The 288,358-nt window shown below is 45.3% G+C and overlaps 2 protein-coding genes, 1 long non-coding RNA gene, 1 other non-coding gene and 6 pseudogenes across 5 annotated transcripts; 4 read left to right on the forward strand and 6 right to left on the reverse strand.

Annotated features, from left to right (window-relative positions):
- Positions 1–175, reverse strand: part of LOC138850344 (heterogeneous nuclear ribonucleoprotein A/B pseudogene) — a 589-nt pseudogene extending 414 nt beyond the window's left edge.
- Positions 176–23,757: 23,582 nt separating this feature from the next.
- On the forward strand, positions 23,758–26,056 carry LOC138843180 (uncharacterized). Its single transcript, XR_016211374.1, has 3 exons — positions 23,758–23,964; positions 24,977–25,025; positions 25,848–26,056. It is a non-coding gene; the product is annotated as an uncharacterized LOC138843180 (long non-coding RNA).
- Positions 26,057–35,694: 9,638 nt separating this feature from the next.
- LOC138850380 (uncharacterized) lies at positions 35,695–42,285 on the forward strand. Its single transcript, XR_016211375.1, has 3 exons — positions 35,695–35,766; positions 38,223–38,614; positions 39,567–42,285. It is a non-coding gene; the product is annotated as an uncharacterized LOC138850380 (transcript).
- Positions 42,286–49,191: 6,906 nt separating this feature from the next.
- On the reverse strand, positions 49,192–54,030 carry LOC138850381 (adenomatous polyposis coli protein 2 pseudogene; annotated as a pseudogene).
- A 7,483-nt stretch (positions 54,031–61,513) lies between these two features.
- Positions 61,514–76,946, reverse strand: LOC100343528 (uncharacterized). Its single transcript, XM_089299371.1, is given in 20 exon segments — positions 61,514–62,313; positions 63,518–63,694; positions 63,793–64,064; positions 64,400–64,522; positions 64,525–64,661; positions 65,924–66,104; positions 66,960–67,137; positions 67,861–68,086; positions 69,063–69,118; positions 69,120–69,321; positions 69,323–69,374; positions 69,377–69,892; positions 70,392–70,516; positions 73,377–73,905; positions 73,908–73,957; positions 73,959–74,180; positions 74,182–74,272; positions 74,275–74,370; positions 75,559–75,726; positions 76,892–76,946. Coding segments are annotated over 20 exon segments (4,155 nt in total). The 3' UTR covers positions 61,514–61,614.
- Positions 76,947–78,496: 1,550 nt separating this feature from the next.
- LOC149125335 (uncharacterized) lies at positions 78,497–95,962 on the reverse strand. The gene is made up of 4 exons (XM_089299372.1): positions 95,849–95,962; positions 95,262–95,565; positions 93,742–93,873; positions 78,497–79,060 (listed from the first exon to the last, which is right to left on the reverse strand). The coding sequence occupies exons 1-4, from the start codon at positions 95,960–95,962 to the stop codon at positions 78,963–78,965; spliced, it is 648 nt and encodes a 215-aa protein (XP_089155498.1). The 3' UTR covers positions 78,497–78,962.
- An 825-nt stretch (positions 95,963–96,787) lies between these two features.
- On the reverse strand, positions 96,788–199,382 carry LOC127485670 (uncharacterized; annotated as a pseudogene). Its single transcript, XR_016210297.1, has 4 exons — positions 198,637–199,382; positions 120,665–120,739; positions 119,604–119,698; positions 96,788–97,001 (listed from the first exon to the last, which is right to left on the reverse strand). The product of XR_016210297.1 is annotated as an uncharacterized LOC127485670 (transcript).
- On the forward strand, positions 119,476–125,193 carry LOC100355924 (zinc finger RNA-binding protein pseudogene; annotated as a pseudogene).
- On the forward strand, positions 185,908–187,248 carry LOC138850278 (cadherin-4 pseudogene; annotated as a pseudogene).
- An 80,131-nt stretch (positions 199,383–279,513) lies between the features above and the next one.
- Positions 279,514–280,819, reverse strand: LOC103346489 (cadherin-4 pseudogene; annotated as a pseudogene).
- Positions 280,820–288,358: the final 7,539 nt, after the last annotated feature.

Here is a 288,358-nt window from a genome sequence, read left to right on the forward strand (position 1 = left end):
TGATCTAGGACCTTCTCCACACTGGTTGCGTCTTTGAAGAGGATAAACCCAAATCCTCTTGACCATCCAGTGTTGGGATCCACTTTTATTGTGCAGTCAACGACCTCGCCAAACTTAGTAAAATAGTCCTTTAAATCTTGTTGTTGATATCCCAGCTCAGACCACCAACGAACATTTTCCCCTTGTCCTCCTAGTTCTTGCTGGCATTTATCTGGTCCCCCTCCGCACCATTCTGATTCCAGCTCCGGGCTCCGCGGTCCCGCCTCCTGCCCCTGCTGCCTGCCCTGGTCCCGGCCGGGCGACTCCCATCGGTGTCGGCCTGGTGTCCGTTCTCTCTCTCCTGGTGTGTCCAGCTCTCCCGGCCTGACCCTGAGCTCCAGCGGCAGAAGGTCTCGGTGGCTGCTGCCTCTGCAGCCCCCCACAAGGACGAGGCCGGGAAGGGTGGTGCCCTGGGGACCGCTGCTGCTGCTGAGCCAGGCCCCCTCCCCAGCAGGGCAGCGTCAGGCGCACCTGGGGGCCCCCAGCAAGGGCCCGGGCGAGGAGCCCCGAGTGAGGAGGCACAAGCACGCCCCCGAGTCACCAGGGAGAGACAAGGGGAAGTTGTCTAAGCTCAAACCCGCCCCGCTGCCTCCCCCAATCCCCCGTGGGGAGAGCCGGGAAACCCTCTCAGAGCCTGAGCCAGGAGGCGGCTGGGGAGACAGCCATTGGCACGAAGACAAAACCCACAAGCCTGGCTGTGGACACAACGAGCTGTGAGGCTGCCGAGCCCGGACAGCCTGGGGACAGCCTCAAAAGGCCTGTGCTCCCGTACCAAAGCCACAGTCGGTCCCCAAGCCCTCGGGGACCCCCCGCCAGCTCGGCCCCCACCCCCGCCTCGCTGCTGTTGGCGGCCAACCAGCGGTCTTCCACCGCCTTTATCCTGCTCATATCCACGCGCGTGTCTTCTAGGAAAACCCGCCAGCCCCCAGAGCGCATCACCAGCGGCACCATCCCCCAGGGCGTGGTTCTGGACAGCACCGAGGCCCTGTGCCTGGCCATCTCCAGAAACTCGGAACAGATGGCCAGCCACAGCGCCGTGCTGGAGGCCGGCAAAAACCTCTACATGTTCTGCGTGAGTTACATGGATTCCATCCAGAAGATGAGGAACAAGTTCGCCCTCTGAGAGGCCATCAACAAACTGGAGAACAACCTGCGGGAGCTGCAGATCTACCTGGCGACAGCAGGCGGCCCGGGGGCCACGCAGGACTTCAGCAAGCTGCTCAGCTCCGTGAAGGATATCAGCGACATTGTGCAGAGGTAGCAGGAGCCAGGCCTGCAGCCCACGAGGGCTTGCCCGCGCCCACGCCCGTGCCCACGCCTGTGCCGGCTGCTGGCCCTGGCTGCCCGGGTTGTGCACCAGCTGTCCTGCACCAGCCCCACTGCCCCCGCCCTCGGGGAGGGCCTCCGTGGACCGCGGCTGGCACGCTGGGTGGCTTCAGACCGCGCCGAGCCCTCAGCCAGCTGGAGAGGTCGCTCCACTCCGCGTCTTTGCTGCGGTTTCCCTTATGGCCACTGGAAGCCTGCGACGGAGGACCCCCAGGCTGGGCAGGCTGAGCGCTGCTGCCAGGCCTGCTCTGCACAGGGGGCACACAGGGCCAGAGCCAGCCAGCTTGCAGGCCCCGGGCAGGCGGGGGCTGGGGGGTGAAGGTGGGGGTGTTCCTGCCATCTGTCCACGCCACGTTCCCAGGCCCAGTTCCTGTTCTCATGTGACGTGCACTGCGTATCCTGGGTAGGAAGCTTGAGTCTGGAGGGTGGTAGGGTCGCTGTCCTGAGGCAGTGGCTAGCTGGGTGACTGGCTGGGGCAGGCCTGGCCCCGTGCTGTGGAAGGATCTGCATTCCTGACCAACACCCTCCCCCTCCTCATCTGAGACAAAGTGGATCCTTGTAGGGCACAGTCCTTGGTGACAGGTGCTGACTTCTCCAGGAAAGGAGCTGCAGCTGGGCACCAGGAGGAGGAGGAGGGTCTGAGCAGAGCGGGTGCACCCCTGAATGGGGCGGGTGTCTCTTACTTAATTACTGTGAGCCACACTTGGCCTGTTGTTTCTGTGGAGTCATCCGGGAGCCTTAGGAAAACCACAAACCAAATCCCAGGGAATGCTTTAAAGAGCCGGCCTTGGTGTCTTCCCAGGGCTACTTAAGGTGCGAGCTAAGGTGTGGAGACCCTGACTCCTCCTTGACCTTGACCCAGAGCAGCTGGTGCAGGGAGTGGGGCCCCTGGGGCCGGCGGCCCTGCACAGCCCCTATTTGCACAGTGACCACCTGAACCTGTGTCTTAGCTCCCTGGGGGCGCAGCGGCCTTGCAGACCCAGAACAGGCCACGGGGTGAGAGGTCCTGTCGTCACCTTCTGTTAACATGTGCCACTATATTTTGCATTTATACCTTGGTATTACACTCTTTTATAAATAGTTTCCCCCTGTCCTCCGTCTGGAATGCCTATGGTGTCCCTTCCTCTCTCGGTCCAGTTACATTTTGTTTCTGTATATGACTCTCTTGTGTTTTTTAAATAAAGAACTGTTTACAACAACAGCAACAATAACAAAAAACAGTGCTCAAATCTACATGGACGCCAGGCCACAGCAGAGGAGGGCCTTGCTTGTCAAGGAAGCCTGGTTTGAGCCTCATTTGAGCCTGGTTTGGGAAAAAAATGAAAATAAATGGAAGACATAATCTCAGGCCTGGCACAATGCACAACCTATTTGGAAAGAGGAAACATGCATATATACAGCACTAAAACTTAGTTATAAATGATTTTGAGAAATGCAACCCCTCGAGCCGGGCTGCAGGCTCTCAGCTTTACCACCAAACTGTGCCTCAAGGAGAAACTGGGATGCCTTAAGCAAGACCCACCCTGAGACCTAATTAGAGGTTGTCCCAGCCGTCTTCAGCTTCCAGTGCCTCCTGCAGTCCGTCAGCCTCACACCCAGTCTGCTGTCTGAGGGGGTCAAGCCATCTGCCCTGGGAGTCAGGACGGTGGCAATTCTAGGTCACATCAAGGAGCTTTGGGCCTGTGCCTGGTCGGGTTTGCCAAAATTTTGAAAAATGTATGAGGCCCACGTTGTGGTGCCAGCACCCCATGTGAGTGCAGGCTCAAGTGCTGGCTACTCGACTTCTGATCCAGTTCCCTACTAATGCACCTGGGAATGCAGCTGAAGATGGACCAGGTACTTAGGCCCTTAAACCCAATGTGGAAGACCCGGATGGAGTTCCAGGCTCCTGGCTTTGGCCTGACCCAGCCCCAGTTACTGAGATCATTTGGAGAGTGAATCAGCAGATGGAAGATATTTCTATCTCCTGCTCTGTAACTCAGCCTTTCAAATAAATATTTTTTGACAGGCAGAGTTAAATAGTGAGCGAGAGAGAGACAGAGAGAAAGGTCTTCCTTCTGTTGGTTCACCCCCCAAATGGCTGCCTCGGCTGGCACTTTGCACTGATCCGAAGCCAGGAGCAAGGTGCTTCCTCCTGGTCTCCCATGTGGGTGCAGGCACCCAGGACTTGGGCCATCCTCCACTGCCTTCCCTGGCCACAACAGAGAGCTGGACTGGAAGAGGAGCAACTGGGACAGGACCGGTGCCCCAACTGGGACAAGAACTCAGAGTGCTGGCACTGCAGGTGGAGGATTAGCCTAGTGAGCCACAGTGCTGACTGTTAAATGTTTTTTAAAAAGTGATTTATTCTGAAGTATAAAATAACATAATTTAGCCCAGGCTCACTTGCATAAGGGCTAAAAAGAATGTTAACACACTCAGCCCAAAGTCTGGTGTTAATCCTGGAAACTTTCCTTCAGGGGGTGAATCTCAAGCCAGTTTTTAAAGAACAGGGATTGCAACAAGGAACATGCTTCAAAATGAGAAGAAGGCACCAGCACATAAGCACATAGAGACACAAGACTCTCAATAGGTTCTGTTTTAAGACAAAAAAAAAAAAATAACTATGCATGGAAGGGTAGGGAAGTCACAGAGAGAGAGAGAGAGAGAGAGAGAGAGAAGAAACAGATGGGGGTGCGGGGAGGAGAGGAAGAGGAGGAAGGGGAGTATAGACTTCTCATTTTGTTTGAGGACACAGCCCTTAGGAAAATAACTGGGAATCAGAGGATGCATTGGCATTCTCTTTCTGCCCTCCCTGGATAAACAGTGGACAACTGGTGTCAGATGTCTGCCCAGCTCCGGTGGCTAAGGTTAGTTTATCGAATTAAAGTGATTATTGCAGGCAGTCACTAGGAGTGCATTTGTGCTCTCTCCTCGCTGGCCTCCAAAACCTGCATCAAGGGGACAGGCTCACCAGCTGACCCTGGAGGCTATTTTTATCCTCTTGATCTCCATGTGCTTATTAAAGGCAATTAAGCAGCTGGAGCTGGGCCAATCTGAAGCCAGGAGCCAAGAGCTTCTCCTGGGTCTCCTATGCTGCTGCAGAGGCCCAAGGACTTGGAATATCTTCTACTCCTTTTCCAAGCTACAGCAGAGAGGTGGATCAGAAGAGGAGCAGCTGGGACTTGAACCAGCATCCAAATGAGATGGAGGCACTGTAGGTGGGCACTTAGTCCACTATGCCACAGTGCCAGAACCAGGTTTACCAATTTTTAGAGATTTATCTATCTGCAAGGCAAACAGGAGAGAGGGGGAGAGCTAGATAGAATGAAACACACACACAGAGATGTTCCATCTGATTCTTCTCCAATGCCTGCGGCAGACACGGCTAAACCAGGCTGAAGTAAGGAATCCAACAACTTGAGCCATCTGCTGCCTCCCATTACTACAGGAAATATGGCTTAGAAGCAGCTGGGTCTTGAACCAGGCACTCTGACATGGAAGCCGCTGTCATACTGATGGCTTTACCCATGGTGCCAGGATGTCTGCACCTGCTTTCTTAAAAAATAAAAAAAGTTTATTGAAAAGCAGCATTACAGTGAAGAGGCACAGGATGAACAGTGGGAGAAAAGGGAGAGGGAGGTGGTGGTGCTGGGGTGGAGAGAGAGAGAAATACCTTCCATCTACTGGTTCACTCCCCAAACGCCTGCAAATTCAGGGAAAACCTCCTGACTGCCTTGAATATTTTATTTTTTTTATGATTTTTATGTTCTTATTTGAAGGACAGAGATACAGAGAGAGGTAGAGACAGAGAAAGGACTTCCATCCACTGGTGCACTCCCCAGATGGCTGCAATGGCCAGAGATGCAGGGATCCAAAGCCAGGAGCCAGGAGCTTCTTCCATGTTTTCCACATGAGTGCAGGAGTCCAAGGACTTGGGCCATTTTCTGCTTTCCCAGGCCATAGCAGAGAGCTGGATTGGAAGAGGAGCAGCCGGGAATAGAACCGACACCTATATGGGATGCCAGTGCTGAAGGCCAGGGCATTAACCTGCTGTGCCACAGCACCAGCCCCTGAATATTTTCCCTTCCTGTACTTTGGACTCCAGGCCAGAATCCAAGTGTCTCTCCTGGAAGGCCAGCCATCTGCCAGCAGGTCTTGGGACTTCCTAGCCTACAAGACCACATGACACAGTGCCTTATCCCATGATGCCCTTGGGAGCCACAGGTCCACAAATGCAGATTCCATTAGCATCCCCTCCATTATTCTGATGAGTATCCCCTTCCTCCCCCTCTGCACTCCAGGACAGCCACAGAGACACAGGGACTCCATGCCTGCTGTCAGCTGGGTTTCCCCTCCCCCATCCCTCTCCAGCATTAGGTCTAACCCAGTCCTGGAGGCCACAGGAAAACAACAGGAAAAGCACACTATGTTGCATTTTCAGAGCACCCGGCCTAGCAACCTCCATGCAATTCCCAAAGCATTCAGGCAAGCTGAGTGGGGCGCTGGAGGCTCACTCCTCCAACTTCTGAGAGCTCTGGGGACCCCAGCTGAGATGACCAGGCAGAGGCGGCTCCCAAAGGGCGGGTTTGCACCATGGACCTCACAGGGACGTCTATTCAGCTGGGGGCAGGAGCACTGGGGCTTCTGCACCACTGCACATCGGGTCCCACGAAAATGCCTTGAAAACAGGCAGTGGGCTTTTAAATACAGCCTCCAGCAGGTTCCTCATTAATGGCAACACCCTGGCTCTGCACTGTGTTCTGCACCTGTGTCTTTAACATTTATTACTGTGCCGGCAGTGCGGTGATTAACAACATTTATTACTGAGCCGGCAGTGTGGTGCAGTGGGTTAAGTCCCCAGGTGTGATCCCAGCTCAACAAATCAACGCTTGTAACAGTGAAGTAACAGGACACATGGTGCGGTTTATGGCACTGGTCATTGGAGTCAGGGACTAATGATTTTTTTTTTTTGGACAGGCAGAATTAGAGAGAGAGACAGAAAGGTCTTCCTTCCGTTGGTTCACCCCCAAATGACCGCTATGGCTGGAACTGTGTCAATACGAAGCCAGGAGCCAGGTGCTTCTTCCTGGTCTCCCATGCGGGTGCAGGGCCCAAGTACTTGGGCCATCCTCCACTGCCTTCGTGGGCCACAGCAGAGAGCTGGACTGGAAGAAGAGCAACCTGGACAGAATCCAGCGCCCCAAGCCAGACTAGAACCCTGGGTGCTGGCGCCGCAGGTGGAGGATTAGCCTAGTGAGCCAGGGCGTCGGTCTTTCTTTTCTTTTTTTTTTTTTTTTCCACTAATGACTTCTTAATCAATACATTTCTGTGAGGAGTTCAGGGCACCACAGCCTGACAGCAACAGCAGCTCAGCGAGGGGCCAGGGCAGAGGGGACACAAAGAGCTCCCCCAGGGCAGCGCTGGTTTCTCCTCCAGACTCTGCTGCTCCCTCAGGATCCGGGCCAGAGAGACCCCGGGAAGAGTGGTCCACGGGCAAGGGAGGAAGGGTCGGGATCCCCAGAGAGAACGGAAGCCGGAGCTCGAGGTGGCAGAGCGATCATTAAATCCACAGAGGGGAAACCCCACAGGCCACAGCGCCACGCACCCGCTCCTCCGTCAGCTCCCACACAGCTGGGAAGGGCGGGGACACGGACACGCGGGACAACCCCGCAGCGGGACCCTGGGGCAGCGGCCTGCACTTCTCAGAGTCTGTCCTTGCGCATGAGCACAGAAGTCACCGCGTCCCGGCACAGCCCCGCCTTCCTCCCCTTCCACACCCAGGGCGCCCGGCACCCTCCCCCGAGTCACAGGCCCTCCGCCAAGCACCCCTCCGTGCTCCATTCAGCCAGCACCGCGCGCTCCTCCCAGGGCCCCAGAGCGCCCAGAGCCCCCACCCCAGGGTCTCACCGCGGCCCTCAGCCTCCGGAGCCGCCGCGCTCTCAAGGCCACGCCCACCACCGCGCGGCCCGGCGTTTTCCCGCCCTCCGCAAGCCCCGCCCACCCGCCCGTTGCCCTCAGCCCCTCACACAGCCCAGGCCCCTGCGCCCCGAGGGCGCCATCGATGACCCTCAGCGCGGCCTGCAGGCCGCGAGGGCCCTGGGGCTGCCGCCCCCCTGGGGACCCCGGATGCGGACCCGCTTCAGAAAACAGAGCTGTGGACAATGGAGGACCCCGCGCCAGGGCTCCGGAACGGGGACAGCGGTGCGGGGTCACTTGAGGGCCGCCTTCCGGAACCGGAGTCAGAGAAGACAGGGAACCGCGGACGCGGGGCGGACCCCGCGCCGAGGGACAGGGTTCCAGGAGGACGGGCGCCGGCCCCAGGCTCAGGACGCCGCTCCTCGGGAGGAGGATGCGGGAGCCGCGTCCACAGCTCCCGGGAGGGCGGGAAGGGCCGGGCCCCCCTGGAGGAGGCCGCGGGGCTGCCGAGCCCGGGCGGCAGGGGGCGCTCTCCGGGACCACAGCCTCCTGCTGTTTGTAACTCCAGGCCTTTCATTCTTACTGTTGTGTTTATTCATTGGAGAGAGAGAATTACAGAGAGGGGAGAGGCAGAGAGAAAGGTCTTTCATGCTCTGGTTCGCTCTCCAGATGGCCACTACAAGGGGTCTCCCAGGCAGGAGCAGGCCCCAAGCCCTCGGGCCATCTTGCATGGCTTCCCCAGCCCATTAGGAGAGAGCCAGAATGGAAGAGGGGCAGCCGGGACAGGAACCAGCGCCCATGGGGGAAGCCGGCCCTGCAGCCAGAGGCTTAGCCCACCAGGACACAGCACAGGGCCGGCCCATGGCATTTCCGGTGCTGTGCAGAGAAACTGACTTGAAACTTACCAGACTCCAGGAGCTAGAATCCTGCTGTCTTTTCTTTTAGAGAGGGGAGGCCTTGCCTCCTGCGTGCGGGCTTGTAGTTTATAACTTTGTTGCTGGCAGAAGTCTCTGAGGGTTAAAGTGCAGTTAAGGAGGTGAGGTTAAGGTGACTGCAGGTCATCCCACTCTGTCTTGGGCTCAGAGGCCCTGGAGCTGGCACAGTCAGACCAAGGAGAGGAGCCCAGGAGCTGCAGCATGGAGGGGACAGGGTGTGCACAAAAGGGCAGGGTTGGGCAGTGCTGTGGCACAGCAAGTTAGAGCCGCAGTGCCGGCCTCCACGGAATCTGCTCCACTGGCTATGCAGCTCTCTGCTGGGGCCTGGCAAAGCAGTAGAGGATGAACCAAGTCCTTGGGCCCCTGCACCCACATAGGAGACTTGGAAGAAGCTCCTGGCTCCTGGCTTTGGATCGGCACAACTCTGGCCATTGGCCATTTTGTGAGTGAACTAACGGAATAGAAGACTCTCTCTGGCTCCACCTCTCTCTGTAACTCTTTCACATAAAATAAAATAATTATTAAAAAAAAAAAAGAAGCGCAGTGTCTGTGTCACTTGGGCCTACATGAGTTCACTCATCTCTTCCCTGAAAGGTTGATGCGCCCAAGGCAGCTGAGAACCCTGGGGTTTGAGTCATTCAGTTTGTTTTGCACCTTTTCTCTCTATCCTTATCCTCTCTTCTTATTGTGTGTGTGTGTGTGTGTGTGTGATTTTTTATTTATTTATTTTAGAGTTAGCACTACAGAGAGAGTGAGAGACAGAAAAAGGTCTTCATCTGTTGATTCACCCACCAAATGCCTACAGTGGCTGGACCTGGGCTGATCTAAAACCAGGAGTTTATCCAGGCCTCCCATGTGGGTGCAGGGGCCCAAGCCCTTGGGCCATCTCCCACTGCTCTCCTAAACAATAAGCAGAGAGCTGAATTGGAAGAGGAGCAGCCAGGACACGAACTGACTCCCACATGGGATCCTGGCCCTGCTGACAGAGGCTTCCCCTACGAAGCCACAGCCAGGCCGCATCTCCTTCTACTTTAAATCAGATGTGGAGAAATCCTGTCTGAACCCCATGCTCACATTAATGAGATTGTAGGGATGTGTGGAAAAGAATCTTTCCTCCAATAGGGGTGAAAACAAAATCTGTGTCTTTGTGCTTTTTCCACATAAATTCTTAGGTGGTTTTTCTAGTTCAGTGAACAATGTGCCTAATATTTTGGTGGGGATTGCCTTGAATTTGTAATTTGCTTTGGATGGAGTGGAAATTTTCATCATGTTAATTCATGTAATCCATGAACATGGATGTCTTTCTAGTTTTTGTGTCTGCTTCAATGTCTTTCATTGGTGTCTTGTAATAGTCATGGTAGAGAAAACATTAAGAAATGGACAAGCAGGAGTGCTTTCTACATGGCTTGGCACATGTTTTAATGAGATGTGGGAGCAAAGCATCAAGGCCTGTCTGTGTCTAGTACACAGTAACTACTCAGTCACATTAGTTCTTATCAGTCCATCACCATCTGCTCTTTCAGAATCTTCCTCCTTGTCTTAGAAACATGGATAGCTGTTCATGGTGTAATGGACTATTCTACTCACATATGTTAATGTTCTTCTAATGATTCAAATGTTTAGTATTATTAATGTCTCAAGGGGCATCATCTACATATATTTGGTATGTCCCTTATTAATTGTGAAGGTACTTCTCCAGATCGTATCCTGTAAAGGGAATTGCAAGATCAAAGTTCTGGTACATTCCTGATGGTGCTGTACTGGCCCCATTGCCTGGCAAGAAGATTTTCCTGTTCACATTCGCAGCCACTGATCAGAGTGTTCTTTTCTATACCCCCTTGAAGAAACTAGACAGCCCCTGTTACCTTCTGTTAACTTTTACCAGCACTTAACTCTTTATTGTGAGATTTTATCAACTCAGATTACACTCAATAGGCCTGGAAAGGCTGTGATCAATGGGATGGTCTGTGTTCTCTTGTATTGGATGACTGCTCTGCTCTGAGATAATCAGACAACAGCAATGTGAGCACACGAGTCTTGCATGGTGGACGCCACTGCATGTTGGGTTACTGCAGTGTTCTGGATTTTGTGTCTGAGGCCCTCGTTTCTCTGTTGCTCTTTCCTTTCTCTCTGCTTGCTTCCTTATTCTTTCTTCCCACTGACCTCGGGATTGGTCTGCTCCTGTTTTACTAGGATTTTGAGATACTTCAATAGGTTATTGGAAGTCTTTCTAATTATTTGATGTAGGAACTTAATCCCATAACCTTTCCTCTGCATACTACTTTTAGAATTTCCCATCAGATTCAGTGTGTTGTGCTTCCATTTTAATTGGTTTCAGGGAATTTTTAAATTTCCCTCCCGGTTTCTTATCCAACCTTTATGTATTTGCATAACTTTGGGGGTTCTTGTGTTGTTGATTTCTAGTATTATAGCATCTATGTTCCATGTGCAGATGAAAAGAATGTGTATTCTGCAGCTGTGGAGTGAAATATTCTGTAGTCATCTGTTATGGCCATTTGGTCTGTAGTAGCTTCTCTCTGATGTTTGTTAATTTTCTTCCAGGTTGTGGGGAGCAACTGAGACTAGACTAAGTTACTGGAGCTAGGACTAATTCTATGCATCTGATCTCCCGCAATATGGCGCTGGGGAGGAGTAAACAACTTCCATCCAGCTGCCTCACTGGTTCGACTGATAAACTGCAGGAACTGATCCTGCTCCTGATTGGAGGAGAGCAGCATGCTCAGCATGTGGGCAGCAGAGCATGGATTGGTGGAAAAGGACTATAAAGGAGGGCCGGCGCCGCTGCTCACTAGGCTAATCCTCCGCCTAGCGGCGCCAGCACACCGGGTTCTAGTCCCGGTCGGGGCACCGGATTCTGTCCCGGTTGCCCCTCTTCCAGGCCAGCCCTCTGCTGTGGCCCGGGAGTGCAGTAGAGGATGGCCCAGGTGCTTGGGCCCTGCACCCCATGGGAGACCAGGAAAAGCACCTGGCTCCTGGCTCCTGCCATCGGATCAGCGCGGTGCGCCGGCCACATCGCGCTGGCCGCGGCGGCCATTGGAGGGTGAACCAACGGCAAAGGAAGACCTTTCTCTCTGTCTCTCTCTCTCACTGTCCACTCTGCCTGTCAAAAAAGAAAAAAAAAAAAAAAGGACTATAAAGGAGGAGAGAAACAACATGCACCAGCAACATCTGAGGAACATCTGAGCAATCCCTGAGAGAGCCGGCCGGTGGTGTGCCGCTCCTCCGTGGAAGTGGGGAAAGCGGCAGGGGTGCCGGCAGCTAACCCGGGAAGGGCCGGGCAAAAAAGAACAGCGCAGGGTCTAGTGTCGTTCCTCCGCGAGAGGGGGAGCGACACAGGTGATCTCTTCCTGTTGATGAAAGGTGAGTGTTGAAGTCCCCCACTATTACTGCATTAGAATTCATGTGTCCTTCAGATGGAATAATTTTGTTTTAAAAATTAGGGTGCTGCAGCAATGGGTGCATATGCACTTACCATTGTCACATCTTCTTGTTGGATCAAACCCTTGATAATCATATAGCAACCGTCATCACTTGTTCCAGTTTCTATCATCAAACCTATTTTATCTGATCCAACCATAGGTACTCTTGCTCACATCTGATATCCATTAGCATGAAGCATCTTTTCCCATCCTTTCCCTTTCAGTCTCTGTCTTTACTGGTGTGTTTCTTGTAGGCGACTTGTGGTTGGGTCTTGGTTTTCATCCAGTCATCCTGTCTGTATCTTGTAACTGGGTAATGTTGTCTGTTGACATTCACAGTTATTATGGATAAGGGATGGCTTAGAGCTTTATTTTTAAAAATTTCATCATTTTCTTGTGAGTACCCTATGTTCTTTTTCCAGTGGGTTTTCTGTCATGCGTCTTGATGGTGGCAGTGACTCCTTACTCTGAGTCACTTCCAGAGGCTCTGGGACAGGAACTGCACAAGGCAGACAGTGCTCCTGTCTCAGGAAGACCCTTTTCTGGCATAGGAGCCTGATGGTCTAGAGGTGGTCACAGAAACTCATTCTGTGTCTGACTGCAATCACTACTTGATCCTTTCAGTGTTCTTTGGTCCTGCTGTGTCACCCAGGAATCAAACTGACTGAATATCAATGACAGATCTTAGCACCAGAGTGACTCATGGGGGAAGCACATTCTCCAAATGGCCAAATGATGTCCCTATATAACAAATGAGAATTCCTCAGTTCCTTTGACGTCACAGCATCAGGTACACTTACCCAACCAGTAAAAATGCTTCTACCTGTGCAGAAACTTCTTGGTTTGATAACATCCGATTTTTCCAATTTATTTTGCTATCCATGTTCTTTTGGTCTTAGCCCAAAAACTGTGTTGACTCTGCCCATTTCTTAGAGCACTTGTGCCATGTTTTCCCCTGTTAGTTTCATAGTTTCAGATCTTACATTTAGATCTTGGATCCATTTTCAGTCGATTTTTGTAAATTAAAATCCAATTTTCCCAGTCCCATTAAAATAGATGTGTATTTCTCCAGGGAGTGTTTTTCACACCTTTGTCAAAAGTAAGTGGGATGTAGCTGCATGAATTTCTAGGGGTTCACTTTTGTTCCATTGTCCTATGTGTCTATTGTTATGTTGGTACCATACTGTTTTGGTCTCAGTAGCCTTGTGGCATATCTTTAATTTTGAACTGTGGTGCCTTCAGCTTTGGCTTCATTGTATTAAGACTATTTTGAGTATTCAGAGCCTTTTGTGTTTTCATAAGAATTTTAAGATTTTTTTCTAATTCTGTGAGGATGTCATCAGTATTTTGATGGGGACTACATTGAATCTCTAAATTGTTTTGGGTAGTTTTGATATTTTAATAATATTAATTCTTCTAAATCAAGAACATATGCAGGAATTCCATAATTTTGTGTCTGCTTCATTTTCTTTCATTAGATTCAAGGTGTTTGAATTTTCATTGAGGAGGACTTTCACATCCTGGTTGAACTTATCACAAGGTAATTAAGTTTTTGTATCTGTATAGAATTGGATAGCACTTATCAATTCTCATCAAGATGGTTGTGAGTATATAATAAGATCATTGATTTTGGAATTCCAAACTGTGTAGCTAATAAAGAATTAATAATCCAGAACATATAAGGAATGGAAAAAACTTCACATGTCAGGTAGATGCCTCAAATTTGGAAATTTGGACTTTCCCTGGATCATGACAGTGAGATGTAAATGAGGTGCTGGAGGTGTTTGTTATGTGTGGATGCTGTGTTATGTGTGGATGCTGTGTGTGATCCCTTCCATCTGTGCTACTCTGACATTAAACACACTGCTTATCTGCCCCATGTGTGCAGGGGAAATAGGGTGATAATGACAGTGACTCTAAATCAGCAAGGGCAAAAATGGAGCCTACAAGGAAGTCATGGATCCAAAAGTTTTCAAGTTGAGATGGGCAAATCCAACAGGACTTCCTGGGATAGGTTTCAAGGCCGAGGACTAATCCTCTGTGACGTGGGGCCTTGCCTCTGGATCTCAGCCTGCGATACTTCCATTTTCATTTGATCCAGTAATCGTCCTTTCTTCTCACACTCCTCTGATGTTTGTCCTCTTCCTGGTGTCAGCAGCCTTCTCTTGGTTGTTTTGTGCATACACTTTGCCTGAGTCAGTCTGGCAATGCCCCGTGCTTGGCTCTGACCACTTTCTACCAGGGGCTGTTCTCATGATCTCAGGCACCTCAGGAAAATCTTTATTGACCTGATTTCTGTTGGTCATTGTGGTTTTTAATTTTTTATCTTTGCAACTAGCAGCATTGCCTAGCAAAAAAGCTGGGTCCACAGAGGTCCAGAATGAATCTCTACTCTCCCTGGCTCCAGGAGATAAAAAGAAGAACATGGATCTCCATAGAGAAATGACCTCCATGAGGTCTGATACTCTCCAGCATTGCAGCTGAGGAGAAAGCTTGAGGGAGAATTCCAGAGGTAAGGGACCACACAGGACAGGCAGGGCTGTGTTAAATACTCGTTCAACTTGTGTGTTCTCTGCTCCCATTCTATCACCCAGTGGTTGAAAACAGACAGAGAATAAATAATGGGACAATAGAAATGTGGGAAAAGCTGTGTCCAAGGAATGACCCTCATACTTTTGTTTGTTTTTAGCAGCAGAAATAGCAGTGCTTTATCTGAAGTCTACAAATCCAACAATGCATTCTTGGAAGACAAGAGCCATGCTCAGCACAGGGAAGTTGGAGGTCAAAGTTCATGGGGTGGCTCTCCTTCCATCAGGTGCTGTGGTGCTAAGACAACCTCTTAGTCTCTATGGAGCTCAGGTTCCTCATCAGTGAGGTAAAGTGTGTATTGTTCCTCTCTGAGGTCCTGCTGCTTAGGTTCCTCTGAGTCCCTGGAGAACCACACGTGCCCTGGGAATTGAGGCTGAGAGCTGACCTAGTCCCTCCTCTGTGTCTCCTCCCAGATCTGGAGCTGAGTCCACATCCTGAGAACCCAGAACTGAAGGTGCAGATGAAGGAAGATGAGCAGCTCTCTGGGACGTGAGAATGACCCAGAGAATGACAAGGTAATGTTAGGGTGAAACCAAGTGTGGGTGAGATGACGGACACATTGTGTCAGAAACCTCAGGGGATACTCAGAAAGGCCTACTCCACTGTCCAGCCCCTGAAGGAGCCACCTTCCATGAGCACTGAGGTCAGGAGAGAAACTGACTCCACAGTGAACCTGTGCACCTGGCCAGGGAGATCCCTGGATGGAATCAGAGCAGGTTTATGCTGAACAAAAGCTTTCCATGCAAACTAGAGATCCTGGTAACTTCAATGTCACCACCAAAAAAAAAAAAAAAAAAAGAGAGAGAGAGAGAGAGAGAAAGCACACCCTTCCTGCCCTCTTCAGCTAGGTACATTTTTCCACCCATGCTCAATTCTGCCATGCAACACACTGCACAATCCAATAAAATGGCAGTGGTGCAGTCACATGGCCCCAAAGTAAGGATCACCATGATCCCCACATGGGGCCAAGACCTATGTACATTGTTCACAAGGCTTTTGCTTTCTCTGTGCTATAGTGTGAAAGCACTCACAGAACTCAGTAGCCAAAATAATTAATCATTCTTCTGAGAAATTGGCAAAGGGCCTGAGTAGACATTACTCCATGAAAGGAATACGCATTGCTACCAGGTTTATGAAAAGTTGCCCATTATCAGTACTCATCAGGGAAACACCATTCCAAACCACAGAGGGATATCACCTCAGAACCATATGGTCAGCTGCTTTCACAAAGACAAGAGAGAATAAATGTGGGCAAGGGTGTACCAAAAAGGAAACACTTTTACATTATGTGTGAGAATGTTGAGTGGTATGGCCATTATCGAAAACATTATTGAAATATTTTTGCAATGTTAAACTAGAACTGTCAAATGACCCATTCATCCTCCTTGTGGGTATATGTGCAAAGAAAGAAAAAAAAAAGGTATCAGCATTTAGTAGAGATTGATGCCTTATTCACAGAGGCCAAGATGCAAACTGCCTAAATGTCCATTAACAGAAGGTTGGTTAAGAAATTTTGCTGTCTCTACATATGGCTTGAAAAGTATATTTTAATAAAAGGATACTACAGACTTTCCATGACACTTTGGAATCACTTGAAGCTTTTGAATCATTCTTATACATGGCTGTGTATAGATATTTATATACATATAATGTATAACAATACATTATACATGATAGATGTATGATGATGCTTAAATATATATATTTATATGATGGAATGCTGTTCAACTAAAAGATAAAGGAACTCCTGTCATTTGTGAGAAATTGGAGGACATTATGGTGAGTGAAATAAATGAGATATAGAAATAATAACACTGCATGAAGTCTGTTATGTGTAGAGTCTGAAAGAAAAAATGGAAAATTGTGAATATGTCAAAACAGAGAATATAAGAGAGGTCTTCAAGGTGGTGGAGTCTGGTGGGAAGAATAGAGAGATGTTGACCCAAGAGTACAAAGTAGTAGTTATAGAGAAGAACTAAATCTAGGGTTCTGAAGTTAAGCATGAGAATCTGAGTTATTCGTGGAGCATTCTATTCTCCATTAGAATGAGAAAGTCTGAGAATTTTCTAACAGTAGATTTTGTGGGTTCTTACCATGTGCAGGCACATAAAGGTTAACTGTGAGATGATGAATATTTTATTTACTGGTCTAGAGGAATCATTACACTATGAATATGTGCATTACAATATCATTTTTGAATATTTTAATAATTATTTTAAAAGATTTATTATTCTATATGAAAAGCGGAGTCACAGACAGAGAGGAACACACACACTGAGAGGGAGAGACCTTGCATCTTCTGTTTCACTCCCCAAGTGCCTACAACAGCCAGGGCTGAGCCAGGCCAAAGCCAGGAGCCCAAAATGCCATCTGGGTATCTCACAAGAGCTCAAGGGCCAAGGACTCTGGTCATCTTCCACTGCTTTCCCTGCACCTCAACAGGGAGCTGGATCAGTGGAAAGTGGAGCCACTGGGAGCAGCACTCATAGAGGAGACCAGTGTCTCAAGTGGTGGCTTAACCCACTATGCCACAGTGGAGACTCCTACATCTATTTAGACATCAGAATTTAAAATTTCAAAAAAATCCCAGTTTTGATCATCCCCTCAAATGGAAACCTTAAAATGTGCAGCTTTTGGGACTGGCATTTTGTTCAGCAGTTAAGTGGCTTTTGCAATGCTCACATCCTATATTTGAGTGGCGGGGTTTGAGTCACCAAAGGGTTTCCTGTCTGGATTCCTGCTAATGTGCACCCTAGGAGGCAGCATATGCTGGATCAAGTATTAGATCTCTTAGTTCTAAGGGTACAGTTCAAGAACTTGCCATAGGACCTTAAAATCCCTTAAGCTGCCTGATAAAAAGAGCAGCTTCCGTGTTATAGAGTACATGGATAGGATTAAGTGGTAAAGTGAACACATAGATAGGATCAAGTGTTAAAGTGATCATATAAATAGGACAAAGTGTTTGGAAACAATAATAGAATTCCAAAGGAGTGAAGAGTCTAATAAGAAAAGTGGTCCATACAGCAGACTCACAGAATGAGTAGTACTGTGAACTCAAAATACCACCATGAGGCTTCTAGTCTGGCTGGAAAGCCCAAGAGAGCATTTCAGGCAAATCTAAGACCCTTTGGCAAAAAAGCCCTACATATATGACACTTGTGGGTGAGACTGAAGTGGAAAGAAGTGGCCACTATGAAGTATGCACATTCCCTGAAGGGAGGAGAGAGCTTCCTCTTTGCTTATGGCCTTGTCGAGCTAGGTGGATCCAGAAGGCTTCTGTAGCTGAGGCAGCTCATGACAAGTGCCCTGAGTGAGCACTGAGGTCAGACATAAGAGTGTTATTTGTTAAAGACACAGTGAGAGCCACTGTGCACTGCCCTCTGTCCTCAAAGCTGTATCAAGGGACCTAATAGTAGAACTGTTCTCCCAAATCACTTCCTTTTAGTGCATTAAATGGAGGATATTCTTATGTCTCATAGGTTATAGTTCTGTCTAAGAGCTCACAGCAGATGTATCATCCGTGGGTTCTTCTTTGAAGACAATTAAGTTTCTAAAAGGAAATAAGGGGGAAGAAGGAAGGGAATAGCAGAAGGGGGCAAAAAGTGAAATCCCCTTTGAGAAGCAGTAACCTTGGACAGCCCTTTGCTAGGCTAGTTTTCTTGTTCCATTCTGTCTTTCTTTATTTCTCAGACTAAACAGGAGAGTTGGAGGAGGAAGAGGGGGAGAATAGGTGGGAGAGCAGGTAGATGGGAAGAACTATGTTCTTAACATTTCACTTATGCCATAGATACAACATTAAATAAAGAAGTTAATTTAAAAAACTACTTCAAATATGTAACACATATATTCCTAAAAATAATTATGTCATCATTATATAAATAGTTGAAATAATTATATATAAATCCATTATGAAAAAGCAAGCCGGTGCTGTGGCTCACTAGGCTAATCCTCCACCTGCGGTGCCAGCATCCCGGGTTCTAGTCCTCCTTGGGGCACCAGTTCTGTCCCGGATGCCCTCTTCCAGGCCAGCTCTCTGCTGTGGCCTGGGAATGCACTGGAGGATGGTTCAAATGCTTGGGCCCTGCACCCGTGTGGGAGACCAGGAAGAAGCACCTGGCTCCTGGCTTTGAATTGGCACAGCATGCCGATGACAACGCACCAGACATAGCGGCCGCTTGGGGGGTGAACCAACAGAAAAAGGAAGACTTTTCTCTCTGTCTCTCTCTCTTTTGTACAGTCTAACTCTGCCTGTCAAAAAAATAAAAAAATAAAGGATTGGATTCTTCCCACACATTCACAGAACAAATTGGAGTTCTGGACACCAAGTGTCACCCTGGCCAAGCATGAGTGTTGCATGCATTTGGGGACTGAAATAGCAATGAAACACATAACCTTGGTTGTGTTTCTCTGTGTGTATGTCTCTCTACATCTGGATATCTACATCTCAAATAAGTATAATTAAACAAAAAAACATTTTCATTTTCATAAAATGTTTCATCTTATAAGTTCCTTGTTTTATCCAAAGGGCAAAAGGACAGAGAAAAGAGATCTCCTATTGACTGGTGTGCAACTAGGAGGCCTGAGCTAACCTGGGCCTGGCCAGGCTGAAACTAGGACTGGGTCCATCAGGATCTCACACATAGACTGCAGTGACACAAGTACTGGAGCCGTCACTGCTGCCTCACCATGTGTGCACTATCAGGAAGCTGGAGGGGAGAGCAAAGCAAGGACTCGGTCCCAGGCAACTGATCCAGGTGTGGACACCCCAGGTGGCATCTTAACTGCTGTACCAAACGCTTGTGCCAATTTCAACCTCTTAGAAGAAAAAATAGTACAAAGTATTTTCAACTTGAATTGATTAAATTTTTTAGGTAAGATACCCAAACTGTACGTAATAAAAGAATAAATTCATAAATGTCCCAATATGTTCAAATTTCCTGTTCAAAGTCATTGATAAGAAGATGAATAGACAGGCCAACATAGGGAGAAAACATTTTGAAATTGCATACCTGATATAACAATTCTATCCAGAGAACTAAATGAACTCTCAAAATTCCTTTCTAAGAAAATAAAATGACCCATTTATCATGGAAGCTTAAAATTCACCATTTCAAACAGGTAGAAAAGCCTTGAGATCTCTTTAAACAGCGGGTGGGGTGACTTCCTAACAGCCTGAGAAAGGAAGGCTTGTTGGGACACATTTTCTGCCTTGGTATTTTCATACACATACATGACTATACGAGCGATACATGCTTAGGTGATTTGGGGACACGGTCTGTGGTATCAGTACAGGATCTATAACTATGAGACTGGAAGATGGGTAGGTTGTCCCCACCAGTGGGGGTCTTATGTCTCAACCTAGCTTAGGCCCCTGGAAGGCAGAGTTCCAAAGATTCCATGACACTCTCCACCTTCTAATTCTGTGATGGCAACGGCAGACCGTTAGCTGCCACACAACAGCCAGTCCTAGCAGAGACTGAGCTACAGGCAGTGCCTTCAATCTAGGCTCTGGCAGTTTTATCCTTGTTTGTCCAGTGAAGAACTTCCCAGTGTTGTCGGGCTGTGGATCAGGAGTTTCACATCAGTAAGTGAAGCTGGACAGTTATTGTCACCCCTCAAGCCTACCTGAAACTCTTGGATGTCATTTGTTTGAACCTCGCCTGTGTTTGGGTTTCCTCTCCCCAGTCCCTGTTGTCCTGCTGTGACACACCATCAGCATGGCAGGATCCCACAGCCCTGCCTCAGATCCCGTGGCAGAACTGAATGACCTCGAATGCCAGCAATTGCGATCCCAGCTGGCAAAGAGCCAACAGGACTGCTGGGAGCTCCAGGAGAAGTTTCTCATAGCTGAGGCTACAAACTTTGCCCTGGCCATGGAGCTGAAAAAATACAGTAAGTTCTCTCGGGTCATTTCACCACAGTGATGATTGTCCTGTATCTTCTCCTGAGGAACTAAATGGTTTACCTCACTATGTGATTTTTGTCTTTTTGCCAAACTTAATTTCCTCCTGACCACACTCCCAAGCTGACACACAGGGTTTCGCAAGTTTTCCAAGGTAGCAGTGAGGTGTATGGTGACAGGAGTGCTGAATCTGTCATGGATTCCTGATGAGGCATAGAGCTGCCTGTTGTCCTCAGGGTCAGGCTCCACCATATTGAGTGCATGTTTATGATCATCCTGTCTGTGTCAGCTCCTGCAGCCTTATACCATCACTGTGGGCCTCATTTCTGGGGCTAACACATTTCACTCAATTCAAGCTTCCATTGAGTTCCCATTGGCAAAGCACTGTCCTAGGTCCAGAAGTGGACATGTGTTCAGAGTGAGCAGGATGGGCTTCCAGAGAGACAGAGAGTCTCCTGTGCACTGGAACTCTGGTATCCATGGGAACACCCTCACAACACAGCCTCCCCGCTGGGAGAAAGTCCTGCTCCTGGAGCACAAGTTCTTCTTCCAGAAGAGGAAGACGGTGCCTGAGACCTGGGAGTGGGAGCACAGGGTGTGTGTGGGGGGGAATCAGGGCCACTCACCTGGGTGCCCCCCATTGCCCACCTTCTCTGTAACTTTGATTTCTCTCCCATTCATAGGTGCTATCATAATTCCTGCCTCTAGATTGTCACAACCAAATGCACTCCTTCTTTCCTATACAACTCCAAGGATGGTTCCTTGCTCAGGATCAACAGAATCCATGAGGCCCTTATTGCACTGTTTCTAATTTAGCAGGAACTATACTTTTTCTTGGGCCATATTGCCTCAGGGCCTTACTTTGTTATACATTGTACTCTACACAGTTCCATGAAAGATGGTCCCTTAAGTCTGAAATAACAAACACTTGAAATCTTTCCCAATGCAAGGAAACAGTCCTACAACCTTATCAAGCTCCCAAATATACAGAAGGTGACGACTTCATGCCCCAGGTTCCTGTTTGACCTGAGAGGCTAGAAGACTTGCTGAGTCCAGTGGCTCATGATTCAGTCTGAGCTCAGGGGCTGGGAACTCTGATTCTGTAAACACCAGTGGAATCACATTGTCAAGTCACCTTCTGTATCTTTGAAGTCCTTTTTTCCCATTTTATTGCGAAATAGCAGGGTCAGTGCTGTGGTTCAGCAGGTAAAGCCACTGCCTGCAGTGCTGGCATCCCATATGGGTACTAGTTCAATTCTGGCTGGTCCACTACCAAACCAGCTCTCTGTTATGGCCTAAAAAACAGTAGAAGATAACCAACATGCTTAGGCCCCTGCATCCACATGGGAGACCTAGAAACAGCTCTTGGCTCCTGGCTTCAGATTGGCACAGCTCCAACCTTGCAGCCATTTGGGGAGTGAACCAGCTGATGGAGTCTCTCTCTCTCTCTCTTTCTGACTATGTCTCTCTGTAACTCTGCTTTTCAAATAAATAAATAAATCTTTTAAAAATAGGAAATTTCAGATGCTATATAGTGAGGTGATGAAATACAGATGTGAAACCCCCAATCTGGAGCCTGGCCCTGGAGTTCTTTTGGTCTTCAGCAGGCACTGACTACAAAAGCACCTCCCTGAGTTCTGCATGTCTGTCTTTCCCCAGATTGTGAGAAGTTTAAAAACATCATTGAGTCCATACTGACCAAGAAGCTCCACTTTGAGGAGCCGCTGGCAGAGAAGCCCACGGTCCCAGAGCTGCTCAGGTAAGGGTCTCTGTGTGGGGCAGGCAGGTGGGGGAGGTGTGTGGGTGTCTCCAGTGGGGCAGCTCAGAAGGGAGAACTGAGGCATCTCAGGCATGGAAAGCCAAGGCACTGTGGCAAACAATGTTCTCCATGTAGGATCACTGTGGGACCCCAGACAAAGAAGTGGCCATCAAAGGAGGATGCACTTTTCTCTAAGGGAGGAGAGAACTTCCACTTTGCTGATGGCCTTGTCTAAATACAGAGTTTTCAAAATGCTTCCATAGCCTAGTCAGCTCATGTCATGAGCCTTGTGTGGTCCCTGACAACATACAGAGGAGTGCTAATTGTTCAATTAACAGCAGGAGTCACTGTGCACTGACTCCCCATGCAGGACCTCTGTCCTCAATGAGTTGTATTAAAAGAGAGTTACAGTGAACCATTTCTCAAACAGTTTTTATTCTTGTGTGGGTGTGTGTGCGCATTGTTGAAATCGTTACTTAATATAGAGTTGGTCTTCTGTGTATAAAGTTCATTGAAAATGCATCTCAATGGAGAATGAGACTGAGAAGTAGAGAGGGAAGAGGAGCTGGGCTGGGAGTGTGGGTGGTACGCTGGGTATGGGGAGAAGAATAACTATATTCCTAAAGTTGTCTCATGAAATGTATATTCCTTAAAATAAATGAATGAATAAATTTTTAAAAAGAAGTGGTAAGAATTTATTTTAAATTGAAAGTAAAAGTGAATAGGTACTTTGAAAAAATTCTCCCTTCAGGAGAAATTAAAATGAAAATACATTTTTCCCTCCTCAATTACTGTTTATTTCCCTAATAAAATGGTATGAGTAGATAATAATAATAAAAAAAGACATCATGGAGTCCATGTTGACCAAGAAGCTACACGTGGAGAGCCCCTGTCAAAGCAGCCCAGGTCTGCTGAGCTGCTCAGGTAAGGCTCTCTGTGTAGGGCAGGCAGGTGGGGATGTGTTTCACTAGTGGGCAGCCCAAATCAAAAACTGAGCCAGCCTGTGCCAAACAAGGGCAGAGAGTTACAGCAAAGCCCCGTGTCTCAGATGTTATGAAACAAGGAGGGAGCAGAGGAATCTGAATTCAGAGATGCAAGTGTAGAGAGTCTGTAAGTAAGGTGTCCAGGTGGATGAGCTCCCATGGGGCCCTCCTGTTTACTCTCTCTTCTGCAACAGGAAATCCCCGTGGCTGTGTTTCTGGGAATCCAGTCACCAGTTAGCTTTGGTCCTCTGTAGGTGGCGCTATGCCTGTTCTCTCTTCCTCCTGTGTTCTCATAGTTCCTTAAGAGTGGAGGTGCTTTTCTGTGGGCACTCACCTCGAGATGGAGCTGCATTGGGTCTTCTCAGGGGAGGAGGAGGGTATGCTGGGCTCCTCTGTTTGGTCACCTTGCAATCAATCCTCATTTACCCTTAGTCACCATCACCTCCTGATATAGAAGACTGATGCTTAGCTTGGCTCTGCCAGACCTTCATTCTTGTTTCTTGCCATGTAACCCCTGCATGCACCATGATTCCCAGTCACTGCACTGTACACTGTGTGTCTTCCTACATGGAAATGCCTGTGGCTGGAAGGAGGAACTGAATTAGCACCTTTATGAAGGCGAGGAAGGAAGAATCCTTGCACTGTTGATAGATAACAACCCTAATAGAATCTCAGGAATTGTGACAAGATCTTACTCTAAAAGTGGGAGCAAGGCCTTGTGTTGCCCTTTGCTGTTCTTGGCACAGGTATTTCTCCAAACCTGAGTGGTGATGCTGGTGGAGGGCTCTATAAGGCATTGTTATGAAAATCTGTTGAAACACAGAGAGCCTAACACTCATCCCTTCCCATCTAGAACTTTCTCCACGCTTGCACCTTAGGCATTGCCGTGGCATCCTTGAAGATCAGGACCAAGAACTCTCCCAGTTACGTCCAAAGGTCCAAAGGGGGAGAAATCTAGCCCACATCCTGCAGCAGTACCTGAAGGACGTGCTCACCGTGCATGACCCTGAGACCTGTAAGGGGCAGGGCTTCCGACGACTGCTCACTGAGGCTGTCCGGCTGTCAGCGAGCCTTGAGGACCTGCTTGGAGCAGGTAAGCTGGGCACAGGCTGTCATCTGAGAAGCCTCAGGGGTTCAGATGCATTCATCTCTGCCATGGGCATTTGCCTCAGCTCTTCTTGGTACTGAACATGTGTGCCATGACAAGGTCAGCACTGCTTGGGAAAAACAGATAGGGGCAGAGAAGTCTTTCAAGTTTGCAGTATCCCAAAGCTCTCCTCCATTCCTGATTGTGGTTGGCCTTTGGGGCAAGAGGCAGGGTCCATCCTCATATCAAGAGCAGAAAGACCTTGTGAAATGCAGCGGCTGTTAGGCTGAACAAAGTCACTGAGCTAAGCTGAATGGAAGCCCCCAGCTCTGTGCTCAGTGTGGTTTTCAAATAGTAGACAGGTGATTGCTTTCTCCACCCAGGATTTCTCTCTCCTCATTCACTAGATGGACCAAAAACTCTGGGGCAGAGCAGATGTAACCATCAAAGGTGGAAGCTGTTGCTTGTAGGTTTCCCAATAGGACAAAGGCCCTCCTCTCCCTGGGAGTGCCAGACCAGGCACTAGAGTTAGTAGAACTTAAGTGAGAAGGGAACTCGTAACACAGAGAGAATTTCCTGTAATGATACAGCAGAGAAACCTTGGAGGGCCTGTGAGGGAGGGATGGAAGTCGGGTTCTTTGCTTCTTCCTGACAGCTGGAGGTTCTCTGTGAGACCCATTGGAACATAGAACCCATGCCTTGGACTCCCACTAGTGGCAGGATGAGGGATAACAGGCAGAAGTTCCAGGGAAGCTTGAGAAGCTTCCAGTGATATGGGAGCAAAGGATGTTGGCCTAGTTTCAGGCAGAATCTGCCATGATTCTGATCTCCAAGTGCAGAGACACAAAGCCTGATGGACCACAAGAGAATGGCAAGGCGTTTCTTTAAACACAGAACATTTGAAGTTTTTGTCCACTATTGGCCCATATGTAGATATTCATATGCACACAGAGGCCACCTTGATTGTAGTGGGGGGGGGTGAAATTATCTGATTGGACATTTCTGAATTTGTTTACAGAAAATATTGAAGAGGAGGAAACACCAGCACAAGGACCTGTTGCTGACAGGTAATAGTGAATGATTAGGAGCTGGCAACAAATGGGTGAAGGATGCACAGGGTCTCCTAAAGAACAGAAAAGGGGCCGAGACAGTCATGGAGTTGAGACGCACTCAGAAACACAACTGCAGATTGTGTTGAGTCCTTCCTTGCCAACTAGGAAATCCCCCTGTTAAAGTAGTTGTCTGTTGTCCTGGTCCTCGTTGCTGATAGGATCCATGATGAACTCACAGCCTTAGGTGTTGCCTGCACACAAAGGGAACCCCTGTTGTCTGCTTTCTGGAAAAGCAGAGGAAGATGCGCATCTGCTTTCTACTGAGTTAGCTGAAGTTCTCATCAGAGAAAACTAGCAAAGAGGCAATGTGCAAAGGCAGCAGTTCGGAAGAATCCAGCCAGGTTCAACTGCAGAAAAGCACCTCTATAAAACCATGTTTGCTGTCCTGTGACTTGGTTAAGAGAAGGCCCAGAAGGTAGCACATCTCTAGAATCTGCCAAGCCTCTAGAACCTTGATCACATGGCTGCAGGACACTGCAACAACCCAACCTGAGCACAGGGTGTCAGCCTGCACGGCTGTCAATGTGTGCTTGTGCTGTGACTGTGCCATGCAGCGACAGTGGAGGCTGCTTCCTCATTAGCTGCTGTGTATTGAGTGTGATGAGCAGAGGCTGATCTCTTCCCAGGCCCTCTCCCCCTAGGCAGCCACATGGTGTCCAGAGCCTCTATGCTGTCTATGACCGATCCCTTATGCACCCCATCCAAACCAGCCAACTCCCTGGTGTCTCTTCCTTCTTGGTTTCATCTCTGTCATCCTTATCCCACCTGGCTTCTCAGGGAGCTCTTGGAAGTGGATGAAATGGAAACCCCACAAAGTTCACAGCAGGAAACATCTATCACTGGTGCTGTTGACCACCTGCCGAGTGACTCCTGCCTGCCTGAGGGCACTGTGCAAATGTCTCGTGATGCTGAGGACACCCACGGTGTGCTAGGTGTAGATGGGGAACATGCTTCTTCACACAAGAAAGAAGAACCTGTCACCGTTCTCCCAGGTAGCCTCTCCATTCTTTGTACACAATGACTCTCAGGTGGAGGGTTGCTTTTGAGCACAGGCCCTGCAGACACAAGTTGGTTTCAGTCAGGGTCCAGGTTGTGGCACTGAACGTAGACATCAGGAGAGTCAAGGAGCTTCCCTCCCCTCAGATGCTGTTTGTCTCACTGCACCCTAGCCTATGGGAACATACAGAGGCCCTGTGTAGGAAGTGCCTTTCAGACACTCTAACTTAGAAATAATGTGTGCTGTCACCTGCAGTGATATCATTCTGTTCTACTACTGCATCCCTGGAGTTCTAGTCCCATGCAGGCTTTTGGTAACACTTCCCATGTGTGGGCCAATTTGTGATCCTAGTTTCCCTAATTCCATCTCTAGTCTCTGCCTCCTTTAAGACAGCTTATCTTAGCTATGCAATCATCTCAAAACCAAGTCTTTTATACTGTACTTCCTGCACAGTTCAAAAAACATAGCTGAATCCAGGAATGTCCCTTCAAAATCAGTGCTCAATGTTTCTCTCTAACTGCATAGATTTATTTATGTGATGTGTTATGGAGTTCATTCAGCCTTCTATAGAAACTCCTCTACCCTTATTCACCATGATCAGTGTGATAGGATGTCAGTACTATAGCAACACTCATAGATTTTAGATACATAAATCCTAAAGGGCCTGGGGAGAGAGCTCTTGAATTGCTTGTATTGTTCCCATAGACAAGAGGGAGATTATTCATGAGCAACTCTTAGAATAGCCAAGATTCTGTGTGGCATCAAACAGGTTTCAATTCCAGGGCATCAGACTCCATGCATAGCTCTCTCCCAGTGTTCTACCTCCTCTCCACAGTCAGCAACCTGGGTCCTTTAATGAGAGCAGCCTGACAACTGCAGTTTGCCTCCTAGGAAGTTCTTGGGCTGTGAGCTTAGAATCCCTGAGGACCATTGCAGGCAGTTTCTAAGGGTTCTGGACAGAGGTTATTGAGATGGTGATCCAACTGTGAACAGGGAGATTTGACCCCTTGCCCAGGATGGCTCACCAAGCCCATCTCCTGAGTCGACTTAGTCCTCCTGGAGGATTTCCCTCAGTCTCCTGTTCTCACATGTCCCCTTGGTAGTAGTGGCCATCGGTAACCCATATCTGACCTAAAACCTGCTTAACCTGTTCAATCTCTCTGAATTTGTTTGCAGAAAATCAATATCACGAAGTGGAGGTACCAGAGAAAACTGTCACATACACTTCCAGGTAACTTGGAGGCAGAGCAGACAGTGTAGCATGGACTACTAGGGAATCGAAATGCTGGAGAAACTGATGACTAGTTGGAACATTCAGCCAATGATGAAATGGCTCTGTTCATAACATTCCCTTTTGTATTGTTTCCCTCTATATTCCCCCTTTGAAAATCCCTCACATATTTTAACCTGTAGTCTGAGGACAAAGTCACTTCTGTACCTGTGATGTGTGTCTTCAGTGTCTCTGTCCTCCCAACTCAGCAGGGAGCTCCCAGAGGAGCAAGAGCAGGAAGACCCAGACGACCGGCTGGATGAGTGCTACCTCACTCCCTCGATAATTCCAGTCATTTCTGAGCTTGACCATTCCACGTGGAGCAGCTGGTGCTCCCTGGAGCAGCAGGACATGTTCTCTGCTCCAGATGCAAACGGTGAGTCCCCCACTGTGAGGTGATACAACCCCCTCTGCTTGCCAAGGAGCCCGCACTATCCTTGCACTCCTCACTCCCACCTGACTGAGAGGGCTTCTGGACATGGGATGGTCTGAGAGGTTCTCAGCATCTGTTCTTTTTCAACCAGTCTGTTGCACAGGTGTGGTTGGCCCATCCAGCCTTGCTGTCCTCCCATTCCTTGTGTGGCTTTGTCACTCAGATTCCAGTGCTCATTCATTGCCAGAAGAATGTCACAAATGCACACCAACCTAAGCAGCACATCTCATGCTTGTCTCTGCCATCCGTTCCTAATGAAGCAGACCCCTCTCCCCCCTGCAGTGTTGATCACACGAGTCATTCCCCATCCCTGTCATGTGACATTGTTTCCTGTCAGAGCCAGCAGCATGCTCATTTCCATTGCAGTCAAGATACTCCCCCTGTTTCATTGAACCCAACCACGTTGTCTGTCCCTTCAAAGTTGGCATTTTACCTACCACACATACAGAATGTTCTGCCATTCCTTTAGTAGTGTGTCCCCAGGCTGCAGGTCTGAGACCTGTGCTTAGAGATTCCATGAGTAGCCAAGTTTTCTCTTGTGCTGCACACATTCACTCTGATACCTAGAACTGAAAATTCACCTGTTCCACCTTTCATCTTATCCTCAATGTACAAAATATGGTAAACCACAAACTACCAAGATAGCTTGTTTGAGAACCATGGGCACTGCACTTCCTCTCATGGAAAGGAATCACACTAGGAACCAAGCATCTCCAGAGAATATTATTTTAGATTTGATTTTACCTTATGAAAGGCAGAATTAGAGAGAGAAACAGGGGGAGAGAGAGAGAAACAGGGGGAGAGAGAGAGAGAGGCAACTCTTGCATACTCTGTTGTGCTCCCCACATGGCCACAATGGCATCGACTGGACCAGACCCAGGGAGGAACTAGGAGTTTCCTCCAGGTCTCCTATGTGGGTGCAGGGCCCAAGTACTGGGCCATCTTCTACTGCATTCCCAGGTACATTAGAGGGATCTGGATCAGAAGTAGAACAGCCAGGACTTGAACCGGCATTGATATGGGATCCTGGGGTTAAAGGCAGCAGCTTTACCTGCTTGCCACAGCACCCACACTTGGGAAAATTTGTTTCATTTGTGTAGGGAATCAGGTCAGTGATTATTGGTGTGATGACTGGAGGAATAAGGAGGTTTACCTCATGTGTCAAAGAAAAATGAACAAGCTAGTTCCCTCAGAAATGACCTCCACCCTCTAGACAATTCCTATCTGAGGAGTCGGCAGTGACACTGAGGATACTGGTGTGCTGTGCTAGCGCTGGACAGCGCATTGTACAGGCTTTGAGGGGATCATCCTAGATGACTGTGCCTATTTGAATTCATTTGCAGAAAAGGAACATGACAATGATGAAGTGCAAGAGGAAGCACAAGCCCTGTCACACACCAGGTGAGTCTTAGGAACCCTGGGCAGCGAGCTTAGTGCTGACATGGGCAGACTCCAGGTCCAGAGAAGAAGAGCAGTGCCACTGTGCATCTCCCATCCATTGAGCCAACCCAGCGGTACCCCATCAGCACTGCTGTGTGCCATCGTTAGGGTACTAGTCTGGGTTTCCACTTCTCCCTACCTTTTCCATGTAATGACCTGCAGCAGGCTGACTCCATGAAGGAGCCTCTCCAGGGATTCCTTGCCATCATTGCCTCTCTCTCGTGCAGTGAAGGGCAGGGTGCTGCTCACAGGTCTCCTCTTCTCATGAGCTTCTCTGCCCCCCATTAATCACGTGAAACCACCCGACAGAAACTAGTGCCTCAGCACTGAGAATAAGACTGACGGCTAAAACCGTGATCGTCTCCAGTATCCCAAAAGGTGAATTCATTGACTCTGCAAGTAATTTACATAAATCGGTTGAAGCCAGTTTTCATTTTCCAAATACTCATGGGTACTAGTGGACCAACTGAGAGTCATTTCTCCAGGCTGAGTCCCGAACGACCTCATCACAGAGGAAATCCTCTGTTTCTCTCTGCTTCTGTCTCCATGCCCTTTCACTATCTCTGCTACTCACCTATCACCTCAAACCTAACACTCTTTCTCCAAGAAGATGAGAGTTCTGTCTGCCTGTTTACTTTAAAATGACTTCAAGGAGCACAAATAAGCATAAAGAAGTCTACAAGCACACACAGATTTAATAACGTTTAATATCTGGCTGTAATTGATTCGTGTGTAAATATTATATATCTACACATACATACTATTCTCAGTGAATGCCGTGGGGTTTCTGTTTTACCTGGCTTTCTGTTTGCCACGTGCTTCCTATGAGCACTTCATTTTTCCTCACATGAAAGCTGCCCTGTGTTATCGTTCAGTTTGTCTACTCCAGGTGGTCAGCAAGGAGCCTCCTCTAATTGAAGACATTGCATCCTGTCTGCACCGTTAGCAGCCAGTCTTCCCCAGATAGGGACAAAGTTGTGGGTGGCCCCTTGCTCAGCCCAGCCACTTCTGGAAGTCTCCTCTTAGGAACAGCTTGGAAAGGGGCTTTCTGTTCCCTTTATGTTTCTCACCCACCTTTCCCTCCCTCCAGTCTCATCAGGGAGATTCCAGAGATTGAAGATCAAGATGTCTCACAAGACTCTCATGGTACGTGTTTGACTCCTGCACTTCTTCCGGAAGCTTCTGACTGGTCCCATTCTAGTCCAATTTCCTTGAATCTGAGCTTCAGTGAACTTTTACACTTTCTCTCAGGAGGAATCTTTAGGGTTTGAGGCACCTTCACTCATCAAATCATTCTGTAGGAAAATCACAAAATCCTGATGCCCTTCCTTGTTTCTCAGTGTTCTGCAGTAGAATTGGCAGTGACAGGTGTCCCCCCAGTGCTATAGATCAGCAGGCACCTTTTCTTGGTGAGACCATGCACTTTTCCTCTGTACAGAGGTACAGAGATGTGCAGAGTCATCCCAGGACACAGCGATTCACACCCAGCTATGAAGGCCACTCTCATGGGCATCTGTGCTGTGCTAGACCCTGTGCCATCATGATCCATGCAACCCTCACTGGACCTCTCCTGGTGGAGATTCTGTCCCCAACTTGGGGAGAGGATCCTGAGGCTCAACAAGGTCACTCTCCCAGGTCACCCCACCTTGTGTGCATTGCAATCAGAGACCACTCCTTTGCCTGGCCCTTGTCTGTAGGCTCAGTCCACTTGTTTTCAGCAGACATGCCAGCCATGTGGCTGGTTTGGGTATTCACACTTAAAATTTTACTTCTGTAACAAATTGTGTTGAGAGAATTTCAAATATCAGTAGAAAAGTTCTGGTCTGCAAACAAGAACTTCTAAAGGCCCTGCACAACATCTCCCACTAGGAAGGCATCGGTGTGCTTCATCCCTGAGCAGGGTCCACACCTCATTGAGGTTCTCAGATAGAACTCCAGACAGGAGTGCCCCATGGCCTGAAAGTTCCTGGTCTCTCCCCTCGGGCTTTTTGCACTCAGGGTCCCATGAGGCATGCCCATCTGCATTTCTGTCGAAAGTGGTTGCTGTTTCACAGAACAGAGTTCCCTGGATGAACGTTTCTAGGCTCCAGTTGTGCCTGGGATGTCTGACTGCAAGCATACAGGAGCTGCTTATGCTCAGAAAGCCAGAGCAGATTGGTGGGCAGTTTATGTACAGAATGATCCCTTTTGAGAGTAGGTAAACCTTCATCTCTGCCCCTGGTGACTGCTCTGTCCTTGTACTCCTATCCCCACTGAGGATGAGTGAAGTCATTGCTACGTGCCAGACCTACAGACTTGTGGTTGTAGACTCAAAATCCTGAATTGAGCTGTAAGCAGGAGTTAGAATTCATGATTGTTTATTTGTTATGGATCAGAGCTGTGACCATTTCACAGCAAGCTCAGCAGCATGTGCCCCGGTGGTGTTTGCTCCCTCCTGGTTGGAACCTTGGAGGATCACTGTCGCGACTTGCTTACTTTTTCTTCAAAGCCAATCCTCAGCTCTGCCCTTTGACATCCATGCTTGTCCAGGCCACAGCATCCATATAGGCATCTCTGTCATTCATGTTCTCAATGGCGTTTCCATTGGAAGATGAATTGTCTAGGGAAGAGATCATCCAGAAATACATGCTCTTGAATTGCTTGTATTGTTCCCATAGACAAGAGGGAGATTATTCATGAGCAACTCTTAGAATAGCCAAGATTCTGTGTGGCATCAAACAGGTTTCAATTCCAGGGCATCAGACTCCATGCATAGCTCTCTCCCAGTGTTCTACCTCCTCTCCACAGTCAGCAACCTGGGTCCTTTAATGAGAGCAGCCTGACAACTGCAGTTTGCCTCCTAGGGAAGTTCTTGGGCTGTGAGCTTAGAATCCCTGAGGACCATTGCAGGCAGTTTCTAAGGGTTCTGGACAGAGGTTATTGAGATGGTGATCCAACTGTGAACAGGGAGATTTGACCCCTTGCCCAGGATGGCTCACCAAGCCCATCTCCTGAGTCGACTTAGTCCTCCTGGAGGATTTCTGTCACAGTCTCCTGTTCTCACATGAGAACAATCTGTCCCCTTGATAGTAGTGGCCATCGGTAACCCATATCTGACCTAAAACCTGCTTAACCTGTTCAATCTCTCTGAATTTGTTTGCAGAAAATCAATATCACGAAGTGGAGGTACCAGAGAAAACTGTCACATACACTTCCAGGTAACTTGGAGGCAGAGCAAACAGTGTAGCATGGACTACTACGGAATTGGTAGCCAGTGTTTCCCAGATAGGGACAAAGTTGTGGGTGGCCCCTTGCTCAGCCCAGCCACTTCTGGGAGCCTCCTCTTTGGAACAGCTTGTAAAGGGGCTTTCTGTTCCCCTTCTGTTTCTCACCCACCTTTCCCTCCCTCCAGTCTCATCAGGGAGATTCCAGAGATTGAAGATCAAGATGTCTCAGAAGACTCTCACAGTACGTGTTTGTCTCCTGCACTTCTTCCGGAAGCTTCTGACTGGTCCCATTCTAGGAGCACCTGGTCCTCACTGGAGAAGCAGCCTGTCTGCTCTGCTCTTGTTGTAGACAGTGAGTGCTCCATTGTGAATGGGGACACTCCACTGCTCTCCCAGGTGTCCTCTGTAATCTTGGGTTGGTGCACCTGTGTTGGGTGAGACAGACCACTGTGCACTCAGGCCCTGGGCACTTATCTCAGTCTGGATGTGGCTCTTGGGTGGAGTTTGTTCATAGTCATCAAACGGGGGAATCCCTTGGCTGTCACCAGGCCCACTTTCAAGGTGCAGCTTTTGACGTCAAGACAGGGAAGGAGGGAATGGGAAGGCAGGATGGCAAACACTGAGCCACCACCATCTCTCTTGGAGAGGCTTCTTTAACAAGTCACTGTGATGTTCTTAATTTTAACAACAGTTGCAATTGTAAACAGCATCCTCCAAACTTCTCAGGCTTAAAGCTTTGGCAGTCTGTACGATGTTTCCTTAGTTATCTGATACTAGGTATCCTTGGTTGGCAGATTCTCTGTTTTCTCTGAAGCAGCTTGGTGCTAACCACAGCAGTCCAGTCCCGCACCGGTGTCCATGGTGTAGTTTTCATCTTCTGCTTCACAGCACTGATTTGTGCTCATATGAGGTCTGTAGTTTTAATCCAGTGTCTAAACTCAGCATTTTATTCTCATGCAAAGCTTCCATAACCTTGCACCATGACAGGAATCTATTCAGTATCTGAGTGAGGCTGAGAGGTCCCTCACGTCATCACAGGCAGAGTGCCTCTTGTTGAGTAGGAGCCTTGGAGTATGCCTTCATGTGGGGGGAGGCAGAGAAAAAGTCCAGTTTCCTTGAATCTGAGCTTCAATGAACTTTTACACTTTCTCTCAGGAGGAATCTTTAGGGTTTGAGGCACCTTCACTCATCAAATCATTCAGTAGGAAAATCACGAAATCCTGATGCCCTTCCCTGTTTCTCAGTGTTCTGGAGTAGAATTGGCAGTGACAGGTGTCCCCCCAGTGCTATAGATCAGCAGGCACCTTTCCTTGGTGAGACCATGTGCTTTTCCTCTGTACAGAGGTACAGAGATGTGCAGAGTCATCCCAGGACACAGCGATTCACACCCAGCTATGAAGGCCACTCTCATGGGCATCTGTGCTGTGCTAGACCCTGTGCCATCATGATCCATGCAACCCTCACTGGACCTCTCCTGGTGGAGATTCTGTCCCCAACTTGGGGAGAGGATCCTGAGGCTCAACAAGGTCACTCTCCCAGGTCACCCCACCTTGTGTGCATTGCAATCAGAGACCACTCCTTTGCCTGGCCCTTGTCTGTAGGCTCAGTCCACTTGTTTTCAGCAGACATGCCAGCCATGTGGCTGGTTTGGGTATTCACACTTAAAATTTTACTTCTGTAACAAATTGTGTTGAGAGAATTTCAAATATCAGTAGAAAAGTTCTGGTCTGCAAACAAGAACTTCTAAAGGCCCTGCACAACATCTCCCACTAGGAAGGCATCGGTGTGCTTCATCCCTGAGCAGGGTCCACACCTCATTGAGGTTCTCAGATAGAACTCCAGACAGGAGTGCCCCATGGCCTGAAAGTTCCTGGTCTCTCCCCTCGGGCTTTTTGCACTCAGGGTCCCATGAGGCATGCCCATCTGCATTTCTGTCGAAAGTGGTTGCTGTTTCACAGAACAGAGTTCCCTGGATGAACGTTTCTAGGCTCCAGTTGTGCCTGGGATGTCTGACTGCAAGCATACAGGAGCTGCTTATGCTCAGAAAGCCAGAGCAGATTGGTGGGCAGTTTATGTACAGAATGATCCCTTTTGAGAGTAGGTAAACCTTCATCTCTGCCCCTGGTGACTGCTCTGTCCTTGTACTCCTATCCCCACTGAGGATGAGTGAAGTCATTGCTACGTGCCAGACCTACAGACTTGTGGTTGTAGACTCAAAATCCTGAATTGAGCTGTAAGCAGGAGTTAGAATTCATGATTGTTTATTTGTTATGGATCAGAGCTGTGACCATTTCACAGCAAGCTCAGCAGCATGTGCCCCGGTGGTGTTTGCTCCCTCCTGGTTGGAACCTTGGAGGATCACTGTCGCCACTTGCTTACTTTTTCTTCAAAGCCAATCCTCAGCTCTGCCCTTTGACATCCATGCTTGTCCAGGCCACAGCATCCATATAGGCATCGCTGTCATTCATGTTCTCAATGGCGTTTCCATTGGAAGATGAATTGTCTAGGGAAGAGATCATCCAGAAATACATGCTCTTGAATTGCTTGTATTGTTCCCATAGACAAGAGGGAGATTATTCATGAGCAACTCTTAGAATAGCCAAGATTCTGTGTGGCATCAAACAGGTTTCAATTCCAGGGCATCAGACTCCATGCATAGCTCTCTCCCAGTGTTCTACCTCCTCTCCACAGTCAGCAACCTGGGTCCTTTAATGAGAGCAGCCAGATGACTGCAGTTTGCCTCCTAGGAAGTTCTTGGGCTGTGAGCTTAGAATCCCTGAGGACCATTGCAGGCAGTTTCTAAGGGTTCTGGACAGAGGTTATTGAGATGGTGATCCAACTGTGAACAGGGAGATTTGACCCCTTGCCCAGGATGGCTCACCAAGCCCATCTCCTGAGTCGACTTAGTCCTCCTGGAGGATTTCTGTCACAGTCTCCTGTTCTCACATGAGAACAATCTGTCCCCTTGATAGTAGTGGCCATCGGTAACCCATATCTGACCTAAAACCTGCTTAACCTGTTCAATCTCTCTGAATTTGTTTGCAGAAAATCAATATCACGAAGTGGAGGTACCAGAGAAAACTGTCACATACACTTCCAGGTAACTTGGAGGCAGAGCAAACAGTGTAGCATGGACTACTACGGAATTGGTAGCCAGTGTTTCCCAGATAGGGACAAAGTTGTGGGTGGCCCCTTGCTCAGCCCAGCCACTTCTGGGAGCCTCCTCTTTGGAACAGCTTGTAAAGGGGCTTTCTGTTCCCCTTCTGTTTCTCACCCACCTTTCCCTCCCTCCAGTCTCATCAGGGAGATTCCAGAGATTGAAGATCAAGATGTCTCAGAAGACTCTCACAGTACGTGTTTGTCTCCTGCACTTCTTCCGGAAGCTTCTGACTGGTCCCATTCTAGGAGCACCTGGTCCTCACTGGAGAAGCAGCCTGTCTGCTCTGCTCTTGTTGTAGACAGTGAGTGCTCCATTGTGAATGGGGACACTCCACTGCTCTCCCAGGTGTCCTCTGTAATCTTGGGTTGGTGCACCTGTGTTGGGTGAGACAGACCACTGTGCACTCAGGCCCTGGGCACTTATCTCAGTCTGGATGTGGCTCTTGGGTGGAGTTTGTTCATAGTCATCAAACGGGGGAATCCCTTGGCTGTCACCAGGCCCACTTTCAAGGTGCAGCTTTTGACGTCAAGACAGGGAAGGAGGGAATGGGAAGGCAGGATGGCAAACACTGAGCCACCACCATCTCTCTTGGAGAGGCTTCTTTAACAAGTCACTGTGATGTTCTTAATTTTAACAACAGTTGCAATTGTAAACAGCATCCTCCAAACTTCTCAGGCTTAAAGCTTTGGCAGTCTGTACAATGTTTCCTTAGTTATCTGATACTAGGTATCCTTGGTTGGCAGATTCTCTGTTTTCTCTGAAGCAGCTTGGTGCTAACCACAGCAGTCCAGTCCCGCACCGGTGTCCATGGTGTAGTTTTCATCTTCTGCTTCACAGCACTGATTTGTGCTCATATGAGGTCTGTAGTTTTAATCCAGTGTCTAAACTCAGCATTTTATTCTCATGCAAAGCTTCCATAACCTTGCACCATGACAGGAATCTATTCAGTATCTGAGTGAGGCTGAGAGGTCCCTCACGTCATCACAGGCAGAGTGCCTCTTGTTGAGTAGGAGCCTTGGAGTATGCCTTCATGTGGGGGGAGGCAGAGAAAAAGTCCAATTTCCTTGAATCTGAGCTTCAATGAACTTTTACACTTTCTCTCAGGAGGAATCTTTAGGGTTTGAGGCACCTTCACTCATCAAATCATTCAGTAGGAAAATCACGAAATCCTGATGCCCTTCCCTGTTTCTCAGTGTTCTGGAGTAGAATTGGCAGTGACAGGTGTCCCCCCAGTGCTATAGATCAGCAGGCACCTTTCCTTGGTGAGACCATGTGCTTTTCCTCTGTACAGAGGTACAGAGATGTGCAGAGTCATCCCAGGACACAGCGATTCACACCCAGCTATGAAGGCCACTCTCATGGGCATCTGTGCTGTGCTAGACCCTGTGCCATCATGATCCATGCAACCCTCACTGGACCTCTCCTGGTGGAGATTCTGTCCCCAACTTGGGGAGAGGATCCTGAGGCTCAACAAGGTCACTCTCCCAGGTCACCCCACCTTGTGTGCATTGCAATCAGAGACCACTCCTTTGCCTGGCCCTTGTCTGTAGGCTCAGTCCACTTGTTTTCAGCAGACATGCCAGCCATGTGGCTGCTATGGATATTCATACTTAAAACTTTTCTTCTGTAACAAATTGTGTTGAGAGAATTTCAAATATCAGTAGAAAAGTTCTGGTCTGCAAACAAGAACTTCTAAAGGCCCTGCACAACATCTCCCACTAGGAAGGCATCGGTGTGCTTCATCCCTGAGCAGGGTCCACAACTCATTGAGGTGCTCCAGATAGAACTCCAGCTCAGCATTGCCCCATGGCCTGAAAGTTCCTGGTCTCTCACCTCGGGCTTTTTTCACTCAGTGTCCCAGTGAGGCCTTGAACTTGTCTTTGCCACAGACTAGTGCTTGTGTGGCTTTGTCTCAGAAACACCCAGTGCCAGGGCTGGGCAGTCATGAGGAAGCAGGCAAGGGTACAGACACTGCCTCAGGAGGGAGATGTGTGTGCTAGGCCAAAGCAATGCCTTACCTCCCACCTGGGATTTCTTCCTGACTTTTGTGTTTCACCTTAGCTTGTCTCTCCATTCTTCAGGTGCCTGTAACTAGGTTCCCACTTCAACTGACCAGAAAATGATGGCCACATCATGTATATTATTATCTATATGACAGACACTGAAGGCATATATCCTATGAATCGATGTGCTTGGTGTTTGTTCAGCAAAGCATGTGCATGTATGAAATGCATGTGTTCTTGTGCTAGATGTGTCCATTCCAGCTGTTAGTGGTCCCCTGTCCTTGTCTCTCATTACAATGCCCTCCAGATTAGATGATCCTGCTCCATCCCCCCAAACCTTCAACAGATACCCAGTGTGGTTTCTGTGCCTTAAAAGCTTAAGAGCTGTGTGTTTTATTAGTTCAACTTTGTTGAATATTGTGATCATCTGAGCCATGTTTATTACTTTTGCCTAGTGATAAATTATCAGTGAGTATGTATAAAATCAACCCAAATGAATACATTTTAGTGTCTGTGCAGATTTCATCTCCCACTTCAGACAAGACTGTCCAGGGCCCCTTTCCTTACTTGTCCCTCTGCTGCAGGCCTGACTGCCAGAGAGAGAGCATGAATACCAATCCTGATGGCTGTGGTTCTATTTCAGAACTGAGTTTTGTTGCTGCCCCTGAGAGGAAGACCCGTTCCCAGCTGGAGGGAGGTCCTCACAAAGATCCCATCACCAGCAAGAGTGAGAGTCATAGCATCAGCCCCAGCGATGTCCCAAGTACCCCAAAAGAAAATGTTATCAAAGGAAAACAGAAGCCCAGGAAATGCAAACTGGCCTGCCGGTTCCCTGGCCTGGAGATGAAGGGAAAACCACAGCCCACAGAGAGGAAGATTGCGTGCCGATTCCCTGGCCTGGAGATGAAGGGAAAACCACAGCCCACAGAGAGGAAAATCACGTGCCAATTTCCTGGCCAGGAGATGAAGGGAAAACCACAGACCAACATGTGGGCACTGACCTTCAGATTCCTGGGCCTTCACACCTAGACAGAGGTAATCCTGTGTGTGTGTCTTAGATGTACTTGTTCCTTCTTACACTGGGAACATATTATAGCTCATTTCTGTTTGTTCAGATAGGGTAGAACTGTAACCTCTCTGTTTGGATCAATAATTGGAAATAGAAGATACAGTAAGAAATCCTTGTCATGTAGAAACCTGACCCACAAAATAGAATACCTCCCCTCATAATCAAGTTAAAATGTTTACAGTTGAACTTCTCTCCCTAAAACATGCTTTTCATCATCCACTCACTTGATTGCAAGCCCTCTATTGGGTTGAGAAATATACATTGAACAATCACATTTTATCTAATCTTGTTCCTAGGCCAATTTCCAATGCGGATTCTTAGGTCTCATTCTCCAATGTTTGTCCTTCCCTCTGACCGGTATACAAACAGGATATTCTCAAAAAGAAAATTTCTTAGGGGAACTGAAAAAAAATGGGGAAACTCTAGGATGACTAAAGAGTGCCTGTTTTAAAGTTAATGTTCCCTTCAGAGTCGAGTGAGTGAGCTATTAGGCACACAGCAGAATGGTCCTAGGTGTAACTAGATGTGGAATCATCTTCAGAGAAACTTGGTGTCTGTTCTATTGACATGAGTTGTGCTGTGGTTACACTCCTGGCTCTCTTTGCTTACTGCAGAAAACTAATCCATTTCTAATGCACCAGAGAGCAGGAGGAATTGGGGTGACATCACTCACTCCTGGTTAGGAGAGGTCAAGGGCCCTGGTTCCCCAGCACTGCAGAGCTGGGCTGGAGTTCAGGGCAGGACTCTGCTCATTTGGCTGCCACTTCCCTCTCAGCAGCCCAGGGCTCCCCTTCAGCCAGTCTCCCCACTGGAATTGAGTTTGCCTGGCCTCTGCCCCACTGCAGCCCAGATGCAGGCTCAGCTCTCACCTGGACCTGACCCAGCTCTCCTTTGATTTTTCTTCTCTCCCTCTTTCAGATCCCAAGTACAGTTGGAAGTACAGAACAGTATTGCTGATTGTAACGTCCCCACCTCTTCCAAACATCTACCACAGGAGCTCCACTTCAACAGCAACCAGAACACCAAGAACGCAATTTCAACACCATGAACTGCCCTCGGCTATTTTTATCCACTAGGCTGCTTCCCTGAGAGCTGGCACAGTCTTCCACCTCCAATCCGAGTGAACACCTAAGGAGACCCAGGCCTGACTCCACAGCTGCTCTGGAGAGAACACCACCTGGCTCCTCTCCAACTGCCTCCTGTCGAGATCTTAGGTCAGGAGGAGCTGGAAGCAAACAGCATAGGACTCTGGGCACACACTGCCTTTGGATGGGGCGAGCTCAGTGTGGGCAGTGTCAGAGACACAGCGCCCTGTGCACAAGGCTGCATGTGAGCAGAGGAGAGGATCCGACTCTGCAGGACGTGGACCCTGACCCAGACAGCTGGCCCTCTCCTTCACACAGCCAGCATTCCGCATAGAAGACAGCAGGAAGGAGACTTTGGGGCTCCAAAGGACAGGAAGGGTCTCTTTCCTCCTTTTGAACCCCAACCATCTCCCCCTTCTGCTGTCTTCCATGATGGGAACGCTGACTGTGTGAAGGCGCAGGCCAGGTGTCTGGCTCGGGGTCTGCATCCTGAGGACCTCTGATGCTTTCCTCAATTTTACACTCAGCCTCACTCTTTGGCCAAGCACCCAATGCAGGGAGTGCTGTGTGCTCCCTCCCACATCCCCGCAGGAGGCAGAGAGCATCTTGTGTGCCCATCAGGTCCCCTGACCCTGGCATCGGTCAGTTGGTGAAAGCTGTCTGTTGAGCTGTACATCCTAAAGATGCGCTCCTTCCTCTGTATCCTAACAACTGTGGAGAGGGTGACCCCTCAGAGCCTGAGCAAAAAGGGAGTGAGCAGCGGCCCTGGTGGAGGTCCGGTCATCAACCCAGGAGGTGGCCATCGGTGGGCGTGATAACAGCAAGTTCATGGTGATGAATGCAGCAGTGTGGCCGGGAGGGGCCAGGTGGGCGAGGTGGACTGAGCCTGCATCAAGGAACCAGACACCTCTCTGAACACTCCTCTCTCCATGTCCAGAGTCAGGCAGCACAGATGCGGGCAGGACCTCGTCATGGGGACGCTCATCTCCTACAGCTGCTGGTCCTGCCAACTCCACTCAGTGTTGCAGGAGAACTGGGGGCTCCTGATGCAGGACGTGGGCCAAGGCATCCAGAGCCCCAGCAAACAGCAAGGCCGTGTTCCTGCCGGCCTGAGGCAGCTGCTGGACGAGGAGGGGCCATATGCCTGTCCCCACCCCGACATGGAAAACCGAGTCCTCGCAGATTCTGGATGCCCACTGCTTAGTAGTTGTTCCTGGTCAATGAACAAACCGAGCCAATGGCACCGCTGCCCTGTGGTGGACCTGTTTCTCACAGCTACCATTCTTACTTCCACTGTTTGTCATACCTGTGATGACACAATTGTTTTCCTTTCATGAACATTGGGATCCTAGGGAGGGAATTATGTTTCCACCTGAGTGTGCCTCCTCTCAGTGTAACAGCTGCCTTAGACATCCTGTCAGCACATCTTGGGCTCCTAAAATCTACAACTTCTCATTAAGATATCGCTGTCCAGGCCCAGAAGTGTCTCCAGTGTCCAGGAGTGTAACTGGAATCTCAAAAATTTTGATTCAGAACCCAATATGTATTCCCTGTTTTAGTTAAGTGTTTTTAAAAAGAAAAATTCCAAAAAAAAAATAAAAAAATTAAAAAGTAAAAAAAAAATTTAAATGAAAATAGAAAAGAAAAATGGTACTGCATTGTTTTTTAAAAAGGAAAAAGATTTAAAAAAATAAAAATTTAAAAACTGTTAAAAATTTAAAAAGAAAAAATTAGAAAAATGTCATTTAAGTGGTTTTGAAAGTAAAAGACTGAAAAATTAAAATTAAAAATGTTAAAAACTTTAAAAACAGTAAAAAAACAAAAAATAGGAAAATACTAATAGGAAAATTAAAATGCCACTTCATTTTAGTAACTTTTTAAATAGGAAAAAGTAAGATATATATAAAAATTAAATTTTTTTTTAAAATTTAAACTCAGCAAAAAAAGTAAAATTCCATTTCAGTTCAGTGTTTTTGTAAATACAAAAATGCTAAAAAATTTTAAATTTAAAACTGATTATACTTTACAAATGACAAAAGAGAAAAACAATTATTCAGAATAAGTGTAAAATGTCATTCCTATTCACTGTTTCATTTAATGGAGAAAATGCCAAATAATTACAATTTAACAACTTTGCAAAAGTTTAAAACTTCAAACAAAAAAAGCAATACTAAGGAAACAACGTACAATGCCATTTCAGTTAGTTATTTTTCTAAATAAGAAAATGCTAAAAAGAAATGAAAAAATTTCAAAACAAGAAGAAATTACTAAGAAGAAAAAAAATAAATGCCGCTTCAGTAAAATGCCACAATGCAACAACAACAAAAAAAAAACATTGTTTTTTTGCTTTGTTTGACAACTCAAATTGGTTTAAAACAACTGACCACTGATGATGACAAGTTATTCAGTACCTCCAGAACAAACTGCCAGGTAATTTATGCCAAGAGACAAATCAGCAGTCATCTAGGTTTTACCTTGGATACCACTTCCACCATCCCTAACTTCGGTGAAAATCTCTGCAGAAATTCTACAAACTCTTTGCTGATGTTGATACCTGCTTTTACTTTTGTTCTGTATAAAAATCATACACTTTGGATAATAAAATTTCAGAGTTGAAATAAAAAACTTTGGAGAGTGCTGCTTGGAAGATGTATAAATATCCTGTTTGAAAATGGCCTTCCTTTAACAGTTTTACCATGCGTTAACCATTCATGCCTGTGTCAGTTATTATACTCAAGTTGAATACTAGATTTCTAATAGAATTCTTCCTGAAGACTGGATCTTGGCATTCTGTAGTTCAAAAGCATTCTCACCCCAACATGGAATGTTATTGCAAATATCCTGTTAGCCCATACCATTGAATTTTTTTCTCTATCGCTTGGATTTTTTAATTGCAGTGTTATAATATATTACATCTCATATTGGGTGTGCTGATGTTTTACCCTTGTATCTATCTCTCTCTCTCTCTCTCTCTCTCTCTCTCTCTCTCTCTCTCTCTTTATATATGAAGTAGACTGCTTTTCACAAGCTATAGTAGAGAGCCGGATCAGAAGAGGAACAGCCAGGTCTTGAACCAGAGTCCACATGGGAAGCAGGCACTGTAGGTGGAGGCATTGCCCACTGTACCACAGTGCCAGAACCAAGTTTACCAATTTTTAAAGCGATTGGTTTATTTATCTGCAAGGCAAACATAAGAGAGAGGGAGAGCTACATAGAATGAAACACACAGAGATGTTCCGTCTGATTCATGTCTCAAATGCCTGCGGTAGCCATGGCTAAACCAGGCTGAAGTAAGGAATCCAACAGCTTAAGCCATCTGTGCCTCCCATTACTACAGGAAATATGGCTTAGAAGCAGCTGGGTCTTGAACCAGGCACTCTGACATGGAAGCCGCTGTCATACTGATGGCTTTACCCATGGTCCCACGATGTCAGCACCTGCCTTCTTTAGAAAAAAAAAAAAAAACAAGTTTATTGAAAAGCAGCATTACAGTGAAGAGGCAGAGGATGAACAGTGGGAGAAAAGGGAGAGGGAGGTGGTGGTGCTGGGGTGGAGAGAGAGAGAGAAATACCTTCCATCTACTGGTTCACTCCCCTAATGCCTGCAAATTCAGGAAAAACCTCCTGGCTGCCTTGAATGTTTCCATTCCTGCACTTGACTCCAGGCCAGAATCCAAGTGTCTCTCCTGGAAGGCCAGCCATCTGCCAGCAGGTCTTGGGACTTCCTAGCCTACAAGACCACATGACACAGTGCCTTATCCCATGATGCCCTTGGGATCCAGGGGACCACAAGTGCAGATTCCATTCGCAGTGATTTTGAAAATTGAAAAGGAATGCATCTGTACTGTCCATATACCATCTTTTTCCCCTTGATTTCTTCTACACACAGTATACCATTTATGTCGTAGTGTCTTTAGGTATTATAAGATATCTAGGGACAACTGAAAACATATGGGAGAATATTTGGTCCAATGCAAATGCTACCCATTTATGTACAGGACTTTAGCAATGGTGACTTTAGTGCCTGCAAGTGATCCCAGACCCCATCTGACACAGAGCTTCATGGACAACTGTCCATATTCCATAAGTCCTTGCAGGGTCTCACCAGACACAGATTAGCGTCCTGAGACTTGAGGTGCAGGTCTAATGAATCCTGCAAGGACAGAAGCAGCTTTGCCCCTGGGGAACAGGTCCCCACTGGAGGCGTTTTCAGATGCACACTGAGCTATGGATGGGAATGGGGATTCTGGTGAGGTCAGCAGTGGAAATGAGGAATAGATGTGATTGAAGACCAGGAACAAGGTGAACCTTGTTTGTAAGAGGCAGGGAACTTGGTTTCTGGCATTTTTCTAGAAGGTATAACTTGCCAGGAATGAAACTGGACAATAAATGGAGGTGAATTCTCAGCAAAGTGCTGATTCAGGGGCTTGCCTTCTGGCAGTGTTTCAAAAGAATTTATTTGAAAGGGAGAGATACAGACATACTGGGAGAGAGATTGTCAGCTGCTGGGTCAATCCCCAATAGCTAGGGCAGGGTCAGGCCAAAGACAGGAGCCAGGAGCCAGGAGCCAGGAGCCAGGAGCCAGGAGCCAGGAGCTCCTTCCAGATGTGTGTGGGGTCCAAGCAAGTGGTCCAACTTCCGCTTAATTTCCAGGCACCTTAGCATGGAGTTGAATAAGAAGTGGAGCAGCTTGGACTTGAACTGGTGCCCATACCTGATGCTGACACTGCAGGTGGGGACTTAGGCTTCTATGTCACAGCACTGGCCAATGGCCATCTGACTCTTTATAGTAACGTCCAAAAAGAGAATTTAATTTCTGGGAATTCTGAACAAAAAGAAACTAGAATTTGAAGATTTGGAAAGTTGAGTCTATCCATATTACAACAAATGAAATGTGTTCTGGAAGAGAACACCAGGGTGTGGCTAGACTGTGCCTTGAAAAAGATGCTTGTATGACATGGACAGAATCTGCAGGTTTCACCAAGGTTGAGCGGAATGGTGTTGAAATGAAAGTGGGCTGACGGCCTTCCTGGATGGAATGGACGGAGTAATGCAGGGTGTCAGTTGACAACATGCAGTTTTTGTCAAGAAGAATGAAGGTGACCCTGAAGGGGATTCCAAGATAATCAGGGCTCCTGCACCTGTTACCCAGGCTGACAGGCAAGACAGAAGCCATGGGACACTGCACTGACCAGCAGTAGAGGCTCCGGAAATGTTTGGGATAATGCTGCCACCCTCCTGGGCCCAGATGGCAGAGTTTGAACCAAAGAGAATTATCATGGAGAGGCAGAGACAGAGAGAAAGCCTTCCAATCACTGGTTCACTTCCCAATTGGAAACCATGGCCAGAGCTGGGCCAATCTGAAGCCATAAACCAGTAGTTTTTCTGTGTCTCCCACATGAGTGCAGGAGCCCAAGGAACTGGATCATCTTCCACTGCTTTCCCAGGCCATAGCAGAGAGCTGGATCAGAGGAGGAGCAACCAGGACTCGAACAGGTGTCCATATAGGATGCCGGCATTCCAGGTGAATGCTTGGGCTAGTAAACCACTGCTCCATCACAGAAGGGATGAGACACAGAGAGTACTGCCACCCTCTGTTTCAGTCCTAGAATGTGTGCAACTGCCTGGCTGGACTGGGGCTAAAGTCAGGAGCAGGGAATTCAATCCAGGTTTCCCTGTGTGGGTGGCAGGAACCCAAGTACTTGATATCCTGGGGACGGGGTGGTCACAGACATGTGTGGGCACCTTTGGGGTTGTATTTCTAGTTGTCTGCAGGAGGCCTCCTGCAGAGTTGGCCACCTCAGGCTGTTTTGTCCAACCAAGGACATGCTGTTGCCAAACCCCTTCCCATGTGTGATGAATGTCCTACGTTCTGAACACTGAGGGCCCCACACCTGCTTTCTCAGTTTCCCTGGTGCCAGTGCATAGGAAGACCTCCATGGACTGGCCATTCTGAAACAGTGACACCAGCTTTTGATGTGAAAGGAGAGACCCAAGGAGCAGGCACTGGAAAATTCATGCTGGCTCCTGTAACATAATTCTAGCCCATCTCAAGATCCTCACAGTGTCCAGGGTCAGCAGAATCCTGTCCACGGGCAGTGTCTAGTTCCTAGGGCCAGTGGTGCACCTGTGCAGCTCAGGGTCTGTCACTCAGGGTGGGCTCAAGTGTCCTCCAATTGGGGGCTGCAGTGCCTGCTGGTCTGTGTGAGTGCACTCGTGCCTTCTTCCTGTCTCCAGTGCCTGGTGCACTGAGTCCCTGAAGATCCTCTGGACAATGACTGTCGCCTTCACACAGTGGATTTCAGACAAGCTCAGCCAGACTCCAATTCTGTTGTTCCCTGCCTAGCAAGAAAGAGAGGGAAGAGGCCAGCGGTTCTCTCTGAGGCAGCTGTGTGCTGAGGGCTCTTCCCAGGCCTCCAGGATTCTCCTGATGAGCATGCCCCTCCCTCCCCCTCTGCACTCCAGGACAGCCACAGAGACACAGGGACTCCATGCCTGCTGTGAGCTGGGTTTCCCCTCCCCATCCCTCTCCAGGCCCCAGGTCTAACCCAGTCCTGGAAGCCACAGGACAACAGGAAAAGCACACTATGTTGCATTTTCAAAGCATCCGGCCCTAGCAACCTCCATGAAACTCTGGGAAGCTGAGCTTCCCTGTGGGGCACTTGGGCTCACTCCTCCAACTTCTGAGAGGGCTCTCCGGACAGCAGCAGCTGAGATGAGTGGGCAGAGGTGGCTCCCAAAGGGCGGGTTTGCACCCTGGACCTCACAGGGACGTCTGCACCCTGTACATCAGGTCCCCATGTAATGCCCTGAGAACATGTAGCAGGCTCTTTTTTTAGAGAACTTTGATTCTTTTTTAATTTATTTATTATAATTTTTTTGACAGGCAGAGTGGACAGTGAGGGAGTGAAAGAGACAGAGAAAGGTCTTCCTTATCCGTTGGTTCACCCCGCAATGGCCACTGCGGCCGGTGCACCGCGCTGATCTGATACCAGGTGCCAGGTGCTTCCTCCTGGTCTCCCATGTGGGTGCAGGGCCCAAGCACTTGGGCCATCCTCCACTGCCTTCCCGGGCCACAGCAGAGAGCTGGACTGGAAGAGGAGCGACTGGGACAGAATCCCCACCCCGACCCGGCCTAGAACGCGGGGTGCCAGCGCCGAAAGTGGAGGATTAGCCTAGTGAGCTGCGGCGCCGGCCATAGCAGGCTTTTAAATACAGCCTCCAGCAGGTTCCTCATTCATGGCTCCACCCTGCCTCTGCACTGTGCTCTGTGCCTGCGTCTTTAACAACATTGATGATGGAACCCGCACAGGGCGGTGCAGTGGGTTAAGTCCCCACGTGTGATCCCAACTCCCCAGTCAACGCATGTAACAGGGAAATAATGGGACCCATGCTGTGGTTTATGACACTGGTGACTGGGGTCAGGGACTAATCATTTCTTAATACATTTCCGTGAGGAAAGTGCGTGGACGCACATGCGCACACACACACGCTGGAGTTCAGGGCACCACAGCCTGACAGCAACAGCAGCTCAGCGAGGGGCCAGGGCAGAGGGGACACAAAGAGCTCCCCCAGGGCAGCGCTGGTTTCTCCTCCGGACTCTGCTGCTCCCTCAGGATCCGGGCCAGAGAGACCCCGGGAAGAGTGGTCCACGGGCAAGGGAGGAAGGGTCGGGACCCCCAGAGAGAACGGAAGCCGGAGCTCGAGGTGGCAGAGCGATCATTACATCCACAGAGGGGAAACCCCACAGGCCACAGCGCCACGCACCCGCTCCTCCTTCAGCTCCCACACAGCTGGGAAGGGCGGGGACACGGACACGCGGGACAACCCCGCACCAGACCTTGGGCTCCCAAAGGCCACGCCCACCGCCGCGCGGCCCGGCGCTTTCCCGCCCTCCGCAAGCCCCGCCCACCCGCCCGTTGCCCTCAGCCCCTCACACAGCCCAGGCCCCTGCGCCCCGAGGGCGCCATTGATAACCCCCAGCCCGGCCTGCAGGTCGCCGAGGGCCCTGAGGGCTGCCGCCCCCCTGGGGAACCCGGATGCGGACCCCGCTTCAGAAAACAGAGCTGTGGACATGGAGGACCCGCGCCAGGGCTCCGGAACGGGGACAGCGGTGCGGGGTCACTTGAGGGCCGCCTTCCGGAACCGGAGTCAGAGAAGACAGGGAACCGCGGACGCGGGGCGGACCCCGCGCCGAGGGACAGGGTTCCAGGAGGACGGGCGCCGGCCCCAGGCTCAGGACGCCGCTCCTCCGGAGGAGGATGCGGGAGCCGCGCCCACAGCTCCCCGGGAGGGCAGGAAGGGCCGGGCCCCCTGGAGGAGGCCGCGGGGCTGCGGAGCCCGGGCGGCAGGGGGCGCTCTCCGGGACCACAGCCTCCTGCTGTTTGTAACTCCAGGCCTTTCATTCTTACTGTTGTGTTTATTCATTGGAGAGAGAGAATTACAGAGAGGGGAGAGGCAGAGAGAAAGGTCTTCCATGCTCTGGTTCGCTCTCCAGATGGCCACTACAAGGGGTCTCCCAGGCAGGAGCAGGCCCCAAGCCCTCGGGCCATCTTGCATGGCTTCCCCAGCCCATTAGGATAGAGCCAGAATGGAAGAGGCGCATCCGGGACAAGAACCAGCGCCCATGGGGGAAGCCGGCCCTGCAGCCAGAGGCTTAGCCCACCAGGACACAGCACAGGCCCAGACCACGGCGTTTCAGGTGCTGTGCAGAGAAACTGACTTGAAACTTACCAGACTCCAGGAGCTAGAATCCTGCTGTCTTTTCTCTTAGAGAGAGGAGGCCTTGCCTCCTGCGTGCAGGCTTGTAGTATATAACTTTGTTGCAGGCAGAAGTCTCTGAGGGTTAAAGTGCAGTTAAGGAAGTGAGGTTAAGGTGGCTGCAGGTCATCCCGCTCTGTCTTGGGCTCAGAGGCTCTGGAGCTGGCACAGTCACACTAAGGAGAGGAGCCCAGGAGCTGCAGCGTGGGGGGACAGGCCGTGCACAGAAGGGCAGGGTTGGGGTGAAGGTGGCACAACGGGTTAGAGGGGGACCCGTTCACACTTTGCGATTAAGGAGTGAGAACCAGATTTGGGCCGTGCATGCACAGTCAAAAGTTTAAAATTTTTTCCTTTTACAATAGATATACTATACCTATACATGACAGAATATTTGTATATATGGAATCTATATTTGTTTAATTTGAGCCATTCAATTGACACCAGTGTACAGGTAGGTGTACAACCAGGAATTTGAATGCGTAGCTCTTTTTTCCCGACACGTTGTGAGTCCCCTTCTCCAAGTGGGAGGCACAGACTGTCCTTGTTGCAGCTTTCTCACTTCCTGGCAAGGGCAGGCCAATCCCCAGTTTGTAAGAGAGCCAAGGTGGGATGGGTGGGGGGGGTGAGAGTTATCTTTACATTCATGGACAAAAACCGCTGTCAAACGTTACGTTATTAAAATACATTTATTATCCCTGAAAAAAAAGTATGATAGCCTTACTGTTGATTATTTGAAAAACAGTAAAATATCAAATCATCAAAATCATATCATTACAATTGATACCACAAATACTGAAACAAATACTCTATCACACAGCAATCCTTAAAAACATACAAATTAAATGAAAAATCTGGAGCCAGGGCCATGGCACAGTAAATTAATCCTCCACCTGTGATGCCGGCATGCCATATGTGTGCCGGTTTGAGTCCCGGCTGCTTTTCTTCCAATCCAGCTCTCTGCTGCGGCCTGGGAAAGCAGAAGATGGTCCAAGTCCTTGGGCCCCTGCACCCACTTGGGAGACTGGGAAGAAGTTCCTCGCTCCTGGCTTCAGATCAGTGCAGCTCCCACAATGTGGCCATTTGGGGAGTGAACCAACAGAGGGAAGACCTTTCTTTCTCTCTCTCCCTCTCACTGTTACTCTACCTCTCAAATAAATAAATAAATAAATAAATAAAATCTTAATCTTTAAAAAAAAAGGAAATATAAAATTTTTAAAAAATTAGTGAAAAATCTCTCTTTGTGTACCTCATTGTCACCCCCAATGGAATCAGCATTACTTTTCTGATTTTATTAATACATATCTAAATATACATTTCAGGGGATTCATTTATAGAAATAAAGCCACAATATTTGGCTTAGTTATTTGACAATAAGGCAAAAAAGCTATTGCTATTGTCTGTGTGTATGTGTTGCCTCCAAACTCATGTTGAAAATTAGTCCTCCAAAGCAGACCCCAGGGACAGGAGGGAGTCAGACTGGGAGGAGGCCTCGCGGGGGGCCACCACGGCTGCCTGGTGCAGCCATGTGACCATGGAGTTGGTGCCCTCCTGGATGGCAGGCCACTCCATGCTGTCCAGGTCAGTGGCCCGGTCTGAGATGGCCACCTCCTGGCTGCAGTCCCAGGGCGCTGCTGCAGGCCACTCATTCTGCCTGGCAGCCCGGGCCTTGTGGCAGTGAGGGCCAGAGGCTGGGAACCGGTGCCTGGGCATGGCTGAGCCTATGCAGTGGTGCAGGAGTGCCTCCTCAGAGCGCAGGCTGGGGGAGCTGTCGTGTCCACCTCCCCGGCGCTGGGCCTGGGGGACCATGGACTCCCGGCCTCCCAGGTGGCTGGCCGGCCGCTCATAGGGCTCGGGCTCACTGAGCGAGCTGGCCGAGAAGCTCAGGGAGTAGCAAGGTGGGGTCTTGTCGGAGATCACCCGGGGCTGGGCCCAGGGGTGCAGCTGGACCTGAGCGGCCGCGTTGGCTGGGGCAGGAGCCTCCTTCCCGCCCCACTTCAGAGCCCGCGGGATGGCAGATGGTTGCCATGGGGGCGGCCCGGCCGAGGAGGGCGCCTCATCAGAGTCCTAGAAGCAGTACCCGGCCTCCTCAGTGGGCGTCCTGAGGCACAGGGACTGCTCCCCCCTTCACCCTAAGCCCAGTCCAAATGGGCACTTGGGAGCCGGACCAGGGGCAGCTCCAGACCGGCCCGGCTCCTGCCCGTGCCAGCTGGTGCCCCCGGCCTTGAGCCGGTGCCCCGAGATCTGGCTAGAGGGGGCCGCGAGGCTGGGGGCCTCCTGCCTGTCCAGCTGGCCTTGGGGCTGCTCCCTGGGTGGCCCTTGCAGGGTCTCCTCGCTGAGGGACACGGTGCTGGAGAAGCTGACCAGCGTGCCCTCCGCCGAGTCGGTTCACGAGTCGTCCTCCAGGGCACCAGCTTGTAGACTGGGACAGGCAGTGCCTGGTGGCCGGGCACCAGCACCGAGGCCACTTTGTGGAGCCATGTGGGCACTGCGGCCGCTAGGCACTCACCCAGCAGCTCCAGCTCCTGGTCCGCAGCTATGTGGTTGCGGGAGCCTGTGGGCGCCGTCCCCTCCTGGCATCCTGTGACTTCTCCCCAGCAGCGCCCGCCGCCACCACCACCCCTGCCAGTGCCGCGGTCGGGGCAGGCAGGCAGCAGCCACAGCTCCATGTACTGCTGCTAGGAGTGCTCGTGCGGGGCGAGTGCGCTGAGGCTGAGGCTGGAGGCTGGCTTCTCCTCTGGGCCGCATGGTCTACCTGGGGCTGTAGGGCAGCTCACTGGGGCTACCGTGCTGCTGCCCAACCCACTGCAGGGGTCACTGGGGATGGAGCTGGTGATGGACAGGCTCTGGAAGCTGCCCAGGGAGCTCACAGAGCTGCAGTGGCTCAGGACCAGCGGTATCTCCTGCACACAGTTCTCGGAAGAGCTGGATGGCATGGCATCCTCCATGCCCAGGCCCCAGCCACAGCCCCGCAGTGGCGCCGGGATGGCCATGGGCCCTCGCCATGCCCGCCCAGCTCTGCCTCTTCAGGGCCAGCCTCCTCTAGGCCCTCGAGGGAGGAGTCGCTGTCCAGGTCTCCGGCCTCTCAGGGGCCCGGGCATCCGGCCAAGGACAGCGAGGACAGCAAGCTGCAACGGGACAGTGAGAGGGGCCCCTCCTGCGCCTCTGGGGCGGCCGGCCAGCCCCCAGCTTCTTGGGCACCTGGCTCAGGCCCTCCGCTGGCAGCCAGGCCTGCTTCCAGGCCGCGGGGTGTGTGTGTGTGTGTGTGTGTCTTGGGGCCGCCAGGGCGCCCCTGCGCCTAACCTGCCCGCGGCTTCCAGCAGCAGCACGTGCTGATAGGTGGGCGACAGCTTGATGGTACACACGCGGGCGTCAGCGCTGGCGGTGTCCCGGGTGGGCCCCTCGGCCTGGCTGCCCCGCAGGTCGAGGTCGACCCAAGCTGGCTGCGGCTGCCCGCCCAGGAGCTCCTCGCGGTGCTTGGCCAGCGGGCAGGGTCGCATGTGCTCCCGCGGGCAGTAGCTGGTGCTGCCGCTGTTAAAGTTGTTGTTGGACAGGCTGGCGTGGGCCGCCTTGAGCCGGAGCAGGGCATGTGCCCGGCCCCCTACCTCCGGCCGGCCACCCTCAGGGCCGCGGCAGGAAGAGCAGGACTGTGCCCGGCCCTCCCTAGGCGCCTTCTGCCCAGGGTCCCCGGAGCTGAGGCTGAAGCTGTTGTCAGAAGAGGTGTGCAAGGCCGAGATGTCCTCCACCAGACGGTCGATCCACGCCAGCACCAGCTTGGCCTTGGCCTTGGCCGCCACGGCCGCCTCGCTGCCGGCCTCCTTCTCAGGCTCCAGGCCGCGGCGGGCTGGCTGGGCGCGGGCCAGCACCTGGCCCTGCAGGAAGGGGCTGCCCAGGAAGAAGGACAGCATGGCTGGGCTGGCGGGCTCGGGGGTGGCGGCGGCCATGGACGGCACGTCGTGGTTGTCGTCGAAGCAGCCCGAGTCGGAGGCTTAGTCCCGCGCCAGCCCGTCCAGGTGCCACAGGGGCGGCAGCGGCTTCTTGGCGGCGGCCTCAGCGGCCTGGGGCAGGAGGCCCAGCGCCTGCGCCAGGTGCCAGGCTTCGAGCTCCGCCTCCAGCACCCCTGCTTGCGCACGTAGAGGCTGGGCACGCAGGTGCCAGGGGACATGGCCATGGTGGCGCCTGGTGCTTGGCAGGCCGGTGGGCCAGCAGGTTGCACAGGGCGGCAGCATTGCCCATGGCGATCATGTTGTGCCTGGAGTGCACCAGGTTGCGCAGTGTGCCCACGGCGCCCAGGTCCCACAGCAGCTCCTGGTCCTGTGCGCTGCGGGCCCACAGGTTCCAGAGCGTGCCACATGCGTTGCTCATGATGGTCAGGCTTTGCAAGGTCTGGTGCTGCAGCAGCGTCTGCAGGCAGTTGTGGTCCTGGAGCACCTGCCTGGATGGGTGGAGGGTGGGAGCTGGGTCAGGTGTGGCCGAAACAGACGGCTCCACCCTGCCCTCTGGAATAGGGAGGCCAGAGCAGACGGCCCAGCCCCACACTCCTGGGATTGGGTGGCCAGAGCAGTCGGCCACGCCATGCCCTCTGGGGATTGGGAGGCAGTTGTGGGCATTTGGGGGCATGGACCAGCAGGTGGGAGGGGTGGTGTTGTGTCTGTGTTTCTCAAATAAATTTTAAATTAAAAAAAAAAAGGCCAGCGCCACAGCTCACTAGGCTAATCCTTTGCCTGCGGCACTGGCACCCCGAGTTCTAGTGCTGGTTGGGGCGCCAGTTCTGTCCCAGTGGCTCTACTTCCAGTCCAGCTCTCTGCTGTGGCCCGGGAGGGCAGTGGTGGATGGCCCCAGTGCTTGGGCCCTGTACCCGCATGGGAGACCAGGAGGAAGCACCTGGCTCCTGGCTTTGGATTGGTGCAGTGTGCTGGCAATAGCGGCCATTTGGGGGTGAACCAACGGAAGGAAGACCTTTCTGTCTCTCTCTCTTACTGTCTAACTCTGTCAAATAAAGAAAAAGAAAAAAAGAAAATTAGTCCTCAATGTTACATGGTATTTGAGGTGAGGGTCTTTGGGAGGTCATTAGGATTAGATGAGGTATGGGAGTGGGGTTCCTGGGTTTGCATTAGTGCCTTTATAAGAAAAGGAGAGACCAAAGCTCATACACTTTCTCTGTCTCAATATGAGCTGCCCTGCACAACGTCAGGACTCTGCAGAGAGTTCCTTTCCAACCAGAAAACTCCCATCAGATGCAACCCCAACTTTGGGCTTCCTAGTCTCCAAGAAATGGATTTCTTTTCTTAATAAATTATCCAGTCTGTGGTATTGGGTTACAGTAACAGAAAACAGATGAAGACAGCCACCAGTTTCCTTAAAGCCTCAAAAGAACGCCAGGGAGGGTAGTTTTCCCCGTTGTCCAAAGATGACTTAGAACAATAATTCTGACTGAATTCTTCTCCCCTCTGCAGACTCACCTTCCTCGTGATGCTGGACACACTGGTGACCTGGGATGCTAGAGATGGTCACCCCGGAGAGGCGGCTCATACTGGGCATGGTGACATGGGTCATCCTGGGACACTGGTCTCACTGCTCATGCCGGGGATGGTGACACTGGGGATCCAGAATCATTCCGGGACACTGGTCACGAGGGGCTACTGCTCACACTGATGGTGATACTGATAACACTTGGGGTTTGCTTTGAGTCAGAAATATTTTGTAATTGAGTCATCCAATTCTGTGTTTTTCAGAAATGCATGTATTTTACCCTAATGTGAATACAGACCATTTTACTGGGCCGTCTTTTGGTGCCGCATTCAACATCAAGTTCCTTGGCAGAAGACAGAATGTGGTTAATTTACAGGGCTACCTCTGGATGATAGAGACTCCAACTGTCAAGAGCATTTTGATTGTTAGTTTTGAGTCTCTAATGTCTTCAGATGTTGATGTATTTGCTCATTCTGTGCCTCTCCGACTTATGGACCACTTAGCTCTTTGCTCTCTACTAACTGATGATTGCAATGAAGCACTTGATCATGTTCATTACTACAAGTACTCAACAAGCTCATGGGTAGACTCACAAAAAAATGAGAGTGATTTTTTTTAAAAAAAGTGAATATTCAAATCAAACTAGATTTTTCCTAATAATTTCTGAAGTGCATTTAAAACACATACCTCACAATTTCAAATTCATATATAAACATTCTCTAAAATATTTGTTTTCATTTTATTTGAGAGAGAGAGATGAATATACAGAGAGAAGCAGAGTGCTGCTAGTTCACTCCCCAAATGCTCATGACAGCCAGGGCTGGGTCAGGCCAAAGCCAGGAGTTTAGAACTCAATCCAAGTTCCCCACATGGGTGGCAGGGGCCCGAGTACTATAGCCATCACCTGATGCCTCCCAGCATGCACCTTATCGGGAAGCTGGATTGGAAGCAAAGGATCCAGGACCCGAATCAGGCGTTCCTATATTGGATGCCTGTGTCCCAAGTGGCATCCCAGCTGTTGTGCCATTTAACCTCACCTTTCCCCAATAAATGAGTTCTTTGGGGACAGGTAGTTGCATTAGAGCTCATTCTTTCAAAATGTCTACATACTGAATAATTATTTACTGATTAATCACAAACCTAGTGTGTTCTTACATTTTCTCTAGCCATTCTGCTTCACTCTCCTATTACTATCTCAGATAACCAATAGATTTCCATCAATAGTAGCTACTTGAATGAAGAGACAAAGACTCACATCTGCAGCGCTGGCACTGTGGCACAGCAGGTTAATCCTCGACGCTGGCATCCCATACTGGAGCCCTGGTTCAAGTTCTCACTGCTACACTTCTGCTCTACTTCCCTGCCACTGGGCCCAGGTAAGCAGCAGCACTGACCCAAGTATTTGGGCCCCTGCTACCCATGTGGGAGACCTGGATGAGTTCCTGACTCTTAGCTTTGGCTTCAGCCTGGCCCAGCCCTGGCCACTGCAGCCATCTGGGGAGTGAACCATTGGGTGGAAGAGCTCTGTATCTCTATCTCTCCCTCTCTCTTTCTAATTCTGCCTTACAAACAAATAAAATAAGTCTTAAAAAAACAGCTTGTACTTGGGAAGTGTGGTTTCAGGAGATTTTTCAGGCTAAAGCAATGTGATGTTAAAATGCATGATGGGTCACAAGAATCTGTTGGAGTAACCAGGATATTCAAACTAGAAATAGTCTGACACATTGGTTCCACTATGCAAGGGTGAGAATAAAAATGTTCCGGCAAACTTAGGAAAGTCTGATTGTTCTGTAGCTGTGGCAATAAAGATCCGTGTTCATTTTTTAAACCTCTCTAAATGATCAAGGACAATGCAGTTCTATGAATACACATTTGCAAAACTAAATTGTTGGTGTCAGCACTCACTTGTGAAAGTCAGCCCATCAGGGCAGACTCACCACCGAACTGTACCTCTGAGCACCAATAGCCAGCAGCACTCTCACCCGTGGAGCCACACTTCACAGTGATGCAAGCTCACCCCCCCTCTGAACATCCTTTAGTCCCTGAGCGCCACGCTGCCCCAAGCAGTCATGGACGATCAGCATTCTGCTATGCTCTGAGGGACTGTATCTGCAAGCAGAGTTTCCTCTTGTAATGCTAAGCCTTAACCACAGCTGTGTCTTTTTATCTCAGATCCTCAACAGTGGTCATTCTGGGGATTCTACTGAGACCATTCGCTGACTCACCATAGACTGCTTGGAACACAGGTGCATTGACTGGGCCCTAAACTCCAGGTGCCCAATGGATCTGCAGTCAGGTAGAGATACTGGTGATTTGACTTCTGACTAGTTCCACTGGGCTCTTGATGCTCAGTGTATTTTACTATCTCAGAGTTTGTGACTGTCTTGGTCCTTATTATGTCACCAAGACAGAACACTTGAGACTAGGTAATCATAAAGGGAAGAAGTTGGGGCCGGTGCTGTGGCAGAGCAGGTAAGGCAGCCGCCTGCAGTGCCAGCTTCTCATATGGGCACCAGTTCTAGTCTCAGCTGCTCCACTTCTGATTCAGCTCTCTACTGTGGCCTAGGAAAGCAGCAGAAATGGCCCAAGTCCTTGGGCCCCTGCACCCACGTGGAAGACACGGAAGAAGCTCCTGGCTCCTGGCTTTAGTTCAGCACAGCTCTGACCATTGTGGCCATCTAGGGAGTGAACCAGCGATTGAAGACCTCTCTCTCTCTCTCTTTCTCTATCTGCCTCTGCCTCTTTGTAACTCTTTCAAGTAAAGAAATAAAGTCTTAAAAAAATAAAGGGAAGAAATTTATTAAGCTCATGGTTCTAGGGACTAGAAGTCTAAGATGCAGTTGTTTATGTATACAAAGTCTTAACGTGATAGGTTTTTGTCTGATGATTGTAAAGGGAGTCATTCTAGAAGGCATAGGTTAGATGGGTATCCAAGCCAAGCCAAGCCAAGTCTGAGGGCTAATGAATTGAGGATCACTAGACCAGTGACAAATGTGTGTCAAAGCAATTTGTGGAACTTTGTTTTAGAACCACACAGAACTCTTGTATGGGAAATCCTGACTGGTCACTTTGTGAAAGCATGCCACTTAGTTCAGCCTGTTTTCCAGCTCAACTGATTGTTGCATTGGTTGGGGACCCTAAGGCACTGTGCACAAACGCAAACTGTTGACTAACCAGAGTGACCTGTTGGTTTATCTGTGTGAAAGTCTCTTCTCCTTTAAGAAATAGCTAACTCTTTGCACTTTTCATGACAACTACCAGCAGTTTGTTTTACTTACTAAGAAATTTCTGACAAATGAAAATCAAAGTTAACTTATTTTAGAGAATTTCTCAAAAAATAGGAACCAAACCCCAAGAGAGCTGGTTAAGCCACCACCTTTGATGCCAGAATCCACATGAGCCTGTTTGAGTCTTGTGCCTGAAAAAGTAGCAGAGAGTGGCCAAAGTCCTTTGGCCCTGCCACCTACATCGGAGACCCAGATGGCATTCCAGGCTCCAGGCTTCAGTTTGGCTGAGCCCTGGCCATTGCAGCCACTTGGGGAGTGAACCAGCAGATGGAAGATCTCTCCCTCTCTAACTCTGCCTTTCAAATAAATAAATAAATCTTGATATCTCAAAGACTTTGCAAGCTTCCGAACCCTACCCTCCTTGCATTTCTCTATCTTGTGTTATTTCTATTCAGCTTTATCTGACTGACTATGTGAACTAATCTTCCTTTGGGGTTTCTCAGGAAAATGCAATCATCTTGCAAAATTGCCAAGCAAAAAATCAGGGGGATGGGGCAGACGTGTCTGCCAGCTCCTCGGTGTTCATGGTGTGTGGGCAGAGACAGCCACTGTAAGGCGAGGCTGTGTAACTGCAGAGACAATGGTCAGATACAGGACCTACCTCCCGGTGATGTAGATAAAGTGTCTGAGGAAGATCTGTACAGGAGGCGACACTTGAGTAGCGACCAGATGGAAGATGAGTGGGAAGAGCAGTCAGGTGGAGACTGGCTTGTGCAAAGGCCCTGAGGCAGCCCACACATAGCTGACCTGCCCCCACAACTCGGGCCCATCTTGGCTGCCCCTGAACGGGGGCACAGCTAGTGTAAGGCTGGGATGGGTGTTATTTGAGCAGAGCTTTGAGTAAGGAAAGAGAGCTCCCAGCATTCCCTGTGCAGAAGAGGACTTTTCATGGAGAGTGGGCAGATCCTGGTCCCTGTGCTAATCCAGAGCTCAGACCTCATTTGTTTTTGAAGCTGTCTTGGGTCATCGGTTTGAAAGACAGAGTGACACACACACACACACACACAGAGAGAGAGAGAGAGAGAGAGAGAGAGAGAGAGAGAGAGAGTCTCCCATCTACTGGTTCACTCCCCAAGCGGCCCCATTGGACAGGGCTGGGCCAGGCCGAAGCCAGGAGCTTCTTCCGGGTCTCCCAGGTGGGTGCAGGGCCACAGCACTCAGGCTGTCTTCCACTGCTTTCCCAGCCATCTGCAAGGGAAGTGGAGCAGCCGGGACTCGAACTGGTGCCCATGGTGCAAGTGGCAACCCATGCCGGCTCTGGGACAGGGAAGGCATGTTTTAGTCTTTTCTCCTTCTCCTTCTCCCCCTCTCCCTCCTCCTCCCCCTCCCCTTCACTCTCCCCCTGATTCAAGGTTTTAATTAGTTGAGAGGTACTCTTACAATGAGAGGGAGAGAGTGAGAGATCTTCCATCTGCTGTATGGCCTCTGCATTCCAAAATAAAGCCCTAGATATCCTCAAAAAGAAAAAAAAAGAATCCATGTATGGTCTCAGGAGATGACCTATATTATCACTTCTAAATTGTAGCCTCAATTATTTTGTGATAAAAAATACAAACAGCAGAGAGGTGGTCAGCAGGGAGGTGAGTAGTACAAGGGGCTGTTGTGAAGTCTTGTTCTACGTATCTCCAGCTCTCTCCAGAAAAGACAACCTGAGCAAAGCACCCAAATATCCATTGCCTTCACCAAGTCCAGCCTACATATTGCATGGGCAATTGTACCCATCATTAAGAGCTTCCAGATGACTCACTCTTTAAAAAGTTTTTTATTTATTTTGAAAGTTGGAGTTACAGAGAAAGAAGGAGAAACAGAGATCTTCCATCCATGTGTTCACTCCTCAGATGGCTGCAACCACAAAGCCTGGGCCAGGGGAAAGCTGGGGGCTCATCCAGGTCTCCCACCTGAGGGACAGGGGCCAAACACTTGGGCATCTTCTGCTGCTCTTCCCATTATCAGGGAGCTGGACTGAAGGAGAGGCAACCATAAACAAACTGGCACTTAACATGGAACGCCAGCATTGCAGGTGGCAGGCTTACCCACTATGCCACAATGGGGCCCCAGTACTCACTGTTTACATCTCATGATTAACAAGCACCTGACTCCACTGTGTTTGCAGGAAGGCAAGGGCAGGAATGAAGTAGTCACCAGGCTTTCACTGTGGATAGGATTGTTGGAAATGCTGGAAACAAGAGAAAACCACACGTCACACACTCAAGGTCAAGCAGAGGAGGGAGGGTAATAATCCAAAGAACGGATTCTAAAATAGACTGTAAAAAAATAAAAGGATGAGAAATGGAGAGTATACTCATTATAGAGCTATGACAAGGATTCCGGTATAAGTAAATCTGGGAGAGAAATGACCAAGTATAATCATGGACTTGGAAAAATGTTCTATTTGTGTTGGATGGTGTCTGAAGCTGGCTTTCAAGTATGCTTTGTATCTGAATGTGTGAAAATTATGCAGGAATCTGGTCATGAAGCACCAAGAGGGCCTAACTTTAGGTGTTTCTGTTGTGTTCTGAAAGACGTGAGGGACACCTGTAGGGCTTTACTTTCTTAAGTGGCACTGTTACATTATAGAATGTGCTTAAACAGAAACTAAATGAACAAAACTTTTTTCTTTTTTTTTTTGCATTTCTTCCTTTATTTTAAAAAATCATCTGGGGGCGCGTGAGTGGCCTCCCGTGGTGGCAGTCGTGGGGTGAGTTGGGGGCGGGGGATTGGCTATGTACAGGTGGGCACTGCCCTGGGTCTGGCCACAGCCTCGGCCCCACACCCGGCCCCGGGTCCAAGGCGCTGCCCTGAGCACGTGCTGGGTGGCCATGGCCACGACCATGACCACGGCTACAGCAGTCATGGTCAGCCTCCACCTGGGGGCTCTGGGTGACTGAGAGTGCCCTCCCAGAGGGGCCCCACGCTAGGTGTAGAAGACCTCAGGGCTCGGGGGGCTGAGGCCCACCTGCCCACCCCCTGCGGGATCCCTGTGGCCGGCACTGCTAAGTGTAAAAGATGACCTTGGGGCCCGGGGGGTTGGGGGCCCCGTGCTAGGTGCAGACGACCTCGGGACCCAGGGGGCTCTGGGGACCAAGGCTGCCTCCCCCCCTCTGCAGGACCCGCTAGGTGTAGAAGATGACCTCGGGGTTCTGGCCGTCCTCCACCGTGGTGCCGCAAAACTAAGTTTTGTATCTGCAAATTCACAGGAGTTTTTTTCAGTCTGGAGGTTGGGGTTCAAGGCCAAGGCTCCAGCGGACTCTGAGGAAGGTGCAGCCATGTCCTCTCCCCTGTGAGTCCCACCCCCTGGGGGGGTGAGGGCCTCAACCTGACACTCCGTGGTAGACCAGTGCCTCCCCTGTCAGATGAGCCAAGGGTACTGTTGCCCCCTGGGGTGGGAGGGGCCGGGCAGGTTCAGTGTCTGCAGCCCAGCAGCCAAGCTCTGATGGCCTCCCAGGGATGGACAGGGCAGGGCACCGGGGTGGGGAGGACAAGGGCAGAGGCACAGCTGCCCAGCCCCTTGGCACCTGCCCTCACCTCACTGCCTGGGCACTGACCAGAACCTGGCCCCATCCCTGGCTCCTCGCACAGTTAGGCCATCTTTGTGGAGCCCACGAACACATGGTGGACACAGAAGGAGGACAGTGGACACTGGAGGAAAAACTTGGTGAAGATGGTGCCCCAGGAAACTTCGCCAAGGCCTCCTGGGAGCTTCTGAGTGGGGAGGCAGAGAGGAGAGAGGCAGTGGAGCTCCCTCCCCCCACGGTTCCCTCATCCTCACAGTGGGAGGCACTGTCCCTGTGGTCAGAACCCTCCCCCTGGGAGGGCCCACAGGGGATGAGGGTGGGGCTGCTGACCCCCAGGGCCACTTCTGCTGCTTGGGGTGGGACAGGTGCCTACCAGGAGGTGAGGGGTGGGGGCGCTGTGGCTCAAAGAAGGAGCAGGCAAGAGACTGGGGCAGGCGGCCCGGGAGGGGGTTTGGGGTCCGGTCTGCCAGCACCTCTTCATGCTGCAGCATGGGCAGAGACAGGGCACTGCTGGGCTCCCCCACCTGCCTGGGAGGGGTCTCCATGCTCCTTGGCAGGAAGCAAGAGCCTGCCTGGACGGTTAGTCCCCTGTTGTCTCCGGATCCAGGGAAGTACCAAGCGGGGTCCCCTCAGGATTTGCAGGCTCACTGGGCCCCCCACGGCCTGAGACGGGGAGCAGCCCCGTGAGTGACTTCCAGGAAAGCACTCAGCAGCAGCCCTGAGACTCAGGCCAGGGCCAAGGTGGGAGGCAGCTTTGGGCCCAAAGAGGGGCTTCCAGGCACAGCGTGAGGGCGTGGCCTCGTCCTGTGCAGCCAGGGGAAGACCTGGGCTGCTGCTTCAGCCTCCCAGCTCTAGGTGTGCGCCAGGGTCCCCAGCCTTGGGACGACCCTCCCAGGAAGCTGCCCTTTACTCCCAGGGTCTAAAAGAGGGAGGCTGGTCATCCCACTGGGACCCACCCTGGCGCCCGGCTCCTCCTGATCTGGGGTGCCGCGGGTGATACCCTGAGGGTGAAGATGACGGGCTCCTGTTGCTGGGTCAGTGCAGCCAGCAGCCCGAGTCCACCCCTCTCTGGGCTCCAGGCTGCGGTGGCCGGGGTCCACCAGGAGGCCGCTCTGGGCTGCTGTCCAGGCCTCCACGTGGCGCTGCTGCTCCAGGCAGCACTGCCCCTGGCGCAGGAACAGGCGGACGGTGGGGATCTGGCCCAGCTGCCCCCACAGGCTGCTCTGGGCAGGGGCAGGTGCCAGCGTGAGGGCCTGGATGAAGGCCGCTGTAGCCCCCACCTCGTCCCCCAGGCTCAGCAGCAGTCGGCCCCGGGAGCAGAGGTCCTCCGCCCACCGCGGGAGGTCCCCATCGCCTGCACCCTCCTGGAGCAGTTGGTCCAGGTCCTTGAGGGCTCGATCGCATTCCCGCAGCTGGGCCAGGCAGGTGGCACGCAGGCGCAGCTGGCAGGCGCCCCCCCCCCCACTGGCCAGCACGGCCAGGGAGCAGAAGCCCAGCGCCTGTCGCGGCCGCCCTGTGTCCAGGAGGACATTGGCTTCCCGGGCAGCGGCCTGCACAGAAGAGGAAGGGAGGGAGAGAGCCTGGGTAGGTCCAGCCTGCGCCCAGCGCCGCCCACCTCTGGGGCCCCTTCCCCATGCTCCCTGCGTCCCAGCTGGCTCTGCAGCCCCTCCCACTGGCCCTGCACAGGCTGTCCCCGCCCCCAGGACAGCGGCCCACCGGCCTCCGCGACCCAAAGCAGGGAAGGCAGCGAACCAACCGAGTGACAAGCAGGCTACTGACCAGGCCTTGGCGCTTCCCCCAGTCCCGGCCCCACCACACCCTCCGGACGGCAGGGCCAGCGGGGAGTGCGCAGCTCCGGCCATGCCGCCAGCGCCTTCCTTTCCCGGGCCAAGCTGAAGCCACCTCGGTCACTCTCCTGGGCTCATGAACCCCCGGGAGAGGCTGTACAGAGACCCCGCCCCAGACTGCGTCCCGGCCCGGAAGGCGCGCTCAGGCCCCACACAGCTGGGCTGGGTGGGCAGCGGAGGAGCGCGCAGATGGAGTGGGGTGACCGGCCGCCAGCCACCGGAAGTGGGGAACGGCTACTTCCGGTTCTGCTCGCGTCGCTCAGCATCCTCTTGGACTCCCCAGAGGCAAGCCCGCAGCTTCTCAGAGACGCTGCTTTAGCCCCGCCTCCGAGCTCCGAGGCCCCGCCCAACCCTGCCTCGGATCCCAGAGGCCCCGCCCAGTTCCTCCAAGAGCCAAGGGATCCCTGCCCAGGTGCTTATCAAAATTCTGAGTCCCCGCCTCCAAGCCCAGAGGCCCCCCCCAGCATGCCCCTTAAGTCGTGAGGCCCCGCCCAGCGCCCCCCCGTGAGCTCAGTACCCCTCCAGCCCCGTCTCCAGCCCCAGAGGCCCCGCCCAGCCCCGCCTCTAGCGCCAGAGACCCCGCCCGGCCCCACATCAGAGCCTTGACCCCCGGGCGTGCCCCCGGATCCGGGCTCCGGTACCCAGTCCACCATCGGGCGCTGTTGGTTGAGGCCGCGGGAGCCCCCGACACACGCAGGCCCGGGAGAAGCTGTGGCGCCGCCCTGCACGAGGCGGGCTTGGTGCAGGGCGGGCTCCGAGGGGTCTCCCTCCGCCCCCGGGAGGCTTATGCCCCCTGCGAGCGAGCCCAGAGGCCCTTGGCCGTCGCGGTCGTCAGCCGGAGACCCGGGTCCGGCCGGTGATGCTGCTCGCGCCCGCCGCACACGCCATGCGCACCCCGCGGGCGCACCTGGGTGAGGCTTTGCCGCTGGGAGGCCTCCAGCAGCCGCAGCAGGAAGCCCAGGTCCGCGGCGTCAGGCTCGGCCAGGCCCTGCAGGTCCCAGGCCGCGGCCCGCATGTCTCCCTGCTTCAGCAGGAATAGGCCCCGCCCAGGCCGCCGCGGATGCCTGAGCGGCGCGCAGGGCCCCTGCAGATGGACACCGGCTGCCTCTTAGCTGCCTGTGGGGGTGGGAGGAGGTGGGTGGGCGTGGGCGAGGGGCTGGGGGCAGAGGCACGCAGATTCACCTGCTGCCACAGCCCCTGCCTCTCCCCCATGATCACAGCAAGGGGTCGTCCCCCCACCAGCCCCAGCAGAACCGGAAGTGGGGACCCTGCTCTCAGGAAGTTGCTGGCACAGCACAGGTCCCTGGCGTCCGGCTCCGCCAGGCCCTGCAGGTCCCGGGCCGCGGCCCGCACATCTCCCTGCTTCAGCCGGCCCAGGCCCCCCTCCGGCCGTCGCGGACACCCGAGCAGGGCGCAGGGCCCCTGCAGACGGGCACAGGCTGCCTGGTAGCTGCCTGTAGGGGTGGGGGGCGCTGGGTGGGCGTGGGCGAGGGGCTGCGGGCAGAGGAACTAGGATTCACCTGCTGACACAGCCCCTGCCTCTCCTCCATGGACACCGCAAGGGGTCGTCCCCCAACCAGCCTCAGCAGAACCGGAAGTGGGGACCCCGCTCTCAGGAAGCTGCTGGCACAGCACCACGGTGATGTGGGGCAAGGCCACCCGGGCAGAACCGGGCCTCCGCGGGGCACAGAGGGGGGTCAGTGGTCATGGCTGGGGTTTCAGAAGTCACTGCCGTCCAGGGTCGCTTTCCCTGCGGATCAGGTCAAAGGGTGGCGCAGGCCCGGCATACCCAGCGCCATGAGGGCATCGGCCAGCAGCAGGTGCCCACTGGGCTGTGCGCAGTCCATCTGGACCAGTGCCTCCCCAGCGGCCAGAAGGCCCTGGGCGACGTCCTCCTGGAGGGGCCCCTCAGCAGGGCCCAGCAGTGAGCGTGCAGGCCCTGTGCAAGGAGGCTCTGGAGGTCGCGCCTCAGAGAGCGGAGCTCAGGGACCACAGCGGCTGGGTCCAGCTTCAGGGCAAAGAGGATGTCGGCCACATGAGCTTTTTTTGGTCTTTGTGACATTTCCCACCGGCTTTCTGAAGGGGGCATCTGCTTAGCTCTGGGGTCAGGGTCTCTCCCTCCTCTGCAGGTCTCTAAACGTTGGTGCTTTGCGGGGAAATCTGCCAGGCACAGAGCCTTTCCTGTTCGGGGGTCTCTGACGCCCCAGATGGGGCCCTGGTCCATCGCTGGTCCATCTCTCTATGGCTTCCTCCTGGCGGGTCTCATGTTCCGAGGAGGGGGCTCACTGCATCCAGTCTCCCAGGCCGCTGGGGTGGGATTCGCTCCTCCTGCAGGTCAGTCCCGGCACCCACCCCTCATCTCTCAGCACTGGCCTTCTTTCCGGCTGTCACTGTGACAGTGTCCTCTGGGCTCCGAGTTCCGTTCCAGCTCCCAAAGCTCAGGGTCCACAGCCGTGGTTCCCTGGGTGCTGCCCCTGATTGCTGTGTCTTCCCTGTGTCCCCAGGGTCTCCTCTCTGCTCTGTGGCCGCCCAGTACCCATCTCCTTTCACAGAGGGGAAACCGGCGTGGAGAGGACAAGTGACTCGGCTGAGTCCGCTTGTTGGACCCGGCCCCCTCCCACTTGTGCAACGGGGTGGGTATCCAGGGGAGTGGGCCTGGGTGAGAACATAGATCCCCATGAGTCAGGGCGTGTGTGGCACAGGGGCAGACACAGAAACCTCATAAAGAAACCAACGAACCCGAAAGCCCTCTGTGCACACAGGCCTAGCTGGTGTGAGGGGGTCTCTCACCTGACGGCCTGAACCACAGCCCCTTATGTTGAATGGCAGCTGTTTCTGCAGAGGTACAGAAACTCACAGCAAAAGCAGGCAAATCAAGTCCTGACCCGGCTGTGCCCCAGCAGACATGACTAATCGGTGCCAGCACTTACTCCCGTGGCTCATGTCCCTGAGCCCCTCTCAACACACTGTCCTGGCAGCCTCCACCAGACAGCTAAAAGGAGCCCCCTGGCCCACACCCCATGGTGGGATGGGGTAGGGGGTGGCTCCCTGGGGGATCCCTTTTGGCTGGAGAAGACCCCCGTGCCCTGAGAGTTTGCACAGGTGACCAGCGCAGGCTGAGGCTGCAGGCAAGGAAGGGCAGTGTCCCTGACCTGCGTGCCTGGTGTTGCAGGTGGGACTAATGCTGGGGTTCTGGTGGGTACCCCGCTGCTGGGCATGGCTGGGCACTCTCCCCATCCTCAGCATGGCTCTGGGTCTTCTCCCTCCCTGCTTGCCCAGCCCCAGGTGGGGACGGGGGTCCAGTACCTGCTGCTGGCCCAGGGCCAGGTACACGAGTGCCTGCTCACACAGAGCTTGCACATTCCCCAGCTTGGCCTGCAGCACAGAGTTGAACATGGCGGTTTTCTTCTGGCCCAGAAGCCCATAGCAGCAGGCTTGGGCAAGCAGGGACTCGCTGGCCTGGCTCCCTGCGGGAGGCAGCAGTCAGGACATGGCTGTAGCTCCTCCTCGTGCCCGACCCAGCAGAACAGAGGGTGCTGACTCTGGGCACCAAAACACAAGGACAGTCAGGGCTGGCCTGGGCGCTGGCCACAGGACGGCCCCCAGAGGAGTGATGGACAGCCTGGGGGGCTCTGAGAGGAGGGGCGCTGCAGCTGCCTCCAGGGGAGAAGGGAAAGGCAGCCAATAGGAAGGGGTGGGGTGGGGGGAGGCAGCCAGGGAGGAGCCCTCTGTCACGTGTGCAGCGGTGGACATGGCCAGCAAAGCGCCCTGGTTGGGGGGGCCGACCAGCCATGTCCCTTCCCCACCAGTGCCGCCGGGAAGGACTCACTGAGTCCCCCCTCCCACCCTTGCAGGGGTCTCTGTCAGGCCAGGGGGTGCTATCAAGGCCCACCAGGGACAACTGGCAGGCAGGCCCCGGGACAGGTCCCACACCCAAGGGCTGTGCCCCTGTGCCCGGAGCTCAGCCAGGAGGGGAGGCCAGGTGCCCACCACTCGGTCACTGTCGCTAGGTGGACTTGGGTGTGGGGTGGGGATTGAGTTGGGAAAGGGGCCTGACTACCTGCGGGGCCGAGGGGGCTGGGATGGACGCCTGGCTGGTGCCTGGCTGCTGCAGATGCGTCTTGGGCGTTGCAATTTCACCTGCGTGGCCAGGGCCTGTGTGCAAGGTGCCCCCACCCAAGATGCTCCCGGGGTGCACACACCTGAGACCAGCCCTGTCCTCAGACCTCATATCACTGACCTGCAGCTCGGCAAAGACCCCCCCTCCCCCATCCCCTCATGCACCTGCCACGGGATGGGCCTCTTGGGCAGGGGCCAGCCCCTACCCTGCAGCGAAAATGGCCAGAGACAGGTGAAGGCATCCCTGGTGAGGTCCCTGCTGTTGGCTGCGCCTGGCCGTGCCTGCAGGATGGCCAGGGCCCAAGTGTGGCAGTGGCCCCAGAGCAGCTGCAGGTCCTCGGGGCAGAAGACGTTCAAGGTGGGCTGGCGGCAGGCGGTGTCTCTGGCCTGGACAAGCCTCTTTACCAGCTGCAGGGGGAGCCGGTCACTGGCGCCCCTCAGGCATGGCTGTCCGGTCCTTCTCGTGCTCCTGAGACTCTGGGGGTGCTCCCAACTCACCCCTGGATTGGAGCCCAGAAAGTGCAGGCGGTGGCCCCGCTATGCCCTCGCGAGGCGGGGGTGGGGGTCTCAGGGTCGCCAGGCTCCCACACACAGGTGAACGCCTTGCCGGCCGGCGTGTATGGGAGGGCTCCCAGATCCTCAAGTTCAGAGCCAGGAGCAGAGCAGCAAGGCTCTGGGAGGACAGAACCCCACCTCGCGAGGCAATCCCCAAGGAGACCCCTGCTGCCACCTGCTGGCCGCTCATGCACGCTCCAGTGCCTTGGCCAGCAGCTCCTGTTCCAGGACAGGATTGCCCCCTAGCCCTGGGATGTCAGGGAGAGCAGGAGTGACAGAGGGGCGGACAGGGGCAGACAGGATCCTTGGCCGGGCCTCCCCAACCTGAAGTCCCTCCCCACACGTAACCTGCTGCCCCCGTTCCAAGAGCGAGGCCCCTGGAGCATGCACGCAGGTGTGGGTGGGTCTGGCCAGGGAGCAGAGGGGTCACAGGGCCGGCCAGGCAGGCAGGGCCCCGAGGGCCGGAGCCTCCCTTGACCGCCGGGGGACGCCTGCCCCAGCTGTGTCCTGGACAGCCTGTGAGGCGGAGCATGGAAGACAGGATCAGGGGGCGGAGCCCCCGCCCGGGCTCCTCACCTGGTGGGCGTAGTAGGTGAAGCCCCTGCACAGCTGCAGCAGCGCCAGCTGCACCAGCACCACAGCCGCCGGCGGTCCCTTCGCCAGCGCCACCTGCAGGGCCCCATGAGCGTCACCCAGGAGGCCCAGGTGGTACAGTGCATCGGTGGCCAGTAGGCGCGCGGCCTCGTCCTCCACGTCCAGCTCCATTAGCAGCGAGGCCAGCTGGTACACACCGCACACATCCCTGCGGGAAGGTGGCTCAGGCTGGGTCTGCCACGCACCTCTCACCCACGCAGGTTTTGGGGGGCCCAGGCGTCCCTGTGCACCTGGCCTGTGCAGCCCTTCTGTTTGGGCCGCGAAGACACGGCTCCCCAGAGGGACCTTCACAGGCTACGCCAACCCCAGGAACCTGGCTGCCTTTCCTGGTGGCCGACCCTGGGCCCCAGCCACCCGCCACCCCGTGGGTGGGCAGAGGGTCAGCACGAGGGCTGACTCAGAGCAGACTCTGCCTCAGTTCTCTGTTCTGCAAAAGCAGACATGAGCCATTTGGCCCTGTGGGCTCAGGGGCACAGTTCGGGGGCAGACTAGATGACGGTGACACTTCCCAGAGAGAACGGAGGGAGTCCCTGGTCCTGAGGGTTTCTCCTCCCCAGGGGATCCCGCAGGGGATGGCAGGACCAGTGTTGTGTGCTGATGTCACCGCTGCCCCCTGCCCGCTGAAGCACCTCCCCCACACCTCCCACCAACTGAGGAGACGAATGGCAGCAGCTGGAGGTTCACCTGTTGGGTCCTTAAGTCTATCAAATGGGGGAGGGGCTTCCGAAGTCAGGGGCCATGCAGGGAAGCTGCTCCCAGACCCAGCACCCCCAGGGCCGTCTCCATGGTGAGGGGAGGGGGGATACCACCTAGAGGCCTTGGAACTAAGAGCAAAACATCTGGGGCTGTCGGGTGGGAGCAGGTGCACGCCTGATACACACCTAGCACAGCCAAGCTCAGCACTGTGACCGGTATGGCAAGTGCACAGAGAAAGGACCAGAAGGAAATGGAACCGGGGGTGAAGGGTGCTGTTGTCTGTGGGTGTCTGGCGGAGGGGTGTGTTCAACCCAGAGCCCAAGGTGTCCCTTGTGGCCCGGGAGCTCGCCCAGGACAGGAAGAAACACAGCTGCAGCCTTGCAGGACCAGACAGGAACAGCAGCCCTGGCGCGCGCGGTGGTACTCACCCTTCAGGGGCCACGCCTCTGTTGGGCCCCGCAGCCTGGCTTAGGCAGCCCGGCGGGGGGCGGGCGCTGCAGCATCCAGCGGCCCTCCTCCTGCAGCAGGATCAGCAGCAGCCAGCGCTGGTTCCAGGGCACGAAGGCCTTGGCGGCCAACAGCGCTTCCTCCGGCTTAAAACCAAACGCAGTGACATAGTCCATTGTGCCCAGGAAGGCGCTGCTGGCCAGCACCACCCGCAGCAGCCCGCGGCCACAGAGCGTGCGTGCAGCTGCCAAGGTTAGGCGCCCCCTGCTTCATCACCGCGGGGAAGTCCTCCCAGCGCCCTTCGTGGCCCTGGCATGCAGCGCGCAAAAGCCGCGCAGCGCCAGTAGTGGTGCGCGCTCCCTGGCGCGGTCCTCGGCGGCGTCCCCAGGGCTAGCGGGCCGCAGCAGGCGCTGACACAGAGCCTGGGCGCCCGCCACGTCCCTGGTCAGCAGCAGGCACTCGGCCAGGCGGGTGACCAGCGCAGGCTGGGCCCCGGCCGGTGCCACGCGGAGCAGGATTCAGAGCGCGCAGGTCACTGGTGCCAGCAGCTCGCGATCCGCTTCTTCGCGGAGCTCGGGGCGGCTCTGTAAGGCCTCCTGGAAGTGGGTGAAGCCCAGGTCCGCGGCCGCCTGGGCCCGGGCCCGGACCCGCTCCTGGTTTCCGACGGACAGCACGGCCTGGAACAGCGGGCGCGCGGCGGAGGGGTTCCCTTGGAAGGCGTCGTGCAGATCCCCCAGCATGTCCTCTGCGCGGCCCTCCAGGAAGAAGGCGGCGGTGGCGCGCGTGAGCAGCAGGGTGGCCAGGCGCTCACCTAGGGGATAGACCCGCGTTGGGGGCCCCCTGGGAGGTGGCGCCCGAGGCCTCCCGCCCTGCCCAGGGGCTTTGGACCCCTTGCGGTACTTTCACTCTGGCGCGCAGCAGTCCAGGACTTGGGACCGCGAGGACACGGGGGTCTTGAAGCCCCTCCAGGACAAAGCAGGGTGGGAAGCAGACCCCATAAACAGCTTGGGGTGGGCGGTGCTGCCCCCAGCACCACTGCGTCCCCCTCACCCCAGAGCCCAAGTGGAGCTGGAGCTTCCTCGCCCCCTGGCGGTCACTGAGGGAATTGGAGCACTGGGGTCTCTGCTGGGGGGGACCTGCCCTGGCTCTGACTGCGCCCGGAGGGGCCTTGGGTTTCCTGCCTGCTGGGGGCTACCTGGAGACCCCAGGCTTCTGTGCCTCTCTGGACTGGATCTCCCTGTCAGGCCAGGGGGGAGGAGGAGGCAGCGGTGCTGCTGCCGAGCCCTGGGCCCTTTCCTGGGTCCCCTCACCTGTGGCCTCTTCCGCCAAGACCCAGAAGTGCCAGTGGTCGGCACACATGGGCCTGTGAGGACCCAGTGAGTCAGGCCGGGCCTGGTGCGCCACGAACATCCCCGCCACGCGTGCGTGCACGGAGCTGTGTGAGGGGAAGTCAGCGCAGCAGGCCCAGGGCCAGGAGGAGCCCAAGGTTCTGTGTCCCCCAGCCATACTCCATGGGAGGGGCCCTGAGCGCCCAGGAGAGCTCCCGGCCCAGCCCGCTTGTCCGACCCTGTGTCCGGCGTTCCTCCCAGGTCCTGCAGGGTCTCAGCGCTTCCTTTACCCCAGCAGCAGCGGCAGCAGCAATCCTCTGTGCCCAGACCCCTTGGTGGGCAGGACTCCAGGCACACACACATGCAGATACGTGCACCGGCTGCTGCTGTCCCCGCGTCACAGCGGCCAGAGCCCAGTGTGAGATCAACCCTGAGACCACCACCGCCGCCAAGAGGCCTCAGCCTAGTCCAGGCAGCCGTGAGCCCCTCTTGTTGGTTTCTGCTGCACAGAGCAAGGCTGGCCCGGAGCTGTACAAGTGTTTGCGGATCCCAGGGAGCGGCGTCCCAGGCGACCCCGGGGGTCTGGGGTGTGGGGAGTTCCTTACCCATGTCCTTCTGAGAGTCTGGTCACACACCTGGGGCTTCCTGCTGTGGCTCAGGAGTCACAGGTCACACACCTGGGGCGTCCTGTTGTGGCCTGGGGTCACAGGTCACACACCTGGGGCTCCTGGTGTGGCCCGGGGTCACAGGTCACACACCTGGGGTGTCCTGGTGTGGCCCGGGGGCTGCATCTCAATTCTCACTCCGTCCTCATGTCCACTGACTCTTCTGCCACCTCCGATGTGTTTCAGATCTAGAATTTTCGTGGCTCTCTGTGCAATGTCTCTTGACATTGGACAGTGGAAAATGGCCCAAGCGCTTGGGCCCCTGCACCTTGTGGGAGACTCGGATGGAGCTCCTGGCTCCAGCCTGGCCCAGGCTGCATCATGGCAGCCATTTGGGGAATGAACCAGTGGGTGGAAGCTCTCTCTCTCTCTCTCTCTCTCTCTGGAATTCTGCCTTTCAAATAGGGAGTTGCTCTGGCTCCTAGGAGGGGGCTTCAGAACCACACGATGTCACGTCCACTGTGCTGGATTGGTGGAGCGCCTAACATGGTCACATGGCCAGGCAGCTCCTGCCCGGGGCCCACCTCTCCCTTCTCTGCACTTCCTGGGGAACATCCCTGAATGGAAGGCAGACAGGTGCCGGAGCCGTGTTGCCCGCACGTTCACCGGGAGACTGGCGTCAGAGCTGCCCTTGGCCTGTGACTGCTGCCATTCGTCCTGTGCCCAGTGTGGCCGCGTGCCACCAGGGGCAGGGGAACAGCCTCTGCCGTGGCCTCCACAACATATGCCAGCGTCCACCCCACTCATGGCAGTGGTACGTGGAGGCCCCCAGGCCCTACCCTGTCCGGTGGGGTCCACGCATCTGGGGTGCATCCAGCCAGCTTTTGTCCCTTTGTGAGATCGATGTTTCAGAGCCCCTCTTGGGGCCACGGCTGCCGGGCTCCTGGTGCCACTCCTGGTGCCGCCCCTGGTGTCTGCTATGACCTCCCAGACTGCAGAACTGTGCGCCAGGGGACTTCTGACCCTCGCACGGGTTCCAGTCTGGTCTGGTCTGGTCTGGTCGGGTTTGCTGAGTGCTCCCAGCACTTCTGACAGTGACCTGGAGCCCGGAACACAAGTGCCATAGGCAGCCGCGCTTGCTGCCCTCTCAGGGTGAGCCGGCTCCTGTGGGTGGCTGCTCACCCCCGAGTGACCCGGGTCCTGCCGACCACGGTTCCCTGCCCACCTCAGAGCTAAGGTGGACATGGCCCAGCCCGGCAGAGTCCTGGCACACTTGGCTCCCCGTTGTCTGCCCCCCCCAGCTGCTCCTCCTCCCCCAGGTACTCCTCCCTCCAGGTATACCCCTCCCACAGGTCATCCTACCCCCAGGTATTCCTCCCCCCAGCTTCTCCTCCCCCCAGATCCTCGTCCACCCCAGGTACTCCTCCCCCAGCTGCTCCTCCACCCAGCTGCTCACCCCAGCTCCTCCTCCTCCCTCCCCTGTCTCTCTCACTGGCTCCTCCTTTGGGGAGTACCATGGGGGTTTGCTTATGGACACTGCAGGGAACACACGCCAGCCTACCATGATTGCTCCATGTGCCCTTGTTGGCCCTGTACACCTCCGGTGGCTGGGCCAGTGAGGACACCCCCGGGACCCCTAAGCTGGGCCCAAGCCCTCAGTGAGAGGTAGCTGGCCACTGGCCCCTCCAGGCCTCTGGCCCTGTGTCTCCCTCCTCCTTTCCCTGTCTCTGAAGCCTGGCCTGCAGACCAAGCCGCCCATGGCACCAGGCTCCATGGCAGCCACCTAAGCGCATGTTCCTCAGTCGGCTCACAGTGTCTTCCGGCACTTCACAGTGACATGGATTTAAGGCTCTGGGATGCATTTTCGCTGGCTCTGCACCACAACCATTGGAGACAGGTGTAGCCGCTGTCCCATGCACACCTGGGAGCCAGCGTGGAGTGGCCACGCAGCTTCAGGAGCTCATGGAGTCGTAGTGCAGGCTGCGTCCCCTGCACATGGTGCCTGCCCCCGGAAGGGGAGCTGCTAAGGCCCGGGGGGCAGCAGCGTTTCAGCCTGAGGGGGCCGGGAACCCTGACATCGCCCCACCCAGTGCAGCGTCCAGGGCCGACTCACGCCCCTCCTTCCAGGGCTGAATCCAGCAGTGCTGCCAGCCCAGGGAAGCCTCAGACCCTCCTGTCCACTCCCTCCTGCTCTGACCCCTCCTCTCTCATGGGGCCCGGGGTCTCTGCATTCCCACTCTTCTGGAACATTCTCTGCACAGCAGCCAGAGGCCATGGAGAGAGGCTTAGCCGCTCCACAGGCTAAGACCCCCGACGGCTGCTCCCTGCACCACGTGTAGGATCCGGGTCCTCGATCCCCCACTCTGAGGCCACCCTGTCCCTCCTGCTGCCCCCTCGGCTGCCCCCGCAGGTTCTGCTCCTGCAGCTGGGGGGACTCACAGGACGGCCGCTCCAAGAACCCGCCCCAACCGGAGCTGCAGCCCTGCTGGTTCTCAAAGACCCAGTTTTGGTGATTTCTTTCCTGGGTGTTCCATGAAGGCAGAGGCGGGTCTGCTGAGTCATGGTGGCATCCCCGGCGCCACCCGAGGAGCTGACCAGCTTGCCTACCTTGCTGTTGCAAGCAGGGGCCAACTGAAGGGCTTGGCTGTACATCTCCAGGTGGTCCGCATACCTGCTGCTTTGCAGCAGTGCCTCGGGTAACAGGGTCTTACTCGGGATGTCCTCGGGCTCCAGGGCTGCCAGGAGCTGCCAGCAGTCCCTTTCCCCAGCCCCCGGCAGCTCCGAGATGCGGCTCTGCATGGCGTGGAGCAGCGCAGGGAGGTAGGGCCACTGGTGGACGTGGACGAAGGCCAGGGTGTGGTTGGCACTGGAGGTAGAGGCGCGCAGGTAGTGGCCACACCGTCCGTGGCCCGCGGCCCAGACAGCACCCAGGCTAGGGCATGGCTCCAGCTCCAGCATGGGCTGGGAGCAGGAGTCCAGCAGCTCACTACAGTGCAGAGCCACCTCCTCGTGGTGCCCGCGGGCCAGCAGCCTGGCCAGCCCGTGCAGCACCATGGCTGGCTGGTCTGGGAAGAGGGCGCCCAGGAAGGCAGAGGCCAGGGTGGCCGTCAGGGAGACCACAGCCATGCTGTCCCAGTGCACAGTGGGGATCCGGCTGTCCCTGCTCCCAGGCCTCAGCTAGGGCACTCCTCAAGCTGCGCACAGCCAAGGGGGCGTGGCAGCTGAAGGCTACCAGGTAGAAAGCCATGGCAGCGAGGGCTCCCCCAGGGCCAGGTGCTGGTCCCCCTCCTGGCAGAGTCTGGCCCCGAGCTCCTGGGCCATCACAGCCACAGCCCCCAGTGGGCTCGTGTCCAGTCCTCATGGTACCTGGTGGGGAGCAGTGTGGTTAGATCGTGAGGTAGAGCTTAGAGCTGCCTCCCGCCCCTCCCACTGGGACCCCAGGGTCAGTGCAGGCCCTGGTGGGGGACAGTGGGGCCCAGCCTGGGGGGCTGTTTGCAGTGCACACTCCATGGCCGGCCGTGGGGTCTCCCACTTCACTCCCAGCCCACAGCTGCCTCTGGGACCTCAGCTCCCTCCTCCGCTCCTGTGCCCTGAGAACACCTGAGCCCTGAGTGCCCCTGGGGAGCAGTTGGTGACCTGAGGGGTCAGGACCCCGGGGCCAGGTCACCTGGCTGTACACTGCCCACACAGGCAGGAACCATGCAGGCTCTCACAGCCCACTGCCCACGGTTGGGTGGGGCTGGCCAGGGCAGACTCAGTTCTAAAAGGGGGCTGGGGGCCAGCCCTGCCCCTCCCTGCCCCCACCCCACCTTCTGCCCTGAAAACCACTCACGGCCCTTTCTGTGTGAGCTTCCCTGCACAAGCACAAGGCACACATGGACATACACACATGCACGCATGCACACACACACACACTCGCCTATAGCTTGGAGGCTGAGCTGGCTGTGCCCCGAGAGCCTGGGACTGAGGGGATGTGTCCAGCCCAGCTGCACCTGCACTGGTCCCAGGCCTGGCTGGACTCCTGCTGAGACACCCCACCCATCACGGCCACCTGTGCAGTCCCCATGGCAGACCCCAGTCTCCCAGGAGACCCTCAACACCTGCCTGACAGCTCCATGGCGCCCCCTGTCGGCAGACAAGCCCAGGCTGCTGCACCAGCCACACAGCCACAGCCTCCAGGCAGAGAACTCTGAGTTCATGGGGGGCTCAGAGGCTGTGGGGGCTGCTGGATGCCAGGATGGCACTACCCACAGCCAGGGCTTGCCTGACTGGAGCCTTCCAGACTCAAAGGTGAGGGAGGGGCTTCAGGGAGCCCCTGGGCCCCATGCACGGTGCTCCACATCTATCCCTCGGAGCCCTGCCCTGGCTGCTCGGGGCCCTCTTCCCGCTGGCCCCCACCCCACAGGCTGTTCCTGCACCAGCTTCCTATGCAATCAGCTGCCCTGGGGTCCTCCCGCCTCCAGCCCACTGTGCAGAGCCCGGGGGGCAGGAGCCCTGCCTGACCCACCTTGAGGTACTCAGTGAGCTCAACGAGCAGAGCTGACCACTGTCCAGGCGCAGGAAGGGTGGTGTTTGATGGCTGCAGGTGGCTGGGGTGTGAGGAGCTGAGCCCTGCAGACAGCTGTCCTGAGGCCTGGGGTGGGGAATGGTGGGGGGATCTGTGTCTCTGGGGGGCACGGGCAGTGGGGGGAGCTGTGTGGCCCTGGGGGGCACTGGGGATGGTGGGGAATTCTGTATGTCACTGGGGGCTCACAGGGGGTGAGGGGATCTGTGTGTCCCTGGGGGGCACTGGGTTGGGGGGATACGCCCGTCCCTGGGAAGCTGATGTCCGGGTGCCCAGGGAATATCCTGGTGCTGGCTCCTCTGGGGCTTGTGGAGCTCGGTGGTAAGATCACTGGGGGAGGGGGTGCAGGCACTGTGAGGGAGTGCTGCTCTGTGATGTCCCCTTAGCTGCCCCCTCAGTGGGAGGGCTCTGTTCCCACTGGCAGTGGGGCAGAGGTGCCAACGGGCTGTGGTCTGAGGGTGCAGGGTGGTATGGCCAACAGAGGTGTGGCTGGCAGGGGTGTGGCCGGCAGGGCACATGGCCAGCAAGGTGCGTAGTCTGTGGGCAGCAGAGCCGGCTCTCTGTCTCTGACTCTGACACTCACTCAGCAGTGACAGCTTCTGGGGATTTCCCACTAGTTGATCATCTGTGTTATGGGCACCCTAATGGAGTGGGACTGTCCCGGGGCAGGGGCAGGGGCTGTGTGGCAGCTTCTGTCACGTCAGCCTTGCTGGGCTGGTCCCCTGTAGCTCTGCCCTGGCACATGGTGCCCTCAGGTACACGGGTACCCAGTGCCTGAGGATGCATAGGTGTGGCGGGGGGGTGGTGGTGGTGGTTCTGGGCCACAATCACAGCCCCCGCCTGAGAGCAGCGCACCTGGGGCAAGAGAGTCCCATGCACCTGCTCTGTGCCATCTCTCACTTGGGCTCTGGTTTCTGATTCTGCTACAGATGGAGACCTGCAGCTGGAGCTGGGCAGGGAGACCCAGGAGCCAGGGGCCAGGCCCCGAGCAGTTGCTTTGAGAGCAGACTCGTGCTGCTTTGGTCCCTTAGGGTCAGAGGGACGTCCCCCAGACGGGACACTGGCACTGGGCTGGCCAAGCCGAGGGGCCAGGCATCACGGCCGCTCACACCTGGTGCAAAGCCTTGGGGGAGGGGCCACCCTCCGTGGGGAGCATTAGGCTCCACTGAAGATGCTTCCACCCACGCCCTGTGCTGCGGGGACAGAGGGAGCAGAACAGGTGGGGGTGGGGCACTGGGGGGCCTCGGTGAGAGGGAGGGACCGCAGTTGCTGCCTGTCCCCCAGAGGGACACCCTGTGCTCAGCCGAGCCCACAGCGAAAGTGCTGCCCAAGGGCCGGGCTGCCGCCTGAGGGCTGAGCAGCAGCCATGGTCCCTCTGCGGGTGGTGGGCAGGGTCTCTGCCCAGGGCCCCTCCTCACCCCCACCCTGGGATGAGCTCAGAGCCTGCAGGGCAGGGGCGCGGCAGGAGCTCAGTCACCACATAGCTGGTGGCCTGAGGCCCAGAGCATTCTCCTGGCTGTGTTGTGCACAGGCTGGGCAGCAGTGCAGGCAGTGTGTCCAGAGCAGGGAGTCCCCCGGGCCTGTCCCCCGCTCCTCTGCTCCCCAGAGCCAATGTGGAGAGGGCAGCCCCTCTCCTGGGGTCCTGCCCAGAGGCTTGGAGCCCTGAGAGGGCCGGGGCTGCAGAGAACCAGTGCGTATCTCCCTCAGGGAGTGGTCCAAGTCTGCCCTCACCCACCCAGCCCACCTGGACGTCTGGCCTGCTCCCAGGCCCCAGCCCCCACCTGGGCCCCTCCTGCTGCCGTGAGCTGCCACCACTGGAGAGGTGACTTGGTAGGAAATTGTCCAACCCAGGCCAGGGCACTGAGGGCCGGAGGGACTGCAGCTCCCAGCCCTCGAGCTGTGGTCAGAGCCAGGCCCTGAGCTCCAGGCTGGAGCTCCCCTTGGCCGTGGCCCTGCTCCCTGCAGGCTGCTTCCTGCCCTCCCCCTCCTTAGCAGGTTCATCAGGGCCGGGGGTGGGCAGGCTCAGGTGTCCAAGCCAATGCTGATTAGGAAGGTGGAGCACCCCATGGAGCACCCTGCACCCCAACAAGGGGTCCCTCTCAGGTTTGCCTTTGCCCACACTGCCCAGGGCCACTGTGTCCCATACCTGCATGGGAGCCCCCACGGCTCGGCACTCAGCTAGGAGAATCTCTCAGGCCTGGGGGGAATTTACCTGGGGCTACGTCCAGGAGACCCAAGGAGACCTGGGGGCCAGGGGCCAGGGACCGGGGACTTGACCATCAGTCGACGAGGTTTCTGCCTCTGGTTCTGGCCGTGGACAGCTGGGGCTGCAGGCAGATGGCAGAGGCTCCCTGGGGGCTGGCAGCCAGTGGGCAGGTGGGGCAGGGGCCTCCAGTGCAGAGCTGCCTCGTTCCCCACTCTGCCCCCTCCCTGATCAATAATGCAGGGGGGGAGTGGCCCCTGCTCACCTGCTGCTTCCAGGGAGTTGGATCTCAGTGGCAGGGGCGGTTTTCCGGGGTGGCCCTCTGCACGGGGGGAGGCATGGGCAGGCTCCAGTGTGGGGAAGAGCAGGCTGGCAGGGTTTCTGTCCTGCCCAGCTGGACTGAGAGGCTGCTGGGGGTCCCCAGACCCTTGGCTGAGCTGTGGCCTGAGGACAGGTCAGGGGAGCATTTGGGCTGGGTGGCTGTGGCCATCAGCCATCCCTGGGTAGGGGAGCTTTGCCAGTGCTCGGTGCCCGCAGCTGGGACCCAGGCCCCTGCGGCACTCCGCCTAGCACGGTGGGGACCTGGCCACTTGGCTGTGGTAGACGGGACCTCTGCAGCATCCTAAACATTTCTTCTTCTTTTATTATTTATTTTTGACAGACAGAGTTAGACAGTGAGAGAGACAAAGAGAAAGGTCTTCCTTCCGTTGGTTCACCCCCAAATGGCCGCCACAGCTGGCGCACTGCGCTGATCCTAAGCCAGGAGCCAGGTGCTTCCTCCTGGTCTCCTATGCTGGTGCAGGGCCCAAGCACTTGGGCCATCCTCCACTGCCTTTCTGGGCCACAGCAGAGAGCTGAACTGGAAGAGGAGCAACTGGGACTAGAATCAGGTGTGCCAGCGCTGCAGGTGGAGGATTAGCCAAGTGAGCCATGGTGCCGGCCCAACATTTCTATTTTGCTTTATTTATTTGTGATACACACACAGAGAGAGAGAGAGAGAGAGAGAGAGAGAGAGAGAGATACACAGAGAGATCTCCATATATACAGGCTCCCTCCCTGGTTTCTGCCTTGGCATTGCTTGGGCCAGGCTGGGTTTGGGGTCCAGGGACTTCTCCGGGGTCTCCCACGAGGTGGCAGGAACCCAAGACTGGAGCCGACACCAGCTGTCTCCCAGGTGCACATCAGCAGGAAGCTGGAATCAGGACCACAGCCCAGGCGCTCCGATGGGGGTTGGGGGTCTTGGCTGCTGGGCCCCACATCTGCTCCTCTCCACAGCCTCCTGGGGTCCAGGAATGGCCCACACGTGGTTACTTCTAAGCCCCACTGACTTTGAGGCTGCTGCACACTGAGCAGCCCATGGGTCTGCCCGAGGCTGGCTCCCATCCTGGGGTCTCCCGCCTGCCCTCTCCTGTCCCTCTCTCAGCACCCTCGTTGGTTAGCCCAGCCATGCAGGCCCCCCTCCTCATCCCCTGCTGAGTCTGCTCCATTCCAGGGCCTTTGCACCTCCTGTGCCTTGTGGTGGTCCTGGCTCAGCCACTGCCCTGGGCTGACACCTCTGTCTGAAACAGCCCCAGTTCCTCTCTGTCCCCAGGGCCTGCTTCGCTCACCTGTTCAGGGCTGGCTTTCCCCAGGAGGGCGGGGCCGGGCAGGTGTGGGTAGGTGGGTGACTGAGAGGGCGAGGGAGTGGATGAAGGTGGGAGAGCAGTGAGGAGGTCTCTCAGGGACCTGCGCTGCCCAGTGCAGGGGAGACCCGGCCCCCTGAGTCCCAGGCCCCCCGAACCCAGCACCTTACAGGGGAGGGATTGGCTCCGCTATGACTGCGGTGGGAGTGGGATTCATCCAAGGAGTGTGTGTGTGTGTGGGGGGGGCGTTGGATGGGAAACGCACAGGAAGAGATCCCAGGCCTGGGATTATGCACTGCCCCTGGACCAGGCAGGCACAAGGCAGGGCCTGAGCTGGGCTGCATCACAAAGCCCACATCCGCTGCCTCAGAGCCCAGCCAATGCCCGGACTTTGCTGCTCACAGGAGCTGGGGCTCACTGGGCTGTGCAGTCCCCTCCCTACCAGCAGAACGGCCCTCCAGGGGTCCCATTTTGGCATGAGGGGGCCCAGGCATAGTGAGCCCTGGCTGCGGCACACAGGCCGGCTGCTTGGGGCTTCTGCCTGGGGCCACTGTGTCTGTCCCCTGGTGAGATCAGTCTCACCACCCCCCCCCCACTGTCCACGTCACTGGCCTTGAACAGGACAGCTGGCAATGGCCTGCTCAGCACCTGACAGCCGATTCCCAAAGCAGGGCAGCTGGCGAGGCACCTGCAGCCCAGACACATGCGGCTCCCTCTCAGGCTCCCTGGCCCCACCGGGAGCACAGGTGCTGGGTGAGCTATGGTGTGAGTAGGGCAAAGGTGCTTGGTGAGCTGTGGTGTGTCGGGAGCAGGTGCTGGGTGAGCTGTGGAGTGAGTGGGGGCAGGTGCTGGGTGAGCTGTGTTGAGAACAGGTGTAGGTGCTGGGGGAGCTGTTTTATGAGTTTAGGCACAGGTGCTGGGTGAGCTGTGGAGTGTGTGGGGGGCAGGTGCTGGGTGAGCTGTGGAGTGTGTGGGGGGCAGGTGCTGGGTGAGCTGTGGAGTGTGTGGGGGGCAGGAGCTGGGTGAGCTGTGGTGTGAGTGGGGGGCAGGAGCTGGGTGAGCTGTGGAGTGAGTGGGGGGCAGGAGCTGGGTGAGCTGTGGAGTGAGTGGGGGGCAGGTGCTGGGTGAGCTGTGGTGTGAGTGGGGGGCAGGAGCTGGGTGAGCTGTGGTGTGAGTGGGGGGCAGGAGCTGGGTGAGCTGTGGAGTGAGTGGGGGGCAGGAGCTGGGTGAGCTGTGGAGTGAGTGGGGGGCAGGTGCTGGGTGAGCTGTGGTGTGAGTGGGGGGCAGGAGCTGGGTGAGCTGTGGTGTGAGTGGGGGGCAGGAGCTAGGCTGAGTGTCTATAGCCAGGAGGAAGCACAAGAGGCTGGGGGAGGTGGGTGTCAGAGGTCAGAGGACCCGGGACCCCCATCCTGGCTCTGTGAGACCTGAGCTGATGCACCTGCCTTGTCTTAGCAAGTGGTGCCCCTGCGGTCTTGCTTGCCAGGAGTCTCTTCCAGGTCTCCCACACAGGTGCAGGGGCCCAAGGACTTGGGTCATCCTCCATTGCTTTCCCAGGCCATAGCAGAGAGCTGGATTGAAAGTGGAGCAGCCGGGACTCGAATCGGCGCCCATATAGGATTCTGGTGCTGCAGGTGGAGGCTTTACTGGCTACGCCCCAGCGCCAGCCCCTTGCTTTTGTTTTAAAAATTTTTTTTATCTATTCATTTGGGAGACACAGAGGGACAGACCACAGAGCTCCCCAGTTCCCTCCCCAAGTGTCCCGAAGCTGGGAGCTCAGGGTGCAGCCCAGTCCCATGTCTGAGCATGTCTGCCTACTGCCAGGGTGCGCACCAGCAGGCCTGGAGCCAGGCGCTGGGATGTGGGACCCAGTGTCCCTGTGGCAGCTTCAGTTGCTGGCCCCAAGCTCTGGGGCCTCCTCACCCCCAGATCCCAGAGGTAGACACAGCTTGGGTCCCAAGTGCTCCGGTCCAGCAACAGAGCACGGCCTGGGACTCCCGGAAGGGACAGACGGGGAGAGGCGACATGGGGACAGAGGATGGTGTCACAGCCCCACTCTGCCATGGTGGCCCTCACTGTCCACACTGGCTCTCGCTGTCCACGCTGGCCCTGTTTATGTGATCCACACTGGCCCTCACTGCCCATGCTGTCCACGCTGGCCCTCACTGTCTACACTGTCCACGATGGCCCTCACTGTCCTCGCTGGCCACACTGGCTCTTGCTTAGTGGCTGTGGCCCCAGACAGAAGCCCAGGAGTGATGCAGATTCCAGGACCCTGAGGCTGGCCCTGACTGTGGGTGATGTGGACGTCCAGGGAACACGGGTGCCATGGCTGATGCGTCTCCCCCAGGATTCCTGGGAGGGCTCAGGGCGGGGCCTGGTGCATGAACTCCACCTGGCACGGTCCCTCGGCACTGGCCTTTGCCTGCTCAGAGACTCCCTGGGCTCGAGTGGCTGGAGGTCAGCAAACGCCTTTGAGCCAAGTAGAGGTGGCGCTGACACTGTAGCTCCTGGCCTCGGCCAGTTTGTAACCTGATGGCTCCATCCATCCCTTCCTGTGGCCAGCTCTGCAGGCTTCCCTGTGGGTCAGACGGAGTCCAGGAGCCCCAGTGCTGGGTCACAGGTGTGGCCAGATGCAAAGACAGAGCGAACCCCCGGGTGCCAGGGACCCCTCGCCCCCTACACTCAGGCTGGGCAGGAGGACCAGTGCTGGGGGCAGGGGAGTCCTGGGCACCTCCAGGGGGCTGGAGGCCTTGTGGGGATGCAACGGGATGTGGCTGCCTCTGTGCTGTGCCTGGCCAGGCCTCTGCCGCCCACCCCTGCCAACGTCCCTGAGGCAGAAGCCCGGCTCACCCAGGGCGGGGAGCAGAGCAAGTCCCTGTCCCAGTGAGGGAGGTGCAGGGCACTGTTCAGATGTCCAGACAGGGCCCTCTCTCCTCCAGCCCAGGGCCCCAGGCCCCTGCCTCCATGCAGCTCTTCCTGAGCATCCAGGCTCTGCATGTCCTCTCTGTGGCCAGGGCAGCATGACGTTGTCCTGTGAGGGCCACTGTGATGGGGACAAGGTCTGGGCTCTCCATCCTTGCTCACATCCTGCCCGTGGGCTCAGTGGGGCAGAGCACTTGGGTGGCAGGTGGGCAGGTGGGTGTGGGCCCCAGGGTCGCAGGGACAGCTCAGGGTCCCTGGCCCCTGTACAAGGAGCATCCAAGCCTGGGGCCAGCACAGTGTCCATGGCACAGTGGCCTTTCCTAGCTATGTGGCTGTGCCTTGGGGATGGGGGAGTGGACACAGCTCATTCCTTGGGCATCTGTGGTTCTGGGGCCACTTGCTGGCCCCTACTTGGGTACAGGAGGCTCCCTGCGGTCACACACATGGGAGGCCCCCACCTGCTGCTGTCCTGGAGCTCTCGGCCACTCACGACAGGGCCAGGCCTTCAGCCTGTATGCTGGCATCGTCTCACCCCACCCACCATGGCCACGCTGACTGTCCACTGTATACAGAGCCAGGTGCTTTGCCATCTGGGCTGAGATGTGTGCAGAGCAAGGGCCCCTGAGACGCCCATGCCCCGATCCCTTGCTGATGGCTCAGGGTGGGCATCTGGGACCGGGAACTTCCTCGAGTGTGCACGTGGGCCTGGTGGACACATGGTCATTGCCACAGTGGGGCAGGAGGGGCAGAGGTGAGAGGGGAGCAAGGAGGCAGCAGAGGCAAGAGAGGAGGAAGCAGCCCCGCCCATCCAGGGATCCTGCTCCACTAAGCCCACCTGGGACAGAGCCCCCTGCCATGACAAGTCCATCAGGGACAGAGCCCCCTGCCCTATGAAGCCCACCTAAGACAGAGCTCCCTGCCCGGCTAAGCCCACCTGGGACAGAGCCCCCTGAAATGCTAAGGCTACCTGGGACAGAGCCGCCTACCCTTCCTAAGCCCACACGAGACAGAGCATCCAGCCCCAAAGCCCACCTGGGACAGAACCTCATGTCCCCAGAAGCCCACCAGGGACAGAGGCCCCTCCCCCCCTATGCCTACCTGGGACAGAACCCCCTGCCCCACTAAGCTCACCTTGGAAAAGCCCCCTGCCCCAACAAGGCCACCTGAGACAGAAACCTCTGCCCCACTAAGACAATCTAGGACAAGGTCCAATCTGCCCCTACGCCCACCTGGGAAGGAGCCATCAGTCTCCACACACACCCACCTGGGAAAGAGCCCTTGCCCCCAGAAGCCCACCTGGGACAGAGCCCACTACCTCACTAAGCTCACGTGGGACAGAGCCCCGTGCCCCACTAAGGCCACCTGGGACAGAGCCCCTTGCCCCCTGAAATCCACTTGGAATAGAGAACCCTGCCCCCAGAAGCCCAACTGGGACAGAGGCCACTGCAACCCGAAGCCCACCTGGGATAGAGGCCCATGTAGAGCTAAGCCCACCTGGGACAGAAGCCCCTGTCCCGCTAAGGCCATCTGGTACAGAGCCCACTGCCCCGCAAAGACCATCTGGGACAGAGTCCCCTGCCCTCCAAAGCACACCTGGGACAGAGCTCCCTCTCCCACTAAGCCCAACTGGGACAGAGCCTCCTTTGCAGTAAGACAGCTGGGACACAGCCCCCTGCCCCGCCAAGCCCACCAGGGACAGAACTCCTTGCCCCACGAAGCCCAATTGGAACAGAGCCCCCTGCCCCCCTAAGCCCATTTGGGACAGAGCCTCCTGCCCCCTGAAGCCCACCTGGGAGAGAGGCCCGTTCACAGCTAAGCACACATCAGACAGAAGCCTCTGTCCTGCTAAGGCCACCTGGGACAGAGCCATGTGCCCCCCAAAGCCCACCTGAGACAGAGCCTCCTGTCCCCCTAAGCCTACCTGGGACAGAGAACCCTGCCCCGCCAAGACCATCTGGGACAGAGCCCCTTACCCCCCGAAGCCCACCTGGGACAGAGAACCCTGCCCCGCCAAGACCATCTGGGACAGAGCCCCTTACCCCCCGAAGCCCACCTGGGAGAGAGCCCCCTGCCCTGCTAAGCCCAACTGGGACAGAGCCCCCTGCCCCGCCAAGTGCATGTGGAATAGAGCCTTTTGCCACCTAAGCCCACATGGGACAGAGCCCCTTTTACAACTAAGCCAACCTGGGACTGACCTCCTGCCCCACCAAGCCCAATTGGTTCAGAGCTCCCAGCCATGCCAAGCCCACAGGGACAGAGCTACTTGCCCCAAAAAGCCCAATTGGAACAGAGCCCCCTGCCCTCTAAGACCACTTGGGACAGAGCCTCCTACCCCCCTAAGCCCAACTGGAACACAGCCCCCTGACCCCCAAAGACCACCTGAGACAGACACCACTGCCCCGCCAAGCCCACCAGGGAGAGAGCCCCCTGTCCCCCCCGGAGCCCACCAGGGAGAGAGCCCCCAGTCCCCCCCCGGAGCCCACCAAGGAGAGAGCCCCCAGTCCCCCCCCGGAGCCCACCAGGGAGAGAGCCCCCAGTCCCCCCCCGGAGCCCACCAGGGAGAGAGCCCCCAGTCCCCCCCCGGAGCCCACCTGGGACAGAGCCCCCAGTCCCCCCCCGGAGCCCACCTGGGACAGAGCCCCCAGTCCCCCCCCGGAGCCCACCTGGGACAGAGCCCCCAGTCCCCCCCGGGAGCCCACCTGGGACACAGCCCCCAGCCCCCACCCCAGAGCCCACCTGGGACACAGCCCCCAGTCCCCCCCCGGAGCCCACCTGGGACACAGCCCCCAGCCCCCCCCCGGAGCCCACCTGGGACACAGCCCCCAGCCCCCCCCCGAGCCCACCTGGGACACAGCCCCCAGCCCCCCGCCGAGCCCACCTGGGACACAGCCCCCAGCCCCCCGCCGAGCCCACCTGGGACACAGCCCCCAGCCCCCCGCCGAGCCCACCTGGGACACAGCCCCCAGCCCCCCGCCGAGCCCACCTGGGACACAGCCCCCAGCCCCCCGCCGAACCCACCTGGGACAGAGCCCCCAGTCCCACGCTGAGCCCACCTGGGACAGAGCCCCCAGTCCCCCGCCGAGCCCACCTGGGACAGAGCCCCCAGTCCCCCGCCGAGCCCACCTGGGACAGAGCCCCCTGAAACGCTAAGGCTACCTGGTACAGAGCCTCCTGCCCCTCTAAGCCCACATGGGACAGAGTCCCTGCCCCACTACGCCCACCTGGGACAGAACCCGCTGCCCCACTAAGCTCACCTGGGACAGAGTCCCCAGCCCCACTAAGCCCAACTAGGACAGAGCCCATTGCCACCCGAAAGCTCACCTGTTACAGAGCCCCTGCCGCCCGAAGCCCACCTGGGACAGAGCCACCTGCCCTGTCAAGCCCACGTTGGATAGGTCACTGCCCCCCAAAGCCCACTTGCGAAAAGCCCCCTGTCCCAATAAGCCCACCTGGGACAGAGACCCCTGCTGCACTAAGACCACCTAGGACAAGGTCCACTGAGCCCCTACGTCCACCTGGGACAGAGCCCTCCGTCTCCCGCAAAGCCCATTGGGACAGAGACCCTGCCCCCAGAAGCCCATCTAGGACAGAGCCCACTGCCCCGCTAAGCCCACCTGGGAGAGAGGCTCCTGCCCTGCTAAGCCCTCCTGGTATAGAGCCCCTTCCCCCCTGAAGCCCACGTGGGACAGAGCCCCCTGCCCCATTAGGCCCACGTGGGACAGAGCCCCCTGCCCCATTAGGCCCACGTGGGACAGAGCCCCCTGCCCCATTAGGCCCACGTGGGACAGAGCCCACTGCCCCATTAGGCCCACGTGGGACAGAGCCCCCTGCCGCGCTAAGGCCACCTGGGACAGAGCCCCCTGCCCCATTAGGCCCACGTGGGACAGAGGCCCCTGCCCCATTAGGCCCACGTGGGACAGAGCCCCCTGCCCCATTAGGCCCACGTGGGACAGAGCCCCCTGCCCCAATGAAGCCCACCTGGGTCAGAACTACTTGTCCCATGAAACCCAATTAGAACAGAGCCCCCTGTTCCCCTAAGCCTACCTGGAACAGAACCCCATGACCCCTGAAGCCCACCTGGGACAGAGCCTCCTGCACCACTAAGCCCAACTAGGACAGGACCCACTGCCACTATAAGCCCACCTGGGACAGAGCCCCATAGCCCCCGAAAGCCCACCTGGGACAGAGCCCCCTGCCCCTTGAAGCACACCTGGGACAGAGGCCACAGCCCGCTAAGCCCACTTGGCACAGAGCCCCCTGCCACCCGAATCCCACCTGGGACAGAGCCTACTGCCCTGCCAAGCCCACCTGGGACAGAAACCCCTACCCTGCCAAGCCCACCTGGGACAGAGCACCCTGCCCCCCGAAGCCCACCTGGGAGAGAGGCCCGCTAAGCATACCTGGGACAGGGCCCACTGCCACTATAAGCCCACCTAGGACAGAGACCCCTGCCCCACCAAGCCCACCTGGGACAGAGCACCCTGGACCCCGAAGCCCACCAGGGAGATAGGCTTATGCCCTGCTAAGCCCACCTGGGACAGAAGCACCTGTCCCGTTAAAGATACCTGGTACAGAGCCAACTGCTCCCCGAAGCCCACCTGGGACAGAGCCTCCTGCCCCACTAAGCCCACCTGGGACAGAGCCCCCTGCCTTGACAAGTCCATTGGGGACAGAGCCCCCTGCCCTCCAAACCCCACTTGGGACAGAGCTCCCTGCCCTTTAAACACACCAGAGACAGAGCCCCATACCCCTAAAGCCCACCTGGGAAAGAGCCCCTAGTCCCCCGAAGCCCACCTGGGACAGAGCCCCCTGCCCTGCTAAGCACACCTGGGAAAGAGCACCCTGACCCCCGAAGCTTACCTGGGACAGACCCTCCTGCTCCCTAACCCCCCTTGGGACAGAGCCTTCTGCCTCCTGAAGCCCATCTCGGATAGAAACTCATGCCCCACTAAGCCCATCTGGAACAGAGCCCCCTGCCACACTAAGCCCACCTGGGACAGAACCCACTGCACCCCAAAGACCACATGCGACAGAGCCCCCTGCCCCACCAAGCCCACTGGGACAGAGCCCCCTGAACCCCGAAGCCAACCTGGGACAGAGTCCACTGCCCCCGAAGCCCACCTGTGACAGAGGACCCTGTCCCCTGAAACCCACCTAGAACAGAGCCAACTGCCCCACTAAGCCCACTTAGGACAGAGCACCCTGACCCCCTAAGCCCACCAGGACAGAGCCATCTGTTCCCCGAAGCCCACTTGGACAGAGCCCCCTGCCCCACCAAACCCACCTGGGACAGAGCCCCCTGCCGCCCGAAGCCCACTTTGGACGGAGCCTCCTGTCCCCCTAAGCTCACCTGGGACAGAACCACTTGCCCCCAAAGCAAACTTAGGACAGAGTTCCCTGCCCCCCTATGCCCACTTGGGACAGAGCCTCCTGTCCCCCTAGCTAACCTGGGACAGAACCATTTGTCCCCAGAAGCCCACCTAGGACATAGCCCCTGCCCCCATAAGCATACCTGGAACATAGCCCACTATACCCGAAGCACACCTCAGAAAGAGCCCTATGCTCCCTAAGCCCACCTAGGACAGAGTCCCCAGGCCCCATAAGCTTACCTGGGACATAGCCCACTATCCTCCAAAGCACACCTGGGAAAGAGCCCTATGCCCCCTAAGCCCACCTAGGACATAGTCCCCTGCCCCCACAAGCTCAACTGTGACAGAGCCCCCTACCCCCGAAAGCACACCTAGGAAAGAACCCCATGTCCCCTAAGCCCACTTGGGACAAAGCCTCCTGTCCCTCTAAGCCCACCTGGGACAGAGCCACCTGCTACGCCAAGCCCACCTGCGACAGAGCCCCCTGCCCCCCAAAGCGCACATGGGACAGAGTCCACTGCCCTTCTAAGCCTACCTAGAAAGGATCCCCCTGCCCCCCTACACCCACTTGGGACAGAGCCTCCCGACCCACTAAGCCCACCTGGAACAGAGCCCCCTGCCCCGCCAAGCCCACCTGGGACAGAGCCCCCTGCACCGCTAAGCCCAACTGGGACAGAGCCCTGTGCCCTACTTAGGCCACCTATGACAGAGCCCCCTGCCCCCAAGCCCCACGTGTTACAGAACCTCCTGCCCCACTAAGCCCACCTGCGACAGAACAAATGCCCAGCCAAGTCCACCTGGGACACAGCCCACTGCCTGGCAAGCGCACCTGGGACAGAGCCCCCTACTGCCCGAAGCCCACCTGGGATAGAGCACACTGCCACCTGAAGCCAACCTGGGACAGAGCCCCATGCCCCTCGAGGCCCACCTGGGACAGAGCCCCCTGCCCCCCTAATCCCACCTGGAACAGAGCCCCCTGCTGCCCGAAGCCCACCTGGGACAGAGCCCCCTGCCGCCCGAAGCCCACCTGGGACAGAGCCCTCTACCCCCTTAACCCCACTTGGGAAAGAGCCTCCTGCCCCACTAAGCCCACTTGGGAAAGAGCCTCCTGTCCCATTAAGCCCACCTGGGACAGAGCCCACGGCTGTACGAGGCCCACCTGAGACAGAGCCCCTGCCCCTCGAAGCCCAACTGGGTTAGAGACTCCTGGCTCCGGGGCACACCTCGGTCAGAGAACCCTGACCCCAAAGTCCACCAGGAACACAACCTCCTGCCCCGTTAAGCCCACCTGGGACAGAACCACATACTCCGCGAAGGCCACCTTGGACACAGCCCCTTGCCTCACCAAGCCCACCTGGGATAGATCCTCCTACCTCAACAAGCTCACCTAGGACAGAGCCCCCTGCTGCCCAAAGCCCACCTGGGCAGAGCCACCTATCCCCCGAAGCCCAACTGCGACAGCAACCCTGCAACGCAGAGTCCACCTGGGACAGAGTCCCCTGCCCCCCTAAGCCCACCTGGGAAAGAGACCCTTGCCCCCGAAGCCCACCTGGAACAGAGCCCCCCTGCTGCCCGAAGTCCACCTGGGAAATAGACCCCTACCCCCCTAACCTCACTTGGGAAAGAGCCTCCTGCCTTACTAAGCCCACTTGGGACAGAGCCTCCTGTACCACTAAGCCCACCTGGGATAGAGCCCCCTGCTGTACGAAGCCCACCTGGGACAGAGGCCCCTGCCCCTCGAAGCCAACCTGGGACAGAGCCCTGATCCCGAAGCCCACCTGGGTTAGAGACTCCCAGCTCCTGAAGCACACCTGGGAAAGAGACCCCTGCCCCCCAAAGCCAACTTGGGACAAAGTTTCATGACCCACTAAGCCCACCTGGAACAGAGCCCCCTGCCCTGCCAATCCACCTGGGACGGAGCCCCCTGCACCGCTAAGTCCAACTGGAACAGAGACCTCTGCCCCACTTAGGCCACCTATGACAGAGCCCCCTGCCTCATAAACCCCACTTGTTACAGAGCCTTCTGCCCCACTAAGTCCACCTGGGACAGAACAACCTGCCCAGCCAAGTCCACCTGGGACACAGCCCCCGGCCCGGCAAGTGCACCTGGGACAGAGTCCCCTGCCCCCCCTAAGCCCAAGTGGGATAGAGCCCCCTGCCACCCGAAGACCACCGGGTCATAGCCCCCTACCCCCCTAACCCCACTTGGCAAAGAGCCTCCTGCCCCACTAAGCCCAATTGGGACAGAGCCTCCTGTACCACTAAGCCCACCTGGGATAGAGCCCCCTGCTATACGAAGCCCACCTGGGACAGAGCCCCTGCCCCTCGAAGCCAACCTGGGACAGAGCCCCTGATCCCGAAGCCCACCTGGGTTAGACACTCCCGGCTCCTGAAGTACACCTCGGACAGAGAACCCTGACCCCCGAAGCCCACCAGGAACACAGCCCCCTGCCCCGTTAAGCCCACCTGGGACAGAACCACCTACCCCACCAAGTCCACCTTGGACACAGCCCCTTGCCTCGCCAAGCCCACCTGGGACAGAGCCTCCTACCCTGACAAGCTCACCTGGGACAGAGCCCCCTGCCCCACTAAGCCCAACTGGGACAGAGACCCATGCGGCCTTAAGCTAACCTGGGACAGAAACCCCTGCCCCACTAAGCCCATGTGGGACAGAGCCCCCTGTCCTCTGAAGCCCACCGGGGACAGAGCCCCCTGCTGCACGAAGCCTATCGGGGACAGAGCCCCCTGTTCCCCGAAGCCCACCTGGGTCCAAGCACCCGGCCCCCCGAAGCCCACCTGGGACAGAGCCCCCTACCCCCCGAAGCCCACCTGGGACAGAGTCCCCTGACCCTTAAACACACCTGAGACAGATCCCCCTGGCCCCAAAGCCCACCGGGGACAGAGCCCCTAGTCCCCTGAACCCACCTCGGAAAGCGCCCCCTGCACCGCTAAGCCCACCTGGGACAGAGCCCCCTGACCCCCTACGCCTACTTGGGATAGAGCTCCTGCCCAACTAAGCCCACCTGGTACAGAGCCCCCTGACTCACCAAGCCCAATTGGGACAGAGTCCACTGCCCCCTAAGCCCACCTGGGACAGAGCCCCCTGTGCCGCCAAGCCCAGCTGAGATAGACTCCTGCCCTGCTAAGCCCACCTGGGACAGAGGCCCCTGCCCCACTAAGCCCATTTGGGACAGAGCCCGTTGCCCCCTGAAGCCCACCTGGGAATGAGCCCCCTGCCACCCGAAACCAACCTGGGACACAGCCCCTTACCCCACCAACCCACCTGGGACATAGACCCTGCCCCACTAGGCCACTTGGGACTGAGCCCCTTGCCCCTGAAGCCCACCTAGGACATAGCTCCCTGTCCCCGGAAACCCACATGGGACAGAGCCCCCTGCACCACTAACCCCACCTGGGACAGAGCCCTCTGTCCGTGAAGCCCACCTGGGACAGAGCGATCTTCCCTGCTAAGTCTACTGGGACACAGCCCCCTGCCCCCAAAAGCCCACATGGAAAAGAGCCCCTTCTGCCCAAAGCCAACCTGGTACAGAGCCCGCTGCCCCACTAAGCGCACCTGGGACACAGCCCCCTGCACCACTAAGCCCACCTGGGACAGAGCCCCCTGACCCAGCAAGACCACCTGGAACACAGCCCCCTGCCATTCCAAGCCCACAGGGGCAGAAACCCCTGCCCCCAAAAGCCCTCCTAGGACACAGACCCATGCCCTCCAATGCCTACCTGGGACAGAGTACCCTGCACCCCTATGCCCACTTGGACAAAACTCCTGCCACTCTAAGCCCACCTAGGACAGAGCCCCCTGCCTCGCTAAGCCCACCTGGGACAGAGCCACTTGCCCTACAAAGCACACCTAGGACAGAGCACGCTGGCCCCCAAAGTCCACTTGGGAAAAGCTTTCTGTCCCACTAAGCCCACCTGGACAGAGACTCCTGTCCCATTAAGCCAGCTTAATACAGAGCCCCCTGCCCCGCCAAGCCCAGCTGGGACAGAGCCTCCTTTTCCGCTAAGCCCACCTGGTACAGAGCCACTTGCCCTACAAAGCACACCTAGGACAGAGCACGCTGGCCCCCAAAGTCCACTTGGGGAAAACTTCCTGTCCCACTAAGCCCACCTGGACAGAGACTCCTGTCCCATTATGCCAGCTTAATACAGAACCCCCTGCCCCACAAGCCCACCTGGTATTGAGCCCCCTGCCACACTAAGCCCACCTAGTACAGAGCCTCTTGCACCCCGAAGCCCACTTGGGACAAAGCCCCCTGCCCCACCAAGTTTACCTTGGACAGAAACCCTGCCCCGCTAGGCCACCTGGGACAGAGCCCCTGCCCCCCGAATCACACCTGCGACAGAGTCCCCTGCCCCCCAAACACAACTTGGGACACAGCCTCCTGCCCTGCCAAGCCCAGCTGGGACAGAGCCTCCTTCTCCGCTAAGCCCACCTGGTACAGAGCCACTTGCCCTACAAAGCACACCTAGGACAGAGCACGCTGGCCCCCAAAGTCCACTTGGGAAAAGCTTTCTGTCCCACTAAGCCCACCTGGACAGAGACTCCTGTCCCATTAAGCCAGCTTAATACAGAGCCCCCTGCCCCGCCAAGCCCAGCTGGGACAGAGCCTCCTTTTCCGCTAAGCCCACCTGGTACAGAGCCACTTGCCCTACAAAGCACACCTAGGACAGAGCACGCTGGCCCCCAAAGTCCACTTGGGGAAAACTTCCTGTCCCACTAAGCCCACCTGGACAGAGACTCCTGTCCCATTATGCCAGCTTAATACAGAACCCCCTGCCCCACAAGCCCACCTGGTATTGAGCCCCCTGCCACACTAAGCCCACCTGGTACAGAGCCTCTTGCACCCCGAAGCCCACTTGGGACAAAGCCCCCTGCCCCACCAAGTTTACCTTGGACAGAAACCCTGCCCCGCTAGGCCACCTGGGACAGAGCCCCTGCCCCCCGAATCACACCTGCGACAGAGTCCCCTGCCCCCCAAACACAACTTGGGACACAGCCTCCTGCCCTGCCAAGCCCAGCTGGGACAGAGCCTCCTTCTCCGCTAAGCCCACCTGGTACAGAGCCACTTGCCCTACAAAGCACACCTAGGACAGAGCACGCTGGCCCCCAAAGTCCACTTGGGAAAAGCTTCCTGTCCCACTAAGCCCACCTGGACAGAGTCTCCTGTCCCATTAAGCCAGCTTAATACAGAACCCCCTGCCCCCCTAAGCCCACCTGGGACAGAGCCCCCTGCCCCCTATGCCCACCTGGGACAGAGCCCCCTTGCCCCCTATGCCCACCTGGGACAGAGCCCCCTGCCCCCTAAGCCCACCTAGGACAGATCCCCCCTGCCCCCTATGCCCACCTGTGCTGCTGCTCTGTCAGCTGCACTTTGAAATCCCTGAATGCAGTCCCTGCACTTGTTTGCCTGTGGTGCTCCCTGGGGAGCCAGTGCCCTTGTCCACGCCCGGGCCCCTCCCTGGACTCACTTTCCCAGACTCCCTGTAGCTAGGAGTCACCATGAGACAAGTTCCCACCAGTGGGACAAGGCAGAGGCTGCCAGGGATTCTGAGGAACACGTTACTGTCTCCACAGAAGAAGCTAGGGCAGGGTTTTGTCGCAGAGGGAGGAGCCTCTACTCGGGAAGTCCTCACAGGTTCAAGTCCCTGCTGCTCCACTTCTGATCCTGCTCCTTGCCAAAGGCCTGGGAAGGAGTGGATGACGGCCCCAGTGCCCGGACCCCTGTACTCACACGGGAGACCCGGATGGGGCCCTAGCACCCACACAGGAGACAGGGATGGAGCCCCTGCACCCACATAGGAGACCTGTATGGGGCCCCTGTCACCCACACTGGAGACCCGCCTGGCCCAGCCCTGGCTCTTGCAGCCATATGCAGAGTGAACCCGCAGACAGATCTCTCTCTCTCTTTCTCCCTCCCTCTCCCTCCTTCTGCTTCTTAAAGAACTAAGTAACTATTTCTAGGAACCGGCCACTGCCTGTGCGTCCGTCCTTGCACATGGGCCCCGGGACAGCGGCCGCCACTCACTCTTGTTGTAGACGGGCTCGGAGAGCACGGGGTCCATGTGGTGCATCTGCCCCTGCTGGTCCTGGTACGAGGCCTGGAAGCAGATCCTCACTACGTTCATGTCCACCTCCTGGTGATTCTTCAGGGACCCAGCTGTGCAGACACAGGGAAGGGGTGGGGGTGGAAAATTCTCCTCTCTGTCTCTGTCTCTCTCTGCCTTTCAAATAAACAAAGTAGCACATGAAAATTTAGCCATCAATTACAATCTGCCAAGAGAATTGGGACATACATCTTCCAAAGGATTCCCTCTCGACCTGCAGAAACAGATGGGAGGCGCGCAGGCTTGGAAGGGCCAGGTGATCGGCCCTTGGCGCACCAGAGCCGCCGGTCCCTCTGTCCACGGCCGCAAACGCACGTGGGAGGAAGCCCGTTCCCCAGATCGTCTGCGGGTCGCCTGCCTTAGGCCGCAGTGCCTGGAGCAATGGAGCAGTGAGGACGCCAACCGGGCAGGCGCAGGAGCGGGAACCGGACGCGGTGGGCGCTGCGGTGTGCACCTGCTCCACAGACGGGCCCATCGGAGTGACGGGCGACAGAGCCAGGGCTCCGATCCCTGCCCTCACCCCAAAGCCACACTGCGACCCACCATGTCGGCGCTCCCGGGCTAGGAGCACAGCGTGGACCCACTGAGCCCCCAAATAAACGTGAGCGCAGAGCTGCGGGCCAGCGGCCATGGCAGAGCCCTGGGCGCCAAGTCCGGCGCGGGCTCCGGGCCGGCTTCCAGGCTACTGCGGGCTCGGGGTCAGGGCCTGGACTGAGTTCCCAGCTCCTAGCACTGGGGCAGGGAGCTTCAGAAACAAAAGGGGAGGGGGCTGCTCAGCGGGCGAGCGGGCAGGGGGCTGGGGCCCGGCGAGGGGCCCTGGTGAGGGGCAGGGTCTCCAGGCAGGGGCGACAGCGCTGGAGGCGGCCAGGGAGGAGGGGCTGCGAGGGAAGGGGTCTCCCCGAGGGCAGTGGGGAGGCAGGAGAGGGGACACGCGTGGGCTCTAAGCGGACACGTGTCGGCCACAGGAGCCAGCAGGGCCCAGGCCTCGAGCCCAGACGGCACACACGGCGCAGGCGCAGCAACACCCGGAAGTGCCCGCCACGTGGGAGACCCGGATGCAGGAAGAGCCGGGGGCCACCGCGGGGTGTCCCCAGGGGCGAGTTCCCTTTCCCCAGAGATTCCCCTTCTAGAAGTTGCTCAGGGAAGGCGCGGCCGCTCAACCACATGCTGCACAGCTCTGCTCGCGAGAGCGCGGGGACGTGGAACTACGAGGCGCTGCCAGCAGCGGCCAGGCCCGGGGCATTCTAACTCTGCCTTTAAAAGAAATAAATGGCGCTATAATGTGACAAGGATAACGGGTCTCGTTGGGTACCGTGACCCGCGGGCTCGGTTCCGAAGGCCTCGCTTCGGCCGCCCTTCTCCCACCACCCCGAGGCCTCTGTCTTCAGTCCCTGCGCTGCCGGGGCAGGGGCAGGGGCACCGACGCCCGGCGCGCGCTCACCTCGATGGCGGGCAGCGTCTTGCTGGCCTCGTGCTGCTCTCGCCCAGGATGCTGCCGGCAGAGCGGCCCTCGCACTCGTGGCGGAAGCGCATGCCGCGCTGCTTGGGCTGCTCCGCGATGACCAGGTGCGGCCGCGGGCCGGGGCCCGGGTCGGGCGCCATCCGCTGGCCCGGCGGGCAGCCCCAGGGTGACGGTGCCCAGCGAGGCCGCCCCGCGGGACACCAGGTGCCGCAGCCCCTCGCCCGCGCCCGGCGCCGCCCCCTCCAGGCGAAGCTGTTCTCCTTGGTGTGCTCCTCCATGATCTCTGCGGGAAGAGCAGACGGCGTGGTGACACCCGGGGCGCCGGCGCAGGCCCCCAGACCCTCCGCAGCGCACCCCGCCGGCGAGGCGCGGGGCAGTCAGCATCGCCCGGTGGCCGGGGCGGGCTGGATTCCCTTCTCCTCCGCCCTCCGCGGCCTCTGTCCACCGGGAACCAGGGCAGGGGCCAAGTGGCAGGTGCCCGCCTCCCCCTTGCCCCGTGTCATCGCCACGCCGCTCTGACCACCGTCCCCAGCTCAGACAGCAGCGCCCGCAGCCCTGGTGCTAACCTGCAGGGGTTTTGTGAGGGACATGTCCAGCGCCACCTCCACTGAGCTGTTTCTCCCACGCCTCTCCCCAGCCCCACCGTGGCCCCCCGGGCTGCAGTCTGTTCCCACCCCCATGTGGCCCTCTTCAGCTCAGAAGCCTCCATGGCTCCCATCTTCCGTGGAGTCCAAGTGGACACCCTCCCCGCAGAAATCCTCCCCAGACTCCGCTGGTCTCAGAAAGACAAAGGGAGGGGCCGGCGCTGTGCTGCAGCGGGTGAAGCCGCTGCCTGTGATGCTGCGTCCCATGTGGGCGCTGGTTCAAGCCCCGGCCGCTCCGCTTCAGATCCAGCTCCCTGCTAATGCGCCTGGGAAGGCCTCGGAGGATGGCCCAAGTGCCTGGGCCCCTGCACCCATGTGGGAGACTGGATGGAGTTCCAGGCTCCTGGCCCAGCCCTGGCCATTGCGGCCATTTGAGGAGTGAACCAAAAGATGGAAGATCTCTCTTTCTCACTCTCTTTCTCGCTCTCGCTCTCTCTCTCTCTCTCTCTCTCTCGCTCTGCCTCTCCTTCTCTTTCTATGTAACTCCGACTTTCAAATAAACAAATAAATAATATCTTAAAAAAGTGCATTGGGGAGTGGAAATTATGGATTCAATCCCTGGCTCCAGCTTCTGACTATAGGTTGCTGCTCACTGCAAACCCTGAAAGACTGCAGTTGGTGGTTCAATTGTTTTTAGCCATCCATGTGAAATACTGGATTGCACTGCTGGCTCCTCCTCTAATGCCTGGACAAGTCTAGTGCAGGTATTTTGGAAGTGACCCAGCAGATGGAATTCCCTCTCTTTCAAATAAATAAATAAAATTTTAAAAATATAGTATACAAGAGGATTGCACAGATTACATGCAAATGCTATTCCATTTTTTAAGGAATTTGAACACTTGTAGATTTGGAATACATGTATATTTTTATTTGAAATGCAGATTGACAGAGAGGGAGGGGTGGGGAGAGACACGGAGAGAGCTCTTCCTTTCCCTGGTTCAGTCCAAACATGGCCACAAAAGGAAGCTCTGGAGGAGTCAGGAACTCCAGCTGGGTCTCCCATGTTGGTAGCAGGGACCCAAGCAATTGAGTCATCTTCTGATGCCCTGCCAAATGCGTTAGAAGGGAACTGGATCTGAAATGGAACAGCTAGTGACTTGAACTGAAGCACTGATATGGGATATGGGTGTTGCAAGCTATGCTTTAACGGTTGTGCCAAAATGCCAGTTCCAGAAACTTTTATTAGCTCTGTTTTAAGGATGAGGAAACTGACACACAATTTGAACCCAGATGACTTTACTGAATAATTATGTTTTCTAACTGTCAGACTGTTTTTCAATACAGGACCTTGCACTCTCTCCAATCCAAGGAACTCTTTCCTTCTAACACATGAACGTTTGAGGCCTCAGTTCACATGCCCTCTTCCACTTGAGGCCTCACATTACTCTTCTCAAAGGTAACATCGATTTTTGCCCTCCATCTGGATTCCTTCGTTCCTTCCATTAGATTCTATAATACTCAATCACATTTATTTTCTTTAGTTTTCTTCTTGAAGAAGTAAAAACTGATATTGAAGTCAACTGTGTTTATTGATGAAACCTTGAAAAAGAGGCTGGTACTTAGTTAAAAGTCAATAAATAATTACTTCCAAATTAATATTTTGTTCACTTTTGAGAAAACATTTTAAGTTTTTTTTTAGCTTTTAACAGATACAATATAGTTCACAGAAAAAACTAAGAATATAACAATTTTGCAATTATAAATGTTTTGATTTTTGCATCCTACTTTCTTCTATCCCATTATTTATCATAGTCTCCCAAATATGAGAGTACTTCCAAAAGTTCATTGAAAATGGAATTAAAAGATGTTTATTTTGATGTCAAAAATTTTTGAAATTCCTACACTGAGAGTTCATAATGCATTTTTAAGAAAACTGTATACTCTGACACCACAGAACAATGAATTTCAAATTTTTTGCTCCAAAATGAAGTTGTTTTTAAATTCCATTTTTCAAGAACACTTGAATTTCACTTGTATAGTAAATTTTCAGTAAACACTGGACTAATTTAAATATTGCATTTCTCCAATACATGACAGTTTTATCAATCTCATCTCAGACACCATATTATTGTTAGAAAATAAATGAATAAAATTAAGATTAGTAGGCTGGTGTCGCGGCTCAACAGGCTAATCCTCCGCCTTGTGGCACCGGCACACTGGGTTCTAGTCCCGGTTGGGGCGCCGGATTCTGTCCTGGTTGCCCCTCTTCCAGGCTAGCTCTCTGCTGTGGCCCAGGAGTGCAGTGGAGGATGGCTCAAGTGCTTGAGCCCTGCACCCCATGGGAGACCAGGAGAAGCACCTGGCTCCTGCCTTCGGATCGGCGCAGTGCGCCGGCCACAGTGGCCATTGGAGAGTGAACCAATGGCAAAGGAAGACCTTTCTCGCTTTCTCTCTCTCTCACTGTCCACTCTGCCTGTCAAAAACAAAAACAAAAACAAAAAAGAAATAAAAAAATTAAGATTAGCTTTTACTGAAACCTATCACAATATTTTAGCCCCAACTTGTAGATCTGGGGACATTTGCAAATCTATTTTTCCTTCATATACTGTTGCCTATTCTTGAACCCTGTGGGGAGCAACTGGGAGCAACTCAGACTAGACTAAGTTACTGGAATTAAGACTTATTCTATGCATCTGCTCTCCCACAATATGGCGCTGGGAGAGGAGGAAACAGCTTCTACACAGCTGCCTCCAGTTCAACCAATAAACTGTAGGACCTGCTCCTGATTGGAGGAGAGCAGCGTACTCGGCGTGTGGGTAGCAGAGTTGGGATTGGTGGAAGAGGACTATAAAGGAGGAGAGAGACAACATGCACCAGGAACATCTAAGAGGAACACCTGTGCAGCCCCCGAGAGAGCCGGCCGGTGGTGTGCCGCTCCCCCGCGGAAGTGGGGAAAGTGGCTAGGGGGAACCGCCCTTCCACAAAGGTGGAAGGGTCGGTAGCCAACCCGGGAAGAACCAGCAGCAAACCCGGGGAGGGCCGAGCAGACAAAAGAACAGCGCAGGGTCCTGTGTCGTTCCTCCACGAAGACGGGGAGCGACAGAACCCAAGTAGTTAGAGAATTCTTGTTATGAATTTGACATTTTAGCTAATATTATATACTGCCTAATTTCATTCGGGAGAGATTTGGTCTGAAGAGATCACTTTTTTTACGATCAATATAAGAAAGAGAAAATATAAGCCAAATGTTAGGACTTCTAAGCAATCATATATATTGACTAGGGATATAATATCTCTGAGATGAAAGCTGATTACTTAAGACATTTCAAGTAACAAGGAGCAAAGCATTAAGCCCACAGGGCTGGAAGAATGTCCAAATCTGTTTCATATCGATGTTTTGTCTTAATATATTTCTACAATATATAAGTCTGAACATAAAATATATGTCACAAATATATTAAAGATAATTATTTGCAATAGGAGAAATAACCGTCTGAATTAATTTTCAACAAGACTCTACATGGTATCTTAGGATTTTATCAATGCTTTTGAATTTTTTTAAAGGCTTTCATGTTCGATAAATGTATAACAATAAGATCATATCTCTAAGACGTATTTTTTTTTTTTTACAGGCGGAGTGGACAGTGAGAGAGAGAGACAGAGAGAAAGTTCTTCCTTTTGCCATTGGTTCACACTCCAGTGGCCGCCACAGCCGGCGTGCTGTGGCTGGCGCACCCTGCTGATCTGATGGCAGGAGCCAGGTGCTTCTCCTGGTCTCCCATGGGGTGCAGGGCCCAAGCACTTGGGCCATCCTTCACTGCACTCCCAGGCCACAGCAGAGAGCTGGCCTGGAAGAGGGGCAACCAGGACAGAATCTGGCGCCCCGACCAGGACTAGAACCCAGTGTGCCAGTGCCGCAGGCAGAGGATTAGCCTCTTGAGCAGCAGCGCCAGCCACAAGACGTATTTCTAATGTAAACTTAGGAAACCTGAGATCTATACCACAATACCAATAGTGTAAATTCAATGTTATGCTCAAAAAAATCACTCTTATTTCCCAAGGATATGTAGAAAGCAAAGCTTTAAAATGAAGTAGAATACAAAATGGGAATTAAAAGATTAAAAGTTAAGAAGTAAAACAAGAGGAGTGCCTTGTGCGGCTAGTAATAATGTGTACTGTCTGAGGAGCATGGTTACCTCAATTCTCTATAACTGAGGTCTTTGTAAAAGTAAAGTTAAAAAGAAAAAGATCCAGCGCCATGGCTCACTAGGCTAATCCTCCACCTAGTGGCGCCGGCACACTGGGTTCTAGTCCAGGTCGGGGCGCCAGATTCTGTCCCGGTTGCTCCTCTTCCAGGCTAGCTCTCTGCTGTCGCCTGGGAGTGCAGTGGAGGATGTCCCAAGTGCTTGGGCCCTGCACCCCATGGGAGACCAGAAGCACCTGGCTCCTGCCATCGGATCAGTGCAGTGCGCTGGCCGGCGCGCTGCGGCCATTGGAGTGTGAACCAATGGCAAAAGGAAGAACTTTCTCTCTGTCTCTCTCTCTCTCTCTCACTGTCCACTCTGCCTGTCAAAAGAGAGAGAGAGAGAGAGAGAGAGAACTCAATGTGAGCTGATGACCTAGTAATGAATTTTTTTAACGTATGTGGTATAAAAAATATATGGGGTGAAATTTAAATTACATACTATTTTGGAAAAAGTTCCATGTTGTAACACAAGGCACACTGTCTCCTTGCCTTTCATATTGAAATAGTGTCTTCTCTTTAGTAAAACAGACAATATGCATTCATAGCCACAGAAAAAATGTCACTCTTATTCCACCTTGTTGTGTTGTCTAGACACTTTCTAGTGTTAATCTCAATAATGCATACAATTTCTCATGTAGCTGCTAATTGAACCCTCAGTCAGCTCTAAGAAAATTCACTAGGCTGGGACACACAGATGGAAAGGAGCGAGAGAGATTCTTATCCTAGCTTGTCATATAATAAAAGTTAAATAACCTGGTACAGATACATATAAGCTCTATGTGTGGGTAGTTAAAGGTTCTCCTCCAATGACCTTAGGACAGGAACATATTAGCTGATGATAGTGACAGTGGTAGCCATGTTTATAGTATAGCAGTAAAAACAATCATAATCCCAACAACAGGTTTGGGAGTGGACTAACCTCAGGCCCCCAAGGTCTGACAACTGTACAGTAAATCCTCAGGTAGATCTATCAGCACAATGATGACAGGAGCTTATGTAAGACCAAGCCAAGGTTTCTTCTGGGCTTGTATCCAGTAGCCAGAATTATGGAGGAACTATGCTGTTGGCAATTAAATTCTAATTCAATCATTATTTGCGTAGTAAAGGGTTAAAATCAATGTTGGTCTTTCCATACTTCAGTTCTCTATTTTCAGAATCTATCAATTTGAAAAAAAAAAAAAAGGCAACAACATACAACTCTAATGCCCTTAGCAGGTGGATCTGTGTTACTGCAGAACAGGGACCTGGAAAGTCTCCATATACCAAGCTATAAATATTCCTCTGACATTTATTATCCTCACTTGAGTTCAGGTGCTTAAATACTTGGACTGAAGTCATGTTTGTAGCAGGGAAAAAAGTAGATCTTTAAGCATACCTTGTCGCTGGCTAAATTATTAGCAACAGGCAAAGATGGAGGGTAAGTGCTGAAGCAAGGGAGTCTCCCACTTAAGAGAGGTCGTGGAACCTTTAAGTCAAACTAGTTGAAGTTTAGATTCACTTGTAGTACAAATTCCCAAACATCGTACTTCAGACAATTTGATGGATCACATCCCAGAAACTCCCCACCAACCCCCAACTTTCCAAGTATGTATCTACTAGTGTGGTGCTCTGTAGTCTGCAGTCTTGATTTTGAGTCTTAGCACTACCAGCTGCATAAGATTGTAAATTCAAACACCTATGAACCTCAATTCACATTGCATAAGGGAAGTGTGGGATTATGTAAACCAGAAGATAATAGCCCTTTTAAAGTCCTTCCAATAAAATAAAATCAAGCTAAAGGTGCCAGCGTGGATTAATCACCCCTCTTTATTTAGTACTGTGGATTCCACGAGTGCAGTATTTTCTGGAGAGAGAGTATTGAGTAGAGTTGTTCTTAATTGTGGAATTCTAAATTCCCATGGGGATGATTACTTGGATCCTGGAATAGATTCTGGAAGAAAAAAATCTATACATGAAAAATGGCTATTGCATAACAAAGTCTTGGAGTTGGATACACACACACACACACACAATCTATACATGAAAAATGGATATTGCATAATAAAGTCTTGTAGTTGGATATACACACACATACACACGCACACACACATCCATGAAACTATTCCTAACTTTTGCTCAGAAGACCCAGGACAGTATGAAGTTGAAGGCCCATATGCCTCTTCATTCATCCTGTCCTTCTGCCCAAGTATGAATGACCCCATTGTGGCTGTCAAAACAGCTGATCCAGTAATATGCTAAACAGGACATCCATAGTACCTGGAACTGGGCAACACATTTTAAAGCACCATTGTTTAAATTACACTGTTCAAAGAAGAATGAGGGCTTTGGGAGCAGTGTAATATAATTATTTTCAAAGAATTTAGATTTCTCTCTTTTTTTTTTTTAAGTGGAGTGTCAATAAGGCATTATAATGCTAAATTCATAGGCTCAGGAGGCAGATTATTTTTCTTTAAATTCTGATTCTTTCACTTAGTAGACTTAGTAGATGTCTGAGCTTGGACAAGTTATTTAACCCTTCTATGTTTCAGGTTCATCACTGGGAAAAGGGAAAACCCAATTTAAATGTTATCTTCTGTGTGAGGCCTTTTCTAAACTCTCTAAAAAGATTTAGATGCTGTGTTATGAAATCCTGTGATATTTTACTAAAATTATGCCACAACACTCACAATGTAGCATTTCTCTCAGACTATAATAGAACACAGAAAAGGCTGAACTTATACTTTATTCAACATTATATCCCTGCCATAATTGCCAGCTACCTACCAAACATCTTTTTTTCTCATACTCTTGCTGGTATCTCTTGTAGTTAGCAATGATAATGTAACCAGTTAGAAGCTAAAGAAGGTCAAATGACTGTGCTCTGGATAAAGAATATAGATACACATGTACTATGCTTCTGCCCTTGGCCATACAATCTTGGTCTCTGCATGCCTTTTTCCCTCTCTATGATGAGCTTAGTTACATGTTGCGACTACAAGAGAAGCAATCTTGATTTCTGAATGACTATGCTATGCACTGTTGGCCACAAGACTGTTTGTTGTACGGCAGTGCAGCCTAGCTTTCTGTATCTGATAGTCTAAGGTTGGCTGTGGAGAGCTGAAGAAACCTGATCCCTTGATAACAATCTGGAGCTCTCTGGAACACTTGCTGAAAAACAAACTCTCATTTGTAACAGTTTTTCTGTTATTTATAGCTGAATAATATACCTTAGTCTTACTATCTGGGATATTCATGGAATAGTAAGGACTCAAAAAAATTACAGAATAAACAAGTTCCTAAGAAGTTAAATATCAATATAATTTCAGAGTTTTAAAATGTATAGATGTAATTAGGAAAGGGTAACATTTTAAATTCATTACAAAGATACTCTAACAAAGCAATTGGTACTGATGCTCTCTATATAGTATGAAAAGACTAATTTCATATCTATTGTAAATATATGATTGCATATTAATATTATATCATATAAATTTTATATATTTAATTGGTAAAAAGGAGAGTAAATATTATATAGAATAAGAAATCGGAATGTGAGTTTGGTATAAATTAGATTAGGGAAAAATAATCAAAGGAAAACTAAAAAGAAATCAGGGTAGAAATTAAACATGCTGGGGCCAGCACTGTGGCGAGGCTGTTAAAGCTGCCACCTGCAGTGCCAGCGTCCCATATAGGCGCTGGTTCAAATCCCAGCTGCTCCACTTCCAATCCAGCTCTCTGCTATGGCCTGGGAAAGCAGTAGAAGATGGCCCAAGTCCTTGGGTCCCTGCACCCTTGTGGGAAGACCCTGAGGAAGCTCCTGGATCCTGGCTTCAGACTGGCACAGCTTCAGCTGTTGCTGTCAGCTGGGGATTGAATCAGTGGAGGGATGACCTCTCTCTCTCTTTCTGCCTCCCCTTTTCTCTCTGTGTAACTCTGACTTTAAAATAAATAAAATAAATCTTTTTTAAAAAAATAAGTTATCCATGCTGAATCCCCAAAGTTGGCCCCAAAAATTCAAAGCAAAAATTCTTATGAGAATAGAGAGACACTGTTTAGAGAAATGGTTCTCTTTTGAATATTTCAAATTCTTCCACTTCTTTCACTCATTGTCTGAGTTTTTTTTTTTTTTATGTTATAGGATAGTTTAGAGAGGGGGGAAGGAGTAGAATACAAATTCTGCCACAGAGGAATCTTTGCTGATATAACCCATCAGAAGACATAGCAACATAAATAAAAGCTGTACCTCATGAATTAACAAAAACTCAATCAGTAGGACAACTAATGCTGACTTCTCCCTCCTTCCCGCTTTAGCTGCGCAAATCTTCACAATAAAGCTGGTCAGTTCCAATGCACCACCACTGCCAGAGACTATTAAAAGATCTGATGTCCATAATGGGTACATAAAGGCTTTCAGCTTTCTTATACACAAGGTTTTTTTTTTTTTTTTTTTTTTTGAGAACTTCCAAAAACCTTGGTAAAGGTCCTTGTAAGTCTCTGTATGAAAACAGCCACAGGCCTTTGAATACAATGTGATATTTGAGATAAAGAGACACCAAATCCTGGACTATAAACTGCAAGGATTTGTCTCTGAACGGAAAGCGAGGATTTAAATTGACTAAATCTTGGAAATATTCTTAAGTTTAGTTAAGCGACAAAGTCAGGGGTCGGCACTGTGGCCCAGCAGGTTAAAGCCCTGGTTTGCAGTGCTGGCCTCCCATATGGGAGCTGGTTTGATGGTTTGAATCCTGGCTGCTCCAATTATGACCTGGCTCTCTGCTAAGACCTGGGAAAGCAGAAGAAGATGGCCCAAGTCCTTACACCCTATATCCATGTGGGAGACCCGGAAGAAGCTCCTGGTTCCTGGCTTCAGATAGGCACAGCTTCGGCTATTGCAGCCATCTGGGGAGTGAACCAGCAGATGGAAGACCTCTCTCTCTCTCTCTCTCTCTCCCCCTCTGCCTCTCTGTAAAGCCTTTCAAATAAATAAATAAATAAGTATTTTTTTAAAAAAGAGACTAAAGGCATAGGAGAGATCCAATTTAGGGCTTAAGGTTTATTGTTTGCAAATTTATTAAATTGTACCTCATTTTATCTATGAATTTATCATGCAATCTAAGTGAGTAAATGTGCACTTAAGTGTTATAGAAGTTATTTTACAATTTTGGTTAACATTAAATATCCACAACATACATAAATATGTAGTCTGCTCTGATAAATGGAAGCAAATTAGTAAGTATATTCCTATTTCTCATACTGTGTTAGAAAAGTTCTTGAACTTGAAATGAAAAACAAAATAAAACACTGAACCTCCACTATGTTAGAAAATTGCTTTCAAAATTCTATTACTAACAGTTGACTGGAAATGATCTTTTGGTAGAACCAAAACACATTGTGCACTAACAAATAATAGTTACTAATTTCTTACATTGCTATAATCTTTCTAGCTGGCTTGTTCTGCTTAATTTAGCAATGTGAAATCAAATTATATTTTAAGGGATACATACAAAAAATGAACAGTGAGTATACTTGTTCTCAAGATTCTAATTATAACTGATTTTCTGTGTCAAATGTTACAGGAAAAATGCACCCCCTTTCATCAATGAACAGAGCAATTAGACAAAAATTCAACAAGCAGCAGAACTAATCTATACTATGAACCAAATGAACCTTATTGATATCTACAGAACTTTTCACTACACAGTTGCAGAATATACACTCTTCTCATCAGTGCATGGAACTTTTTCTAGGATAACAGTATACTAGTCCCTAAAACACTCTGAATAAATAAAAAATGAAATCATACCATGTATCTTTTATGATCAGAATTGCCTGAAGCTGAAAATTAGTAACTTAAGAAAATGCAGAAAATATTCAAACACATGGACACTGAACAATACACTCCTGAATGAATGATGGGTAACAAAAGAAATCAAAAGGGAAGTCAACAATTCCTGGAAAGAAATTATGTGGGGACTGACACTATGGAATATTAGGAAAAACTACAGCCTACAATGCTGGCATCCCATATGGGTGCTGGTTTGAGTCCTGGCTGCTCCTCTTCCAATCCAGCTCTCTTCTATGGCCTGGGAAAACAGTAGAAGATGGTCCAAGTGCTTGGGACCCTCCATACATGTGAGAGACCCAGAAGTTCCTGGCTCCTGGCTTCGGATTGGCTCAGCTCCAGCTTTTATGGCCATCTGGGGAGTGAACCAGCAGATGGAACATTCTCTCTCTCTGCCTCTGCCTCTGCCTCTGTATAACCCTGCCTTTCAAATAAATAAATAAATAAATCATTTAAAAAATTATGTAATACAGCAAGAGAAGTCCAAAGAGAGAAATTTCTATCAATCAGTGCCTATGTCAATCAGTTTCTATACCAAGAAATTGGAAAGACATCAAATATATGGTCTAAAAATACTTTCAAGGACCTAGAAAAACAAAAATAATCCAAGACATAAATTAGTAGTAGAGAGAAATAATTAAAATTAGAGGAGGAATATACAAAATTGAAACTCCAAATATGATACAGATCAGTGAAATGAAGAGCTGATTTTTTGAAAAAAAAAATGATTCATTGTTTTCCCAATTAAATAAAAAAGAGGGAAGAGACCCAAATCAATAATTCAGAGATAACAAGGAGAAGTTACAATAGATACTATAGAAATAAAAAGAAACATCAGGAATTACTACAAACAATGATATGCCAACAAATTTCAAAATCTGGAAGAAATGTGTAGATTTCTGCACAGATGCAATCTATCAAAATTGAGGCATGAAGACATAGAAAACCTAAATAGACAAATAACCAAGATGGAATTGAATCAGTAATAAAGACCCTCCCAACAAAAAACGCCCTGGACCAGATGACTTGACTGAAGAATTTTACCAGACATTTAAATAACTAACTCCAATTCTTCTCAAGCTACTCAAAACAACTGAAAGGGAGAGAATCCTCCCAAACTCTTTCTATGAAGCCAGCATCACTCTAATTCCTAAACCAGAAGAAGATATCACAAAGAAAGAGAACTACAGACCAATATCACTGAGGAACATAGATGCCAAAATCCTCAACAAAATACTTGCCAATTGAATCCAACAACACATCAGAAAGATCATTCACCCAGACCAACTGGGATTTACCCCTGGTATGCAGGGATGGTTCAACATATTCAAATCAATAAATGTGATACTTCATATAAATTGAAGAATTAAAACCATATGATTATCTCAATGAACATAGGAAAAGCATTTGATAAATACAACTTTCATGATGAAAACCTTAAGCTAATTGGTTATAGCATGAACATTCCTTACCAGAAATAGGTAATATATGACAAATACACAGTCAGCATCATCCTGAATGGGCAAAAGTTGGAAGCATTTGCATTAAGATCTGGAACCAGACAAGGACGTCCACTTTCAACACTGCTATTCAATATAGTTCTGGAAGCATTAGCCAGAGTCATTAGGCAAGAAAAAGTAATCAATGGGATACAAATTGGAAAGGAGGAAGTCAGATTATCCTTGTTTGCAGATGACATGATCCTATATATAAGGGGAACCCAAAAGACTCCACAGAGACTATTGGAACTCTTTAAAGAGTTTAGTAAAGCTGCAGGATATCAAATAAACACACAAAATCAATAGACCTTATAGACACAGACAAAGCCATGGTTGATAAAGAACTTATAAGATCATTCCCATTCATAGTAGCTACAAAAAATCTAAATACCTTAGAATAAATTTAATCAAGGAAGTGAAAGATCTCTACAATGAAAATTTCAAAACATTAAACAAATCAGACACTAAACAAATCAGATACTAAAAATGGAAGAATACTCCATGTTCATGAATTGGAATAATTAATATCATCAAAATGTGGATACTACTCAAAGCATTCACAGATTCAATGCAGTCCCAATCAAAATACCAAAAATATTCTTCTCAGAGCTAGAAGAAATGATTCTAAAATTCATATGAAATCATAAAAAAACAGGATATCTAAAGCAATATTAAGAAAAACAAAGCTGAAGGCATCATAATACCAGATTTTAGGACATACTACAGGGCAGTTGCTATCAAAACGGCCTGGTACTGGGCACAAAAATATGCCAACAAATTGTAAAATCTGGAAGAAATGGATAGATTTCTTGACAGATACATCAAAATTGAGGCAAGAAGACATGAAAAATCTAAATAAACCAATATCCATGATGGAAATTAAATCATTAATAAAGACCCTCCCAGCAAAGAAAAGCCATGTAGATGAATGGAACAGAATAGAATCCTCAGAAATCAATCCACATATCTATAGTAAACTAATCTTTGATAAAAAAAAAAAAGCTAAAATCAATCTCAAAGAAAGGACAGTCTCTTCAACCAGAGGAAATTGGATCTATGCCTGCAGAAATATGAAAAAAAATCCCTACCTTACATCTTAAACAAAAATCAACTCAAAATAGATCGAGTTACTAGAGGAGAACATTGAGGATATTCTTCTGGACATTGTCATAAGCAAAGACTTATTGAAAAAAAAACCTGAAAGCACAGGCAATCAAAGCAAAAATAAACAAATGAGATTACATAAACCTAAGAATCTTTTGCACAGCAAAGGAAACACTCAACAAGGTGAAAAGACAACTGGAAGAATAGGAGAAAATATTTGCAAAGTACTATACAGGTTTGGAATTAATATCCAGAATTATAAAGAGCTCAAGAAACTTGACAACAGCATCACAAACAACCCAGTTAAGAAATGGGCAAATGACTTGAACAGGCGTTTGTCTAAGAATGAAATTCAAATGGCTTACAGACACATGGAAAAGGGCTCAGGATCACTAGCCATCTGGGAAATGCAAATCAAAACCACAATGAGATTTCACCTTGCTGCAGTTAGAATGGCTTTCATACAGAAATCAAGAAACAGTAAGTGCTGGTGAGGATGTTTGGGAAAAGGTACTCTAATCCACTGTTGGTGGGATTGAAAGCTAGTACACCCATTGTGGATGCCAGTAGAGAGATTCCTCAGAAAGCTGAAAATAGATCTGAAAATATGACCAAGCCTTCCCACTCCTGGGAATTTACCAAATGAAATGAAATCAGCATATGAAAAAATTACCTGTATCCTCATGTTTATTGCAGTTCAAGTCAAATAGCCAAGCTAATGAACCCAGATGTCCATGAAGTAATTACTTGATAAAGAAAATATGGTCTACATATACTGCAGATTACTACTAAGCCATAAAAATGAATAAAATCCTGGTTTAATAAAATTGATGTAACTGGAAACCATTTTACTTAGTGAAATAAGCCAGTTCCCTGAAGGCAAATATCATGTTTTCCCCATATGGTTACTAAGAGTAAAAAAATATACTGTATATGAGCAAAATTGATATTTTGAGATTTTATTATTGTCTGTCACCCTTGTCTGTACTATTGAGGGACAGTGATTTTTGTTTTTTGTTTTTTTTCTTCTTACTATTTGTAAAAATTCATATATTTGAATTCTTTACTTAGTAGAGTTAATTTTATGATTATAAAATAAACTGAAAGTATGTAATTGTAAAAATTTCAAGAATAAGAAAGGAGGAAGGAGGGAAAGTGGGAGTGTGGATGGGAGGGAGGGCATGGTGGGAAGTGCCACTATGCTCCTACATTTGTATACATGAAATTTCTTCACCTTATATAAATAAAAATTTTAAAAAGAGGCAATTATCTGAAGATTGTTAACTAGATTCCATCCTTTTATAACCTATTTACAATGGTATTTCTAATGTATGTTAACCAAGTTTCATATTAATGATAAGGGGTACATCTTGGTTTTCTATTTTGTTCCATTGATCTCTTTGTGCAATAATACTGAAATTGTCCTGTTACTGGTTTCTGGTATCTTGAAATTTGTTAATCAAATTTTCCAATCTTCTTTTTCAGAAGATTTTTGTCTTGACCATATATTTTTTTGTTCAATAAATAATTCTTTAGTATGCATGTGTGAGACACAGGTGATATAGAAATGGACAAAGTAAAATTCCTACTTCTATGTGTTTTACATTCTAGTTGAGATTAAAGACCAAAAACAAAATTCAAGAAGGACAATTTGGCAAGGGATGATAAGAACTATGAAGGCAAATGTGCAGTGTAAAGAGATATAACATGAAAAATTAAGAATTAATAGACATTCACTCCTCCATATAGCCTTTTAATTTTTCCCATTGCATAAAAATTCTGTTGTAATTTTTAAAAAGAATACATAAAAATTGTACATATTTATGGAGTTCCATATGATGCTTTGCTGCATGTATTCAATGTATAGTGCTAAAATCAGGATAAGCATATCTCTTCAAACATTTGCCATTTGTTGGGACTGGAATTGTGGCATAGTGGGTCAATCTGCCACCTGCAAGGCCTACACCCCATCTGAATGTCAGTTCCTGTTCAGTTGCTTTGCTTCTAATCCAACTCTCTGTTGATGGCCTGGGTAAAGCAGCAGAAGATAGCCCTGGTGTTTGGGTCACCCGTGCCACCCACATGGAGTCCTGTATGGAGTTCCTGACTCCTGGGGTGGTCAGCCTGGCACAGCTCTGGCTGTTGCAGCCAACTGGAAAGTGAACCAATGGGTTGAAGATCTCCATCTCTCAGTCTCTCCTTCTCTCTCCATAACTCTGACTTTCAAATACAGGAATCAATCTTTTAAAAACCTAAACCTAAAACAAAAGCATTTATCATTTCTTTAGGCTGAACTCACTAGAATTTGTTTCTTTTTTTCAAAAGTTATACAGTACATTGTAATTATTTATAGTCACACTTTGTTATGCAATAAAACACCAGAAATTTTTGCTCCTACCTAATCATAACTTAGTATCTGTTATTAAACTCTTCTCATCCCTTCTTAACACTGATTATCCTCAGCATATGGTGACTACTATTCTATTCTCAAATTCTTTTTTTAATTTGTATTAGAGACAAAGTTACAGTCAGAGAGAGGGAGACACAGAGAGAGAGGTCTTCCATCTGCTGGTTCACCCCCCAAATGGCCACAACAGCCAGAGCTGGGCCAATCCAAAGCCAGGATCCAGGAGCTTCTTCTGGGTTTCCCAGAATGATGCAAGGGCCCAAGAACTTGGGCCAACCTCCACTGCTTTCCCAGGTTATAGCAGGGAATTGGATTGGAAGAGGAGCAGCCAGGACATGTACCAGCACCCATACAGGATGCTTGCATGGTAGGTGGAGGCTTGGCCCACTATGCTCAACACTAGCTCCACTGCACTCAACTTTTATGAGTTTAACATTTCTGATACTTATTTCGCTTAACAAAGTGATCTCCAGTTCCATTCATATCAGCACAAATGACTAAATTTCATCATTTTTATGGCTGAGTCATATTTTATTGTATGAATATATCACATGTGCTGGTAGATACTTAGGCTGTTTTGATTCCTTAGCAATTATGAAGAAAGCTGCAATAAACATGGGGTGCAGATGTCTCTTTACCACACTAATTTTCATTCCTTTCAGATATATACCAGGTACTGTGATTGCTGGATCAGATGGTAGTTCTATTTTTAATTTGTTCTGTCACCTCCATACTATTTTTCACAGAGACCACACTAATTTATATCCTTATAAGTATTCTTTTTTCTCTACATCATCCCCAGCATTTGTTATCTCTTGTCATTTGGAGACAGCCATTAGAACTGGAGTGAAGTGATATCTCATTGTGGTCTTTATTAGCATTTCTCTAAAGATTATTGATGCTGAGAATTTTCTTATGTACATTGGCTGTTTGTATGTTTTTCTTGAAAATGGCTATTTAGATTCATTCTTTATTTTAAATTTGGATTTTGTTTTGCTATTGAATTGTGTTCTTTATTGAAATCTGATTGATTTATGAATTGATTTTGGGAGATTTGATATGTCATTATTAATGTCTTATCTGTTACAAACATTGTAGGATCAATTTTACTTCTGAAAAAGATGGAGCATTAGAGACTTCATATAAATTTATACATAAGAAAATTTTAAAGATGGAAAAATGTGAAAGAATGTTTTCAAGGCATGGAACATCAAGCAGCAAAGGAAAATGGTCCCCGAGAGACAGTAAATAAAGCAGCTTAAGAATACACCCACAATTGTACTTTGTGACAGTTCTCAGGCTTCCAGACTCCAGAGCTAAACTGAGGTGACAGAGGGAGACTTTTCTGGAAGACAATGGCAACTCATGTCTACAGGGCAGAACATTGGAGAATTGAGAACCACACAGGAAAATCTCCAGAGATTGGCAGAAGCACTTGGATACTAACAGTACTGATCAGCACCCATGACCATGAAAAATCTTTGAATATAGAATTAGATTGAAGAGTACCTCACTTACAATGTGCCACTACTAGTGTCAGCTTCCACTAGCAAGAAGGAAAGAGCTTTAAGTCCACAGATCACAGGGCGAGTCCCAGGAAGGTCTTACCTCACTGATATTGTGTAGTTACACCCAGACAAAAATCACATCGTCTTCCTGAAAGGCTTGACATACAAGCTCTAAAGGTGTTAAACTTTTTTTTTTTTTTTACATAACTTAACTGTGCCTAGGAACAAAGTTCCTGTTTTAGGTTTCATAGGAATAAAAAAAAATCAGCATCCAACAAGGTAAAATTCACCACCTATGGAATTCAATAAAAAAAATTTCCAAGCATGCAAAGAAAAAAACTATGAGATTTAATGAGGAGAAAATCAGTCAACACTGCCACAGATGTTATAACTAGCCGAGCGGATATTAAAGCAGTTATTATAACTCTATTCCATATGTTCTCTACTTGGAAGAAATGTTGACTAAGTTAAATAGAGATGTGGAAGGTATCAGAGACAGCATTCATCTGTGTCCCACATTGAATTCTTAGAGGTAAAACTGCACTGCCTGTAATGAAAAATACACTGGGTTGAATTAAAAGAATAACAACAGAATAGATATCACAGAAGGTAAGATTAAGAACTTGAAGAGTTAGCAGCAGAAAGAGTCCTAAATGAAACATAAAATGGCAATAAACACAATCTCAGTGACTTACAAGGTGATCTCGTGCATCCTAATGTATCTAATTGAGTTTCTGATGAAAGGTGGGGAACAGATTGAATCCACTGCTTAAATATTTATATTCGGTTAAAATTACAAACACACAGATCCAAGAATCACTGTGGTTCTTTTCTTCTTACTATTTTTTTCTTTTTTTATATATTTTATTTGGTAAACAGACTTTATGCACTTCATATACACAAATTTAGAAACAGTGATGCTTCCCCCTTACCCTCCCTCCTGCCCATAGTCCAACCCTTCTTCCTCCTCCATCTCCTATTCCCACTCACAATTTTTACAAAGGTCTATTTTCAGCTTGCTTTATACTCATAAGAGTAACCCTACAGTAAGTAAAAATTAGGCAAATAGTGTGAGTGAAAAACAAAACAAAACAAAACAAAACACTGTGACTCAACAGCAGAGGCAAAGGCTATGCTTAGTTAATTTTATGATTATAAAATAAATGGATAGTGTGTCATTGTAAAAATTAAGAAGAAAGAATGAGAAAGGAAGGAGGAGAGAGGGCGGGAGGATGAGTGGGAGGGAATGTAAGGTGGGTAGTATCACTATGCTCCTAAATCTGTATATGTGAAATACATGAAATTTGTCCACCTTAAAAAACTTAAAAGGTTTTTTTTAAAAGATTCACGACTTTCCCCCTAAGATAAAAAAAAAAAAAAAGGCAAAAATGTCTACCATAGCATTTATTTTTAACCTGTTCAAGAGGTTCTGTTCTTTGCAATTAGGGAAAATAAGTGAAAGCTTATCTATATTTGAAATGGAGAAATAAAATAGTCTTCACTATCAGACCCTATAATTGTCTTGAAAATAGGATGTAGTCCTTACAAAGCAACTGGAACAAATGAGCAAATTTAGAAAGTTTGCAGGACACAAGATCACTGTACAATAACAATTTAAAAAATCAGAAATTGAACTAAAAATAAGCACAACCATTTTCAGTAACATTAGAAAAAGCATTTAGGTATAAATCTTATTAAAGAAATACCAAAACTGTACTCTGATAACTATAAACATTTCTGAGAAAAAATAATAAAAACTTAAATCAGTGGAGAGATATACTGAATTCATGGGTGGGAATTTTCAATGTTATTGAAATGTCAATTCCCCCTACATTGATCTATGGATTCAAAGCATTCCTAAAAATTCCAGAAAGCTTTATAAAAATGAAAGTTAATGGGATGGATTCTAAAATTTATATGCAAATGCAGAGGACCTGAAACAGATAAAACTTTGAAAGAACAAAGTTAAAAGACTAACCGTATCTGAATTCAAAAGTTTTATAAAACCACAGCAAAATGACAGACAACTAGATCAGTGAAACAAATAGGGAATCTAGAAACAGACCTCATACACACAGACAAATGATTTTCAACAAAGATGTAAAAGCAACTCAATGGAAAATGCTTGAACAATTTAATATTCATGATCAATAATAACAAGATTTTAAAATCAATATCCCACATCTATAAAACTCAACTAGTGACTTGGAGTTAGGGAAAGATTTCTTAGACACAACCAAAAGCATGATGCATAAATTAAAAAATTTGATAAATTGAATTTTACTAAAATTAAAATAATTATTATAAATGACAAGCTGGATTTTATTAAAATTAGTTATTATTTAAAATGTTTTATTAAAATTATTTAAATGATACTGTCAAGAAAATTAGAAATAAGTAAACAAAAGCAAGTCATAGACTGTGAAAAATATTTGAAAAACACATAACTGATGAAGCCCTTATATCGAGAATATAAAAAGAACTGACTTCACAGTAAAATAAGTCAGTTAAAAAGATGAGCAAATTATTTGAACAAACAATTCACCAAAAAACATGCAGATGACAAATAAGTCTGTGAAGATTCTCAATCATTTGTCATTAGGTAAATGGAAATTAAAACACTGTAAGATACTATTATTCAACTAAAATTAAAAGCCTGAACACTCCAGTAACAGTGAGTATGTACAGCAACTCAACTAACATTCTCATACATAGTTAGTGGGAAAATAAAATGGTAAAACTACTACAGAAACCTGCTTGGCAGCTTCATAAAAGTTAAATATTTACCTATTATGGAACCCAGCTATGACCTCCTAGAACTCGATAAATGAAAAGATGTCCACACAAAAATTTTACATGCAATTCCATAAGGATTATATCATGTACAAAACTGAAAACGAAACGCAAAATATCCATCAAAAGAAGAATGGATAAGCAAATTATCATATCCGTGCAGTGGATACTACTTGGAAATTAAGTGGCATTGAATATATTGTTCTGTGACCTGGCGAAGTTTGCTTAGTAGTTCTGGTAGCTTTTTATAAACTGCATCTGATTTTCTCACAGACAGTTATGGAGCCTGAAAGTAAGGAGAGTTTTAATTCTGCATTTGTAATCTGGATGCTTTTATTATTTTTCCTGCCTGATATTCAAAATAATTATGCTAATTACACTAGACAAATATAGCCATATACTGTAGACTTTGTTTTTTATAAAATTCTAGAAAGTGCAAATGCATCCAAAGTAAAAGAAGACAAATCAGTCATTTTCTGGAAAATAAGGGATGGCAGAAGTAGGAGGCATTGGGAAGTAAGGATTAAAAATGAATATGAGACTGCTGGCTACAGAGATTCAAATTATATGAGGACATACATAGGCTGAAAGTGAAGGGATTAGAAAAAAGATATCTCATGCAAATGGGAACCAAAAGGGAACAGAGGTGACCATATTTATATTTGAAAAAAATACAAGTTAATTTAAAAATGGTCACAAGAGACAAAGAAATAAACAATGTAAGCAGAAAAGGGCCATTTCATTAGGGATTATAAATACATATTCAGAGATAAGAGCAAAGGACACAAATATAAGAAATAAAAGGAAAACATTTGCAGAACTGAAGGGAGAAATAAAGTAATGAAGTAAAAGTATAATTTAGTCCTTTATTTTCAAAAATGGATAACTGGAGAGAAGGTCAATAAAAATAGGATGAAAGATATCAAGTATTGATGAGGATTGAGACAAAAGCCCTTGTACGCTGTTGGTGAAAATGTAAATTAGCACAGCTATTATGAAAAACTGGATGAAGCTTTCTCAAAATACTAAAATTAGAGTTGCACTGTGATCCACAATTAACTTCCAGATATTAACCCAAAAAATATGAAACCATAATGTCAAAGAGTATCTGTGCTCCTATGTTCATCACAGTATTATTTGCTACAGCCAAGTTATGGAATCAACCTAAGTGGTTGTGTAACATATGAGTGGCTAAAGAAAATGTGGCTTCTAAAAATAATAGAATACTATCCTCTCTCTCTCTCTCTCTCTCTCTCTCTCTCTCTCTCACACACACACACACACACACACAGCCATGACAAAATGCCATCGTTTGCAGAAAATGACTGAAATTGGAGATTATAATATTAAGTGAAGTATGCCAGGCACAGGGAGACAAATACTGCATGTCTTAGTAACATGCAGAATCTAAAAAATCGAACTCATATAAGCGAAGAGCAGAATAGTAGAGAATTATGGGATTCTGGGTAGGGATTAGGGGAATAGGAAGATGATGATCAGGGGTTAAAAAGGTTTTATTAGAGAGCGGAACTGTTGTCAAACAGATATAGAATTGTAATTTTGCAAGATGAGAAAGTCCTAGAGACCTATTGCACAAGGTGCATGTAGCTGCTTCTGTGTTACACATTTAAATCATTAATTTGGTAAATTTTATAGCATGTCTTACCACAATAGAAAAAAAAAGGGACACAAGGAAAATTTTAGGGTTATGTGCATGATTTTTTTCGCAGGTGTCATCATATTTCAAATCCTATGTTTTTTAAATATGTGCATTGATTTGTATATAACTAAAGGTATTTAAAAATAAGCTGTAACAAAATAAAAATAAACAGTATACTCTCATTTTTGTTCAGGTTTGATTTGTTATTTCCCATAGAACTACTTGATTTATGTTCTTGGTCACCTTAAGGGGTTCTTAGCATTTCAGGTTGTTAGTATTTCTAACATGGAGTTGAATATATCTATAATGTGCCTATTGAATTCTACAAATTCTTGCAGTTTTAGCAACAGTATACTTTCTAAAAAATCAGAATATGGTGAATGGGTTCAGTTATATGAGATCTGATAGCATGTTACACACACACACACACACACACATACTAACACACACACACACAAACACACAGGATCTCACAATCTTCACTCCCTCATCCTCATTCCTTCCTAATTTCTAAGAACAGATTCACAAAGTGGTGTTTGGCAGTAGCTGCTTATACAATGGGGTTGTGGTGCTAAGGCAGAGGTTTCTGGAGGCACCCTAGATACAACCAAGAGCTAAACAAATGATAATTGCAGAAGTCCTGCACTGCTATTCAATGTTGCACTTTTTACAATGAAAACTTAGGATAATTTCCCTGTGCTAGTCAAGGTCATTAAACTTAACTTAGGACTTCACATATCAGGCTGGGATATGTTCTGTTAAGGGAAACTTCCCAGGGAGAAAACATAGTGCCAAAACCTGTTAAATAAAGACCCATATTGTCACTGAAGTCTTGGGGACAGGTATTTGGTATAACTGTGATCTCTGCTTCCCATGTGGCAGAGAAGGTGTTCTTTCTATCAACTCACCGTCATTTCAGTCTATCAGGGTTACTTTCTATCGTGAAAACAGAATCTCTGTTAGACTCTTTTTGACCAGTATTCCTAGAATTTGTCAGGACAATCAAGAATATTTCAAAATACACTGATGTTAATCAACACTAATGTGAGCTATGCTTTCATACTGAGGTGTCAACTGCCTACAGCATTACATATGGACCTTGGAGATAGTTCAGTGTGTCTGTGTTCACCAGCCTGGAGAGATGAGACACACTGGAGGTATTTTGATAAAGATAAACATTGAGTAAATCGGAATAATCTTTGCAAACTCCAGATGTTTCTAATAGCTGTATATTTGCCTTTGTTTTTAGACTCAAACATCTGGCTGATTACATTTCTCTGTGGCTTTGGTAGATACAACCATAGACAAGACCAATGTAAAATAATGACTAATACAATCATATTTTAACTTTGTAACATTAACAAAGTTTAGAATGCATATGATTTACTTTTATATATTTAAATAAAATTATAACATAAAAATGAGATGGAATTATAGGTGTTTTATGTGAGTATTTAATTTGGTTAGTTAGGAATTCTAAAAAAATACGCTGAAAACACATCCTCACTTAAATAAAATAAGTGGAACAGAAACAATTGAAAATGCAATAGTAGCAAGGAATAAGAGAAAAATGAGAAGACAGAGAAAAAATGGCAAAAAGCTTCAATGTACATTATTTTTCAGGAAATCATTCCAGTTGCATGTAATATGAACACTAGTGTTTCTTTGAGGCTGAACATGTATGAAATTTGACATTTAGTTAGTATGTAGTTTGTTGCAAGCATTCTGGTGTATCATATGCATAGACTATTCCCCAAGGAGGCATTTGCAGCTTGTAGCTTTGGAAGGGTTAAAGTTTAACTAGCTTTCTGATAATTTAATGCACACGATAAACAAGGAGAAGGGCTCGGAAGTAGGGTCTACTTTTAAGTATGATGAAACTTCATTTTGAAGTCATTTCAAAATTAAAAAAAGGTTCAAAATCATACCAGAGTTCTCAAATGCCCATTATCTGATTTTGTATAACTACAGTACAATGATCAAAATAAAAAAAAATAATAAAATGTCTATCTAGTCTATAGACCATATTCACGCCTTGTAAAACAATGTTTTTTACCTAGGTCAAGAAGCATATAATAGCACTATATCTTCTTTCATATCTTCTTTAACCTGGAGCAAACATCCAATTTTCCTTGTTCTTTATGATAGCAGCACTTTTGAAGAGTGTTGGCCAGTAATTTGCACATAATGGTTCTCAATTTGGACCTGTCAGGAACTTCTCTATTTAAGGCCAAATTGCTTTCCATTAAAGTAATACCTATGTATACTTTTTTTTTTAACCAACAGTATTTGAAAATGCTCATTTTGTTATATTTTCAATAGCTATTATTAACATTTGTGAAAAATCTTGTGAGATCAAAAAAAGAGCATGCACTTCTGTTTTAGTACATTGTACTACTGTTTTTATATCATTTAGTCTATTAAATTTACATGTTCAGATTTCTTTGTGAAACATTTTTTCCCCAGGTACTGTGCCAACCTATGGCAGAGCATTAGTTCTATTTTCTTCTGGACACTTGACCTCTTATTCATAGAATGCATCCTCCACTCTCCCTTGCAGTGGGTATGGCTATGAGGCCAAATTTTCAACAACTGAACAGTGTGGAAGAGATGTATTCAATATTCTCTTGTATACAAGGTGAGGGTGTCCTCTGGTTCCCCAGTACTTGAGAACCTGGAGATGTGGCGACCTGGCTTACCTGTGGTTATGGACAATGCTCCCAGGAAACTGAGTGATGGACAGAAGAAGCTTCGGTGATCAAGGGCTCAGAGCTCACTGGTCAGTCTCTTTGTTCTCACATGAAAACGAAACAAAATTTTATCTTATTGAAACCATTTTATGTTGTCATTTTCATGACAACAGCTTAATCGCTATCCCCATTTTTATTATATGGCCTCATATTTTTCTCTGTGATCTTTATCATCTGTTTTTTAAACTATTAGCTCTATTTTATGTTACAGATATTTCGTACAATTTGCCACTTACTCTTTAACATGGTTTCAGAGATTTGAATATATAAAACATACAATTGTTGAGTGTAAAAATTAATATTTCCTTTATGCTTTATTTTATATTGTATTTATCCAAGATCGTTCTATTCTGGCTTTTGAGCAAGTATTTTTTTTCTATTAATGTGACCAGAAAGTCACACTCAGCTATCCAAACACACACAAGTTTATATATTAAAAGAATTATAAGACAACACATCTGCTAATATTCGATAGTGTAAAAGAGCACTTCACAGTGCACAGAAAATGGCATTAAAGTATATTTACTTTGATCCAAAAACTTTTTAAATTCATGCTGGCCATCAGGACTGAGCATTTCTGCAGCTTTAAGCCCAGTGACAAGGCTGCCTTCCTGGCAGAGAAGCTGGAAAAGTGGCCCCTGATTGCTCTGTTCTAGTAAGCATCCTTCCCTGCTATTGGAAAACAAGCAACAACTAACTTAATCGACGTTGACACAGTTTCCTCACAGAAACTACACGCCCCTGTCTTAAGCTTCCGTTTCTGTCCCTCAGTAGTTTCCTGGAGACCTCCTCTATTTCTAATTGGAGTGCTGCTCCTTTTGAATTTGCTACCACATTCTAGATGCCAATAGAGGGAGGGAAGTATTGTTTTTCTTTATCACTTTCTGTCTCTCATTTCTTTTTCTGTCTTTTGTTCATCTTTTTTGGCTATTTCTTTTCTTTAATTAGTTGGAACAGTACTGTATTTTACCACAAAACCATTACCAAGTCCATTCATACTGGGTACTTACTTATTTGCCTTTTTCTATCCCAGAGTCGCATGAACAAAATTATGTGGAGTACACGCTGAGAAATGGCCAAAGTATCTAGAGAGAAATAGAAATATATTTCATGTTCTTACATATCTGCTGAAAAAGAAACTCTTTGATATAAATGAAAAAATTTAATTAGTTGGCTTCCCAAAACTTCTGTTCTAAGCATTTCATAAACTGTCAAAGAAAACCACTGTGTCCTTTCAGTATCCCCAGAGGGATGTCTTTCTTTAAATATATTTTAACAGAATATTTTGTAAATATGAATAATCCTCTTGAGAAAACGGTGAAATGCACTGTCTTTATGAACCCATATATACAGTGAACCCTCAATTCATTGAATTGTTAGGATAGAAATTATTTCTACATAACCCAATGTATTCAATATGGTTTTGCTCAAATACCAAGAAGAGTATTAAAAAAAACAATGAGAAATCACTTATTCTACCATATGTTATGCCTAATTTAAAATCATAATAACTAAGAGAATTATTGGAGTGTTAGGAATAGAGATCAAACATAGACTATATGAACAGAAGCCAGAATCCATAAACTGAAGTAAGAAATATATAAAAACTAGATTTGGTGCATAAATATGATATAAGTCAATGACACTTAGATCCTCACCACACTGTTGGAATAATTTGTCATTTATATGACAAGAAGTAAAACTAACTGCACACAGTTCTAGGTATACCAAAGATTGAAACATCAAAGGTAAATCTTCAAATTAACAGGAAAATATTTGTACAAATGTTATGACTCTAGTATATACAAATGACTAAAAAACAAAGGCATAAGACTTTAACTGAATATTTTGTGTGAAAATTAAATTGTGCAAAATAAAATACTTGTAAAAGACAAGACATAGACTAACATAAGATAATTTCAGTTATTTAATGTTGGAATCTTAAAATCTTAAGAAATCACAGGGCAGAATAAACAATCTATCAGAAAAATGGGAACAAATAATTCATAGAGTAAGAAACCTAAAAGACTAACACACATTTAAAAAAATCAGTCATAGTTGTCAACAATGAAGTGCAAATTAAAACAAAAATTAAATAGCATTACCTGTATACCACTCTGCACGGCAAAAGATGAAATTCTTTTTGGAAATTTACAATACTAACGTTACATGTATGTAAAATTATCTACTTTCTAGGGTGATCAATTTTAACAGTTTACCAGGCTGGAACAGTGGTAAGTTCCAGCCAAACCAATAGCAGTCGGTCACTTTAGTCAGGGTATACACTGTAAGTAACGTCACCATATTGGTATTACACAAAGCATATTACTCACAGGAGGGAGGCCACGGGTGAGAGCTCGGAGTGCAGCAGCAGCAGCCCGGGCCCAGGGTTCCCACACGCCCTGTAGTGCTTTCTCCTCTGTGCTGGCCGGCTGGGGAAGACGCCAAAATGGCGACGGCAACTACTTTGGATTCACCCACAGCGGGGCGGCGGCGGCCCAGTGTAGCCAACAGCCAGCTTCGGGTGTGGCCTGTTCTCATCCAACTACAGTTCTGGCTGCACTGTCCATCAGGCTCCAGTAGCTGCTCGCACGGTTACTGCTGCCTATGCACAGTTGTGGTTGCCAGGCCTGCTCCAGTAGCTGTGGCCGCTGCAGCAACAGCTGCCGCCTATGGAGGCTGCCCTGCTGCACAAACAGCAGCTGACTGTGGTTATACCCAGAGGCAACGAGAAGCACCAGCACCACCTCCCCCAGCTCCTACACAAAATTCCCAGGACTCCTACTCCTAGGTAAGACCCACAGCTCCTGCTGCAGCTTACGACAGTCAGCAGTACTACCAACAACCACCAGCAACTGCCGCTGTCCTCGTTGCTGCTGCCCGGCCTCAGCCTGCTGTTGCTGAAACCTACCATCAGACCGCTCCCAAAGCAGGTTATAGCCAAGGCACAACTCCGCATACTGAAGCCCAGCAAACTCGACAGTGACAGCCATAAAACCAGCCACACCGAGTCCAGCTACCACTACTTTCTCCACTTGTCCTGTGTCCTCCACGTACAGCCAGTGGCAGCTGCAGCCACGGGGGTGCGGCCCTACACTCAGAGTGCTACTTACAGCAGCAGGGCAGTTACTCACTCTGCACATCTCACTCAGGTTATGAAGCAGCAGTGTGCTCAGCTGCATCTTCCTGCTGCCCACAGCAGCAGCAGCAACAGAAGCTGCAGCAGCTGCCTGGACAGGGACCACTTTACTAAAAAAGCACCATTCCAAAAGAAACAGCTGAAACCAAACAGCCCCGAAACCACGCCAGATTCACTGCTGTGATGTGTGTAAGATCAGCTGTGCTGGACCACAGACTTACAAAGACCATTTAGAAGGACAGAAACATTAAAAAAGAAGCCGCATTGAAAGCCTCACAAAATACCAGCAGCAGCAACAACTCTGCTCGTGGGACTCAACCAGCTGCGTTGTGAGCTCTGCGATGTGTCCTGTACAGGAGCAGATGCATATGCTGCCCACATCCGCGGTGCTAAGCATCAGAAAGTGGTTAAATCACATACAAAACTGGGTAAACCAATTCCATCCACAGAGCCAAACGCTGTTAGCGAAGCTGCTTCTTCAACAGCTGTATCTGCTTCAAAACCGACTGCCTCTCCTTCAAGTACTGCAGCAAACAATTGCTCTGTGAATGCTTCATCGATGGCAACTTCTTCAGTGAAAGGTCTTACTACTACAAGAAACACATCTCTTAACAGCACATCCAGCACTAAAGTATCAGCGGTGCCTACAAATACGGCTGCCAAGAAAACATCTACACCCAAAATAAACTTTGTTGGTGGTAATAAACTGCAGTGAACAGGAAACAAAGCAGAAGACTTAAAAGGAACGGAATGTGTTAAAAATGCTCCTGTCACTTCTTCTGAGCACATTCCAGAAGTAAAGTCAGACACGGTGTCAGAGCCGGTCACACCTGCATCTCTTGCAGCTTTACGGAGTGACGTCCAGCCAGTGGGCCACGATCATGTGGAGGAGGTACAAAATGATGAAGGAAAAGTAATTAAAAAAAAAAGTAATTAGGTTCCATTGTAAATGATGCGAGTGCAATTTTAATAACCCCAATGCTAAGGAGATGCATTTAAAAGGACGAAGACACAGACTTCAATATAAAAAAAAAAGTAAATCCAGATTTGAAAGTAGAAGTGAAGCCCAGTATTTGAGCAAGAAAGATTCAAGAGGAGAAAATGAGAAAGCAAATGCAGAAGGAAGAGTATTGGCAAAGACGAGGAGGAGGAGCACTGGAGGATGGAAATGAGACATTATGAAGAGGACGTGCCCTGGAGAAGAAGAGGAAGAACAACGTCATTGGGAGGATCACCACTGGATGCCTGACCAGGCTATCGACATGGTCCTCCAGGCCCCTTAGGCCTCTGGGAGTGTGACCAGGCATGCCGCCTCAACCACAGGGGCCTGCACCTTTGCGTCGTCCCGACTCATCTGATGACCGTTATGTGATGACAAAGCATGCAACCATTTATCCAACTGAGGAGGAGTCACAGGCAGTTCAAAAAAATTGTTCCTATCACTGAACGTGCTTTAAAACTTGTTTCAGACAGTTTGTATGAACATGAAAAGAGCAAGAACAAGGAGGGAGATGATAAGAAAGAGGGAGGGAAAGACAGAGCTTTGAAAGGAGTTTTGCAAGTGGGAGTATTGGCAAACGGATTACTTTTCCAAGGAGATAGAAATGTCAACCTTGTTTTGCTTTGCTCAGAAAAACCTTCAAAGACATTATTAAGCCGAATTGCAGAAAACCTCCCCAAACAGCTTGCTGTTATAAGTCCTGAGAAGTACGATATAAAATGGGCTGTATCTGAAGTGGCAATAATTTTGAATTCCTGTGTGGAACCCAAAATGCAAGTCACTATCACCCTGACATCTCCAATTATTTGAGAAGAGAACATGAGGGAAGGAGATGTAACCTCGTGTATGGTGAAAGACCCACCGGCCGTCTTGGACAGGAAAAATGCCTTGATGCTCTGGCTGCTCTACACCAAGCTAAGTGGTTCCAGGCTAGAGCCAATGGTCTGCAGTCCTGTGTGATAATCATACGTATTCTCTGAGACCTCTGTCAATGAGTTCCAGCTTGGTCTGATTTTCCAAGCTGGGCTATGGAGTTATTAGTAGAGAAGGCAATCAGTAGTGCTTCTAGTCCCCAGAGCCCTGGAGATGCACTGAGAAGAGTTTTTGAGTGTATTTCTTCCGGGATTATTCTTAAAGGTGGCCCTGGACTTCTGGATCCTTGTGGAAAGGATCCATTTGACACCTTGGCAACAATGACTGACCAGCAGCGTGAAGACATTACATCCAGAGCACAGTTTGCTTTGAGACTCCTTGCATTCCACCAAATACACAAAGTGTTAGGCATGGATCCATTACCAGAAATGAGCCAACGTTTTAACATCCACAACAGAAAATGAAGAAGGGGTAGTGATGGAGTTGATGGATTTGAAGCTGAGAGGAAAAAAGATAAAAAAGATTGATAACTTTTAAAAAGTTTCTGTAATTCTTCATCGTTAAATAGAGGTGCCAATTTGTTGGCTGTTTTTCATTCATAATAATGTCTACTTTGAAAAATTCATCAAGAAATTAAAGAATTTCATGGAAGAACCAAGTTTTTCTGTGACATTAAAAACTTAATGTACAGTGTTAGGTATTATATGAATGGAAAGACACCAATAAATATTGTACTCCAACTAGGGTAAACAGTGGTTCAGGTTGTTTTCCCATTATTTTGGTTTTACTGGTTGCCCTAGGTCTCTCTATTTTTGTGTCTTTTATTAACTAGGGCAATGTCTTACTCAACCTTTACTGTATTTAATGCAGGATTTGTGCTTCAGTTGCTCTGTGTATTTTGCTATTTTTATTAAGAAGTTTTGTTTGCTTTTTAACACTAGGTGTGTTATTTTGTGTTATAGAAGATATCCTGTTACCCCTTCTTTACATTTTACAGCAGTACGTTTTTTTGTAACGTGAGACTGCAGAATTTTTTTTCCTTTTGTTATTCTATATGTGAAGGACTACAACACATAAAGTTATTCTTCCATTTGAGTGCTTAGAACTGAATGGTTCTGCAGATCTTGTGGCATTTGTCTCTCTAGTGTGATATATAAAGGTGTAATTAAGAAAGATTTCTGTTATTCTAATCAAGTTGTGCATTAGCAGTATAAAAGCTAATATATATATATATATATATATTATATGGTCTTGCAACAGTTTTAAAGCCTCTGCATAATTGATAATAAAATGCATGACATTTTTCTTTTTAATAGACTTCTAAAATTATAATTTTAGTTTAACTTAGATCTTTGTACAGTTGACTTTTTGACATAGCAAGGCCAAAAGTAACTTTCTGAATTTTTTTTTCTTCTGTTTAACTGGAAAGGGCATTTTTCACATATAAGTGGGCTAACCAATATTTTCAAAAGAACTTTATCATTGTGCAACTAACAGCAGTAGCTAGCCCTTAATTATGGTGACAGTTCCTAATTGGTGTGTGTCAGATTACTCTAGCAACAATTACAACATGACACGGTTGAATGATTCCCACACACACGTACCCCATCACCCAGATAACTTATAGTTCTATTAACACTGACATTGATAAAAGTATCATTGCTAAAATAATTAAGAAAAAACAGAAAATTATTTGGTGTGGCCATCTTACATGCATATGTCTCCTATGAAAGCTAAATATTCTAGCAGTGGTGTAATGGAAGGTTACATCTTACTGTTGATGTATGTATGCTCTGGTACACAGATGTCATTTTGTTGTCACAGCACTAGAGTGAAATACATAAATAAAAAGTTAAATTAAAAAAAGTATATTACGTAGAAATTAAAAAAAAAAGAAAACAGCAAACGTCCAACAGGAAGAGAAGGGTTAAGCTGTGATATACTCATAAAACCAAGTACAAACAAGGCCAGTGACACTGCCTAGAGAAGTGGTCTCCACACTTGGTGTGTAAGAATCACCAGAAGAGAGAATGACGAGCACACAGGTGCAGATCTCTCACTGCAGGACTTTCTGGCCTTTGAGATTCCCCAGTGTCCTTGGTGCTCCTGATGCCCCACAGTGTGAGGACTGCTGAACTGGGATGCACCTGTCAGAGAAGTTGAATTGTGAAACCTAACATGTGGTGAGAGTAGCAGGCTTCCCAGTGAAATATAAAGTGGGATTTAATACATATAAACCCTTAAATATTAGAAGACTACATTATATGTAGGAATATACATTTATATGCGTCTATTAAACATTAATATATGTAAGGGATTTAGAAGCAGTAAATTCATGTTTGTAATTTTCCTGATAGACTAAAATAGAACTCAGAGGCTTTTTAAATAAGGCTCCAAGCTTACCTCAACTATCTTGTATTTTTTAAGCCGTTGAGCTGGAGTGAACATAGTACAATGTTAATAGTCATTGTATTTGAAAACTGGATATTTGTGTATTTGAAATATTTCATGAAGTAATTTTAGTAATAAAAAGCTGTAAATTATGAAAGCAATTTTGTGAAGATATATCTAATAATTTATGTATTTCTTAAGTGGCATAGCCATAGATTATTATCCACTGCTACATTTATATAAATTAATTACTGAAAACTTTGGGCTATGATTAAGATAAGACAATTTAATATTCAGTGATGTTTATTACCTTCTGTTTAATTTCTACTTTTTATCTAACTTACAATTAACACAATAAGTTGATAGCTTATGACTAACTAGAGTTATCACAGTTTTAAAGCTAGTTTAGATGATTAAAAATGACATAATCTGCGATTTCCAATCTTTTTGTAGATAGTATGATAAATACAGGTTATAAAATATATTAATAATTGTGTTTATTTTCATAATTTTAATACTAAAGACTATACATGCACAGTATCTCAAATATGAAGGAATATATACATCTGAATGACCTGTAATCATCACTTTATTTTTATTAATATTCTACCATTGTAACAAAAATAAAATTGAATAGTGTATGCTCACTTGCATGTATAATTATACAACATATTGGAAAATAGCCAATTGTTGTGGTTTGAAAGTAAGTGAAATGTGTAGAATATGTATTAATTCTACTCTTTTATTTATTTATTTATTTATTTTGACAGGCAGAGTGGACAGTGAGAGAGAGAGACAGAGAGAAAGGTCTTCCTTTTGCCGTTGGTTCACCCTCCAATGGCAGCCGCGGCCAGTGCGCTGCGGCAGGCGTATCGCACTGATCCGATGGCAGGAGCAGGTACTTACTCTGGTCTCCCATGGGGTGCAGGGCCCAAGCACTTGGGCCATCCTCCACTGGACTCCCAGGCCACAGCAGAGAGCTGGCCTGGAAGAGGGGCAACCGGGAAAGAATCCGGCTCCCCGACTGGGACTAGAACCGGGTGTGCCGGCGCAGCAAGGCGGAGGATTAGCCTAGTGAGCTGCGGCACCAGCTAATTCTACTTTTTTAACTAGTAGATTTTTCTAACATCATCAATTATAGAAAGACTGACAGGAATCATTGCATACTAGACTTCCTTGAGTCCATTGGAGTAGTCTGGCTACAACGTAGTGTGCACACCTTAGAAAGTTCCCATCAGTAAAAGACATAAAAGATAAAACTCTCCATCAATTATTCTAAAAGGTCATTTTTAGATGAGGTGTTGCAAGTTGATGTCAAAGATGACTTCATTTCACTATCAGCCTGATAGAAAATGAAACTTTAGTGATAAGGATTTGTATTACCTGTGGCAAATTGTGCTGTTTTTTTTATTTTTTTATTTTTTTTTATTTTTTTGACAGGCAGAGTGGACAGTGAGAGAGAGAGACAGAGAGAAAGGTCTTCCTTTGCCGTTGGTTCACCCTCCAATGGCCACGGCGGCCGGCGCGCTGCGGCCGGCGCACCGCGCTGATCCGATGGCAGGAGCCAGGAGCCAGGTGCTTTTCCTGGTCTCCCATGGGGTGCAGGGCCCAAGCACCTGGGCCATCCTCCACTGCACTCCCTGGCCACAGCAGAGAGCTGGCCTGGAAGAGGGGCAACCGGGACAGAATCCGGCGCCCCAACCGGGACTAGAACCCGGTGTGCAGGCGCCGCTAGGCAGAGGATTAGCCTAGTGAGCCGCGGCGCCGGCTAAATTGTGCTGTTTTTAACCCTTCAGAAATAACTGTCAATATGCCTAAAAACTGTCACAACAACTTGAGGGCCCAAACAGGAAAACTGACAATGTCAGAGAGAAAAGAAGTTTGTGTTTGGTTAGTTGGTTTTGGCTTTGGTTTTGGCTTTGGCTTTAATTTGACTTTGGCTTGGGTTTGGGTTCTGTGCTTACTTGTGCTGCAGATATCAGAGTTTATTACCTGTGAATGGTTCTGGACTTCACATCCAGATTGGCCTTGATTTTTTGTGAAAGAGCCTTATTAGAAAGAAGCAGAGGTAGAAAGAGAAGACCAAGTTTGGAGGAAAGAAGTGATAAAAAGAGCTAGCAAGAACTTTGGGCTCAACGTCTTTGTCTTATCCCTCACTCCCTTTTGCAAGGAACCCCAGAAGGGGAGGGGGAGACAGAGAAGGCACTGAATGAATCTAGCCAGAGCACAGCATTTTCAGTGTAATAACCAGGAAGAAATTCTGGAAAAATTGTGTAATGCTGTTTTACAATGTGAGACAGAGCAAGATTTCATTTTTTTAGAATTTACCAGTGAATTGGTTAAGGCTGGTAGATGGTCTTGGATGAGTTACTTTGAAAGAAATATAGTAATAAAGGCGCAAAAATGCTTCTTGAGTAATATTTATAAGATTCTAAGATCAAAAATGTATAAAAGCTGTCATTTAGCCTTAAAGTTAAATGGAATAAAAAGCTACTTATTAAATTCAAGGCAATGCCACTTACAGTTTTATCTTGTTTTTTTTTTTTTAATTTTATTTTTTTAAAATCTTAGTATAGTGAGGAGTGTTTAGTCCTGGGCTGAGATATGAAGCTCTGAAGTTTGGTTGTGGTTCAGGGGGCTTCATATGGAAAAAGAGCTGAAACTTTAAAGAGTAGAGGATCCTGGAAAATACAGTGGGTTAGAAGCAGTTTGACTTCAGAGGAAGAATGAGTGATCTGGCTAATAACATCATTTTGCCACCCCTTTAGCCACTTTTGTATCTACATTCATGGAGTTCTCAACTGAGGCCAGTGCAACTCTGGCCTCCAGGAGAGAGTTGCCAATGTCTGGAGACCACTTTTCATAACTAGAGAGATGGGGGACACAGAGCAGAGGACAGGGATGTTACCAAACATCTTACAACACCCAAAGCAGCCTTTCACAACACAAAAATATCCATCCTGTAATGTTAGTGATGATGAGAGTAAGAAACCCTGATACATAAGGAAAAAAGTATAGTGTTATATAAGCCATAAGGCTATATAAAGTATTAGGTATGTACAGCTCTTTTGAACATTGTACGTGGCATTCTGTGAAAAAAAATCTAATCTGATGCCTTCTAAGTTGTTTGTTTTTCCCTTAAATAATTGTATAGCTCAATGGAAAAGTTTTAGTAATTCATTAAATCTTAAGAGAGCTTGTGTGAAGTGATATTCAGGTTTTAACAGTGTAAAATATGTCTTCAATTTAACATTTCAAAGAATGTGTCATTTAATTCTAACTCCACTATAAATAATTACTGAACTCTTTAACAAAGGACATTTGTTGAACATGTTTAATGCTGAGTCCTCTACCTTCAGCAAGAACACAATGTAGCTTGACAATTTGCTGAGCAAGTCTCTTATTAGCTCATTATTATAGGAAATATTTAGAGCTTTAGGACTCTATTTCATGTAAAATAAAACCCCTCAAAATATACTCCAGAAGTGAGAAAGCCACAGACCTGTGTAAATCAGTCTGATAAAAAGTATACTCATAGTTGAATTGTCCTATCATGTGAGAAATACTTAAAGGAATTATTTAGGTGTAGACTATCAGTTCTATACTGAATTATCTCTTGTATTTCCCTGATGATTGAGGAAAGGTATACTGAAGAAGTCTAACTGAAAGTAAAGTATTCAGCATGGAAAAGTGAAGGTAAGAAGAGGACAAATAAGTGTGTGCTCTTGGGAATGCCAGAGAGTAAATTATATTTGAAAAAATTGTGGAAAATTAGTAAGTTTTAAAATACTTTTAGTGACATAATTATTGTATATGACTACATAGCTCTTAAAAATAAATAGATATCTTCTTGGTTCTGCATGCTGCCCTAAATTTAATAAATTCAAAGGCAGTGAGTTTAGTAATCTACAGGATAACTCAAAGGTAACATCAGAAATGATCATGTCTGCAGGTCCAAGCAGTTTAAGCTCAGGAAAGCAGTCAAACATTCTTGGGACTATCTCTTGATCTCTCTTCCACATTCCCCTTGTCAGTGTGGGAGATAGACAGGTTGGGAGAATACATATACTGGAGTAGTTAGAAAGAAAAAATAAGAAAACTTTTGTTTGTTTAAAGTCACTCTTGTATGAGAAATATTCTATCTTTACTTTCTTTTCAATGATGTAAATTTTCTCAGATAAAACATCCATCCACTTCTCCAACTTAATATCTGCATTGTCTTCTTTAGTGTAACATAAACTTTTCAAATTGTAATTTATGTGCTCTTGACATTTGTGGCAGAATCCTCAGTTGGAAGGAGTTATAAAAACCTCCTGGGAACTCTGGATTTAGTAACAGTACGAGGATTGGGGTAACATTTAAATAACTCTAGGGAATCTTCTGAAAAATTAAAAAAGCAGGAGTGCTTCTTTCTACCCTTTCTGTCTTAATTGTGTTATCTAACATGCATAATTGTGCGTGCCAAGAGTTAAAATGGCATGTTATTTCCCTTGATACATCCAGAAAAAAAAATCAGTTGCTTCCATTAAACAATTTAGATTGAATTTCTTTACCTTTTATTGAGTTTGGGTCACAGCTGCTTTTACTAAGGATATTAGATTTATAGTCCCTTTTTTATATATGTATTATCTGTATGTATTTTGATCCAACTTAATAAAATAGAATTGGAGATTTAAGCTAAAGAAGAATGGTACACTAAACGGGGTTTCCACTGATGTTTAAACTGTATCTAATTTAAAAATCAACTAGTAGAAGAGATGAGTTGCTTAAATAGACTTTCAGAATTAATCAATAAATAGCATAAAAACAATGATTCTCAGCACTAGCTGCAAACAGTCAGCCAAGGAGCATTTAAACTGTCTTCCAAACCCTTTAAATCAGTACGTTTGGTAGTAGACTTTATGCATCAGTGCATTTTTAGTGTTTGAATATGTCAGCCATTTGAGATGTAGTGGTATAGAACAGATTTCCAAATATGTGCTCTACATAGAGTGGGGGTGCTTCAAAAAGTTTAAGGAAAATGCATAGTATGAAAAATTATATATGGATTTCAAAAAAAATCACTGAAAACCTTTGAGATCCATTTTACATAAACTTTTTGAAGTATCATCATATGCCTACTGAATGAACACCACATGGGACGCTGATGTCAACCCATATATGCTGTATCAAAGTCTGAGGTTCAAGAGTGACATCACCAGTATGTTGGTACAGGAACCTCCGATCGCTTCTCGGCCTTTTGGCTAAGATCAAGTGTGGTATAGGAACATCGATGTGATGAAGGAAGCAAACCCCAAATCCTTTTTCTCCCTTGGAAATACTGGTTTAACAACACACACAAACCAAATTTCTTTTCTGAAAACTCCAGAAGCCAAATAAGAGCTTGCAGCAGCCTGGGTGAACACATCACCTAGAAGTACTTTATCAAAATGGGTAGAAAGTTTGTTATATTTACTCATTATAGCCCCTTCATCTAACAAGCATAGCATGCTATTTTTGGAGAAAAACTCCCAAGAAATGTAAAGAAAACCTAACAACCTTATAGGATATCATTAAGTGGATCAGTATTTGCAATAAGACACTTTGAGAAAGAGGAGAAAGAGATATAGAGAGCTCATTTGAAGAAATCAAGTCTATAAAATCTCTAGATTTGAAGAAGGAAATGAAGATAAAAATTCAAGAAATTTCATAAACTCTATCCAGGTAAAACCCAAAGAAGACTACAACAAGTCTCACTTCAATCAAGCTGGCAAAAATTCCCGGACAAAATGAGAATCTTTAAAACAGCAAGAGAAAAGTGACTCATAATATACAAAGGAGCTTTCATAATATTCTCACTTTGAATGTATCAAAATGCTTAACAATAAAATCCTGACAACCAAGAATAAAATAATCCAGCAAAACTATTCTTAAAAATAGTGAACAAGTTAAGATTTTTCAATAAATTCATGTAAATCCTAGGGAATTTATTACCATTAGACCTGCCCTAAAGGAAATGCTAAAGGGAGACTATGAAGTTAGAATGAAACTGAGATAGTAACAAAAAAGCTTGTGAAAATACAAGACTCGAAGCACTGGCACTGTTGCACAGTGGGTAAAGCTGCCGCCTGCAGTGCTGCCATCCTATTTGGGTTGAGACACAGCTGCTCTTCTTTTGATCCAGCTCTCTGCTATGGCCTGAGAAAGCAGTAGAAGATGGCCCAAGCACTTGAGCCCCTGAATCCATGTGGGAGACCCAGAAGAAACACCTGGCTCCTGGCTTTGGATCGGCCCAGCTCTAGCTATTGCAGCCATTTGGAGAGTGAACCAGTGGATGGAAGATTTCTCTCTCTGCCTCTGCCTCTCTAACTCTGCCTTTCAAATAAATAAATATTTTTTTTAAAAAATCAAGGCTCTCTAATAAAGATATATATACAGACAAATATAGAATCTTGTAGTGTTATAATGTTAGTGAATGCATCACTTTTAATTCTAGTATAGAATTTAAAGGACAAAAGCATAAAAATGATAAATATATTAATGGATATATCAAATAAAGAGATGTAATCTGTGACATCAAGAGAATAAAAGAAGGCACAAAAATGTTGACTTTTTGTACAAGATTGAAGTTGTTCTCAGTTTAAAATAGGTACAAGTTGAAAATATTTAATGCAAATCACACAGTAACCAAGAAAATATCTATGAAAGATATACAAAAATAAATTATAAATCAAAGCATGCCAATACAAAACTCAAAAGAAGATAGCAAGACCAGTGAAGATGTGCAAGTAAAGATATACCAGTAAAGATGTAGCTGTAAATATATGAGAAACAAAATGGCACAAGTAGTAATTTTCAGTAATTATTTTAAATGTAAATTGATTATATCCTCTAATCCAAAGACATAGATTGTAGATTGGATAAAAATAACAGGATCCAACTATATGCTATGTATGATCGATTCATGCTAGATTGAAGGATGCATAGATTAAAAGTGAAAGAAGGAAAATGTATTCCCTGCAAACAGGAATGTGAGGAAAGCAAGAGTGGCCATACTTACCTGATATAAAATAAACTTTAAGGGGTAGGTGTTGTGGTGCATTGTGTTAAGGCACTGCGTGGGATACCCATATCCCATATCATAGACTAATTCAAATCCTGGCTTCTCTGCTTCTGATCCAAAGTCCTACCAATACAGCTGGGAGGCAGAGATGATGGCCTAGGTATGTGTGCTACTGCAACCCACATGGGAAACCTGGGTAGAGATCCTGGCTTCTGGCTTTGCCATGGCTTATCGGGCATTTCAGTAGTGAAGCAGCAGAGGGAGGATCTCCCAGCTCTCTGAAACTTCCTCTCTCTCTGTCACACTGTCACTCACATAAATAGATACACCTTTAAAAACAGGCTTTAAGACAAATTTACACAAGGTATAGGAAGGATACTACATAAGTATGAAAAGCCAATTTACTAAATACATAGAATAATTATAAAAATGTGCACACTGCACATTACTGCTACCAAATACATTCAGCAAACAGTGGAAAAAATTGAGGGGGAAATAGACAGCAACAAAATACTAATAAGAGACTTTAGTATTCATTTATACTTGCAGACAGATCCACCAGTCAGAAAACCAACAAGGAAAGAGGATTTGAACAATAGTATAGAACAATTGGACCTAACAAACTTTGACAGAACACTCACACAAAAACATTGGAATACACCTCTTCAAGTGCATATAGAATATTCTTTAGGATAGAAAAAAAATCACTAAACAGATCTTTGCGAATTTGAGTTGAATGAAATCAGACCAGGCATTTCCACATCCACAATAGAATGAAACTAGAAATTAATCATGAGAAAAACTTATAAATATCATAAATAGAATTAAGTCGCATGATTTTAAATAAAAAGGCAGAAGTACAAAATCACAAGGGAACTTAGGAAATACTTGGAGAGGCTGGCATTCTAGCATAGCAGGTAAAACCACTTCCTGCAATGCTAGCATCTCATTTGGGAACTGGTTCCAGCCCTGTATGCTCTTCTTCCAATTCAGCTCCCTGCTAATGGCCTGGAAAAATCAGCAGAAGATGGCCCAAATACTTGGGCCCCTGCCACCCACGTGGGAGAATACCCAAATGAAACTTCTAACTCCTGGCTTTGGCCTGGCCTAGCCTCAGACTTTGGGGCCATCTGGGATGTGACCCAGTGGACAGAAGATCTCTCCCTCCCTCTCTCTCTGCATGACTCTGATGTTCAAATAAATAAATAAATCTTAAAGAAAAAAGCTTTAATATGAAACAAATACAACAAATACTAAAAAGTATAAAAGGTAGCAATAGCAAAGGAAAAAGAAAGCTTATATGTAAATATTCACATTAAAAATGAAATCTCAAGTGCCTGATAATAATAATAGAATTAAAATGAGGGAATGTCCAACATGGGAAGCAGTCCACACAACAGACTCACAGAATGACAGTTACTTTAAGTAACACTCTGACCTCAGAACCAGCCCTTAAGGCATTCAGATGTGGCACGGCAAGATCCTCAGGTGATCACTGATGTCATAAATAAGAGTTTTAATTGTGAAATTGAGAACAGAAATCATTGTACACTTATTCCCCATGTAGGACCTCTCCTTAATGAGTTGTACTATGAGAATTAACTACTAAACTTGTTCTCAAACAGTACTTTATACACTGTGTGTGGGGGGTGCAAACTGTTGAAATCTTTAATTATTATACAGTTGATCTTTGTATATAAAAGTAATTAAAAATTAATCTTAGTGAAGAATGAGATGGGAGAGGGAGTAAGAGGTGGGACAGGAGTCAGGGTGGGAGGGTGGGTATGGGGAGAAGAACCACTATATTCCTAAAATTTTACCTATGAAATTTGCATCATTAAATAAAATCTCTAAAAAAAATGAAAATCTCAAATCAACAGCTGAAAATTCATCTCAAGGAACTAGAAAAAGAACAAATTATAACTCAAACTTAGCAAAGGAATGAAATGATAATGATTACAGCAGACATTTTAAAAAACAGAGACAATGGAAAAAAGTAAACACTACAAATAGCATTGCTTAATAGAGCACCAAAATGGACACTTCAGTAGATTAAGGAAAAAAGAACACACAATGAAAGTCAAAAGGGGAAGAGGATTGAAAGTGATGCCACGCAAAAGAAAAACAGTTATAACAGATTACCTAGAACACATATATGCTGTAAAGTTGTATAACCTAGAAGAATAGATAAATTAATCATAAATCTATAAGATTTAATCCTAAAACATGAACAGCAGTGTGGGGAGCAATCCGGACTAGACTAAGTTACTCGAATTAAGACTTATTCTATGCATCTGCTCTCCCACAATATGGCGCTGGGAGAGAAGTAAACAGCTTCCGCACAGCTGCCTCCAGTTCAACTAATAAACTGTAGGACTTGCTCCTGATTGGAGAGCAGCGTACTCGGCGTGTGGGCAGCCGAGTTAGGATTGGCGGAGGAGGACTATAAAGGAGGAGAGAGACGGCATGCACCAGGAACATCTATGGGGAACATCTAGCTGAAGGAACACCTGTGCAGCCCCCGAGACGAGCCGGCCGGCGGTGTGCCGCTCCCCTGCGGAAGTGGGGAATGTGGCCAGGGGGAACTGCCCTTCCACGGAGGTGGAAGGGACAGCAGCCAACCCGGGAAGAACCAGCAGCAAACCCGGGGAGGGCCGAGCAGACGAAAGAACAGCGCAGGGTCCTGTGTCGTTCCTCCACGAAGAGGGGGAGCGACATAATGGTGCCGTGACTCGGATAGGAAACCTAGGACGGATAGGAAACCTAGGACGGATAGGAAACCTAGGACGGATAGGAAACCTAGGAGGGAAAGACCGGGAAGAAGTGGGAAATTACCGGAGAGAGAAACTAACAAACAGCCTAGGGAAAATATCGGAGAGAGAGACTAGCAAACAGCCTAGGGAAAAGCCGGACGAAAGAGGTGCCGGAGGAAGCTGTTGAAAGCCTAGGCATAGACTCAGATACGGACTACGGGGGGAAGCTGGGAGAAATCTCTAAGGTCGAAAGCGAAAGTGAAAGCTAGAACAAACAGACTCGGACGCGGACTGTGGGGAGAGGCCAGGAGAAATGAGGGAGGAATATCGTTGGAGGAAAGCTTGGGGAAACATACCGGGTAGAGAAAAATGTTAGGGAAATTGAAGCCGCGGGGGGCAGGCCGAGGCGGAAACGGAAGCCACTTTGGGGTTCTCAAGTTAGCCCGGGAATGGGGGGCGAAAAGTTGAAACCAGAAGCTGAGACGTAAGCCAGATTGGGATCCGTCTGATTAGCCCGGGGAGCAAAGGACGGGAAGCCAAACCGTGGGGCGGAGACGTACGCTGGGTTGAATTCGCCAGGCTAGCCCGGGGAACTTAGATTGAATGCTAGTGGCGGACACGTAAGCTACACTGTGTTACTCGCGGAAGCCGCCGCGTGCAGAGAGAGCACGGGGCGTGAGTAGATAGGGAACGGGGCTGGCGAGGCCGTGGTTCAGACGCGAAAGGGTTAAGTGCGAGACCGCGGAGCGCGCGAAGCCAAGCCGCGCGAAGCCAAGCCGCGCAAAGCCGAGCCGCGCAGATGAGGCGCGGGCTGAAGCTGCGCGGAGCCGTGAAGCTGCCGGCAGCGCGAGGCGCCGGGAAGCTGCAGGGATAAGAGAAACAGAAGTTTGGAAGTGGAGTGAGAGAAATGGGAATGTTGGCAGATAGAAGTAAAATGGGAGAAATAGGAATGCCCGGAGATAGAGAAATAGAGAAATAAAAAGGCCTCCCTACAACACTGCAATGTGAGAGCTTGGATTCGGTCTGCCTAATCAAGTGAGGCGATGAGCACCTGCGGGCAGCTAGCAGCTTATGCGCCGCAGGTCACCGAAGACAGGCACGAATTAACATCAGTAAGGCTTCCCCACAATACAACAATATTAAGCTTGGATTCGGTCTGCCTGATTTAAGGCGGTAAGCGCCAGCAAGCAGCTCGACCAGAGTATGAGCTGCAGGTCACCGAAGATAGGCACAAACCAACACTAATAAGTCTCCCCCACAATAAGGCAATGAGAAGGCTTGGATTCGGTTTGCCTGATAGGTCTTGTAAGTCCCCTGCAGGCAGAGCAGAGCATGCGCTGCAGGGCACCGAACACAGGCACGCATCAGCGCCTAAAAACCTCCTCACAATGGCGAAGAGAGGACCCGGATTCGGTTTTCCTGATTGATAGGACTTGTAAGAGCCTGTGGCAACTCTAGCAAGTAGAGCAGAGTGTGTGCCGCGGGACACCGAAGACAGGCGCGTATCAACGCCAAAAATAAAAAGAAAGGGGGATCTGTGGGGAGCAATCCGGACTAGACTAAGTTACTCGAATTAAGACTTATTCTATGCATCTGCTCTCCCACAATATGGCGCTGGGAGAGAAGTAAACAGCTTCCGCACAGCTGCCTCCAGTTCAACTAATAAACTGTAGGACTTGCTCCTGATTGGAGAGCAGCGTACTCGGCGTGTGGGCAGCCGAGTTAGGATTGGCGGAGGAGGACTATAAAGGAGGAGAGAGACGGCATGCACCAGGAACATCTATGGGGAACATCTAGCTGAAGGAACACCTGTGCAGCCCCCGAGACAAGCCGGCCGGCGGTGTGCCGCTCCCCTGCGGAAGTGGGGAATGTGGCCAGGGGGAACTGCCCTTCCACGGAGGTGGAAGGGACAGCAGCCAACCCGGGAAGAACCAGCAGCAAACCCGGGGAGGGCCGAGCAGACGAAAGAACAGCGCAGGGTCCTGTGTCGTTCCTCCACGAAGAGGGGGAGCGACAAGCAGGAACTTATCTGTAATTGATAAGAAGACTAAATCAGTTACAGAAACCTTGCAACAGAGAAAAATCCCAAGACTAAATGGCTTCATTGGATAGTTCTACAAAACGTTTACAGAACACTTGACAGGAATCTTCTTAAAATGCTTCCAACAAAATGCAGAGAAGGAAACATTTAAGATTTGTTTTATGAGATCAGCATTACCCTGATATCAAAGCTCAACAAAGATTCTACAATAAAACTACAGACTATCATAGCTGATGAATGTTGTTGTGAAAATCCTCAACAAGGACATTAAATTCTAGCTACTCTCCTTCTGATCCAATTTCCTGCTGATGTGCCCAGAAAGGCAGAAGAGGGTAGTACAATTACTTGGTTCCTTCCCACCCATGTGAGAAACCCAGATGGAATTCCTGACTCCTGTGTTTCACCTGGTCTTGCCAGGGCTACTGTGGGCATTTGGGGAGTGTCCCAGTGGATGGGAGTTGTGTGTTTGTGTGTGTGTGTGTGTGTGTGTGTGAGAGAGAGAGAGAGAGAGGGATTCCCACTCCTTCTCCCACTCCCTCTCTCTTGCCTTTCAAGTAAATAGACTTCTTAAATTAAAAATAAACAAGGCTGTCACCCCAGGGCCTTTGCACAGGGTGTTCCCTCACCCACCCACCTCCTCGCTTCCCCCACCCCTGCCGCCTCCTGTCCCAAGCTCCCCAGTGACTTCCTGCTAAGATTCCCCTTTGTCCCCACCCAGGCTGCATCTGCACCAGGCACACAGTAGGCGCTCAGCTGATGCAGGCTGGGGGACACTGAGGGTGGCAGTTGGTTCCTGGGGAAGCGGCCCCCCGCAGCTGTGGCCTTGTGTGCCCTGCCTCTGTCCTGGGCCAGCGTCCCCTGCTCCCTGCCCCGCAGCAGGTGCTCGGCAGGCCTGCACCTGCCACTTCTGTGGCTGCCAGCAGGGTGAGGTAGGGGCTGCAAGTGTCCTTGAGGTGTCTCTGGGCCCCCTCCCCCAGCCCCCACCTCCGTGGCCCCTCCTAGAAGGCTGCCCTGGGGTGGAGGGGCGGAGAGAGCATGGGCGAGGGTGGCAGGCACAGGTTACAGCCTGCCAGGCAGTGGGGTGGTTGTACCTGGTTGCCAAGGTTATGACCATGTTGCCATGGAGACAGACCACCTGGGAGGCAAGGCTGTGGGAGGGGCTGAAGGTGGGGGCTCCCAGTGGGGTCCCCAGGAAGGCCAGAAGGAGCCTTGCTTAAGTAGCCCCCATCCTGTGGATCTCTGTTTCCAGCTGGCTGGGGGGCCAGGTGCGAGGGTCCCAGCCTTGTAGGGAGGCTGTGGGGAGGCGGGTGACATCCCCTGGAACCAGGGGGGAGCTGCTGGCCGCTGAATCGCAAACGTCACCGTGATGGTCTCCACTGGCCATGCACTGTGTGCCCGCCTCCCCCTCTCTCTTCCGAGAGGCAGGATTGACAGCCGAGCCCGCGGCTGTGAAAGCCTGTCACTATGTATAAGACATTTTTACTTGGTGCTGTTTAGTCTTCACTTATTTTTGTCCTTTCATTAAAATTGTAAAAGAAATATAAAAAATCAAAATTCAAATTATGGAGTTGCTTTTGTCAACCTTAACAAACAAAAATAAAGCCAGGAGGTTGTATAAGAAGAATTTTTATGCATGATTGCCTAATGATAACTATCAGAAAAAAAGCTGGCAAAACTACACTACAGAGGCCACTTCAAATTTATATAAAAAGTGCTTTTATAAAGCTATCTGCTGCAACTGTCTCTTCAATCTCCAACTAATGACATCCTATTTATTAAGCATTGTAGCCAAAAATTATTGGTTAAAAATATCAGATGAAATCCTCTTCACTTACAGCTTTAAAGCTTCTTTTTGTCTCAACCTCTTTGAATATCCCCCTAGTTTACTATAACATGCATATTTTCACTGCAATTCCCTGCTATTCCCAAGTAAATGTCATTATTATTTAGAGACTCTCTCTCTGAATGTTATTTAGATAGACAGAATACCAACTCTATCTGCATCAGTGCTTTTTCTCATTCAGCAAGGTAGTGTCTGCCTCATATAGTAATGCTAGCCACTCGCATTATTTAGAAATAAATGGACTAATATGTGATTATGTGAGTAGTGTCTAGAAGGCATGGATTTCTGTCTTACCATTTGTAGATCCTTTGAGTTTAACAGACTATGTGTTATTTTGATAATTTACAATAAATTATTGCCTAATAAAATAAATTATGAATCCTTTTATATTAAAAGTTTGATATTAAGGATATATATTAGTTTACTGTATATGTCTTTGCTCAGTGTAGCACCAAAGAATTTTTTTTTGATGACTTCAACAATGAATTTTTTTTGCTGATTTTGCATCTAGTGTAAAAGTCTACCTCTATTTGTATTGTAGACTACCATTGTTCTTGAAAGAATATTATGAAATTCTAATTGTCTGTATTCCCAAGTACCTTGCTTTGAGGTTTTTAGGAGTCAAATATAAAGGCCTACATATTTCCTTAAGGAAGACTTACTTTTGATTTGCTGAAAATACCCAGAGAGGACAATTAGATCCTTTCTTTATTTTCATGTTAAAATTTTGGAACACATTCTCTTTCAGTTTATGTGTGAGTCAAACTCCAGTTGTCATTTTAGTCATTATCTTGAGCAGTTAGGCATGCTTTATAGGCTGAGTACACAGTGGAGATTGTAATATATACAGAGATATTGGCAATATATACAAACTAAACTTCTTTTAATAAGCAACAAACTTCTATTACTCTAACCAGGTTTCATCAATAAGTGAATCTTCTGATTTGAGTTACAATCTACCAGGGTCCCCATCCCCCTTGGAGTGGAGAGTGGCATGATAGAGGTTGTTCCATATTGAGAAAACTGCAGTGAAATGACCATCACATTACCTAGAATTGTCCCCATGCGTAGTTTTAATTGTGCTGTAACCACTCCTGTAGTCAAGAAAGTACCTAATTGCTAATTTTCAACATTGTGAATACCTTATAGGCAATGTAGAAAACCTCTAAAAACCTGATGAGAATTCTTGACAGTGAGCATTAAGTGATGACTTGTATCTAATGAGGAAGTAAGAACTCTGCAAGTTTGATTCCGGTGATCACTACACTCATCTTGTGAGATCCAGGGAGAAGCATATTCTCCAGAGAGGTGGATTTTTGAATAGAGAATTTTGAGTGGAGAGAAATAAGGAATTGATGTGATAAGGATTTTAGGATGCTTATGATCAACTAAAGTTTTAAGATTCTCTTTTTTATGAAAATTTAAGGACTGATCTAAAATATTTCAGACATATATATATATATATATATATTTATGGAAGTACATTATTTCTTTCCCCATTTATTTCTTTTTATTTCTTTACTTTTACTATCCCTTTCTTCTCCTCAAGGAGTAAGTAGATCTTGATTCAAACAACTACTGCATCAATTACAAAGTGTGGAGTTTGAAGGAGTTATTTAATCTTCCTCAAATTTAACTTCATTTTTTCTGATGGCAAGATTTTTAACTGAATAAGGCTACTACCTTTCCAATACACATGCACATGTATTGGAAAGCTATTCAGTAGCCAATAAAAGAGTACAATTACTGTTGATTTTTTTAAGATTTACCTATTTATTTGAAAGTCCGAGTTACAGAGAGAAAGATCATCCATCTGCTGGCCACTCCTCAGATGGCCACAACAGTCAGTGCTGGGCAGGCCAAAGGCAGAGCCAGGAAATTCATCTGGGTCCCCCACGTGGGTGGCAGTGGCCTGAACACCTGGCCATCTCCTGCAGCTTTTCCCAGGCCACCACCAACTTTATCAGAAGTGGAGCAGCCAGGACTCAAACCAGTGCAAGATAGGCTGCTGGGGTCACAGGCAGCAGTCTTACCTGATACACCACAACTCTGGTGCTGCTATAATTTTTTTAAGATTTATTTATTTATTTGAACTGCAGAGTGACATAGAGACCTGTTGACTTACTCTCTACATGCTCTCAATAGACAGGACTGGGCTAACAGCCAAGAATTCAACCCAGGTCTCCTAAGGTGCCTTAGGAGGAAGCTGAGTCAGAAATGAAGGAACTGTGACTGGACAGCACAACTCATTGTGCTACAATGCTTGATTCAATAATTTAAAAATTATTATTATTTTTTGACTTTTATTTAATAAATATAAATTTTCAAAGTACAGCTTTTGGATTACAGTGGCTTTTTCCCACCATAACCTCCTTCCCACCCACAACCATCCCATCTCCCGCTCCCTCTCCAATCCCATTCACATCAACATTCATTTTCAATTATCTTTATATACAGAAGATTAATTTAGTATATACTAACTAAAGATTTCAACAGTTTGCACCCACACAGAAACACAAAGTATAAAGTACTGTTTAGTACTAGTTATACCATTAATTTACATTGTACAACACATTAAGGACAGAGATCCTACATGGGGAGTAAGTGCACAGTGACTCCTGTTGACTTAACAATTGAAACTCTTGTTGATGGTTTCAGTAATCACCTGAGGCTCTTGTCATGAGTTGCCAAGGCTATGGAAGCCTTTTGAGTTCGGCAACACTGATCTTATTTAAACAAGGCCATAGTCAAAGTGGAAGTTCTCTCCTCCCTTCAGAGAAAGGTAACTCCTTCTTTGATGGCCCATTGTTTCCACTGGGATCTCACTCACAGAGATCTTCCATTTAGGTTTTTTTTTTTTTTTTCCCAGAGTGTCTTGACTTTCCATGCCTGAAATACTTTCACAGGCTTTTTAGCCAGATCCGAATGCCTTAAGTGCTCATTTAGGACATCTGCCATTCTATGAGTCTGCTGCGTATCCCGCTTCCCATGTTGGATTGTTCTCTCCTTTTTAATTCTATCAGTATCAATTGTGATCAATTGTGAACTGAAACTGATCAGTTTGACTAGCGAGATGGCATTGGTACATGCAACCTTGATGGGATTCAATTGGAATCCACTGGCCCGTTCCTACTCTACCATTTGGGGCAAGTCCGATTGAGCATGTGCCGAAATGTACATCTCCTCCCTCTCTTATTCCCACTCTTATATTTAACAGGGATCACTTTTCAGTTAAATTTAAACACCTAAGAATAACTGTGTGTTAATTAAATAATTCAACCAATAATATTAAGTAGAACAAAAAATACTAAAGGAATAAAGTATTAAGTTGTTCCTCGACAGTCAGGACAAGGGCTTATCAAGTCATTGTTTCTCATAGCATGCATTTCACTTCAACAAGTTTCCTTTTTGGTACTCGGTTAGTTGTCACCAATTAGGGAGAACATATGATATTTGTCCCTTTTGGCCTGGCTTATTTCACTCAACATGATGTTTTCCAGATTCCTCCATTTTGTTGTAAATGACCGGACTTCATTTTTTACTGCTGTATAGTATTCTATAGAGTATATATCCCATAATTTCTTCATCAATTCTACTGTTGATGGGCATTTAGGTTGATTCCAGGTCTTAGCTATTGTGAATTGAGCTGCAATAAACATTGAGGTGCAGACAGCTCTTTTATTTGGCAATTTAATTTCCTTTGGGTAAATTCTAAGGAATGGGATGGCTGGGTTGCATGGTAGAGTTATATTCAGGTTTCTGAGGACTCTCCAAATTGATTTCCATGGTGGCTTTACCAGTTTGCATTCCCACCATCAGTGGATTAGTGTCCCTTTTTCCCCACATTCTCACTAGCATCTGTTGTTGGTAGATTTCTGAATGTGAGTTATTCAAACCTGGATGAGGTGATATAAAATCAATGCACAAAAATCAACAGCCTTTGTATACAAAGGCAATGCCACAGCTGAGAAATAACTTTGAAGATCAATCCCATTCACAATGCAACAAAAACAATCAAATACCTTGGAATAAACTTAAGCAAGGACATTAAAGATCTCTACGATGAGAATCACAAAATCTTAAAGAAATAGAAGAGGATCCAAAAAATGGAAAAATATTCTATGCTCATGGATTGGAAGAATCAATATCATCAAAATGTCCATTCTCCCAAAAGCAATTTATAGATTCAATGTGATACCAATCAAAATACTAAAGACATTCTTCTCAGATCTGGAAAAAATGATGCTGAAATTTACATGGAGGCACAGGAGACCTCGAATAGCTAAAGCAATCTTGTACAACAAAAAACAAAGCCAGAGGCATCACAACACCAGATTTCAGGACTTACTACAGTGCAGTTGTTGTCAAAACAGCATGGTACTGGTACAGAAACAGATGGATACACCAATGGAACAGAATGGAAACGCCAGAAATCAATCCAAACATCTGCAGCCAACTTATATTTGATCAACTTATATTTGCTTCAATTCCTGGAGCAAGGACAGTCTATTCAACAAATGGTGCTGGGAAAACTGGATTCCCACATGCGGAAGCATGAAGCAAGACCCCTACCTTACACCTTACACAAAAATTCACTCAACGTGGATTGAAGATCTAAACCTACAACCCGACACCATCAAATTTTTAGAGAACATTGGAGAAACCCTGCAAGATATAGGCACAGGCAAAGACTTCTTGGAAAAGACCCCGGAGGCACAGGCAGTCAAAGCCAAAATTAACAATTGGGATTACATCAAACTGAAAGTTTCTGTACTGCAAAAGAAACAGTCAGGAAAGTGAAGAGGCAACCAACAGAATGGGAAAAATATTTGTAAACTATGCAACAGATAAAAGTTTAATAACCAGAACCTACAAAGATCAAGAAACTGGTCACCACTGACTCCCATGCTCTGGATGATAGCAGATGAGTGAAGAATTTCTGTCAATGTGTTTTGATATCTTTCTCTGACCACATATGCACTGGGACTCTGTGGTCATGAAACTTTGGCTGACCTATTTTGCCACTTCCTAAAATACTTCTCCATTCCAACATAAACTTCGCAGTAAAATGTTAAATACAATACATCTTTTGCTCTAATTTAAGACATTCTCAGGGTTTGGTGTTTGTTCCATATTTTATATGCAACAACTATTCTCCTTCAATATGAAAAGGTAAATGAGTTGCAAAGCATTTTACATACTTTTAGAATGCATGTTTATTTTAGAGGGAAAAAAAGTCTGTTTGGAAAAGCTAAGAGGTAAAAACCACATTATTTGACTACTTTTCAACAGAGTAAACACATAAACAGCCTGTTGAAATGCAGATCCCTTAGCAAGGGAATGATGTTTCTTTTCTTTAGGAGCTTAGCTTGAGTCTTATTGAACTACTTTGTAAGAGAACTTCCCATTGGAGTTAGACTGACTTGTTCATTTTTGTTTTATTGATATTTAAGGTTTTGAAAACATGAAAATGTACATCTAAAATATGTCCTTTAAAATTTAATAAGAAAAAGCTGAGTAGATTCATCCCAGGAGCATAAGCTTTTCAAAAAATAATTCTGAAAAAAAATTATTTAAAAGCTAAATGGGGCAGCTTGGAGTTAGATTTCCTAGATCAGCTCATATCAAAACATGTGCATCTTAGATCTTTCACCATAGGATCTTGTTTATTCTGTGCAATCTAGCTGTCCCCAAGATGTGCAACACAGACATTTTAACAACTGAACAAATTTATTTAGTAAAGTAGCTGAAGGAAACACTCAAGGAACACATTGAAACTGATTCTAAATGCCATTTAGAGGTGGCATGAATGATGCTGTTTTGGAAAGACACTTATTTCTTTTTTTTTTTGTTTTGTTTTGTTTTGTTTTGTTTTTTTGACAGGCAGAGTGGACAGTGAGAGAGAGAGACAGAGAGAAAGGTCTTCTTTTGCCGTTGGTTCACCCTCCAATGGCCGCCGCGGCCGGCGCGCTGCGGCCGGCGCACCGCGCTGATCCGATGGCAGGAGCCAGGAGCCAGGTGCTTCTCCTGGTCTCCCATGGGGTGCAGGGCCCAAGCACCTGGGCCATCCTCCACTGCACTCCCTGGCCACAGCAGAGGGCTGGCCTGGAAGAGGGGCAACCGGGACAGAATCCGGCGCCCCGATCGGGACTAGAACCCGGTGTGCCGGCGCCGCTAGGCGGAGGATTAGCCTATTGAGCCACGGGGCCGGCCGACACTTATTTCTTAATCAGCCCCGTGAAACATTTGTGGTATTAGAAGTCAACTGTATATAGCAAGCAGGATTGATATTTTATTCAGAGGAAAATATCTCTGAGATCACCAAAGAGCTAGTTTATCCATAACTATAATGAAACAGGTCTTGTTGCTATGTTGTTTTAATATTAAATTAATTAAATTTTATAATTTAATTTAATATTAAATTAATTAAAAAAATAGACACTGTAATAGCATGGGGTTCACAGGCCATATGTCAGCAAACAAGCAAATTGAAGAAATGCTTCACATAGTCACCACATTAGGAACAATACAGAAACACACCAAGAAAGAAAGAATGTAGCTCTTGCAAAGGAGATTTACTAAAAGAGACATAAGAGTAGCAAAGATGAAGCTTTTCTGCAAATAAAGTAATTCATTATGTTATTCATCAAGTATCTATTAAAAACCCCAAATTTGGTAGATATTTTGCCAATTGCATTAGATGCTTTTTAAAAACCCAGTGATTCTTCTTACTTGTCACAACATCAACAAGTTAGTACAATATCATTTACTGAAATCTGTGTTAACATGATGACAGTGGACCTAATTCATATTTCATATGAGGGCCTTTGGGTTCAAAATCACTTAATGGGTCATAGGATTTGTTAGCATCTAAGAAGGCATTTAACATCTGCAAAATATCTTTATGAAGATATGTGGCACAGCGTTTGGTTAAAGCCCTGGTCTGAAATGCTGGCATCCCATATGAACGCCGGTTCGAGACCCAGCTGCTCCTCTTCTGATCCAGCTCTCTGCTATGGCCTGGAAAAGCAGTAGAAGATGGCCCAAGTCCTTGGGCCTCTGCACCCATGTGGGAGACCCAGAAGAAGCTCCTGGCTCCTGACTTTGGATCGGCACTGCTCCGGCCATTGCAGCCATCTAGGGAGTGAACCAGCAGATAGAAGACCTTTCTCTCTGTCTCTGCCTCTCTCTGTAACTCTGTCTTTCAAATAAATAAATAAATCTTAAAAAAACTTTATGAAATTGAAAATAAAAACATATAACAAAGGCTTAATTAGAATACTCAAACACATTATCATAATATAATCAATGGTAATTCAATTTTTTATTTAATTATAGAAATATGTAGGCACTCATTTGTCCCAGTAGTTAAAACATTATCATCCCATATCAGAGTGCCTAGGTTCAAGTCCCTGCCCAGTTCCAAATGGCCCATGAATGGAAGATATTCTCTCTCTCTCTCTCTCTCCTTCTCCTTTCAGATAAATAAAAATAAATTTAACTAAATTATAGAAATAATAGCCAAATAAAATAAAAATATCACAAAGATAAAATTATCTGTAAAAATTATTTTGAATGCTCATTTTAACATGTAATAAAGAATTTCAGAAATAAATGTCAAGATCTTATCAAGATTTTACCATAGTAAATATACTGTCATCAAATGTCCCACAAAAGTTCTATTTAGATATACTAGATTTTGTCAGTTCAAAAACACTACACTGTTCTTATAAAAATGTTATCTATATTTTAATTACAGAAAGGAAGCTAGTATATGTGGAGCTGACCAACCTATGATATACATTATGTCTAAGAGGAAAAGAATTTTTATTGAAGATATTGTCATTTCTGGAAGGTACAACTATGCACTAGTGTTTATTACTAGTGGTATTTTGAGACAGATGTGTTTTGTCTTTCATTTGACTTCTGTGCCCAAGAAAAAGTTACCTCTGCCTGTATACAACTTAATATCTAGTGGCAAAGGAGATATTAATATAATTATCAATGCAATAAATTTATTTAAATGCTAAACAATTTAGGTGATTAAAATTCCTTGAATATAATCTGTATGTGTGAAACATACAAACCCTCATCAGAAAAAGATATTAAGACTGCAAATAAGCATACAAAGTGGTGTTCTACGTTATGTCATCAGGGAAATGCAAATTAAAACAACCATGTAGTAACACTAAATACCTATTGGCACGGCCAAAATCCAGAATATGGACAACATCAAATCCGATGAGTATGTGGAACAAAAGTGACTGTAATACATTTACGGTGGGGATACAAAATGGTGTAGCCACATTGACAGATAGTTTGGTTGGTTCTTATAAAACAGCACACATCTCACCATATCAACCAGTTCTGTTATTCTTGGTGCTATAGATGTTGGAAACGTATGCCTGCACTAAAGCAAGAATATGGATATATATAGCAGTTTTAGTCATAATTGCTAAAGTTTGGAAGCAACCTAAGTGTCCTTGAATGGATGAGTGGATAAATATACTGTGGTAATCCAGTTGGAGGAATATTATTAAGCACTGGAAATATGAACTCTCAAGCCTAAAATGACATGAAGGAAATTTCACGACTACATTCTTCATGATGCAAACTGTGTAACTCTGGAAAAGGCGGAAGTGTGATTGTCAGGGTCCAGATTAAGGTCCAGGAGGATGAACAGGAAAACCCATGGGGACACTTCAGACTGAAGCTTCTCTGTATGCTCTATAATAGTGAATACATTGCAGGATTCCTAGAATGGACACTAAGTGTGAACCCTTATATGAACCACAGAGTTAATAAATATGTGTCAGTGTAGGTTCATCAGTTGTAACAAAGGCACAGCTCCGGTAAGAGGAATTATCATGGGTAGGCTACACACAGGAAGGGCTGGAGGGCATATGAGGAATCTCTGTACAGCTCATTCAATTTTCCATTAACCTAAAACTGCTCTAAGAAAATAAAATGTATGATAAACTAGACAAAGCACACAAAAACACACACTCACACACAAAATTATCATCAAGACAAGGAGACCAGAGATGATATTTCTTTTCTTTACTTCTTGAATCCTCTCTATTTCTATTTAAGTTTGCACTTTTAAGTTCATACTTGAGAAAGTTTGATTCATCTCATAGAAATAAAAATGTGTTCATCGTGCAGCAGATATTTATTGAGCACTGCTTTTGGCAGACACTGGATATGGACTCATACCCAAAAGATTTTAATATACATAAATAAGATACAGCCAGACATGGACAGAGAGAAGGAGAATGCATTTCATGTGAAGAATTGAAAATATTTAATATTCAAGATATAAAAGAGAGTATAATGAACTTAGATTATTTTTTGATGATTAAATTGATAGTTTAAGAAGTGGACTATGTAGAGGCACTGATCACCCAGGAGCAGTACAGCAGTTCTGGATATATACGGCTTTCCTTGTCTGCATTTCTTTTGTTGTTGTTGTTGTTGTTGTTTTACTGACATGATCTTAATGTCTCTTAGGTAAATACAAAACTGGCAACTCAGTTCACAAACTTGTACTTTGCTCTACTGCTCTCTCTTAACTTCAAGGTAGAGCACCTGACGTAATTCCTGCCAATGAGGCCTGGTGAAGCTCAATTCTTGGTTGATAGTGTTTGTATGAATCTGTATGTGTGTCTGCATTACGTGAAACTATTTGCATCATTTTGCTTTTCCTACTGGCTCTTTCTAAAGAGACTAAATGTAGCCGCAGGCTACTAAGAGATATGTTACCCTAATAATGGAAAACTCACCTGCAAATAAAACAAACATAAACACATGGCCAGATGGAAAGAGAAAGAATGAGATTTATTGATCCTATTTGTGCTCCATAAGAAACTGTGTAAGTCTAAAATTGTTCTTTAAATGAACATTGAAGCTATTTGTAACAAAATGTTTTTCATTTTAATTTTTTTATTTATTTATGTTTTGAGCCTTTTTCAATTTATCACTTTCATATAAAAGAGTTCAGACTAATCAACATTGAAGCCAATATTATTTATGTAATTTTCAACTTTGGACTGATGGGAATACAGACATGTAGTTTCTGCAAATAAATATTAGGCACTGTTTGCGTTAAAAAAGAAAAAAAATATAGGTGGGAATTTGTGAACCAGACCAATTAGTATATAAGAAATAATAGCTAAATGTTGCTACCTGTTGTTCAGTTGTAGAATTTCATCTGACTGATTTCAACATTAGGCCTTTCTATAAGAGTTTATATTATAATTAGTATAAGGACCTTTGTACAGAGTGAGAGAATTTTTTCTTACCTCCTACATTTATAGTCTACATAAGGCTAATATTGATTTCTTCAAGGCAAGGCTAATATAGTAGGTGTTATATATAGACTCTTGTGTTGAAAAATAATTGGCTGTCATTTTAATTACAGTTAACGTCATTGACATTTTTTTAACACAGCTTATATCCCTTTAGTATTGTTTTAGCAGAGAAACAGTAAGCTTCTGAAATCATACAGTTTAGAAAGTTTTATAAAATTCTTACAGTCTTATAAAGCTGTTTGAAGCTAATCTGAAAATTACCAAGTGTTTTTGAGATAATTATAGCCTGCAATATGGTAATACAAATGAAGGTGAATACAGTATTCAATAGAAATGAAAACACAAATAGTAGTATGATTGATTGATGACTGTGAATTCTTGCTGTGGCCTTAAATAGGAATCATTTAATTTTCTCTACAGTTTGAAGCATCATAGTCATTGAGAGGAAGACGGCAGTGTCAGATCAGAATCAAACTCATGTCAGAGGTTAATTTATACATAAATCCAAACAAAGATGAACAATTCTCTCAGTGTGAAAACTTTAAAATGCCTCAGGTTGTTAGGATGAAGAATGCTGAAATGTAGTTTGAAGATTCATTTAGTTACAATATTCAATGTTCTCTTTCCCTTCATTTTTGCTTTATGATCAGTCAGAATTTAAACACAGCAGGCACAGACTAAATGAGTAGTGTGGTTTCCAAAAGCACCAATGAGAAGAACATATATAAAATGGTCTAAATTAGAGACAGTGGCAATGACAATGAAAACAAAGAAAACTTGGAAGATTGTTAAGTAATCTCTGATATCAATGAAAAACCTTTGTGTTTCACTGTAGAAAGATATTACCTGGATTCTTAAAAATGAAATTACAGGGATAACATAGGGAACTCTAAATGTCCTTAATCTTTGCTCTTTGAAAAATGTTCTTTAGAACAAAGATAGACTAAAACAGATATCTGAAATTCCTGAAATTACAGGCAATTTTCTTCTCTAGAATAAAGCTGAATAGTCTTCATAGATACTCAAAGGAGTTTTTGACCACAAAATCACTAAAATTAAGTTCTGTAGAGATTACTTTCAGATGTGAATTTTTTAGGGTTGATTCCATATCTGTTATGTCCCTTGGGATAATTTGAGATTGAATTGGGATATGCAAAGCAAAGCAGTTCCCCAAATAGTTATAATATGGTCAAGCTTGGATTTGATTGATTTTTTTCATTTGTATATTGAAGATACTATTTAGGAGACAAAGAGATTTGTCACTTGTTTATTAAACTGTATTTTTTTGTTTGTATTCTTGGTGTTCCTTGTAAGTAAAATGTTTGTCTTTCAGTGTTTCCTTTTCTTTTGAGATCAAATGAGTTCTGACATGAAGCATGAGAGACACAAAAATGAACAATGAGATGTTGCCACTTCTTTTGTGTTTTATTTTCACTTTGCACAATCAAACTGAGCCCTACCTGGCAATATGGCTTTGATGACTTCAGGGGTACCAGAATATGAATTTTACTTTTCCAGTTGCTATTCATATTTTTATTTATTTTTTGTTTATAAAAGTAGAATTTCTCTCTCTCTTAGAAATTCTCTCTGTCTTCTCTCCCTCCATTCCTTTTCCTTTCTCAAAAATATTCTTCTTACTCTTGACAAGATGAGAAGTGTGCTCTCCTCCTGTTTACTCCAGTTTTTCCATTGAAACTACCCACTTATTTTTAATAGAATTTAAAAATAATAATAGCAGCCATAGAAAAGAAAATCAGAGCATTCATTTGTCAATTCATCCCCTAATACATGAATATGAAGGAGGTATTCCTGGGGAAGCATATAGAAGAAGAATCTTAATTCAAATGTGTCAACAGAAAGATGGAATTTAACACCTTGTAATCAGGACACTTCAGTTTTGATATTCACCATGGGGACCACCACTTTCAGGCAACCTCAGCTTGGATTTACTCATGTCAGGATCCAACAGAGTATCCTACGGCTGGCTCCAAATGATAATTTAGCAAAGATTAAGGATACTTCCAACCTAAAACAGGGCTCATGTATATGGGAAAATAATCACTAGGTATACGGCTAATAAACCTTGCTATGACTGTTTCCTTATTTCATCCTTGTTCCATATTCATAAATTACTATCAAAATTATAAATATACTCAAATTACCTTAATTTTTCTGTTTTTTTTTAACCCAGAAAACTTTTATTTCAGTTATATAAATTTCATGCATTTCATAAATACAACTTTAGGGACATAGTGATTCTTCCCACCTCACCTGCCCTCCCACCAACACTTCCACCCTTCTTCCTACATCATCTATTCTCATTCTAATTTTTTACTAAGGTCTATTTTCATTTAACTTTAAACACATAAGATCAATTCTATACTAAGTAAAGAGTTCAACAAATAGTATGGAATATAAACCTCTTCCATAACAGTCTAGAAAAGAGCTAGTCAAAGTCATTGCATCTCACAGCATCAATTTCACCCCCACAGATTACCTTTTAGGTGTTGTATTAGTTACCACAAATCAGGGAGAACATATGGTATTTGTCCTTTTAGAATTGGCTTATTTCACTGAGTATGTTTTCCAGTTGCATCCATTTTGTTGCAAATGATAGGATTTTGTCTTGTTGTTTTTTACCATTCTCCAGTATTCCATGATGTACATACCCATAATTATAGTCTTCAGTTGACATTTGGGCTGATACAATATCTTAGTTATTGTGACTTGTGCTTCAATAAACTGAGAGGTACTATTAACTCTTTCATATGCTGATTTTATTTGCCTCAGGTAAATTTCCAGGAGTGGGATGCTGGTCATATGGTCTATGTTCAACTTTCTGAGGTCACTCCATTCTGTCTTCCATAGTGGCTGGACCAGTTAACATTCCTACCAACAGTGGATTAGGTACCTTTTCCCTCACATATTCACCTGCATTTTTGTTTGTTGATTTCTGTATGAAAGGCATTCTATAGGGGTGAAGTGAAACCTCATTGTGGTTTTGATTTGCATTTCTTTGATGGCTAGTGATCCTTAGCATTTTTATATGTCTGTTGGCCATTTGGATTTCCTCTTTTGAAAAATACCTGTTTTTAAGTCTTTTGTCCATTTCTTAACTGGGTTATTTGTTTTATAGTTTTTGAGTTTCTTAAGCTCTTTATATATTCTAGATATTAACCCTTTATCAGTTGCATAGTTTGCAAGTAATTTTCCCATTCTATCATTTGTCTCTTCACTTTGCTGATTATTATTTTAGCAGTTCAGAAGATTCTGAATTTTGTAGAATCCCATTTATTAATTTTAACTTAGAGTGCCTCTGTCTCTGGGGTCTTTTCCAAGAACTCTTTGATTATAACAACATCTTGCTGGGATCACGTTGTATATTTAGGTCTAGATCAATTTTGGGTGCATTTTTTGTGTAAGGTGTAAGGTAAGGGTCTTGCTTCATACTTTTGCATGCAGAGATTCAGGTTTCCAAGAACCATTTGTTGAAGAGGCTGTCCTTGCTCAGGGATTTCATCCTTCACTTGCAGAATACACATTGTTCTCACCAGTGCATAGAACTTTCTCTAGGATCAACTACATGCTAGGCCTTTAAGCAATCTCAGTAAATTAAAAACATAGAAATCATACCATGAATCTTCTCTGACCACAATAGAATGAAGCTGGAAATCAACTCAAGAATCTCAAGAATATATGCAAACAAGTGGAGAATGAATAGCAAATCTCGAATGAACAGTGGGTCATAGAAGAAATAAAAAGAGAAATCAAAAATTTCTGGAAACAAATGAAGACACAATTCATCACATGAAAATGTATGAGATCCAGAAAAGCAGTGTTAAGAGGGAAGTTTATAGCAATTGGTGCCTACATCAAGAAATTGCAATGGTGCCAAACAAATGAGATATCAATGCATCTCAAGGAGCTGGAAAAACATCAAAAAACAAAACCAAAATTAGTAGAAGAAAAGAAATTATTAAAATTAGAGGAGAAATAAGCAAATTTGAAACAAAAAAATACAAAATATCAGCAAAGTGAAGAGCTGGTTTTTTGAAAATATAAATAAAATTGATACACAATTGCCCCAACTAACCAAAAAAAAGGGAAGGAGAAGACCCAAATTCATAAAATCATAGATAAAAAGAAATGTAACAACAGAAACCAAAGAAATAAAAAGAATCCTCAGAAAGTACTACAAAGAGCTACATGCCAACAAATGAGGGAATTTAGAAGAAATGGATAGATTCCTGAACACATACAACCAACCTAAATTGAGCCATGAAGACATAGGAAACCTAAACAGATGAATAACCAAGATGGAAACTGAATCAGTGATAAAGAACCTTCCTACAAGGAAAAGCCTGGGACCAAATGGCTTCACTGCTGAATTCTACCAGACATTTGAAAAAATTAACTCCAATTCTTCTCAAGCTATTCAAAACGATTGAAAGGGAGGGAAATTTGTCCAAACTCCTTCTATGAATCCAGTATCACCTTAATTCCTTGACCTGAATAAGATACAACAGAGAAACAGAACTACAGATCAATTTCCCTGAAGAACATAGGTGCAAAAATCCCAACAAAGTGCTAGCCAATCAAATCAAACAACACAACAGAAAGATCATTCACCAGGACCAAGTAGGATTAATCCCTGGTATGCAGGGCTGCTTCATCATTTGCAAGTCAAACAATGTGATACATCCCATTAACAACCTGAAGAACAAAAACCATATGATTATTTCAATAGATGCAGAGAAAGCAGTTGATAGAATACGGCATACTTTCTTGATGAAAACTTGAAGCAAATTAGGTATAGCAGGAACATTCCTCAACACAATTAAGGCAATGTATAACAAACCCATGGCCAGCGTGTTATTGAATAGGAAAGGGGGAAAGCATTCCCCCTGAGATCCGGATCCAGTAAGGATGCCCACTTTCAGCACTGGTATTCAATATAGTCCTGGAAGTTTTAGCCAGAGCTATAAAGCAAGATATAGAAATCAAAGGCATAAAAAGGGGATGAAGGAAGTCAAATTATCTCTATTTTTAGATGACATGATTCTCTATATAGGGGATCCAAAAGACTCCACTAAGAAACCATTGAATCTCATAAAAGAGTTTAGGAAAGTGGCAGGATATAAAATCAACACACAAAAACCAATAGCCTTTGTATACACAGACAATGTCATGGCTGAGAAAGAAATTCTAAGACCAATCCCATTCACAATAGCTACAAAAAATTTAATATCCTGGAATAAATTTAATCAAGAAATCAAAGATTGCTACAATGAAGATTACAAAACACTAAAGAAAGAAATAGAAGAAGATATAAAATAATGGAAAAAATCTTCCATGTTCCATGTTCATGGAGTTGAAGAGTCAATATCATCAAAATGTCCATACTACAAGAGTGTCAATTTGTTAAGTCAACAACAGGAGTCACTGTGCACTTACTCCTCATGTAGGATCTCTGTCCTTAATGTGCTGTACAGTGTGATTTAATGCTATAACTAGTACTCAAACAGCATTTTTCACTTTGTGTTTCTATGTGGGTGCAAACTGTTGAAATCTTTACTTAATATATGCTAAACTGATCTTCTGTATATAAAGAGAATGGAAAATGAATCTTGATGTGAATGGAAGGGGGGAGGGAGAGGGAAAGAGGAGGGTTGTGGGTGGGAGGGAAGTTATGGTGGGAGGGAAGCCATTGTAATCCATAAGCTTTACTTTGGAAATTTATATTCATTAAATAAAAGTTAAAAAAGCAATTTACAGATTCAATGCAATACCAATGAAAATATCAAAGGCATTCTCCTCAGTTATAAAAAAATATGCAGAAAATCACATGCAAACATGCGATACCTCAAATAGCACAAGAAATCTTATACAACAAAAACAAAGCTGGAGGCATCACAATACCAGATTTCAAGATATACTACAGGGCAGTTATAATCAAAACAGCTTGGTACTGGCATAAAAATAGATAGGTAGAACAAAGGAACAGAATAGAAACTTCAGAAATTAAACCACACATCTATAACCAACTTATCGTTGACACCAGAGCTAAAATCAAATTACTTTATTTTAAGCATAATCTCAGTTTCAAAGATTCAGAGAAGAATTTAATATTATCTGGAAGAAGGCATCTCAAATACCAATACTGGAAGTGGTCCCTTTGTCAGGACAAATAACAGAGAAATATTATCAGCCCCATTGGCATTGTAATTTTTTTTTCCTGCAAGAAGTCAGACAATAAATATTTTAGGCTTTTTGCCCAATAATCTTTGATGCAATTCTTCAACCTTGCCTTTGCAAAAAGGAAAAAAAAATAGGGAAATCGATAGTTGATGCGTAAATGAAAAGATGTTGTGTTCCAATAAAATTTTATTTACAAAAGCAAGTCACAGACTATATTTGCCCTTACACCTGGGTTTCCTGACCCATGTACAATGAACACATATAAATATCTTTTAACATATAAGTAACAAGATAACATTTTTAATATTTTCATTTGTCCCAATGACTTAAGAGGAAATTATTGTACTAAATGTAACAAACAATAAAGAAGAAATATCAATACAAAAATTGCAATGCAATTGATAAATGGACTTTTGTATGTTGCAGAAAATTATTTATTTAAAAAGAAAATAATGCAATCTCAAGAAATCCCTCCAAAATTAAAACTGAAAAAAGGGAAATATTATGCACAGAATGTTTTTAATCTCATACTACTTGTATAGTTTGAATGTGTGCTCTGTAATTCAGATGTTGCCAATTTGGTTTTAATAAGAGGTGATGAGGTGATTAGGGACTGTCCCTTCTTAATTGGATCAAGGCTGTTATAAAAGACACTTGAAGTAGCATTTGGTTAGCTTACTATCTTCCTTCTGCCATGTGAGTATGCAGCCAGAAGTTCTTCACCAGATATTATGCTAGTGCCTTGATCTTGGACTTCCTAATCTCCAGATTTAGTGAAAACTAAATCCTTGATCTTCATGAATTTCTTAGTCTCAGGAAGTCCATAGGAGTACAAACTTAGTGTAACACTATTTCTTTTGACAGGCAGAGTGGACAGAGAGAGAGAGAGACAGAGAGAATGGTCTTCCTTTGCCATTGGTTCACCCTCTAAAGGCCGCCGTGGCTGGTGCGCTGCAGCCAGCACACCGCACTGATCCGATAGCAGGAGCCAGGTACTTATCCTGGTCTCCCATGGGGTGCAGGGCCCAAGTACTTGGGCCATCCTTCACTGCACTTCTCTGGTCACAGCAGAGAGCTGGCCTGGAAGAGGGGCAACCAGGACAGAATCCGGCGCCCCGACTGGGACTAGAACCCGGTGTGCCAGCGCTGCAAGCAGAGGATTAGCCTAGTGAGCCGTGGCGCTGGCATTGTAACACTATTTTGAAAATCCTATTTTTTCCATTAGTTCTTCTCACACTGCAACTTCCTTTCTCAAGCTCCATGTAGCCTAATATTTATTAATGAAAAATCTAGTCCCAGAAATATCAAATTTCCCCATAGATTCCAAATAGAAAACTTATACTTATTTGGTTATGAAGAAAGTATATAATCTGAAGGCTAGCACAGTTCTTCAAATAAGGAAATGATGGCATTTGTGGAGTGAATCAGAGGATGCGAGAACTGTGTGTGCGTGTGTGTGTCCATCTTTCTCTGTAAATCTTTCAGATCAATAAACACATCTATGTCTATCTACATCTATCATCTATGTATACATATAAAAAAGTAAGACAGTAACACAAAAAGAATAAAATAAGACTATAAATGCTTAGGCAGAATCTGAAAAGGAAAGTAACCAATCTAATAAGAGATGGCTATACTAAGGTTCAAAAAGAGAATCAAAATAAGTTTTTTTCTATAAAAGATATTTCTATAATAACAGCATATTAAAATTATATGCAAGATAATAAGAAATATCCATATGTAAATCTAAACAAAAAGAATGTGTGATGCCACAATGTGAGCACTGAACAAAATTGAATTCCTAAAAAAACACAATTTCACAAGAGTTAATATATCACAAAAATGATTAAAATTGAGAAAAAGATTTAACAAAAATCATTTGCATCTAATATCTGCAATTGAATACTTAATTACTTTTAGCTTATTTTATTTTAAAAGAGTTATTTATTTGAAAGAGTTACAGAGACAGAGGAGGGCCAGAAAAATGAGAGAGAGAGAGAGAGAGAGAGAGAGAGAGAGAGAGAGAGAGATTACATCTGCTGTTTCCAGTACAAAGCCAAGAGCCAGGAGCTTCATCCAGCTCTCTCAGGGGGGTGGCAGGGACCCAAACACTTGGACCCTCTTCTGCTGATTTTCCTAGGCCATTATCAGGGAGTTGGATCAGAAGTTTAGAAGCCAGGACATGAACTGGTAACCATACGTATATCACAGGCAGTAACTTTACCTCTCCACCAAAATGCTGGCCCCTGAATTTACAAATTTAAATTGACAAAATAATCCATTCTAGATTTAGTTGTTCATTTCCTATCTATGATACAATCTAGGATTAACTATAAGATAATGGGAAACTATGTGATCTTGGACAGTAATTTGATTTCTCTATTGAAACATTTGGAATAATGCCAGCAAGTTTTGACAATCCTGTTTACAATTATTATAGGGAATCTCTAATTGTAAATCTCATAAGGATTTAGAAGTTGGCACTAGAAAGAAGAAAGTTGAAACTAAAATTTTCTTTTGGCTATGTGTTGAGGTTAGTCCTAGATTCTAAGGAGAGAAAAACTTGAAGAGTTCAGAAAGTAATTTGTACTGATGCCATAAACAAGAGTGTCAATTTGTTAAGTCAACAACAGGAGTCACTGTGCACTTACTCCTCATGTAGGATCTTTGTCCTTAGTGTGCTGTACATTGAGATCTAATGCTATAACTAGTAATCAAACAGTATTTTTCACTTTATGTTTCTGTGTGGGAGCAAACTGTTGAAATCTTTACTTAATGTATGCTAAACTGATCTTCTGTATATAAAGAGAATCAAAAATGAATCTTGATATGAATGGAAGGGGAGAGGGAGTGGATAAGGGGAAGGTTGCGGGTTGGAGGGATGTTATGGGGGAAGCCATTGTAATCAACATTCTGTACTTTGGAAATTTATATTCATTAAATAAAAGTTAAAAAAAAAAAAGGAATTTGTACTGCCACACAGAGGGAAATGCCAGATCAAAATCTTTTAACTCTCAACATGTAAAGATTGCAGTTCTCTACAAACTCAAACACAGGTTTAACAGAATTCATATCAATATTTTTAACATAGAATTAGGATTATTATAAAATGAATACAGAAAGACAAATGGATAGAATAATTTTAAGTGTTTTGTGAAAGAAAATCAATAGGAGTTACTAGTTGATACAGTTTCAACATGCATTATTTTTTTTTGGACAGGCAGAGTTAGACAGTGTGAGAGAGAAACAGAGAGAAAAGTCTTCCTTCCGTTAGTTTACCCCTCAAATGGCGACTATGGCCGGCGTGCTGCACCGATCTGAAGCCAAGAGCCAGGTACTTCCTCCTGGTCTCACATATGGGTGCAGGGCCCAAGCACTTGAGTCATCCTCCACTGCCTTCCAGGACCACAGCAGAGAGCTGGACCTGAAGAGGAGCAACCGGGACAGAATCCCACACCCCGACCGGGACTAGAACCTGGGGTGCCAGAGCCGCAGGTGGAGAATTAGCCTAGTGAGCCACGGCGCTGGCCTAGCATGCATTATTATATACCTGCATTTTATGAAGACCAGGAGGTATTGTCAGAATGTGTATTATAAAAATAGAAGAAAACTGAGAATCCAGAAGACACTCAATGTCTTTAAAGAAATGTGATGGGATCAGCGCTGCTGTGCAGCAGGTAAAAGCTGCCACCTCCTGTGCCAGCATTCCATGTAGGTGCTGGTTCTAGTCCCAGCTGCTCCACTTCTGATCAAGTTCTCTGCTATGGCCTGGGAAAGTAGTAGAATATGGCCCAAGTCCTTGGGCTGCTGCACCCATGTGGGAGACCTGGAGGAAGTTCCTGGCTCCTGGCTTTGGATTGGCCCAGGTCCAGCCACGGTGGCCATTTGGAGAGTGAAACAGTGGCTGGAAGACTTCTCTCCCTCTCTGCTTCCACCTCTCTCTAACACTGCCTTTCAAATAAATAAATAAATAAATCTATATAAAAAGAAAAGAAAAAAAGTGTGAGCAGTTCTTCAGAATGAGACAGCTTGTACACAGTAGTGTGACATTTGTGAAAAATAAACACATACACATGGCCTATATCTCAGACATTATACAAAATGAGCTAAAAGTGGACAAATACTTAAATATAAGACCTAAAACTGCAAATTTTAGAAAAACAATTGAGAATGACAGAGTATGGAAATCATATGTAAATTTAACTGGAAAAACAATACATTTTTTCAAATTTACCATTAAAGGGAAGCTTCATAAATTAAACTTAATCAAATTGGAACTTCTTGCTTTGTTAAGAGAAGTTTTTTTTTCTACAGAATGAAATAGAACATTGCAAACTCCCTAGCTCACAAAAGTAGAGTGTATAAACAGCCCTCAAAATTAAACAATAAAAATCAAACAATCAAATTAGAAATTGAGACAAAGAAATAGAGGTATTTCATTGACTAGGATGACAATATGAAATGAGCACATGAAAAGATTTTTAATGCCATTAGTCATTATGGAAATGAATTTAAAACCACAATGAGTTATTGCTACAACTTATCGGAATTGCTATAACAAAAAATAATGACAACACCTAGTGCTGGGCAATCAATGAGGAAGAAATTAGATTGTGCATATTTTGCTGATGAAAATATAAAATAGTAACAACCATTCTGGAATTTTCTTAGTAAAATATATATGGAATCCAACAGTTGGATTTTTTAGCGTTTATCCCAAAGAAATGCTGACATCTTCAGATGCTTTATTCATAATGACCTCATACTGAAAACAAACCCAGATGTTCTTCAACTAAAAATGGTTAAACAAACCATGACATATCCATGCCATGGAATATTATTCAGAGTACAAAGTAAAGGGAATGACTATTGATCTAGACAATAACCTGAAATAACCCATGGGGAACTTTCTGAGGTAAAATGACCAACCAAACCTATTTTCAAAAGGTTACTTACCTGTGATTTAATTTATATTAACGTAATTGAAATGATAAAATCATAAACCTGGATAAAAGATTAGTGTTTGTGAAGGCTTAAAGAAGTGGGTGGAAGTAGCTATAATAGGGCAATATTGGAGAATATTATGGTGAAAGATATAATTTTGATGTGACTCTATCATGTCAGTATCTAATTTTAATATTGTAATATAGTTTTAACAACTGTTAGTATTCAAAGAAACCAGGTTAAATAAATTTTTTCATATCCTTTCTTACAAGTAACTATGTGTGGAGTTTCAAATGATGAGCTGAGACATTGGAGCCTAAATGCCAGATTGCTCCAGCCAGCGCCTTTTATTAGTTAGTCTAGGGTTCAACTGGTAACATAACAATCAGGAATGTACAGCTGGACTAATCAATGCAAAGGAATGACAAGCAGGCACAAGCAAGTGAGGTGGGCATCATGTGACATATTTATGGTGGGAAGGAAAAGCTCAAATTGCTTCTGGCGTCATGCTGCTCCTGGCTCATCTTCAACACCCTTGAAGTGTGATGGGAGTTGTCCTTCAAGCAGTACCTGATAATGACCCAATAGCCTTCTGCTGACTGCAGCCACACTCCATTCAGGAAGGTGTGCTTTCGCAAGGCCTGCTTAGGCAGAAGAAGGACCGTGGCCATATTCAATATTCAGGAGGCTGTGGTCTCACTGTGACCACTTAGGCAGTGTCCACTACAACAATAAATCTATAACAGACTCTAAACAAAATGCCTCACTATCAAAAATGAAGGCAAAATGAAGAAACAACTATATTGTTGAATATTGTGAATGAATTTGCTTCTAAATGAACATTTAACAAGAAATATTAAAAAGAATTTTTCAGTCTGAAAGCAAGTGATACTAAAAAGTAATTCAAATCCACATGTTAAAAATAGAAACATCGGTGAAGGTAATTAGTAAGTCATTTAGAAAGACATTTGAACTACATTTTCTCCTTCCTTTTTCTCAATTGATTGAAAGACAATTGCATAAAGCAATGTGTACAAGATTATATAACAGCACAAAGAGGTGGGTTGGAATAAAGCTTCCTGAGAACAAGGAAATGACACCAGATGGTTAACTTGAATCTACAGAAATACCTGAAAAGAACCAGAAATGATAAATAAAAAGGTTAGCATAACCAAATCTGCAATATATTTGCTATTTTCTCTCTTAGCATAGTAACATATATTAATAAAATCTATGCAATAAACATAGCACAAAAGAGGGAATAAAGTTTTATAGGAGTAACATTCCTATAGCTCACTGAAATTAGTTTACTATACATTTAAAGTGAATTCTTAAAAGTTAAGATAAATATTGCATTATCTATGGCAATAATTGTCACTAACACAAAAAATAATCGGGGAAATTACTAATGGAAGTAAAGTGTTGCACAACAAAATGTTTCCTCAGTGCAAAAGAAAGCAATAAAGTCAGAAGAAATAAAAAGATGAGATATTTAAAAAGTAAAAATTAACATGGCAGAGGTAATCCAAAGAGAACAGTGCTGATATCAAATGTGAATGTGGTAAGGGTTCTAGTCAAAGGTAGAATTTCATTTGTAGATTGGGTGAAAAACCAACATCCAACTATGTTTTGTGTACTGGAGATTCACTTTAGGTTTAAAGACACAGACAGATTCAGAGCAAAGTGATAGAAGAAATATTCTTACAAAAAGCAGCCATATCAAATTGGAGAGGCTTCCCTATTATGGCAAAAATAGACCAGAAAGCAAAAGTGCGTCACTGTATGCAAAGTGGTACATTTTAGAAAAGTGTAAGGATCACTCTATTAGAAATGTGTAACAATTATAAACATGTATGCACCTAAAAACAGAGCTCCCCAAAATACATGAGGCAAAACTGAGAAAATGAAGAGAAATACACACTTTTATGTCTCACTTTCAATATTATATAACTCAACCAGAAAGAAAATGAACAAGCTTAGGAGATTTAGCAACACTAAAAAATATCTATAGAACATTGCACCTGGAAGCAAGATGGTACAAATCCTTCTCAAGTACATTTGGAATATTTTTAGTAAATACCATATGTGAGGTCATAAAAATAGCCTCAATACCTTTTAAATGATTGAAATTATACAAGGTTTGTTCTCCAAACACAATGGCATTGTCAGAAATTAATAAGAGAAGGAAAAGTGAGAACTTTACAAATAAGTGAAAATTCAACAACATGCTCCTATATAAGAAGTGGAGCAAAAAAGGGAAATTAGAAAATACTTTGAGATGGATGAATGTCAACATGTAACATGTAAAAACCATGAGATACAGATAGAGCAATATATAGAAGGGAATTTATCGCACTTAACATATAATTGAAAAAAATAAAGATCCTTTACCTTTAGAAAATTGAGAAAAATGTGCAACTTCAATGAGAGCAAGGATATGGGAGGAAATAGTTTTTGAAACAGGCTACACACAAGGGAAATTGAATGTAGAGAAACAACAGAGGCTAGCGCCATGGCTCAATAGGCTAATCCTCTGCCTGTGGCACTGGCACACCGGGTTCTAGTCCTGGTCAGGGCGCCGAATTCAGTCCTGGTTGCCCCTCTTCCAGGCCAGCTCTCTGCTATGGCCCAGGAGTGCGGTGGAGGATGGCCCAAGTGCTTGGGCCCTGCACTCGCAAGGGAGGCCATTGGAGGGTGAATCAACGGCAAAGGAAGACTTTTCTCTCTGTCTCTCTCTCTGTCCACTCTGCTGTCAAAAAAAAAAAAAAAAAGAAAGAAAGAAAGAAAGAAAGAAAGAAAGAAACAAACAAACAAACAAACAAACAACAGAGACAATGTACGAGACCCAAATGTTTTTTTCTGAAAGGATTAACAAAATTTACAATCCTGGAGACATACTGAAGTACAAGGAAAAGAGACTCAATGTAGTTAAGCCTGGGGTGAAAGAGGACACTAATGCAACTTTGCATATATAAGAAGCATTATACGGGAATATTATTAACAAGTGTATACCAGCAAATTAGTTAACTTAGAGGAAAGGACAATTCCTGGAAAGACACAAACAGTTGAAGCTGATTTGAAAAAAAATCAAATATAAATATACATATAAAAGAAGTAAGGACTTTAAGTTATTAATCAAGGTACTTCTCACAAAGCAAAGCCAGGCACACATAGCTTCACATGAAAATTTCTCCAAACATTTAAAAAATAATTAACCTCAACCAGTTATAAATTGTGCCATAATAAAGAGTAGAGGAGATGACTTTTAGCAACTAATCTTATGAGGCCAGTGTTGCCTTGATATTAAAATGAGATAAAAAATTACAAAGGAGGAAAACTGCCTATCTTAAGAATCTGGTTATAAATACCTTCAACAAAATACTATCAAGCCATATCAGGTATTATATAAACAGTATCACACACAATACCCAAGTATATCTTACTGCAAGAAAGAAAAAAAAAAAGGATTAACATCTTGCTAGGAAACAATGTAAGATACCACACTAATAGGGATGACAAAAATAGGTGATAATATCAGTAAATGCAAAGGAAAAAAATATGCTTTGAAACGCTCCAACACTCTTCCATTATAAAAACACTCAAAAAACAAGGAATAGAAGGAAACTTCCTCTACCTGATTAAGAGCATCTACAAAAGCCCATAGCTAATGTCTTACTTAATGGTAAAAAACTGATTCCCCTTAAGTTCAGGAATAAGATGGTGTTGCCACTGCCACATTTTATTCAGCACTGCACTAAAAGTTCTGGCCAGGACAATTAGGTGAGAAAAACCAGTAAAAGGAAGTCATCATGGGAAGGATGGAGTAAAACTACATATAACATCATTTTATCTGTAGAAAATACTAAAAGAATCCAATAAAATCTATTAGAACTATTAAGCAAGTTCAGCACACTTTTAGGGCACAAGAATAATATATGAAAATCAATTGTATTTCTGTATACTAGTGATTAACAATCCAAAAGACATTAGTAAATCAATTCCATTTAAAATAGCAAGAAAAAAACAAAATTCTTTAGAAATAAACTAAATAAATTTCAATATTTGTACACTGAAAACAACAACATATTGTTGAAAGATATTAAAGAAGATGTAAATATGCAGGAAAATAGATCTCTGTCACTTTTCAGAAGACAATAATAAGCAGTGGCATCAGCAAGTTGGCTAAATGAGGTGTCTGGTGCACACCCCTCCACATAAAAATGACCAAACCAAAGAAAACAACAGCAGTTATGTCACTGGAATATTTGAGACAGAGCATCAGAGTGTGGTGGTGATGTTGCAGAGATACCATGGAACACAGAGATACGCAATAGCCTTTTAAAGAAGGAACTAAGCACACAGCATCCAAGGTTCTATCTCACAATATTCACACTAGACAAGTACTTTACTTGGTGATAAAACACAAAGATAAGCAGGAGCCCCTCAGGAGTCCTCACTAATGCCACAGACATTTGCAGTGTTTACCGCCATATGGCCTTGCAGCCTTCTTAGGTCCTGAGCCCAGTCTGGAGAGTTCCTCCTTAGACACAATGCTACACTGTCCTGGAGCAATATTCCAGCAAACACTCTGCTCTTTTCCACCCAGATTCCTGCTGCATAGAGTCATGGTAAAGCTCAGCCCACCCAGGGTCCTTTGAAACAACTACAGCTCTGCTAAACTTAGCTCCACAACCCTGCTAAGACAGTACCCAACCTGCCGTAACCCTGGGAAGAAAACAGATGGCTCACTCGTAGTGTCTCAGCAGGCAGAGGCCCTTAGAAAATAATCAGGTTGGGTCCAGTGCTGTGGCATAGTGGGTAAAGCTGCTGCCTGCAGTGTTGGCATTCCATGTGAGAGCCGGTTTGAGTCCCAGCTGCTTCACTTCCAATCCAGCTCTCTACTATGGCCTGGGAAAGCACGAGACGATGGCCCAACTCCTTGGGCCCCTGCACCTGGATGGGGGACTTGGAAAAAGCTCCTGGCTCCTGGATTCAGATCTGCCCAGCTCTGGCCATTGCAGCCAGTTGGGGAGTGAACCAGCAGATGGAATACCTCTCTCTCTCTCTCTCTCTCTTTCTCTCTGCCTCTTCTGCTATCTCTGTGTGGCTCTGACTTTGAAATAAGTGAAAAGAAAGAAAAGACAGAAAGACAGAAATACAGGAAGGAAGGAAGGAAGGAAGGAAGGAAGGAAGGAAGGAAGGCAGGAAGGAAAAAAGAATCAGGTTGTCTTCCCTATTCTTCCAGGGCTCAGACAAAATCACATGACCTGTGTGTTCACCCTTGAACACAGGACTTAACCAGCAAACCAGACCTAAGAGCTCAATACACTGAAGCCCCAGTGAGGAGCTCCAAGGAGGAGAGAAGCCTTTCCCACTCTCACACTGCCCTAGAAATCAGTCAGCTTCATTTACCCACCCTAAACTCTGAAACATAGCTAGGCAGGCAGCACTGAACAGCTCAGCCCAAACAGATACAGGGAAGCAGACAAGCAGCCCACCCACCCACACACTCACAACACCAACAAGCAGCCAAGCAGCTTTGACTGAGTGCTCACCATGCTGTATCCCCAGGGAGACAACTGGGAGCCCTCACCTATCTTCTTGTTGCCCCTAAAAGCAATTGAGCAGCCCATTCTCAGAGGCTTGGCTCATGGAGGCCCTGAAAAGAACACACTAAGCCCAACTCATCCACCGTTGGCTCTTGGAGGAAATCTTACAACCCCAGCAACCCGGGAAATGGACACATCCTCAAATATCGCTGAAGGTTGATTATAACTGAAGAAGCTATATGGACATTCTACTAAACCACTCACCTGAAACAAAAGCTAATGGGGCATATCCAAACAACACCACAGGACACTGAAATCTACCCTGTAAAATCGGTACAGTCAACTGACCAATCCTATGCAAAGTTATCAATGGAGGACACAGAAGCATGGAAAAGCAAGGTTCAGATGCAAGACAAGGAGACACTTTAGTGACCCCCTCCACATGGGGGCACCAATGTGAACAGTTATTCACGCACCAAGTCACATCTGGAAGAGCTGTGGAAGCCAGGTGAGGACAGCAATGCTTGCCTTTAATATGATCATCAGAAAGTCACATTAAAGAAAGCAGGAAGGAAAAACTTGCCCATATCACCCCTCTCTTAGCACCACATAGCACAACCTAGAGAGATGCTTCCTTCCTGGGGGAGGGAGAAAGAATTAAGTTCATTTCCTATGTTTGAATCCCAGTGCCAGGTCCAATATGATTAAATTTAATGTTATACAGGGACCCAGGGCTCCAGCAGATTAAGTATTTGTACCTTTCATAGATAGGTGACCTCTGCCACCTCTCTATCAACCTCCTGAATAAAACGGAGGGAACATGTAAGACAAGAGAGGGAGTTTAAAACTTTGCTTTGGAGATCAAGGTCAGACCCACTGCCAAGGGACTCAGCATCTGTTAGATCCTAAAGGCCTCTACCTGAGTCCAGTGCTTGCAGATGGAGCCTCTAGTCTTGTTTCAGCAAGAGACCTGCACTCTGGTGAATAGACTCTTTTCTTTGTGCATCCCCAAAAGACTCAAGTGGGGCTAGTATGCACCCCTAAGAGCCTAGTGACTGGGAGCCAGGTGCAATCCAGCCTGATTTCAATATCAGATGGACACCTGCGCTCTTGTAAGATAAACTTGTTTCTGGTGTGTATCACTGCCAGCCTCATGTGGACCATGTGTGCACCCTCAAATTGCAAAGACCTAATAACTCTGAGGTGTGATGACCCCTCTCCCACAGTGATTGCCTAGACACCTTTGGGGCTGCCTCAATCACCCTTCCATAAACCTTGAGCAAATAATAAGGAATCACAAGACTACTTTGGTATTTAAGGCCAGGCCAGTAAATCCCAATAATGAGCAGATCCTAATGGTTCCTGCCATCAGGCCAATGCCTGCAGATGGAGCCTCCAGAGACTTTGGTGCCATGTGGAGATCTGCAGCCCCAGCTATACTGTCTTATATCCTAGAGACCTAATTGCTGGTTGGTAGGAATGGTGTCAGGCAGAAAATGCACTTCAATAGTAGACAGACAACAGAAGGGTGGGTTGAATGAGTCTAAGTAGACTGAAGGTTCTGGATATGATATAGCATCATGATGTTAGTAGCCAGAGGAACAGGCTCTTGGGTCGACCACAGCCACAGGAAAAGACCTGTAGCGATGGACCATTCCTTTTCAGACACTTCCCCCAATTTATTCTGAACAACAGACAAACTGCATATTAGGAACAATTCTGAACTTAGGTAGTCTTTTGGGATGGAAACAGTGAAAAAAACACCAAAGTGGAATGGCAACACTGTGACTTGGAGTGCCACATAGTGATGAAAAAGCAGAAGTATATACATATTGAGAAAAAATAGACTGTTTAGAATTTCAAGAGGCAGCCACAAATGAAGACATATTATTATAACCAATTCTTCAATGTACAGGTGATGCCAAACAAAACAAAACAAAAACATAAGAAATTCTGTGGGAAGGGGATGCAGGAAGTGTTATCATCTAGACATTCCCAGAAAAACAAAAGCTGAGAGAATTTATTACCTCGAGAAACATCTTAGAAGAAATGATAAAGAGATTTCTTCAAACTGAAAGAAACAGATGCTGATGAGTAAGAAGAAAATATCAGAAGGTAGGAAACTCACTGGTAAGAGTAACTATAAGGACAAATTCAGAATAATCAGATAATATGACATAGTTCATAAGCTATTTGTATCTTCAGGGTGAAGAATAAAAAATAGAAATAAACACTAATCACTACATTAAAATGTTGAAATAAGCAATACATAGGATATTAAAAGAAACATCAAAAATGAAAAACATGAAGAATGGAGTGCAAATGTTGAGCTCTACTAGTATTTATTTTTTATTTCTTTCCCTATTTTTACAACCAATATTACATTTCTACTATATCAAAAATGGTTTGGTATAAGCAAAAGAAGATTGTGTAAGCATCATAGTAAGCACAAAGCAAAAATCTATAATAGATTTACCAGAAATAACAGGCAAGGAATCAAAACACAATAAAGAAAAATCATTCTAACCACAAGTGAAGATTATGAGAGAGATGGAATATAAATGAAGGAACTACAACAAACTGGAAATCGAATAGAAAATTGGCAGTAGTAATTACCTTAAATGTAAATGGATTAATTTCTCTGATTAAAAGTAAAGGAGTAGGACCAACACGGTGGTATAGATTGTTCAACTACTGCCTGCAGCTCCAGGATCCCATAAGGGCACCAGTTTGAGTCTTAGTTGTTCCACTTCCAATCCAACTCCCTGCTTCCCCAGGCACATTAGCAGAGAGCAGGATCTTAAGTGGAATACTGGGACTTGAAGCAGGGCCTGTATGGGGATGTTGGCACTGCCGATGTAGGCTTAATCCACTTTGCCACATGGCTGGCCCCAAGATCTTTATTTATTTGAAAAATAGTGTGACAGAGAGATGGGGGAGATCAGGGAGAGGGTAAGATCTTCCATCCCACAGGTGCATTCCCAAATGGCTGTGAAAGCTGGGGCCAGGCCAGATCAAATCTGGGAGCCTGGACTAGATCAATGTCTTCCACATGGGTGACTATAGCCCGAGTACTTAGGCCATCATCCATTGCTTTCCAAGGCATACTAGCATGGAGCAGAATCTGTGGACATATATGGAAGGTGTGGATGCACACAACCCAGGACCCCAGCAACCAACAGGCTCAGCACCAGCTTTGGAGAATGGGTGAAACTAGACTAGAGCAGCCCAAGTCATTTGCGATAAAAATGTGGGAAGAGCCTTTGTGAGTCCTGTTTGGAGGCCTGTGGGAGCCAGTGTATCTACCAACCTAGAAGGAAATTAAGGGGGACATTTCTCTACCCAGCACTGGCACCCTGTAACTAGCTGAGAGAGGGCATGTGCCATTTTGGACATATGTAACAGCTGCACCAGCATGTGCCCATGTACCCAGCAACCAGCCAGGAGGAGATGCTTGAGTCTGTCTGAGAGAGATGACAGGGGGTTGGGTGCTCGTGACTGTGGAGGTCTCGTGTGCCAGGACTATGAAAACACTGTGGCTGCCTGGGAGAGTTCAGGGTGTGGCTAGGACTTGAGGCAGTCACTGTGGGCAGTTCCCCATGCTCAGGGACCCCTGATTCCCTGGTGAGGATCATTGCTGCAGGATCCATGCTCACACCAATAAGTGCATATATCCTTTGTGTGGTCATTGTGGTGGGGGGACAAATATTGTACTCATTGGCACTAGTGCCCAGGCATTGGTCTCCTTTGAGGAGAGGAGGTGAGTAATAAACTATGCCAACAGAACAGAACAAACTCACTTCTGATAAAAAAAAAGAAGCAGAGATTTACCACACCCTAGTTAGTGTCAATTTGGACACTCCTTTCACTCTGGAGCACTGAACAGAGCTTATACATAAAAAACAAAGCTGGTAGTATCACAATACAAGATTTCAAGATAATACAAGGCAGTTATAATCAAAACAGCCTGGTACTGGTACAAAAACAGATGGATAGACCAATGGAACAGAATGGAAATGCCAGAAATCAACCCACATATCTACATTCAACTTCAGAAATATGAATATAGACCTACCATAAGACCCAGACGTCCGACTCCTGGAAATTTACCCAGGGGAATTGAAATCAGCATATGAAAGAGTTAACAGTACCCCCATGTTTATTGCAGCTCAATTCACAATAGCTAAGATATGTAATCCACCCAAATGCCCATCAACTGAAGACCTATAAAGATATAATGGAATACTACACAGCGGTAAAAAAATGAAATCTTGTCATTTATAAAACAAATAGATAAAATTGGCAAACATCATACCTAGTGAAATAATCCATCTCTAAAGAATATATTCTCCCTGATCTGTGACAACTAATAGAGCATCTAAAAGTAATCTATAGAAGTGGAATGGACACTTTGAGATTCATTGACTTTGTTTTTTTTTTTTTTTTTTTTTTTTTTTTTTACAGGCAGAGTGGACAGTGAGAGAGAGACAGAGAGAAAGGTCTTCCTTTTGCCGTTGGTTCACCCTCCAATGGCCGCCGCGGCTGGCGCACTGCAGCCAGCGCACCGCGCTGATCCGATGGCAGGAGCCAGGAGCCAGGTGCTTCTCCTGGTCTCCCATGGGGTGCAGGGCCCAAGCACTTGGGCCATCCTCCACTGCACTCCCGGGCCACAGCAGAGAGCTGGACTGGAAGAGGGGCAACCGGGACAGAATCCGGCGCCCCGACCGGGACTAGAACCCGGTGTGCTGGCGCCGCTAGGCGGAGGATTAGCCTAGTGAGCCGCGGCACCAGCCGAGATTCATTGACTTTGAACAGCCCTTTTCTTGACTACTGAAGGACAGTTTTTCCTTCTTACTATTTGTTGAACTCTTTACTTAGCATAGAGTTAATCATGTGTATAAAGTTAATTGAAAATAGATCTAGTGCAAAAATAACTCCATAATGTTTAGAAAATGTTTTAAACCTGTGGCTCCAAAGTGCAATTGAATGCTATAAATCAAAGCAACAAAATGCCCCATATATATGTTTGTTTTAGTTTAGGTGATACATGTACTTGCTCATGCACACATATGAAAGTATTTGGTTTCTTAGACAAGTGTATGCATGTATTTATATGAGACTTAATAACCATGGGGAACACATACACACAAACCTAAGTCTCACACTGAGTGACCATTTTGTAAATAAAGACACCATTCCCTAGAGAGACATCAGAATAACAATTGTCAGGCACTATGTAATATAGCATAATATTAAAACAATCTCAGAAAGGAATATTTACTTTAAGACATAAAAATAAAAAATGAAACAACAAAAGATAAATTGATAGTGATAGAACATACCACATACCACTATGCAGCTACCTAGAAAGGTTATTTAGTCATAAAGAAATCACACCTTCATTAACATAGCACTCAGGGGCACCTCTGATAGAGCAGAGCTCTAGTGTTTCATTCTGGTTCCTTTTCACTCCTTAGAGTGTGAGCCAGATATAGTGAAAGAAAATATACCTCTTCTCATTTTTCAACCATATTTCCCATTCCTCCTGTACATGCCCTACATGGCACTTAAATCCATGTTGTTACTGAAAGAGTTGTTTTCTTATTACCAAGAAATCATATAGGATATTGTTCAAGAACCTGCCTCTAATTCTAGACTACTTGGGTTTAAATGCCAGCTCTGCCATTCCCACCTCTATGACCTCAGGCAAGATTCTTCATCACTCCAAGGCTGAGATTCTTTGTGTGTACAATTGGAAATAAAATAGGATTGATGAAAAGATTAAATGAGTTCATGCACTTTATACAGCTCTTGCAACTTTGTGATGCTTGAGCAGATGTCAGCTATTATTTTTATTTCTCTCTCCTGCTAAGTACTCTCTGAATGCTGCCTGTGTGTTCTGCCTCACTGGTCTTTGGGTAGGCAGAATAATGTTAATAATCAAATAACATAAGCAATGATTACTGAAAACATTATATGTCAAGCATTGTGTGAAATGCTCCAAATAATTTCCACTGATCCTCATAATACCTATACAAAGCAATTTAAGGAACTTCTCAAAGCTGTTTAAGTCATTTGAAAAGAGTGCATCACTATTAAGGAAGTCAGAGAATTTGATTAGCTCCACATGTAAGATGCATTACAAAAGACATTTACACAATGCCCTTTGGGTGTCTACTCCTCATATTCCAACAAAGCATGGAGGAGAGCAACTCTGGAGAACCCATTATGAACTTTCCTTACTCTGCTCCCTGGACCAGAAGGTCCTGTTATATGCAGCTTCTGTATCATTGCTTAATATTTAGGCTACAAGTATTTCATGTAGGCAGTTTACAGCTCTGGACTTTCATCAAGTATACAAACATTTTCTGAAACAATACAGTAAGTGTCAAGAAGTTTAACTGTACAATAGAATAGAAATCTGAAATAGTTATTAATTACCACTACACTTTAAGGAAGTCACCTGAAATTGAAACTATGTGGCTGCTTTGTTTAAGGGAGAAAACACTTCTCTCTAAATTAGGTGTTACATATTGGTTATAAAAAAAAAAAAAGACAGAAGCTGTGTGCATGTGTGGGCACTGATTTTATGCCTATTTTATTTGATTAAAGCAAGATATATACTGTCCAGTTCATAGAATTTATTTCTAACCTTTCTCTTTGTCATGCACCAATATATCCTAGACTAGATGACACCTCAGGGTCATGATTTTAATGTTTTTAAGCCTGAGAATTCTAACTCGAGCATTTCATTAAGTAATTGGTACAGATGTACAACTGATAATTTACTGTGTTCTTTGGGAGGGAGGATTATGATTTAGACTTCTTGATTATTTGCTTATATACCACGGTCTCCTCCTAACCCCATACAAGTTCCTAGCAGAATAGTAAGCAGGCACTAGAGATTTTGAATTTTTTCAACCTCCAGTGCTGTGAACTTGACTTGTTTAGGGCTGAAGAGAAATCTGAAACACATTGAAAAGACAAAGGATCAGAAAGGCCTTCCTGCTTTCTATCTAGATTAGCACATTCAGGGGTTGATGATATGTATCACTGAGAGATGTAATTTGGGTGTAATGTGTGTGTGTGTGTGTGAGAGAGAGAAAGAGAGAGAGAGAGATTATATCTGAGTGTTGTTCAGTTACATATTTACTTATGCTGTTTTTTAAAACTAAAAATTTCAGATCTACTCTCACATCTGTTCTGAAGGCAAAAACAATCCTGTTGGTATAAACATCAAGATTAGAAAAATCAGATAAAAAGAATTAATATTTAATTCAGAGGATAAAAAGACATTCACTAGAAGCCAGTAATTGTATTGTAATATGATGCTTTTTGTAAAGTCTTTGCATCTTCCTATTGAGAGTAGTTATATTTGAACATAGCATTCACCCTTCATTCACTTGCTATGTTTCTTTGTTCATTCATTTATTGCTTATTTGTTAAGAAATATGTATGTTGTCTCTTATGCCATAACATAAAAGAAGGAGGTATAAATATATCCAGTGAAATTGTGGTAGGCAATGTCAGTACCTGGACCCTGACGCTTAGATATCATGAACATCACTGCTATGTGTTCTGATGATGGGACTTCATCTGTGCTGGAGATCAGCTGTGCTAATCTAATCTTCTCAAGCAGGCAGGAAGTGATAAGAAATTAACACCCCTCTAGTTTCACATTTATGTTATGGTTTTACTTCTACTGATGACTCTCAGGAGTTGATCTATAAATACCCTGGCTCCCTTTCACTATTATTGGGATTATAGTGAGCCAATTATGTGTTGCATTAATAAGTCTCTGCAGTTTGGGCCTTCTTGGCCATGCTAGTAAGTATCCTAAATGTCATATTGCTTCCTTATATTGGATATTGGGTCCCCACGCCTCTTCTCTATGGGTGCAGAGTACTCTTCCCAGGTAAATTTCTTTCACTAGTATTCTAACCTCAAGGCATTGTCATGGGAGAAACAAACCAGTACTTGCTATCATGTAAAATGATACTCTATTCTAGTGCATATGAAAATAAAGATGTATGACTCCTGCAAAAGAAATCATCTGAAACACTTGCAAATCTATTGCTAGACATAATGAACCAATATCTTTGGTGGAGAAGCTTTGATATTTGTATTTGCGATTTGCTCTCTAGTTGATTTCCATGCTCACTCAAGTTTGAGAACCATTAACCTTTTGGTTGTCAAAGCATTCCACATTCAGAAGTATGGAACAAGATCCCTACCTTACATATTTTACAAAAATCAACTCAAAATGGATCAAAGAACATTGGGGAAACATGACAAATCATTGGCATAGGCAAATATTTCGTGGAAAAGACTCCAGAAGCAGACATAATCAAAGCCAAATTGACAAATGGTATTACTTCCAGCTAAAAACCTTCTGCACTGCAAAGAAAACACTCAGTAACTGTGAACAGGCAACTGACAGAATGAGAAAAAAACATTTGCAAACTCACTACTGATACTGATACTGATTAATATCCATAATGTATAATGAGGCCAAGAAACTCAACAACAAAACAAATAATCCAGTGTGTTTTGAAATGGGCAAAGGACCTGAACAGTAGTTTTTCAAAGGAGAAGATTCAAATGGCCAACAGACAATGAAAGAATGCTCAGGATGATTAGATAGCAGGGGAATGCAGATCAAAACCGTAAGGAGGTTTCACCTCACCCCAGTCAGAATGGCTCTCATAGAGAAATCAACAAACAATAAATACAGGCAAGGAAGTGTGGGAAAGGATACCCTAACCCACTGTTGGTGGGAGTGTAAAATAGTGCAGCCATCTGAAAATAGGTCTACCTTATGACCCAGCCATCCAATTCCTGGAATTTACCAAAATGAAATGAAATCAATGTATATAAGTATTATTTGTATACCTATCTTTACTGTAGATCAGTTTACAATAGATAAGATATAGAATCAACCTGGATGCCCATCAACTGAAGACTAGATAAAGAAATTATGGGATTTGTACACCATGGTATACTACACAGTGGTTAAAAAAATGAAATTCTGTCTTTTGCTACAAAATGAATGTAATTTGAAACCATGATACTTAGTGAAATAAGTCAGTTCCAAAAAGATAAATACCATGTTTCCCCTGATCTATGGTAACTAATAGAGTACAAAAAATGTAGGGGCCGGCACTGTGGCACAGCAGGTAAAGTCACCACCTGTAGTGCCAGCATCCATATGGGTGCTGGTTCGAGTCCCAGTTACTCCTCTTCTGATCCAGCTTGCTGCTATGGCCTGGGGAAGCAGTAGAAGATGACCCAAGTCCTTATGCCTCTGCACTGCATGGGAGACCCAGAAGAAGCTCCTGGATCCTGGCTTCAGATTGGTGCAGCTCCGGCCATTGCCTCCAATTGGGGAGTGAACCAGCGGATGGAAGATCTTTCTCTCCCTTTCTCTCTCCCTGCCTCTCTTTTTCTTTCTGTGTAACTTTTTCATAAATAAATAAATACTTAAAAATGTAATGTATATGAATGAAATTGACATTTTGAGTTTTGATTATTGTTTATAGACCTTGTCTCTATGGTTGAGGAACAGTGTTTTTATTCTTCTTGCTAGTTGTTGAATTCTTTACTTAGTGGAGTATTAAGCTTATGATTATAAAATAAACTGAAACTATGTCATTATAAAAATTAAAAGAATAAGAAAGGAAGGTGTTGGGAAGGTGGGAGCATGGAGGTAGGGAGGCTGGAGTGGGGAGTATCACTCTGCCCTAAATCTGTATATATGAAATACATGAAATTTGGTCATCTAATATAAATAAAAATATTTTAAAAAGTAAATTTTTCACAAATTTATGTAATGAAAAAAGTGATTCACACATCACAAACTTAATTTTAAATGCCCTGAAAGATAACACTACTTGCGATAACCATTCTTCTTAGTAAATATGTATTTTTTTTAAATTCTCCATGATGGCTCTATCCCATTTTTGTCACATGTCTATTTGGAATTTAATTCAGATTCCACATCCAAAAGGAAAGTTCTTTTTTTCATTTCTCTTTATAAAAGGATCAAAAAAATCAGAAACTGATAACAAAAGTATAGAAATTTAGTTTAGTGTGTTGGCCTCAAAGTTGTGATTGATACTGCATGCATTATTAATATCCGCCAGTGTCACAATTGCTGTTATTTATTATAGATTAATTTTTTAAAGATGTATTAATTTATTTGAAATTCAGAGTTATTTGGGCCGTGCACCAGCATGGGAGACCAGGAGGAAGCACCTGGCTCCTGGCTTCGGATCAGCGCAGCGTGCCAGCCGCAAAGCGCTGGCCATAGCAGTCACTTGGGGGGTGAACCAATGGAAAAAGGAAGACCTTTCACTCTGTCTCTCTCTCTCTCTCATTGCCTAACTCTGCCTGTCAAAAAGAAAGAAAGAAAGAAAGAGAGAAAGATAGAAAGAGAGAGTTACATAGAGAGAGGAGAGGCAGAGGCAGAAAGAGAGAAAAGTCTTCTGTCCGATGGTTCACTCCACCAGTTGTCCACAATGGCCAGAGCTGAGCCGATCCAAAGCCAGGAGCCAGGAGTTTCTTTCAGGTCTCCCATATGGGTGTAGGGGCCCAAGGATTTGGGCCAGCTTCTACTGCTTTTCCAGGTATAGCAGAGAGCTGGATTGGAAATGGAGCAGCCAGGTCTCTAATTGGTGCCCATATGGGATGCTGGTGCTTCAGGCCAGGACGTTAACCCACTGAGCCACAGCACCGGCCTCAATAGGTTAATTTTTTAAATGACTGTTACTTCACTTTTTTAAAGATTTATTAATTTATTTGAAAGTCACAGTTAGAGAAATAGAGAAGGAGAGGGAGAGTCAGAGTGAGATCATCCATCTGCTGGTCCACTCCTCAAATGGCTGTAATGACTGGAGTTGAGCTGATCTGAAACCAGGAGCCAGGAGATTTGTCCTGGTCTCCTGTGTGGGTGCAGGGTCCCAGAGACTTGGGCCATCTTCTACTGCTTTGTCAGGTACAGTAGCAGGGAACTGGATTAGAAGTGGTGGAGCAGCCAGCCCTGCAGGCAGCAGCTAAACTGGCTATACCACAACACCAGCCCCTGTTACTTCACTTTTAACTCTCCAAAGACAAGGATGCCTTAGAATCCATAAAGAATCAGGAAATGTGTCGAATTTGAATGAAGTTAATATTTGTCTATTGCTATTTTAAAAGTGTTGAGTTCATGCATATCACTGATGTTACCATTTAGACAAAGTGGATTTTTGGTATGCTGTGACTTACTAACTGTAGAAAAATATACAAATTTCTGTCAAACATTTAATTCAATTAGTACACTGAAAAATACTTAAATTTTCACCAGATTTAATACTAAATTAAAAGTGTTTGAACTCAGGACCCTTTCTTTTCCCATTACACAGTTTTAATGATTATTCAACTTTTAATGAAAGGTTTGAGCAAATTATATTCTTAATAAGTACTGTAACTATTAAGATTAATCATAACTATAATAGCTTTTAAATTAACACAGTCTTTCGCTTAACAAATCTTTGTGCAATAGGGCAAGAAATAATTACACTTTCTCTTAAATGTGTTAGTAATTAACATTTTAAATTGTGTATGTGAAAAAAAGCCTTGATTCAAATATAAAAGGAAATTAATGAAGATTGCAGTTTGTAATTTAAACTGAAGTCAAAGGATATACCTATTCATTTGTCAAAACTAGGTTTTTCCTTAAGGTTTTTGAATATAATTTCTTGTGATTTTTAAAGATAAGATTTTCCTAGCACCATAACGTTCAGAGTATGTTCAAGAAACTGATGTGTAAAACTCTGAAATAAAGTAAACTAAGGTTGAGAAGTACAAATAAAAGCAAAAAAAATATATAGATGTAGACAGGTCAAATATTGGGAATCTACAACAGAGGTTACTCTAATCAAAGGAGGATTGGGCTTTGATTTTTTGCAGTAGATGAGAAACGAGGTAAAATGCTGATACTTTGGGCCTGCCAAAGGTTTTAATAAGAAGGTGTGAGAAATCAAGACTCAATAGAATCAGATATGGTAGATACAAGTTAAATGACTGGCAAGATAATGAAGATTTTTAGTGGAGACAGAGGCAGGTAAAGAAAAAAATGTGAAAACGTTCAGGTACTTGTATCAGCAATCCAGACCTCTTGAGTTAGTAGAATTCTCTGTAAATCTTGTAAGAACATATTCTTTCACTTTCACTTCAGGTCTAAATTGAAATCTCAGAATGTATGTACTATCAACAAAAAGGATTCACAAAGCATACAAGAATAAATTCAGATGTAAAAGTTTCATTCACCCCATGGGAGACCAGGAGAAGCACCTGGCTCCTGCCATCGGATCAGCATAGTGCGCCGGCCGCAGCGCGCCGGCCGCGGCGGCCATTGGAGGGTGAACCAATGGCAAAGGAAGACCTTTCTCTCTGTCTCTCTCTCTCACTGTCCACTCTGCCTGTCAAAAAAAAAAAGTTTCATTCAGGTATGCTCCATTTTCTCTTTGTCAATCCATGTCAATGAATGTGTTTTGATAAAAGAGTGATATTTTTCATTGCAGAAAATCTGCAATTGTAGAAAATTGCAATGTTGTAAAGAAGCTTGGGCTGAATCATGAGAAGCAATGTGGAGAGTCTTGTAGGATTGGGTTTGTCTTGGACATACCAGCTGAAGACAACAGTATTAGCCAACAACACATGGAACAAGAGAACAACTAGCCAGATTTCAAGAAAAATGAATTTCCAAAAAAATGATAAATTGTTTTTTGGGGTGGTTTGCTACATGGCAATGGAAGACTGAAACAAGCCATGACAGAGACTTAATGACAAACTTTATTCTTTCTTCCTTAAAAAAATAAAGAAAACCAAAATCATCAATTAATATAGTTTTGACTATTCCCCCCTTTAACTCTTAGTTTCTTTTTTATTAAAAAAAAGAAAATCTGAAAGTGTAGTAGTATTTTACTGTTGGAAATACATATGCCATGAACGTTTTTATCATTTTGCCAACAAAATTTATTTCATTAGTGAATGTATACTAAATATAAAAATACAAGAAAAATGGTCAATTCTTTTAATCAATAATATTTATGTTATAATGTTTAGTTTGATCAGTTATATCATTTCTGTTATATTGCCTCTAACAGGCAACATGTGACTGTGAAGATAACCTTATTTTTTCACAAAATATGACTATTAATACCAACTGCTATTTTAGGAAGTCTTATTGTTAATTATTACAGAATTTCAGAGGGTTAGGAAGTATTTTAATTTTAGGCATTAAAAAGGCTACCAAAATGTTTTCTGTTTACCAGTATATGTCCCCCTAGAGAACTTGGAGCAATCCATGACTCTATCCCTAGAAGGTTTTTGCTTGCCTTCCCTCTATTCCGCAGTGAGAACTCTAACCCTAGCAACATCACACATTTCCTCTTTTGCTCATTTGATAAGGTTAACACTTCAGATCCTCCTATTCAGATGCCACCTGTTGATTTTCTAATCCACTGTCATTTTCAAGGCTGTATCATTTAGTTTAGAATTCTAACCTGATAGTTATTTTCTTTCAGATCTTAAATAATATTTTGCTATCATCTTTAGGCTGCCAACATTTTTTGTTTGAATTGACCTGTCAGAATTACTTTTGTTCCTTTGAAGGTAATATATATTTTTGTTAATATCTTGCTGCCTTCTTGTATTTCTCTTTGTCGGATTTTACAATTTTACTTTGATAGTTCTACAAGTGGATTTCTTTGGATTTATCCTACCTAGAGTTGGTACAGTCCTTGAATTTGAGTTCTATTTTTTGTCTTTCATCAGTTTTAGAAAATCCTTGGCCATTTTATCTCCCAAGAGAGTTTCTGCCTTGTATTTTTCCTTTCTCCGTCGTGACTCCAATTACACTATGTCAGACCTTTCATCATTTTTCCTATATCTATTATGCTCTTGAAAGTACATTTCAACCTTTGCATCTCAACCCTTACCATCAGGATGGCTTCTACTGATTCAATGATCCTTCTTTTTGGGGATCTTATCTGATGTTACATCTCTAGTGTTTTGATACCAGTTGTTGTAGTCTTCCATTTTATAATTTCTACTAGCTGCTTATAATTTATATACATATGTATATATACCTATTTATATGTATTTTCTACTTGTTTTTTTTTTTTTCCTTTTTGGGTGAAAATATCTGTCACATCTCTGAGAACTGCAACTTTTGGATCACCTCTAAGTAGGATTCTACATTTTGCTTCTTTGCTTGCTTTCCTTTTTATTCTTCCATCTCCTGGCTTGGTAGGTTTTTTTACTTGTTATGGCTTCTTTAAATTAAAATAAATTAAAGAGAAATTGATATTCCAGATATAGTTATCTTCTACTAGAAAATATTATGTCACATTGCTAGAACAGGTACATACTAATTTATTTCATTTCATATGGTTGTTGAGTTTGATCAAAGCAAGGTTTTCCATTTTGCAAAGACAAATATGCTTCCAATTCGTTCTTATTCTTATTTTTTAGCACTGCAAGATCCAATGTGAGTGGGTGTGAATGTATGTATATGTGTGTATTTATGTGGCATTTGTCAATGCGTAGTGGGCTCTACAACACGTTTTCTTTTTCTACCTGATACTGTGAAACTCCTGGAATCTCTTCTCTTCATCCTAATTTACTAGCAATTACTTTCTCTTGATGATAAATCTGTTAATGCAATGCCACTTTATAAGTCAATAAATGCCTTGACTTTTAAAAGTGCTTTCAAAATTTGGGCTTGCTTAAAAGTTTTTTCTTCACTCTAATTTGTTGGTCCTCCTTCACTCTAGTTTGTTAGTATTCACTGACTTGGTAACCCAAAAAATGCAGCTTTGATATTCCTATTCCACAATGTTGTGGAAAGTTAATCTCTGTTTACTGCGCGTGAAGTTGATATCTTGAAATTTGATTATTGTTCCTAACGCTTGTCTATACTCGTAAAGAATAGTGCTCTTTCTACATTCTGCTTGCATTCTTTATATAATGGAGCATTACACCTGTGTTTATAAAGTAAATTGGATGTTATCACAAATACTAAGAAGAAAAGGAAGGAAGGAGGAGGGAGGGAGTGTGGGAAGTGTCATTATGTGCTTAAAGTTGTGTATATGAAATATATGGAATCTGTTCTCTTTATACGAATAAGAAATTTTTAAAAATATAGCCACCACTTTCTGTTTGGATTATTAGTTTCCTCCTTTATAATAGTAAATTTTTATGGGGAAATACATCCAATAATTTATTTTTTTTAAAGGCAGAGTGGACAGTGAGAAAGAGAGACAGAGAGAAAGGTCTTCCTTTTGCCGTTGGTTCACCCTCCAATGGCTGCCGCAGCTGGCGTGCTGCAGCCGGTGCACTACACTGATCCGATGGCAGGAGCCAGGTGCTTCTCCTGGTCTCCCATGGGGTGCAGGGCCCAAGCACTTGGGCCATCCTCCACTGCACTCCCGGGCCACGGCAGAGAGCTGGCCTGGAAGAGGGTGCCAGGACAGAATCCGGCAACCTGACCGGGACTAGAACCCAGTGTCCTGGCGCCGCAAGGTGGAGGATTAGCCTATTGAGCCACGGCACCGGCCTAATTTAAGTTTGCTTCTATATTTTAGCCTCTTTGTGATTCTTGCTTCTTAAGCCCTAAATGTTTTGATGTACTCTGGAGTCCTCAAAGACTCAATTTGTGTTTCTTCTTTTCATTTATTAATGATGTTTATGTTCATTCTTAATGGGGATTCAATGCACAAAAAGCTAATGTACCACTAACTACCAGTTATTCTCAATTTTTTTAAATCAATTTCAGGTACTTAATTCTATGTCTACAGTTTGAATTTTATTGCTAACTTTCATAGCATTGCAGTAAGGCTTTTTACATTTTGTCTTATTTTCACATTCACTTTTCCAAATATACTAGTATAAATAGGGGAAATTTGTCTCATAAAGAACAATTGACTTAACTGCTAAATCAAATTAAGTAAATGATGATGCTATTATGATAACAAAGTTTGGGGTGTGGGAAATATTTACAGTAATCCAAATTACCTTCTCTTTATGTTTCCTTGGAGTCCTCCCACTTTTTAGTTTTAGAAAAACTTCACACATTTCCTAATATGAAAAAATAAAAATTTGAAGGCATCTTTTGCTCATGCTGCTGTGTAGTCTCAGAGAAGGTAAAAATGTAGGAATAGAGAATCCTACTATTTCTTTCAGTTGGGGGGTATTGAGAAACTTTGTCAAAGGATAGGGACAAAGAAGGGGCAGCTGCTGTTTGTTATTTGTCTGTCGATGTGACTAGAGGATGTCGTCCTTTAATAGCTGTAGTGAAACTGCCTTTCCAGTTGTTATGAGAAAGGGAGAAAAATAATACTAACGTGAAAATTCCCTAAAGGGATTTTCAAATCACAGACAAATTTTAGGTTCACACTTCTATAATACTTTGCCTGCTTTGCCTGTTATTTTTACTTCAACTCAGATTTCATCTATTTGGGCAGTGTTACCTTCAGGAGTATCACAAAAGGAATCCATACAAGCTGAAATGCAAAAAAAAAAAAAAAAAAAAAAAAGGAGTACACTGCCAGAAATATTCTAATATCCTCACTGTTTTCTGCAATTACCTCCTTTTATTAGTGCTTAAATCCTAGTTCCCTGTGTTCCAATGTCACTACTTGAGAAGAGCATTCTACTTTTTATGGGCAGGAAAAATCATGCCAACAAAAGTATAAGAATTCTATGTATAATTATGAACGACCTTGCAGGAGTAAGCCAACACATTCTGCAGAATGGATAGCCAGAAAGGAGTTGGTATTGAGTCCAATAAAGTGAAAAGGAACTTTGTGAAGAAAGGGAGCTTTAAGGGTGGGAAGGTGATGAGTGAAGAGAGGGAGGAGGGCCAAGTAGATTAAACTAAAGTCACAGTGATGGGACTGCCCCAGACTGTTCACACTGCTTTTGAAACTAAAATTTGATTCCCAAAAAATGACAGATGTTGCAATGTTGGCCAATTAAGAGACAAAAACCTGTAATAATATTATACTCTGCTGGCTATATAACAGTTACTTGAACACAAGTCAGATCATCAAATACTATCCAACATGTATAGGCAATTTGTTACTAAATAAAACATTAAATAAAGTAGAAAAAAAATAGATGTGTATATTAAAATTTATAGGATCAGTCCAAGTTATTTTACTTTGTGAAAAGCAAAGAGGCATAACGTTGTGTAATATGTAATGCATATAATTTTATTCCCATTTTTAACCAAGTGAATTGTTATTTAAATATTGTTAAAACCAATTTAAAACCTTAGAAGTAAAGAGTTTTAAAAGCCACGTGTGAACTCAATAAAAGATCGCACTCTGTGATTGTTTCACATATCCCCCCAACCAGTCTTTTTTTCTCACATATTTCATACACACACATGCATGCATATGAAAACACACATACAAGTGCATGTTAGAACAAGTTTCTCATTTACTGGATTTTCCCAAGAGCAAACAGTACCGAATACGTAAAAACATTTATTTCTGTTTCTATTTTTTTCTTCTTTATTCCCTAAACCCTACATTGATTCTTCAGAGATCCTCATTAAAACTGTATTTGAGAAATGTGAGAAATAAATATTCTGATATTGTTTTTACTTAGGGTTCAATTAAAATGAATTGTATTAAAAATGCAGAATGGCAAGAATGATTGAAACAATGAGTTCTAGAAAAGGAAGAAGTTTTAGACTCAGAAAGAATTCTAGAGTTAATCTCCTCCAACCCCCTCTTTTTTTGGAAATCATAGCCAAGACAGAGGCTTTTGTAACTTGCCTACATCCCCATGATTTCCCATAGAGGAGAAATAACTAACAATATCGTTTCCTTTAGACCAGAAATCATTAGTCTTCAGCCATACTCAGAAATTTAGGTGAGACTGTGTGTGTGTGTCTCTGTGTGTGTTGCTACATAAACCAAATTTCAAATGACGATTTTTTATACCTATATCATCAATTATATTTTCTTTCAATAATTATAATTTCAAATCAATAAATTCTATTCTCTATATCTAGCCAAATTTCAGCAACATTATAACACCGTCAGCCAGCTTTATATAGAAGTTATGCTGAATTAGAGTAAATATAGGAGTCTTTTTACTTACTGAATATAGATCCCTGGATGCCCTTCCAGTCCACGGCGGGGGTGACCATCTCTGTCATGGACATCGACGAGGCGCCCTACTTCCCCTCCAACCACCAGCTGATCCGCCTGGAGGAGGGCGTGCCCCCGGCACCGTGCTCACCACCTTTCCCGCCGTGGACCCCGACCGCGTCATGCAGCAGGCAGTGAGATACTCGGGGCTGTCAGACCCGGCAAACTGGCTGCACATCAGCACGGCCGCCGTGCTGGACCGCGAGTCCCTGTACATCAGCAACAACGTCTACGAGGCCGCCTTCCTGGCAGCTGACAATGGGATCCCTGCAGCCAGCGGCACCGGGACCCTGCAGTTCTATCTCATCGACATCAATGACAACGCCCCAGAGCTGCTGCCCAAGGAGGCGCAGATCTGCGCAAAGCCCAACCTGAATGCCATCAACATCACGGCCGCCGACGCCGACCCCAACATCAGACCCTACGTCTTTGAGCTGCCTTTAGTCCCGGCCGCCGTGCGCAAGAACTGGACCATCACACGCCCGAACGGTGACTACGCTCAGCTCAGCTTGCACGTCCTGTACCTGGACCCGGGATGTACGACGTCCTCATCATCGTCACAGACTCTGGGAACCCCCGCTGTCCAACCTGTCCATCATCAAGGTCCAGGTGTGCCCGTGTGACGAGAACGGGGACTGCACCGTCATTGGTGCAGAGGCAGTGGCTGGTCTGGGCACAGGCGCCACTGCGGCCACCCTCCTCTGCATCGTCATCCTGCTGACCACGGTCCTGCTGTTTGTCTGTGGATGAAGCAGAGGGAGAAGGAGCGCCACGCGAAGCAGCTGCGCATAGAACCCGAGGACGACGTGCGCGACAACATCCTGGAGTAGGATGAGGTGGGCGGTGGTGAAGAGGACCAGGACTATGATCTCAGCTGCAGCAGCCCGAGGTCATGGAGCCCGCCCTGAGCAAGGCCCCTGCGTGCGGCGGGTGGATGAGCGGCCTGTGGGCGCCAAGCCCCAGTACCCGGCCAGGCCCGTTGTGCCCCACCCAGGGGACATGGACAGTTCATCATCGAAGGGCTCAGGACAGCGGACAAGGACCCCACTGCGCCCCCATACGACTCCCTGCTGGCAGCGGACAAGGACCCCACTGTGTCCCCATACGACTCCCTGCTGGCAGCGGACAAGGACCCCACTGCACTCCCATAGGACTCCCTGCTGCTGGTCTTCCACTGCGGCTCCACACAGGCTCTGTCAGCGCCCTCAATTCTTCCAGCTCAAAGGACCAAGACTACGATTACCTCAATGACTGGGGGCCAGGTTCCAGAAGCTGGCAGACCTGTATGGGGGCGTTGACCAGGACTAGCAAGCCTCGCTCTGAGGATGGTAGCCAGGGAATGCCCAGCCCCGCCCGGCAGGGACCCCACCCCCCACCAGGCCCCAGAGTGAGCCAGAGGCACTGTCTTAACTTGAATTTCTAAGAGCAGAAGCACTCTTAAAAAAAGGGGGGGGAGTGCCTTTTGGTACAAAACAAACAAACAAACAAAAGAAAAACCAAAACACCAGGGCCTGGGGAACAATTCAGTGTATACTGGGGTTCTGGTGGAGCTGTGGGGTCACGGGACATACTGAATATTTTATGATATTCAACCCTTACAAGTCATACTGAGTGTGCAAGTATTATCAATGCACTTGTTCTAATAGGATCCTGAAAGCTTGTATTTCACAAAACAGAGTGAGTGACATAATAAACGGCTGTCTACAAATTTGAGCACTTTTTGTATACCCGCTCTAAACTTGAAGCGAAATAATTTTAGCAGCATGAATCTGAATTCAAGGGCAAGTGAACAATTTGCCTGGGGAGCATGCGTCAGGAAATCTGTAGCATTTTATAAGAGGTGGTTATTTAGTTTTGAATTATCTAAATGATTTTATGTATTGCCTCGATTCTCTAGGTAATTAATCATCTTCACAATGAAATGGAATGTCTTACTTAAGGATAAATTTTTCTTGATTTTTAAAAACAAACTGGAAGTCTACTTTCTCCCCTTCCAAAACAACATGAATAATTGAGGCATTTAAATTCACTTTAATATAGAACTAGATAATTAAGCTAAATTTTAAAAATAAACTTAGACCTATGGGAGGAAATGTCCCTACTACCAAAAGCAATTCTAAGGTAACCAACGAAAAATTTATTTCTGAATATCCAGGAAAGCAAGTAGAAAGTAAACCATGAATGTTATTGCTTCACTATTCATTTCTTTATCAAATACCAATTGATGTTCTGGACAATGCATTAGGCAGCGTTGATAAGAAAACATTCTAGCCTCAGTATATTTCTACAGAAGTTACAAAAAAGCAAATTACAGGCTTTCTAAACAGTACTAGTTGAAAATAAACAAAAGAATAAAAGACCTTATGTATAATACACCTTGTTATTTTCCCACATACTCATCACAGAAAATTTTCAAAATGAAAAAATAAAAATGTGAAGAAAATCAAAATGTTCTCAGTATTTCCACCTGCACTGAGTGGAAATAAATATACTAACATTCCTCCACACATTTAAGTACCATATTTATATACATACACATGCAAAATCGAATATACTTTGCATATAATTCAAAATTCAGACACTCAGTTTCTTCTTGGTAGACATTTTCCTTGCTGTTTGTTTCTAATATAAAGAACAGCATAGTAAACACCTTTGGAAACATATCCCTTATTGCTTCTCTGATGACTAATCTCTAACACTGACTTCCCACAGATCACTGAGCCGTACCTGCCAGTATTTGTATCCTTGTGACAGTCCATCCACTTGAATTTTGGTAGGTTCTGTGACTTGGAACAAACAAAATCTGGCAGAAATTAATTGTTCTATGATGTAAGTTCCAAGATCTGGTCTGAAGATATTTTTGGATTCCATTTTGATTTCCTGAAACATTCACTCTTAAGACTTGAGCAACTTTGCTAGCAGTTTAGCAACTCCCAGAACACTGACAAAAAAAAAAAAGCCACACGAAGACACATTAAAGATGAGATGCCACATGAAGGAAAAGTCAGCAAGATAGGGAAAAAGGCAGAGAGGAAGAACAAGAAAGAAAGAGATCAAGAAAAATCACTGAGACTTTAGAGATAGAGACACCCCATTGAAATTGGATTCTCCAGCTCAGCAGTATCTATTGACATCATATCAATCACACTAACTGCCTAGCTGAGCTGTTCCAAAGTGCCTGACATAGAGGCAGGTGTGGCTCATGGGTTAAGCTGCCACCTGCAGTGCAGGCATCTCATATCTGAGTGCTGGAAACAGCAGATTTACCTTTTTATTTTCACATATATTTCATAAATGTAAATTCCCAAAGTACAGCTTTTGCATTACAGTGGATTTCCCCTCCCCCATAACATCCCTCGCACCCACAACATATCAAAATTTATGAGATACAGAAAAAGCAGTGTTGAGAAAAGTTTATAGCAATATGTGCCTACATCAAGAAATTGCAAAGGCACCAAACAAATGAACTATCAATGCATCTCAGGGATCTAAAAAAACTGCAGCAGATCAGAGCAAAAACTAGTAGGAGAAGAGAAATAATTAAAATTAGAGAAGAAATCAACAGAATTGAATCCAAAAACAACATTACAAAATCAGCAAAACGACGAGCTGTTTTTTTTTGAAGAAATAAACAAAATTGACACACTATTGGCCCAACTAACTAAAAAAAGAAGAGATAAGAACAAAATCAATAAAATCAGAGATGCAAAATGGAATGTAACAACAGACACCACAGAAATAAAAAGAGTCTTCAGAAATTAATACAGAGTTGTATATCAGCAAAGAGGGAAATCTATCAGAAATGGATACATTGCTGGAACATATATCCTACCTAAATTGAACTATGAAGACATAGAAAACCTAAACAGACTCATAACAGTCAGAAATTGAATCAGTAATAAAGGCCTTCCCAACAAAGAAAAGCCCAGGACTGGATGGATTACTGCTGAATTCTACCAGACATTTAAAGAATTAACTCCAAGTCTTATCAAACTATTCAGAAAAATCGAAAAGGAGGGAATCCTCCCAAATTCTATGAAGCCAGAATCACCTTAATTCCTAAACCTGTAAAAAAATGCAGCATTGAAAGAGAATTACAGACCAATTTCCCTGATGAACATAGACGCAAAATTCCTCAATAAAATTTTAGCCAATAGAATGCAACAACACATCAGAAAGATCATCCACCCAGACCAAGTGGGATTTATCACTGGTATGCAGGATGTTTCAGTGTTCGCAAAACAATCAATGGGATACACCACATTAACAGACTGCAGAAGAAAAACCATGTGATTATCTCAATAGATGCAGAGAAAGCATTTGATAAAACACAACACCCTTCCTTCTTTTTTTTTTTTTTTTTTTTTTTGGACAGGCAGAGTGGACAGTGAGAGAGACAGAGAGAAACGTCTTCCTTCTGTTGGTTCACCCTCCAATGGCCGCTGCAGCCGGTGCACTGTGCTGATCTGAAGCCAGGAGCCAGGTACTTCTCCTGGTCTCCCATGCAGGTGTAGGGCCCAAGGACTTGGGCCATCCTCCACTGCACTCCCGGGCCACAGCAGAGAGCTGGCCTGGAAGGGGAGCAACCGGGACAGAATCTGGCACCCCGAACGGGACTAGAAACCGGGGTGCCGGCGCCTCAGGTGGAGGATTAGCCTATTGAGCCATGGCGCTGGCCTAAATCCAACACTCTTTCATAATGAAAACTCTAAGCAAATTGGGTATAGGAGGAACATTCCTCAATACAATCAAAGAAATTTATGAAAAACCCATGGCCAGCATTCTATTGAATCGGGGAAAGTTGGAAGCATTTTCACTGAGATCTGGTACCAGACAGGGATGCCCACTCTCACCACTGCTATGCAATATATTACTGGAAGTTTTAGCCAGAGCCATTAGGCAAGAAAAAGAAATTGAAGGGATAAAAATTGGGAACAAAGAATTCAAACTATCCCTCTCTGCAGGTCATGTGATTCTTTATCTAGGGGATCCAAAGAACTCTGCTAAGAGACTACTGGAACTCATAGAAGAGTTTGGCAAAATAGCAGGATAAAAAATCATTGCACAAAAATGAACAGCATTTGTACACACAGGCAATGCCACAGCTGAGAAAGAACTTCTAAAAACAATACCATTCACAATAGCTACAAAAACAATCAAATATCTTGGAATAAACTTAACTAATGATGTCAAAGAACTCTAGAATGAGAATTACAAAATCTTAGAGAAAGAATTAGAAGAGGATACCAAAAAATGGAAAAATCTTCCATGCTCATGGATTGGAAGAATCAATATCATCAAAATGTCTATTCTCCCAAAAGCAATTTATAGATGCAATGTGATGACAATCAAAGCACCAAAGATATTCTTCTCAGATCTGGAAAAATTATGCTGAAATTCATATGGGGACACAGGAGACCTTGAATAGCTAAAGCAATCTTGTACAACAAAAATATAGCCGGAAGCATCACAACACCAGATTTCAGGACATAATACAGGGCAGTTACAATCAAAACTGCGTGGTACTGGTACAGAAACAGAAGGATAGACCAATGGAACAGTATATAAACACTAGAAATCAATCCAAACATCTATATTATATCTATCAATATCTACATTATATCTATCTGTATCTATATGATTTCTGATAGAGGATCTAAAACCAATTCTTGGAGAAAGGACAGTCTATTCAACAAATAGTGCTGGGAAAAATGGATTTCCACATGCAGAAGCATAAAGTAAGATCCCTACCTTACACCTTACACAAAAATCAACTCAACACGGATTAAAGAGCTGAATCTATGACCCGACAGCACCAAATTTTAGAGACCATCAGAGAAACTCTGTAACATATAGGCACAGGAAAAGACTTCCTGGAATAGACTCCAGAGGCACAGGCAGTCAAAGCCAAAATTAACAATTGGGATTACATCAAATTGACAGTTTCTGTATGCAAAAGAAACTGTTAGGAAAGTGAAGAGGCAACCAACAGAATGGGAAATATATTTGCAAATTATGCAACCAATAAAGCTTTAATAAGCAGAATCTACAAAGAAATCAAGAAACTCCACAACAACAAAACAAACAACCCACTTAAGAAATGGGCCAAGGACCTCAATAGATATTTTTCAAAAGAGGAAATCCAAATGGCCAATAAACACATGAAAATATGTTCAGGATCACTAGTCATCAGGGAAATGCAAATCAAAACCACAATGAGGTTTACCTCACCCCAGTTAGAATGGCTTACATACAGAAATCAGGTAACAACAGATGTGGTGAGGATGTGGGGAATAAGGGACACTAATCCACTGATTGTGGGAATGCAAACTGGTAAAGCCACCATGGAAGTCAGTTTGGAGATTCCTCAGAAACCTGAATATAACCCTACCATACAACCCAGCCATCCCACTCCTTGGAATTTACCCAAAGGAAATTAAATTGACAAATAAAAGAGCTGTCTGCACCTCAATGTTTATTGCAGCTCAATTCACAATAGCTAAGACCTGGAATCAACCTAAATGCCCATAAACAGAAGAGTGGATGAAGAAATTATGGGATATGTACTCTATAAAATACTATACAGCAGTCAAAAACAATGAAATCTGGTCATTTGCAACAAAATGGAGGAATCTGGAAAACATGCTGAGTGAAATAAGCCAGTCCCAAAGGGGCAAATAACATATATTCTCCCTGATTGGTGACAACTAACTGAACACCTGAAAGGAAAACTGTTGAAGTGAAATGGACACACTGACAATGACTTGATCAGCCCATGTCCTGACTGTTGAGGAACAACTTATTATTTTATTCCTTTTAGTATTTTTTGTTCTATTTAATACCATTGGTTGAACTCTTTAACAAAAATTATTCTTAGGCGTTTAAATTTAACTGAAAAGTTATCCCTGTTTAACATAAAAGAGTGGGAATAAGAGAGGGAGGAGAAGTACATTTTGGCACATACTCACTCGGACTTACCCCTAAGTGTAGAGTTAGAAACATGCCAGTGTATTCCAATTCAATCCCATCAAGGTGGCATGTACCAATGCCATCTCACTAGTCAAAGTGATCGGTTTCAGTTCATAACTGATCATAATGATAGGATTAAGTGTCAAAGGGATCACATAAACAAGACTAGTGTCTGCTAATACTAACTGATAGAATTTAAAAGGAGAGAATGATCCAACATGTGAAATGGGATACACAGCAGACTCATAGATTGGCAAATGTCCTGAACAACACTCTGGCCACAGAATCAGCCCTTAAGGCATTTGGGTCCGGCTAAAAAGCCCATGAGAGTATTTCAGGCACGGAAAGTCAAGGCACTCTGGCAAAAAAAAAAAAAATGACCTAAATGAAAGATCTCTGTGATTGAGATCCCAGCAAAAAGTATAGGACAGCAAAGAAGAAGGTACCTTTCTCTGAAGGGAGGAGAGAACTTCCACTTTGACTATGGCCTTGTTTAAATAAGATCAGAGTTGGTGAACTCAAGAGGCTTCAATAGCCTTGGAAGCTCTTGACAAGAGCCTCACGTGATCACTGACATCATAAATAAGAGTGTCAATTGTTAAATCAACAACAGGAGTCACTGTGCACTTACTCTCCCTGTGGGACCCCCCTGTTCTTAATGTGTTGTACAATGAAAATTAACAATAAAACTTGTATTGAAACAGTATTTTATACTTTGTGTGTCTGTGTGGGTGCAAATTGTTGAAATCTTTAATTAGTATATACTGTTGATCTTCTGTATATTAAGCTAATTAAAAGTGAATCTTAATGAAGAGTGGGATGGGCTGGGGGTGGGAGGGTGTTTATGGGGGAAGAGCTGCTACAATCCCAAAGTTGTACTTATGAAATTCATATTTATTAAATAAGAGGTTTCTAAAAAGAAAAGCAACGTGACACACAAACACAGAGAAACACATACACACACACACACACAGATTTGAGAGTGAGAGCAAGAGAAAGAGCTAGAGATGTATGTCTGCCATTCAGTGGTTTATCCTTAAATGCCTGTAACAGGTGGACTAGCCAGGTTTGTTTTGGTATGGTGATTCTGGTTTTGTTTGAGAGAATTCCTTCCACTTCAATTTTCTGACATAGTTTCAGAAGAATTTATGCTTATATTTCCTTGAGTACAGGGAAGTCATGAGAGTCCTGGGACCTTCTTTGGACAATCATTTTATGTTGGCACTTTGAATAAATTGGTACACTGCCTTCTGCCCTCCAGTGCTGCGGATGTTAAATTTGCTTATAATCTCCCAGAGAATTTCCAGTCCAGCTCTCTGTGGTGGCCCGGGAGTGCAGTGGAGGATGGCCCAGGTCGTTGGGCCCTGCACCCGCATGGGAGACCAGGAGGAAGCACCTGGCTCCTGGCTTCGGATTGGTGCAGCACGCCAGCCGCAATGCGCAGGCCATAGTGGCCACCTGGGGGGTGAACCAATGGAAAAAGGAAGACCTTTCTGTCTCTCTCTCTCACTGTCTCACTGTCTAACTCTGCCTGTCAAAAAAAAAAAATGATTGTAATATGTCTCCATGAGGATCTCTTTGAATTCACCTAATTTAAGTTTTTGGTGATTTTGATTTTTGTTATAGACATGTATTTCATCAAATTGGGAGATATTTAGCCATTAGCTTCCATGTCTTTTCTGATCATAACTCTATTTCCTCTCCTTTTGTTGACTCACACAACGATCCCCCCTGATGGTGTCACACATGATTTTTAGGCTCTGCTCTCTTGAATTTTTTCTGTTTCTTACGTCTGCTTATTTTCTTTGTTCTGTCTTCAATTTTGCTGATTCTTTCATCTGTTCAGATCTGCTTCTGGATCCCTCTAGTGAACTTTTCATCCCCGTTTTTGTACTTTTCAGCTCTTAGAATTTTTTCTTTCTTCTGTTTCCTTTCTCTTTAATGACATTCTTATTTTGTTTATACATAATTTTCTTTACATTCTCCACTTTAATTCTTTGCACATTTTATTCACTATTAAAGTCTTCATCTACTATATCTGCCACCAAGCCCTATTCAGGTACAGTGTCAGTTGATTTTTTTCTTTTTGATGGACCACAGATTTCTATTTCTTTATATACCTTTGAATTTTTATTGACAAGTGGACATTTGAATCTAATAATATGGTAAGTCTGGAAAGCAGATTTTCCCTATTCCCCAAGATGTGCTATTTTTGTTCATTTTTCTTGATTATTTATAATAAGCTTTCACTGTGCTTTTAGAAGCTTGAGATGTTAACTTAAGACCTGCTTGGGTCTTTTCTGAGCTCTTCTTTGAGCATGCAGTCACTTTCACATTTTCCCCAAGTAAGCAGTTGTTTTTCAATATTCTAATCTCCTTTAAAGCATGGCTCACAAAAAGGAAAATGAGAACAATGGAGAAAAAAATATGTCGTCCTTTTGACTTTACTGGATATTTCGGCTGTGGGGGGGGGGATTTAGCACAATGGGGGTAGGTACAAGAAAAATGCCTTCCAATTTTTGAAGATACTTCTCTGGCCAGATGTAGCACTCAGTGATCACAGCACAGATACTGATTTTTGAAGGATAAGGCATGATTTTGTCCAGGCATTTCCTGAATGCTTCCTGCAAGCTGCTCCAAGAGCATGAGCACAGCTGCTGCCAAGGAGCTGACAGTGGGGGATGGGGAATTTGTGGCTGTTCCTGCACTGAAAGCTGAAATTAAGCACAATGTACCGTCCAACCATTTCACCATATTTGCAAACACTTAACAGAGTACAGAATTTTAAGTATTTGAAGTATTTACAACTGACAATATAATTGTTTTATAGGTTGAGAGATTCCTAGTGCTTTCTACTCATCATCTTCTTATAATGTTCTCCCTCAGCTTTTAAAGAAAACTTTAATGAATGCAAATTTTATAGGTATGACTTTAGGAATGTGGAGATTCCTCCCCCTGTACTTGCCCTCCCACCCCCACTCTTCTCCCACCTCCTTCTCCCTCTCCCATCCCATTCTTCATTAAGATTCATTTTTAATTAACTTTATATACAAAAGGCGGTGCTGAAGCAGCTGAGTGACGCTGGGACTCCCTGAGACTGGCTGACAGGTGTCACTGGGGAACAGGGCAAGCACTCTGCTGGTAGCTCTCTTACTAGGGAACACAGAAGCTCAGCAGTGTTGTACTGCAGCATATGTTATTCTGTTATAGAATCCAAAACAAAACCTTTTAAGCCACATCCTGTCCAGTTTTCAACAATTTGCACACACACCCACACACAAAATACTGTTTGAGAACAAATTTTGCAGGTAATTCTCATAGTACAGGTCATTAAGAACAGAGGTCCTACATGGGGAGTCAGTACACAGTGATTCCTGTTGTTGATTTAACAATTAACACTCTTATTTATGACATCAGTGATTACCAAAGGCTTTTGCCATGAGTTGACAAGGCTATGGAAGCCTTCTGAGTCCACAAACTCCATCTGTATTTAATCAGGGCCATAAGCAAAGTGGAAGTTCTCTCCTACTTTCAGAGAATATTACATCCTTCTTTGATGGCCCCTTATTTGCACTGGTGTCTCACAGAGATTCTTCATATAGGCTCGCTCTCTCTTTTATTTTTCCACTTGGTTTCCATGCCTGAAATGCTGGACAAATTGTCAAGTTTCCCAATACACACACTCACACTTTTACATCCAGTATTCCAACTACAGATTTACTAACTTTACTTTATGTAAAATAGCTTGTACCATTTACTTTCATCCTCAGATACCATGGTAAAGACTCTGTTGATGGAAATTCAAGAGAAACTTTCAGGACGACTTCTCTCACTCCTTATCTCTATCTATTGATTCCATGCAATATCCTACTTTGTTACGTAACACTAAAATCACCAAGCGCACACTTAGTCACACAAACCCAGAGCAGGAACTCTGATTTCTACATCTACCCAATGACATGTAGGCAGATTTCCAGTTCATTATAGAGCAACGCTCTTTGACATGCCACAAGTTACAACTATGCAGTTGTTTTGACTGGAAAACAAAAGGGCCAAATCATACTACCTACAGTAAAGCTTCCCCCTCACCCCCAAAGAAACATAAACATACATTATTCTTCCAGACCATGCATTTTACACATCCAAACATCCTCTTGATGCTGTCAGGAACTCTACCCTTGAAGTCTGACATGTATTTCTAGTTAAAAGGTATAACCATCCCATTGCTACCCTAGCAATGCACCCCAATTCCAGGCATCCCTGCAAACCTAATCCTCTTGATGTTAGCTTCCCACCAAAACTCATTCAGTTTGGGGTATGCAAACATCCTTCCCCAATTACATATCAAACATGTGAAAACTGGACAGGATGTGGCTTAAAAGGTTTTGTTTTGGATTCTATAACAGAATAACATATGCTGCAGTACAACACTGCTGAGCTTCTGTGTTCCCTAGTAAGAGAGCTCCCAGCAGAGTGCTTGCCATGTTCCCCAGTGACACCTGTCAGCCAGTCTCAGGGAGTCCCACGTCACTCAGCTGCTTCAGCACTGCTCTCTGAACAGCTTCTGCCACAGAGTGGTGCAGTCTTAACAGGTCTCTGGCACACCAAGTCCATTGCTAAAATAAGGGAACCGTGAGTGAACAATGCTCTTTCCTTTCATGAAAGCCAAATCATTAGGTATTAATTAACGGAAGGACAAAAGACCCCCAAATGTCTACCTAAACTTAACTAATTGGCCATCACCAGATACAAATTGAGAAGATCTGACACACTTTGTATTATAGGCAGATGGAGCATGGCCTGGTGCTGACTTTTGTGAAAATTCAATTAACCCAACCATCCAGTAGATGCATAAAGACAGAGGGAGAACGCTGTTAGTTGTATTAGAATTGGTGATGTGTAATCATGAGAATTTGTGGTTTGCGAAGAATACCATATAATCACTAACACATAGCAGGTTATCAGCAAGTTATACAGATGTTTTAGATCACAGGAATTATTTTACAAATGCCATAAACGAAATGCTACCTTAGAAGGGTAGTGAAATTTTTCAGCTGATTTCGCCAACCTGATCCTACCAGGCACCCCTGGGGCAAGCACACTTCAATGGCCTAACGGGAAAAGGTGTGGGAAACCGGCTGCGACGCTGATCTTCCCAAAGCCTTCTCCAGGGCCTTCCACACGCCACTCCGTAATTTTGTTCAACGAAACATTAGCGTTCTCACACCCAGAGAGACTCACAAGGTGCACACTGCACCCATCTGCGGGACAGGGCGTTCCCCAAAAACTCCCGCCAGCTCTGTGGGCGACCATCCTGCCTGCCCGCTCTCCACATGCACCAAGCCGCGACCATCTCCACACTCGGGGCGCCCAGGCCCAGTCCTGTCCGACCCGTCCTCCTTCCCAGGAAAAAGCCCCCACGGGGCGGCCCAGCACCAGCACCTCCTCGCCACAGCCAACTTCAAGCAGCCACACGCGGAGAAAGCCACCGACACGTTTTGGGCCACGCAGTGAAGCAATCCCCAAAAAGCTAAATGAATAAAAGCTTCAGGCCGCCCCAACCGAGGCGCACACTTGGGCTTTTCACCGCAGCAGAGCCCAAGACGCCGCCAGGAAGCGTGGGAGCCGCGAAGCCTCCCTTGCAAGGGGGCCGCCTCCGTCCCGCCGCCGTGGAAGCCCCGCGCGCCCCTCCCCGGCGGAGCACGCGCCCGGGCGCCAGCAACTTACCACACCGCTTCCACAGCATCGGCCTACCCCTTTCTTGAGGTTCCGGAAGAGGCTCGGAAGGCGGCCGGTGCGCGGCTGCTGCTGCTGCTGTTCGTCTCCGGCTCCATGAAGAAGATGTACCTGCTGTCCTCCTTGAGCCTCCCGCAGGACGGGGAAGCCGGGTGGCCCCAGGTCCCCAGGCGCACCGTGAGCAGAGTCCTTCTTCAAGCCCGGCTGTCACCGCCCACACCTGGTGCACCTTCACCAGACAGGGCGCCTCCTCCTCCGCAGGCTCGCCGGGGCTGGGCGCCGGGGTCGTGGGCTGGGAGGGCAGGGTCCCGTGGGCGGCGGACAGCGGGTCTTCGGCGGGCAGCCCCAGCGCCCCCGCCCGGCGGCTGGCGGCTGGCGCTCGGCGCCCCACGCCCCTGCCTCGCCGGCCGCCGCCGCCGCGTTCCTGTCGAGCGCCCCCTGCTGCCGCCGCGGCGGGCGCACCTTTCCCTGGATCACCGCGGCGGCGCGCTGAGCCGGCTCCTGCACGGAGCCCGCGCTGGGCGGGGACGAGTAGCACACCGAGCCCCCGCGGGAGCCGAGTCGTCGCCGGCCGCCGCCCCCGGCGCCAGGGCCGCGGTCCCCAGCAGCAGCACCAGCTGCAGCAGGAGCGGCGGCGGCGAGAGGGCGGCGGGGCCCGGACTGCCGGAGCGGAGAGGGGCGCGTCGCCATCTCAAGGTGTGAGGTGCGTGCAGGCTGCTGGCTGTTGGGTCGGACTCTGCCTCGCTCTCTGGCGCTGCCTCCCTTTTCCTTCTCCTCCTCCCCTCTCCCTACCCTCCTCCTTTTATTTATTTATTGGGGGTGGGTAGGAATGTTGTTTATGGGAAGAGGTGGGGAAGAAGTGGGTGGAATCACAGAAAGGCGAAAAGGTGTGAGGGGAGGAAAAAAAAAAAAAAAGCAAAATTAAGAAAAAAAAGCCGCTGCCGCCGCCTCGGCTGCAGGGAGCGATAGGTTCCGCGCCGCCGCGCCCGAGCCGCGCTGTCGGGGCTGCTGTCGCAGGAGGACGATGCGGAGGTGGCGGAGCTGCTCGGCGGGTTACGGTCCTTTGTGTGAAGTGATGCTGCGGCGGCTGCTGCTGGGGCTGAGAGCGAGCGGAGCGGGAGCGCGGGAGGGAGCGCGCCCTGGAGGCAGGGCTGCGTGCCTGGAAGTCGCTGGGTGGCCGAGGGGGCGCCCTGCGCCTCGTCGCCCTGAGCCTCGTCGACCTGTTTACCTGTGGTGGGCTCCCGTCGCGCCTCCCTGCCCCTTGCTGCTTCGGAAGCCCGGCCCGCCGGTCGCTCCCGCTGGGTCTGCCCTTTCCCTCGCTGTCAGCGCGGCAGCTGCTGCTGCTGCTGCAATGGGAGGACGAGGTGGCGAACAGGCTGCAGTCCGAGTGGGCTGCGGAGATGGACTGGGGCTGGGAGGTGACGCTTCAGGAGCAGGGACCTGTCAGGGAGCGCAGGACAGCACCGACGCGGGTGCAAGGCAGGCCGGGCTGCGGGGCGCTCAGCCAGGCACGCGGGACGCGCTGACAAGTTTCAGGTGAACCGGTGTCTTGACAGTCAGAGGAAGCAACATGCTGTGGTAGACCAGCAATTAAACTAACTTATCACACCTTTTTCTCATGTGTGACGTCTCTGACTCCGTGCCTCAGTCACTGCAGGCTTCGTGACACCTGCGATTTCTTTCCTCCAAACTCCTGTTCCCCGAGATTTCTTAACAAATGTGCTACTGCTGAGAGGAGCTTAGCTTGAACAAAAGATTTGCTTGGTCAGGACATGTTGTATGAAGTTTATGACACTTTAACACTTAAATGCAAATCTGTAAGTTTTGATATGAGGTAAGGTCATCTTCACTCATTCCCAGAATTTTTTGATTTCTCTCACAACACACTGTTTATTTAGAAGCATGTTGTTCAGTCTCCAGGTGTTTGCATACATTCTTGAGATTCTCGAGTTGTTTGTTTTGAGCTTTAATCCGTTGTGAACCGAGAAGGTGGATGGTATGATTTTGATTTTTTTGAATTTGCTGAGACTTGCTTTATGGCCTAGTGTATGGTCTATCCTAGAGAGAGTCCATGCGCCACTGAGAAGACTGTGTATTCTGCAACCGTGGGGTGAGAAGTTCTATTGATATCAGTTAGGTCCATTTGGTCTATAGTGTTAGTTAGCTCTGTTGTTTCCTTGATGATTTTCTGTTAGATCTATCCATTGATGAAAGTGGGATGTTGAAGTCCCCCATTACTATGCATCAAAGTCTATGTCTCCCTTTAGATCTGTTAACAGTTCTTTTAAATAGCTACTCTCTCTAATGGGGTGCATATACATTTATTATAGTCACATCTTCCTGTGTATTGATCCTTTAATCATTACATAGTGTCTTTCTTTGTCTCTTTTAGCAGTTTTGTGTTAAAGCCTATTTTGTCTGATATTAGGATGGCTACACAGCCCTTTTTTCCCATTATCATGGAATATCTTTTTCCACCCTTTCATTTCAGTGTACATGTACCTTTGTTGGTTAGGTGTTTCTTGTAATAAGCACATAGATGGTCTTGTTTTTTAATCCATTCAGGCAGTCTGTATCTCTTAACTGGAGAGTTGAGGCCATTTACATTCAGGTAACTATTGATAAGTAACTACTTGATCCTGTCATTTTTCTGTGAATAATCCTATTGTTTACTTTGGATTTCTTTTGTAATTTTACTGGTTTTCACTGTGTTTGTATTCTTTCTTGATGATGACTTTCTTGATGTGTTTCTGTGTGTAGCACATCCTTATGAATCTTTTGTAAGGTTGAATGCATGGTGATAAATTATTTCAATTTCTGTTTCTTATAGAAGGTCTTTATTTCACCTTCATTCATAGATGAGAGCTTTGCAGGGTACAGTATTCTAGGTTGACAGTTTCTTTCTCTTCCTATTTGGACTATATTTTGACATCATCTTCTAGCCTGTGGGGTTTCTGATGAGAAGTCAGTTGTGAGTCTAATGGGAGATCCTCTGATAGTAATCTGACATTTTTATCATGCACACTTTAGAATCTTTTCTTTATGCTTAACTGTGAAAAGTCTAAGTACAATGTGTCATGGTGAGGTGAAGATCTCTTCTCATTATCTGTTAGGAGTTCTATGTGCTTCCTGTACTTGGACATTTGTTTCTTTCTCCAAGTAATGGAATTTTTCTGTAATTATTTTATTGAGTAGGTCTTCTAGTCCTTTTTCTTTTCCACACCTTTAGAAACTCCTAAGACCCATATGCTGGACATTCTTCCAAGATTTGTCTTCTAACTCAGATATTCTTTCTTCTGTCTCATCAATTCTGTTGTTATAGGTTTCCACTGCATTTTTATTTGATCAGTTGAATTAATCATTGTAGTATATCATTTTCATTTCTTTTTAAAAATCTCAATTTCCTGGAAAAACTTTCATTCATATCATATATGGTTTTCTTAGTTCATGGATTTGCTTCCAATTCTTTTGAGTAAAACTATGATTAATTTTTTGAATTCCATTTCTGGTATTGCCTCAATATTCATCTTCTCATTATAATATTGGAATGTTGTGTACCTTTGGGGGGGTCATAGTGTCTCCCTTTTTCTTGTTTCTTGAAGTTCTGCATTTAGTTTTAGGCATTTGTAGAATTTTTGTCCCCTCTGATGGCTTTTATCTTTGAGCTAAGCCTCTGTGGCTTAGTGGTTTGTCTACACATCAAGTGAATACCAAGAGGTGTGTGGTGAGTGTGGCCAAGGAGCTCTGGTCAGTGCTCCAGGATGGGGTGAGTATCCAGGGTAACACCCAGGTTGGGTGTGGTAGCTCTCTTCTGGTTAACTGGATAGAGAGGAGTGGTCACCTTTGTTGATGTAACCAGTCCTTGGTCACCTTTTGTTGTAACCACACCTTCTCCTCCAAGCTGAGGAATGCCCAAGTGCTAGCCCTCATTGTGTTCAACACTCATCTGTACCACCTTATGCACTACACATGATCTGCACAGTCCTTTCTGTGAGCATAGTTCTCTCTGCTATGAGCTGCTCTGGGCAGCCAAGGAGCATTGAGAGTGTGCAGCAGTACTGTGTGATTGGCCATAACCCAGCTACACTCTACCTCCTCTCACTTAGTCACATTGTTTTCTAAGACATGTGTGCCACACTGCCAAGGCATCATCATTGGGAGCACAGGTTCAGTGTAGACACCAGGGCTATGATAGGACCTTGGGCCAGAATCAGGAACTAATTATTAAAGATCCAGTAGCCTGGAGAGCAGGTGGGTTGGGTAGTTCTCTGCCTTAGATAGGCACTGAATGGATGAGGAAGTTAGAATTTCATAGTGGCTCTTGATGGGTGAGCCAATGGTTGTGCTAATGAGGATCAGTATGCATGATTTTAAGCTGTGAGGTGATAATTAACAACAATGTTTGAAGGAGAATAACTAAGGGTAATGTGGAATAGTGATAACCTAGAAGTAGGCTATTGGAAAAGTCTTGGTGTGAGCAATGACATATTATATTGAAGAGAAGGCAACAGAAATAGAAAAGGGATACTGTTGGCATCCCATGTTGGGCTGCTGGTTCATGTCCTGCTACTCTTCTTCCAATTCTGCATCTTGCTAATGTATCTGGGATGAGAGCAAAAGGTGGCCAAGTACGTGGACCCCTGCTCCCCATGTGGGATGTTGGGAGGGAGTTCCTGGCTCCTGGTTCATCTTGTCCCAGATCTGGCTATTGTAGAAATTTAAGGAGTGAAGCAATAAATAGAAGATCTATCTATATATCCCTGTATTTCTGTTCCTTCAAATAAATAAACTATACATTATAGCTTTGCAATACAACTTTGTCAAGAAATGTAATACTTCTAACTATGTTCTTCCTACCTTATTTTGACTCTGCTGGGGTCTTTTGTAGTTCTTTATGAATTTTAAGATATACTTTTTCAATTTCTATGGAAAATGCCATTGGAATTTTGAGAGAGATTGCATGAATCTATAGTTTGCTTTGGGTATTTATGAACTCTTTAATTATCCAAATCCATAAATATGTGATGACTTTCTGTTTATTTGTGCTTTGATTGGCATTTTGTAGTTTTTAGTGTAGAGATCTTTCACTTCCTCTGTTAAATTTATTCCTGAGTATTTCATTATTTTGATGCTAATATAAATGGTGTGGTTTTAATTTCATTTTAAAGATGGTTTGTTATTAGTGTACAAAAGGTTACTTTTATTTACATGTTGATTTTTGTGTTCTTCAACTTTACTTAATTTGCTTATAAGTTCTAACAGTTTTTGGTGGACTCTTTGGGTTTCTATATGTAAGACTTTATATCTGCAAACTGGGACTATTTTATTTCTTGCTTTATGATTTGATGGCTTTAATTCTTTTTATGGTCTAACTGCTCTGGAGGTCTTCCAGTAATATATTGCATGGAAGCAAGGAGAATAGGTGCCCTTTTATTTTACCAAATCTTTTAGAAAAAATTTCCAGTTTTCCCTATTGATTTTTAGGTTTGTTGCTTATTTGTCATAGATGGCCTCTATTGTACTGGCTTAAGATATTTCTATGCTTAGTTTATTGAGAGGTTTTATTATGAATGGATTCTAAACTTTGTTAATATTTTTCTGCATCTGTTGAGAATATCAAGTAGATTTTATCTTTCAATCTGTTGATCTGGTGTATGACATGATTGATTTGTTTATTTTGAAACAACCTTTCATTGCAGAAATAAATCCCAATTGGTAGTGGTATATAAATTTTGCTATGCTGTTAGATTCAGTTTGCCAGAATTTTGTCAAGAATTTTTGCACTAAGGGATATATAAATAATTTAGAAGAACAATTTAGAAATTTTGTAGGTGATAACTTAAATCATTGAAACAAAAAATATGATTGAGGGCTTCATGGGACATTAGATCAAGTGAAGGAATGAATTTCTTGTCTGGAGGACAAGTCTTTTGAAGTGACTCAACCATACACAAATAAAGAGAAAGGAATGAAAACATATGGGATACCATTACACGATCATTTATTTCTATTATAGGGATTCCTGAAGGAGAAGAGAAGGAAAATACATTGAGGATTTGCTAAATGAAACAATATTTGAAAATTACATAGGTCTTGAAAAGACGTGGACATCATGATATAGGTAGCTCAAAGGACCTCAAGCAGATTCAATTAAAAAAATCTTCTCCAAGATGTTCAAACTGTCAAAATTAAGGACAAGAAGAGGACCTTAAAGCCAGAAAAAAATATCAAATTGAATATAAAGGAAAACCAATTAGACTAACAGCAGATGTCTCTGCAGAAATACAACACTCACAAGAGAGTGGGATGATATATAAATTTTCTTAAAAGAAAAAATTCTCTGGGGCTGGTGTTGTGGAATAGCAGGTAAAGCCACTGCCTTCAATACCAGCATCCCATGTGGGTGCTGGTTTGTTTCCTAGAAGCTCCACTTCTCATTCAGCTCTTTGCTAATAGCCTGGGAAAGCAGCAGAAACTGACCCAAGTATTTGGTCCCCTGCTGCTAACCTTGGAGATTTGGAGGAGGCTTTTGGCTCCTGGCTTCAGCTTGGCTCATCCCTGGCCATTGCAGCCTTCTGGGGAGTGAAGCAGTGAATGGGAGCTCTCTCTGTCTATCTTTCTTTTTATCTACCTCTGACATTCAAATAAATAAATAAATCAAAAAATATTTCCAACCAGGAATATTATCTCCAGAGAAGTTATCCTTTGGAAGAGAAGGAGAAATTAGGTATTTTCTTCCAGACCACTTGACAAGAAATTGTATTTCACCATCTCCAGACCAGCCTTACAGGAAATCCTGAAATGAGTCCTGCAGTAGAAGTGGACAAGGAAACATATGACACTACCAAATTCACTAAAAGACCAGAATAATCAGTGACCAGTCAACAAAATGACATATGTTAGTCCTTATCTATCAATACTAACCTTGAATGTAAATGGATTAAATTCTCCTACCAAAAAATTTAGGTTGGCCAAATGGATTAAAAAAAAATCAGACCTGAATATTTACTGCTTACAATCTTTACTAATAAAGATATAGATAGATTTGAAGTGAACGGCTGGGAAAAAATACAGGCAAATGGAAACCAAAATTGAGTAGGAATAGCTATACTCATATCACATAAAATGGACTTTAAATCCGAAAGTAAAAAGATACAAAAGGAAGTTATATTGATAAAAGCTCAATTCTCCAAGAAGATGTAACAGTAATAAACATAAACAATACCAACACAAGAACGCTCAGACACATACAGCAAATACTGTTAGACTTAAGGAGAGAGATTGACACCAATACAAAAACAGTGGTTGACTTCAGCACCCCTCTGCTAGTAAAGAATAGGTGTTCCAGACAGAAGATGAACAAAGATACATCAGACTGGAACCATATTATTGAGCAAATGGACCTGACAGAAATTTGCAGGACATTTCACCCAACAGGTACAGAATAACATTTCTCTCATTAGCACATGGAACGTTTTCTATGACAGACCAATATATTAAGCCACAACTCAAGTGTCAGTAAACTAAAAAAAATTGAAATCATATCTTGTATCTTCTCATATCACAAAGAAATGAAATTAGAAGTCAACAAAAAAGAACAATAGAACATTTAGAAATATAATGAAATTAGTTGCATGCTACTAAGTGATCCATAGATCATAATAGAAATTAAACAGGAAATCTAAAACTTTCCTGAAATAAATGAAAATGAAAACACAAAACATATCAAACCTGTGTGACACCACAAAAGCAGAAATTAAGAGGGCTGTTTAGAGCATTAAGAGCTTATATTAAAAAGAGAAATGTCTCAAATAAATTATCCAACAATGAGTCTTGAAGACAGTAAAACAGGAATAAATCTAATTTAAAATTAGCAGGATATGAGAAATAAGAAGGTCAGAAAATAAATAAAATTGGAAGGGTCAAGAAGAAAAGCTGGTTTTGGAGTAGGTGAAACAATATATCAGATCAACAAAAAATTAAAGAGAAAAAATTAAATTAGAGTTGAAAAAGAGACATTACAAGCAACACCACTTAAATGCAGTCTGTGTTAGCCTAATTAGTATTCCTTTATGTGTTACTCAATGCTTTTATATTTTTTGCACTTAAGAATCTCTCCTTGTCCTTAACTTTTGACAATTAGACTACAAAATACCTTGGAGAAAGTAATTTTTGGTTGAGTCTGCATGGTGTCCTTTGTGTTTCCTGTATCTGGATATCCACATGCCTTTCATACACAGGGAAATTTCAACTTTTTTATGTAGCAGTTTCTAAATGCCTTTTTCCTTCTCTTTTCCCTCAGAAATTCCTATAATGCACATATTTTGTGATTTAATGGTACCCCATATTTCAAGTAAGTTTTCTTATTATTTTTTCATTTTATTTATATGTGACAGGGTTATTAGAAAAGGCTTTGTCCTTCTTTTCTTTGTTTATGTATTCTGCTGTCAAAATCATTATATTTTTATTTCATTAATTGAAGTTTTCAGCTTCAAAATTTCTATTCAGACTTTTTAATGATTTCTATCTTCATAGTAAATTTTTTTATTCATGTCACCCATCCCCCCATTTCTTTAAACTATCTGTATTTCCTACTGTCATGTTGAATTTTCTTAGGATCATTACTTTGAATTCTATTTCTGGCATTTTATAGAATTTTTTGTAAAAGCAGATATTATGTGATTGTAAGTCACTATGGATGGAATAGGTATGGAAACAGAGGTTATGCAGTGTTAGTATGCTGTTTCATACGTACCTCTATGTAGGTATGAAAACATACTATGTATGTTTTACTTCCTCTATATTTTCCTTTAAATGTTGATTATATCACCCAAGATTTTTTTTAACATGGAAAATATTTATTTTTAACTAAATTGTACATATTTATGGACTATGGATTAACATTTCATTGTATATATACAAGCCATACTGATCAAATCAAATTAATCATTTTTGCCAATGAAATTTAAAGATTATTTGAAATTTGGAAAATCACATAACTCTACTGAGCCTAAAATGGATCCATCAGATGAAAAATTGGGTCTAAATTTACCCCAGCAATCAGAGTATGAGATGTGGATTCTGTGGCCCAAAAGTCATTGAGTGAGTAATCAAATTAAAAATAATGAGATTGGTTGCATTATTTTTACCTTCATTTTATTTTATTTTATTTTTATTTTTTGACAGGCAGAGTGGACAGTGAGAGAGAGAGACAGAGAGAAAGGTCTTCCTTTGCCGTTGGTTCACCCTCCAATGGCCGCCGCGGCCGGCGCGCTGCGACCGGCACACCGCGCTGAGCCAGGAGCCAAGTGCTTTTCCTGGTCTCCCATGGGGTGCAGGGCCCAAGCACCTGGGCCATCCTCCACTGCACTCCCTGGCCACAGCAGAGAGCTGGCCTGGAAGAGGGGCAACCGGGACAGAATCCGGCGCCCCAACCGGGACTAGAACCTGGTGTGCCGGCGCCGCTAGGCAGAGGATTAGTCTAGTGAGCTGCGGCGCCGGCCTTTACCTTCATTTTAAAAAGTATATTAATATTTAAAGATAATTTAAGGGGCTTTGGGACTATTCAAAATGCATTCCTTATACAATTGTTAAAAGTATTTGAAATTTGACTCCTTCCCTTTAGAGAAGGGATTATCAACTGCTAAAAGCTGATGTCCTTTGGAAGAAAGTCATCTCAAACCTACAAGACCATATCTGCCTCTTAGTAGGTCAACCCATGTCCATGTTTGCTACATTCTGCTGTTTTTCCACAAATATTATTTATTGAAATGTGAATATGTTGTCCTACCATTCACTCTAATTCAAACACTTTACCATCTCCCCATTTCTCTGAATGTAATGGTCACACACACATACCATGAGGGAAAAGGGAAAGGTGAGGAAATGGAGCAGTAAAAGCCAAGTAACCCATTTCAGGGTTTTATTGGATGCAGGCACTTCAGTCCAGTCATTTTCTATGCATTGGCCATCTGAATGACATCACCACAGCAAGAGACTAAAAATATGAATGCTGAGTGGAAAAAGTCTTTAAGGTATTCTATGGTGGCTCTAACATTCTGACAGAAAAATTAGATGGCAGAAAGACAGATGTGAGATCCTGGGGTACAAGGTCTAATTTCCAATGTATTAAGTGGTTTACCAAAAATTTTCTTTGTAATAACAAAGTCTAATCATTTCCTTTGCCTGTGTGCTATTTTTCTATTGCATCATTTGTGTGGGAACATAGTGGGCCACAGGACATGTCTCCAACATATCCTGACTTCACCCAGGTGATGGAGTTAAATGTAGTAAGAAACATAAATAGCAAGAGTTTTAAAAAACATTTTTAATGATTTCTTGATTTCTAAAGCTGAAATGGAATGGTGCATTTAGAAATTGTCCAGAATGAAAATGTACTATATATTTTTCTAAAAATAAACTGGAAGGGAAGATTTTAAATGTTTTCACCACAGAGAATGATCATTATTTCAGAAAATATATATGCTTACACTAATTGGACATCACACAATGTATAAATGTACCTAAATGTCACAGAGTATCATATAGATATGCATATTTTGATTTCAGTTAAAAATAAAAAATATTACTCAGATAATTAATATTCCACTCCTACCCCAACCATGTCTTAAGAATATAATTTTCTTTTGATACGTATTTGTTTTAAACATTTCTAAATTTAGTTAGGTAATAGTTTTTATTTTTAAGAGGAATTTTAGATTTGAAGAAGAATTGAGGAGCATATGTTAAGGGTTGCCATATGTTCTCTCTTGCTCTTGTTGTTCCCACTATGTGTATTATTAATAGTTGTGTGGTGACTTGTTTCAATTGATAAACCAATGTTAGTACACTACTACTGAATAAAGTCCATAGTTTACATTAGGGTACACTCGTGATGTTGCAAAGTTCTGTATCTTTTGACAACCACATCCCTACAAGTATCTGCCTTTATGGTATCCTCTGTACTCCACCTATTCTTTCCCACACCTGAATAGGGCTGGCAATTGCTGATCTTTTCATTGTATCTCCAGTTTTGCCTTTTTCATTTTAAAGCTTTATTTATTTGAAAGGCAGAGTTAGAGAGAGAGAGAGAGAGAGAGAGAGAGAGAGAGAGAGAGAATCCGTTGGTTCATTCCCCAAATGACTGGGACTGGGCCAAGCTGAAGACAGAAGCCAGGAGCCAGGAACGTCATCCAGTTTTCACCCAGTTCTGCCATACGGGTGGCAGGGACCCAAGCATGTGAGCCGTCTTCCGATTCTTTACCAGGTGCATTAGCGGGGTGCTGGATGTGAAAGTGGATCAGCCAGGACTGGAACCAGGGCCCATATAGTATACCAGTGATGCCAGAGGCAACTTAGCCCACCACACCACAATGCCAGCTCCTGCTTTTTCAAAATGTCGTTGAGTTTGTTCTCTCTATAGAACTTCTTTTTATATTCCTCACACTATGTCTTGCTGATTCCCTTACTTTTTATTTGTTGAGATGGTCTTTGTTCTTTGTGTTTAAAGTATTCTTTCACTGAATAAACAAATTATACATTGGTGGATTTTTGTTGTTGTGGTTGCTCCTATTCTTCAAATGTTTTACTCTACTCTCTTATTGGTTGCATGTTTTCTGAAGAATTGTCTGGTGTAGCTGATATTCTTATTCCTCTGTGGGTAATGTGTTTTCTTTCATCATGCATTTGTTTTATTCTCTGTAGTTTGAATATGGTATTCATAGGTGTAGACTCCTTGGTATTTTTGCATTTGATGTTCTGTGAGCTTCCTGTACCTATGGTTTCATGTTCATAAGAAATTTTGGGAAATACACATGCACACATATCCTTATGTATTTCTTGTATCTTAAAAGATAGAAGTGGAATTGCAGAGTCCGAGGGTACACATACTTGCTAGATTTTGCAAAGTTGCCTTGCTGAAATATACCATAATCAGAGTAAAAGGATACCTATTACCATATCTCCTTATAAACATTGCCTGCCACAAAATATTTTAAAATGTGTGATTAAATTACATCTTAAATTCTATTTAAATGGTTTTAATACAAATCCACTTGTTTACTGTGATACTTTTTTCTTAAACTGGCTAGTGTTATTTGATTGTGAATTGCTTAATCCTATCCTTTGCTAGTTTATTAAATTGTCCTTTTCTTGCTTTGTAAAATCTCTTTATCTGCTAATAATGTTTTGTATATTTTGTCTTTAAATATTCTCATCGAAACTAGCATTTATCTTTCAGGTTATTTATAGCTTTTTTAACAGATTTATTTATAATGATGCATTTTCTGAAGTTATTAACATTTTGTTATCTGATATATACACCTCTCCTTTGGGAATTTTGGTACTATGCAAGCTTATGAAATATTCCTGACACTGAGCTAATTAACATATACTATTAGCTTCTCTGTAATATTTTAAAATTTTCCTTAGACTATTCATTCTGCATACAGCATAAAGTGTTCAACCATATTATTTTTCCTCAAATGCACTTATGGAAAACTGTCCCCTAATTTATATTAAAAGCAATTAATGTTATCTTAATACATACCAAATACATATTTTCTCAATTTTTACCTATATTTCTATGCTATTTCTTTTTTTAGCTTTTACATGTTTCTAAGATTTTCAATTGATCTAATCAATTTGTTCTTATTATATTATTGTATAACACCATTTTAGTTTTCATACTTTCATATATTTTGATACCTGACATCACAACTTCTCCCTTCTGTATTGAACTTTGATTTTTTTAATTTCATAGAAAGATTTTATTTATATAAATAATACATTATATTTCAACTGGTTCAGTGTAACTACAAATTGTATTTTATATATGATTTTGTGTAATAAAGAGCCAATTAAAATCCCTGTCTAGGGTGGTAGATGGTTCCAATATTATTTTGGTCTGGGAACTTCTGGGCCATTTACAGAGGAGAGTAATAATAGCAATTAATGGTTTTTCACATGATGTGTTGTTTATCTAACAGGCTTCAAGTCAGCGCCTTTGGTTTTCAATTCACCATAAGCATCGTTCTCTTGAATTAGCTGTTTGGAAATTTCTGAAACATGCGATTTGATCTAGGTATTTAGAAGAGAATATGGATGGTTTCTTTAAGGAAAATATGACCCCTTTATTTTTTTTTTTCAATTAAGGCTAATGCTGAAAATATGAAAAAAAAAAAAACAGTATGGAAAAAGCAACAAAATTTCTTACCAAATAAGTGTCATTGAAAGTGTGCACATTTTGTCCTAAATGCATTCAGGAGGAACAATGATATTTAAGTTTATTCATTTACACGCTTGTTCATCCACATGTGAAGCTGCATAGATATATGTGTCTCAGAGAGCAATTCCTAACATCTGCCTCTTTCCAACAATATCTGACCATTAGGGAGCTACAACTCCCTTGTAGTTGCTGGGGAAACAATGACAGAGCTCAAGCCAGGAATCAGTTAAACTAAGGAGACTTTCATATCTTTGTTTTCTGGGAAGAGAACAGCTGTTTAATTTACATAAATTATGCAAAATCTAAAGCATTTACAGTAACTAAACACTTAGCAACAGACATGAATGAGAGGTGAATTGGCTGATGATGTTTGGTATTGCAGTGGCACCTGCTAGCACTGCTATTGTAACAGTTTGTCAGCATTCCCACCATAGACAGTTCTTCAGGGAGTTATATTTTAGTCATAAAATCTGCCTCAGATTTTATTATTTTCATTTTTTTGAACTTTGAAATTTTTAAAAATATTTTTCATATTTACTTGTTCAAGTAAATTTTATCTAGGTTGTAAAATTTATTACAGCTTACTTTTATACCTTCTTCAACAACATTCTATTGATATTCTAATTGAATGTCATTGAATTCATAGATTTATTTGGAGGGGAAGTGACACCTTTAGAATATTGAAAATCCTCATCCAGGAACATGGAAAATGAAATCAAAAGATAAATTTAGGCCAGTGCTGCAACTCACTAGGCTAATCCTCCACCTGCGGCGCCGGCACCCCAGGTTCTAGTCCTGGTTGGGGCGCCAGATTGTGTCCCATCTGCTCCGCTTCCAGTCCAGCTCTCTGCTGTGGCCTGCGAAGGCAGTGGAGGATGGCCCAGGTCCTTGGGCCCTGCACCTGCATGGGAGACCAGGAGAAGCACCTGGCTCCTGGCTTCGGATCGGCGCAGTGCACCGGACACAACACGCTGGCCGTAGCGGCCACTTGGGGGTGAACCAACGGACAAAGGACGACCTTTCTCTCTGTCTTTCTCACTGTCTACTCTGCCTGTCAAAAAAAAAAAAAAAAGATAAATTTATTTTGATGCAAAAATTGAAACTACTGTACAGTTTTTTCATAATATGAGTTTCATGAACTTTTTGAAGACATCCTATTTGCATGCACTCAGTGCTTCTTTAAGTGTGTCAGCTAGGTTTCATATTTTTTTGAAAAATCGCATAGTGATTGTGATTTATTTTGGGGGGATATCAGAGTAATGCTGGCCTCAGAAAAAGAATTTGGTGAAGTTTCAGCCTTTTCATTATTTTAAAGTTTGAGCAGTATTGGAGGCAGCACCTCTTTAAATATTTCACACATTTTTGAGTTACAGGGGACAGCATTGTGGTGTAGTGTGTAGAGCCTCTGCCTATAATGCCAGCATCCCATAGGGGCACCGGGAGTTAGGTCCCTGTGTCTGACCATTGTCTCGGCAGTTACACAGCCTCACCTTCCAGCGGCTGTCTCTGCCCACACACCATGAGCACTGAGGAGCTGGCAGACAGGTCTGCCCCATCCCCCTGAGGCCAGGGCTCCGCAGGGTCTGGCTCATCGAAAGGAAGGGAACTGGGGCCAGCGCTATGGCACAGTGGGTACAGCCACTGTCTGTGATGCTGGCACCATATGGGCACCGGTTCGAGTCCCGCCTGCTCCATGTCAGCAGATCGAAGATCTGTTGGCTCTGTCTCTCTCTGTCTCTGTAACTCTGGATTTCAAATAAATAAATAAATAAATCTTAAAAAAAAAGAGGAAAGAAAAACCAGCACTGTGGCGTAGCAGGCAAAGCCGCAGCCTGCAGTGCCGTCATCCCATATGGGCGCCGGTTTGAATCCTAGCTGCTCCACTTCCGCTCCAGCTCTCTGCTGTGGCCTGGAGAAGCAGTGGAAGATGGTCCAAGTCCTTGGAACACTGCACCCACTCGGGACACTCACAAGAAGCTCCTGGCTCCTGGCTTTGGATCAGCGCAGCTCCACCCCTTGCAGCCAATTGGGGAGTGAACCAGTGGATGGAAGATCTCTCTCTCTCTCTCTCTCTCTCTCTCTCTCTCTCTGCCTCTCCTCTGTGTAACTCTGACTTTCAAATAAATACATAAATCTTAAAAAAAAAAAAAAAAAGGAGGTGGGCAGAGGGGAACTGTCTCTGTTGCTCCCTGTCACTCCAGCTCTCCTGGCCCAGCCCTGCTAGTAAATAACCTTGACCCCAGGGTTTCTCCATTGCCCTACCACAGTTCACAGTCCCACAATTGGCTCACTATCAGGTTTGCCGCCCTGGGCAGGGCCAGGCTGCCTCGCTCACCACTATGTCTTCACACTGCCCAGGTACAGCAGGGGCGCTCAGTGACTACTTATTGAGGGTTGATGTCAGTGAAGACTCGCATCACTGGGAGATGGCGCCATGGCCCAGTGGCTTCAGCCATGGACTGCGCACAGCACCCTATATCCTGGTACTGGTGGAGTCCCAGCCACTCCACTCTGATCCAGCTCCCTGTGAAGACACCTGGGAAGGCAGCGGAAGACAGCCCAAGCACCCACATGGGAGACCAGGATGGAGCTCCTGGCTCTGGGCTTTGTCCTGGCCCAGCCCTGGCTGTTGCAGCCCTTTGCGAAGTGGATGGAAGACTTCTCACTCTCTCCCTCTCTCTGTCCCTCTCTCTCGCTCTCCCTCTCTCTCTCTCTCTCCCTCTCTCTCTCTCTCCTTCTCTCCCTCTCTCTCTCCTTCTCCCCCTCTCTCTGCTTCTCCCTCTCTCTCTTTCTCCCTCTCTCTTTCTCCCTCTCTCTCTCTCTCCATCTCTCTCCCTCTGTCTCTCTTCCTCTACCTCTCTCTCTCTCTGTCTCTCCCTCTCTTTCCCTCTCCCTCCATCTCTCCCTCCCTCTCTCCCTCCTTCTCTCTTTCCCTCCCTCTCTCCTTCTCTCTTTCCCCCTCCCCCTATTGCTCTGCCTTTCAAATAAACAAGACCTCAGCTCACTGAGTCAGCACCATGAGTCCAGCTGGGACCCAGTCACATGGGGCCATGGGCACTCGAGACTACAGGACCCACGCTGCCCTCCTAGGCCCAGCGAATTTATGAGACAGTATGTTGTGATCCGGCCCAGGTTCTGCATTTCCCTGGGCAGCCTTGGACGGCGCTGGCTGAGGGAACTCACAGACTAGCAGCTCTCAGCACCTCTTGAAATCTTGCTAAAACTGAAACTTGTGGGGCCGGCACTGTGGCACAGCAGATGAAGCCGCCACCTGCAGTGCAGGTATCCCATATGGGCACCGGTTCAAGTCCCGGCTGCTCCACTTCTGATGCAGCTCTCTGCTGTGGCCTGGGAAAGCAGGAGTGGATGGCCCGAGTCCCCAAGTCTCTGCCACCCACGTGGCAGCTCCAAGCAGGAGCTCCAAGCTCCTGGCTTTGGCCTGGCCCAGCCCTGGCTGTCGTGGACATTTGGGGACTGAATGAGAGGATGGAAGAGCTCTGTCTCTTGGCCTTTCGAATAAGAAAAAAAAAAATTAACTCTTAAGAAAAAGAGCTGTTTTAGACTAGCGATCACTTACTATGCCAGTGACACTTCACGGTCGCCGAGGCTTTCTGTGTGCAGGACACTGATTTGAACGGTTACTGCTATGGATATTTGACCTTTACATCATTATAATATCATCATAACAAAATGATGGTGACCAAAACATAAAATTGCCAAACACTCCTCCCTCTTCCACTTTTCAATCAACCCCTACCCCAGGCACCCCCTATGTCTGCTAAATGTATAAACTAATGGCCTGGAGGCCAGCATTGCTGCAGAGGGGGTTAAACCTCCACCTGCAATGCCAGCATCTCCTATAGGCACAAGTTCAAGTACTGGCTGCTCTACTTCCAATGCAGCTCCTTGCTAGTACACCTGGAAAGGTAGCAGAAGAGGGCCCAAGCTCTTGGACACCTACACCCATATGCAGGACCCAAAGAAAGCTCCTGGCTCCTGGCTTTGGCCTGACCCAGCCCCAGATGTTGCTACCATTTGGAGAGTGAACCAGTGGCTGGAATATCTTTCTTTCTGCCTCTCCTTCTCTCTAACTCTACCTTTCAAATAAATAAATGAATCTTTAGGGAAAAAAAGAGAGATTTTAAATTAAAAACAAATCCTGAACCTTGTTTCTGTGTTATTCTCTTTCTTGCTCTCTCACTCTCACTCTCTCTCTCTAGCTTGCCTCTACTTAATTTCTGAGTGTGCACCTTTCCTTTAAATAAAGTCTGCTTTGCTGTACGCCTTTATGCCTCCTCCTTCAGCTCTTTCATGCATGTTGGGAAGAGCCTGGGACACTCCCAGCTGGAATCCCTCTGCCCACAACCATTGGCACTGAGATCTGAGCAGGGGCAGTGAGGAAAGCTGTGACTTTGGAGGCAAGATCTGACCTCACCTGCTTACCAGTCCCTTCCCAGATAAGGCCACAGCAGCCCACCTGCTCCCCACAGGTCCCCCTGCCCCTGCCTGTGACACCCTGGGACTCTGGTACTAGGTCCCTTAGGTCGTTTTGCAAACAATTCCAGGATGTGTTTGGTTCTCCTCACTCTGGAAGCTCCCAGATCATTCTGTGGAACAATTAAAAGCCCCTTGATCATGGTGACTCCCCAGGCAATTGGAGAAAACTTGGCCAGTTGGGGCTTATATTCCATTATTTTAGATAGAATAATTAACGCTGCATTCACATCCCTCCTCGAAAGCCAGCTGATTTTTCTGAATACCACCAAATCACCTATTGTAAACATCTGTCCAACAAACCACTTGTGGTTTCCACATGATATGAAGTACGGCCCTCGCTGGACTGACATGACGTTACTGCAGGCAGGGGTGGACCGGGAGGTGGTGGCTCTAAGTGGCGGTAGAAGATGCCTGATGCTGGCCCATGTCCACATCCCAGGACCTGGGGGATGCTTACTTCTGGACATCTAAGGCTCAAGAAATGAGGACAACACATTATCTGAAGCCATAGACAAGATGTTAGGTTAAAAAAAAATCATTGGGTTGTTTTTCTTTCCTTAGTTTTACAGCTCTGGAGACTGTGTTCTGATATCTGCATTTCTTTTAAAGTTCAGTTTCTTTTTTTTTTTTTAAAGATTTATTTGTATTTGAAAGTCAGAGTTACACAGAGAGAGAGAGAGGTCTTCCATTTGCTGGTTCACTCCCCAATTAGCTGCAACAGCCTGAGCTGCACTGATCTGAAGCCAGGAGCCAGGAGCTTCTTCCGGGTCTCCCATGTGGGTGCCAGGGCCCAGGGACTTGGGCCATCTTCCACTGCTTTCCCAGGCCATAGCAGAGAGCTGGATTGGAAGTGGAGCAGACAGGACTTGAACCAGCGCCCCCATGAGATGCCGGCACTGCTGGTGGCAGCTTTACCCGCTAAACCACAGCGCCATCCCATGGTCCCTGCATTTTTACAAATGATGCGTCTGCCGGTGCCAAGACCAGGTGCGCTTGCAGTCATGGTCAGCCTGCCTGGCACAGGCCTGGTGGAGCGCTCCACCCATGACCATGCCCCGCCCCTGATGTACTGTCTCTTTGCCACACCCTTTATCCCTTCTGCATGGTCATTTAGGCTCGCCCACTGTCTTCGCTGGCTTTTCAATATTTCCGTTAGGGCGCGAGGAGGCTGAGGCAGGTCTGCGGAGGCCGGGGCGCAGCTGCCCATGTCCCTGCTCCATTGCAAGCACACCTGCTCCTTGTCAGGCAGCCGTCCCACCCAGGCAGTGAGTCTGTGTCACGCTTTCCCAAGTCATCATCATAACAAGGGTTCAGATGCCCAGGGATGCATGAATTCTATTGGCTCTCGGTCTTTCCCACAACTGCCCTTACTCCTGCTTCGGAGATGGAGAAACCGAGGCTCAGGGTTGAGCTGACCAGAATGGAAACCATCCTGCCCCGTGCTGGGCCCCTGTCCTGTCCACCCCTCCACATGGCCCAACATACCTCAGCCTCTGTTTCTGCTTCCCATGGCGAGGTGGGGGTGACCTTCAATCTACCCTGGGCTTAGTCTTCCACCCCCATGAATCCTGCGCCCCCCACCCTCCCTTTTCTCTCACAAGCATAGGTGATCATCACCTGCACAGCCGCATGCCACTGTGCCCTTAAACAATGGGTGTGGGAAGGGGATACACAGCCAAGTAAACCCCAGCTTTCTCTTCTCCACTGCCTGCCAAGAGTGGCAAGGATCCCTGGAGAAAAAATAACCATATGGCCCATCCCCAAACCCCCCAGCCCACTGGCGGCCTCCCCGCATGCTGGACTGAGCAGAGCCAGCCTCCCTCACTGCAGTGACTCGCTATTTCTAAGCCGATACCTTTCTGCAGCCTAGAACCTTCTCTAAACCCCATGGCCTCTGCCCTGGATTTCCAACACCACACGCCCATAAACAGTGCTCTTGGGGTTCCAGCACCCATCCTGTCCCTCACTAACTTAATCAATAAATGCTGTGCCTTGGGGAGATTTCAGCTCCTCCCCCCCCCCATACTCAGGCAACCCTCTCAGCTTCATGTCCCCCTGAGAGCCCGGCAACTGCTCCCCTCGCGCCAGCAAGTGTCTCCTCTAAACTGCACACCGGCCTTTCTGTCCTCCTCTGCTTAAGAGCCCCTAATTTCTCAGAAACTTGGCTTAATTAAAGTCAGGCAAAAACAAATTTAGTGGTTATTGCTGTGGTGTAGAAGGTTAAGCCAAGGCCTGCTGTGCTGGCATCCCATATGGATGCCAGTTTGAGTCCCAGCTGCTACACTTCCAGTCCAGCTCTCTGCTATGGACTGGGAAAGCAGTGGAAGATGGCCCAAGTCCTTGGGCCCTGCCCCTACATGGGAGATCCACAGGAAATTCCTGGCTCCTGGCTTCAAATCGGTGTAGCTCCAGCCATTGTTGCCATTTGGGGGGTGAACCAATGGATAGAGCGCAGGTCTTTGTCTCTCTTTGTCTCTCTTTCTTCCTCTCCTTTCTCTGTCTGTAACTCTACCTCTCAAATAAATATATAAATCTTTTTTAGAAGATGGTTAGGCCACAGGGCACCATCCAAATGATGGATTAAGGCTGTTATTTGTGTTGTCTTGGGTGTGGGCTCCTTCCCCAGGGAGTGGCTTTGTCATGAAAACAAATCCAGCTGCCTCAGCTCTCCCTTTCTTTTTTAAGATGTATTTATTTATTTGAAAGGCAGTGACCTCCCATCACTGCCTTTCAAATAAAGGCGGAGAGAGAGAGAGGTATTCCATCCACTCGTTCACTCTGCAAATGGCTGCAATGACCAGGGCTGGGCCAGGCCAGAGCCAGGAGCCAGGAGCTCCATCTGGTCTCCCACGTGGGTGGCAGGGGCACCCTCCCACAGCTCTCTTCTCATTCTCTGTGCTGCCTTGTGGGTGATGATGAAGCAAGAAAGCCTTTGCCAGGGGCCGGCACCTAGATACCAGGATTCTCGGTTTCCAGAACTGTGATCCAAATGAAGATCTTTGCTTTATCGACTCCTTGGTCTGTGGGAAAGCTACAGGAAATGTCGTAACAACAGGAAAGAGAAGACCAGGGTACCCCTAGAGAGGAGGGGAACGGAGCCAGACAGGTGTGGTGTCAGCATCCTGAGACCTTCTAAAGCTCCAGCTCCGGCCCTCAAGTTCAGAGCTCCTGCCTGGGGACTCTGCTCTGGCCTCGTCACTCAGCACTGCTCCCTGGCCCCTGGCCCCTGGTCTCCAGGCCTGCCGATTACAGGTACAAGTTGCTCCTCGGTCCTGTGTGTGGCTCCCTGCCCCATCCCACCCGTTGAGTTCACACTACATACTCAGTGCATGGATGGACTCCACACAGAAACACTCCTGTCTCGCTCTGCCCAAGCCGAGTCTCAGATCCGGAGGGCCTCTGATACTCCCAAGCACCAGTACAAAGAATTCCTAGTGAGGCTTGAGAACTTTCTGGAAGCTCTCCAGGTAGTAACAGAAGCATAAAATATTGACATTTATGAAAAGCAATGCTTGGCCATCTCCCAGTAGATATCATTGTGGTCTGAGTACAAAGGGCCTAACCGAGCCCATCATCTATTTTTGTACAGTGTGTGAATTAAGAACCAGGATAAGTACCTGGCTCCTGCCATCGGATCAGTGCAGTGTGCCGGATGCGGCGGCCATTGGAGGGTGAACCAACGGCAAAAAGGAAGACCTTTCTCTCTCTCTGTCACTGTCCACTCTGCCTTTCAAAAAAAAAAAAGAATAGGTTTGGTTTTTTTGTGAGAGGTAGAATCTCAGAGAACCCTTCCTAAGTATAGTTTTTACATGTTTGAATGGTTGGGGGGAAAAGGGAAAGAAGAATGACATTTTTTAAAAATATATTTATTTGGAAGTCAGAGCCAAAGAGAGGGAGAGACAGAGAGATAGAGAGAGAGGTCTTCCATCCAACAGTTCACTCCACAGGTGGTCACAACGGCCGGGCTGGGCCAGGCTGAAGCCAGGAGCCAGGAGCCTCATCCAGGTCTCCCATCTGGATGTAAGGGCCTGAAGCACTTGTGCCATCTTCTGCTGCTTTTCCCAGGCCATTATCAGGAAGCTGGATCAGAAGTAGAGCACTCAGCCCTTGAACTAGCACGTATATAGGATGCGAGCATCATACGCAAAGCCTCCACCCACTACGCCACAACACCAGCCCCAGAATGACATTTTGTGACAAATGAAAATTACGTGAAACTCCAAAGCTAGTGTCTATAGTTTTGTTTTGCTTTGCTTTAATTTATTTGAAAGGCATATTTACAGTGAGAGGAGAGAGAGATCTTCCATCTGCTGGTTCACCCCTCAGATGGCCATAGCGGCAAGGGCTGGGCCAAGCCAGGAGCCTGGAATTTCTTCCAGGCCCTCCATGTGGGTGCAGGAGCCCAAGCACATGGGCCATCTTTCTTCTGCTTTCCCAGGCAAATCAGCAGAGAGTTGGATTCTAAGTAGAGCAGCAGGACTTGAACCAGTGCCCATATAGAATGCCGGCATCACAAGTGGAGGCTTAACCCACTATGCCATAATGCTGGCCCCTGTGGATAGTTTTATTGGACACAAGCATGTTGGTTTATTTGCATATTGTCTGTGTTGCTTTCACACTGCCAGAATTGAGGCACTACAACAGATACTACACGGCCCACAAAGTCTGAAATCTTTACCATGCATGTGGGCTTTTTTTTTTTTTTTGACAGGCAGAGTGGATAGTGAGAGAGAGAGACAGAGAGAAAGGTCTTCCTTTTGTTCACCCTCCAATGGCCGCCACAGCTGGCATGCTGTGGCCAGTGCACCGCGCAGATCCAAAGGCAGGAGCCAGGGGCTTCTCCTGGTCTCCCATGGGGTGCAGGGCCCAAGCACTTGGGCCATCCTCCACTGCCCTCCCGGGCCACAGCAGAGAGCTGGCCTGGAAGAGGGGCAACTGGGAAAGAATCTGGTGTCCCGATCCGGACTAGAACCCGGTGTGCCGGCGCTGCTAGGTGGAGGATTAGCCAACTGAGCCGCGGCACCGGCCAACCAAGTGGGCTTTTCTAGAAAAGATTTGCTGACTTCCATTCTACTATGCTATTTCATAGAAATTAAGATGCCATCGACTTCATGACAGGAGAGGGGATGATGCTGCAGGCAGACCGTGCTGGACTTCCGTTGCTACACCAGAACCCCACAGACGAGCTCCTCACGAAGGAGGGAGGTCTACTCTGGCTCAGGTTTTGAAGGTTCTCAGTCCAAGATTGGGTGGGTCCCATGGGTCCTTCCATCTGTGAGGCTGGCAATGGTGGAGTGTGTGTACCAGTGACCACATGGCCAGGAGGCAGAGAGAGCCACTGGTCCAGGCTTAGGCTCCCTTCCAAGGGCGTGTCCCAGTGACCCAAGGACTCACCAGGCCCACCCCCTGGCAGCATAGTTAGATTAAGTTCCCACGCTCTTGGTACCATCAATTTGTGACTTTGGGATTTAACCGTCTGCAGGAGTCAGAAGCCATATCCTATTTTTTTTTTTTTGGACAGGCAGTGGACAGTGAGAAAGAGAGACAGAGAGAAAGGTCTTCCTTTTCTGTTGGTTCATCCCCCAATGGCCACTGTGGCCGGCGCACCACGCTGATCCAAAGCCAGGAGCCAGGGGCTTCTCCTGGTCTCCCATGCGGATGCAGGGCCCAAGGACTTGGGCCATCCTCCACTGCACTCCCGGGCCACAGCAGAGAGCTAGACTGGCAGAGGAGCAACCGGTACAGAATCCAGCGCCCCGACTGGGACTACAACCCAGTGTGCTGGTGCCACAGCCAGAGAATTAGCATAGTGAGCTGCAGCACTGGCCTATATCCTATTGAAACCAGAACACAGAACATAATCTGAATCCTGATGTCCAAACTGAAGGGGAGAATGTCTGGCTCTTTGGAATTATTTAAATAAATTATGCTTGGTTGCCTGACATGTCCCAGACAACATGATAATTATTTTATATTTGTTTTCCTAATTGATAATTCCTAGGTATCTGTTACCTCAATGGAACTTTTTTCAAAGAGAAAGAATGATTACTTCTCCTCAGAGAGGAAACAGGCCCAGCCAGGTGAGGCAGCACACTCACAGCAGCACAGTTCCAAGCCTGACTACCTCCCACTGCACCAGGCTGCTCTCCCTGTCTAGGCCCGAGAGTGCCACAGGTGTCAGCCACGACGCTGCCCCAGCAGCTCTGAAGTCCCAACTTCTACCACTGTGAGCGTCCACACCGTCTCCCTGCTAACCACGCGTCCCCTCCTTTCCAGGCTGGGGAGCCTCGCAGTTCCTTCTACACCTCCACCGTGGCAGTGCAGGGAAAGGGTGCATGGGTGGAATGGACACAGAGGCTTGCACCCGGTGCACCTTGGTAGAATCCTAGTTGTGCCTACAAGTCGGGTTACCTGAAACAGGACACTCAACTTTTTCTAGTGAGGCCTCTGTTGGCTCATAGCTCTTTCCAGGCCAGCCTGTGAATGTTCCAAATCTTTCCATCCTGCTTTTCCTTTAATCACACATTCCACCTTGAAGTCATTTCTCTCTGCATCTTAGCATATGCAGTTAAAAGTAGGCACACAGGGAGCCAGCGTTGTGGCATAGCAGGTTAGGCCACCACCTGTACCGCCTGTATCCCATTTGGGTGCCAGCTCATATCCTGGCTGCTCCACTTCCATTCCAGCTCCCGGCTCATGTGCCTGGGAAAACGGTGGAAGATGCCCAAAGTGCTTGGGCCTCAATCCTGACTTTGCCCTGCACAACGCTGGCTGGTACAACCATTTGGAGAGTGAACCAGCAGGTGGAAGCTCAGTCTCTCTCTCCCTTTCTCTTTGTAACTCTGCCTTTCAAATAAATAAAATAAATCTTTAAAAAAAAATAGGCACACAGCACTTTGCTTAAGAATGTCTTGTGGAGTTAACCACTGCCTGCGATGCCAGCATTCCACATGGCACCTCCCCTTCCTGGCTGCTCCACTTCCACAGATGGCATTATCTCGGTAACAGAATAAGTAGAAAAGCCTACATGATTATTGTGACAGATGTAGACAAGACATTTGATAAAATTTAACAGCAATTCATGATTTAAAAATAATTTAGAAAACTAGAATGGAAGAAAACTTACTTAATCTTGTAAAAAGTACCCAGTTTAAAAATAAAAGTACATGGGGCTGGTGCTGTGGCATAGCAGGTACAGCCACCGGCTGCAGTGCCAGCATCCCATATGGACACTGGTTCAAGTCCCAGATGCTCCAGTTCCAATTCAGCTTCCTGCTATGGCCTGGGAAAGCAGCAGAAGATGGCCCAAGTCCTTGGGCCCCTGCACCTGTGTGGGAGACCCAGAATAAGCTCCTGGCTCCTGGCTTTGGATGGGGGCAGCTCTGGCCATTGCGGCCAACTGGGGGGTGAACCAGCAGATGGAAGACCTCTCTCTCTCTCTGTCTCTCTGCCTCTCCTTCTCTTTCTGTGTAACTCTAACTTTCAAATAAATACATAAATCTTTAAAAATAAATAAATAAATAAAAGATTGCATTTAATCATGAACTACTCTAAGTTTCTCCCTGAGATCAAATATAACAGAATGTCTGCTATTATTGATTATATTTTTCAAAGATTTATTTATTTACTTGAAAGGCAGAGCTACAGAGAGAGAAAGAATGAGACAGAGAGAAAGAGATATCTCTCATCCACTGGTTCACTTCCCAGATGGCTGCAACAGGCCAGAGCTAGGTCAGACTGAAGCCAGGAGCCAGGAGCCTCATCCTGGTCTCCCACGCGGGTGCAAGGGCCCAAGGACTTGGGCCATTTTCTGCTGCTCTCCCAGCCCATAGCAGGGAGCTGAATCAGAAATGGAGCAACCAGGACTCGAACCAGCGCCCATATGTGATTCCAGCACTGCAAGCAGGGGCTTCACCTGTTTATCCAGAGAATTCCTATGCACTCTTCAAGACCCAACTCAGATGTGCCCTTTTGTACAGACCCTCTCCCCATTTCCCTGGTGGAGTCAGGCATCCTCCGAGCTCCCCCAGGATGAGCCCCTCATCACTTTGAGGCAAAGTGGAGTCAGGTGTCCTGCACAGGGGTGACTTGGGTGAAGCAGATGTAGTCTCCACCCAGACCCCACCCTCACCTCAGCAAGCCTCCACACTCCCTCTTGTGCCTGCCTGGCTTCTTGGAGGCAGAGGGTGGGGCAGGGGTCTGAGCTGCTGGAGGGAGGCGTGGTCACATGGCAAGGAAAGACCCTGGGTCCTTGAGTGGCTGTGAGCAGGAGGTCTTCAGTGTGGTAGTGTTGAGAGCTGGGGCCTTTGTTGGAGCACTGTCACTATGGCTGTCCCGACTCCCAGACCACACAGGTTAGGGTGGAAAGTGGGCTGAGACAGCTGAGGGTCTTGGGGGCTGGGACAAGCAGACAGGGAGGTCAGAAGAGAAGCCCCAGTTGGGTCACTGCTCACTTCCCCGCGATGACTTCGGACTCCTGGTCGGTCAGATGGGGATTGGAGGCCCTGCCCTGAGTGTCTACACAGAGGTTCACCAACTGCTCACAGATAGCACCTCAGGGATCCAGCATCAGAGACAGCACTGCGGCATGGTAGGTTAAGCCTCTACCTGCAGCGCTGGCATCTCATGTGGGCACCAGTTTGTGTCCTGGCTGCTCTGCTTCTGATACAGCTCTCTGCTATGGCCTGGGAAAGCAGTGGAAGATGGCCCAAGTGCTTGGGCCTCTGCACCCATGTGGGAGACCTGGAAGAAGCTCCTGGCTCTGGATTTGCTCAGTCCAGCCATTGCAGCCATTTGGAGAGTGAACCAGCAGATGGAAGACCTTTCTCTCTCTCTGTCTCTCCCTCTTCTGTCTGTAACTCTACCCTTCAAATAAATAAATAAATCTTTAAAAAAAAAAAGGTATCCAGCAGCTTTGTAAGTGCCTGTGGCCCTTACAAAGCAAGTCTCCCCAACCAGGGACAAAGCTGGGCAGGTGGAGACAGATCCCATGACGGGCACTGCTGCAAGCACTTTACAAAATGAACTCATTTCATTCTTACAGCAACCCATTTCACAGATGCAGAGACCAAGTCACAGTAAAGACAAGGCACTTGACCAGGTAACCACAGCCAGCAAGTGGCAGAGCTAGGATTTGAAACCAGACACCCTGCCTCCCGGGCCCATGCTTATAACCACAGGTTGTGCTTCTGAGTGGGTTCAGCCTGTTGATACAGAGAGGGCTGTGGACAGCTGGCATCTGAGAAGAGCTGCCAGCCAAGGGTGACTGCTGGCCTCTGACTGAGCAGCAATCCAGGAGAAGCCAGGCCCAGTTGATGTCTCTATCCTGAGATGAGAAAGCCAGCCAGACCTCGCATGCTGAGGGAACAGTCCCTGGGAACCTGATCCAAGGGGGAGGGCATCTCGTGGCCCTCCATGCAGGAGGCCCTGATTCACCGTGTGGACAATGACTCCCATCATGGTCTTGCGAGGTCCAGCCCTGCAGGAAACCACGTCACTTCCAGAAGCCATCTGACTCTGCTTCCTGTGGGAGCACAGACAGGAGCCTCCACCAGCGGGAGCAGCCGCCCTACTGCCAAGGTGCTCACGGGGACCGGGCAGGTGTCGGAGGGAGTCGAGTTCTACCTGCAAAAGCTAAGTCACTGCTGGAGGCTGCTGGTCAGGATGCTCAGGGTCACAGGTTGGCTGGGAGACCTAAAGGACCAGTGCTCGAGGGAGACCCCTGTGGGCGCAGAGGGCAACCCTGCCTCAGCAGCCATTGCAGGGCCAGGTGGGGAGTGGGCTAAGGCTGCTGGAATCCAGCTGAGAGGTGAGCACAGCGCAGGGGAGTGGAGGCCCCCACAGAAGAGGAAAGCACAACACTGCTTTTCCTGGGAGTCACTTTCCTCGAGAACCCTATGCAAGAGGAGTGGTTACTCTCCCCATTTTCCACGGAGGAAAACTGAGGCTCCAGCATTTAACCGACTTGCTCCAGGTCACACAGCTGGTCAGAGAGCCACATTGCTGCCCTGCTGGTGGCCACCTGCCAGGCAGGGCTGAGGAAGGTGGGCCTTGCCTCACTTCCCCGGCTGGGGACAGCCACAACAGAGGCTGAAGAGGAAGCACAGAGGCTGAAGAGGAAGCACACAGCCCTCCACCTGGATCAGGTGCTGCTTGTTTGTTGAGCCACACACCAAGAATCTCTAATTACATCAGAGGGGTGGACAGGACAACTACAGGGGACTTGCGAGTGAGCGCCACCTGGTGGTGAGCTCCGCCATCATGTATCTCCTGGTGGTGTCAGCAGCTAACAGGTTCCCAGGCCCCATGAACCACAGGACTGTGTGAGGCTCCAGCGACTCTGCACAGGTTGCATTCCCAGGGCTGCTGCTCTCAGTCCCTCTCCCTGCAGTGACCCAGGGCTGGGGCGCCAAGCACTGCCCCGTGCCCTCAGGTACGGTGGCCGGGTTGCCCACTTGCTGGCTCCTGCTGTGCTGTATAATCTCAAACTGAGCTGAATTCAGTGAACAAATGCACCTGGGCCTTACATCCCTCTCGTGGGGGCTCCGGGGGGAGGCTTCCCCCGGAAGTGACTTTTGAGCTGGGTTCTGCAGAGTGATGAGCAAAGTTCTCGAGAACAGTATGTGCAAAGGCCCGGGGATGGGAAGGAGTCGGATCCATTAGGTACACTGGAGAACATCAGTGTGGCTAGAGCCTGGAGGAAGAGGAGAAAGGCACCAGCAGAGCTGGAAAGGGGTTGGGTGGGAGGGGGACCCCTTAGAGCGTTCAGGCCAGGTCTGTGTGGGAGTGAGGCCTTTAGCCGGAGGGGTGGCCTCAGAGATGTTATTTTAAGAGTAGTCAGATGGGGCCAGTGTTGTGACGTAGCAGGTTAAGCCACTGCCTGCAATGCTGACATCTCTTATGGGTGCTGATTCGAGTCCTGGCTGTTCTCCTTCCAATCCAGCTCCATGCACCTGGGGAAGCTTTGGAAGATGGCCTCAGTGCGTAGGCCCCTGCACCCACGTCGGAGACCTAGAAGAAGCTCCTGGCTCCTGGCTTTGGCCTGACCCAGTCCCGGCTGTTGTAGCCACTAGGGAGTGAACCAGAGGATGAAAGATCTCTCTTTCTGTTTGTCTCCATCTCCGTAATTCTCCCTTTCAATTAAATAAAAATAAATATTTTAAAAAATTAAAAGCAAATAAATAAAAACAAAAGAGCGCTCGGTGCCACCTGGAGAGTGAGTGGGGATGGGCACTGGAGCTCCGGGGAGAGCTTGAGGAGGTACAAGAAGGCCTCTGCAGGATGCCATGAGAGATGGGGTTTGTGCTCAGGGAGGTGGCAGAAGAGGTCAACCAATCTCCCATGTCCGCAGGGGGCAAAGCTGACAGTGATGGGTACAGGGAGGGAAGGAGAGGGGTGATAATGACACAGCCTAGACTGCTGGCTCCCCCAACCCAACAGACGACAGGGCTGCTTTCTGGGCAGGGGCCGCTGGGGCAGGTCTGATGGGGCTGGAGGCAGCCTGCCCGTGTGGCTGTAGGCAGGCTGAGTTTGAAGGACTGGAGGGAGATCCGCACGGAGATGAGGAGAGTGAGGGGCTAGGCGGTTTTGCTACTCACTAGCTTGTGTGAGTTTATGTAAATTATAGAACCTCTTGGTGGTCTTTTTTTAAATCTATTTTTTTTTTATATTTTGAAAGGTAGAGAAAAACAGATAGAAGCAGAGAGAAAAAGAGAGAGAGAGAGAGAGAGAGAGAGAGAGAGAGTGAGTTCAATCTTCCATCTGCTGGTTTACTCTCCAAATGCCCATAAGCCCTGAGGGTTGAAGCAGGCTGAAGCTAGGAGCCAGGAACACAACCCAGGTCTCCTGTGTGGGTGGCAGGGACCCAGCTACTTGGACCAGCACCTGCTGCCTCCCAGTGCACATTAGCAAGAAACTGGAACCGGAAGCAGAGCTGGGACTCGAACCAGGCACTCTGAAATGGGAGGCTGGCATCCCAGGAAGTGTCCTGAATGCTAAGTGGAAAAACCAGCCTGATGGAAGGAACCTCCTGGAATCCCTGTTTCCTAAGCTGTCAAACAGGGAGAACAAAGACTAATACTGAGCCATCCTGAGGAAGGCGTGACAAGGCATGACAATGGAAGTTCTGAATATGACAGACGCCAAGACACAGTCAGTACCAAATGCCCAAGCTGGAGGGCAAACCCCAGGATGCAGGCTTTCAAAGAGCTCTCTGAGCTGGTTTCTTAACTCACGCGGAGGTCAAGGCCTCACTCAGAACACTTAAAACAGCAAGGCCCCAACCTAACAGAAGACAGAGGCCTGGCCAGGGCTCTGGAGCTCCCTGGTGAGCCCCGTGTTAACTCTGTATTTGCTGGGTCATGGGGAGATCCGGGATATTGGGGGCTCTGAGAGGAGGGTCTGGGGTAAGCAGCAGTGAACTAGCAGGTGCAGGAATAGTTCAGTGTTGAACAAGTAGCAAGGCCACCTGCAGCACGGTGCCAGATCTGCATCCTTGGAACCCAGGAAGAGGCCAAGGTCTCATCCCCAGGACTGCATGAGCAAACATAGTACGTCCCAGGGGTGAGGAGCCTTTGTTCTGCCAAGGGCCGTTTATAACACCACTCACAGGCCAAACAAAATGACCAGCCTGAAAGTCAGCTGGCTATAGATCTGAGGCCCATGTGCAGTCGCCTTGATTGGGAAAGACCAAATGATGTCACAGCCTCAGCCAGCGCATGGCCTCGCCTGGGCAGAGACAGGAGGAAGGGAAAGAGACTCGGAGCTCAGGGGACCTGCGGGAGTGGAGCGAGGGCCTGGCCCACAGGCAGCAAGGAAGGAGCCGGGTTCAGTGCTCCCCGCAGCAGGACCTGAATTCGGCCCACAGCCTCACGACCCACCCAGGCTGGGTGGGATCTTTAACTGCTGATTGCAGATGAGGAAACTGAGGCCCAGAGCCGGGAGGGGCTTTGCCCAAGATCGCACAGACCTGAGAGTCCAGCCCTCCTCCATCTAAACCCAAACCCAGGGCTTCCCTCCCTGCTGCTGGGAGGTCTCACCTTATCCCTGTTGCCTAAACACTGCCGGCCTCCCACCCGGTGTCCCTGAGAGGTGACACAGGACAGGCCGCAGGGTCAGGCTGCCTGGGTTTGAATCCCAGCTCTGCTGGTGACTGAGCAACTGCGTCATTCAGGGCTCTGGGTCTCAGTCTCCTCACCTGTAATGTGGGTGCAGCCGTCACAGCCAGCACCTAGTGAGAGCTCACTGTGTGCTCGGCCCACGAAGCTCAAGACTTCCGGTGCACACAAGGGCTTTGGTGAGGACTGAGTGAGAGAATTCACACAAAGCGTGTGGAGCAGTGCCTGGGACATAATAAACACGCAACTAACGTGAGCCTTAGTGTTGGGGGGTGGGCATCTGGCCAAACATCCTCGTGTGAGCTCTCAGGCCTGACCACAGGCCACTCTGAAGGCTTCACTGCACAGGCCCTGGGGGCAGTGCCGTGTGCAGCTGGTGCCATGTGTCTGGGGTTGGGGTTGGAGGGGAGATGTGGCCAAGGCCTCTCCCCAGCCCATTCTCTTCTGCAGCTTGCATTCCAGTTCCAAGACCCCAGCCCAGAGGCTCCTGATCAGGAGCCCCCACCCCATGGAGGGGCTCGGACCGGGGTTCCCATCCATCCCCCACCTGGGCTCACCCGTCTGACTCAGCACCAGGGCTGCTGGGGCAGGGAGGTGTAGCCCTCTTGCTGCTCTCTCATCACAGCAAGGGATCAAAGCCTTGACCTTGACTGCCTTCTGACTTTATCTCAACCCAGTGACTCAGCCCAGCCCTGGATGGTCATCGGTGACTCCCTGCCTTCGTCAGCCTCCCCGCAAGCATCAGCATGACCTTGGTCTGTCCGGTGCTTCACGCCAGCCCTCAGCTCATGTTTGCACTTCTCCCTCGGGGGCATGGCACAGCTTGTGGCCTCCCTGCCTCCCTCTGCTCCCCCAGGGAACCCCCACCCCCAGGTACCAGGACTGCAGGAACCCAGCCCCTGGCCACCCCTGCAGCTCTAGCTCTCCCATGTCTTTCAGCCCAGCTCTGGTTACGACCCCTTCCCAGGAACCACCAGGGCCCTGGCATTGGCATCTGCATCTCCAGGCCCTTGCTCCTCCCACACAGCCACACAGCGCTGCCGGTGGGACAGGGTATTCCTTGCAACCCTGCACCTAGCACAGCTGCTGGCACACAGGAGGTGCTCCGCAGCCATCTGGGAAAAGGAGGGGAAGGGTGGGGAGGGGAGGGGAGGGGAGAAGGGAGAGACGAGAAGAAGAAGGTGGAGAAAAAATGAGACTCCTGGACTCATCATTCAAGGCTCTTTGAGCCCGTTTCTTCCCAGGCTCCTTTCTTGTCACCCTCCAGCCCTGCCGCACTGGGGCCCAGTGCACTCCTGTGTGTCTCAGATGCTCAGATCCTGTTTGTCTCTGGCTCCTGCCTGCAACCCAGAAGCCCTTCGACCTCCTGCTCCCCTTCTATGTGATGCACTTCTGCTCACCTCTGCTCACTGACCTCCCCATTCCAAATAGTTGCGCCTCCTCCCTTGCCCTCCGCAGGCTCCTCCCCAGCTTCAGTTCCCACCAGGGCCCCTGGCCCCACCCATCCTGTCACCCAGCTTTCTGTCTCCCTGCAGTTTGATTCCACCACATGCATACAAGTTCCTTGAAGGGAGGATTTACACCTGTTCTCTTCACTGCTGTCTCCTCAGCTCCCAGAACAGCCTTGCAATGAGGAGTTCAATGGTAATCCTTGGCTGAATCAATTCTCCCTGCAAAGCCTGTGTGACCCTCCCCTTGTTGGTGAAGCTCACTCCGCTTTACTAATTTGCTCACTAGGGCCCCAAGGAAGTCATTTCCCGGCCTGTGTCACCCTGCACCTGGTTTCCCAGCTGTATCAGCACTGGATGACAAGGGTGTCTGAGCCTGGGTTCCTCCCATAAAGAACTTAAGGGCATAGAAGGTAAGATGCCAGTGTCGTACATCAGAGTGTCTGGGTCTGATGCCTATGCCCATCAGAGTGTCTGGGTCTGACACCTGTGCCCATTGGAGTGTCACAGGGTGTCTGGGTCTGATGCCTGCACCCATTGGAGTGTCACGGGGTGTCTGGGTCTGACGCCTGGCTCCAGCTCCAGCTGCCTGCTGACGCACACCCTGGGAGGCTGCACTGGTGGCTCATGTACTTGGGAGACCAGAATTGTGTTCCCAGCTCCCGGCTTTGGGCTGGCTGGGCTAATGTGGGCATTTGGGGGTGTGAACCAGTGAATGGGAGCTCTCTGTCTTGCAAATAATTTTCTAATTAAAAAAAAAAAAACTTGAGGCAAAAAATTAAGGGGCACAATTCCAGGCAAGCAGGAGGGTGGAGACAGAAACAGGGCAGGGAAGAGGGAGCAAATACGAAAGTACTGTAACAAGTTCGAGGGGAAATGGGCATTAAGAGCAAAGTTTATTTTGTTGCAAACAAGTTGAAATCCACACCCAGGTTTTCTTTTCTTTTTTAAAGATTTATGTATTTATTTATTTGAGAGGTAGAGTTACAGATAGAGAGAGAGGTCTTCCATCTGCTGATTTACTTCCCAAATGGCCGCAACTGCCGGGGCTGAGCCTATCTGAAGCCAGGAACCAAGAGCTTCCTCTGGGTCTCCCACATGGGTGCAAGGGCCCAAGGACTTGGGCCATCTTCTACTGCTTTCCCAGGCCATAGCAGAGAGCTGGATTGGAAGAGGAGCAGCTGGGACTAAAACCGGTGCTCATATGGGATGCTGGCACCACAGGCAGAGGATTAACCTCTGTGCCACAGGTTTTCCTGAGAAGTGTTTTCCCTAAGTGCTTTATAGATGTCCTCTGGACTCGGCTGGGGGCCTGGCTTGTGCCCAGCCCCCAGACTCACGGGGTAAAACCCTCAGCCTCAATGCCATGGCAGTCAGACAGGGCCTTTGCAGGATCGGCGCCCTTATAAGAAGGAACACCACAAGTGCACAAAGCTCCAGCTCTGTCTTGAGCAGCTGGGACTCGAACTGGTGCCCATATGGGATGCCAGCACAGCAGGCCTTGGCTTAACCTTCTACACCACAGCAATAACCACTAAATTTGTTTTTGTCTGACTTTAATCAAGCTGAGTTTCTGACAAATTAGGGGCTCTTAAGCAGAGGAGGATGGAACGGCCTGTGTGCAGTTTAGAGGAGACACTTGCTGGCGCGAGGGGAGCAGTTGCCGGGCTCTCCGGGGGACATGAAGCTGAGAGGGCTGGCTGGGTATGGGGGCGGGGGAGGATCTGAAATCTCCCCAAGGCACAGCATTTATTGATTAAGTTAGTGAGGGACAGGATGGGTGCTGGAACCCCAACAGCACTGTTTATGGGTGTGTGGTGTTGGAAATCCAGGGCAGAAGCCATGGGGTTTAGAGAAGGTTCTAGGCTGCAGAAAGGTATCGGCTTAGAAATAGCGAGTCACCGCAGTGAGGGAGGCTGGCTCTGCTCAGTCCAGCATGCGGGGAGGTGGCCATCAGGCTGCCAGTGGGGCTGGGGGGGGGATGGGCCGCATAATTATTTTTTCTCCAGGGATCCTTGCCACTCTTGGCAGGCAGAGGAGAAGAGAAAGCTGGGGTTTACTTGGCTGTGTATCCCCTTCCCACACCCATTTTTTAAGGGCACAGTGGCATGAGGCTGCGCAGGTGGTGATCACCTATGCTTGTGAGAGAAAGGGGAGGGTGGGGGGCGCAGGATTCATGGGGGTGGAAGACTAAGCCCAGGGTAGATTGAAGGTCACCCCCACCTCGCCACGGGAAGCAGAAACAGAGGCCAAGGTACATGGGGCCGTGCAGAGGGGTGGACAGGACAGGGGCCCAGCGCGGGACAGGATGGTTTCCATTCTGGTCAGCTCAACCCTGAGCCTCGGTTTCTCCATCTCCGAAGCAGGAGTAAGGGCAGTTGTGGGAAAGGCCGAGAGCCAATAGAATTCATGCATCCCTGGGCGTCTGAACCCCTGTTATTATGATGACTTGTGAAAGCGTGACACAGACTCACTGCCTGGGTGGGACGGCTGCCTGACAAGGAGCAGGCGTGCTTGCAACAGAGCAGGGACATGGGCAGCTGCGCCCCGGCCTCCGCAGACCTGCCTCAGCCTCCTCATGCCCTAACAGAAATATTGAAAAGCCAGCGAAGACCGTGGGCAAGCCTAAGTGACCCTGCAGAAGAGATAAAGGGCGTGGCAAAGAGACAATGCGTCAGGGGCGGGGCATGGTCATGGGCGGAGTGCTCCACCAGGCCTGTGCCAGGCAGGCTGACCATGACTGCAAGCGCATGTGGTCCTGGCACCGGCAGACGCATCATTTGTAAAAATGCAGGGACCATGGGGTGGCGCTGTGGTTTAGCGGGTAAAGCTGCCACCAGCAGTGCCGCATCTCATGTGGGCGCTGGTCCTGTCTGCTCCACTTCCAATCCAGCTCTCTGCTGTGGCCTGGGAAAGCAGTGGAAGATGGCCCAAGTCCCTGGGCCCCAGCACCCATGTGAGAGACCCGGAAGAAGCTCCTGGCTCCTGGCTTCAGATCAGCACAGCTCAGGCTGTTGCAGCCAACTGGGGTGGCAGAGACTTGGGGACTAGGGCCATCCACCACTGCTTTCCCAGGCCACAGCAGAGAGCTGCATCAGAAGTGGAGCAGCTGGGACTCGAACCGGCGCCCATATGGGATGCCTGCACTGTAGGCAGTGGCTTCATCTGCTTTACCACAGCGCCAGCCCCACAAGTTTACAGTTTTAGCAAGATTTCAAGAGGTGCTGAGAGCTGCTAGTCTGTGAGTTCCCTCAGCCAGTGCTGTCCAGGGCTGCTCAGGGAAATGCAGAACCTGGGCCGGATCACAACATACTGTCTCATAAATTCGCTGGGCCTAGGAGGGCAGCGTGGGTCCTGTAGTCGCGAGTGCCCAGTGGCCCCATGTGACTGGGTCCCAGCTGGACTCAGGGTGCTAACTCAGTGAGCTGAGGTCTTGTTTATTTGAAAGGCAGAGCAATAGGGGGAGAGGGAAAGAGAGAGGGAGGGAGAGAGAGGAAGAGATGGAGGGAGAGGGAGAGAGAGGGAGAGACAGAGAGAGAGAGATAGAGAGAGAGGAAGAGATACAGAGGGAGAGGGAGAAAGAGAGAGAGAGGGAGAAGGAGGGGGGGAGAAGGAGAGAGAGAGGGAGAGGGAGAAGGAGAGAGAGAGAGGGACAGAAAGAGGGTGAGAGTGAGAGGTCTTCCAGACACTTCCCAAAGGGCTGCAACAGCCAGGGCTGGGCCAGGACAAAGCCCAGAGCCAGGAGCTCCATCCTGGTCTCCCATGTGGGTGCTTGGGCTGTCTTCTGCTGCCTTCCCAGGTGTCTTCACAGGGAGCTGGATCAGAGCGGAGAGGCTGGGACTCCACCAGTACTGGGATATAGGGTGCTGTACACCGGCCATGGCTGAAGCCGCTGGGCTATGGCACCATCTCCCAGTGATGCGAGTCTTCACTGATGTCAACCACCCAATAAGTAGTCACTGAGCGCCCCTGCTGTACCTGGGCAGTGTGAGGACATAGTGGTGAGCGAGGCAGCCTGGCCCTGCCCAGGGCAGCAAACCTGACAGTGAGCCAACTGTGGGACTGTGAACTGTGGTAGGGCAATGGAGAAACCCTGGGGTCAAGGTTATTTACTAGCAGGGCTGGGCCAGGAGAGCTGGAGTGACAGGGAGCAACAGAGACAGTTCCCCTCTGCCCCCCTCCTCCTTTTTTTAAAGATTTATGTATTTATTTGAAAGTCAGAGTTACACAGAGGAGAGGCAGAGAGAGAGAGAGAAAGAGAGAGAGAGAGAGAGAGAGGTCTTCCATCCACTGGTTCACTCCCCAATTGGCTGCAAGGGGTAGAGCTGCGCTGATCCAAAGCCAGGAGCCAGGAGCTTCTTGTGAGTGTCCCGAGTGGGTGCGGTGTTCCAAGGACTTGGACCATCTTCCACTGCTTCCCCAGGCCACAGCAGAGAGCTGGAGCGGAAGTGGAGCAGCCAGGACTCAAACCGGCGCCCATATGGGATGCCAGCACTGCAGGCTGCGGCTTTGCCGGCTACGCCACAGTGCTGGTCCTTCCTTCCTCTTTTTTTTTTAATATTTACTTATTTGAAATCCAGAGTTACAGAGACAGAGAGAGACAGAGCCAACAGATCTTCGATCTGCTGACATGGAGCAGGCGGGACTCGAACCGGTGCCCATATGGTGCCAGCATCACAGACAGTGGCTGTACCCACTGTGCCACAGCGCTGGCCCCAGTTCCCTTCCTTTTGATGAGCCAGACCCTGCGGAGCCCTGGCCTCAGGGGGATGGGGCAGACCTGTCTGCCAGCTCCTCGGTGCTCATGGTGTGTGGGCAGAGACAGCCACTGGAAGGTGAGGCTGTGTAACTGCCAAGACAATGGTCAGACACAGGGACCTAACTCCCGGTGCCCCTATGGGATGCTGGCATTATAGGCAGAGGCTCTACGCACTACACCACAATGCTGTCCCCTGTAACTCAAAAATGTGTGAAATATTTAAAGAGGTGCTGCCTCCAATACTGCTCAAACTTTAAAATAATGAAAAGGCTGAAACTTCACCAAATTCTTTTTCTGAGGCCAGCATTACTCTGATACCCCCCCAAATAAATCACAATCACTATGCGATTTTTCAAAAAAATATGAAACCTAGCTGACACACTTAAAGCACAGAGTGCATCCAAATAGGAGGTCTTCAAAAAGTTCATGAAATTCATATTATGAAAAAACTGTACAGTAGTTTCAATTTTGGCATCAAAATAAATTTATCTTTTTTTTTTTTTGACAGGCAGAGTAGACAGTGAGAAAGAAAGACAGAGAGAAAGGTCGTCCTTTGTCTGTTGGTTCACCCCCAAGTGGCCGCTATGCCCAGTGTGTTGTGGCCGGTGCACTGCGCCAATCCGAAGCCAGGAGCCAGGTGCTTCCTCCTGGTCTCCCATGCAGGTGCAGGGCCCAAGGACCTGGGCCATCCTCCACTGCCTTCGCAGGCCACAGCAGAGAGCTGGACTGGAAGCGGAGCAGATGGGACACAATCTGGCGCCCCAACCAGTACTAGAACCTGGGGTGCCGACGCTGCAGGTGGAGGATTAGCCTAGTGAGTTGCAGCACTGGCCTAAATTTATCTTTTGATTTCATTTTCCATGTTCCTGGATGAGGATTTTCAATATTCTAAAGGTGTCACTTCCCCTCCAAATAAATCTATGAATTCAATGACATTCAATTAGAATATCAATAGAATGTTGTTGAAGAAGATATAAAGTAAGCTGTAATAAATTTTACAACCTAGATAAAATTTACTTGAACAAGTAAATATGAAAAATATTTTTAAAAATTTCAAAGTTCAAAAAAATGAAAATAATAAAATCTGAGGCAGATTTTATGACTAAAATATAACTCCCTGAAGAACTGTTTACGATGGAAATGCTGACAAACTGTTACAATAGCAGTGCTAGCAGGTGCCACTGCAACACCAAACATCATCAGCCAATTCACCTCTCATTCATGTCTGTTGCTAAGTGTTTAGTTACTGTAAATGCTTTAGATTTTGCATAATTTATGTAAATTATTAAACACCTGTTCTCTTCCCAGAAAACAAAGATATGAAACAATCTCCTTAGTTTAATTGATTCCTGGCTTGAGCTCTGTCATTGTTTCCCCAGCAACTGCAAGGGAGTTGTAGCTCCCTAATGGTCAGATATTGTTGGAAAGAGGCAGATGTTAGGAATTGATCTCTGAGACACATATATCTATGCAGCTTCATATATGGATGAACAAGCGTGTAAATGAATAAACTTAAATATCATTGTTCCTCCTGAATGCATTTAGGACAAAATGTGCACACTTTCAATAACACTTATTTGGTAAGTAATTTTGCTGCTTTTTTTTTTTCATATTTTCAGCATTAGCCTTAAATTGAAAAAAAAAAAACAAAGGGGTCATATTTTCCTTAAAGAAACCATCCATATTCTCTTCTAAATACCTATATCAAATCGCATGTTTCAGAAATTTCCAAACAGCTAATTCAAGAGAACGATGCTTATGGTGAATTGAAAACCAAAGGCGCTGACTTGAAGCCTGTTAGATAAACAACACATCATGTGAAAAACCATTAATTGCTATTATTACTCTCCTTTGTAAATGACCCGGAAGTTTCCAGAGCAAAATAATATTGGAACCATCTACCACCCTAGACAGGGATTTTAATTGGCTCTTTATTACACAAAATCATATATAAAATACAATTTGTATTTACACTGAACCAGTTGAAATATAATGTATTATATATATAAATAAACTCTTTCTATGAAATTAAAAAAAATTCAAAGTTCAATACAGAAGGGAGAAGTTGTGATGTCAGGTATCAAAATATATGAAAGTATGAAAACTAAAATGGTGTTATACAATAATATAATAAGAACATAAATTGATTAGATCAATTGAAAATCTTAGAAACATGTAAAAGCTAAAAAAAGAAATAGCATAGAAATATAGGGAAAAATTGAGAAAATATGTATTTGGTATGTATTTTTTAACTTTTATTTAATGAATATAAGTTTCCAAAGTACAGCTTATGGATTACAATGGCTTCCCCCCCATAACGTCCCTCTCACCCGCAACCCTCCCCTCTCCCACTCCCTTTCCCCTTCCATTCACATTAAGATTCATTTTTGATTCTCTTTATCTAGAGAAGATCAGTTTAGCATACATTAAGTAAAGATTTCAACAGTTTGCTCTCACACAGAAACATAAAGTGAAAAATAATAGATGATTTTTAAATGATGATGAAATCAGATCAGACCTAGTGTCATGTTTAATCCCAGTGAGAGTCAAGTTGGGAATTGATAATTTCTTCTTCTTTTTTTTTTTACAGAAGATCAGTTTAGTATACATTAAGTAAAGCTTTCAACAGTTTGAACCCCCACAGAAACACAAAGTGAAATATACTGTTTGAGTACTCGTTATAGCATTAAGTCTCAATGTACAGCACATTAAGGACAGAGATCCTACATGAGGAGTAAGTGCACAGTGACTCCTGTTGTTGACTTTACAAATTGACACTCTTGTTTATGGCCTCATTAATCTCCCCATGCCCCAGTCATGAGTTTCCAAGGCTATGGAAGCCCCTTGAGTTCTCAACTCTTATCTTGTTTAGACAAGGTCATAGTCAAAGTGGAGGTTCTCTCCTCCCTTCAGAGAAAGGTACCTCCTTCTTTGAAGACCTGTTCTTTCCACTGGGATCTCACTCACAGAGATCTTTCATTTAGGTGTTTGTTTGTTTGTTTTTTTTTTTTTTGCCTGAGTGTTTTGGCTTTCCATGCCTGAAATACTCTCATGGGCTTTTCAGCCAGATCGGAATGCCTTTAGGGCTGATTCTGAGGCCAGAGTGCTGTTTAGGACATCCGCCATTCTATGAATCTGCTGAGTATCTCACTTCCCATGTTGGATCACTCTCCCCTTTATTTATTCTATCGGTTAGTATTAGCAGGTACTAGACTTGTTTATGTGCTCCCTTTGACTCTTGGTCCTTTCATTATGATCAATTGTGAACTGAAATTGATCACTTGGACTAGTGAGATGGCATTGGTACATGCCACCTTGATGGGATTAAATTGGAGTCCCCTGGTATGTTTCTAACTCTACCATTTGGGGCAAGTCAGCTTGAGCATGTCCCGAATTGTACATCTCTTCCCTCTCTTATTCCCACTCTTATGTTTAACAGGGACCACATTTCAGTTAAATTTCAACACTTAAGAATAACTGTGTATTAATTACAGAATTAAACCAGTCATATTAAGTAGAACAGACAAAAAAACTACTAAAAGGGATAATGTATTGAGTTGTTCATTAACAGTCAGGGCTATGCTGATCAAGTCACCATTTCTCATAGTGTCGATTTCATTTCAACAGGTTTCCTTTTTGGTGTTCAGTCAGTTGTCACCGATCAGGGAGAACATATGGTATTTGTCCCTTTGGGACTGGCTTATTTCACTCAGCATGATGTGTTCCAGATTCCTCCATTTTGTTGCAAATGACTGGATTTCGTTGTTTCTTACTGCGGTATAGTATTCTAAAGAGTACATATCCCATAATTTCTTTATCCAGTCTACCGTTGATGGGCATTTAGGTTGGTTCCAGGTCTTGGCTATTGTGAATTGTGCTGCAATAAACATTAGGGTGCAGACCGCTTTTTTGTTTGCCAATTTAAATTCCTTTGGGTAAATTCCAAGGAGTGGGATGGTTGGGTCGAATGGTAGGGTTATATTCAGGTTTCTGCGGAATCTCCAGACTGACTTCCATAGTGGCTTGACCAGTTTGCATTCCCACCAACAGTGGGTTAATGTCCCTTTTCCACCACATCCTCGCCAGCATCTGTTGTTGGTAGATTTCTGCATGTGAGCCATTCTAACCGGGGTGAGGTGAAACCTCACTGTGGTTTTGATTTGCATTTCCCTGATTGCTAGTGACCTTGAACATTTTTTCATGTGCCTGTTGGCCATTTGGATTTCCTCTTTTGAAAAATGTCTATAGAGGTCCTTGGCCCATCTCTTAAGTGGGTTGTTGGTTTTGTTTTTGTGGAGTTTCTTGATCTCTTTGTAGATTCTGGTTATTAACCCTTTATCTGTTGCATAGTTTGCAAATATATTTTCTCATTCTGTCAGTTGTCTCTTCACTCTCCTGACTGTTTCTTTTGCAGTACAGAAACTTCTCAATTTGATGCAATCCCAATAGTTGATTTTGGCTTTGACTGCCTGTGCCTCCCGGGTCTTTTCCAGAAACTGTTTGCCTGTGGCAATATCTTGAAGGGTTTCTCCAATGTTCTCTAATACCTTGATGGTGTCAGGTCGTAGATTTAGGTCTTTAATCCACGTTGAGTGGATTTTTGTGTAAGGTGTAAGGTAGGGGTCTTGCTTCATGATTCTGCACGTGGAAATCCAATTTTCTCAGCACCATTTATTGAATAGACTCTCCTTGCTCCAGGAATTGGTTTTAGATCCTTGATCAAATATAAGTTGGCTGTTTGGATGTTTGGATTGATTTCTGGTGTTTCAATTCTGTTCCATTGGTCTATCCATCTGTTTCTGTACCAATACCATGCTGTTTTGATTACAACTGCCCTGTAGTATGTCCTGAAATCTGGTATTGTGATGCCTCCGGCTTTGTTTTTATTGTACAAGATTGCTTTAGCTATTCGAGGTCTCTTGTGCCTCCATATGAATTTCAGCATCATTTTTTCTAGATCTGAGAAGAATGTCTTTGGTATCTTGATTGGGATTGCATTGAATCTATAAATTGCTTTTGGGAGAATGGACATTTTGATGATGTTGATTCTTCCAATCCATGAGCATGGAAGATTTTTCCAGTTTTTGGTATCCTCTTCTATTTCTTTCTTTAAGATTTTGTAATTCTCATCATAGAGATCTTTAACGTCCTTGGTTAAGTTTATTCCAAGGTATTTGATTGTTTTTGTAGCTATTGTGAATGGGATTGATCTTAGCAGTTCTTTCTCAGCCATGGCATTGCTTGTGTATACAAAGGCTGTTGATTTTTGTGCATTGATTTTATATCCTGCCACTTTGCCAAACTCCTCTATGAGTTCCAATAGTCTCTTAGTAGAGTTCTTTGGATCCCCTAAGTAAAGAATCATATCGTCTGCAAAGAGGGATAGTTTGACTTCTTCCTTCTCAATTTGTATTCCTTTAATTTCTTTTTCTTGTCTGCTGGCTCTGGCTAAAACTTCCAGAACTATGTTAAATAGAAGTGGTGAGAGTGGGCATCCTTGTCTGGTACCAGATCTCAGTGGAAATGCTTCCAACTTTTCCCCATTCAATAGGATGCTGGCTGTGGGCTTTTCATAAATTGCTTTGATTATATTGAGGAATGTTCCTCCTATACCCAATTTGCTTAGAGTTTTCATCATGAAAGGGTGTTGAATCTTATCGAATGCTTTCTCTGCATCTATTGAGATAATCATATGGTTTTTCTTCTGCAGTCTGTTAATGTGGTGAATCACATTGATTGATTTGCGAATGTTGAACCATCCCTGCATACCAGAGATAAATCCCACTTGGCCTGGGTGGATGATTTTCCTGATGTGTTGTTGTATTCTATTGGCCAGAATTTTACTGAGGATTTTTGCATCTATGTTCATCAGGGATATTGGTCTATAATTTTCTTTCAGTGCTGCATCTTTCTCTGGCTTAGGGATTAAGGTGATGCTGGCTTCATAGAAAGAATTTGGGAGGATTCCATCTTTTTTGATTGTTCTGAATAGTTTGAGAAGAAATGGAATTAGTTCTTCTTTAAATGTCTGGTAGAATTCAGCAGTGAATCCATCTGGTCCTGGGCTTTGCTTTGTTGGGAGGGCCTTTATTACTGTTTCAATTTCTGTTTCAGTTATGGGTCTATTTAGGTTTTCTATGTCTTCATGGTTCAATTAAGGTAGATTGCATGTGTCCAGGAATCTAAATTAAAATTAAGGTAAAAATAATGCAATCAATCTCATTATTTTTAATTTGATTACTCACTCAATGACTTTTGGGCCACAATATCCACATCTCATACTCTGATTGCTGGGGGAAATTTAGACCCAATTTTTCATCTGATGGATCCATTTTAGGCTCGGTAGAGTTATGTGATTTTCCAAATTTTAAATAATCTTTAAATTTCATTGGCAAAATGATTAATTTGATTTGATCAGTATGGCTTGTATATATACAACGAAATGTTTATCCATAGTCCATAAATATGTACAATTTAGTTAAAAATAAATATTTTCCATGTTAAAAAAATCTTAGGTGATATAATCAATATTTAAAGGAAAATATAGAGGAAGTAAAACATACATAGTGTGTTTTTATACCTATATACAGGTACGTATGAAACAGCATACTAACACTGCATAACCTCTGTTTGTGTATACCTATTCCATAGTGACTTACAATCACATAGTATCTGCTTTTACAAAAAATTCTATAAAATTCCAGAAATAGAATTCAAAGTAATGATCCTAAGAAAATTCAACATGACAGTAGGAAATACAGATAGTTTAAAGAAATGGGGGGATGGGTGACATGAATAAAAAAATTTACTATGAAGATAGAAATCATTAAAAAGTCTGAATAGAAATTTTGAAGCTGAAAACTTTAATTAATGAAATAAAAATATAATGATTTTGACAGCAGAATACATAAACAAAGAAAAGAAGGACAAAGCCTTTTCAAATAACCCAGTCACATATAAATAAAATGAAAAAATAATAAGAAAACTTACTTGAAATATGGGGTACAATTAAATCACAAAATATGTGCATTATAGGAATTTCTGAGGGAAAAGAGAAGGAAAAAGGCATTTAGAAACTGCTACATAAAAAAGTTGAAATTTCCCTGTGTATGAAAGGCATGTGGATATCCAGATACAGGGAATACAAAGGACACCATGCAGACTCAACCAAAAATTACTTTCTCCAAGGCATTTTGTAGTCTAATTGTCAAAAGTTAAGGACAAGGAGAGATTTTTAAGTGCAAAAAATATAAAAGCATTGAGTTACATATAAAGGAATACTAATTAGGCTAACACAGACTGCATTTAAGTGGTGTTGCTTGTAATGTCTCTTTTTCAACTCTAATTTGATTTATTTTTTCTCTTTATTTTTTGTTGATCTGATGTATTGTTTCATCTACTCCAAAACCAGCTTTTCTTCTTGACCCTTCCAATTTTATTTATTTTCTGACCTTCTTATTTCTCATATCCTGTTAATTTTAAATTAGATTTATTCTTGTTTTACTGTCTTCAAGACTCATGGTTGGATAATTTATTTGAGACATTTCTCTTTTTAATATAAGCTCTTAATGCTCTAAACATCCCTCTTAATTTCTGCTTTTGTGGTGTCACACAGGTTTGATATGTTTTGTGTTTTCATTTTCATTTATTTCAGGAAAGTTTTAGATTTCCTGTTTAATTTCTATTATGATCTATGGATCACTTAGTAGCATGCAACTAATTTCATTATATTTCTAAATGTTCTATTGTTCTTTTTTGTTGACTTCTAATTTCATTTCTTTGTGATATGAGAAGATACAAGATATGATTTCAATTTTTTTTAGTTTACTGACACTTGAGTTGTGGCTTAATATATTGGTCTGTCATAGAAAACGTTCCATGTGCTAATGAGAGAAATGTTATTCTGTACCTGTTGGGTGAAATGTCCTGCAAATTTCTGTCAGGTCCATTTGCTCAATAATATGGTTCCAGTCTGATGTATCTTTGTTCATCTTCTGTCTGGAACACCTATTCTTTACTAGCAGAGGGGTGCTGAAGTCAACCACTGTTTTTGTATTGGTGTCAATCTCTCTCCTTAAGTCTAACAGTATTTGCTGTATGTGTCTGAGCGTTCTTGTGTTGGTATTGTTTATGTTTATTACTGTTACATCTTCTTGGAGAATTGAGCTTTTATCAATATAACTTCCTTTTGTATCTTTTTACTTTCGGATTTAAAGTCCATTTTATGTGATATGAGTATAGCTATTCCTACTCAATTTTGATTTCCATTTGCCTGTATTTTTTCCCAGCCGTTCACTTCAAATCTATCTATATCTTTATTAGTGAAGTGAGTTTATTGTAAGCAGTAAATATTCAGGTCTGATTTTTTTAATCCATTTGGCCAACCTAAATTTTTTGGTGGGAGAATTTAATCCATTTACATTCAAGGTTAGTATTGATAGATAAGGACTAACATTTGTCATTTTGTTGACTGGTCACTGATTTATTCTGGTCTGTTAGTGAATTTGGTAGTGTCATATGTTTCCTTGTCCACTTCTACTGCAGGACTCATTTCAGAATTTCCTGTAAGGCTGGTCTGGAGATGGTGAAATACAATTTCTTGTCAAGTGGTCTGGAAGAAAATATCTAGTTTCTCCTTCTCTTCCAAAGGATAACTTCTCTGGAGATAATATTCCTGGTTGGAAATATTTTTTTTGATTTATTTATTTATTTGAAAGTCAGAGTTAGATAAAAAGAAGGATAGACAGAGAGAGCTCCCATTCACTGCTTCACTCCCCAGAAGGCTGCAATGGCCAGGGATGAGCCAAGCTGAAGCCAGGAGCCAAAAGCCTCTTCCAAATCTCCAAGGTTAGCAGCAGGGGACCAAATACTTGGATCATTTTCTGCTGCTTTTCCCAGGCTATTAGCAAAGAGCTGAATGAGAAGTGGAGCTTCTGGTAAACAAACCAGCACCCACATGGGATGCTGGTATTGAAGACAGTGGCTTTACCTGCTATTCCACAACACCAGCCCCAGAGAATTTTTTTCTTTTAAGAAAATTTATATATCATCCCACTCTCTTGTGAGTGTTGTATTTCTGCGGAGACATTTGCTGTTATTCTAATTGGTTTTCCTTTACATTCAATTTGATATTTTTTTCTGTCTTGAAGGTTCTCTTCTTGTCCTTAATTTTGACAGTTTGAACATCTTGGAGATTTTTTTCAGTTGAATCTGCTTGAGGTCCTTTGAGCTACCTGTATCATGATGTCCATGTCTTTTCAAGACCTATGTAATTTTCAAATATTGTTTCATTTAGCAAATCCTCAATGTTTTTTCCTTCTCTTCTCCTTCAGGAATCCCTATAATAGAAATAAATGATCATGTAATGGTATCTCATATTTCATATAGGATTTTTTCATTCCTTTCTCTTTATTTGTGTATGGTTGAGTCAATTCAAAAGACTTGTCCTCCAGACAAGAAATTCATTCCTTCATTTGGTCTATTGTCCCATGAAGCACTCACATATTTTTTGTTTCAATGATTTAAGTTATCACCTCCAAAATTTCTAATTTGTTCTTCTTAATCATTTATATATCCCTTAGTGCAAAAATTCTTGACAAAATTCTGGCAAACTGAATCTAACAGCATAGCAAAATTTATACACCACTACCAATTGGGATTTATTTCTGCAATGAAAGGTTGTTTCAACATATACAAATCAATCATGTGATACACCAGATCAACAGATTGAAAGATAAAATCTACTAGATATTCTCAACAGATGCAGAAAAATATTTAACAAAGTTTAAAATCCATTCATAATAAAACCTCTCAATAAACTAAGCATAGAGGAATCTTAAGCCTGTACAATAGAGGCCATCTATGACAAATAAACAACAAACCTAAAAATCAACAGGGAAAATTGGAAATTTTTTTTCTAAATGATTTGGTAAAATTAAAGGGCACCTATTCTCCTTGCTTCCATGCAATATATTACTCGAAGACCTCCAGAGCAGTTAGACCATAAAAAGAATTATAGCCATCCAAATCATGAAGCAAGAAATAAAATAGTCCCAGTTTGCAGATATGAAGTCTTACATATAGAAACCTAAAGACCCCAAAACTATTAGAACTTATAAGCAAATTAAGTAAAGTTGAAGAACACAAAAATCAACATGTAAATAAAAGTAACCATTTGTACACTAATAACAAACCATCTTTAAAATGAAATTAAAACCACACCATTTCTAATAGCATCAAAATAATGAAATACTCAGGAATAAATTTAACAGAGGAAGTGAAAGATGTCTACATTAAAAACTACAAAATGCCAATCAAAGCACAAATAAACAGAAAGTCATCACATATTTATGGATTTGGATAATTAAAGTGTTCATAAATACCCAAAGCAAACTATAGATTCATGCAATCTCTCTCAAAATTCCAATGGCATCTTCCATAGAAATTGAAAAAGTATATCTTAAAATTCATAAAGAACTACAAAAGACCCCAGCAGAGTCAAACTAAGGTTGGGAAGAACATAGTTAGGAGGATCACATTTCTTGACAAAGTTATATTGCAAAGCTACAGTGTATAGTTTATTTATTTGAAGGAACAGAAATACAGGGATATATAGATAGATCTTCTATTTATTGCTTCACTCCTTAAATTTCTACAATAGCCAGATCTGGGACAAGATGAACCAGGAGCCAGGAACTCCCTCCCAACATCCCACATGGGGAGCAGGGGTCCACGTACTTGACCATCTTTTGCTGTCATCCCAGATACATTAGCAAGATGCTGAATTGGAAGAAGAGTATCAGGACATGAACCAGCAGTCCAACATGGGATGCCAACAGTATCCCTTTTCTATTTCTGTTGCCTTTTCTTCAATATAATATCGCATTGCTCACACCAAGACTTTTCCAATAGCCTACTTCTAGGTTATCATTATTCCACATTACCCTTAGTTATTCTCCTGCAAACATTGTTGTTAATTATCACCTCCCAGCTTAAAATCATGCATACTGATCCTCATTAGCACAACCATTGGCTCACCCATCAAGAGCCACTATGAAATTCTAACTTCCCCATCCATTCAGTGCCTATCTAAGGCAGAGAACTTCCCAACCCACCTGCTCTCCAGGGTACTGGATCTTTAATAATTAGTTCCTTAATCTGGCCCAAGGTCCTATCATAGCCCTGGTGTCTACACTGAACCTGTGCTCCCAATGATGATGCCTTGGCAGTGTGGCACACGTGTCTTAGAAAACAATGTGACTAAGTGAGAGGAGGCAGAGTGTAGCTGGGTTATGGCCAATCACAGAGTACTGCTGCACACTCTTAATGCTCCTTGACTGCCCAGAGCAGCTCATAGCAGAGAGAACTATGCTCACAGAAAGGACTGTGCAGATCATGTGTAGTGCATAAGGTGGTACAGATGAGTGTTGAACACAATGAGGGCTAGCACTTGGGCATTCCCCAGCTTGGAGGAGAAGGTGTGGTTACAACAAAAGGTGACCAAGGACTGGTTACATCAACAAAGGTGACCACTCCTCTCTATCCAGTTAACCAGAAGAGAGCTACCACACCCAACCTGGGTGTTACCCTGGATACTCACCCCATCCTGGAGCACTGACCAGAGCTCCTTGGCCACACTCACCACACACCTCTTGGTATTCACTTGATGTGTAGACAAACCACTAAGCCACAGAGGCTTAGCTCAAAGATAAAAGCCATCAGAGGGGACAAAAATTCTACAAATGCCTAAAACTAAATGCAGAACTTCAAGAAACAAGAAAAAGGGAGACACTATGACCCCCCCAAAGGTACACAACATTCCAATATTATAATGAGAAGATGAATATTGAGGCAATACCAGAAATGGAATTCAAAAAATTAATCATAGTTTTACTCAAAAGAATTGGAAGCAAATCCATGAACTAAGAAAACCATATATGATATGAATGAAAATTTTTCCAGGAAATTGAGATTTTTAAAAAGAAATGAAAATGATATACTACAATGATTAATTCAACTGATCAAATAAAAATGCAGTGGAAACCTATAACAACAGAATTGATGAGACAGAAGAAAGAATATCTGAGTTAGAAGACAAATCTTGGAAGAATGTCCAGCATATGGGTCTTAGGAGTTTCTAAAGGTGTGGAAAAGAGAAAGGACTAGAAGACCTACTCAATAAAATAATTACAGAAAAATTCCATTACTTGGAGAAAGAAACAAATGTCCAAGTACAGGAAGCACACAGAACTCCTAACAGATAATGAGAAGAGATCTTCACCTCACCATGACACATTGTACTTAGACTTTTCACAGTTAAGCATAAAGAAAAGATTCTAAAGTGTGCATGATAAAAATGTCAGATTACTATCAGAGGATCTCCCATTAGACTCACAACTGACTTCTCATCAGAAACCCCACAGGCTAGAAGATGATGTCAAAATATAGTCCAAATAGGAAGAGAAAGAAACTGTCAACCTAGAATACTGTACCCTGCAAAGCTCTCATCTATGAATGAAGGTGAAATAAAGACCTTCTATAAGAAACAGAAATTGAAATAATTTATCACCATGCATTCAACCTTACAAAAGATTCATAAGGATGTGCTACACACAGAAACACATCAAGAAAGTCATCATCAAGAAAGAATACAAACACAGTGAAAACCAGTAAAATTACAAAAGAAATCCAAAGTAAACAATAGGATTATTCACAGAAAAATGACAGGATCAAGTAGTTACTTATCAATAGTTACCTGAATGTAAATGGCCTCAACTCTCCAGTTAAGAGATACAGACTGCCTGAATGGATTAAAAAACAAGACCATCTATGTGCTTATTACAAGAAACACCTAACCAACAAAGGTACATGTACACTGAAATGAAAGGGTGGAAAAAGATATTCCATGATAATGGGAAAAAAGGGCTGTGTAGCCATCCTAATATCAGACAAAATAGGCTTTAACACAAAACTGCTAAAAGAGACAAAGAAAGACACTATGTAATGATTAAAGGATCAATACACAGGAAGATGTGACTATAATAAATGTATATGCACCCCATTAGAGAGAGTAGCTATTTAAAAGAACTGTTAACAGATTTAAAGGGAGACATAGACTTTGATGCATAGTAATGGGGGACTTCAATATCCCACTTTCATCAATGGATAGATCTTACAGAAAATCATCAAGGAAACAACAGAGCTAACTGACACTACAGACCAAATGGACCTAACTGATATCAATAGAACTTTTCACCCCACGGTTGCAGAATACACAGTCTTCTCAGTGGCGCATGGACTCTCTCTAGGATAGACCATACACTAGGCCATAAAGCAAGTCTCAGCAAATTCAAAAAAATCAAAACCATACCATCCACCTTCTCGGTTCACAACGGATTAAAGCTCAAAACAAACAACTCGAGAATCTCAAGAATGTATGCAAACACCTGGAGACTGAACAACATGCTTCTAAATAAACAGTGTGTTGTAAGAGAAATCAAAAAATTCTGGGAATGAGTGAAGATGACCTTACCTCATATCAAAACTTACAGATTTGCATTTAAGTGTTAAAGTGTCATAAACTTCATACAACATGTCCTGACCAAGCAAATCTTTTGTTCAAGCTAAGTTCCTCTCAGCAGTAGCACATTTGTTAAGAAATCTCAGGGAACAGGAGTTTGGAGAAAAGAAATCGCAGGTGTCACGAAGCCTGGGGTGACTGAGGCACGGAGTCAGAGGCGTCACACACGAGAAAAAGGTGTGATAAGTGAGTTTAATTGCTGGTCTACCACAGCATGTTGCTTCCTTCTGACTGTCAAGACACCGGTTCACCTGAAACTTGTCAGCGCGTCCCGCGTGCCTGGCTGAGCCTCCCGCAGCCCGGCCTGCCTGGCACCCGCGTCGGTGCTGTCCTGCGCTCGCTAACAGGTCCCTGCTCCTGAAGCGTCACCTCCCAGCCCCAGTCCATCTCCGCAGCCCATTCGGACTGCAGCCTGTTCGCCACCTCGTCCTCCCATTGCAGCAGCAGCAGCAGCAGCAGCAGCGGCCGCGCCAACTGTGAGGGAAAGGGCAGACCCAGCGGGAGCGACCGGCGGGCCGGGCTTCCGAAGCAGCAAGGGGCAGGGAGGCGCGACGGGAGCCCGCACCACAGGTAAACGGGGCGGCGAGGCGCAGGGCAGCGCCCAAGCACCCATTGACTTCCAGGCAGGCAGCCCATCCTCCAGGGCGCTCTCCCTCGCGCTCCCGCGCCGCTCTCTCGCAGCCCCAGCAGCAGCAGAGGCCGCAGCATCACTTCACACAAAGGACCGTAACCCGCCGAGCAGCTCCGCCACCTCCGTGTCGTCCTCTGGCGACAGCAGCCCCGACAGCGCGGCTCGGGCGCGGCGGCGCGGAACCTATCGCTCCCTGCAGCCGAGGCGGCGGCAGCGGCTTTTTTTTCTTAATTTTGCTTTTTTTTTTTTTCCTCCCCTCACACCTCTCCGCCTTTCTGTGGTTCCACCCACTTCTTCCCCACCTCTTCCCATAAACAACATTCCTACCCCCCCCCCAATAAATAAATAAAAGGAGGGTAGGGAGAGGGGAGGAGGAGAAGGAAAAGGGAGGCATCGCCAGAGAGCGAGGCAGAGTCCGACCCAACAGCCAGCAGCCTGCACGCACCTCACACCTTGAGATAGCGACGCGCCCCTCGCCTCTCCGGCAGTCCGGGCCCCGCCGCCCTCTCGCCGCCGCCGCTGCTGCTGCTGGGGACCGCGGCCCTGGCGCCGGGGGCGGAGGCCGGCGAGGACTCGGCTCCCGCGGGGACTCGGTGTGCTACTCGTCCCCGCCCAGCGCGGGCTCCGTGCAGGAGCCGGCTCAGCGCGCCGCCGCGGTGATCCAGGGAAAGGTGCGCCCGCCGCGGCGGCAGCAGGGGGCGCTCGACAGGAACGCGGCGGCGGCGGCCGGCGAGGCAGGGGCGTGGGGCGCCGAGCGCCAGCCGCCAGCCGCCAGCCGCCACCCGCCGGACCGGGGGCGCTGGGGCTGCCCGCCGAGGACCCGCTGTCCGCCGCCCACGGGACCCTGCCCTCCCGGCCCACGACCCCAGCGCCCAGCCCCGGCGAGCCTGCGGAGGAGGAGGCGCCCTTTCTGGTGAAGGTGCACCTGGTGTGGGCGGTGACAGCCGGGCTTGAAGAAGGACTCTGCTCACGGTGCGCCTGGGGACCTGGGGCCAGCCGGCTTCCCCGTCCTGCGGGAGGCTCAAGGAGGACAGCAGCTACATCTTCTTCATGGAGCCGGAGACCGACAGCAGCAGCAGCCGCCGCGCGGCGGCCGCCTTCCGAGCCTCTTCCGGCACCTTAAGAAAGAGGTCGGCCGAGTGCTGTGCAAGCAGTGCGGTAAGTTGCTGGCGCCCGGGCGCGTGCTCCGCGGGCGAGGGGCGCGCGGGGCTTCCACGGCGGCGGGACGGAGGCGGCCCCGTTGCAAGGGGGGCTTGGCGGCTCCCAGGCTTCCTGGCCGCGTCTTGAGCTCTGCTGCCGGTGAAAAGCCCAAGTGTGCGCCTCGGTTGGGGCATTCTGAAGCTTTTCTTCATTTAGCTTTTTGGGGGTTCCTTCACTGCGTGGTCCCGAAACGTGTCGGTGGCTTTCTCTGCGTGTGGTTGCTTGAAGTTGGCTGTGGCGAGGAGGCGCTGGTGCTGGGCCGCCCCGTGGGGGCTTTTTCCTGGGAAGGAGGACGGGTCGGACAGGACTGGGCCTGGGTGCCCCGAGTGTGGAGATGGTCGCCGCTTGGTGCGTGTGGAGAGCGGGCAGGCGGAGGACGGTCGCCCACAGAGCTGGCGGGAGTTTGTGGGGGACTCCATGTCCCGCAGATGGGTGCAATGTGCACCTTGTGAGTCTCTCTGGGTGTGAGAACGCTAAAGTTTCTTTGAACAGAATTACGGAGTAGGGTGTGGAAGGCCCTGGAGAAGGCCTTGGGAAGATAAGCGTCACAGCCGGTTTCCCACACCTTGCCCTGTTAGGCCATTGAAGTGTGCTTGCCCCAGGGGTGCCTGGTAGGATCAGGTTGGCGAAATCGGCTGAAAAATTTCACTACCCTTCTAAGGCAGCATTTCGTTTCTGCCATTCGTAAAATAATGTCTGTGACCTAAAACATCTGTGTAACTTACTGATAACCTGCTGTGTGTTGATGATTACATGGTATTCTTCGCAAACCACAAATTCACATGATTACACATCACCAATTCTAATACATGTAATAGCATTCTCCCTCTGTCTTTATGCCTCTAATAGATGGTTGGGTTAATTGAATTTTCACAAAAGTCAGCACCAGGCCATGCTCTGTCTGCCTATAATACAGAGTGTGTCAGATCTTCTCAATTTGTATCTGGTGATGGCCAATTATTTATGTTTCGGGCGACATTTGGGGGCTTTTGTCCTTCTGTTAATTAATACCTAATGATTTGGCTTTCATGAGAGGAAAGAGCATTGTTCACTCACGGTTCCCTTATTTTAGCAATGGACTTGGTGTGCCAGAGACCTGTTATGACTGCACCACTCTGTGGCAGAAGCTGTTCAGAGAGCAGTGCTGAAGCAGCTGAGTGACGCTGGGACTCCCTGAGACTGGCTGACAGGTGTCACTGGGGAACAGGGCAAGCACTCTGCTGGGAGCTCTCTTAATAGGGAACACAGAAGCTCAGCAGTATTGTACTGCAGCATATGCTATTCTGTTGCAGAATCCAAAACAAAACCTTTTAAGCCACATCCTGTCCAGTTTTCACATGTTTGATATGTAATTGGGGAAGGATGTTTGCATACCCCAAACTGAATGGGTTTTGGTGGGAAGCTAACATCAAGAGGATTAGGTTTGCAGGGATGCCTGGAATTGGGGTGCATTGCTAGGGTAGCAATGGGGTGGTTATACCTTTAAACTAGAAATACATGTCAGACTTCAAGGGTAGAGTTCCTAACAGCATCAAGAGGATGTTTGGACGTGTAAAATGCATGGTCTGGAAGAAGAATAATGTATTTTTATGTTTCTTTGGGGGTGAGAGGGAAGCTTTACTGTAGGTAGTATGGTTTGGCCCTTTTGTTTTCCAGTCAAAACAACTGCATAGTTGTAACTTGTGGCATGTCAAAGAGCGTTGATTTATAATGAATTGGAAATTTCCCTACAAGTCATTGGGTAGATGTAGAAATCAGAGTTCCTGCTCTGGGTTTGTGTGACTAAGTGTGAGCTTGGTGATTTTAGTGTTATGTAACAAAGTAGGATATTGCATGGAATCAATAGATAGAGCTAAGGAGTGAGAGAAGTCGTCCTGAAAGTTTCTCTTGAATTTCCATCAACAGAGTCTTTACCATGGTATCTGAGGATGAAAGTAAATGGTACAAGCTATTTTACATAAAGTAAAGTTAGTAAATCTGTAGTTGGAATACTGGATGTAAAAGTGTGAGTGTGTATATTGGGAAACTTGACAATTCGTCCAGCATTTCAGGCATGGAAAGCCAAGTGGAAAAAGCAAAGAGAGAGCCTATATGAAGAATCTCTGTGAGACACCAGTGCAAATAAGGGGCCATCAAAGAAGGATGTAATATTCTCTGAAAACAGAAGAGAACTTCCACTTTGCTTATGGCCCTGATTAAATACAGATAGAGTTTGTGGACTCAGAAGGCTTCCATAGCCTTGGCAACTCATGTCAAAAGCCTTTGGTAATCACTGATGTCATAAATAAGAGTGTTAATTGTTAAATCAACAACAGGAATCACTGTGTACTGACTCCCCATGTAGGACCTCTGTTCTTAATGAGCTGTACTATGAGAATTACCTGCAAAATTTGTTTTCAAACAGTATTTTGTGTGTGGGTGTGTGTGCAAATTGTTGAAATCTTTACTTGTATGCCTTTTGTATATAAAGTTAATTAAAAATGAATCTTAATGAAGAATGGGATGGGAGAGGGAGAAGGAGGTGTGAGAAGAGTGGGGGTAGGAGGGCAAGTACAGGGGGAGGAATCTCCACATTCCTAAAGTCGTACCTATGAAATTTGCATTCATTAAAGTTTTCTTTAAAAGCTGAGGGAGAACATTATAAGAAGATGATGAGTAGAAAGCTCTAGGAATCTCTCAACCTGTAAAACAATTATATTGTCAGTTGTAAATACTTCAAATACTTAAAATTCTATACTCTGTTAAGTGTTTGCAAATATGGTGAAATGGTTGGACGGTACATTGTGCTTAATTTTAGCAAATTTCAGCTTTCAGTGCAGGAACAGCCACAAATTCCCCATCCCCCCTGTCAGCTCCTTGGCAGCAGCTGTGCTCATGCTCTTGGAGCAGCTTGCAGGAAGCATGCAGGAAATGCCTGGACAAAACCATGCCTTGTCCTTCAAATATCAGGATCTTTGCTGTGATCACTGAGTGCTACATCTAGCCAGAGAAGTATCTTCAAAAATTTGAAGGCATTTTTCTTGCACCTACCCCTATTGTGCTAAGTCCCCCCCCCCCGCAGCAGAAATATCCAGTAAAGTCAAAAGGACAACATATTTTTTCTCCATTGTTCTCATTTTCCTTTCTGTGAGCCATGCTTTAAAGGAGATTAGAATATTGAAAAACAACTGCTTACATGGGGAAAATGTGAAAGTGACTGCATGCTCAAAGAAGAGCTCAGAAAAGACCCAAGCAGGTCTTAAGTTAACATCTCAAGCTGCTAAAAGCACAGTGAAAGCTTATTATAAATAATCAAGAAAAATGAACAAAAATAGCAAATCTTGGGGAATAGGGAAAATCTGCTTTCCAGAGTTACTGTATTATTAGAATCAAATCTCCACTTGTCAATAAAAATTCAAAGGTATATAAAGAAATAGAAATGTGTGGTCCATCGAAAAGAAAAAAAATCAACTGACACTGTACCTGAATAGGGCTTGATGGCAGACATAGTAGATGAAGACTTTACTAGTGAATAAAATGTGCAAAGAATTAAAAAACGTGGAGAAAGTAAGGAAAACTATGAACAAAATAAGAATATCATTAAAGAGAAAGGAAACAGAAGAAGGAAAAAAAATTTAAGAGCTGAAAACAACAAAAACAGGAATGAAAAGTTCTCTAGAGGGATCCAGAAACAGATCTGAATAGATGAAAGAAAGAATCAGCAAAATTGAAGATAGAACGAAGAAAATAAGCAAACCTAAGAAGCAGAAAAGATTCAAGAGAACAGAGCCTAAAAATCATGTGTGACACCGTCAGGTGGGATCGTTGTGTGAGTCAACAAAAGCAGAGGGGAAAGAGGAAAGATCAAAAAAGACATGGAAGGTAATGGCTAAAAATCTCCCAATTTGATGAAATACATGACTATAACAAACATCAAGCTCACCAAAAACTTCAATTAGGTGAATTCAAAGAGATCCTCACTGAGACATATTACAATCAATTTTTTTTGACAGGCAGAGTGATACAGTGAGAGAGAGACAGAAAGGTCTTCCTTTTTCTGTTGTTTCACCCCCCAAGTGGCCACTATGGCCGGTGTGTTGTGGCCGGTATGCTGCACCGATCCAAAGCCAGGAGCCAGGTGCTTCTTCCTTGTCTCCCATGCAGGTGCAGGGCCCAAGGACCTGGGCCATCCTCCACTGCACTCCTGGGCCATAGCAGAGAGCTGGACTGGAAGAAGAGCAACTGGGACAGAATCCGGCGCCCTGACCAGGACTAGAACCTGGGGTTCTGGCGCACAGGCAGAGGATTAGCCTCGTGAGCCATGGTGCTGGCCACAATCAATTTTTTTTTAAGGGCAAGGACAGGAGAATCTTGAAGCAGGGAGGCTGCAGCATTTCACACACAAATAATTCTCTGGGAGATTATAAGCAAATTTAACATCAGCAGCACTGGAGGGCAGAAGGCAGTGTACCAATTTATTCAAAGTGCCAACATAAAATGATTGTCCAAAGAAAGTCCCAGGACTCTCATGACTTCCCTGTACTCAAGGAAATATAAGCACAAATTCTTCTGAAACTATTTCAGAAAATTGAAGTGGAAGGAATTCTCTCAAACAAAACCAGAATCACCATACCAAAACCAGCCTGGCTAGTCCAGCTGCTACAGGCATTTAAGGATAAACCACTGAATGGGAGACATACATCTTTGTTTCTTTCTCTTGTTCTTGCACTTGCTCTTGCTTTCAGTCTCAAATCTGTGTGTGTGTGTGTGTCTGTGTGTGTGTGTTTTTCTCTGTGTTTGTGTGTCACAGTGCTTTTTCTTTTTTTTTCAGAAACCTTTTATTTAATAAATATTAATTTCATAAGTACAACTTCGGGATTATAGCAGTTCTTCCCCCATAAACGTCCCCCTACCCCTAGACCATCCCACCTCCTAATCCCTCTCCCATCCCAATCTTCATTAAGATTCATTTTTAATTATCTTAGTATAGAGTTGATCTTCTGTATATTAAGATTTCAACAATTTGCACCCACACAGACACACAAAGTATAAAATACTGTTTGAAGACAACTTTTATTGTTAATTCTCATGGTACAACACATTAAGAACAGGGGTCCCACATGGGGAGTAAGTGCACAGTGACTCCTGTTGTTGATTTAACAATTGACACTCTTATTTATGATGTCAGTGATCACTTGAGGCTCTTGTCATGAGATGCCAAGGCTATGGAAGCTTCTTGAGTTCACAAAGTCCGACCATATTTAGATAAGACCATAGTCAAAGTGGAAGTTCTCTCCTCCGTTCAGAGAAAGGTACCTCCTCCTTTGATGGCCCCTTGTTTCCACCAGGATCTCACTCACGGAGATCTTTCATTTAGGTCAATTTTTGGCAAGGTGTCTTGGCTTCCATGCCTGAAATGCTCTCATGGGCTTTTTAGCCAGATCTGAATGCCTTAAGGGCCGATTCTGAGGCCAGGGTTCTACTTAGGACATTTGTCATCCTATGAGTCTGCTGTGTGTCCTGCTTCCCATGTTGGGTCATTCTCCCCCCTTTTAATTCTATCAATTGTTATTAGCAGACGCTTGGTCTTATTTATGTAATCCTTTGATACTTAATCCTATCTTTATGATCAGTTATGAACTTAAACTGATCACTTTAAATAGTAAGATAGCATTGATTTATGTGGAATGAAGTTAATATTTAAAAAGAGGGAGAAGGTACATGTTAGGATAAAGCTGTGGGAGAACCACAGAAGAAGACCCTGTGAAAGAAATAGGAATGTTCCAGACCTGCATCAAAAGAGCAAATACACAATAGAAGATAACAAAAGCGTGGAACCTGCAGGAAGATGTGGACCCTGACAAACCAGGTGAGAGGAATCCATGGGCCCCCGGCACTGCTGATGCAGTAGGAGGGAGAGTTTGGTGAACTGCTTTTAGAGTGCCACAGGGACACTATAAGACAGCAGGCAACCAAGCACCCAGAGGCATGAAAAAAAAAAAGGCAGTGTATCTCTCTCCCTCCCCCCTTCCCTGCTAGAGCAGAAACCTGCAGTCAAGTTGGGGAAGGACTCAGGCCAGTTTTGGACACAGGCAGGTAGCTGCTGTCCTATCTCCCACAGACCTAACCAGAGAGAAAAACCCACCTTCCCCACCAACATTGAATTTGGCTGGGAGGAACACACAGACAGCAGCCCTGGGAACACCATAGCTTCCTTACAGCCAGGGCTGGCTAGTGGGATGGAGTGATATTGTGATGCCTCTGACTTGAGTTTTCTTATTTAAGATTGCTTTGGCTATTTAGAGTTTCTTGTGGTTCCATATGAATTTTAGGATTTCTTTCAGAGCTGAGAAAAATGTCCTTGGTATTTTGATTGGGAGTACATTGAATCTCTAAATTGCTTTGGGTATAATGGATATTCTGATTATATTAATCATTCCAATCCACAAGCATGGAAGAATTTTCCGTGTGTGTGTGTGTGTGTGTGTGTGTGTGGTATCTTCTAGTTCTTTCCTTGGTTATTTGTAATTTTCATTCCAGAGAACTTTCACATCCTTGGTTAAATTTATCCCAAAATATTTACATTTTTTATCTATTGTGAATTGGACTAATCTTACAAGCTCTTGCTTAGCCATAGCAATGTTAGCATATATGAATGCCATTGATTTTTGTGTGTTGATTTTATATCTTGCAACTCTGTCAGATTCTTTTATGAGTTCCAATAGTCTGTTAAGATCATGTCCTCTGCAAACAGGGATAGTTTGACTTCCACCTTTGATTTCTTTTTCTTGTCTAATGGCTCTGGTTAAAACTTCCAGAACTATATTGAAAGTAATGGTGAGAGTGGGCATCCTTATGTAATTCTAGGTCTTAGTAGAAATACTTTCAGCTTTTAGCCTTTCAATATGATATTGACTATGGGTTTGTGATACATTGCCTTGATTATGTTGAGGTATGTTCCTTCTATACCTAATTTTAACAAGTTTTTTTATATATATGAAAGAATGGTCTATTTTATCAAAGCTTTCTCTGCATCTCATGAGATTTTTTTTTATTTCTGCTTTTTGTTAATATGATGCATCATGTTTATTGACTTGCATATGTTAACCCATCCCTAATTCTCTTGGATAAATCCTGCTTAATCTGGGTGGGTAATCTTTTTGATGTGTTGCCAGGTTTGATTAGTTAGTATTGTGTTGAAGATTTTTGCATCTATATTCATTAGGGATATTGGTCTATAGTTTCCACTTTTTGGTTTGGAATTAAGGTAATGCTGTGATCAAAGAGTTTGGGAGGATTCCCTCCCATTTCATTGTTTTCAATAGTTTAAGAAGAATTGTTATTGGTCTATTCAAATTTTCTATCTATTCTTCCTCCAATTTTGGTGATCTGTGTATGTCCAGAAATATACACATTTCCTCTAGATTTTCCAATTTGTTGGCATATAATTGTTTTAATGATACCTGATAATTCTCATTATTTCTGTGTTATCAGTGTAACATCTCCTTTTTCAACTCTGATTTTGTTAATTTTGATCTTCTCCTTGGTTTAGTTGGGCCAGTGGTTTATTGATTTTTTTAAAAAAGCTCTTCATTTCACTTATCTGTTGTATAGTTTTCTAGTTCTCTTTCTTATTTCTTCTCTAATTTTATTATTTCTTTCCTCCTACTAGTTTTGGGTTTGGTGTATACTTGTTTTTCAAGGTCCCTGAGCTGAACCATTAGATCACTTATTTGATATCTTTACAATTTTTCGATGCAGGCACTAATTGTCATAAATTTTTCTCTTCACATTGTTTTTGCTATATCACATAAGTTTTGATATGTTGTGTTGTCATTTTCATTAATTCCAAGGAATATTTTATTTGTATATTGATTTCTCCTATAAGCCACTTTTCATTTAGGAGCTCATTGTTCTGCCTGTGTGTGTTTGTGTATTTTATATGGTTTCTTTTGTTTTACTTCTTTGTTTTTAAAAAAGGGACAAATTTCATATATTTCATATATATGGTTTAAAAGCATAACATTTCCCACCCCACCCCATTTTTTCCTCCCTCAATCCTATCTCCTTCCTTTTCTTTCTTTTTTTAATTTTTTTCTTTCCCTCCTTTTCTTATTTTTCTTTTAAATTTTACAATGACATACTTCCAATTTTCTTCATAATCAAATGCTTACCCCTCCACTAAACACAGAATTCAACAAGTAGTAGGTAGAAAAACCACTATCCTCCAGGAGTATAAACATGGGATATAAACAATAATCAAATCTCAAAATGTTTAGGGTTCCTTATGTTGTTAATTTGCAGCTTCATTCCATTGTGATCAGAAAAGATACATGGTATGATTTTATTTTTTGTTTTGAATTTGTTGAGAATTTTTTATGGCTTAGTATATGGTCTATCCTAGAGAATGTTCCATGCTCTGATGAAAAGAATGTGTATGCTGCAACTGTGGGATAAAGTGTTCTGTAGACATCTATTAGATCTATTTGGTAGATAATGTAGATTAGATCTGTTGTTTCTTCATTGATTTTTGTTCTGTTGATCTGTCCTCTGATAAAAATGCAGTGTTGAAGTCCTTCATTATTGTCTTATGTCTCCCATTAGATCAATTAACATGTGTTTTAAATATCTGGGTTCCCTAGCATTTGGTGCATATAGATTTACTATAGTCACATCTTCCTGTTGAGTTAATCCCTTAATCATTACATAATTACCTTGTCTTTCTTTTTTATAGTTTTGGCCTTAACATCTATTTTGTCTGATATGAGTATTCATACTCCTGCTCATTTTTGATTTCAGTTTGCTTGGAATATCTTTTTCCATCCTTTCACTTTCAGTCTTTGTGTATCTTTAAAGTTGAAGTGTGTTTCATGTCGAAAGTACATGGATGGATTTTATTTTCTAATCCATTTAGCCTGTCCATAACTTTTAATTGGAAAATTTAATCCATTTACATTCAAGGATATTATGGATAAATAATGACTTGGTCCTGCCATTTTTCCATAAATATTCCTATTGTTTCTCTTCAGTTTCCTTTGTTCTTTTGCTAGGAGGTTTTCCTGCCTTCACATTCTTTCATGATTCTTTGTTTCTAAGTGTAGTACATCCTTAAGTATCATTTTGAAGGCTGGCCAGGTAACAAATTCATTCAATTTTTACTACTCTTGAAAGTTATTTATTTCATCTTCATTTATAGATGGGAGTCCACTGGGTAAAATATTCTAGGTTGAAAGCGGTTTTTTGTTGTTGTTTTGGTGGTTATTTTTGTTTGTTTGTTTGTTTACAATCTGGACTATTGTTTTCCTTTCTCTTCTAGCCTGTAGGATTTCTGATGAAAACTCTGCTGTCATTCTATTTGGAGATCCTTTAAAGGCAACCTGGCATTTCTTTCTTGAAATCTTTAAGATGTTTTCTTTATGTTTCACTTTTGAAAATTTGACTAATGTTTTGTGGTAAAGATATTTTCTGATCATCTTTGCTTGGGTTTCTATGTGCTTACTGTATTTGGATGTCCATATCTTTCTCTAAATTGGGAAAATTTTCTCATATGATATTACTAAGTATTTTTACAGCAAAGGAAACCATCAATAGTGTGAAAGACAATCTATGAAATAGGAAAAAAATATTTGCAAGCCATATGCCTGATAAGGGATTAATTTCTAAATGTGTAAGGAATCCTTACAATTCATTAGTAAAAACAACCTATCCAGTTTAAAAATGGGTTTAGGACTTCAATCTACATTTCTCAAAAGCAGATATACATACGGCCAACAGATAGATGAAAAGATGCTCATCATCACTAATGGGTGAAATGTAAATCAAAACCAAAATGAGGTACATTTCCTACCCATCAGGATGGCTATAAAAAAAGGAAGACAATGAGAGTTGGCAAGGATTTGGAGACACTGGAGCACTTCTACAGCATTGGTATAGCCACCAATGGATAACAGTATAGTGGTTCCTCAAAATATTAAAAATATAATGACCAGAAGACCCAGCAATTTCACTTCTGAGTATTTATCAGTAAACAAAATCTCAAATATATCAGCACTTCCATGTTCCCAATTGTCAAGAAGTGGGAACATCTTAAACGTCCACAGATAGATAAATGGATTTTAAGAGCATGGTACATACAATGGGATATTATCCAGCCCTTAAAAAAGAAAGAAATTCTGTCTTTTGAAACAACATGCATGATCCTAAAGGGCATTGTGCCAAGTGAAACAAGCCAGTCACAAAAAAGATACTGCACGATTGTGTTTCTGTGAGACATCTAAAATAGGCAGACTCGTGGAAACAGAGGAGAGTGGTGGTTGTCGAGGGCTAGGGATGGGAGAAGTGGACTTTCCAACTGAGGAATATAAAGTGTAAGCTATGTAAGATGAACAAGCTGTAGAGATCTGCTGCACAAGATGTACAGATAATTAATACTGTACTGTACATTTAAAAATGTTAAAAAGATAACTCTCACATTAAACACTCAAGACAATAAGATAAAAATGCATTATACACCTTTTGCTGTTTATTTGAGCATAAATCATGCAAGGTCTTTGACAGTCCATTGATATCCTTTCTCACTTTATTAATACCATGAGCTAATATCCTTATTTTCCACTCTTCCCCAGGATGACTCCTCTCCTGAAGTCATTGTCTACTCATATGTTGTTTCACGTTGGCCTTTCCTGTGTCTTTGCCTTTGCTCACTTCAGTCTGCATCCCACTATATGAATATGAAATTCATATCCCACTCATACATATTTAGGCTCCTTAAATGACAAATCAATACCTTCTTGCCCCACAAAAACTTCTTTGAGCACTGCAAATGAAGAAAATTTCTTCTTTCTGAATGATGTGAGTGCATCAGTTGTACTCTTTTCAAGGAATTAGGTACTTTCGTTCTTATTCTGTTCTTCTTTCGTTATTAATATGAAGCTTCTTGAACATAAAATTTAACTCTTACTCATTTGTAGCATATAAGGTGGTAAAACTAGTGCTTTAACATTGTGGTTACTCAAAACAACTTTTAAAAAAAAATGAGTGAAGCCATCCTGAAGGACTAAGAATAAAGAATGCATTGAAGAAAATAATTTCGAATAGAAAATAATTTATTCTTCTCTTTGGTAAGCATACAAGTTATGATTGTGAGTAATACTTCTTTTCCTAAAGAACTTCTTTAACTGTCAATGATGGTCAATCCAAAAAAACCAACTCCTCTGTGCAGACTTCCATACTTAGCAGTTATGAGGGCCAAAAATAGTCAATAAATTCTACATTTGCCTTCTTGTAGATACAACACTATGTCGCACAAACAACCAAATGATGAAAAATTGTTAGAGCTGCTGTGGGAGGGTTGAAGAGTATGTAAAGAAACCAGTAACTGCATCTGCTACCTAATTCTTGCAGCGTTTAGGGTGGCAGTTCCTACTAATTACATCCCAGTGAGAAAGACAACTAGATCTATATCTAAGTTTTATATGATAGTTTGAGGAGTGAACATTAGAAAAATGAAAAAGTGGTTTAAAAATATCTTTAAGTGCTACATAGTGTAGAGCATTATTGCAAAATCTATGTTGTTACTAAAATGTCTGATTTTCCCTATGAAAGCAGACACAATATCCTTATTAGTAGAAGCAAATGGGAAAGCAAAACAATCCTTTCCCAGTGAGTTAGAGAAATTATTAAAAATAGCTAAAAGGTAATAAATAAAATGGCTACAATGAAGAGGAGTCATTGCAGAAACAAATCCTCAGCAGACTGTCCATTATTTTCCCTTGTAACACTGATCTACAGTTCTTGCAGCTACAGTGCTTGAGCCATTTACCCTCTACAGTTGTTCTAATTATATCTATCAATGTGATGCATGTTTAACTGGATTTAATAGGACTGTAGCTCCCCGTTTAGCAGCAAGATTAACAGGAGAGTAACTTATTGTTGATGAAGTATGGGGTCATCCTTGCTTCTACTAAATAAGAATTGAAATGTGTTTGAAAACCAATGTCTTGGGTTAAGTTCCTGCTCAGAAAGAGAATTCCTATAAATCAAAGTGGTGATTATTTTGCCCATGTTCTGAAAGAGTAGAGAACAGATATTAACATGTTTAATAACCCTGCCTGTGAGAAAATCCTCTTAAAAAAGCCCTGTCCAAATTTTTCTTCAAGTTAATTAGGTACTGGGTGCACAATTGTCATGATAATATTATATAACAGGTACATTTCCTGCTTGAGGGAAGTATAAACCAGTAACAAATTAATTCTGTGAAATCATGAATAAGCCAACTGACCAAAAGTTGCAGTATTCATCAAAAGAAATAACATTGACATGTCAAAAAGATGTAAGATCTTTAGAGTGGTAGCAAGGTAATTGAATCCATTACCATATGAAGAACTCTTTTTCTGTTATGTTCTAGAGGGTTCGCAGATACTATTTTTGATAAGATTATATTAAAGGTTTTAACTATATCAGTGCAGCATGATGTTTTATGTGACTGAATCTTAATCCTAATCCTTGCTGACATACTTATCTATTCAAACGAGTAGGGATCCATTTTGATAGTGATGATAGAAAAATGAGTCAGTGCTAATCATTATATTGTCAGAACAGTTTCCTGAATATTCAAATGATGATTTGAGGCATATTTGAAAAAGCACAGACACTATAAGAAATAAAGGATAACTTGGCATCAGTAATAATGTGCCTTTGTTGTTAAAATCTGTACATGCCTTCCTTATCATGAATTAATCTGGAATCACCATTTATCCTTTCAATTTCAGGAAAATCGATGGTGACCAACATGAACGCTTACTAAGGCTCATGATGAAATGAATTTTGAAAATTTCTGTTGGATCACAAGAACACTATGTGTATTTGTTATGAACATCTTGTTTTTCAAACTATTCTACAAAATATATAGAGCTACTTTTACTTAAAAACTTTCTGTGCTTAGTTGTATGAAGGAAGGAAACAATGGAAAAATAATTCAGTGTGAGAACATTTTCTGTTTGCTTCTGGAGGTCTCCAGTCTGATAATGGTTTCTTTGGGCAAGTAGATCGTATGCACCTGCACAGCTGGGATATGCCTCAGGCTTCTTCTAATCCCCACTGAATCTATCAAAATAGCTTATCTGAGATTAAATGCTCAAAATATCATTTTTTGTTAATATGGGTAATGAATTGCCTACCTTGTGGTAAGTGAAAATCAACAAAATATATATCACTTTGTATGTACAGTAAACATTTTATTATTTATTTATTTTTAAAGATTTTATTTATTTGAGAGGCAGAGTTATACAGAGAGAGGAGGAGAATGAGAGAGAGAGGTCTTCCATCAGTTGGTTCACTCCCAATTGGCTGCAGTGGCTGGAGTCACACTGATCCAAAGCCAGAAGCCAGGAGCTTCTTCCAGGTCTCCCACATGGGTGTAGGAGCCCAAGGACTTGGGCCTTCTTCTACTGCTTCCCCAGGCCATAGCAGAGAGTGGGATCAGAATTGGAGCAGCCAGGACTTGAACTGGCGCCCATATGGGATGCTGGCACTGCAAGCGGTGTCCTTATCCGCTACGCCACAACGCTGGCCCCCATTAAACAATTTTATCTTTACTAGATCGTGTGAGCTGGTTTTTCACTTTTATATTTATCAAAAATTAGACAGTAAGGGAACCAAGTTATCCTAGATCGCAAGGCTTCTAATAGAAAGGAACAGAGCCTTTCAGCTTCACTCCTCAGCTGCTCCTTGAGACAACAGAATCTTAAATGTGGAGTTCCCCATGGAATAAGGGCTCCTTTTGGTGAGTTTTTTCTGGGAGTCTTTCTGCAGCCTGAGGAGCCTTCTGTTCAGTGAGTGCCTTTCTTTAGAGAAGGGGACTCCCACACGGTTGATGAGGATACTACTTTTCCCTGATTTCAGCTGTAGATGACTTCTATTAAGAGGAATGCTCACTGAACTGAAAATCTATTCTCAGTTTTATTGGTGTAATTTATTGGCTTTCAAACTTTTAAAGCTGTGTGGTGTGTGCTTATTTGGTAGTAAAATATGATTCCCCCATCACACCACCACCAATAAATTTCCTACTTAAAATCTTTAATTATCAAACAACCTAAATTTCCATTTAAAGTAATGGAGGGCAACTCCAGGAGTCCTGTCTCTCCAGACTGTGGAACTTGAGTCACCTTACCACTGGCTTCAGCATTCTGTAAAGCACAGACCTGTGGAAAGTGGAAGACGACTTTTCACGTGTGAGGGAATTCTAAAAGGAGTTTACATGTTAACTGGCTAATCTGAAGCCTAAATGAGTTACTTTTGAGTTAGCTCAGGTTACTTTGATATACACTTTTAGTAAATGTATTTTTGCTTCCTAGTTAAGGAATGGTATAGAGCATGTACAAAGTATCAATTCTCGTTCCAGATACAGTTAAGTTCACATCTATTATTAATGAAATTTTTGATCATGGAAGAGTTCTTACATCAGATTTATGTGTTTGTTTTTCTGATATGAGAAGTGGTAAAGCAACACCTAGTTGTGTACACAGTGATTAATAATATTTCTTTTAAAATTGTGCAAGAGGATAGGATGCTATTTAGAACAATATAGATATTACTCTTACAAAAACAACTCTCAGCTGTATTAGCTCTGCAGTCCATACTCATTTAATTCTAAATTCAATCAACAATCCTGAACCCTGATCAAAGAACATTCAGCACAGCAACAAGTAAGCAAAAACATAAGGAAATTACACTCTCATGAAAATAATAAGTGAGGAGAAAGGGCTGTGGATCAAATAATCACCCAAATAAAGACAAAGCTACAGTTGGGACAGCATTGTAAGGTCAATAGAGATCATGTGAGGAAATGACAGATCTGAAGTATGAGCAGAAGTTAACCACTAAGGAGAAAAGCAATTGTAGGTAGAATGAGATAAATAAGATAAACAGGTGCAGAAGAAATAAGAATATAAAGCGTCAAGGTAAAATGAGCACCTGAACAGGAATTCCAGTCTGGACAATATAATAAGCAGCAAAATAGCTTAGAGTCCAGCAGATGTGAGCAAAGTAATAGAAAACAGTAGGTTATACACAGGTTGTTGCCTTACGATAACAGGTAGTTAATCACTTGTCAGTGCAAAAGTGTTTCATAGATGCTATTCTGTGGCTTAGTTTTAATAGGGACACATGTGTGAAAGATGATAAGATACCTGTCAGACTGAAATAGAACGGCTGTTGAAGAAAGAGCTCCTGAGGATAGAATGGTGATGATTACTGATGCCAGGCTATTGATTGGAGTCAGACAAGGAAAATGAAGAAAAGACCATCCATAAGAGCAGCAAATCAGAGCACTGGGGAATCAGAAATTCTTGGTAACTGGAACTACACTTTTGGGGAAGAAGGTGTTTTTAGGGCATGGTTGCATGGATTCAGCTTTGAAGAACATACAGTGAAATCCTGCTTATAATATGATTAATCAATGGGTTGGACATGAGAGTGAAAAGAAAACAACTTTCTTTTCTTTTTTGTGCATAGATTCTGAATATTGTCATAGAATGGAAATAATACTAGTTAGGAATAAGCAGACATTGCTCTGATACTTTCTTTTAAAATACTAAGGAAATGAAGGACATTTATTTTGTAATGTTAAAAATAAGCAAAATATAAAATTTCATGGGAAATTTGAAATTGCCTCTGCAAAACATACATAAAAAATAAAGAAGGAAATATTAAGAATACTTATCCCTCTGGCGTTCAAAGACACAGAAAACAGATATATACACTGTGAGAAGTAAAGACATTTGGTTCATTTTCAAAGTAAGGTGTTCATCTGTGAATAGCAAATTATGAACAGCCAGTTAGCATAATAGCTTGCAGATATGTGGAAAATTGCATGTAGCTGGCTAGCATAACATGTAGGTTACAAATGGCAAAGTACATAACACCTGGAAAGTCCCAGAGCAAACAGAGTGTTTTCACATAGAATGTCAGAAGTGGTTAACTTAGCAAAACTAAAATAAATGGAGATAATAAAACTTAGGTGGTGTCCAGGAAGGTTGTGGCCCTGTAGTACTCAACCAGTGAGGAACCAGGGGAGAGATCTGCATGCTAGGGAATAAAGAGCTTGCTGTAACCAGGTGCACCTGCCTACCAGACTCCCGATCTTGCAACAAAGTCTCATTTTTGCTGCACTTCCTGAGTCTGAGTCCATCCTTTGAGTGGAGAGATGAGAATGTTTCCCCCACACACATGCAGATGTATACAACTTTTAATAAATCATTTTATAATTTTAAACCTTTTCTGAAATTGAACATGCAACACTTTTAAAACTTGAAATGAATAATAAAAATAAGAAGACATGATTAAGGTTAAATTATAAAGCAGTATTTAGGAGAAAGAGACAACACTCAGAAATCTGGAACATTTTTAAAATTGTTCTTCTTATTAAAATTAGTTAAGAGATGAATTCATCAAAGCTGAATATACATTCAGGACAATTTCCAAAGTTCGAAATTACCTCTAAGAAGCAATGATATATGCAGGAATGTTATTGATTTTTTTTTTTTTTGCTTAGCTCATTAAATGTGAAGATATTTTTAAAATATTGCTAAAATGTTTGAATATTCTGTATTTGACAGAATTTGAAACCTGGGGGCATTTAATTGTTTTCCCACTTCACTGTATGGCCTGGATGATCCCTGTGTGAACATAGATCAATATTTCCTAATTCACCATAGGATACTGACCTTTCCACTTGTACACTAGATATACAAAATATATGGATCACTTGAAGAATAACTGAGACCTACATTTTTTGCAGGTAAGTTTAGCTTTAACATTTTGCTACCTCTCTGCTCAATGCTTAAAGAAAACAACCTGAAAAAAAAGGTGTTATTTATTTCCTCTTCCATATTGTGCCCAATCTTAGCATAAATTTGATCACAGGATTTGACTTAATTTCCTGTAGGTCTTCAGTTGTTTTACAGTAAGCATAGGTGCTCTGAGTTAGGGTATGATATTTATGTTAGATTTCTGGCCTAAATGAAATTTATCTCTTCATGTCATGTTTATAGATAGATTAATAAACAGAGGAAAATGTACTTTGAAAATGGAATTCATGTTACAGATCTTGGGATAGGGAGATTATCCAGGATTATCTGTGGGAAAAGTACCACTAAAATATTAACATATAAAGATTTCTCTTCCATGATCTTTCTGTCATGATATTTATTTACTATTTATTGCTGTTCAAGGTAAAAAGGAAATTAAATTTTAATTATCAAGTTATCTACAATTCATCTTTATATCCTAAAACTATAGTCTAAAGTAAAATTATCAAAGCATGTAACTGGAATGTGAAATAACCAGTGTTTAACAGTTTATATTTTACTTTATTTTTTTGGCTCAACCATAGAGAGTACCCGAAACTGGCCAGGAGAGACAAACATAAACCAGACTCAGAAACAATGGGAGGGGAAAACAATGAATGTTGAGGCATACAACGTTTTCTTAAGCACATGGGTACACAAGGAAGACCTCATGTCTGCCCACTCTAACACCCCTATTAACCTACCAGTCAAATGGGTGATGTTTTGATAAGAGCAAAGTATTTTCCCTTCCATAAACTCACAGCCCAATGCCACTATCAATCCATGATGACCAGGCAAACTTCAAGTGTATTGCAACTTCTGTACTTGACTTATGGGTAGTAGACAATTTGCTGATTTTCTCCCACTGAGTTGCCTGCTGAATATGTCACGGGGAAGCCTAGTCCTGGGTAAGAATTGCCATCACATGTCTTGCCATAAAGTGATGTGAGATATGCACTTCAGACTCTGACACTTTCTTTTTTTATTTTATTTTATTTATATATCTGACAAGTAGAGTTATAGACATTGCGAGAGAGAGAGACAGAGAGAAAAGTCTTCCTTCCATTGGTTCACGCCCCAAATGGCCACCAGGGCCCATGCTGTACCATTCCAAAGCCAGGAGCCAAGTGCTTCCTCCTGGTCTCCCATGTGGGTTCAGGGGCCCAAGCACCTGGGCCATCCTCCACTGCCTTCCCAGGCCACAGCAGAGAACTGGACTGGAAGAGGAGCTACTGGGACAAGAATGGGCACCCATATGAGATGCCAGTGCCACAGGTGGAGGATTAACCAAGTGAGCCACGGTGCCGGCCCCTCTGATACTTTCAGTGCCTGAGCCAGCCACCATCAGTGGTGGGGGGTAAAAACAGTAAGTGAGGGCATTGATGGAGAGGTTGGGCAGAATGGGTACCAGGAAGCAAGGGAGTGAGGAGGCAATTAATACTTCACCAGGATGTTGGGGTATGGTGGGATGTAGATCAGGTGTGGGTTGAGGCTCTAGGTTCCCAGGACTTGTCTCATTGTCCAGCTGGACTTCACATATGCAAGACTTATAAACTTCAAGTGTGCATTGTTATGAATTGCTAGGTAATGAATTCAGAGCATTTAACTCCAAGTATAAGACCTTCTGAAAGAGGAGCCCTGTATTGCCTTGCCCTGAGGTCTGTAAATCCGACCCTGAAAATAAAGCCTTACTGGTTTTAGAATATGTATTACCTCTGTTTCCATGATTCTGTTAAAATAATAGTAGTGAAATAAATAAAGAATGAAATAACAATTACAAAAATAACAGAAAGGGAGTCCATAGTAGATTACAAATTGTACATTTGATCATAACTCACATTATTTAGTGCTTTCTATGTGCCAGGTATTTTATATTTGAAATTTCATGCCTCAAAAAACCACTCAATGAGATATTTAGAGTAATAAACACACTGAATGAATGAGAAATGGGTACAGAGAAGTTGTTTAATTCTCGCAAGGACATACAAGTTTGAAGTTGAACCTGATCAATCTAACACACAGCTGCACTCTTAATCACGAATAATAATGGCTCTCAAGGAGAAATAAAGTAGATAACAGAGTAACAAAATTAACATATTTTTCCACAATTAGAAGGAAGGTAAATTGTCACAGAATTCTTAATGGACAATTCGGACTAACTAATTAAGAATAACCTGAACATTCACACACATCTTCACTTTTTAAAATACTTTTAGGAACTGATCATTAAAAAAAATACTAGGATGTCACTCCAGTTTTGCATTGCTGAAAACTGAGCCATCCTCCAATTTATTGGCTATATACAAGTGTTTGTTTGGTGTAGCCTTGCACAGTATTCTTCATGTTTTCAGTGTTAGTGGTTTGCTCAGTTTAGGCTTTGTGGATTTATAGTTTTCATTAAATTTGAAAAATTTGACCATTAGTTATTTTTCCCCTAGGATTTATTTATTTTGAAGGTAGAGTGGCAGAGAGGAAGTGATGGAAGGAGAGGGAGATCTTTCATCTGCAGGTTCACTCTGCAAATGCCTACAATAGCCACAGCTAGACCAGACTGAAGTCAGAAGCCAGAAACTCCATCTGGGCTTCCCACATGGTAGGCAGAAATCTAGTACATGGACTATTATATGCATCTTCCCAGATTCAGGAGCAGAAAGAGGGATGGAAAGTGTGGAGTAACCAAGACTTAAATCAAGCACTCTAATGTCAGATGTAGGCTTCCTACTTGATGGCTTAGGCTACTGTTCTACAAAATCCAACCCACATTTTAATCCTTCCAATTTTGCAAAATCTTCCTCCATCTACCATTTGGAGAATCCAATTACATTTGCATTAACTTTCTGGAATTTATTCCACAATATGAATTGCTGTGTGATGCTGTGTGAATGTATTCTACTTTCTCTTTGCATTGTATTTGGAGTAGTATCTTTTAAAAAAAATAACATATATATGCAAAAGATCAGTAAAATGAAGAAATGAAGAGCTAGTTTTCTGAAAAAAATAAGTAAAATTGAGAATTCATAGTTCAAACTAATCAGAGAGAGAGAGACCGACCCAAATTAACAAAATCAGAGAGGAAAAAGAAGATGCTACAACTGATATCACAGAAATACAAAGAATAATAATGAATAGCAAACAGCTATATGCCAACAAATTGGACAATATAGATTTCTGGACATGTATAATTTACAAATTGAGGTACAAAAACAGAAAACCTGAATAGACCAATAACCAAAACAAACTGCATCACTCATAAAGAGCCTCCAAACAAAAGGAAAAGCTCAGGGCTGGATAGCTTCACTACTGAATTCTAACAAACTGTTAATGCAAAACTAACCCAAATTCTTCTTTAATTATTCAAAACAATTGAAATCATTGGAACCCTCCAAACTCATTCTGTGAGAACAACATTACCTTATTCTATAAAACAGAGAAAAATGCAACAAGAAAAAGAGAACCGTAAATCAAATCCTAAATCAACATAGATGCAAATATCCTCAAAAAACTGGCAAATTGAATGCAACAACAGATTAAAATGATCATCCACATGATCAAGTGGGATTTATCTGAGGGATGGTTCAATATATATTAATTAAAAATCTTGATACATTACAGCAACAAAATGAAGGATACAAACAATATGATTACCTTAGTAGATATTGAGAAAGATTTTGATAGTATGCAATGTATTTTTATAATGAAAATTTTTAAAAATTGGGTAGAGAAGAAACATACCTCAACATAATCAACGCAATATATGGCAAACCCACAGGCAGCATCATATTGGATTGGGAAAAGCTGGAAGCACTCCCACTAAGATTTGGAACCAGAAAAGGATGATCAGTCTCACTAATCCTATTCACTGTAGTTCTGTAAGTTGTAGTCAGATCCATTAGGCAAGAAAAAGATATCAAAAAAATATGAGTTGGAAAGAAGGAAGTCAAATTATCCCTGTGTGCACATGACATGATCCTTTATATAGGGGAACCAAAAGATGCCATAAAGAGTCTATTGGAACGCATAGGAGAATTCACCAATATTACAGGATATAAAATCAGTGCACAGAAATCAATCACTCATATGCAATCAATGTTGTGGATGAGAAAGAACTTTAAGCTTGGTCCCATGAACAAACATTATGACAAATCTTAGGTAACTTTGGTATAAAATGTTTAACTGAGGATATGAATGATTTCTGCAAAGCAAATTACAAAGCATTAATGAAAGAAATAGAAGAACACACCGAGACACCAAGAAAAAAATCCTCCATATTCATGGATTGGAAGGATTAATGTCATCAAAATTCATACTACCCAAACCAATTTACAGTTTAAATGTGATCCAAATAAAAAAACTAAAGAGATTCTTCTCAGATCTAGAAAAAGCGACACTAAAATTCATATGGAAACACAAAAGACCTTGAATATACAAAGCAATCTTAAAAATAAACACAAAGCCAGAGGCATAAGAATATCAACCTTCAAGATATACTACAGGGTTTTTATAATAAAATACCCTGATCCTGGCACAAAAATAGACATCAGGCCAGTGGAACCCCAGGGATTAATCCATGCATCTATCACCAACTAATTTTTGACAGACAAGCTAAAATCACACCCTGGAGAAAGGCAAAGTTGGATTTGCACAAGTGTAAGTTTGGAGTAGTTTTAATTGCAGTGCCTTAAATCTCATCCTTTTTTTCTACATTTGTCTAATATGCTCTTATTCCCAAGTTACGTTATCAACACAAATATTGTTATTTTCTTTACAATTTCAGTTTGAGTTTTTTAAAATATCATCTATGCCTCTACTTACTGTATTTAACTTTCGTCTATTTTTTGAACACATAGAATACATTTATAGTAATTGTTTTAATACCCTTTTCTACAAATTTTATCACCTTTGTCATTTTGGGAATTCAATTGACTTATTCCCTTTTCCATTATGGGTCATATTTTCCTGCTTTGTTGTTTTTTTATTAGTTGCCACATTGTATATCCTACCTCATTGGGTGCTAGATTGTCTTCATAATTCTTTAATATCCTTCAGGTATTTTCTAGGACATAGTCTAATTATAGGGGAATGTTTTGATACTTTTAAAACTTTCCTATTAAGAAAAATTAAGATATCAGAATAGCTGTATTAAACACCTCGTTTTTCTTCAACTTTGAGACAAAAACTTCTCTGAGTACTCTGCCCAATACTTCATGAATTATGGGATTTTTCCATTCAGATACGTGGGGCCTGGAAAAACATGAGGTACTATGTGAACTCTAGATATTATTCCTTCTAATCCTTCAGGTGGTCCTCTCTCTCACCGCAGGTGTTTTCTTGCACGCAGATGTTAATTTTCACTTAGTGGGTTACTCAGAGTAATCTACAGATTCCTTGTTCCTTGAGTATTCTCTTTGTGTAGCTATTTACTGTCTGCATTTTCCCAGCAAACCACAGCTCCTTGTGCCTCCTTGGACGCTCAGTCTTCAGCTCATCAATGCAAGCAGACTCACTCTACATTAATTCTTTCTATGACATATCCTAAAAACTGTTTCAAGGTTCTAAGTTGAGGCAATTGATGACTCTCGTTTTTGGTGTTCCTTCTCCTAACCATAATTTTCTGATGTATAATGTCTTCATAATGCTTAGTTCTTTTTTTCCACAAACATGGTTGATCTTGGCCAAAATTATTTCATAGCTTTGTGTATTGGAAATTTTAAAAATGTTTACTGAATGGCAAAATGACAGAAAGAGCAAGAGAGAGAGAGAGATCTTGTATCCACTGGTTCACTCATTTTTAATTTTTTTAACTTTTATTTAATAAATATAAATTTCCAAAGTACAACTTTTGGATTATAATGGCTTTTCCCCCCATAACCTCCCTCCCACCCACAACATACCCTAGCATGTTTCTAACTCTACACTTAGGGGTAAGTCCGAGTGAGTATGTGCCAAAATACATCTCCTCCCTCTGTTATTCCCACTCTTTGATATTAAACAGGGATAAATTTTCAGTTAAATTTAAACGCCTAAGAATAATTTTATGTTAATTAAAGAGTTAAACCAATGGTATTAAATAGAACAAAAAGTACTAAAAGGAATAAAATAATAAGTTGTTCCTCGACAGTCAGGACATGGGCTGATCAAGTCACATTGTCAGTGTGTCCATTTCACTTCAACAGTTTTCCTTTTAGGTGTTCAGTTAGTTGTCACCAATCAGGGAGAATATATGTTATTTGCCCCTTTGGGACTGGCTTATTTCACTCAGCATGTTTTCCAGATTCCTCCATTTTGTTGCAAATGACCAGATTTCATTGTTTTTGACTGCTGTATAGTATTTTATAGAGTACATATCCCATAATTTCTTCATCCACTCTTCTGTTTATGGGCATTTAGGTTGATTCCAGTTCTTAGCTATTGTGAATTGAGCTGCAATAAACATTGAGGTGCAGACAGCTCTTTTATTTGCCAATTTAATTTCCTTTGGGTAAATTCCAAGGAGTGGGATGGCTGGGTTGTATGGTAGGGTTATATTCAGGTTTCTGAGGAATCTCCAAACTGACTTCCGTAGTGGCTTTTCCAGTTTGCATTCCCACCATCAGTGGATTAGTGTCTCTTATTCCCCACATCCTCACCAGCATCTGTTGTTACCTGATTTCTGTATGTAAGCCATTCTAACTGTGGTGAGGTAAACCTCATTGTGGTTTTGATTTGCATTTCCCTGATGACTAGTGATCCTGAACATATTTTCATGTGTCTGTTGGCCATTTGGATTTCCTCTTTTGAAAAATGTCTATTTAGGTCCTTGGCCCATTTCTTAAGTGGGTTGTTTGTTTTGTTGTTGTGGAGTTTCTTGATTTCTTTGTAGATTCTGCTTATTAAAGCTTTATTGGTTGCATAATTTGCAAATATTTTTCCCATTCTGTTGGTTGCCTCTTCACTTTCCTAACTGTTTCTTTTGCATACAGAAACTCTCAATTTGATGTAATCCCAATTGTTAATTTTGGCTTTGACTGCCTGTGCCTCTGGAATCTTTTTCAGGAAGTCTTTTCCTGTGCCTATATTTTGCAGGGTTTCTCCAATGTTCTCTAAAATTTGATGCGGTCGGGTCATAGATTTAGCTCTTTAATCCGTGTTGAGTGATTTTTGTGTAAGGTGTAAGGTAGGGATCTTACTTTATGCTTCTGCATGTGGAAATCCATTTTTCCCAGCACTATTTGTTGAATAGACTGTCCTTTCTCCAGGAATTGGTTTTAGATCCTTGATCAGATATAATATAGATATAGATAGATATAATATAGATATTGATATAATACAGATGTTTGTATTGATTTCTAGTGTTTATATACTGTTCCATTGGTCTATCCTTCTGTTTCTGTACCAGTACCACGCAGTTTTGATTATAACTTCCCTGTATTATGTCCTGAAATCTGGTGTTGTGTTGCCTCCGGCTTTGTTTTTGTTGTACAAGATTGCTGTAGCTATTCAAGGTCTCCTGTGTCCCCATAGGAATTTCAGCATAATTTTTCCAGATCTGAGAAGAATATCTTTGGTGTTTTGATTGTCATCACATTGAATCTATAAATTGCTTTTGGGAGAATAGACATTTTGATGATATTGATTCTTCCAATCCATGAGCATGGAAGATTTTTCCATTTTTTGGTATCCTCTTCTAATTCTTTCTCTAAGATTTTGTAATTCTCATTCTAGAGTTCTTTGACATCATTAGTTAAGTTTATTCCAAGATATTTGATTGGTTTGTAGCTATTGTGAATGGTATTGAGTTTAGAAGTTCTTTCTCAGCTGTGGCATTGCCTGTGTATACAAATGCTGTTCATTTTTGTGCGATGATTTTATATACTGCTATTTTGCCAAACTCTTCTATGAGTTCCAGTAGTCTCTTAGTAGAGTTCTTTGGATCCCCTAAATAAAGAATCATATGATCTGCAAAGAGGGATAGTTTTGAATTCTTTGTTCCCAATTTTTATCCCTTCAATTTCTTTTTCTTGCCTAATGGCTCTGGCTAAAACTTCCAGTAATATATTGCATAGCAGTGGTGAGAGTGGGCATCCCTGTCTGGTACCAGATCTCAGTGAAAATGCTTCCAACTTTCCCCCATTCAATAGAAAGCTGGCCATGTGTTTTTCATAAATTGCTTTGATTGTATTGAGGAATGTTCCTCCTATACCCAATTTGCTTAGAGTTTTCATTATGAGAGGGTGTTACATTTAGGCAAGCACCGTGGCTCAATAGGCTAATCCTCTGCCTGAGGTGCCAGCACCCCGGTTTCTAGTCCTTGTCGGGGCGCCGGATTCTGTCCCGGTTGCTCCCCTTCCAGGCCAGCTCTCTGCTGTAGCCCGGGAGTGCAGTGGAGGATGGCCCAGCTCCTTGGGCCCTGCACCTGCATGGGAGACCAGGAGAAGTACCTGGCTCCTGGCTTTGGATCAGTGTGGTGCGCCGGCTGCAGTGGCCATTGGAGGGTGAACCAACAGAAGAAAGACCTTTCTCTCTGTCCTCTCACTGTACACTCTGCCTGTCAAAAAAAAAGAAGAAGAAGGAAGGGTGTTGTGTTTTATCAAATGCTTTCTCTGCATCTATTGAGATAATCATATGGTTTTTCTTCTGCACTCTGTTAATGTGGTGTATCACATTGATTGTTTTGTGAACACTGAAACATCCTGCATACCAGTGATAAATCCCACTTGGTCTGGGTGGATGATCTTTCTGACGTGTTGTTGCATTCTATTGGCTAAAATTTTATTGAGGAATTTTGCGTCTGTGTTCATCAGGGAAATTGGTCTGTAATTCTCTTTCAATGCTGCATCTTTTTCCAGGTTTAGGAATTAAGGTGATTCTGGCTTCATAGAAACAATTTGGGAGGATTCCCTCTTTTTCTATTGTTCTGAATAGTTTGATAAGACTTGGAGTTAATTCTTCTTTAAATGTCTGGTAGAATTCAGCAGTAATCCATCCAGTCCTGGGCTTTTCTTTGTTGGGAAGGCCTTTATTACTGATTCAATTTCTGACTGTTATGGGTCTGTTTAGGTTTTCCATATCTTCATGGTTCAATTTAGGTAGGATATATGTGTCCAGGAATTTATCCACTTCTGATAGATTTCCCTGTTTGCTGACATACAACTCTTTGTATTAATTTCTGAAGACTCTCTTTATTTCTGTGGTGTCTGTTGTTACATTCCCTTTTGCATCTCTGATTTTATTGATTTTGTTCTTATCTCTTCTTTTTTTAGTTAGTTGGGCCAACAGTGTGTCAATTTTGTTTATTTTTTCAAAAACACAGCTCGTCGTTTTGCTGATTTTGTAATGTTGTTTTTGGATTCAATTCTGTTGATTTCTTCTCTAATTTTAATTATTTCTCTTCTCCTACTAGTTTTTGGTCTGATTTGCTGCAGTTTTTCTAGAACCCTGAGATGCATTGATAGCTACTTTGTTTGGTGCCTTTGCAATTTCTTGATGTAGGCACATATTGCTATAAACTTTCCTCTCAACACTGCTTTTTCTGTATCTCATAAATTTTGATATGTTGTGGGTGGGAGGGAAGTTATGGGGGAGGGGAATCTACTGTAATCCAAAATCTGTACTTTGGAAATTTACATTTATTAAATATATATGAAAATAATAAAATAAATCTGCTGTTTCCAGCACTCCTCAGATATGAGATGCCTGTACTGCAGGTGGCAGCTTAACCCATTGAGCCACTCCTGCCTCTATATCAGGCACTTTGGAACAGCTCAGCTAGGCAGTTAGTGTGATTGATATGATGTCAATGGACACTGTGGACCAGTAGAATCCAGTTTCAATGGGGTGTCTCAATATCTCTAAAGTCTCAGTGATTTTTCTTGATCTCTTTCTTTCTTGTTCTTCCTCTCTGCTTCTTTCCCTATCTTGCTGACTTTTCCTTCATGTGGCATCTCATCTTTAATGTGTCTTTGTATGGCTTTTTTTTTTTTGTCAGTGTTCTGAGAGTTGTTAAACTGCTAACAAAGTTGCCCAAGTCTTAAGAGTGAATGTTTCAGGAAATCAAAATGGAATCCAAAAATATCTTCAGACCAGATCTTGGAACTTACATCATAGAACAGTTAATTTCTGCCAGATTTTGTTTGTTCCAAGTCACAGAACCTACCAAAATTCAAGTGGATGGACTGTCACAAGGACACAAATACTGGCAGATACGGCTCATTGATCTGTGGGAAGTCAGTGTTAGAGATTAGTCATCAGAGAAGCAATAAGGGATATGTTTCCAAAGGTGTTTACTATGCTGTTCTTTATATTAGAAACAAACAGCAAGGAAAAATGTCTACCAAGAGGAAACTGAGTGTCTGAATTTTGAATTATATGAAAAGTATATTCGATTTTGCATGTGTATGTATATAAATATGGTACTTAAATGTGTGGAGGAATGTTAGTATATTTATCTCCACATCAGTGCTGGTGGAAATACTGAGAACATTTTTATTTTCTTCACATTTTTGTTTTTTCATTTTGAAAATTTTCTGTGATGAGTATGTGGGAAAATAAAAAGGTGTATTATACATAAGGTCTTTTATTCTTATGTTTATTGTTCAAACAGTACTGTTTAGAAAGCCTGTAATTTGCTTTTTTGTAACTTCTGTAGAAATATACTGAGGATAGAATGTTTTCTTATCAACGCTGCCTAATGCATTGTCTAGAACATCAATTGGTATTTGATAAAGAAATGAATAGTGAAGCAATAGCATTCATGGTTTACTTTCTACTTGCTTTCCTGGATATTCAGAAATAAATTTTTCATTGGTTACCTTAGAATTGCTTTTGGTAGTAGGGATATTTCCTCCCATAGGTCTAAGTTTTTTTTAAAATTTTGCTTAATTATCTAGTTCTATATTAAAGTGAATTTAAATGCCTCAATTATTCATGTTGTTTTGGAAGGGGAGAAAGTAGACTTTCAGTTCGTTTTTAAAAATCAAGAAAAATTTATCCTTAAGTAAGACATTCCATTTCATTGTGAAGATGATTAATTACCTAGAGAATCGAGGCAATACATAAAATAATTTAGATAATTCAAAACTAAATAACCACCTCTTATAAAATGCTACAGATTTCCTGACGCATGCTCCCCAGGCAAATTGTTCACTTGCCCTTGAATTCAGATTCATACTGCTGAAATTGTTTCACTTCAGGTTTAGATCAGGTATACAAAAAGTGCTCAAATTTGTAGAAAGCCATTCATTATGTCATTCACTCTGTTTTGTGAAATACAAGCTTTCAGGATCCTTTTAGAACAAGTGCATTGATAATACTTGCACACTCAGTATGACTTGTAGGGGTTGAATATCATAAAATATTCAGTATGTCCCATGACCCCACAGCTCCACCAGAACCCCAGTATACACTGAATTGCTCCCCAGGCCCTGGTTTTTTGGTTTTTCTTTTGTTTGTTTGTTTGTTTGTTTTGTACCAAAAGGCACTCCCCCCACCTTTTTTTTAAAGAGTGCTTCTGCTCTAAGAAATTCAAGTTAAGACAGTGCCTCTGGCTCACTCTGGGGCCTGGGGGGGCGGGGCAGGGCATCTACCTGCTGCCATCCGCAGAGCCAGGTCTGCTAGTCCTGGTCGCCACTGCCCTACAGGCCGGCCAGCCTCTTGAACCTGGGCCCCCAGTCGTTGAGGTAATCGTAGTCCTGGTCCTCAGAGCTGGACGAGTTGAGGGAGCTGAGGGAGCCTGCGTGGAGCCACGGCCCTCATAGTGGAAGATCAGCAGGGAGTCCTATGGAGGCACAGTGGGGTCGTTGTCCGCTGCCAGCAGGGAGTCGTATAGGGGTGCAGTGGGGTCCTTGTCCACTGTCCGGAGCCCCTCACTGATGAAGTGTCAGATGTCCCCTGGGTGGGGCACAACGGGCCTGGCCGGGTACTGGGGCTTGGCGCCCACGGGCCGCTCGTCCACCCGCCGCACGCGGGGGCCTTGCTCAGGGAGTGCTCCGTGACCTCGGGCTACTGCAGCTGGCTGAGATCATAGTCCTGGTCCTCTTCACCACCGCCCTCCTCATCCTACTCCAGGATGTTGTCGTGCACGTCGTCCTCGGGTTCTATGCGCAGCTGCTTCGCGTGGCGTTCCTTCTCCCATCGCTTCATCCACAGACAAACAGCAGGACCATGGTCAGCAGGATGACGGTGCAGAGGAGGGTGGCCGCAATGGCGCCTGTGCCCAGACCAGCTGCTGCCTCCGCACCAGTGGCGGTGCAGTCTCCGTTCTCGTCACACGGGCACACCTGGACCTTGATGATGGACATGTTGGACATCGGGGGTTCCCGGAGTCTGTGACGATGATGCGGACGTCGTACATCCCGGCGTCCAGGTACAGGACGTGCAAGCTGTGCTGAGCGTAGTCACCGTTCAGGCGTGTGATGGTCCAGTTCTTGCACACGGCGGCAGGGACGAAGGGCAGCTCGAAGACTTAGGGTCTGATGGGGTCGGCGTCGGCGGCCGTGATGTTGATGGCGTTCAGGTTGGGCTTCCCGCAGATCTGCGCCTCCTTGGGCAGCAGCTCTGGGGCGTTGTCATTGATGTCGATGAGATAGAACTGCAGGGTCCCGGTGCCGCTGGCTGCGGGGATCCCATTGTCAGCTGCTAGGAAGGCGGCCTTGTAGACGTTGTTGCTGATGTACAGGGACTCGCGGTCCAGCACGGCGGCCGTGCTGATGTGCAGCCAGTTTGCCGGGTCTGACAGCTTCGAGTATCTCACTGCCTGCTGCATGAAGCGGTGGGGGTCCACGGCGGGAAAGGTGGTGAGCACAGTGCCGGGGGCACGCCCTCCTCCAGGCGGATCAGCTGGTGGTTGGAGGGGAAGTAGGGCGCCTCGTCGATGTCCATGACAGAGATGGTCACCCCCGCCATGGACTGGAAGGACATCCAGGGATCTATATTCAGTAAGTAAAAAGACTCCTATATTTACTCTAATTCAGCATAACTTCTATATAAAGCTGGCTGACGGTGTTATAATGTTGCTGAAATTTGGCTAGATACAGAGAATAGAATTTATTGATTTGAAATTAATTATTTCAAGAAAATATCATTGATGATGTAGGTATAAAAAAATCGTCATTTGAAATTTGGTTTATGTAGCAACACACACACACACACTCACCTAAATTTCTGAGTATGGCTGAAGACTGTAATGATTTCTGGTCTAAAGGAATGGATATTGTTAGTTATTCCTCCTCTATGGGAAATCATGGGGATGTAGGCAAGTTACAAAAGCCTTTGTCATGGCTATGATTTCCAAAAAAAGAGGGGGTTGGAGGAGATGGACTCTAGACTTCTTTCTGAATCTAAAAATTGTTAATTTTCTAGAACTCATTGTTTCAATCATTCTTGCCATTCTGCATTTTTAATACAATTCTTTTTAATTGAACCCTAAGTAAAAACAATATCAGACAATTTATTTCTCACATCTCTCAAATACAGTTTTTATTTATTTTTTGACAGGCAGAGTGGACAGTGAGAGAGAGAGACAGAGAAAAAGGTCTTCCTTTTGCTGTTGGTTCACCCTCCAATGGCCGCCGCGGCCGTCGCGCTGCGGCCGGCGCACCACACTGATCGGATGCCAGGAGCCAGGTGCTTCTCCTGGTCTCCCATGGGGTGCAGACCCCAAGAACTTGGGACATCCTCCACTGCACTCCCTGGCCACAGCAGAGAGCTGGCCTGGAAGAGGGGCAACTGGGACAGAATCTGGCTCACCGACTGGGACTAGAACCCGGTGTGCCGGCGCCGCAAGGTGGAGGATTACCCTAGTGAGCCCCGGCACCGGCTCAAATACAGTTTTAATGAGGATTTCTGAAGAATCAATGTAGGGTTTAGGGAATAAAGAAGAAAAAAATAGAAGCAGAAATAAATGTTTTTACACTTTTGGTACTGTTTGGTCTCGGGAAAATCCAGTAAATGAGAAACTTGTTCTAACGTGTACTTGTATGTGTGTTCTCATATGCATACCTGTGGGTGTATGAAATATGTGAGAAAAAAAGACTAGTTGAGAGATACGTGAAACAAAATCACAGAGTGCGATCTTTTATTGAGTTCATGAGTGGCTTTTTAAACTCTTTACTTCTAAGGTTTTAAATTGGTATTAACAATATTTAAATAACAGTTCACTTGGTTAAAAATGGGAATAAAATTATATGCATTACATATTATACAATGTTATGCCTCTTTGCTTTTCATAGAGTAAAATGAATTGGAATGATCCTATAAATTTTAATATACACATCTCTTTTTTCTACTGCTACCTTTATTTAATGTTTTATTTAGTAACAAATTGCCTATACATGTTGGATAGTATTTGATGATCTGACTTGTGTTCAAGTAACTGTTATATATCCAGCAGAGCATAATATTATTACAGGTCTTTGTCTCTTAATTGGCCAGTGTTGCAACATTTGTCATTTTTTGGGAATCAAATTTTAGTTTCAAAAGCAGTGTGAACAGTCTGGCACAGTCACATCACTGTGACTTTAGTTTAATCTACTTGGCCCTCCTCCCTCTCTTCACTCATCACCTTCCCGCCCTTAAAGCTCCCTTTCTTCTCATAGTTCCTGTTCACTTTATTGGACTCAATACCAACTCCTTTCTGGCTATCGATTCTGCAGAATGTGTTGGCTTACTACTGCAAGGTCATTCATAATTATACATACAATTTTTATACTTTTGCTGGCATGATTTTTCCTGCCCATAAAAAGTAGAATGCTCTTTTCAAGTAGTGACATTGGAACACAGGGAACTAGAATTCAAGCACTAATAAATGGATTCCTAAAAAGGAGGTAATTGCAGAAACCAGTGAGAATATTTCTGGCAGTGTACTCCTTTTTTTTGCATTTCAGCTTGTATGGACTCCTTTTGTGATACTCCTGAAGGTAACACTGCCCAGATAGATAAAATATAAGTTGAAGTAAAAATAACAGGCCAAGCAGGCAAAGTATTATAGAAGTGTGAACGTAAAATTTGTCTGTGATTTGAAAATCCCTTTAGGGAATTTTCACGTTAGTATTATTTTTCTCCCTTTCTCATAACAACTGGAAAGGCAGTTTCACTACAGCTATTAAAGGACGACATCCTCTAGTCACATCGACAGACACCAAACAGCAGCTGCCCCTTCTTTGTCCCTATCCTTTGACAAAGTTTCTCAATACCACCCAACTGAAAGAAATAATAGGATTCTCTATTTCTTCATGTTTGCCTTCTCTGAGACTACATAGCAGCATGAGCAAAAGATGCCTTCAAATTTTTACTTTTTCATATTAGGAGATGTGTGAAGTTTTTCTAAAACTAAAAAGTGGGAGAAATCCAAGGAAACATAAAGAGAAGGTAATTTGGATTACTGTAAATATTCCCCATACCCCAAACTTTGTTTCATAATAGCATCATCATTTACTTAATTTGATTTAGCAGTTAAGTCAATTGGTCTGAGACAAATTTACCCTATTTATACTACTATATTTGGAAAAGTGAATGTGAAAATAAGACAAAACATAAAAAGCCTTACTGCGATGCTATGAAAGTTAGTAATAAAATTCAAACTGTAGACATAGAATTAAGCACCTGAAATTAATTTAAAAAATTGAGAATAACTGGTAGTTAGTGGTACATTAGCTTTTTGTGCATTGAATCCCCATTAAGAATAAACATAAACATGAATAAATGAAAAGAAGAAAAACAAATTGAGTCTTTGAGGACTCCAGAATACATCAAAATATTTAGGGCTTTAGAAGGAGACACAAAGAGGATAAAATATAGAAGCAAAATCAAATTATTGGATGTATTTCCCCATAAAAATTTACGATTATAAAGGAGGAAAGTAATAATCCAAACAGAAAGTGGTGGCTATATTTTTAAAAATTTCTTATTCATATAAAGAAGACAGATTCCATATATTCCATATACACAACTTTAAGCACATAATGACACTTCCCACACTCCTCCCTCCTCCTTCCTTCCTTTTCTTCTTAGTTTTTGTGATAACATCCAATTTACTTTATAAACACAGGTGTAATACTCCATTATATAAAGAATGCAAGCAGAATGTAGAAAGAGCACTACTCTTTACGAGTATAGACAAGGGTTAGAAACAATAATCAGATTTCAAGATATCAACTTCATGCACAGTAAACAGAGATTAACTTTCCACAACTTTGTGGAATAGGGATATCAAAGCTGAATTTTTTGGGTTACCAAGTCAGTGAAGACTAACAAATTAGAGTGAAGGAAAAACCTTTAAGGAAGCCCAAATTTTGAAAGCACTTTTAAAAGTCAAGGCATTTATTGGCTTATAAAGTGGCATTGCATGAACAGATTTAACATCAAGAGAAAGTAATTGCTAGTAAATTAGGATGAAGAGAAGAGATTCCAGGAGTTTCACAGTATCAGGTGGAAAAAGAAAACGTGTTGTAGAGCCCACTACACATTGATAGATACCACATAAATACACACGTATACATACATTCACACCCACTCACATTGGATCTTGCGGTGCTAAAAAATAAGAATAAGAACGAATTGGAAACATATTTGCCTTTGCAAAATGGAAAACCTTGCTTTGATCAAACTCAACTACCATATGAAATGAAATAAATTAGTATGTACCTGTTCTAGCAGTGTGTCATAATATTTTCTAGTAGAAGATAACTATATCTGGAATATCAATTTCTCTTTAATTTATTTTAATTTAAAGAAGCCATAAGAAGTTCAAAAAACTACCAAGCCAGGAGATAGTCAGAAGAATAAAAAGGAAAGCAAGCAAGGAAGCAAACTGTAGAATCCTACTTAGAGGTGATCCAAAAGTTGCAGTTCTCAGAGATATGACAGATATTTTCACCCAAAAAGGAAAAAAAAACAAGTAGAAAATACATATAAATAGGTATATATACATATGTATATAAATTATAAGCAGCTAGTAGAAATTATAAAATGGAAGACTACAACAACTGGTATCAAAACACTAGAGATGTAACATCAGACAAGATCCCCCAAAAGAAGAATCATTGAATCAGTAGAAGCTATCCAGATGGTAAGGGTTGAGATGCAAAGGTTGAAATGTACTTTCAAGAGCATAATAGATATAGGAAAAATGATGAAAGGTCTGACATAGTGTAATTGGAGTCACGGAGGAGAAAAGAAAAAACAAGGCAGAAACTCTCTTGGGAGATAAAATGGCCAAAAATTTTCTAAAACTGATGAAAGACAAAAAATTGAACTCAAATTCAGGGGGCTGTACAAACTCTAGGTGGGTTAAATCCAAAGAAATCCACTTGTAGAACTATCAAAGTAAAACTGTAAAATCCGACAAAGAGAAATACAAGAAGGCAGCAAGATACTAACAAAAAGATATATTACCTTCAAAGGAATAAAAGTAATTCTGACAGGTCAATTCAAACAAAAATGTTGGCAGCCTGAAGGTGATAGCAAAATATTATTTAAGATCTGAAAGAAAATAACTATCAGGTTAGAATTCTAAACTAAATGATACAGCCTTGAAAATGACAGTGGATTAGAAAATCAATAGGTGGCATCTGAATAGGAGGATCTGAAGTGTTAACCTTATCAAATGAGCAAAAGAGGAAATGTGTGATGTTGCTAGGGTTAGAGTTCTCACTGCAGAACAGAGGGAAGGCAAGCAAAAACCTTCTAGGGATAGAGTCATGGATTGCTCCAAGTTTTCTAGGGGGGCATATACTGGCAAACAGAAAACATTTTGGTAGCCTTTTTAATGCCTAAATTAGAATACTTCCTAACCCTCTGAAATTCTGTAATAATTAACAATAAGAATTCCTAAAATAGCAGTTGGTATTAATAATCATATTTTGTGAAAGAATAAGGTTATCTTCACAGTCACATGTTGCCTGTTAGAGGCAATATAACAGAAATGATATAACTGATCAAACTAAACATTATAACATAAATCTTAATGATTGGCTGGTGCCGCGACTCACTAGGCTAATCCTCCACCTAGCGGCGCCGGCACACCGGGTTCTAGTCCCGGCTGGGGCGCCGGATTCTGTCCTGGTTGCCCCTCTTCCAGGGCAGCTCTCTGCTGTGGCCAGGGAGTGCAGTGGAGGATGGCCCAGGTGCTTGGGCCCTGCACCCCATGGGAGACCAGGAAAAGCACCTGGCTCCTGGCTCCTGCCATCGGATCAGCGCAGTGCGCCGGCCGCAGCGCGCTGGCTGTGGCGGCCATTGGAGGGTGAGCCAATGGCAAAGGAAGACCTTTCTCTCTGTCTCTCTCTCTCACTGTCCACTCTGCCTGTCAAAAAAAATCTTAATGATTAAAAGAATTGACCATTTTTCTTGTGTTTTTATATTTAGTATACATTCACTAATGAAATAAATTTTGTTGGCAAAATGATAAAAACGTTCATGGCATATGTATTTGTAGCAGTAAGATACTACTACACTTTCAGATTTTCTTTTTTTAATAAAAAGGAAACTAAGAGTTAAAGGGGAGGATAGCCAAAACTATATTAATAGATGATTTTGTTTTTTTTTTTTATTTTTTTAAGGAAGAAAGAATAAAGTTTGTCATTTAGTCTCTGTCATGGCTTGTTTCAGTCTTCCATTGCCATGTACCAAACCACCCCCAAAAACAATTTATCAGTTTTTTGGAACTTCATTTTTCTTGAAATCTGGCTAGTGATTCTCTTGCTCCATGTAATGTTGGCTAATACTGTTGTCTTCAGCTGGTATGTCCAAGACAAACCCAATCCTCCAAGACTCTCTCCACATTGCTTCTCATGATTCAGCCCAAGCTTCTTTGCAACATTGCAATTTTCTACAATTGCAGATTTTCTGCAATGAAAAATATCATTCTTTTATCAAAACACATTCATCGACATGGATTGACAAAAAGAAAATGGAGCATACCCGGATAAAACTTTGACATCTGAATTTATTCTTGTATGCTTTGTGAATCCTTTTTGTTGATAGTACATACATTCTGAGATTTTAATTTAGACCTAAAGTGAAAGTGAAAGAATATGTTCTTACAAGATTTGCAGAGAATTCTACTAACTCAAGAGGTCTGGATTGCTGATACAGGTACCTGAACGTTTTCACATTTTTTTCTTTACCTGCCTCTGTCTCCACTAAAAATCTTCATTATTTTGCCAGTCATTTAACTTGTATCTACTATATTTGATTCTATTGATCTTGATTTCTCACACCTTCTTATTAAAACCTTTGGCAGGCCCAAAGTATGAGCATTTTACTTAGTTTCTAATCTACTGCAAAAAATCAAAGCCCAATTCTCCTTTGATGAGAGTAACCTCTGTTCTAGATTCCCAATATTTGACCTGTCTACATCTATATATATTTTGATTTTATTTGTACTTCTCAACCTTAGTTTACTTTATTTCAGAGTTTTACACATCAGTTTCTTGAACATACTCTGAATGTTATGGTGTCAGGAAAATCTTATCATCTTTAAAAATCACAAGAAAGTATGTTCAAAAACCTTAAGGAAAAATCTAGTTTTAACAATGAATAGGTATATCCTGTGACTTCAGTTTAAATTACAAACTGCAATCTTCATTAATTTCCTTTTATATTTGAATCAAGGAATTTATTTCACATACAAAATTAGAAATGTTAATTACTAACACATTTAAGAGAAATAAAGTGTAATTATTTCTTGCCCTATTGCACAAAGATTTGTTAAGCGAAAGACTGTGTTAATTTCAAAAGCTATTACAGTTATGATTAATCGTAATAGTTGCAATACTTATTGAGAATAATTTGCTCAAACCTTTAATTAAAAGTTGAATAATCATATAAACTGTGTAATTGGGAAAAGAAAGGGTCCTGAGTTCAAACACTTTTAATTTAGTATTAAATCTGGTGAAAATTTAAATATTTTTCAGTGCACTTATTGAATTAAATGCTTGACAGAAACTTATATACTTTTCTTCAGTTAGTAAGTCACAGCACACCAAAAATTGACTTTGTCTAAATGGTAACATCATTGATATCCATGACCTCAACACTTTTAAAACAGCAATAGACAAATATTAACTTCATTCAAACTAGACACATTTCCTGATTCTTTATGGATTCTAAGGCATCCTTGTCTTTGGAGAGTTAAAAGTGAAGTAACAGGGGCTGGTTTTGTGGTATAGCCAGTTGAGCTGCTGCCTGCAGGGCTGGCTGCTCCACCACTTCTAATCCAGTTCCCTGCTACTATACCTGGCAAAGCAGTAAAAGATGGCCCATCTCCCTGGGACCCTGCACCCACACAGGAGACCAGGACAAATCTCCTGGCTCCTGGTTTCAGATCAGCTCAGCTCCAGTCATTACAGCCATTTGAGGAGTGAACCAGCAGATGGACAATCTCACTCTGACTTTCCCTCTCCTTCTCTCTTTCTCTAACTGTGACTTTCAAATAAATTAATAAATCTCTAAAAAAGCGAA

The sequence above is a fragment of the Oryctolagus cuniculus genome, chromosome 7, assembly GCF_051225735.1.
Source record: "Oryctolagus cuniculus isolate XC-2025 breed Fujian yellow rabbit chromosome 7, ASM5122573v1, whole genome shotgun sequence".
NCBI classification, from domain to species: Eukaryota; Metazoa; Chordata; class Mammalia; order Lagomorpha; family Leporidae; genus Oryctolagus; species Oryctolagus cuniculus.

Excerpts from the sequence above, each read along its gene's own strand:
- LOC149125335 (XM_089299372.1), bottom strand. The coding sequence starts at position 95,962 with ATGGGGGTGGGAACAGACTGCAGCCCGGGGGGCCACGGTGGGGCTGGG. Across the intron at positions 95,566-95,848 it reads CCCTCACAAAACCCCTGCAG|AGATCATGGAGGAGCACACC; the intron begins GTTAGCACCAGG and ends CTCTTCCCGCAG. Across the intron at positions 93,874-95,261 it reads AGACGCTGCCCGCCATCGAG|CTGGGTCCCTGAAGAATCAC; the intron begins GTGAGCGCGCGC and ends GTGTCTGCACAG.